This window comes from Colossoma macropomum, unplaced genomic scaffold (assembly GCF_904425465.1).
Source record: "Colossoma macropomum unplaced genomic scaffold, Colossoma_macropomum, whole genome shotgun sequence".
NCBI classification, from domain to species: domain Eukaryota; kingdom Metazoa; phylum Chordata; class Actinopteri; order Characiformes; family Serrasalmidae; genus Colossoma; species Colossoma macropomum.
The window spans coordinates 31,603,503-31,857,203 of NW_023494801.1; the positions used below are offsets into that span (position 1 = coordinate 31,603,503).

General features: G+C 39.2%; 1 protein-coding gene, 2 long non-coding RNA genes and 1 pseudogene across 4 annotated transcripts; 2 read left to right on the top strand and 2 right to left on the bottom strand.

Annotated features, from left to right (window-relative positions):
* Nucleotides 1-13,084: 13,084 nt before the first annotated feature.
* trap1 (TNF receptor-associated protein 1) lies at nucleotides 13,085-81,098 on the bottom strand. Of its 2 annotated transcripts, XR_005008353.1 has the most exons (19): nucleotides 80,868-81,098; nucleotides 55,925-56,080; nucleotides 55,441-55,523; nucleotides 43,084-43,224; nucleotides 42,848-42,919; nucleotides 42,590-42,750; nucleotides 42,287-42,396; nucleotides 42,088-42,161; nucleotides 31,909-32,064; nucleotides 31,690-31,810; nucleotides 31,432-31,501; nucleotides 23,254-23,401; nucleotides 22,864-23,049; nucleotides 17,714-17,852; nucleotides 17,495-17,580; nucleotides 17,162-17,307; nucleotides 16,932-17,004; nucleotides 14,050-14,205; nucleotides 13,257-13,462 (listed from the first exon to the last, which is right to left on the bottom strand). XR_005008353.1 is itself a non-coding variant. In XM_036590336.1 (18 exons), the coding sequence occupies exons 1-18, from the start codon at nucleotides 80,986-80,988 to the stop codon at nucleotides 13,361-13,363; spliced, it is 2,145 nt and encodes a 714-aa protein (XP_036446229.1). In that variant the 5' UTR covers nucleotides 80,989-81,098; the 3' UTR covers nucleotides 13,085-13,360. The 2 variants fall into 2 exon arrangements, 1 of the variants encoding a protein (XP_036446229.1); XM_036590336.1 differs by lacking the exon at nucleotides 14,050-14,205 and having other exon boundaries at nucleotides 13,085-13,462.
* Nucleotides 81,099-109,143: 28,045 nt separating this feature from the next.
* On the bottom strand, nucleotides 109,144-238,107 carry LOC118821047 (annotated as a pseudogene).
* Nucleotides 192,863-195,198, top strand: LOC118821218. The gene is made up of 3 exons (XR_005008324.1): nucleotides 192,863-193,066; nucleotides 193,780-193,834; nucleotides 195,124-195,198. It is a non-coding gene; the product is annotated as an uncharacterized LOC118821218 (long non-coding RNA).
* On the top strand, nucleotides 199,362-208,827 carry LOC118821217. Its single transcript, XR_005008323.1, has 11 exons — nucleotides 199,362-199,556; nucleotides 199,985-200,097; nucleotides 200,956-201,024; nucleotides 201,155-201,217; nucleotides 203,616-203,681; nucleotides 203,828-203,899; nucleotides 205,687-205,749; nucleotides 206,645-206,707; nucleotides 206,968-207,675; nucleotides 208,339-208,434; nucleotides 208,530-208,827. It is a non-coding gene; the product is annotated as an uncharacterized LOC118821217 (long non-coding RNA).
* Nucleotides 238,108-253,701: the final 15,594 nt, after the last annotated feature.

The following is a 253,701-nucleotide window of genomic DNA, read 5'->3' on the forward strand; positions in this document are numbered from 1 at the left end:
GAATGATGACTACATGCTGGTGTAATACACTGTAATATTTCTTGATACAGCTATGTTATCTGTTACCATGTTACCATGTTTAATGGAAGTAAATAAATGGGATTGAATTTGCTCAGTGTTCCTGGTAAATGGTTTCCTTTCCCCCACAGTACCATGGGGTATAAAGGTACTATAATAATCCTATTTTCATTTCCTTATATTACAACAGGTTATAAAAGTACTATAATAATTGTGTTATTGTGTAAAGGTGGTATAATATGACTAAAAGTAACTGAGTGAAATGATCTTGCACAGATTGTTACTGTACTTTAAGTCCACTCCAGCTGTTATATACAAGGGGAAACCACTTATCTCAGGCCCTGGTTAAAGACGTTCCCCCTGTATTCTCAGTTCAAAACGTGGTATAATATGAATAAAAGTTACTGAGTGACATGATCATGCACAGATATAGATTATCAGCATCATTGTTGTACATTAAATCCACTCCAGCTGTAATATACAAGGGGAAATCACTTTTCTCAAGCTCTGGTTAAAGATGTTCTCCCTGTATTCTCAGTTCGAAAGGTGGTATAATATGAATAAAAGTTACTGAGTGAAATGATCATGCACAGATAGATTATCAGAATCACTGTTGTACATTAAATCCACTCCAGCTGTAATATACAAGGGGAAACCACTTTTCTCAGGCCCTGGTTAAAGATGTTCTCCCTGTATTCTCAGAGTAAAGGTGGTATAATATAAATAAAAGTTACTGAATGAAATAATCATGCAGAGATATAGATTATTAGCATCATTGTACATTAAATCCACTCCAGCTGTAATATACAAGCGGAAACCACTTTTCTCAGGCTCTGGTTAAAGATGTTCCCCCTGTATTCTCAGTTCTAAGGGTGGTATAATATAAATAAAAGTTACTGAGTGAAATTATCCTGCACAGATAGATTATCAGCATCATTGTTGCACATTAAATCCACTCCAGTTGTAATATACAAGGGGAAACCACTTTTGTCAGGCTCTGGGTAAAGATTTTTCCCCTGCATTCTCAGTGTAAATGTGGTATAATATGAATAAAAGTTACTGTAAACTGAATTTACCATAACAGAGGGTACCACTGTGCAATGCAATAACTTCTTTATATAATTTTTTTATTTATTTTGAACTTATATTTCAGTCATCTTACATACAACCCTAAAAACAAATGTGCACGGTGCAGTGAAGTGTCAGCAGTCATATACAATGTTTGGATTTTGGATATAATGCAATATCTAGTTTATATTAATTTTTATTTATTTCAATAATATTTCAGCTACCCTACATACAGCAGTGAAAACAAATGTGTATGGTGCAGCGAAGTGTCCGCAATTATGCACACCCTTTGGATTTTGGATACAATGCAATAACTACTTTATATTAATGTTTATGTATTTTGGATTTCAATAGCATTTCAATCACATTACTTAGAACCCTAAAAAAAATGTGCATGGTGCAGTTAGGTGTCAGCAATGAGGTACACTCTTTGGATTTTGGATGTAATGCAAAAACTACTTTATATTCATTTTTATATATTTTGTTGTTCAATAACATTTCAGCTGCAGTGTATGGAACACTAACATTGTTAGGAAATGTTGTAGCTAAGTTGCAGCAATGATGCACAACTATGGAGGACCAGATTTGCCAAACTGAAAAATAAATAAAATAAAAAAAATAAATGGCTCAGTAAATTAATCAATAGATAAAAAAAAAATAATAAAGTATGTTTTTCTTATTGTGATTGTAATTATACACATATTTCCTTTTTCTGCAGTTATATATTTCTCAATTTATTTATTTCTGTATTATTTATTTTGTTTGATTAATGCCATTTATATATTTTTCCATATCTAATGAGGGGGCGTGTTTTTCACGTTCAGGCTTAGCAATCAAGACCAAGAGGAGAAGAGCTGTTTAAACTGTCCTTTTACCAATTTCATGAAGAACTGCACGGACAGACAAACCTGCCGATAAATAACTCTCGATGGCTTCCACAAATAGTATGTGAGAAGTGTGTCCAAATGTCTGAGTGATCTGAAATTTGGAGAAAAAGACGATGAACCACCTCCTCCAAAGTTCTGAACACTGCTGGTCGACCTCTGTATCAGCAGAGGCAGCAAAATGGATCAAACTGTCCCCACAGCCTCCACACGAAAGAGTAAATAATCCGGACCTGCATTTTCAGCCAGATCAGCCAAGAGTCTCAGATCTCTGACTGTCTGCTTCTGTAAGAAGTCATTATTGTACTGTCTTGTCCTTAGTTACCACTGAGAGAGCAAGACATGTACAATCGATCTACAGAGTCTGACATCGATCAACCAATAGGAATATTAAGACGCTGTGACATCACTGACTGACAGCCCCTTTATTAGCAAAAGGACAAGGAAATACAGAAATAAATACATAAATAAATAAATATAGAAATTAATAGTTATGGAAATAAATTAATAAAATAAATTAATAGAAAAACAAAAAATGTTAATAAAGAAACATAAATTAGAAAAATAAATAAATACAAAAAATAGTGAGAAGGGGAAATTACTAGATAGACATATAAATAAATGCAGACATTTATAATTTATATAAGATTTTAATTATGAATATATTAATTGTTATATATGTATATATATATATTTATAGATTTATCATTATTATTCTTTGCAATTCTACTTCATATATTAATTTACTAAGTCATTTATTTTAATTTTATTTATTTTTCATTTTGGCAAATCTGGTCCTCCATAAGTATTTTGTCTCGTTTGCTAATGTTTGTGATAGCTAGTCACAGCTGCTGGACCATTTAAGGTGGAACGGGAACATTCAAACAAGAAGCTGCGAAAAAAAAGCTCAATTCAGCCTCGTAGTTTTAACACGGGTAGTATTTTTGATAAGGAGTTTTAGCCTATCAAAATATCATACTTAGAGGTTTTATTCACGGGTATACCTGTGAATATGCGCTACTGTAGAAGATTTCGTTAAGGCAGTACAGCCCGCCTTAGTTTCATGTAGCTTAGTGACATCAAATTGATGCGTAGTAGCTTTAGCTCACATGTAGGTTAACAATATTAGTATTATAGCTCTTTAACGACCTCGTAATTCAGAGGATGCAGTGGTATTCGGGATGAAAATGTTCACAGGACAAAACGTATCGGGTTCTGAACATTTTTATTTAACACAGGGTGCGATAGAAGCGATTTTTCGAAAACCCTATTCATTCTGGCCATAGAGAAATGGGGCTTAGACCCGGAGTTCCTAATATGGGCATAACGAGGACTACAGAATGACGCACGACTACAGTGGTCTATAGCCGAGCCTCGCGTCTCGAAGCCCACCGCGCCCCTCTCTTGGCCGAGCCTCGCGCGACCTCACTGTGCAGTAAATCCCCAGTTTTTTTTTTTTTTCTTCCAAGGCTGGTTCTTGGTTACTGGATCCTTGCCTTGGCCTAAGAGCACCCATACCAATTTCTTTTCTACCAAGTATATTTACGTATATAGCATTTATTTTTTAAAAAAGGTGTCACAAAGCGACTACCGAAAATTCAGGTCCAAACCCTAATGAGCAAGTCAAGGGTGACAGTGACAAGGAAAAACTCCCTAAGGGTAAAAGTAAGAAAGTTTGAGACTTAAAAGGGTAACACATCCTCCTCTGGTCAACACTGGATAGGAAAACAATAAAACAACAAAAGCAATATGAATAGAGAATAACATTTACAATTAATATACAATGGACTATAGACAAAAAGAAATATAACAGCCTGTCACTGGACAGAAGTATTTAAATTAACCACTGATAATTGATGAGTACTCTTGGAGGCCTACCAGACTAACAGCGAGTGTATTTACATGCACTCAGTAATCTGATCATAATCAGATTTTGGCAGTTATCTTATTATTCAAATGGTCATGTAAAGAGCATACTCTGAGGTCTGGATTTTAGCTCAGTAATCAGAGTTCTCAGTGCATGCATACTCTTACTTGGATTACTTTCGGATTTCTCAGTTTGCAAACATGCGAAAACAGACAGCATTATCAGAAATAAGCAAGCAGCCTTGCTGTGAGATGGCAGCAAAAAACTTCTGGAGCTATGCTGAAACCAGCTACATGCTTAACGAAATAAAGCCTTTAAATATTTTTCATCTTCTAGATGATGTATTTTTTAAAAATTTTCAGGTGAAGTGGCATGATGCTTTTAAAAATAAAAAAATAAAGCAGCAGCATGAAGTTTGAGTATTACATTACGTTTACGTCACGTTGTCTTCTGTGAGTTTATACGTCGATTGCAAAGCAGAAATCCGCAGTTATCGGATTATATATATATATATATATATATATATATATATATATATATATATATATATATAAGTGTATGTAAACTCAATGATAAATAGATCCATGAAAATCAGTCACTGTTACCAGATAACTACTATGAGAAGCTTACCATGATGATATTTTGGTATAAATATGAGCAGAGCTCAGTGTAATGTAAAGCAGGTGAAACAATATTTACAGTGGACCCATGATGAGTCACATTTGGACAGCAGAAAGCTCCATGGTGGTCAAACTGGTCCAGAAAATGAGCGAGCAGGAGCACTAGATCAGGGGCAGATAAAGTGACACCATCAGACTGCACACAGACAGTTTTTGTGTGGTGACTGAGAAAGATTTATAGTGTTTACAGAGTGCAAGCAGTGAGTCTGGAAGGGCTCACTGAGATATCAGTGCCACTCCACCATCAACAAACTTGAGTTAGTGTGAGAGAGCAGTAACAGTGCCATCATTCTAAGTTTACCATAACACTATGTCCATGAACCTCTAGATCTGCATGCACTGTTTATTGTATGGAAAAAAATACCTAAGCTTTGTATGAAAAGGCTCTAGCCCCCTGATGTAATTTTATAAATTCCAGGTACTAATATTTAGCTGTGACCTTGTGACCTAAGTAGATGGTTTATAAAAAAGAGGGTAACACTTTATAATAAGGGTACATGAACTGGCAGTAATTAAGGCATTTACTAATGAATAATTAATCAGAAAGTAATGAGTCATTAATCAGGAACAAATGAATAAGTCATATATTAACAACCACAAGACTAAATTACTAACACATGTGCTAATGATTGAAGATGAAGGTAATAAAGGCTTTATTCAGTGCCTGAATTAATTAGGAATTCATGTGTTAATTAAGCATACAGAAAGAATGTTAGTACACATTCGCGAACTGCCAGAAGCTGTTAGTTTCATTCTATTCATGCAATTTATGATTACCTATGTCATACTGCAATGTCATACTGTTACCACAGAAACATAACCTGTTGTATGTTTAATAAACTGTAAACTAGTTTATTTACTGAAAATAGGCATTTGATTTAATTAAAACTGTGAATTATCTTAATATATGCCACAGTTATTCTGAGAAATACCACCTTCAGAAAATGAAAATGTATTTCCCATTATACATCTATTATTCTTTTTAAAAATTTGCTATATCTAAATGTTTTATTAATGGAAACACAGCATTTTGCAATGTAACACTTCAACTGTTCCGCAGCTGGAAATTACTGCTATTTTTCTTCGCCAGTAAATGGCAGTAATTGCGTTATATGCTATACGTCAAGCGGCCATAGAGTCTTGAGTGAATATCTCTAGCACAACGTTTAAGAGAAGCGAATGAAAATAATTGAAATATATATATATATATATCTTTCTATATATATATATATATATATATATATATATATATATATATATATATATCTTTCTTTTTGCAATATTTCGCATTATTCTTACTTTTAAAGGTAAGTTATGCATATGTATTATATAAGTAATTTACATCGCAGATATAATATTTACACGTGGTATTGTTTGTCTGAGTGTTGTGACTGCTAGTATGTTCGTGCCTCACCTCTTTTTAGACTAAGGTGAGCCATATTGTAGCTACTTATCCTTCATAACTGTTCTTGAGAGGGCAAAAGAATGACTGTCATTTTGGTAAGTAAAATGATTAACCTCTGCTATTTTATTAGCTCATGAACTCATCATGAAGAATTAGTATATAATCAGTAATAAATTGTGATTCACTCATCACTTTCAGGGGCACAAACATGAATTCATTATGAAGAATCAGTATTTAATGAGTAATAAGGTGTGACTGGTTCATCACTTTACTTTAGGGGGCACAAACATGAATTCATCATGAAGAATCAGTATTTAATGAATAATAAAGTGTGACTGGTTCATCACTTTACTTTAGGGGGCACAAACATGAATTCATCATGAAGAATTAGTATTTAATGAGTAATAAAATGTGATTTGTTAATCATTTTACTTTAGGGGGCACAAACATTATGAATTCATTATGAGTTATCAGTAATCACTGCTTTCTTTATAGTGAATTGACACTGCATAGTTTTGTATTTTTCTCACTCTGACACACCTCAACCAGCACAACAGGAGCTTGTAAATTAGCAGTTGAGTTCAATCAGGCGTACTAGATCTGAACAAAAATGTTCATACAATTAAGGATTCTTATGACCCCAGGAGAAAGACACTCATTAACTCATTTCTGAGTTCAGTGGTAACTGTAGGCTAAACTGTTCCCTCATGAGGCACTGTGTATCAATACAGGAGTTAAAACATGTCATATTATTAACATGAAAGATGAATTAAAACTATGGCAACTGTCACAAATGAGGACTTTTAGTAATTTTATTTTATTTTTTTACTAAAACAGTCACTAGGTGGGTAGAAACAGACGAGGTAACGTAATAAATCAAAAACAATAAACTCAAGACCTGACTGATAGAAACAGGCAAATACAAGGGCTGCTTACACAACATGATGAAGAAGAAGGACAAGATGATGAAAGGATGGAGCTATAAAAAAAAAACAGTTGGCTTTGATAGGCATAATATTCCAGAGCACTGTGTCTCAGGGGGATCTTGTGATAACTTTAATTAACACATGAATTCCTAATAAATTCAGGCACTGAATAAAGCCTTTATTACCTTCATCTTCATTCATTAGTACATGCGTTAGTAATTTAGTCTTGTGGTTGTTAATATATGACTTATTCATTTGTTCCTGATTAATGACTCATTACTTTCTGATTAATTATTCATTAGTAAATGCCTTAACGACTGCCAGTTTATGTACCCTTATTATAAAGTGTTACCAAAGAGACACTCAAAAGTACACTCAGGGGCAAGGCTGTTTAGAGCTTTATATGTCAGTAGCAGAATTTTGCACTCAATGAGGAGTTTAACTAGTAACCAATGTAGTGTGGACAAGACTGGACGTTCTTTATGGTGGTCTCATAAGATGATATCATGAGCTTTAAGTTAAGGTTTTGTTTACACGTTCCGCCAGATTGGTCTGAGGATGGTAAGCTGTTGTCAATTTCTGCTTTGTCGTCCCCATTGCTTACAGAATTCATGAAAAAGATGGGAAGTGAATTGTGCCCCTCTGTCAGAAACCAAGTACACAGGGGTTCCCCATCGTGTGAAAATATCCTTAATCAATATTTGGGCAATTTGGGGTGCCACTCTTAAAGGGAAAATTTCACTCCATTTGCTGTAGTAGTCAAAGATTACCACCAAATACTCTTGCTGTTTAGAGCTTTTTGGGAAAGGACCCACAATGTCAACTCCAAGCATGTAACTGGGCTCTAGCACAGGAGTAAACTGAAGCTGACTAGGTAATTTTGTTACTTTGGGCTTGTCATTTTGATAAGTGAGGCACTCTTTACAGAGGTTCCAGACATCCTTGCATACGGTGGGCCAATATGTTATTTCAAGAAGTCTTAAAAGTGTCTTAAGTCTCCCTAAATGACCACACAATGGATTATCATGTGGATATTCAAAGAATGCCTTCCTCAGTTTGCTGGGAATAACTAGTTGTAGGGTATAACCTCTGTTCTTCCTAGGTACACATCTAAACAGGTATCCATTTTGCACAGAATAGTGGATACGATCTTTAACTACAGCTTAACTACAGATTCTGCTTTCTTCAGTAACTCCTTTACTTTGAAGATCATTTTGAGTGTCAGTAACATCAGTCTAATTCACAGGTAGATCACCTGTTACAGGGATTCGCTTGCACAGAGCAGTTTTGTCAACACTGTTTTCTACACCATAGCTGCGTGACAAAGCATCAGGGGCTATGTGACATTGACCTTTTCTATAGATGACCTTAAAGTCAAAACTCTGCAATCAAATAGTCCACCTTGTTAATCTAGAAGTCAGATTCACATGGTTAAAAACCCCAGTCAAGGTAGAACGATCAGTGTCTACTACGAAGTGTGTGCCTTCTAGATATAGTCTCCATTTTTTGACTGCCCATAGCACCACCAGATACTCTTTCTCTGAAACAGAGTAGGACTCCTCTGCTCCCAAGAACAACCTAGAAGCATAGGCTATTGCTTGTTACGACCTGTCTAGGGGTTCGTAATGATCATAACATAAAAAAGGACAAAATAGAGCCAGATGACGTTTAAACAGATCAAGTCATGTTATTTTCTTTTTATGCTGCTCTTTTGTGTACACGACACAGGAGAATGTCAGAGTGGGCATACGCCAAAACAACAAACAAACACCAGCCTAGCTTACCTATGGGAAACAAAAACAAGAAACAAAAATACAGTCAGTCTTTCCTAATTCCCCTAACTATACCAAAAACAGGAGAAAACAAGGTCAAAAGAAATGGCACCCACCCCTACAACCTGGTCGGCATAAGAGTGAACATTCACAGAGACAGATCATGAGCTTGCGGTTTAACTGTAGAGATAACTGGGTAGGGAACAAGAGGTAAAGCTAAGCTATTTCATTTGGGATGAGGATAGACAATATGCTAGCAATAAAACGAACAAGCTGAGATCTAAAAACAATTGCCCCAAGCCGCCATGGAGGAAAGCCTCGATGACATCCGGCGCAGCCGTCGAAGATATACTCCATGCAATTTCAGCCAGTCGATCAGATGCAATTTCGTTACGGGACTCCAGCCAATCTCACCCACAAGTGGACGGGTTCCTAATAAGCGAGAGTATGAGAGAGAGAGAGAGAGAGAGAGAAAGAAAGAGAAGCAAGCAAAACAAAACATACGTCCTATGGACGTAACACTCCCCCCAATAAAAGTTTTACACACGAGAAAGAGCATCAGCCATTACATTATCTGTGCCCTTCTTGTGTTGAATCTCTAACAAGTACCCTTGAGCTAGCAAAGCCCACCGCATCAGCCTTTGATTACTATTATACATGCGAGACAGAAAGACTCTCCTCACCATCCTTTTCCTGGACAAGAACAGCTCCAATGCCATTTTCACTTGCATCTGTTTGCACCTTGAACTGTTGGGTGAAGTCTGGAGATGCGAGAACTGCCAAACGCCAAAGCCGCTTTGATTTTTTCAAATGCTTCTTGACATTCATTACTCCAATGCCATCTTACCCCTTTGTGTTTTAATGCATGAAGTGGAGCTGCTATCAAGGATAGATGGGGTATGTATCAGTGGTACTAGCCAGCAAAGCCAAGAAGTCTTTGAACTTCTTTTATGTTTTTTGGAACTGGAAATTCACAGATTGCTCTTATTTTGTCTGGATCTGTTGCAATCCCATCACTGGACATGACATGTCCCAGGAAGTTCAAAGCTCTCTGCATGATGTTACACGTCAGTAGGTTTGAAATGAAACCAGCTTTTTATTGGCAAGCAAATGCTTCAGTGAGATCTTTCAGATGCTGTTCTTCAGTGGCTGAATATATTACATCATCATCAATATACACAAAAAACAGTTTCTTCCCTTTACCTCTTGAGGTACCACTTCCATCAGCTGCTGGAATGTTGCCGCAAAATTTTTTAATCCTAAGGCAAACGCAAAAATTCATACAATCCACTGCCCGTGATGAACGCAGTGTTAGGGATGCTCCAAGAATCAACACTTACTTGCCAATATCCACTCCACAAGTCGAGGGTGCCAAAGATGGGTTTTAGTGTTAAGACCATGATAATCTGCACAGAAGCGCAAACCTCCATCTTTCTTTGGCACAAGTACGACTGGTGATGACCATGGGGATGTAGAAGGCTAAATAATTATTTTTTCTAACATCTCCTCTACAGTCTGGTCAATGATCTGTTGCCTGACCATTGTTACTCGTTATGCCTTCTTTCTCACAGGAAGCTCATCAGTTGTGACAATACGATGTTTGATGACATCAGTATGCTGAAAGGCATCAGTACATACAGTTGGCCAATCATGTAATAAACTTTCCAACTGTGGTCTGAGCGTGTCACACACCTCAGTATGTCAGCCTCTGGATATGTCCTAGAGTCTCTTGTGATACAGCAGGGATTGGTTGTGCAATACACAAGTATAAACCCAGACTCCATGTGTGTTTCTGAGTGTCCGAACAGACTTTGAACTCTTGCCTTTTTTCATCTTCAGAAGGCAGATTGCAGATAGTGGTACTAAAATCAATGGTCATTCCCGTATTAAAAAATCTAAGCCCAAAAGGAGAGGGAAAGCAAGTAAAGCATCAGATAGAACATATAATGGCAGTTGATAGGTTTGCCCCTTCAGACTGCACTCCCATTCAGTAGTACCCAAAGCTCTCTGAGTCTGTCCACTAGCTAGGATGAAGGTTTGCAAGGTTTCCAGACTTCTGATGGATCTTTCAACTTTTTCCACTATGATTTTTGAATAAGAGAAGTGTGCTACCCATGTCTACATTTGCTTGAGCATAAAGGGATTTTATCAGAAGTACAGACACATTCTCACAATGGCTAACTTGCTGTGGCCAGTTTCCTGCTTTTGGTGTAGAAGTAGCAGTGGTGGGAACTTAAAGCATGTACCCAATCTGACTATCTCTACGCCTCAAATAGTCGACTACTGCCTGCCCCAGATCTTTTATATTTAACTCTAGCAAGCTCTTTACTTTATTACATTCCCTTTCTAGATGCTGCCATTGCTCCTGTCCTGCTTTGACAGGACCTTCTATGTCTGGACACCATTCATTTACTTTAACCTCCATTGATTTAGTTTAGTTTCTAAAGTTGTTGCATTTGCTTCTAATGCTTGCATTCTTTCAGGGATATCAGTGGCTGACTTGTTTACTGGTGATAAGTTCTCTTCCTCTTCTATTCCTTCTACTACCCCTACATTTTCTTCTTCTGCTTCCTGAAAAGACTGTTTGTCTAAATACATTTGACTGAAAGTCTGCATTAGTTCAATAAGTTGCTCTGTAGGTTTTCTGCATGTAACAAATAGACCTGCAGTAAAATTCCAAAATTACCAAAATGATAACCAAGCTGTATGCACTCACTATAATTGGGTGTAAATACACACAAAGCACTAGCCTGATCCCTATTCGGGTGCCAATCTGTTACAAACCTCTTTGAAAAAGGGTCTGTCTACTTTATCTGAAGGGCACTCTGATTCTGTGCACAGAATGGAACCACAGCCTTATACTGCAGGCACAAAGCAAGTATTTACACCCAGAGTATTTACAGAACATATAACCAGTTATCATTCAGTGTTGTATTTGAGTAGTCTTTTGATTAGAAACCGTCTTTGAATCTGAATCAAGGTTTAAGTCTCTGAAGCAAAACAAAGGACTGATCTCACCAAGTGAGTAACTTGAGTCCAAAAAGGTGTTGTTTCACAGGCCACAGCTTCAGATGATGAAAAGTCAGTGCAAAGCGGTTAGAGGTGATCCTGGTCCTTTAGATCCATGTAGAACTCCAACATTGATGAAGATCATTTGGTTAGTGACCCTCCATTCCACACATTTTATGTGTATTAAGATTAGAAGTGATTCACACATGGATTTGCTGATGTTTCTGAGATTATGTTTCTACCGGAGCTTGTGCTAACCTCAGTTTTTAACGTCAGATGCAGACTGAAAACTTTCCTTCTGGTCCAGATGGCTAATTAGCAAGATCACAGTTATGAAAGAAATAAAAGCTACCGAGAGCAGTCCCTGCAACCTAGACTAATCTATGTCTGAAAATAATTAAACAAATTTGGTGAGAATTGGTTGAGTAATAAGGAAGGTATGGCCAATTTAATCCTGAGAACTCGTCATCACTCAATACAAGTGAATTTGTTCACAAGCGGATCATCACAAAGGATGACAATCAATTGAACTTTTATACCTGGCATCAGCCAATCAGCTTTCAGCAAGCATTTGGAAGCCTTAACATTAACCAATCATCATGAAACTTAAATAGTATGTATATGTAGCGCCTCCTAATAACCAATGAAGTGTCAAATGACTTGGCCACTAGGCAGCACTACTCATGAAAAAGAAGTATATCTTCTACATATTTTTACTTATGGTCAGATAACTGGTTTCAGATAATGCAGTACAGTGTTTCAAAACACAGTCTTATCTTGCAAAATGTATGGAAAATGACGGCCTTCTGATAAAATTTTACTTCATTTCACTTTTTATCTTTTCCCTTTAAATAAGGCCCAAACTGCAATAGGCTTTTTTAGATTTCACTGGCCTATTGGGCTGTTAATGCTTGGACCTGTTCATTGCCGTTTGCGGCTATATTTATTATAATTGTTAAACACATTGTGGAAAAATGAATGAACACCTCTGTTAGCTTGGCACAAACACATAATTGCAAAACCCCTTGGGACACCAACAGAACTTACTACTATCATAGTGTGGGTAAAAGGTAAAAGAAGTTACAGATGTGTATATCAAACACTTACATAACTACATGCATGGCAAGTGCATGTCCATATGTTATTGGTCTAAGCACCTTCACAGCTCTTGGTAATGGACACAATGCTAACTTTTGACAGTCAATGTGCTCATATTTGAAGCTGGATTAATTGTTGTGAGATTAAATTTTTACCTCGGGACATGCCTACTTCTGCTAAATGTGGCACTAAAAAAATTGTCCTAGTAGGTCTTATAAAGCACCATAATGTAACTCAAATGTTTTGCTTCAACATGGAAAACTTCAGTGTGGTGACCTAATCATAAAAAACACTAATATTTCACATAATTTTTTATTGATTTTGTATTGATTAACTTAAAATAAAATCTAAACAAACACAAAAATAAAACAAAGAAAAAAATACACTCCATCACAAACATACACATTTCAATAGATAGAAAATCATGAAAAATTATTCAATGCTGTAATTATTCTAGAGTGCAAAGAAAACTCTTTTCAAATTGCAGACGACTTGTGTAACTTCATATTACATTATTATTAGAAGTTGCCCCAAATCCAAACACTGGGCATGCCAGAAGCAATGGCAAAATGAAACTCCATATTTTACCAACACTAGCATGGTTAATCCTTTCACACTAGCTTTTTGTTGTTCTCAGTGTTTCTCCAGGGCTTTGACCAACAGATCGTTTAAGCGAGAGATCATTGGACGTGGGTCGTCATTCAAGCCAGCTGTGATCATAGCATTGTCATAAATCTGAAACAAATGGTCATCAGCATTAGAACCTTACCATACTGCTTAATTAATCTTTCTATAAGTAAGAAGAATAGATTGAAAGATTAATAACATTAAGCGGATTACATGCAGCATTTTCAAATTTCTTCTTTATCCTGAACGTGGTCAACCAAGACTTGTCTGGTGCCTGAAGTTTGGTTCTTTAGTTCACTACTGGAGTATACTGGCAGTATTTCAAAATTATGACGGGTTAAAATTCTGTTCCATCTGACCTGCCATATAAACACATTCCACCCATATAATTTTAGAGGAGCTCACTGATTGGTGGTGTGGGATATGACTTTTAAAGATAGTGATTTGTTAGAATTAACAAAATTTTACTGTGAAGCTGAATTCTTGGAACAGCCATTTTAGACAAGATATATCACTTTCTTTTCTCACAAGAGGAATGATATGACAAGAAGTGGCAAGGTTTGAATTCACAACACAGACATGGAGCAGACTACAGGCTACAGTAAAGAAGCTAAGCAAGTGTCACAAATTTGAGGACCACATTTTCATCAAACATAAGCCTCAAACATATGAAGTGGAATAAAATGATAGCATACCGCTAGAAGGTTTTAGAGTCATGAAGCAAAAGCCACACTGTGACAACATGCTTCTCAAGGAGAGTGGAAGGAAAAGCTGGTCTTGGGGTTAGTGGCGATTAGCCTAGCTTGGAAACTAGTCGGCTTTCTGTGTGCACCACCTATAGCACCATCGGTCTACAAACAGAGATGCTCAAGTGTGAGAAACCTAAATATGAGGAAAAATGACTTGAGAAATTCAGATGTGAAACACAATGTTACACCATTTTGCAGAGCTCAGAGAACTCGCTGTTTGCCACAGAAGCCACATAAAAAGGGATCCAATCTGTCATCTCCTGTAGTTTTTCTGCGGTCAACAGCATTGAGATCTTTAACTACTATGTAAAGAAAGATTGGACGAAATGTGAAATGATCATGGCTTGCAGTAGGAATTATATACTTTATAAGTGGTGGTTCCACATCAATGTTATCAAATAAATGTCAAACAATTTTTAGCAAGTGTCCTCCTCGTATTTCTCATCATCTAGTTGAGCATAATGGGAAAACACAGACCGACTGATATCAAAGCATAGGGGTATGTGAATTCCATCCAAAATCATGCAGATGACATAACCAGGGGCAAAACCTTATTTGGCCTTGCCAAGTCTCATATAGGCGCAGCCAAGGCCCAGATTTTTCTCGCCCCATTCAATAGTCTCAAAGTCCAGAACTACAGGTTTCCAGTGACAACTCTGCAAATCTATATGCTATGGTCTTTCCTGGATACAATCTGATGCTTTTTTGAACTGATCCTTCTTTGTAGATAGATCTGTTATTGCTACCATGAAATCGTATGCACAAAATCACTCACTTACTTCTTAAAGACTAGGGTGAAAAATTATCCCATTCTGGACCAGAAATCTTAGATATTACAAGGCACTAGGGGTGGGAATCTCTAGACACCTCACGATTCGATAACGATTCAGAGGGCTGCGATGCACTGTGTCAGTAAAATATCTTTGAGACGGGGCGTGTGCAACATAGCGCGAAAGCCCTGTTTCGCAACGACTGAGAATTGGCGTGCAGACTGCAGGTCACCTAGCAACATTTACCTTCGGCACCTCAGTCAGAATTTAAAGTGGAACGGGAAAGTTCAGCAAGAAGCTGCCAAATGGGAAGTGACTTCAGCCTCGTAAAACAGCCGAAAGCTGAAAAACATTTTACAAGAAACTATTCAACTTTTGAGGAAAAGTTTTCTGGTGGAGATGGAAGAAAAGCGGCTATACCTAAATCTTAAAGCAGAGTAGAGTAAGTCCGCGTTCTCGTTTATATTGTTTAGTCTATACTAGGACATCAACACATACTGAGACATACTGGACATCTATTGTTGTGGCTCCCAAGGTGGTTTGATTTAAAAGGACAAAATGGCTCTTCTTAACATTTGGGTTGTGACTCCTGATCTAACCTGGCTTTTAATGCAGAGGGTGCCGGTCGGATTTCTCGCTCATCCCGCTGTGTTTTTGTCATGTGCCGCCACAGACTGTCCGGGCGCTGCACTTACCCACTTCCAAGTTCCACCCTCTGCGTTCTGTCAACATTACGTTATAAATTAAATATTTAGAAAATCGATTTTTCACGCTGAATGAGTCGATTCAGAATCGTCCACGTCCGCATCGCGATGCATCTAAGAATCAATTTTTTCCCCCACCCCTACAAGGCACACAGGTAGTACATAAGCATCAATGAACTTGTTCCAATTGCACAAATTTTTGCTGCCCCCATGCCTTTGCTGCTTTCACCAAACATTTTTCCTCACACAGTGTAGATGCGAGGTCAAATTTAAACCACCCATATTGTGTTAAGAAACATCCAGATTGTTTAAAGAAACATCCAAACTGTATGAATCTCATTCTGATTGTGAACATCATCCTGATAAAAAACCAAGTAAAGAACTATCCATACTGTGAACCATCTACAGTGGAGTCCAAAAGTCTGAGACCACATTGAAAATCTGGGGCTGCTCTCATTTAAACCTGGAAATGAACAATAGAAACAATAGAACAATAGAAACCTAACTTTTGAAAAAAATTAAGCAAAGAAATGTAATGAAAAGTGAAATGAAGAAGATATATTGAATTCTCATTATTTCGGTCACTTTTCATATTTAAGCAAATTTGTGAATAAACATGTTAAGACCATTGCACAAAAGTCTTAGCCCTCACTCATTGAAGCATGGGTTCAGATGACTTTCAGGTTGGTCTGATCTGATCTGGTCATCAAAGGCTTCTGTCACTGTTAGTAGTCAGAGTCCGTGCCGACTTCAGTGCACACTGTCATTAAGAAGTTCTGAAATTTTTGTTACAATTTCAAAAATCTCCATCTCACTGAGGTTTTTATGCTGATAATATTGAAATAAAAAGCCTCAGCATTAATTAGAAAAGAATGCAAAATGCAAAAAGCATTTGCACTCGTTGTCTAAGATTTTTGGACCCCACTGACCATCTTCATTGTGGCTATGGCTCTTCAGTAAGTAAATAATAGATTGACTCCATGTTTTAATTCCTCCTGAGCTTACATACTATTGTTTGTTAGCCACGTTAACCCATAGCTTCAGCTCCAAACTACAGAAGCAAAATGTGAACATCAAACATGCCTTGGCTGACCTACAACACTTGGACCAAATAGAAAACTGTGTAAAATAGATTTTTTTTGCCACACTAATTTTTTTAATATGTAAAGATGTGAGTACAAGCAAGAAGCTTTCAAAGAGCAATGAGCTGATATAATCACTAGTCAAAGGCCACCAATGGCGCTACTTAGAGAAGTGCACTAGGTAACAAATACTAGTTCTTTAAAACACATTACCAATTTATTCAAGTACTAATTTAAATAGACATAAGTTTGATTCATACTGTTGGCCATACCTGTTCAAGAAGCAGTTGTGCAAGATCAGGACTGGAATCTTTCAGCACATGAAGCTTCTTGATGAGGTCATGCCTGTAGAAAAAGATAGAACATTCCACTAAGAATGTCAGAAATAGTTATAGCAACTTCTACATCTACAATGGCTCACATATCAGTGTAACAGGGAGTATTATCAGTTTTTTCACCATCTCTAACCCCATTCTCATGCATTCTGTACCCTATCCCTTACGTAGTGTTGATCTCCAGAGTGGGCTGGAGGATCTGTGCTCTTTCCTCCACATTGCGGGCCAGTTGCTGTGTGCGCAGAAAGTGTCGTGCTGCTCCCATCTCCAGAACTGTGATCATGGCTGGGTGAGTGTCCAAGCGAGGGGTCACCTGACAAAGTATTAGGACGACCACAGTCTTTTGCTTACATTGCATATCCAGTTACAAGAGCTGTAATAATTCTTACAAGACTTATAACTGAATAAATATTGAATAAACATACAAACAACTGAGGAAAAACAATTTTATCATGGCTGCAATGTTGACACTACAAGATCTGTGTGTACTTTTCCATTACCTTTATATTGGTGACTTTCTGGCCAAGACAGTTCCTCATCCAGGTCATTAGATTTTCAGCTTCCTGCTCAGTCAATCTTTCTGATTCTATAATTGGTGGTAAATTGATAATAAAATACCAATCAACAAATTAAAATAAGTCAATTGCAAAGAAATTCTGCATAATCATCACAGGTACAAAATATCTTTGAAATATGATGGCTTGATGGGTCCACCTTACCTGGCTTGCTGTCAGGAAATTGCTGCTCTTTGTAATGGTCAACAACAATATCCGTTTCCACAGAGATCAGCTTCTTTTTGTCAAACTCTCTCAGATGGAGCAGAGTTAGCTCATCAAACTGCTCGTAACAGAAAAGCACCTACAAGAGGAGACAGAATTCAAAATGAAATTGGTCTCTCAATTTACATACAAATGTCAGTAAGGTGTTGGTCCACTATGAGTTACTCGTTGTCTCTGGAACTACACTGGGGGGCAAGAACACCATCTTTCCAAAAAGATATTACCTCATTTGATGATGATGGTGGTAGAGAGTACTATGTGACTTTAAATATTCTAAACTACAACACATTTCATCTGCAAAAGGCTTTTAGACAAAACAGTTATTGTTCACATATGGGAAAATAAATAGTTTTGTTGAATGCATCATGCCATGTCATCATGCCTGCACCGCTTTCTATGTGGCAACTGAAATTAAGAATTAAGTGCAGAGATGCCTTAAAAAAAAAATAAAATAAAATAAAATCTGTGGGGAAGGCTCACACAACTACTTTGAGCTGGCCCTATCATTAGGTCCCTGGTGATGCCACAGCCATCTGTGGGTGGGAGTCCTGCAGCCAGTTGCACCTGCAGAATGCACGTTCGATCGTAAGTTGGGGTGTAAAGTCCATCCTAAACCTAATATTGAGAGTAGTTAGTTTAAAACTAGCGAAACACACAATTTTGGTTGCACCATAGGCAGTCTAAACTAGCAGTGCGTAAAATGAAGGTAGACCAAAGCACTGTCGTACATTATGACTTTTTCACTCTGTGCAGCCGAATCAGTAACACTTACCCAACATAAACAGGAAACATTACACGCATGATCTTGACACACTGAAATCGCTCATGCTTCTCTCTGTCTGTGCTACATTTCCTTTGCGTAAGGTATGTCTGTGGTATTAGTTATATTTCACAAATAGATTGTGTTTATCAGTAAAGTGGCATCCATGTCTTGCATGTGTGTTTATTCTGTTCTGCAGCTGCTTGGAATTTTTTCGATGTTCAAACTGGGGTTCTGATGCATAATATTTTGATAGCACTTTACCAATGAACAGTCAGTAATGCCAGGAACGTTAGTAAAGCTGTGGATAACGTAATTGCTATTTGAATTCGCTGAAGGACAGAAAGGTAATTTTAGCTATTTTAGTTTTATTTTTACAATAATATGTTATGCATTCTACCTACAGCTAATCTTCTCTGTTTGAGTTATGAGTTACATTAACATAAGCAACTGAGAGCTAGTTGGCTAGCTGCAAAAAAGCTAATTTAATTTTGTAACATTAGTTTAGCTTGTCCCTCCAAGTTTACACATGGCATTACAAACTGTGTATTTGAGGAAGCTGGCATGTCTGGTGATCGTAGGCCTCCCAAAAAAACCTTCAAGCACAAGGAAAAAATTATCCTTCTTACAAAATACCAAGAAAATAAAAACACAATTAGAGTTCAAGTTCAACAACTTTGCCACAAACAAAAGAAAACAACAAATATGAGAGGATATTACAGAGGCTATAAATGCAAAAGGAGTGGAGCACAGAAATGTGAAAGATGTCCATAAGAGCAATTTAAAAATGCAGGGAGCAGAGGACTTTCCAAAAAACACTCCAACTGGAGGTGGACCAAAGCCATGTGGCTTTACTCAACATTAGTCCTTGACATAATTGGCAAGGATTCCCCATCACATGTTGGCATCTCAGGAGGTGGAGTCAAGAGTGACTTGACAGTGCAGGCCCAATCACCTTCCCTGACTCCATCTCCAGCATCTTACTCAGTTCCACCTGCAGTCAGATCAACACTGTCAGCTCCAGCTATACCAACCCCATCAGTTCCAGCTGCACCAACCGTCTCAGCTCCACCAACAGTGTCAGCTCCAGCATCACCAATCCTCTCAGCTCCAGCTGAAGTAACGCTAACCCTCACAAATGTCGATGCAGATTTCAATGCCCAAGAATTACATCAAGATGGGACCATCAAATCACTCACCACCAGCCAAGCAGATAAGAGGAAATAAAACACCTTCTAGTGAAGAGAGCAGATACAGAAACACTGAGACGCCAATTGTGTGAAGCAGAAATTAAAAAGATAAAACAGGAGACACCTAAAATTCAGGCAGAAAAAGAGAAAATTGAGCTTGAGAAATATAAATTAAATTTAGAAATATTTAAAATGCAAGAGGAATTAAAATCGTAGGGATACACTTCTTGAAAATCATCTGCAATAATCAAATATTTTTAAATATACACATTAGGGGTGGGAATCTCTAGGCACCTCACGATTCGATTACGATTCAGAGGGCTGCGATGCGATTATAAAACGATTATCGATGCATCTCGATGCATCTTTTTTTTCTATACATGATTTCTATTTTCTTACTGTCTGAGGACTTGGTAGTTTTCAAGCTAAGTATTCGTAATGATCCAGAATGCATTTATGTCCAAAAGCCTGTGCGCGAAAGCCTTGTTTCGCAATGACTGAGAACTGGCGTGCAGACTGCAGGTCACATAGCAACGAGGTTTCGCCTGGCTAGTAGCAAACAAAAAAGGAAAAGAGAAAGACAGACGAATATTTGGAGATGAACGGACTTATTCGCACTTATAAGCAGCGCAGTTGGTTTCCTGGTACGTTAAATCTGCAACGAGAGACTGTCAAACACTAAAATGTTGCAAAGATTAAGTCCCTTCTCTTTCTAATTTTCCCGTTCCACCTTAAATGGTGCTGCATTTACATTTGGTGCCTCAGTCAGAATTTAAGGTGGAACGGGAAAGTTCAGCAAGAAGCTGGCGAATGAGAAGCGACTTCAGCCTCATAAAACAGTCAAACACTGAGAGACATTTTACAAGAAACTATTCAACTTTTGAGGAAAGTTTTCTGGCGGAGATGGGAGGAAAGCGGCTGTAGCTGAGCTAAAGCTTAAAGCAGAGCAGAGTTAGTCTGTGTTTTCGTTTATATTTTTTAGCCTAAACTAGGACATTATCACATACTGGACATTAAATGTTGTGGCTCCCAAGGTGGTTTGATTTTTGTTGAAAGGACAAAATGTCTCTTATTAACATTTGGGTTGTGACTCCTGATCTAACCTGGCTTTTAATGCAGAGTGAGCCGGTCGGATTTCTCGCTCATGCAGTCGTGTTTGTTATGTGCATGTCACAGACTGTCCGGTGCACTGCACTTACCCACTTCCAAGTTCCGCCCTTTGCGTTCCGTCAACATTACGTTATAAATTAAAATATTTAGAAAATCAATTTTGACATTTGTGAATCGATTCAGAATCGTTCACGTCTGCATCACGATGCATCACGATGCATCTAAGAATCAATTTTTTTCCCGCACCCCTAATTGACAGTGAAGCTGGAGAAGTTTAAAACCAGTGTTTTAGGGCCTATTAACAATAACTCAGTTTTGTCTGCATTTAGTTTTAAGAAATTATTATCCAACCAGTGTTTTAAACCTGTAATGCAAGCATTCAGTGACTGAGATGACAACGTAGGGGATGCATTCCTAATGTAAAACTGAATATCATCAGTGTAACAGTGAAACTTAAGACCATGATTTTGAATAATCTGACCTAGGTTTCAGATGCAGAACATAAAAAAGCAAGGGTCCAAGGACAGAACCTCTGGGCACTGAGCAACCTATGCAATGTATGATGCAATGCAATGGATGCTATACCTATAAACTGTTGTCTTTAATTCAGAACCAAATCAGAATTAAACCAGAAATGCCTATGGATGAAAATCTGGAAATAATCATGTCATGGTTCACTGTGTCAAAAGCTACAGTGAGGTCCACGAGAATAAGAAAACCAGCATCAGTAGAAAGTAGGAGATTATCAACAACTTATAAGAGGGTAGACTAAGTACTGTGCAGGGTTTGAAAGCCACACTGAAAGGGCTCATACAGATTATTTCTTCTGAGAAAATCCTGAAGTTGTGAGGCCACAACTATTTCCATTGCCTTAGCTAAGAAATGGAGATTGGAGATGGGTCTGTAATTGGAAAGTGAGGAAAAATCAGGTTTCTTAAGTATATGTGTAACCGCAGCGATTTTGTGCAAAGTAGGGTCAGAACCTTAGGAGAAACACTGATTAATAAGATGAGCTATAGGCAAAGAAGTAGCAGAAAGACAGGATTTAAGAAGAGTAGTAGGAGCAGGGTCAAGCTGACAAGAGGAAGAAGAAGAAATGATCTCAGTGACTAGATGAATCGACCGAGGTGAAAGCACAGAGAACACTGCCTGAAGTTCAGTAACTTCAAAGTTTAGGAGAAAGAAGACTGTGTTACAGTAGGGAAGTGTTGGTAGATGCTGCTAAATTTATCCTGAAAGAAATCCTGAAAAACCTGACACTGAACAGGAGAGCTGGGAGTAAATTATATGGGAGTTTGAAGTTTGTTTATGGTCCTAAACAGAGTTTTGAGCCTAAAACTGACACCATTTATGATAGCTGAATAGTAGGCAGAGTGGGCAGCATGTAGGGCATTCCTGTGCCTACAGAAGTGCTCACTAAAAAGTAAATGATGAACAGTAACAGATGAACAGAAAGAGACAGTGGTTTTCTCAAGAGGTTTAGAAGTGGGGTCTTGACATAACATTTAATGAACTTATTGTCAGTAAAACCGAAAACAAAAACAGTAACGGAAAGATTTTTGAGACCAATATGACAGAGCAAGTCTAGAATGTGACCATGATTATGTGTTGGGAAATCAACACTCTGAGTAAAACCAAAACATTTAGGAACCATCAAGAGCTTGAAAGAAAGTTGACAATTAATGTCAACATGAATATTAAAGTCACCCAGTAACATAACAGTGGAGCAGATGGATAGGGCCATGGTAAATTCCATGTGCATTTGTACTGATCCTAGAAGTTTACTTGTGTGTCCAAAAAACAAGGACACAGGTTGGCTACTAGCTTTGAATTTGGGTGTCCAATCAACAAGAAAAAGTCTATCAGCATGCAAAAGATCCAAAGTTTAACAAATTTCAAGAGCCTAAGATCCAAAAAAAGAGTCCAGAGAAAGACAGTAAAACAAAACAACACAACAAAACAGAAATGCGTCAGGAAGACGTGCTCAGCTTACTCTCATCAACAGTCTATCAGCATAGTCTCAAGCTCACCTCTATGTCTTTCTGCTTCATCGCCTCAAAATATGGGGAGTGCTCAGCCAGATGCCGGTTTGGTGCACATAGGTAGTAGATGTTCCTGGTGCCAGCTTTCATTCGAGAAGCGTAGTCCATGAGGGTGGTCTGCTGACCAGCAGGTAATGTAGAGGACTCAAATAATAGAAGTTTGGCTATATCCTCCTAAAGAATGGAGAACAAGAATAATGTCAAAACCACAAACTGAAAAACTAAGACTAAGCCCTAAAGTGAGACCATATGTCAAACACAACCAAGTCACTAAAGGATAATTAAACATTTGGTATTCAAGAACCAAATGTAGTAACTTTGAATCATTAAAATAGATCATTTTTCAGGATCTGTGAACTATTGTTCATTTATTCTGACCTTGATATCTTGCTCAGCGGTGGTGACAATGCCTTCTCTCATAAAAAGCCCATAGTCCTCAAAAAAACGAGCATATTTTTCAGATTCCTTCTTGCTCTGGTCCATTAGGAAACGAATGACTCGCTGCTGAAGCACATCCCGCAGTTTCCTAATGAATATAATAAAGAATATAAACTACAACCCCATTTCCAAAAAAGTTGGGACACTGTGAAATATGTAAATAAAAACAAAATGCAATGATGTGCAAATAAATTAAGTTGAAACTGAGAAACTGTATTGTTTTTTGAAAAATATATGCCTATTTTGAATTTGATGCCAGCAACACGTTCCAAAAAAGTTGGGACGGGGGCAACAAAAGGCTGTATACGCTTAAAACTCAAGGTTAATTGTCAACATATCAGTAACATAATTGGCTATCAAAAAAAAGAGCATCCCAGAGAGGCTGAGTCTTTCAGAAACAAAGATAAGAAGGGGTTCACAACTCCGTGAAAGACTGCACATAGTGCAACAATTCAAGAATAATGTTTCTCAATGTAAAAAAGCAAAGAACTTTTGCTTTTCATCATCTATGGTACATAACAACATTAAAAGATTCAGAGAATCTGGAGAAATCTCTGTATGCAAGGGACAAGGCCAAAAAACAGTATTGGCTGGCCATGATCTCTGGGCCTTCAGAAGGCAATGCATTAAAAATGGACATGATTCCGTAGTGGAAATCACTGCATGTGCTCAGAAGCACTTCTGAAAAACACTGTCTGTGAAAACAGTTCATCACTGCATCCACAAATTCTAATTAAAACTCTAAAACACAAACAAGAAAGCATATATAAACAGTATAGAGAATTGCTGCCACCTTGTCTGGGCCTGAGCTCATTAAAAATGGACTGAGGGGACGTGGAAAAGTGTTCTGTGGTCCGACAAATCAACATTTGAATTTCTTTTTGGAAATCATGGATACTGTGTCCTCCGGGCTAAAGACCACTAACCTTGTTATCACTGCACAGTTTAAAATCCAGTATTCATGATGGTGCCTTAGTGCACATGGCATGGGTGACGTGCACATCTGTGAAGGCACCATTAATACTGTACGATATATAAATTTTTTGGCACCATATTCTGCCATCCAGACAATAACTTTTTCAGGGAAGGCCTTGCTTATTTCAGCAAGACAATGTGAAACCACATTCTGCGTGTATTACAACAGCATGGCTCTGTATTAAAAGAGAAAAATATGACAAAGGAGACCCTGAACTGTTGAGCAGCTGAAACCTATGTTAAGCAAAAATGGGAAAACATTTCACTTTCAAAACTACAGCAGTCGGTCTCCTCAGTTCCTAAACGCTTACAGGGTGTTGTCAAAAGAAAAGGTAATGAAACAGAGTGGTAAATATGCTCCCGTCCCAACTTTTTTGGAATGTGGTGTTGGCATCAAATTCAAAATGGGCATATTTTTCAAAAAACAATAAAATTTCTCAATTTCAACTTTTAAATTTTATTTTACTTTATTTTACTTTATTTGCTTTTATTAACTTTGTAACCTCTCTCAAACCTTCTTCTGTTTCCCTTGCCTTTTATGTTAATCTCGTTTGCATTTTGTATGTCTCTCTTGGGTGATGTGTGGAGGCTATGTAGAACTGTAAATTCCAGGGTGGGCCTCAACACCTCTATTTTAATTACAAAGGTAGAGGCAGTTGCCCATCAAGTAGGGGGTGGTTTCTGGGTCGTTTAGACAAAGAGACAACCAGAGGGTGTGGTCTACATGGTTCACTATAAGTGCATGGTTGTGTAAGCTTAGTTAGACTTGTTGTTTGGGAAGATGTGCGTTTCATTAAACTTCTTTTTCCTCAAGTCTCCACTCCTGTTTTTCTTCAAGAAACCAAAGATTGCCAGCAGAAGTCAACAGATTTTTTGGCGACGAAGGTGGGATCTGAGATCTGCAAGGTTTTCCAGGTTTTTTTTTGACGTCCGATGCTGTAAACATCTGCTGCAGTTCGACGGAAACCAAGACTCTGGTGACGGTCTGCTAGTGTGAGTGAAAGAAAACTCAAAACACAGCACACACAGCCAGAGTAGGAGTGTTGTCTGTCTTATATGTAGTTTCCTCCATATGATGTGCATGGAGAGGTTGCAGGACTTATTCCTATTTGTCGGCCGTAAATCTGGTAGAAAGGTGTTTCTTATCGAGGGACAGTTTTAGAGATATTGTTCTTGTTGTAGATTTTCTCTTCCTTTATCTAGGAAAGGCGAAGAAATATATAGAAATATTTTCTCGTCTTTACATAAGCAACAGCGTTTGCTTTGAATTAGGTGTGTCCTAGTCCTTAGCTCCTGATTAGAGCACAAGGTGGCGTCCTGTCTCGGGGAAGAGTTCAGATCTACTTTATTGTTTTGAATTTGTTTTTGTTTGTAATTAAAATGCAGAAGCGTGGCTGGTTCCACTTATAATACTGCAGAATCCACATCTCCCCAGTATGCAGACAGAAGTGCATTTGAGGCAGATTTAACAAAGATGCTAGACAAATTTTGTCGAAAAAGAAAGGCTAAACTCTGTAAAAAGTTTGATCTTCCAGAAAGCTCAGACTGGAGTCAGGAGCAGTGTTTCACAGTTCTTGCTCAATGTGTAAAAAAGAAAGATTTTGAGGGGTGTGGTTCAGGTTTTCAGACAATGGCATGCTTTGCTTATAGGAGAACAACGTTCCAAAATTGACCAATTAGAAAAAGAATGTGCTAATCACAAATGTGCTGCTATTAGTGCACAGAAAACCTGTGAAAGTACACAGTGCTCGCTTGTTCTCCTTGAAGCAAATGTTGAGGTTCTAGAAAAAGAGAGAGATAAAAGAGCAAAACACCAGTTATATCCATCTTTAGATGAACTGAAAAACAAGACAGGGCAATCCATGTCTTCCAGTGACAGTGAGGATGACACATTTGACCTCTCTGTACTGGAAGCTGCTCCTGCAGTGATAAAACATGTAAAGTTAAAAGATAGACAGGATAAAGTAACTGTGAAACACCAGCCTCTTCCCCCTGAACAAATTGATCACATTGCAAAAGAATTCAGCCATCCTAAAGTGATGGGTTTGGGTTCTTTTCTGATGCTGACAACAAGCAGGACAAAGGTGTACACAGCTACTGTGTTAAAGAATGTGTCCCATGGTTCAGGGAGTAAGCAAAGCAGGGGAACACATGATAATGCATGCCACTACTGTGGTAAAATGGGTCCTTGCACATGCAAGAAGAAGTCCAAGGCAAAGAGTAAAGTGAGTTTAGGGAAAGCTCAATCCAACTCTGTGGGTGGGACTGTCATCCCCAAGGTGGCACATAAACATTTAAAGCTAATCCAGAAAGCAACTTCGTTTTCTGCCATTCCCACAGAGCATGAACAATTAAAATAACGATAGCTTCTGTGGGAGCGTATTTATAGCCAATTATACATGAGCAGGACAATAGATGGTAGGTAAAAACTACTGTGAATCATAAACCAGCTAGTTAATAACTTTAGCCATGGTAAAAAAGTTCAGTCCTTCACTGTTTAAGGCTGCTGCATTGGGTTCTGTGTAACCTGCAGGTGTCTTCAATGATTTCATGGTTTTATGACTGCATGTCTTTGCATGCAGGACCATGGTGGCTATTAGTTCAGCTCATGTAGATGTAATTACTGCCAAAGAAGTGGCAATTGGCTTTGCTCTCACAGTTTCTAAAAGTTTCTTAAGCTTTATAATTTGCCTTCAAAAGAGTTTGAAGCCTCATTGTTAATGATGGCAGTAATGTCTGATTCTCAAGATGGGGTAGTTCAATAATGCCAGGTAGTTAAATGTTACAACTTGGTCAAGTGAATCTGCTGTTTCCCTTAGCTGTAAATGCCTGTGGTAGAACCATATGAGCAGATATCCTTAACTGATGAGATTATGTTGAGAAATAGCTAAAATCTGTTACAGATATTTGGTCATGTTTGAAACATAGGCTGAAAGGATAGCATTAGCAAACTGCTAACTGACTCTACAGTGGAGGATTAGGACATGCTCATCACAGTCTGCCATGTTTTTGTTAATGAGTGAGGTTCTGATAAGCTAAACATTAGCTCATAGTTTAAGTCTGACAGTAGTACTAGCCTCACCTTAGCTAGTCTGGTTTAGGTCTGCAGAACAGATAAAGATTTGTAAGGAGCACTGTTGGTCTCAGATCAGAACAAAAGGGAAAAAGTAACATCTAACAACAGCAGGGAGAAATTTGTCTTCGTAATAAAGTAAAGAATGATGTGTGAATTAACAGGAGCACATAGTATCTATTCCTAAACTGGTTGAGTTTTGAAGTTATGTAATAATACACATAACAGATGAGCTAAGATGAATAATGGAGACTAACTGGGGTAGTCGGTACTTTAACTTTTAGTACAATTGAATTTGAATTCAACAGGTTTGGGAATCTCCAACAAGGGAGAATTTTGACTGATTCTGGTAAAACAGACATTGAAATATAATTATGCATCAGGCCAGTCAAGAAAAACACATACAGTTAATTTTCATATGTAGATCTTGACTCAGTCCTGCAAGGGTCTCAGCACACAGTCTCATAGACTGTAAAATGCAGGATGAGTGTTTTTCACCACATGAAGTGACGAAGTTTCAGTGTAGCTTCTAAGATAAGGATTTAGTCCATGATTTGGCTGAATTTAGCATGATCTGGTGGTTCTTTACCGCTGTTGAGGGCGATGCATTTTTTATATAATGTTAGAGTGTGAACTTCCATTATGTTTTGAGCTTGTTAGGAAACAGCATACAATTTTATTACAAGGCTTCAAGGAAGTTCCACTTGAGGTTTGGCAGAACCCCCGAAGAGGTGAGGTGTGACTGAACCTTCAAGGGGGGGTGGATGCAATTTGGGCAGGACTGTCATGATAAGAATCACACAGCTGTTTCATTAGAGGCTAAAAGGAAAAGGCTGTTCTAAGTTCTCTTGGTTAAGGTTGCTGCAGTGTTATGTTAAGGGTAAAAAAAGCATGGACAAATGCTTCACATTATAAAATTGTACCACCTCCTTAATTAGGGATACATGGGTGGTCTAACTGGAAGAGCTTTGGGGCAGAACTGTTGGCTTGTAGGCTGCAGGGGTGATCCCCAAAGTGAAGATTTCCCATACCCCTAAATGACGACTAGCGTCTCCACACTTCCAGTTAGGACCTTAGGACCCAAAAGGTGAGGTAGGGTCAGACTGGTGGCACAGAATACAATGTTGGGGCAAACATCCACAAATATGTTCCAAGTTGTTCATACTATGACAACAAGATACTGTTGATGGTATGTTTGTTTTACAGCTACCAGAAGTGGGAAAAACCTCCAAGAACCACACAACCTGAACCATCCAAGAATACTTCTGGTTCTACTAACAGATGACCATCTGAGTGTTCTACAAAGACAATATCATGAGTCATCAAGACATCAAAGCCAGAAATCTCACCAACTCACAGATGTCCAAGATGATCAAAATAAATCTGAACTTTGTTTTTTAGGACTTTCATTTTGTTCACTACATACACACCATTCCTGGGTAGTCCTGTCTCTAATGTAGACAGCGACAACACATTTCAATCTTTATTCAATCTAACAAGACAAACGTTGCTTCCAGGACAAAATGTTTGTATCCCGCACCCGGTAAGTGTATCCCCGCAGGACTAGCATGGTCTGGACATGCTATTTCTGACTGCAATGTGCCATGTTACATACCAATGTTCAAATTTTCAATGTCAGTTCATGCCACAACGTAACCCGGCCAAAGACCACTAAGCGTTGTACACCTGGTATGCCGTCTTGTGACCAAACATATGCTCCATCATATAATATTACAGACATTATAACTCCATTTAAATTACGCTGGTGTGTTGAAAAACATTCGCGTACATCACCATTTCTAGGGGAAATTCCCAAAGCATTATGTGGTTTTGTGATACAGCTTAATCAGTTAAGTCATAAATCATACCTTCCAAAATCAACCACATTTTACGGCAAAAACAGTACAAGACTGCATTGATGAGAATGGTCTATGAATTAATTGGCTGTCAGTAAATGAATTTTGCCATATCCCTGCACCATCAGGGACATATTGGTTATGTGGTAGTACTGCTTTCAGTGAATTACCTGCTAGATTTAACAGTCGATGTTCATTAATTTATTTATTACCAGCTATGAGACCACAAAATTTCACACATTCTTCGTCAGATCATAGTGCTGATCAAGGAAATCATGTCATTTTAATATATCGTCCTGAAAATACATCTGAGGCTGATATGTCTGAAATATCTCTAGACGTTCCTAGTACTTGTGGGCCAGTGAATTGAGATAACCAAATGTGTACATGGTACAAAGACAATGAAGCATTTGCCAATACTAAATATTTGGTACCAGACAATGTCCGGCTACATAAAAATGGTACTCTAGATCTTTTGCCTCCTCATAAAGGATATCAGCTTATGTTGCAAAAATTTCAGAGACGCAACACAACATTAACTCCTGAGTTGTCATCATTAATCTCTTCCTTTTTAAACATCGATGCAACATTTACTCTTGAAGTAAATGGAGAGCAATATCCAACCAAATATCAAGTTCATACACATGCAAAGGGTTTGACACATGCTCTTGAAACTTTCTTTCCATCAGCAACCAGTGATCCAAATCCATGCATCGAACATTTTACTTGCACTCAAACCTTCTGGTCTCGATGTTTAGGTGCACTCATTCCAAATTATGGAGTCATGATTGCTCTAGATCAAATAACGGAATTATCTCATGCAATTGAGAGCTTAGCGAATGATACTGCTCACTCTTTAGGTATTATTTCTAACACGCTTCAGTCCCATAGAACCATGATTTTACAAAATAAATTTGCATTGGACTATGTTTTGTCTCAACAAGGAGGGGTTTGTGCGATAGTTGGTCCTGAATGCTGCTCTGATGTTATTGATCCCACTGCAGATCTTAATGGGTATATTAATGATCTAAATGATCTACGTAATCGTGTTACTCACATGGATCAAAACAGAGGAGATTGGCTGAGTGTTTGGTTGGGTTCGTGGTGGCTGTACTGTCGTGAAATTTTACTGATCTTTGTCACATTTTGTGTTATTGTACTGATAATTTATTCCATGATACGTTGTTGTTATTGTATCTGTACAGCTAGGAATATGCAACATGTACATATAGCACAAACAGATGTAGAACTTATCATAGTAAGGGGTATTTCTGTGGTGACAAATGATTACATTTAAGTTAAAATGCCTATACCTGATGCCCAGACGGGTATATGAATAATTAACCTATGTTGACCACAATTCTGTATGGTCAAGAGGGGGGAGTATTAAATATTATTTTACTTAATTTTACTTTATTTGCTTTTATTAACTTTGTAACTTCTCTTAGACCTTCTTCTGTTTCCCTTGCCTTTTGTGTTATTCTCATTTGCATTTTGTATGTCTCTCTTGGGTGATGTGTGGGGGCCGTGGAGAGCAGTCCCTTGTCATGTAACGACCTCCAATGGTTAACCTATTTCACATCTGGCTATCTATAGCTCCCCAATCTAGCAATGCCTTTTGTTGAAGGGATGTCTCAGAGACATCCTGGTTCCTAGGTGGAGGAGACTGTAAATTCCAGGGTGGGCCTCAACACCTCTATTTTAATTACAAAGGTAGAGGCAGTCGCCCATCAAGTAGGGGGGGTTTCTGGGTCATTTAGACAAAGAGACAACCAGAGGGTGTGATCTACATGGTTCACTATAAGTGCATGGTTGTGTAAGCTTAGTTAGACTTGTTGTTTGGGAAGACGCGCATTTCATTAAACTTCTTTTTCCTCGAGTCTCCACTCCAGTTTTTCTTCAAGAAACCAAAGATTGCCAGCAGAAGTCAACACAACATTTTATTTGTTGTCTTTGTACTATTTTTTGATGAATATTGGGTTTAAATGATTTGCAGATCATTGAATTTTGTTTTTATTTACACAGTAATTTACAATTTTTATTTGCACAGCATCCCAACTTTTTTGGAAATGGAGTTGTATTTATCAATCTATATGTCAACATTCAATCTCATTATAATAATCAACATTCCTGAAAACAATGATGGCTTATTCATCAAGAACAAAATCCAGACACCACAGCAGCAAGCTTATCTCAGCATGTTGCTACTTTTACCTGATGAGTGCACTTTCCTGCAATAACTCTCTACTGAGGTTTAAGGGGATGTCCTCACTGTCCACCACACCTACAGCATGCATGCACAGAGAGAGAGAGAGAGAGTGAGTGAGACAGAGAGAGAGAGAGAGAGAGAGAGAGAGAGAGAGAGAGAGAGAGAGAATAGGCTGCTTCAATTACAATTTACATTAAAGTTCACTTCCTACTTAAAATTCTGTGGTCTGAATGGAACAAGAAGGAAGAGGCACCAAGGCCTACCTCTTAAGAAGCGCAGCCACTTGGGCAGGATATCTGCTGCCTTGGTCTGGATAAGGACCTTCCTGCTGTACAGAGCCACACTGGATCCCATCTCCCTACTCACATCAAACATGGATGGTTTCTACACACACACACGCACACACAGAGAAATGACCAAGGATCAAGACAATTGAAAATTCAATGCTATTCTGGAATGTTTGGTGTATCCTTGTGCCTTACAGTCTCTGGCACATAGAAAATGCTGCGGATGTTGATTGGTGCATCAGCATGGTAGTGAAGGACGTAGCGGGGTTTGTCATAGGCCTGTGCTACATAGCGGTAAAACTCCTCATGCTGCCAGTCACTGATTTCTTTGGGTTTCATCATCCACAAAGCCTACAGAGAGGGGAAAAAAACTTAACTAGTAGTTTGTGAAGAAAAGAGAACTTTACATAATAAACATACCATCTCTTTCCCCGGACACAAGGAAGTGAGGACTAAATGACTTAATGACCAAGAAAACTGTGTAATCAACTTGCCTTGCCCTTTTAGGAACTCTTAAGAAGGACTCTTGTTCTTGCATTCATGAGGACTCTAATAATTCCTGCTATACAGCACTTACTCACACCGATCAGGCATAACATTATGACCTCCTTGTTTCTACGCTCAGTGTCCATTTTATCAGCTCCACTTACTATATAGGTGCACTTTGTAGTTCTACAATTACAGACTGTAGCCCATCTGTTTCTCTGCATACTTTGTTAGCCCCCTTTAACCCTGTTCTTCAGGACCCCCATGGACCATCATAGAGCAGGTCCTATTTGGGTGGTGGATCATTCTCAGCACTGCAGTAACAATGATGTGGTGGTGGTGTGTTAGTATGTGTTGCGCTGGTCTGAGGGGATCAGACACAGCAGTGCTGCTGGAGTTTTTAAACACCTCAGTGTCACTGCTGGACTGAGAATAGTCCACCAACCGAGAATATCCAGCCAACAGCGTCCTGTGGGCAGCGTCCTGTGACCACTGATGAAGGACTAGAGGATGACCAACACAAACTGTGCAGCAGCAGCAGATGAGCTATTGTCTCTGACTTTACATCTACAAGGTGGACTGACAAGGTAGGAGTGTCTAATAGAGTGGACAGTGAGTGGACACAGTGTTTAAAAACTCCGGTAGCACTGCTGTGTCTGATCCACTCGTACCAGCACACACTTACACACCACCACCACATGCTGAGAATGATCCACCACCCAAATAGTACCTGCTCTGTGAGCATCCATGGGGGTCCTGACCACTGAAGAACAGGGTAAAAGGGGGCTAACAAAGTATGCAGAGAAACAGATGGACTACAGTCTATAATTGTAGAACTACACAGTGCACCTATATAGTAAGTGGAGCTGATAAAATGGACAATGAGCGTAGAAACAAGGAGGTGGTCATAATGTTATGCCTGATCGGTGTGAGTGAGTGCTGTATAGCAGGAATTATTAGAGTCCTCATGAATGCAAGAACAAGAGTCCTTCTTAAGAGTTCCTAAAAAGGCAAGGCAAGTTGATTACACAGTTTTCTAGGTCATTAAGTCATTTAGTCCTCACTTCCTTGTGTCCTGGGAAAGAGATGGTATGTTTATTAATGTATGTAATGCCTGATCGGTGTATATCCAAGAACAACAATCTAGATCAGAGGTCCTCAAATCTGAACCTTTAAATATTTCCACTCATACATTTAACATGTAACTGACCGACCACATAGTGTCATACCTACCAGTAATTACAAAATACAGGATTGGAACTTGATCTCCGATCTAGATAATGAATCATGACAATCTACATTTAACTTCACTACATGTCAATGACTGATTGCAGCACCACTGCGTTAAGAAGTATGATTTTTGTATTTCCTTTCCGACGCCCAGTTTTGTTTCAAGGGTATTTTTGAGATGATCAGATGTAAATTGTAGGACAAGTTTGAAATGTGTTTTTCAAACAATGGAAGAATCCAAAGGGTAATAAGGCTTATTTAAATCTTAAGTGATTTCTCTATTATATGTGTTTTGACTATAGAAATTTCCGAAAGAAGATCAAGACATATTTTTCCAACATAAACACATGCTGGTGTTTTCAGAACAATGGACTGCCCCCCCCCGATCCCAACTCTCAACATCAATAAATGTATTTTATATTACTTTGACTGTGATAAATAGAAAATGCAACCAAATTCTAAGACTGAACTCTGGGGGTGTTTATAACAAGTATGGAAAAACAGCCCTGCAGATTTCTTTGAAAAACTGAAAGCAAATTTACCACAAATAATGGAAGCTGTAATAAAAGCAAAGGATGGACACAGTGAACACAATACCATACACTGCAACATTTAGGGTAGTCTCTGAATTTTTCACTGTACTGTAGGTATTATGTTCATTAGAGTTTTGGCATTAGCTACAAAACTAGTGTTTGTCCTTAACTGATAGTTTAGAAGCCTGAACAAAGAATCAATGATGCCAAGTAAAGCAATGAGCCATAAGATCAGCCAAGATAGAGAAGTTTTGAAAGACTCCATTACTGAAGACATGTTTAAGCTTGTTTGGAGTTTGCTATAGAAACACATGGAGAAAACTGTAGATTACTCGAAGAATGTAGTTTAATCAGACAAGACAAAAATATAACTTTGTTCACTATACAATGTGCCATGTTTGGAGGAGAAATGGCCTATGAGCCTAACAATAAAATCAGGACATGCAAGACAAATGAGACTCTCAAATGGTTCCACAGGAAGAAAATACAGGTGTTGTAAAGACCCAGTCAAACACCAAACTTAACCCAAAAAGAAAATTTGGTTCCTGTCTGGTGTTTGACTGGGCCTTTATTTTCTTCCAGATTTGTTTGAATCTCCAAGATATAAAGACTGTATGTGTAGAAGAATGGGCCAAAATCCCACCTGAACACTGTGAGACATTAGTTTCTTTGTACAGGAAGCGCCTTGAAGCTGCCACTAAAAATAAAGACTTTTCTATCAAGCATGAAATAACTTTCAGTTAGTGTTCAATACTTTTTCCTATGTCATTCCACTTTATTGCACATAACTTGTTTAAAAAATTGAAATGTTACAATTTGTTCAACTGTGTAGTTTTTAGTTAATACCAATGTCTGATCTAAATTTTATGTGAATTGCATAAAAGAAGTGAAAAAAGTATAATTTTTTTGACATGCTGAGTAATTATTTCTCCCACTGTATGTTTAATCATCATGTTTGGAAAATGACTGGCTAATTAGGTGAAGGGCAAACATTCACAGTATGGCAGTTTATAAATGGCAAAACAATTCATGTAGGTCATGCAACATACTGATACAAAACCCAAAAGTAAATCAACAAAAGCTTTAAAAGAAGGATTTTTGTATTTTAGAACAGTCTGTGTAGGGCTGATCTGCCACTACAAAAGCATTTGATTGAGGTAAGGTTCTTTTAGTTACTACAAATAAAGGATCTTACTTTTCCATCAATAATTATGACTGTTTAAAGCATGCTGTACTTTGAAGCATTACTGACACTGGAAATTTTTTCTTACTTTTTCCATGTATACATTTATTTTAAAAAGCTTTTCTATTTCACAGCAGTACACTAACAACATATGTTACTGCTTCCTCTACATATTCAAATGTGAATATACAATGCACGTCACTAAATCTATCACACTATCAAGCTTTTCCAGTACTCATCAATATTTTCCACTTGAAATGCTAGTTAGAAATGTAACTGCAGTTATATGACTAGTGGATGACCGTCAGGGGTGGTACTTACTGAGTGGATATTTCCTTGGATTCACAGCTTCAGAGCAAGGGATGTTTACCAAATCAGTTACATAATGACACCAAAGCTATACCACCCAGTGATACACTGCAAGCTTTCTCAAGGACATGGATTCTCTCGCTCACATCGCATGACCAGAAACCCTGGTGGTCGTCCACTATACTCATAACCACAGACACATTTGCAACTAGTGTTGTTTTGTATTTCTGAGAGAATGGGTGGGCCCACACAGTCTCAAGGAGTGCATTAGACAGGTGGATAAGCTGAAATGATATTGATACTAGATCCAGAATGAATAACCTATGAATATTTGGTGTCCATTAGGATACAGAAGATCATTCAGCACTATAATTTGTAGAAAAGTTCTCAGAGATGAACTTTGCTCAAGGACACTGATTTACAGATTCAACAAGCTCAAGAAGCTCTAGCACAGAAAGAGTTCTACATACAACACCCATCATTGTCAACTTTCTCCAACACAACATCAAAGACATTGTTCTGAGAAAAGCATGGTTAAAAAAAGGATACAAATTGGAGAAAGAGTGCTGTCATTTGATCATGCAGGAGAAACAGTGTGTGTGTGCTGTGCCGTACTCAAACGTCTTCAACAAGCTGCACCATGGCAGCGCAATAGGAGATATGGAGAGTCAGAGATGGCAAGACGAGCAAGACAAAGTCTTCAAGAACACAAGCAAAAAGCACAACATGACTTGGTTGGCAGCAGGATCAGAGGATGAGAAGAAAGCCTCTAGTTTCAATTGAGGACCCTTACAGCAGGCCAAGATGTTTTCAAATGTTTTTTTTGCTTGACTGAGCAAACTGTAAGCACTGAGAATTTGGATTGATAGGAAGGTGTTTACTGATGATTGTGATCATTCATAACATTGGTTTATTCATAGGTTTCCTATGTTTACTTGTGTGGTTCTGAAATAACATAAACCATACATTAATCTTCATACTAAATGCCAAACAGAGACCCCTGACTGGGAGGCTGTGAATTTAGAGCTGCCATTAATTAGGCATGGCTAGTGTGAGTGGAATAATCTCCAGCAGGTGACTCCGGAAAGGAGTAACCTGCTGCAGATTCCCAGAAAGGGTTCCAGCAAAAGAATATTATTTCTTGGCGGTCCATTTTCAATTTATTTGTTTTGTTTAGGTTTGGTCTGAACTGGTTATACAGAGTGTTTTACGTAAGAGTTCCAAAATGTTTTGGCGTTCGCTTCTGGGGCTAAAGTAGTATATAATATATTATATACACTGATGATACAACATGTCAGGCTTAGGCAAAAATCTGTAAATGTGAATGTTTAGGGAAATCCAGTCATATAACCAATATAATCCAGTGCTAAAGTAATGATAAACTTGAAAAAAGAAAAGATGCATGTTATTTTTATACCAGAAACATATATATATTTCAAGCAGAGCGTGAAAAAATATAGCTGCAAGTGGCACTTTGCAGGGTCCAAGCTTGCTTTGCAAGTTCGCCCAACATTGCTATTTTAGCCACGACCCTCCTCAGGTACATGTTGGTAAAGAATCGCACATATATATGAACTTTAATCGTCAATGAAAATTTTTAAGGCTTTCAAATGCAGCTTTTGGTCATTTTATATGTTGAATCTGGCTCATGAGACAATCAGATGGGGTATAAATGAGCTGATTTGCTAACTTTAGCTGCCGATTACTTAAAAATTCTGCTGCAGAATGTCTTCTTTTATATGTTTATAGTATGACAGACACTGAAGCAATATCTGTTGTGTTTTTTGGGAATACATGTGTGAAATTACTGTTTTATAATGTGATGAATTTTCATATATGCTCACCATGTGAAATGACTGTTTTAGCACCCCCTATTACCATATGGCCACTAAACTTTGCACCTTCTTTCAGTGTTAGGCATTGAGCAGGTGTACCAAGTTTGGTGTCAATTGGACGATGCCTTGTTGTCATACAACTACTGTCAAGAAAAGATAAATAAATCACAAATGTTCAATTACCAGTACAATTTAGTCAAACTCGTCTAAGGGCAAAGTTGTTTAGTCTGAAGACTTGAGTATTTTGTAAACATTTGCATTTTTTAATGTAAACTGAGCGAAAGATATGTTCATTTTACATAATTTATATACGATTACATGTTGTAGCACCCCCTGGAGGTCAGTTTAAACTACAATTGGCATGCTTCCTCAGAGTATTATTCTGTATGTCTGTACCAAATTTGGTCTCAATCTGATGATGTGTGTGTGAATTACAGATAATAGAGTCGTAAAAACTCCACCCAGATGGATTCATTGAGAAGTCGCAGACATGCTTTGTGAAAAAGTCACATTTTTTTTTTATAATTATTTACGATCAGACTCCAATCTTTGGTTTATGACCAGATTTCAGATGATAAGGTGTAAACTGTAGGACTAGTTCAATATAGGTCATATTCAAACAATGTACATTTGTAGAAATATGGTAATAATTAGTAAATGACTTGCATTTGCAAAGTTGTCAGGTGGACTTTAGAGCATTATTTGATACTAACTGCATGTTTCTAATCTGTGCGGTATAAGACTTTTACTTATTTTAGTGTTTTAAAACATGAGCAGCGCTCCCCAGTGGCCAATACCCGTCATGCTTCAAAGGGTAGTAGAGAGTCCATACCTAGAGATACCTATCAAGTTTCATGGTGATTGGCCAATTTTAAGGCTGTGAAATACCTGCTGAAATCTGATTGGCCGATGGCGGCTATGTTTTTTTTAATATGACATTGGTTTCATAGATCCTGATTCAGTTCCACCACACTCTGAAGATCGTCTACAACTGCCATAGCGTACACGCCTATAAAGTTTCATAACAATAGATCAATGAGTTTCTGAGTTATAGCTGTATATGCACCCAAATTACCTTAAAATCTAGAGATTTTTAATATGGCCAAAATAGCTGTTTTGTGGGCCATAACATAACTAATCAGGGAAAAAAGAACTTTGTTTTTATGACATACAGTACAGAATCGATGGCCCTAAACGCACAAACCTTTGCTACAGTGCCACCATCAGGTCGATCAGGCTGAGCTTGAGCGTCTGAGTAGCGGGAGGGACTACTACCTATTGACCAAGTTTCATGTCTGCACGACTTACAGTTTGGTCTGCACGATTTGTTTAAGGGCAGAAAAAGATGAAGAAGAATCCTAACAATTACAAAAGGGTCCACTTCGCACTTGGTCCCCTAATTAAAAGGTTTTGGTTAAAGAAATACTTGCTACATTTCATACATGCAAAGTTGTAAATGAGGGGTGACAATTCTGGTATTCAACTCAGCTAACTTTGAAAACTACAGAAAATAAAAGGCAACAAACAAAAAAATACAATGATGAAGTGTAAAGTCAACAATAATTTAATGACATTGCGGTTGGGAGTGCATAAATATTTACTAATAAGTATTTATTTTAATCTTTCTTTGATAATATAGCACTGGAAATTGAAGGTATTTGTATATGTGGAGGAGATCTTAATGTGACATTAAGTCAATATCTAGATACAACTACTCAAAACTCAAAAAAAAAAAAAATGAAGTTAATTAATACACATAGATAAATTATTCATCCTGATCAAGAGGGATTTATACCAAATCGCTTAGCTGCAGATAATATACGCCGTTTATTCTACATTGTAAATGAGACCAAACATCAGGAAAACCAATGTGCAATACTGTCCTTAGATGCAGATAAAGCTTTTAATTGATTGAAATGGAGTTATCTGTGGAAAGTGCTGGAGAAATCTGGCCTTGGTGTAAACTAACATGACAGGTATAATCTATTTAACGCCTTCAGCATTTATAGTAACCAATGGCCTACACCAGGGGTGTCCAATCTTATCCGCAAAGGGCCGGTGTGCAGGTTTTCACTCAAAACAAGCTGAAGCACACCTGATACTACTTGTTTAATCAGTCAGTTTTAGTCTTCAAACATTTCATCAGGTGACCTGCTTCGTTGGAATGAAAACCTGCAGCCACACCGGCCCTCGGCAGATAGGATTAGACACCCCTGGCCTACACTCCCAACCGTTCAACATCTCCAAAGCAGGTGTGTGCAAACTTTTTTCAAAGAGGGTTTGAACGTGCCTTGCCAAAATACCGGCCGGTCAAAACATTATCCACAAAAGATTAAAAACATTAAGTTTTCAAAATATTAGGCATTGGAATCTGAGCTTTCTGCGAGCTACTGTGTTTAACAGCACTGTATAAAAGATGCATGAGACTTCCTTTACTATTGGATTGGAGTGTAATTTGAATTGGTAAGTGCTTGTAACAAATAAAAATAATAATAAAACATGTTTAATGTATTAAATATATTTCTATTCAAGTGTTCACTTGTTCAAAAAAGTCATTGGTCAGACCCACTAAACAAAAATCTTAATTTTTCGGTTTTGTTAGATTATGTTCTTTGCATGTGAAGTAAATGCAACAACTACATGCAGAAATCATGTTATTAAACAAGCAAAGCAGATTAAACAGCCTAAACAGCTATGTTTTTGTTCTACCTTAAGGGGTTAATACTTACTGAACTGTGGAAATTGTAGTAATTGAGTAATTAAATTTCTATCTGGCCAAAATCGCTGGTTCTCAGTGTTAAGTTTGAGCTTTATGGCTGTAGTCTTGACTAAATGTCATTCTGTAAATTAAGCTGCAGGTCGAGTAAGAGAAGAAAGGCTCTTAAGCTTTAACTAACCTTATTATCCCAGTGCGGCACATTAAACTGAATTGTTACCGCGCTGTTGCCACCATCAGGTGAAGGAAAAAATTAAATATTTTTACATGCTCTAAAACAGAAGCCACAGGCCAATTAAAATCTGTCTGCGGGTGCAATTTGGCTCTGGGGCCAGACTTTGGACCTACCTGCTCTAGAGGAAGTAAACAAGGATGCCCCCTTTCACCAGTGTTGTTTGCCCTGTCGCTAGAACCTCTGGCACAGAATATCAGACAAAATGAAATCTGCTACATTACATAACTCCCTATACTGATAACATTTTATTGTATATTTCTAATTTTTAATCAATCCATTGTAACAACATTCAGTAGGTTTGGAAAATTGTCAGCTTATATGATTAATTAGTTTAAATCATCTCTTCTTCCTCTTAAAAAGAAAGTTAAAAAACTCAGACATCACCAGCATTGGTTCCAATAATTCCCAGGCAAGAATCAGATTACTTATCTCGAAATTGACATAATGGCCCCTCTGCAAGGCATTCTTGATACAAACTATGGAAAAACTCTGCCACCTCTGCCCTCCCCACCTGCAGAGGTCACTCTCTCCTGAGTTTTAACGAACAACTGCACACCTGAAGCTTGTTTTCCTATTACCTTCCCTATATATATAGCTTGTGTTTTGGCTAAGGTCTTTGCAAAGTTTTGCCAGATCTATCCTTGCAATTCTAAGCCTTATTACTCAGTATTCTTGGTGTTTTGTATGTTCATGGACCTACTGCCCGGCTTCTGTTTTCTTCTGATAATTGGATATCGTCTTAGTTTTGGTTGCCTTGGACTGTTTGTTTGGCTGTGATAAAGTCAGCTTTGACAATTTAGTAATGAGCCTCAATATACCAAGATCTTCGTTCTTTCTGTACTTGCAGCTGGATCATTAATACACCACCATGAAGTCTTGCATCAATTATTCTCATCTCATTAAAACATTATATAAGAATCTAGAAAAAAGAACTCTCTGTTAATACAGTTGATTGGAAAACACATTATACAACAATTCCCAGACTCATCACGTACTCAAGTGCTAGCTGGGCAGGATATAGAGTACGCCTGTGTATGCTTTTTGTTTTTTTGAGTACACACAGAGCATAGCCATCGTCCAGATTGATCCATTTGCCACTCCAAACTAAAACTTTCTTTTGTCATTCCAAGCCAAGAACCGTTCCTTGATCCTGATTAGACCTGGGCTGTGATCCTGCTGGTGGCTGCAGTCCAAGGAAGGAGTGAGCTCTTTCTATCTGCATTCTCATGTAGGACAAGAGAATCCCACATGTTCTGATTTTCTTTTGTCTTGAGCTGGTTTCTTGATCTATTATTTTAGCCTCCAGCTTCAGTTCTGCTAAAATATCTGTACTCTGAATTATTTTCTCAGTTTTCACAGTTCCGCCTTTAGCTTCAGTAAGTCTGGTATTTGTTTTCATAATCTCCCCCTTAATATCCTTGAGCAAGTTTTCATTGTGTTGGCAGAAATCTGTTAATTACAAAGAAATAAGCCTAAATCAACAGTGTCCTCTTGTGCGTGTATAGTTCTCGTAAATCTTAGCCACCCTGAGGAGAGGCAATGTGATATCTTCCTACTTTGTTTTGTATCTCTGCTTGCTATGTGTTTTTCTCACATCTTTACCTTTTCTACCACACAGTTTTGAAGTACTCAGAACAAAGGGCTTTCAACTCCAATCAATTCGTGAGAATTTTGTTTATGCTGCTATCTTTTGGTGTCACTACCAGAAGACTGTGCAGTGTGTTTGTTGTTGAACAAGACTATCATTATTTAGTATGTACAATATTGAGAATCTTACTGTTTACATTATACTGTTATAATTTCCCTGGTCAGAGGAGTCCAAACCAGAACCTACAGAGCTCACTTACCTGCAGAGTGTTGAGTCGTCGACCATTCAGATAGATGGGGAAACTCACAAAATTGCTGTACTTGGTTACAACCTCTGTAGAAAAGAAATTCAAGGAGAAAAAAATCAGTAGATGCAAAAAGGTACTCCGAACAATTTTCTATTGTTTTATAGTAAAATATAGTGTAAATTACCACAAATGTTCTACTTACAATACTTACCTTTAACACGGTCATCAGAAGAAAACTCTTTGCATTCTTCCTTGAGGTATAACACAATCTTAGTGCCCTGCCTTACCCCACTGGCTGTTGCAATCTCGAAAATTCCTGAGCTGCAGGAAGACAGTAATGTAAATCCATAACTATCCATGGTAAATATTCTGAGTTTGAAAACTAAATGGGAATAATCTTTGTGAGATAGGTAATTCCATTTGTCTTATCAGTATTTTCAAGTTTATTTACTTGGACCTTAATTGCATTTTATGCATTGTCTCTCATACCCTACATACATCCTGAATATCTTACCCATCTGAGGACCACTTATATCCGGGAACACTTGATTCTTCACTCTGAGAATAGACGTCCACTTTGTCTGCCACCATGAAGGCAGAATAGAAGCCTACACCAAACTGACCGATGATAGAGCTGCTGGCCTCAACTTGACTCTGAAGAGCATCCAGGAAGGCCTTAAGAGCAACAAGGACAACCATGGTCTTATAACTCTCTGCTGTGACATGCTATTAGGAGAATCAGGTGTAGAACACAGTGGGCAATGAGATAAACCTTAGAGCCAGATCGAGCAATGGTACCCAGGTTAGTAACCAGTTCCTCTTCATTCATCCCAATGCCTGTGTCCTAAATAGGATAAGGAAGAGTTTGCAAATCAGTTCACAGTAATGTCAAATGTCTTTTTGTCAATCACTTTTGTATACATGAACTAATTTAACAATACAATAAGAACGGATATGCTATACATGTCAAAGTTCACCTATTACAAAAACTTTATAACCAAAAGATACCTGAATAGTCAAAGTGCCCTTGGCTGCATCAGTCTGTAGGTGGATTTCCATTGGTGCACTCTCTCCTCCTTTTGTAATCAGCTTATGCCGTAGCTTCTCTAGGGCATCACTTCCATTAGAAATGAGTTCCCTGATGAACACCTGTCACCAAGCAGCCAGAAACTTTTACGTGCCTTTAAAAAAGCCTAACATGTAGTGGCAGAAAATCTTGGCACAAGAAGAAAAATCTCCAGCTGACAGAATCTTCATATTTAACTGTGACATGAACAACTTTTATACAGCTTTTCTTTTTCAAAAGTGGTTGTTACAATGTAGCTTTATAGAAAAGCTTTGAAATGAGCCAAGGTGGGCAGTGGCAAGCAAAAAACCCTAACAGCAAGAGGAAAGCATAAATACACTATATGTCCAAAAGTTTGTGGACATGGCTTATTATTAGTGAATTCATCTGCATTAAGGTATACCTACTGCTGACACAAGAGTGCACATGTAGTATTAGGTGTCTACAAACTTTTGGCCACATAGTGTATGTGGGAAAATAATTTATTTCACATCTCAAACTGAAAAAAACAGAAGATAACTGAGCCAAGAGCAATAGTGACATGGAAAAACATCCTAAGAGCAAGAGGAAATATAAAATCAGCACATTTGTTATTGTCTTTACATGCATTATTATCCATATTTTGCAGTAAAGTGTGTTCTAACTATGCCTGCCATTGGCCATTAATCAAAGCATGTAAAACCTGAGTGCATGGCTATTATACTTAAAGTCTATTTTCCACCACTTGCTTTAAATGGGATACCTCCAGAAGAATGTGCAAATTAATCTCCCGCAACAGTTTCTGACTTTTCCGGTTTAATAAAAGAGAACATAATTCCTGCAATGACATCATTTGGAATTCTATGGAAACTTGTAAATAAAACTTCGGAAAGATGTACTTATTTCATTAGTTCCGAAGAACATATGCTGATATAATTTGCATAGTCAGGAGGCTGATATATTGTGTACCAAATATTATAAATATCTCTTGACTTTAACTATTAATTTTAAGATATTTTCTGCTGTAAAAATCAGTAGTTCCATGTGACAAAAGACTAAATTGTCAGAGAAGAAAATAGCTGTACTCCAAATTAAATTTTGCACAATTTAAGACACCTACTCATCATTGACAATTGTGTCAATGAACTCAGAAAAATGTGTAGATTAAAGTTACACATACATAATTATATTTTACTCACTTAATTTCATTTATTTTAATTAAGTTAATTTGTTTCTCCCTAATTGTTTGGGTATCAGGCCTAGACTCTTCCTCTCAGTGCCAACACATTTTTAAAAACAATGACCATGGTCAGACAAACAAATGTTAGAGAAATTCCATCGATTTTTCAAAATTTCTGCATAATTCAGGGCTTGAGATGTAAACAAAGTTATTCGGATCGCTTTGACGTGAAACGGTTCATTTGCTGAGAAACTTGCTGACTCTGATTTCTTTACAGTGGTGGTGATCCCAATGTTTACAATGCAAATATAGCCATTATATTAACCACCAGTGAACCTACACATGCGTTTTTTTTAAATGTTGATGATGGTAAAATAATGGCGAATTTTGCCTTAGAACACCCCTCATGTACCCCTCCACCATAAATGGATTAAAATAAATTGATTAAAATGCATTTTACATCAAGGTTTTAAAACAAAACTACTGTAAAACGATGTATGAGACATCAGACAGTGTATTCACAATCATTTCGTGTAACAACTTTGGGAGGGAGCTTTAAGAGGCATTAAACTCCTCAGCGTCTGGTTCCTATCACACTTCTGTGAGCAATTTTGTTAAGTATTGTTATCATTATTAAAATAAATATTACTGTTCATAAATCTATAATTACTTTTGCATTTATTACTTATTTTATCATTATTGTTATTTTGCATTTTGTATAGAAATATCTTCTGCTTTTTGATTTTTTTTTTTTAATTGAAACTTACTTGACACAAAGGTTTATATCCAAAACGTATTATCAGAAGCTGATACAGGGGCTTTAAAATTGAACAGTGCTTTAATGTATTTGAAGATTCATTAACTACACAGTTCAAATTTCCATTTATAGAAAAATCCAAGTTGACTAAAAACACTACAACTAGATACAGTGAACAGCCCTAGCTGTCCTGGATGTAAATAATGTTGAAAATTTTACCTGACGGTGGTCCCCAGTTGAAATGTGTAGTAGTCATTTTTAAGAATGTTTTGAAAGCTTACCAATAATTAAAATTGATTTTAATTACTATTATATTAAATATTATTAAATTAAATTAAAAATGTATTAAACTTGATTCCTAAAATATAAATGATTGGCCTAATGGGAATATGGCAATGGGCTTAAAGGGGAGAAGGGGGACTTTAAGTCCTGTTTGTGCTTTATTACATTACTTTCAAATTAAAAATAACCCTTGAATAAGCCTACCTAAACAAAAGTAAACAGTTTTCATATTTGGATGTTTTTAGTGATATATTTTTTGTAATTTATATTTTAGTAGAGTTTTTTGTGTAAGGGAAACACACAAACATAAGTGCCAATTAGATACAGTTCACATGTTCAAACAAATCACAACAAGATGAAACAAAAAATTATAATAATGAACCTGGGGAAAGTCCATCGTAAAAGCAAACAAAAATTGTGTGTACATATTTGTGTTTACCCATATTAATTCTGCACAAAGAGTGGAAACAATAATAGAATAATTTGATTATTAAAACAAAGTCAGGTCTCATTGTTGATGCATAGAGAAGCCAGACTGAACAATTTTCATTTAAGACATCAATTTGAGCTCTTAGTGCATAGAATGTACCATAGCATGCAAAAGTTTGGGCATGCCAGGTCAAAATTTCTGTTACTGCGAATAGCTAAGTGAGTAAAAGATGACTTGATTTGCAAAAGGCATAAAGTTAAAGACAACACATTTTTTAAAATATTTTAAGCAGCATTATTTTTATTTCCATCTTTATACAATTTGGGAACCCAACATGGTCATTACTTAGTAATGCACCTGTTGGCAAGCATGTTCCTTGCAATATGCCTTTAGTTCTGTAAAAGTCCTGGGCCATGTTGCATGCACTGCTCTTTTGAGGTCTATCCACAGATTTTCAATGATGTTTAGGACAGGGGACTGTAAGGGCCAGGGCAAAACCTTTAGGTGCACCTTTTGAAGTAGTCTATTATGGATTTTGAGATGTGTTTAGGATCGTTATCTTGTTGTAGAAACAATCCTGTTTTCATCTTCTGCATTTTTACAGATGGTGTGATGTTTGCTTTAAGAATTTGCTCATATTTAATTGAATCTGTTCTTCCCTCTACCAGTGACATGCATGCCACTGTATGCAACACAAGTCCAACGCATGATAGAGCCACCCTCATGCTTAACAGTTGGAGAAGTGTTCTTTTTGTGAAATTCTGCACCTTTTTTCTCCAAACATACCTCATTGTGGCTAAAAAGTTATATTTTAACTTCATCAGTCCACATTACTTCTTTCCCAAATGCAACAGGCTTGTTTACATGTTCCTTTGCAGACTTCTGACACTGAATTTTGTGGTGAGAACACAAGAGAAGTTTTCCTCCAAGAAGGTCATATTTATGAAGGTTCTGCTGCACAGTCCCAGTCCTGCAAAAGACCTTCAAGGAGATTTAGTAGTAAATCTTCCTGAAGGTCTTCTGCAGTCAAATGGGGGGTTTTAATTTGCCTTTCTAGCAATCCTTTAAACAGTTCTCTTGGAAAGTTTTCCACCACCAGTTCTATTAACTGCCATTTCTTAATTACATCACAAACTGAGGAAATGGCCACCTGAAATCACTTTGCTACCTTCTTATAGCCTTCTCCTGCTTTGTAGGCATCAATTATTTTCATTTTCAGAGTGCACAGCAGCTGCTTAGAAGAGCTCTTTCCTACCAAGCCATAGCCTTTACAAGCTAACTTAAGTCTAAGACATTGGTAGAAGATACCTCAAATCTCTTGGGGTGTGTAAACCTTTTCATGGTGCTCCTTTCACTTTTTTCACAAAACATAAATAATACCGTTAAAACATAAAAATAAGGTGTACAGAACATACATACATATCACATACACTAATCTAATTAAAATGTTGAAAAAAATGTTTTAACTGTAAACTTAAACACCATACATCTGTTTCAGCGAGGACAGCTACATTTCAACTACAGCACGGATGAAATATAGCAAGGATAAACCATGGTTTTCAGCTGAACTCAGACAGATTTGGAGGGAAAACTAGGCAGCTTTCAGGAATTTGTACAGAATTGTCTACAAAAGAGGCCAAATACAAATTGGAGGAAGGGATTAAAGCAGCAAAAAAGAAATACTTAGAAAAGCTGAAAAGCCACTTTGCTGCTTAAGACCTAACTACAGTCCGGAAAGGCCTCTAAGGGATTACCAACTACAAGTTGAGAAAGACTTCTCCTGAACGACCGTCAAGGAGTCCTACTATAGATTTGAAAGCACAAAAGACATTACTTTTTCTGCCAGCCCCCACCCTCCTCTCTCATGTCTGCCCCCACTCATCTTACCATCAATGAGCAGAACATTAACAGATTTTTTCAGCAGACTGAGGAAGGCTCTGGAGCCAGGCCTAAGTCTCTCCATCCACTCTAAAACACTGTTGTGACCAACTAGAAACCATTTTCACCAACATCTTCAACAAATCTCTGAAACTGTGCTCTTTTCCACATGCTTCAAAATAACTACCATTATTCTGGTCCCCCCAAAAACTACCATTACTGGATTAAATGATTACAGGCCAGTAGCCCTGACCTGTGTAGTTTTGAAGGTCTTTGAACACCTGGTCATAGCCCATCTGAAGACCACCACAAACCCTCGGCTGGATCAGTGGCAGTTCGTATACAGGGTTAACAGGTCTGCTGATGATGTGGTCAACCTGGCCCTGCACTTCATGCTATAGCATCTCAACAGTCCTAGAACCTACGAAAGAGTTCAGTTTGGGGACTTCATCCTCAGTACTGGTGTACCATAAGATTGTGTGCTCCCACCCCTTCTCTTCAGTTTTTATACCAATGACTGTCTCTCTGGGGAACCAGCTGTGAAGATCCTGAAATTTGTCCAAAGGGCTGACAACAGCTCCAGCCTTCAGAGGTAATGGACATTTGTTTACAAAGAGGGTTAACTCTAGTTCCCTCTTGACAAGTATCAGATTCTCAAAGGACACAGCTGCATGTTTTTCCAGAGCTTCTCTCTCTGTTTATCTATACCACCCAGAAGTCATAAAACCTCACAAACGTTGTTTTCACTGAGCCAGCTTTTCTGTGATCTGATTTTCATGAATTTTAAGGAAATCTATTTTCCCAACATTATAGAACTTTTGCCGCTACCACATCAAAACCTTTCATCCTTTTTCAATTGTTTATGTTTCTGACCACTCAAAAACATTTTTTAATTTATTTTTACAAGTTAATAACATCTAGCCAAAGGTTCCATTCAGCCTTTATTAAGGGACGTCTGTCTTCTTTCTGTTGTTAAAGTGTTATCTAGAAATACTCTAGAAGCATCTAGAAACATTACGGTTTTGACCAGTGGAAAGTTTCAACATCCAAATTTTTGCCGTAAAAGCATAGGGAGTGTAGCAGAATTGATCCAGGAGCCCTGGCAGAGCCTTAAAAGAGGTCAAGTGAAACCAGCATTCCTTCTGAACCCACCAACCTGGTCTTCTGTATGCCTTGCCCATCTCCAACTGAGGAAATCTTGGCTTGCCAATGGTGTAAAGCTCAGCCGCCCAGCCTCTGAGACCAAGCAACCACACCCACACCCCTTGTAAGCGGAACAACACCAAGCTATCACCCGCTGATGCAGTAAGGCTTGAAACGCCTTTGTAGGCTCAGTTCTAATGCTCGGGTGGCCTCTGCTAGCTTTTTCTTTGATGCTAAAGTAATTTAATATATTTAATAATATTTGCACCTCTTTAAATTATTTTTATTGCTAAAATATACTGCTTCAATGTTGCTACATGACTGTAGGGATGGTGGTGGACTGCAGGTGCAACCCTCCCTCCCTAACATCAATGACTCTGTGGTTTCCATTGTGGAGTCACTCAAGTTCCAGAGCACAACCACATCCAGGGCCCTGAGGTAGGATAGGAACACTGTCTCCATTGCCAAGACAGCATGGCAGAGAATGTTCTCCCTGAGACAGCTGAAGCTATTTAATCCTGCAGCAGAGCCTGATGATTCAGTTTTTTACAGTGATCATCAAATCCATGATCACATGACCCATAAACATTTTGTTTGGTTCCTCCACCTCACAAGAACAAGCCAAACTCCAGTGCATAAACAGGGCATCAGAGACTATCACCAGATATAGTCTGCCAACACTTCAGCATATCTACAACAGCAGGGTGAATAAGCGTGCTGGCAAAACAACAGCTGAGCCCTCTCATCCTGGACATCACCTCTTCCAGCCACTTCCAGATTCAGGGCCATCAAAACCAGCACAACCAGACATGCTAACAGGGTTTAGAGACATAATTTACTTTTTTGAGCCAAGCTACACAAACGCTAGTTTTTGGAATACAATCACCCTGCAGTACAACGCTCTAAAAGCAAGTATTTCCACAGAGATGAAAGGTCGTAGTGTCTCACTCAATACTGATCTATAAGCATCTTGCACTATGGAGCTGTGAGTCACAGTCATTGCTGACTACATTATAGACATCTGGGAGCTAAAATCAAGCGTGCTGGTCTAAACAACCATGCCAAGACACAGTGCGGTCAACATAGCACAGAAGCTAACTGAAATAGCGAATGAGTGGGGCCTTGTGTGGAGAATTACATGTTGGCCATTCCTTCATCTATCCGGTGCTGTTATATTTGACAGACACCACAATGAGATCCAAAGAGAGTGATCTTGTCCCTATTTGCACTTTCAAAAATACAATCCGGTAGCCGCTGATAACACGCTTTAAATTGGAGTCTGGTGAATTGGCAGAGGCCATTCCTACTGTGGCATGCATGTTGGACCCTCGGTTTAAGCACCTACAGTTTTTCCCAGAGCAAACCATACAAAATGCTAGGGTCCATCTCACACAGTTGGATCGGGATAAGGAGCAAAAATGTCATGAAGCTACAAGTCAGTTTAGAAAAATACATTAATCTGCCTTTATTAACAAGGTTTTTCTACTTAGCAGCTGGTTCATAGGCTAGCACTGTGTTGTAGTGGACATCACCACCTAAATTCAGCTTAAAAATGGTGTTTACAAGACCGTTCCACAACCCCAAGAGCTAAAAGCTTTGGTGCCATAAAGTGTAACATAATGCTACAAACTGAATTGAGAACACTCACAAAATTTACAGTTTAAAAGCTTCTGCCAAGAACCAGACCCTGACCAGCAGGGGGTTATCAACACCTCTCATCACTGAGGTCACACAATTTCTGGAGGACAGCAATGTAAACTCTGACCAAACTAATTTCTAAAACTTTTATCAACTCCAAATGCTAATCAATGATCCTGGTTTGATACAACAAAACTGGAGAGACCAAACACAAGATTGTGTGACAGATTAGTATGAAACTACAGTGTTTACCTTCTTCTAGATATTTCAAACATGGATCCACAGCTCCATCAAGTGGCTGGAATAGGACATCCCACATCGTTGCGAAGAAAAATTATCACAGATGGAAGAACTGTGAAGAACTTTCAATGGTTTGTAAGCAATTTTACTTTAATGCTACTTAGTTAATTCCTTAAACGTAAATATCAGTAAACGCTATGGAATTTTACTGACATGTTAATCTTACCAATGTAACCATTTTCTTGTAGGAAATAGGGTGTCAATAAGTATGTAACCTGAATGCCTATTTTTCTTTGATCTACAGTTCATTTTTGTTCTCTTAGTCCTAATTATATGGTGGGTGAGTTACTTGTAACAAACAAGTGCCTAGATATTCTATAGAGTGCATGCTTATGGATTCTAACGTGTGTTGGTTTCATGTAACATGGGCTCAAACTGTCTGTTACAAAACAAACAAATGTTTTGTTTGATCCTTTGTTTTACAAGTTTCGAGGAAATGATTCAAATTGTTATAGCATGTGAAACACTGAATTTATTTAGTCATGATGAATTGGATCATTGGGCCAAAACAAAGAAAGAGGTAACTCCTGTGGTGTAGGCATTTATAGATTGTGTACCACCAATTCATAGACTGTGTACCACCAAACCTCCATAAGAGTTGGAGACAGGGAATAGTGAATCATCCTTATATGAGAAGGACCTATCAGTGCTCTGGCTCTACCCCAAGAGGGGATAGCCTACGGCCAGAACAAAACCCAAGCACACCACATTATTAGGTCGGAGGAAGCAGAAGAAGAAGAGTTACGAGAGTTGGGAAAGAGAGAACAGAGAGAACAAGTATAATAATTAATTTATAGCATCACGCAGCCTCAAAATCTGAGCATATCCAGAACCCTCATCCTGCTGAGTCTGAGAAGTCCAGCCAGTCCCAAGCACTTAGGAATTGCATCAGGACTTGCCACCATACCTACGTACACACCAGTTGTCGTGGGCAGACCAAACACTGAGAAGACAGGGAAGCTGTCCTCCAGGTGTTGCTGTGAGGTACAAGCCACCCAGTCACTGACTGAGGCTGCTTCGAACAACTGCCTGCCCCACTTCTTCGGTAAAGCTGCTTCGAATGACATGAACCAGATCCACGCCGCTTGAGCGTCTCCAGATCTGCCCCAGGTTTCAGTTAGACACCATCTGAAAAGGTTCCATCTCACTTCGACTCAAAAGTAAGGCAGTGTTCCCCCTTTTATACTCTCAGGTTTTAATGCCTGTTGGATTCAATAGGTTTTGGAGATATACATAAATCCGTACATACATTAACTCACTTTAGGCTTCCCTTACCTTCGTGGTCAAAGTTTTTAACCCGCCCCTCTCTCTTAAGGAGTGCCTTAAGCCCCAGTGGTGAATACCTTTCCAGCAGTTGATTACACTGAGATTGCATGTTTCTGAGAGTCTAACCCAAATTCACCATATCATTGTTAGTGATTTGAATCTTGTGTGATATTCATCCCAATAAATTGCCTTTTGATTGAAGCATCCTTAGTGTGAACATGTTTCTTCTCTTCCCATAGCTGCCCTGGTATTGATTAATTTGGGTTAGACTCTCATTTGGTCAAAATAATAGTTAAATAATTAAACTGCTTGTTTCCTCTACAGCGTCAATAACGTATTTCTTTTTCCTTATAGAAAACTTTAATGCCAACCTCACGGGCTGCACTGATCATGGAGACGTGGACATGGAGCCACAGATTGGGAGAGGTGCACAATCAAGGCTAGAGATGGACTTTGAAGAACTGTTGGGACGTCAAGCAAAAAAAAGAGTGAGCACCAGCACTTATGGCACTGAGGTTCAGGAGTGCTTCCATACACCACACACTCTCACAATGGAAAATCCTTTGCAGTAGTGGGCACTAGGGGTGGGGAAAAATCGATTCTTAGATGCATCGCCATGCGGACGTGGACGATTCTGAATCGATTCACAAATGTCAAAAATCGATTTTCTAAATGTTAATTGATAACGTAACGTTGACGGGACGCAAAAGGTGGAACTTTGCTGGAGAACGAGAAACTGACTTTAGTTTCATGTGTTTTTTTTTAGTGTTTGACAGTTTCTCGTTGCAGATTAAATGTCAGGAAACCAGCTGCAAATAAGTCTATTCATCTCCAAATAATGGATGTTCATTTTAAATCTTTCTTTTTGCCTTTTTGCTAGCTACTAGCTAGGTGAACTAGCAGTTATAAGCTACATTAATTCCAGCATTTAAGATCATTTATTGTTGAAACTGTGTTTGAACGATCAGCATACCTTTATTTTACTGCAAATGAGGATTATGTTATTTTTACCTAGAAATCTAACTCTGATGCAGAGCCACACCGGGCCAGTAAAAGAGCCGCAGGTTGCCGACCCCTGCGCTAGCGTATGGAAGCACTTTGGCTTCTGTGGAGCATATTACATTTCCGCCCATTTTCCGCCTGGTTGTAGTTGCTGCCAACCAGAGAACCATTGCTCAAGCAATGTCAAAGCTTTCACCCAAATCGGAAAGGACGAAGCGAACTACAAACTCTATCGCAACTTTTATTGCCAAGGATTTGCATCCGTTCTCAGTCATTGAGAACCAGGGCTTTTGCGCTACCTGGCACGCTTCGGAGCCGAGATACAGCGTCCTGTCTTGAAGATATTTTACTGACACAGGGACCCCCCCCACCTCCCACTTTCTACAACGAGACCAAAACCTAAGTTATGAAATCACTGAAGAAAACGGGTAGAATAGCTGTCTAGTCTGCTGCGTGGACACCCACTGCCACAGGATCTTATTTCAGCGTAACTGCGCATTTTATCGCAGATGAGTGGCCGCCAGCGTCTCATGTGCTCCAAACAAGAGCAGTGAATGAGAGTCTTCTGGTTGACTTATTAATAAAAGATATTGGAAGTAAATTCATTATGGATCATTACAGATACTTTGCTTTAAAAGTACCAAGTCCTCACACAGTGAGAAAACAGAAATCCTGTACAGAAAAAAAAGATGCATCGAGATGCATCGATAATCGTTTTATAATCACATCGCAGCCCTAAGAATCATAATCAAATCGAATCATGAGGTGCCTAGAGATTCCCACACATAGTACAGTGGGCACACATCAAGGATAGATTTCCTCATCTTGCCAAGCTTTCCAAAGTGTATCTGGCCATTCCAGCCACCAGTACCCAGAGTTTCCTTAGACTGGAACACTGTAACCAGACAGCGATCAACCCTACATCCTTCTCATTTTTTTTTTTTATTTGTTACAAAAACCAAGAACGCAAGGTGAACATTTTATGTGAGGACACTGAAAGTGAGTGGAATGTATTTCTGTTGACTGCACAAGGACTTGTTTTGTTTTAACAGAGCATTATGACGTTCATATCAATTTTGTTCCGTGTTTAAATATCCACTGTGGGAAGTGTGGAGTGGTCCTGTGCAGATGTATTATTTTGCATGTTCAGTTATTTTCATCTTTAAAAGTGTAATCTAAGAAAGCTGAAGCTAGAAGTTTCATTTAGAGCCCATGTTATTTGAAATATTATTTGATACTTTCTTTGCTATTGTCAATCAGCATTTAACTGCACTAATAAAAAACCTAAAAATAGCCACCTCCCGAGGTTTTTTGCTCTAGGTACAGAAATTACGACTAGCTGACTAGTTTTTTGAAAAACTAGTTGACTAGTAAAAATGACTAGTCGTGCAACCCTTAGCACTAACCCAGACAAACTCCTTGCCAGCTGTTAAAAACTTGTGGAGCGAGCCAGACTGAGTAAGGTGGGGGAACGAGAGGGATAAAAACCATTTTGTGTTGCTGTTCATTTGCACTCACTTGAAATGACCGACATTATGCATTTGTCATCTCCAGTGAACGAATGCAGCGCTATGATTGGTCAAACTCTTCTTCTTCTTTTGTTTTTTTGGAAGGCTAGATGCTGCTGTCTCTTGCTGTTAGATTTGAGTACTGCACATGCACAAGAGATCTCACAGGCATCACCAGCTTTTGCGTAGTCTGGAGTGACAAATCGTATCATAATTTATTTTGTCAAAATGCGCAAAGGCTGGCAGGTCTATATGTCTCATGAAAACAATGTCCTAATAAATCAGAAATAACAGTGCGAGTATTTGATCTTGTGCTGTGTCTGACTTCAGTTATAATTTCCCCCCCATCTTCCTGTAAAAGCCACCTCATTTAAATATTTAATTGTTCCAATTAAGAGTCACCAAGCACTAGTACATGACCATGCATTGCACCAGAATGTCAACCAGAATACTACTTTGGTGCATCGATTGCTACTTTTAGCATTATCACTTGCCAAGTTAACGTTCGTTAACGTTACATTTCCAGCCAGTACATAAAAGTTTTCCTATTTTAGACGGTACTGTAGGCACCTATCAGACAAAAGCCACAAAGCCGATAGCAGTTTAATTGGTTAATTGTGCTTTAGAGCTGGTGTCTTTTTTTTACAGGCTTTTAAATGGCCGTTTATTAAACACATAGTAAGAAGAGCTTCTCTATTGCATAAGTATATTGCCCGCTGAGCTGAAACAGGTTATTGGATGACATTGCTGCAAACTGACTGAGTGGCTGCTCAGTCTTTATATTAGAGTAAGGAGCAGCCTCTCAGTCAATATACAGCACCTTTCTGCTATATGTAATACAAATGTGTGGGTAACGTACAAATAAATAAAGAAATAAAATTTACTCATAAATATACATATTGATGTTTTACAGCATGGCCGTAGTTTTTGTCTTACCTCTTTCTCCGAGTACAAAGATCTGGCCACAATGTCCAACAGCTTTTTTGTCTCTGCCTGGAACTCATGCTTGGAAAAGGACCCTTATAATAGAAAAACAAGGGTCAAGTTTTAAAAAAAAAAAAAAAAGTTTTTTTTTCTGGAATACCACAACAGAATTGAAATGTCAAATGAGTCACATTAGAGCTCCTTTTTACAAGGCGTCCTGCTAGAAAATGCTGAAAAGCAGCAAAAGTTGCCATTAGCCAAAGAAACTCTCAGTATAAACATTCCAACAAGAAAAACTATTATCAAACAAAAGTCTTCATTTCAGTGTCACTTTACTTTTCACAGAGGTAAGCACACCAAAGATAATTATATAAACCTGGCCCTGCTGTAAAACAAAACAAAGGCTAACTAAATTTGCTGTGTGCAGCTGTGCAGAACATGGTTTCAAATAAAAGACAAAGTAACAAATATATAAAATTGTGGAACTGATCCATACCTTGAACATTCTCAGTGTCACTGATGATATTGTGGAGGGGTTCCTCAGCTGTTTCTGCATGGGTACTGTAGAAATGGCAAGTTAGACTTGCACCATGACTGCTGAGGCTCAAGAGTCTAGTACTACTCCAATACTTCTGCTGCCTTGTATTACTGACTGTAAAGGAAACAAGAGGTCAGTATGTTGCATCACACTACAAGGAGCATGTCATCAGACTGCAAGGTGAATCTCATAACTTTAACTGACACCTCCTTGATTTCTCATTCTTACATCCTTGTGTCTGTGCCCTGGAAAATCAATGGAACTGATATGGGTGGCCTATATCCTGTTTTGTTGCCATTTTGGAGATGCCCAACTCCAGCAGCACTGCTGTGTCTGATCTGCTCAAACCAGCACAACACACACTAACACACCACCACCACATCCCTGTAACTGCAGTGGTGAGAATGATCCACTCAAATAGAACCTGCTCTGTGAGGGTCCATGGGGGTCCTGACCACTGAAGAACAGGGTAAAAGGGGGCTAACAAAGTATGCAGAGAAACAGATGGACTACAGTCTGTAATTGTAGAATTACAAAGTGCACCAATATATTGAGAGTAGTGCTGATAAAACGGACAATGAGCGTAGAAACAAGGAGATGTGTGTGTGTGTGTGTGTGTCTCTGTGTGTGTATATATATATATAAATACACACACACACACACACACACACACACACACACACATATACACACACATATAGATATATACACACACATACATCATCCATCCATCATCTAAACCGCTTATCCTTCTGGGTCGCGGTGGGGTGCTGGAGCCTATCCCAGCTGTCATTGGGCGGAAGGCAGGATACACCCTGGACAGGTCACCAGTCCATCGCAGGGCAGACAGACAGACATACACATTCACACCTAGGGGCAATTTAGTGTGTCCAATCAGCCTGACTGCATGTTTTTGGACTGTGGGAGGAAACCGGAGTACCCGGAGGAAACCCACGCAGACACGGGGAGAACATGCAAACTCCACACAGAAATGACCCTGGTCACCCGGCCGGGAATTAAACCCAGGCCCTTCTTGCTGTGAGGCGACAGCGCTACCCACTGCGCCACCGTGCCGCCATCAGTTCGGGGTCTGCTTTGTCATAATTTTCACTTCATAATGCACCGAATGTTTTCAACGGGGTCTGGACTGCAGGCAGGTCAGTTTAGCACCCAGACTATTTTACTATTGTAGCGAACACTGGCTGAAACTCTACCTCCGGCAGAGTGTTTACCCAAAAGTTAAGGGCCTTTTGGCTCCATCAAGTCTGGGATTGTGGCATAAAGCTGTTGGCTTAATACCCCAACCCCAGACTCAGTCAGATTTACGGCTGAATCAAGAGGCTGCACCCCTCTCCTTTGACCTGGAGAAAAACAGGACCCTTCACTGGAATGCAGCTGCATGGCTCTACAAAATCCTGTGGACAACTTTTTATCTTAAGTAACAGAAAGTACATTTCTAAGGTGTTTGTCCCCTCCAAACTACAACCATTCGTTAGAACTCTTTTTAACTAAACTAGACATACCAAAACGGAATTTGTACGACTTTGGACGGCAAAATTCCAACTTTCTAAATTCCCTAGGGATCTCAATCATGGACCCACAGCACCCCCAAGGGGTGAAACCGCAAATTACCACATCACCACCATAAGGACTTGTGTTTATAAAAAAAACAAGAAAACTTTGTGCTTTGTCTGCTTGATTCTGCTTGATGATTTGTGCTTTGTTTACTTGATTATCGACGTTTCTATGATCTGTAAGTAATACTACTTGTGGTATTAATCTTGTTGTTGGGTAGTACCTAAATATTACCTGTATCTTTTTCTATCGTTAAGTGCTAGAAATACGTAGAGTATAACTTTGATAACAGTCAGACCCAACCATTTAATTGCTATGAGTTTAGACCATTGACCAAGATGTATCCGGAATGTGGTTTTCTTTTCTTCCTTTGTTCCTTTCCTTTTTGTTGATTTTATTTTTTTCATGCATTGGGTCATGTTCAGAGTTGATAGGCATGTAGTACCTGTGTTCTTTGACATGTATTGTGTATCAGGTAACAAGGGTTAAACTCTCTCTTAGAAACACGCCTGAATATCTAAATTGTTCATTCCTTGATTTTGAAAGTTAAACCAATTGGATGATATAGAAATGTTCTTTTTCTTTGTTTAAACTAGCTGAAACAAAGAAGGCGGTGATTTTGGGGAAGGTATTCCTCAAATTATGCACAACCAATCAGAGTGGGAAACAAACTAGTCAACCTATCAGCACTCTGGCACCACCTCCAAAGGGTAGGGCCTCCAGCCGAGCAAAACCAGAGTGCACCGCAAAATTTGGGGAGTTCCTGCGTTCGCAACAAGTTTCTAAGTTTGTGCCGGCCTAGGTCAGAAAGACAGGTCAGAAGTATTAGGACGCTAAATTATCAGATCTGAAACCTTTGTTTTGTAACTTGCCTGTTCACCTACACACCTTAAGTTTGAACCACCCTCCAAAGAAGGAAGGTGGATATTTCTTGTCGGGCCAGGGAGAATATATCCATAACTTTCGATTCTGCTAAAGAGAGGTAGTTAGTTAAATTAGTATCACCAGCCTCAGAACCCTGATTGCAACCTGAACCTCGCCAGCGGAGTGGGAGCGGTTCTGACACCACGGAGACCCAGCATCGCACCCAGAGCCACGCACTGATCTGTGAACAGATCGACCATCGAAAGGCTGCCCAAGCTCCACCGTCAGACGGCCACGAGACGCCTCCGCCCAATCACTGACGGGAAGGCGCATGCCCGCACGGAGATGCAGCATCCACGGCCAGCGAGGAGAGGAACCACAGCGTGAGCTCCAGCCTTCGATCGAGTCTGTCCTGAGACGACCCCGCCTGAAGTCAGCCCCCGACTCCCACGTAAGCTGGAACCATCAATTTGCAGTCAGGGCCCTGACCCCAATTTATTTAATAAGAGAACTTATATAGGTACATCCAGCCATATAGTTCTTCCCGTCCAGGCTTAGGTTAATTCTCTAGAGGCTCTCCCAAGCGACTCCCCAAACCACACTGCCTCATACCATTTAGCCGTGAATCACTCTTAGCTTACTCGAGCTATTTTGTCTTTCATTACTATCAATTTGTTTTGTTTTGTTTTGTTTTCTGGTTTTATTTTCTATTGTTTATTATTGAATGTAGTCCAAAAGTAGTTTGATATTTAGCCAATAAATTCCCTTTTCTGAAGCATCCTTGGTGCGAGCGTTTCTCTCTCTTGCCCTGGTCTGTAGACTTCAAATAAATCCGGGTTACCTCACACCCTCACATAAGGTTCTAGCAATAATAATATTAAAAATTGCAAAACCCATTACACTATGGAGCCATGCTGTTGTAATACGTGCAGAATGTAGTTTGACATTGTCTTGCTGAAATAAGCAAGGCCTTCCCTGAAAAAGACGTTATCTGTATGGCAGTACATGTTGCTCCAAATTCTGTATATATCGTTCAGCATTAATGGTGCCTTCATGGATGTGCAAGTGATCCATGCCATATGCACTAATGTCCCTCCATACCATCATGGACGCTTTTGAACCGTGGCTGATAACAAGCCAGAGGGTTCCTCTCCTCTTTAGCCCAGAGGATGCACTGTCCTTGATTTCCAAAAAGAATTTAAAGTTTTGATTCATCAGACCACAGCACACTTTTCCACTTTACCTCAGTCCATCTTAAATGAGTCTTTTGTGGCCCTGTCACAGCTTTTCCCATACATAGTCATTTATCTCATTTTTATTTTGCTTGTTCATCCAGTGATGGCAATAGCCTATTTCACTAGCCTACTTTTTTAAGGGTTTTCAGGCTTTCAACAGTGCACAAAATGTAAACATTGCATTTATGGTATGTATATAGCAAACAATTTTATCCAAAGTGATTTAAGGCGTTCAAATGGCCACTAGAAGGAAAAGATTACATAACAAACAGGTATATACACATATTTATTTCCCGTAGATTAATGGTTCCCAAACTGCGGTAAGTGTACCCCAGGGGTATGCACATTGATGTTAAACGTATGTCAAAATTAAATTATGTACAAGTTTTGAATTAAGTTTATTTGGGCTGATTAACACAGATTTAAGAAGCCAAAATAGGATTAAGAAGGCCCTGGTCTGGAGGGCAAGGAGGAGGATATCGCTTAATTAGAAATCACCCTAATCACCCTAGTTTCTTTAAACTAGAAAAGAGACTAGAAAGGTTTTCATCTAGAAAGGCAACTGCAAAATTCCACAGAACTTGGGATCTCATGATTGCATATTGTAGAAAGCTGAAATGTATATATAATACATATTTATGTATTTTTGTGTAATACTGTTTTTTGTTCAGCAAAATTCCATGCATTTACACAGATACTTCGAGCCCTTCGAGCTTCAAGTACAGCTCGGCTTGACCCGCCATCCTTCAACATGCGTGGAAGACAAGCATCAAGACTTTTCTCTGTCCTGGCACCGAGGTGGTGAAACGAACTTTCACTGGTTGTCTGAACAGCAGACTCTCTTGCGGTCTTCAAACGCAGACTGAAGACACATCTCATTTTACAGCACTTAAGTGAGCACACAGTTAAGTATATGGGCTCTTATTTCTAGCAATATCTGAGCTCAGGACTAGCTTTCTCTCTAACCTATTTGTGACTAGCAAAGGTACTTTCTCTAGGTAGACAACAAAGCACTTTTTGCAAGTCACTCTGGATAAAAGCGTCTGCTAAATGCTGTAAATGTAAATGTTCTACGCAAAAATGGCACCAAGTTCTCTGGGCCCTAGCTAATCTCAGATGCTCCAAAAGACAGTGGAAATACACTATACTGCCAAAAGTATTTGCTCGTCTGCCTTCACACGCATATGAACTTGAGTGACATCCCATTCTTAATCCATAGGGTTTAATATGATGTCGGCCCACCCTTTGCAGCCGTAACAGCTTCAACTCTTCTGGGAAGACTTTCCACAAGGTTTAGGTGTGTGTTTATGGGTATTTTTGACCATTTTTCCAGAAGCGCATTTGTGAGGTCAGACACTGACGTTGGACGAGAAGGCCTGGCTCGCAGTCTCCGCTCTAATTCATCCCAAATCTGTTTTATCAGGTTGAGGTCAGGACTCTGTGCAGGCGAGTCAAGTTCTTCCACACCAAACTCGCTCATCCATGTCTTTATGGACCCTCCTTGTGCACTGGTGCACAGTCATGCTGGAACAGGAAGGGGCCGTCCCCAAACTGTTCACACAAAGTTGAGAGCATGAAATTGTCCAAAATCTCTTGGTATGCTAAAGCATTAAAAGTTCTTTTCACTGGAACTAAGAGGGCAAGCCCAACTCCTGAAAAACAACCCTACACCATAATCCCCCTCCACCAAACTTTACACTTGGCACAGTGCAGACAAGTACCGTTCACCTGGCAACTGCCAAACCCAGACTCGTCCATCGGATTGCCAGACGGAGAAGCGTGATTAGTCACTGCAGAGAACACGTGTCCACTGCTTTAGAGTCCAGTGGCGGCGCTTTACACCACAGCATTCAATGCTTTGCATTGCGCTTGGTGAAGCAAAGCTTGGATGCAGCTGCTTGGCCATGGAAACCCATTCCATGAAGCTCTCTACGCACTGTTCTTGAGCTAATCTGAAGGCCACATGTAGTTTTGAGGTCTGTAGCGATTGACTCTGCAGAAAGTTGGCAACCTCTGCGCACTATGCGCCTCAGCATCCCCTGACCCCACTCTGTCATTTTACGTGGCCTACCACTTTGTGGCTGAGTTGCTGTCGTTCCCAATCGCTTCCACTTTGTTATAATACCACTGACAGTTGACTGTGGAATATTTAGTAGCGAGGAAATTTCACAACTGGACTTGTTGCACAGGTGGCGTCCTATCACGGTACCACGCTGGAATTCACTGAGCTCCTGAGAGCAAACCATTCTTCCACAAATGTTTGTAGAAGCAGTCTGCATGCCTAGGTGCTTGGTTTTATACACCTGTGGCCATGGAAGTAATTGGATGGATGAGTGAACACTTTTGGCAATATAGTGTATGTGCTGTAGTCTGAATAGCCCATTTTTCAGCTTGTTTTCAGAAAAAAATGGATGTCTAGTTTTCTGTGCCAAACATAAAAGGGACCATCCAGACTTTTATCAGCAAAAGGTGCAAACGCCAACATCTGTCACAGTATGGGGGTGCATCAGTGCCCACAGCATGGGTGACTTGCATATGTGTGAAGGTACAATTGACGTGGGGGCACATACTGGGATTTTAGACAGATATCTGCTTCCATCAAGACAACACCTTTTGTGTTGTCGGCAGGCCTCATTCCACATGTGCTACAACAGCGTGGCTTTGTAGACACAGAGTGTGTGTGCTCGACTGGCCTGCCCACAGTCCAAGTCTGTTCCCTTGGTGGCGCAGTTTTCTTTTTCAGAGATGAGGAAGCTTAACAGTGTCTACGTTAAAAGTTGGCTACTCATGCTGCTGCAACAGTTCTGGATAGACGAACAGAACAGATTTAAAGAAGGTAAAATTATGTCTGCAACTTTAGCTAAAAATTACATCTATACATATTTATAAATAAAATAAAACTGCTGGTTTTACTTTAGTTATTCAACATTAGGAAACTTGGATGATTCAGTTAACTGTGTGGTTTGACTGCTGGGTTCTATGCAGCAGCTGTGTTTATCAGTATGTTTTCACGCTATTCCACAGTAACATTAAAAATGTTAGAGTTAGTACAAGGTTAGAGTTGGCTTTCTATTCACAAGATTCTTTTTTAAATTCTCCATCCCACTTTAAACAGTGTAGTAGTTAGATTCCTGTGCTAACAAATTTTCTGTTCCACCTTAAATTGTATAGCAGTTCAACTCTGGTGCCTAAATGTGACAGAATGCAACTATTCTACATGTTTATCTTACGTTTATCGTGTGTATTCTATGTTCAGTCAATCACTAGATGAGCATAAACATGTGTCACACTGAAAAAAACAAATAAGATCGTGCAACAACTAGAAATTGGAGAAACATGCAATGTTTTACAGCAACCTTCACTATGAGCAGAGCTTTTAGAGAAGCCCTCGCATTGCAGTCTCACATGATTAGCTCACCAGGGTGAGAAGGCACAGGAGACAATGTGAACAGAAGCACAAATGTGGTAGACACGATGGAGTCCGAGCTATGTTAAAAACAAACCCCTCCAGACTGGCAGTATCCTCGATATTTTTAGCCAACATCTACCCGCATGCCAATAACTTGCTCAGGCTCAGAATTACTGCACAATGTGAGATAAGGGAAAGCCATAGTCTGGGAAAGCCAGAGGAGGCATACTGTGCATCTTTGTGCACAAAAACTAGTGTACAAATACTTCTGTCATTTGTAACTACTGTTCTGCACCAATGGAATACATAAAAATAAAGTGCCATCCCCATTATCCAGCGCCATCGCTAACAACACGTTAGGGAAGCTCTCTGACACAAATCAGCTCATTCAACTACAAACATCCTAAGAGTTTCATTATTGTTGTGGGTGACTTCAACCACATAAATTTGAGGAACATTCTTCCAATCTTCTATTATGTTTCCATCCCAACAAGGGGAGAGAACACACTGGACCATGTTTGCACCACCACAAGGGGAGCACGTAAAGCCGTCCCCCTCCCCCACCCCCACCTAAGACTCTCAAATCACACCTGTGTGATATTGATACCGACATATTAACCACTGCAGAAAAGAGAAGCCCATCACAAAAACAATCATCAAAGTATGGCCAGAAGGAGCAGTGCCTGAACTATAGGACGGTTTCAGTTGCACTGACTGGGCCATGTGTTGGCTGTAGTATCACCAGTGATCGAACTCACGATCCTGATGATAGGGCCATGACTTAGACAGTTGTGCCACTCAGGTGCCTGGACGGGAGTATGTTTAAGGATGCTGTCACACATGGAGCTCACACAGACTTGGATGATTATGCATCGTCTGTCACTGGCTATATAACCAACTGTGTGGATGATGTAATAATCACTAGAAAGGTCACCACATAACTCAATCAGAAGTCCTGGATGAACTCTGAGGTTTGTTCCCTGCTCAGGCCCAGGATGCTGCATTCAGATCGGATGACAGAGCGGCACTCGGAGCAGCTAGAAACAGGTTCACTGTTGGCCTCAAGAGAGCAAAGATTGTAGAAGTGAAATCAGAAAGCAGGTTACAAATTCTCTTCTTTTGAATTTTTTTCTTAACATTAGTGATCAAGCTACAAATATTCATTTTTTACAAATTACAATCTACAGGCCCCATTTTGAGTTCTTACAGGAATTTGATGACTTTATCAAGTTTAATAATGTTCTTGAATAAAGTAACAGCTATCAGTGATTTTAATATTCACCTTGACAAACCACAGTGTCCACTAAGTAAAGAATTTGTCTATCTTAGACTCTGTTGGTTTCAACCAAAATATAATGGGGCTTACTCATTATTGCAACCACACTGCACTAAATTTTGACCTTCAGTGTAAACATAGAACATTTAGCCACCACTGTTTTACCATCAACGTTGATGATGGTAAAACAGTGGTAAATCTGAAAATTCTTTGGGGACTATTTTGCCTTAGAATACCCATCATGTATCTCTCCACCATAAATGGATTAAAATTAATTGGTTTAAATACATTTAAACCAAAACTTTACCACAAAGTTACTGTAAAACAATATCTCAGACATGAGGCAGTGTATTCATAACCATTGCACATAATACCTTTCTGGTAGAAAGCTTTTAGAAACATTTAACTCCTCACATGTCTGATTCCTATCATCATCATTGTGAACAATCTGGACTCTATAAGTCTCTCTAGAACAAAGTGTTTCATACCAAACCACTCTGAATGAATTTGTTGACATGTTAACCGTTTACCCAGATAGCGAGCATATATCGGTCCACTGGCTTGGTAAGGTCAGCACCCCACTGATTGTTTGCCACTGCTGGTCCACCCTCGGACCCTCGGACCACCCAAATTACTGTCCTGCATTCAAGGAGTAACTAGTTTTTAATCTCCCCAGACAGATTTTAAATGCATACAGACTGTTATTTTGGAAAATAAACCTAGGCAAATATTACAAACAACTGAGAGAAATAAAATAATGACTAGGCCTAACAAAAAAAATTAATAATAATAGAAAATGTTGTTGCTGACACTGTGCTAGATTAAAATTATTTACTAAACTAATTTACAAAGTATAACTAAAGAAAGAAGGGAATGAAAAATCAGTAAATTGGACTGTGAGTGGAAAACGAGTGGTAAGTGGAATTTTGTCTAGAACTCTGCTTAACCACCGGTGGACCACCCAGAAAACGCTGAGCAAAACACCAGTGGACCACCAGCTCTGCCATCAGCAGGCCGACAGTGGCCCACTATCCTCTTGCTATCAGGGTAATTATTCAGAAAAATCGGTGGAGTTCCCCTTTAAATCACTGAGCTGACCTGAGGAAAAGCTTTATTTTTCTGCATATTATTATATGGCACTTAAAAAAAGGTATTGGCGCTTGATTTTTTTTCTTTTAGGAGCCAGTGGCGCCTCAAGCTATTTTTTGTCTGGAGCTCTGTATGGCCAAAAATGTTATCAAATCATTATTTCTTACAAGTTTGAAAGCTGCATTTTAGTGTTGTAGTCAAGACTGCTGGATTCAAGTCAAAGTCAAGAGCGAGACCAGGACACATCGAGTCAGAGTCAAGACCAAGACCAAATATACGTATACACACATACAAAAGTACACACACACACACACACACACACACAATATAACACTAAACAATATATAGCCTGAAATGTTATTATTATGATATTATAATCTTAGTCAAACTTGCATTGTAACTGGAAGCAATGGAGATTTTATTCTCTGTTGCCTTCTTCTCTAAAACTTATTCAGAATCACCTCCAGTCCAGTTCTACTCTGATTGTGACCAAATTGATTTGTATATTGACAATAATCAGCTAAGGAAATGTATCACATTTGGCTTGAATCGGCTTAAGTTGGCGTTTACAATGCTCAATGTACTCCCAAAAATCTAATGTAATTATTCCTGTGTAAGACTATAATAGAGACATGACAGTTGTTTCAAATTATACATCTTAATGAGCCTTAACAACCTGCAAATATATGTGTTGCTTAACCTTACAACACACCCTGTAAGTTGAACACATTTTCATTACTGAATCAGTTGTTATGTTTTTTCCAGCCACTAGAGGGACCCATATCAGTAACTGCAACTGATTTTTTTTTTCCAAATCAAAGTAAATCTTGAATTTTACAGTCAGGTAGTAACTTTACTATATTTATCTTTTGGAAAAGAGCATTTGTGAAAGTTATGCTTTCTCCCAGGCATGACAATTTCACAAATCCAAGTCTTTTTAAAAAAGGTACAGTTGTTCAGCAATTGTTAAAAGTTTTAAAGGTGATGGCTTCTTACTACTCCTTGACTTTTTTTTCAGTCACCTCAAAATCGGTCTTAGAACAATCTGTGGACTCTGAAGAAACATAATTATTCAAAACATCATAACTTTTAAGCAAAGTGTGGCAGCAACATTTTTTTCAAATCAATGTGACCTGGCTTATTCTCACTTAAAGCACTACAAATACATAAACAACTGTCTGATTATAATTAAATTTGAAACATTTGTGCAGAATAACAAAGAGGATGAATTGTGAATTAATTTTCTATTATATTACACAACATTCGCAATAACTGAAAGGTGGGAACTAATTCCTAAAATGGTGCTTGGTTCCTCATTGTTGTCAATCAATAAATTGTCTCAAAAAATGCCGGGTCCTCATGGGCTGCTAGTGGCTCAACATGAAAACATCTCCCTTCCCATCAGAAGGTGCTCTGTTCAAATCCCAGCTGAGCTGTCCTTGCTGAAGCAAAGGACAGGTTGCAGCAATGTGAAGTTTGTATCTAGAGAGTCTTGTGAGACACTGTTTATTATTAATTCAAACACTTACGATGTTAATGGAGACTAATAGTGCTTGGACCCATATGATCATCGCTCATGGCTATATTTCTCATTGTTACCATAATAGGGCAGTAATAGTGGTCATTAGTTATAATTGCTTCATCTAAACATTTCTGTCCAACTTGAGGCTGGTTTCTTTTCTTTCATTTTCTCTATCTTAAATACTGCACATTAACTTTAAAATCCTGTTCTCCATTTACATTACTCTTGCTGTTTTTATTGTTTTGCTATCCAGTGTTGACCAGAGGAGGATGCGTTCCCCTTTTGAGTCTTGGTTCCTCTCAAGGTTTCTTCCTTTTGCTCTTAGGGTGTTTTTTGCAACTGTCACCCTTGACTTGCTCTGTAGGGTGTGGACGCGGATTTTCTTTAAAGCAGCTTTGTGACAACGCCTGTTGTTTAAAGCAGTATATAAATAACTGACTGACTTCAGAAGGATACAGACGCCTCACACCCAGACTCCGGTTGTTTGAAGCACAGGACTAAAAAAATAAAAAGGGCACATTGGGCCACACCAGCGTGCAAAAAACTATGATGCCTTTTGCAGCATTTTAACAATTAACCTTACATAATCTAACCTAATCTAAAGGGTACACTGAAAAATAAAAAAGGGACAGTGCAGCTGAGGTTACATCAAAATGCTAGCTAGATATTAGCCTAACTTATCGACCCCTTGCAAAAACACAGAAAAGTTCTGTTAGCAGCCATACAGTGTGTTTTGAAGGTAAGCAGGGATTAAAAGGTAAATTCAAAACCCTATCAAAGTATTTGGCAGTACCCTTCTACTGTCATCATGGCACTCACTTTGGGAAAGCTTGCCCTGGAGAGCACATTGTAAGTGAGACTGTGAAGTGTTTTCAAACTTCAAAGGGCATCTAAGAGGAGCATGTCATGAGGTTTTTTTTTTGTTTGTTTTTTGTTTTTTTTTTTTTAATCAGAAAGGCACCTGTAAGGAACATCAAATTTCTCTCAATGTGAGGGCACGTATTTGGCACCACATCACATTTTCCTCACTGAAGTGGCATCCATCATGACCTGATCCTGACCTGCAGTATCTGGTATGGAAACTGCTCTGTCTTAAACAGGAAAGCACCTGTCTGCACTGTCGTCTGCTGCTTTTCTATGTTAAATGTAGCACGATATTCTGAAGAAACATCTCTTTTCTCTCGCAACACATGTTGACATGAATTCTCTCCTAATCCAATGAAAATATTTAATTTTGGGGAAGATACGTGGATATATGGGCAGGAAATATGAGTGAACATAATTATTGTTCATTCGTTCAATTTCATCATCATACACTTTTGTAAAAGCTATTTAGTGATGGCACCTGTCCATCATTATACTGCATATGAAGAAGAGATCACCTGTTGAATTTAGCATGTCAGTTCAGGTTCGACTTTGGCAGGTAAATTGTCAGTGTGTGTGTGCTGTTCACCATTTCTATTTTAAAAAGCATCACTTTAATTTAGCTGCACTATTATAACTGACAGTTTTTTGAGACAACAAAAGCGACCAGAAAAAACTACATTTGCGCTGCAGCAGCAGAAATCAAACCTCCAACAGTAAACGGATTGATTCAAGTACAACCTCAAACCAGAAAAGCTGGGATGTTACAGGAAAATGCAAATAAAAAAAGAAAGCAGTGACTTCTAATATTTACTTTAACTTGTATTTCATTGCAGACAGTGTGAGCACAAGATTTTTTTTGTTTTTCCAGTCAACTTCATTTAATTTGTAAATATACATCCACTCCTGCCATTCAGGCCTGCAACACTTTCCAAAAAAAGGGACATGGCAGTTTAGTCAAAGTCAAGTGCAAGTTTATTTATATAGCGCTTTTTACAACAGGTGTTGTCACAAAGCAGCTTTACAGAAAAATCCGGGTCCAAGCCCCCATGAGCAAGCCAATGGCGACAGTAGGAAGGAAAAACTCCCTAAGAGCAAGAGGAAGAAACATTGACAGGAACCAAGACTCAAAAGGGGAACCCATCCTCCTCTGGTCGACACCAGATAGCAAACAGCATTAGTATAAAAAAAAAAGTTTAAGGCTAGTAATGAGGTAGGTAATTAAATAAAGATGTGATTTGAAACAGGCAAAGCCAATATGGGATTTTTTATCATGATTTGGTACAAAAGCAGCAAACAGAAGTGGCAAAAATGCCAACAATGTTCATCAAAGAAAGATAGGAAGGGTTGACATCCTTTGATGGGACGCCCATGGCTGTGGAAAAAAGAGGGTGCAGGTGCTGAACTGGCCTGCCTGCAGTGCCGAACTGCCCCCAATAGAGAACATGCGGCACATTTCAAAACACATGTGACAACAAAAGACCCAATATTTTTGCTGTCCTTAAAACTTGTTTGCAGGAAGAATGGGACAAAATGACACCTGAAATGCTTCATCACCAGCACAAATGCAGCACAAATGAATGAGACTGTTTTGGTGTGATGTAGCTGCTTATGGGGGGCTGAGTGACATCACTTATCAAATCTTATTGCTTGCTAACTTAATTAAAAATTAACGTAGCACAAACGTTTATTTTAGCAGCACAAACCAGCACAAACGAATGAGACCGTTTTAGCACGATTTGGATGTTGATGGGGGCTGAGTGACGTCACTTGTGACGAGAATTAACTCGAGAATTAAAACAACACAACCATTTCTTTTAACAGCACAAACATAGCACAAAGGAATGAGACAATTTTTGTGTGATTTAGACGTTGATGGAGTGATGAGATAAGATAATCCTTTATTAGTCCCACAACGGGAAAATTCTCAGTGCTACAGCAGCAAAGGGATAGCAAGGCCCTCAAGAAAAAAGTAACAAGAAGAGAATTAACAAGCAAGTAATTAACCTTGTTAATTACTTCATACTCAGCTGTCACTGTGTCTTAAGATGTCTTGACAGTATTTATAAGATGTCTTGAGACATTTTTTTATGCCAAGACATCTCAAGAACGTCTTAAGACGTATGAGTGAAGACACTGTCTTTGTCTTGAGACATGAAAGTTAACGTCTTAAGACAAAGAAGTAATTATTTTGTGTGTCTTGAAGACGAGGCACGACTTAAGACATCACTTTGTCTTAAGACATAGAGATGTTGTGTCTTAAGACAGTTCAGTTGAGACCAAAGAGTGGTCCATTACATAAGGTCCTGTGGTATGAGTGTGGTATTCCTGTGGTACTGCCAAACTGAAAATTACTACTGAGGATTACCACAGCACTGCCTAATGTACAATATAATGAGAACATAACTATATAAGAGAGAATATAAGTATGTCCTCAAGAAACAGCCTGCTGTAATCTTATGGTTTTTGTGTGATATTACTAAAAGAACATTCACTAAGGTTTTACTTGCTGTACTTTTGTACAATTCTTAAACCATTTACCTTACCTTAAAATGTTTAAACTCATTTCCTTATATCACTGAAGTTCATGGTAGAATAACTTTTAATTTGTAACATTTACCAAAGGAGATAATCACAGTCAGTCACAGCCTTTTGCTCATTTGCAGAAAACATGCTATGATTAAAACAACATTGATCTATTTTCAAATGTACAACTGTAACCAGAGACAACAAGCTAGGAACCAAGATAAAACAACTTTGAGCTAATAGGAAGTAAATGTACTTAACAGCTAACCTGAGTACTTTAGAGATCTCATACCACCAAAACTTAATGCAGAAAAAGCACCTGGTTCACTCTCTTCATCATGTACACTTCTGTTTATTTTCTTAAGCAGATCAGGGCTGCCCAAAGTTAGACTTTTAATTTGTATAACTTTCAAAATTATTATCTCCAGTATTTGGAAAACATGAACAATAATAAACAAATGTATTTGAGTAGTAATATAAAGACCTGTATTGTTTCACCACGTAAAATTACATAATAAACAGATTTTTGTTTAAATGTCCAACTTCATACTTTGACTTTAATATATTAAGACATGGCCTCCAGTGATGCTGTATAATAATGCTGTACAGCTGTCTTATGTATTTCAAGGGTTTGCAGTTTTGTATTCTGTGTCTAGATTAAAAAAACAAACAAACAAACAAAAAAAACAACAACAGCACAGTTCATTCAGTACAGAGAGGCGCGAACCGGAAAAAAGCTCTATGGGAGGTCAAACAAAAGACTGGCGGGAGTTTAGACCAATCAGAGCGCGAGACTCCGCCGCTTGGACGTTCGGTTTTGAAGCGCGAGCGCTCTCCGCCGTTCCTCCGTTTAAAGCCGAGCGTGACCGTTACAGCCGTTCACAGTGAGCGGGTCTCTCAGGTCGCTACCGCGGGCAGTTTATCGAGTCTTTTTAGCGAGTGTTAAACCTCGATAAGACTCTCTTACACTCCTTACTGAGACAGCGCCACCTGCCGGGTGACGCTTTCAGCTCCACAAACGAGGAGTTTCAGCTGCGTAGCTGACAAAGTTAACTGACTGGACCGACTGGAGTCACGACTGCATCAGCCAGACTCTGCTTTTAAAAGGTGAGTAGTGACAAAATGAGATGAGCAGCCTCTCTAACAGTCAGCTGGAGTAAACTTTTATTTCTGTATTTCTGGGTTGATCTGCCGAGTGAAGACACCAGCGGTAGGTTAGCGTATGTAGCTAGTTAGCTAGCTAGCGGCTAAGCGGCATGTCTGTTTACGCCTCGCGGCTGCGTCAGATCTCGCTTAGCACGCGCTCCAAATGAAAGACTGCCTCAGAAATAAACCTAAGACTGATCACAGTGCAGCAGGGTCAGCACACTGATCACAGTGCAGCAGGGTCAGCACACTGAACAACACTGCAGCAGGGTCAGCACACTGAACAACACTGCAGCAGGGTCAGCACACTGATCAACAGTGCAGCAGGGTCAGCACACTGATCACAGGGTCAGCACACTGATCACAGGGTCAGCACACTGATCAGCACACTGATGGTGGCACAGGTTTGCTTTTACCCAAAAAGTGGCGTTTCACTCCACTTGCTTTTTCTCATCTTTCAATTTCCTCTTTTGAGTACCATGCTGTCACTGTATCCTTCCCCACTAAACTTCACATCATTGTCCTTTATCGTCCTCCTTCTCCTCTAGGCTACTTTGTTGACGAGTTAGACACTCTTCTGAGTCTCTTCCCCATTGATGGAACCCCACTCATACTCTTGGGTGACTTCAACCTGCCATCGGACAAACTGCAGTCATCCTGCCTGTTACCACTGCTGTCATCCTTCGACCTCTCCCTCAACCAGACTCCTCCGACGCACAGAGCAGGCAACGCTTTGGACCTGATATTCACCAGACCTACCTCCGCGCTGGATGTGACAGTAACTCCCCTTCACTGCTCTGATCACCACTTCCTATCTTTCTGCCTGTTACCACTGCTGTCCTCCTTCGACCTCTCCCTCAACCAGACTCCTCCGACGCACAGAGCAGGCAACGCTTTGGACCTGATATTCACCAGACCTACCTCCGCGCTGGATGTGACAGTAACTCCCCTTCACTGCTCTGATCACCACTTCCTATCTTTCTCACTTCTCCTACCTGCTGCTCCTGTCCATCCCACTCCTTCACGCTCCTCCTCTCGACGCAACCTGCACTCCACTCCTCCCTCCTCTTTCGTCTCAGCTATCCTGACCACTCTTCCCCATCCTGATTCATTTTCTTCTCTCTCACTGGACACAGCTACAGATGCTTTCCTTTCATCACTCTCATCTGCAATTAATGTTCTGTGTCCTTTCTCCTCCAGGCCAGCAAGATCTTCCCCACCTGCCCCCTGGCTGACAGGTGTCCTGCGCAGCAACCGGCAAGAACTAAGGAAGGCTGAGAGAAGGTGGCGGAAATCCCAGCTCGACTCGGATCTTCACTCCTACCGATCTCTACTTTCCAAGTTCTCACTCGAAGTTACTGCTGCAAAGTCATCCTTCTACAGAGGGAAACTGGAAGCATCAGCATCTGATCCACGCAAGCTCTTCAGCATTTTCTCCTCTCTCCTCAACCCTCCTCCTCCCCCTCCACCCTCTTCTCTCACTCCTGAGGATTTTGTCACCTTCTTTGAGGAGAAGGTTGATAGAATCCGCCAGTCTTTTCCCTCTGTCCCCACTCCTTTCACTAGACCTCACTCTCTCGCTCTCAATCCCTTAAACTGTTTTTCTTCTCTTTCCACAGACGCTGTCCTTCAACTGATCAAATCCAGTAACCCAACCACCTGCCCACTGGATCCCATTCCATCCACACTGTTCCAGTCAATCTCCAAGGATCTACTGCCCTTCATCACTTTTCTCATTAACAAGTCCTTGTCATCAGGTGAAGTACCATCAACTTTGAAGACCGCAAGAGTACTTCCCATCCTGAAGAAGCCCACGCTTGACAGCTCTAATGTCAACAACTACAGACCGGTATCACTCCTTTCTTTCCTTTCAAAAATTCTTGAACGTGCAGTCTATAATCAACTGTCTCTCTTTCTCACGCAGAACCAGCTCCAGGACCCCAACCAGTCTGGCTTCAAACCAGCGCACTCAACAGAAACTGCTCTTATAGCAGTGACAGAGAAGCTCCAGTCAGCAAGATCAGCCAGTATGTCATCTGTCCTGATTCTTCTTGACCTCTCAGCAGCTTTTGACACGGTCAACCACACAATCCTTCTGGACGTCCTCTCCAACCTTGGAATCACTGGCTCTGCGTGGAAATGGTTCAAGTCCTATCTGGAGGATCGCTCTTATCAGGTAACATGGAGAGGGTCCACATCCTCTCCATGCAGGCTCTCCACTGGTGTCCCACAAGGCTCGGTGCTAGGTCCTCTTCTCTTTTCTCTTTACACTAGCTCTCTTGGCAATGTAATATCATCTCATGGCTTCTCTTATCACTGTTATGCTGATGACACTCAACTAATGCTTTCTTTCTCACCCTCTGACACACAGGTTTCAAGTCGGATCTCGGCATGTCTGTCTGACATCTCTTCATGGATGGCAGCTCACCACCTGAAGCTCAATCCTAGCAAGACTGAGCTGCTATTCATCCCTGCAACTACAGGTCCTCATCATGATCTTGCCATCTCATTCGAGAACTCTCCGATTGTCCCGTCAGCAGAGGCAAGAAGTCTTGGTGTGGTTCTGGATGGCCAGTTATCGTTCTCGACTCACATTGCGAACCTAACTCGGTCATGCAGATTTCTCCTGTTCAACATCCGGAGGATCCGACCCTTTCTCTCTCGAGAGGCCACCCAGGTGCTAGTGCAGTCTCTTGTCATCTCAAGGCTTGACTACTGCAACTTGCTCTTGGCTGGTCTTCCGATGCAGGCCATCAGGCCTCTGCAACTCATCCAGAATGCAGCAGCAAGACTCATCTTCAATCTCCCAAAGTTCAGCCATGTCACCCCACTGCTGCGCTCCCTTCACTGGCTTCCTGTAGCTGCACGCATCAGATTTAAAACCCTTGTGCTTGCCTACAAAGCCAAAAATGGACCAGCCCCTCCCTACTTGATGGCAATGGTCAAATCTCGAACTGTACCACGAGCCCTTCGAGCTTCGAGTACAGCTCGGCTTGACCCACCATCCTTCAAAGCGCGCGGAAGGCAAACATCTAGACTGTTCTCTGTGCTGGCACCCAGGTGTTGGAACGAACTCCCACTGGTTGTCCGTACAGCAGAGTCTCTCGCTGTCTTCAAACGCAGACTGAAGACACACCTGTTTATTCAGCACTTAAATGAGCACTAAATTAAGTATTGATTGTAATGTATTGTACAGCACTTATGTATTGTATTGCACTGTTCTGTGTTTAACTCTGTCCCTTTTCACTAGGTGTCAATGACCTTCTGATTCTAGCAGTATCTAAGTTTAGGACTGTCTTTCTCTCTAACCTATTGGTAGCTAGCAAAGATTCTTTCTCTGGATAGACAAAGCACTTTTTGTAAGTCGCTCTGGATAAGAGCGTCTGCTAAATGATGTAAATGTAAATGTAAATGTAATCACAGTGCAGCAGGGTCAGCACACTGATCACAGTGCAGCAGAGTCAGCACACTGATCAACAGTGCAGCAGGGTCAGCACACTGATCACAGTGCAGCAGGGTCAGCACACTGAACAACACTGCAGCAGGGTCAGCACACTGATCAACAGTGCAGCAGGGTCAGCACACTGATCACAGTGCAGCAGGGTCAGCACACTGATCACAGTGCAGCAGGGTCAGCACACTGAACAACACTGCAGCAGGGTCAGCACACTGATCAACAGTGCAGCAGGGTCAGCACACTGATCACAGTGCAGCAGGGTCAGCACACTGATCACAGTGCAGCAGGGTCAGCACACTGAACAACACTGCAGCAGGGTCAGCACACTGATCAACAGTGCAGCAGGGTCAGCACACTGATCAACAGTGCAGCAGGGTCAGCACACTGATCAACAGTGCAGCAGGGTCAGCACACTGATCACAGTGCAGCAGGGTCAGCACACTGAACAATACAACAATGAAACTGAACATAGTCCGTCAGTCTGTGTAGTTCAGAGAGGGTAGTAATGATTTTAATTTGCTCAGTTACATTTACTCTAGTAACGTCTTGGTGGATTTGTACTTTCTAGAGTATTTTTAAAATGTATTATCTGTGCTTTAGATTAATAATCTATGTTTTACTCGGCTACATTTATTAGTAATATATAATGGCCAGTTTGTTTTGTGTTTTTCATTGTTATGCCTTACTGTTGTTGTTTTGCTGCATTTACCTCATGTGTCTGTTTTGTTTTAGATGTTTCTCATCAGAAATCATCTGAAGCTGAGCAACTGGTGAGACTCAAGTTTTAATTTTTTAAATGAAACTATAAGAATGTCAGACAGATGTTTAGATTTGGTGGGTATTTCAAACAAATATAATTCATGAAGTATTTATGGTAATACAGAAGAGCAGAATGTTTAGGTAAAGCTGGGTTAGAGTACTCAAATATCTGCACTTTATTCATTCAATTTATTAATATGTTATTTGCCATTACAGCTGTGTTCAAAATATCGATATGGCAATATCACCAACACTGTATCAATATTTATGAATTTACTTCTTCACAGTGCTTTAATGTGTAATACTGCAAGTCTCAGAGCGCTACAATTTATAGCATAAAGCATGTGGTAAACATGATCTAATAGAGTTCAGCTCTTATTAATAATCATTTCATGTAATAGTTCTCTGTGAGAGAGATTAGAGGCATTGAACTCTTCAAACGTCTGGTTCTTGTCACTGCCACTATGAACAACTCTGACTCTGTAAGTTTTTCCACAGTGGAACATTTTGTATCAAACTATTTTTTTGCATCTTAATGATGAAATTGTGCTTAAAAATCATGTAATTCTCCTTTAACACAGCTTTTAACAGATACAGATATCAGTACTAAGCTCACACCTGCCTCAACAGCAAATGATCATTTCTGTCACGTGTTGACTTTGGCATGTTAGAGGATGAAAACAATAGAATTGTGAATTATCTAATCAACTTTGTTGTTTTCAATCCTTCCCAAGGAACATCCTCTCTTTGGGCCTCATCCAGTATGGTGGCAGTCCATATCATTCTCAACACTCAACTGTGCTCTTACACAAGTGGCCTCATCCTGATGCTTCTTTCATTACACTGAACATCATTGTCTGAACATCAGCTATGCGTGTGAGCTGGGTGCCACGCTGGAGTTCATGCATAGGTATTATTTAAAGCCTTGTCACATTTCTTTGTGTACTAAATGCCTGAGTTGATTTTAGATGAGTAAAAGTATGTATACTGTACATTATATTCTACTTATAAAGGGAATATATAATGCTTTCCCTTTTATTTACTGTGTTATGTAGCTTTTTGTGCGTGTAAGATACAAAGCTGAAAGTATATGCCAGAGGGAGAAACTCTTTCCCACAGAAACCACTTTTCTCAGCTGCCTGAGGGCTGGAGTTCCCCAGCCCTTTTCCTTTGTTACAAGATGATGTAATCCCATAACACAATCCTTATTGCCCACCTACCAGCGAGCTTGGTACGCCCTCACACAACGCAACGCATCTATCGGAGCCCGTGTATTGGCGGAACCGCTCTGGCGCTTGATCAGTCAGAGCAAGTGAGCGAGCTAACTAATCTGAGCATACTGGGCTCATCAGGAAGGAGGGGCTTAAAGACACTGGAGCTCTAACAGAGCGTTTCAGACAGAGGGTGAGTAAACAATTACAGTATGAGAAAAATAATGTGTTTCTGGAACACTGAAGCATGTAAATGTATTATAGTCGACCCCAAAAATAAATTTATGAACATTGGAAATTAGCATAACAGGTCCCCTTTAAATTCAGCCTGCTTGTGTATGCAGATCCAAAAGTAATTTCAAATTTATTGTCTTAAAATTGATTTTTTAACAGATGCATTTTCCTCATATCTCTGACAAAGAAGACCAACACTGAGAAAAAACAGAGGAAGAAGCGATGGGCTGTGAATCTGACAGTTCTCTCACTCATCACGGATTTAACTCTAAAAGGAGAGATCGGTAACATTAGCAGTGTGATATCAGTAATGTTAGTGTTCAGGCATTACGGCATGGACATATGCACACTGAGTTATCTGTGTCCTGTTTCCTGTGTCCACATATGTCCACAGCTTGACTCTATTCCAGCTACCAGCACATCTGAGTCTGGTATTAATTGTTTGACAGCTGATCATTATCTGGCTCAGGTATGTTAGGAGTGCTGCTGGGGTTCAGACCTCTGTATTACTCTGTTGGTCAGTTTTTCTTTTTAGTCCATATTAATTTGTCTTAAAATTGTTTCCTATCATTTATAATTGTTCATAGTACTATATTGTTAATAACCTCAGCATAACTTATATACGGAATAACAGCAGACCTTAAAATCAGATTCATTGGTCGGAACTGTGTATTTATTGCAGTATATTTCAAATTTCTACACAAAGTCAGTTAACATGTTTTTCTCTGTCTGTAGAACATATCAAGTGTGATGACGCTATTGTACTGTGCATATACACAGTTGTAAAAACAATAAACAATAACTGTAATTATATTTTTTGAAAGCTATGTGGGTGCTTTTTCATGGGCTATGCTTTGGATTGCAGAGTAAATTAAATTTTGCAGCAACGCTGTATACAAAATAGTTGCATAAGAGTCTTCCCTCATACTACACATGTGAAGGCATGGAAACTCACAAAACTGTAAATATCACTGATTCCATAAGCTTTTCTAATGCAACAGAAACATTTAAAGGGGAATTCCACGTTTTTGTACACTTGATTCTGTACTTGCGATGTAAACAAAGTCATTTAGTGGTTTCATATAAAATGGCTTATTGCAGAGAAAGTTACAGACTGGGAACCATGTGCCTATAAATATTATTATTATTATTTATATACTTTTGTTGTTAAATTTGTTCTGAAAGTATAAATGTATTATGTACTAATGTATGTAATGTTTATATGTTTATAAAATGATATGCAATATATTAAAATAAATGATACCATTATGCATCCTACATAGAACAAAAAAATTAAATAATGAAAAAAAAATAATTACTATAATTTTAGCTATAAATAATGTTACATTTTAAAATACCCTTAAAATATTTAAAAGTAAAAGATTTATTTAAAAAAATGTAGGTAAAATTTAAAAATATGTATTATGCATCCTACATCTTGAGACGTCTTGAGATGTTATTATTGCCAAGACATCTTAAGATTCGTGTCTATAGACACGTCTTAAAGACATGTCTTCATGTCTTAAGACATGCCTCAAGATGTCCTAAGACATCTTCATAATGTGTCTTTAGACATGTCTTAAGACATCTCAAGACATGGTGATGGCTGGGTATGTTACTAAGGTTTACAGTTTGTTACTTGTTACTATATAGACAATACATATAATACTAAAACTAAAAATGTAATAAAATATAATTCTTAATTTCTCGAAAACGCTGCCAGCACAAAACATGATTCGTATGGCACAAACCAGCACAAATGAATATGCGTTTTTTTTTTTCCATTTCTGACCACATGGGGGGCCAGCTTCACGGAGGTGAGTAGAGATGGGCATCATTAGGATTTTACTGATACTAATATCAATATCAATACTTATCGATACTCTTATTGATTCTACTCTACATAATTTGGTGCAAAAATCAAGACATGACATGAAAACATGCTTTCAATCGGACTGATATGCATGGAACTGTGGACAGCCAGAGCCAGTTTGAATTCTCCATGCCCAGTGAGACTGAGCTGTGGTCATTTTAGTGTGTAGTTTACATCAGACAATGTAAGGGCAGAAGGCCTGAGGCTGAAACTTACAGAAACAGAACAAGAACATGCACATATTGCGCCTTAAATTGCAAATAGTCTTGACCAGTTTTCCAGCTCTCTGAATAAATATTAAGAACAAAAATCACAACACTTTGCAAAATAGATTCAAAGACTTACAAAATATCCAAAAAATTAATTCTAGAGCCCACATAGCATTATTCCCACATCTTCCCAGAATTCCTTAGCACTGTTTCTGCTTACTGGGGGTGTGGCTATCTCTGCACTGCATGACCCAAACATTTCCTTTGAGTTACTTAATTTAGCACTAGTACTCTGATTAAGGGCTGCATTTCAGATTGACGAACAAATTCAGTCCTCTCTACAGTTGATACAGGATCAAAAACATCATTGGTCTATGTTTGATTGCACCATACAGCTCTTTCTCCTTAAGAATAAGATCTGACTATGAAGTTTAATTCCACATACAAATATTATCAGTAACCTTGCAACTGCACCCATACATATAACTTGATTTGTGAAAATATTCACAAAAAGATTTTGGGATATTTTATTGTTTTATACAAATCTTTTTCCATTACCATGCATACAGAATTGGATATTTGTATCATTTGCCCAAACACTGAATATATACATGTAATGAGATGAAAACAGGCTAAAATTATTTATTTGTCAGCACAAAAAACTGAAAAATGTAGTTTTAACTTGGAACACAATTTAATATATATACACTACCAATAATCATGCAATGTTGATTATCACCTGATTTGTGAAAAATTTCACAAACACAGTATATTTGAGTGATTCATGCAGTTCTACTCCCATTTTCATGTGTAATAATACAGTATAGTTCAGCCCTTTAAGTTCAGCATTTCAAATATAGAACATTAATGCATATAATTTAAATAACTGATCAAGTACAGAGATAACATCACACACAAATGAACTTAATGAATAAATGAAGTCATTTATTAATCAGTTTAGGCAACAAAAGGCTGAATATTTGGAGAGCTTGACTCTGAAATGTCATGTACACTAACAGTAGCAATGAAATTTCCCTTATTTTAGCCATTATCTGATTTATGAAAACTTTCACGAACACAGTTTGGTATATTTGAGTGATTCACGCAGTTCTACTCCCATTTTCCTGTGTAACAATACAGTAGTTCAGCTTTTGGGGGCAAATATAGAACATTAATACTTGTAACTATAATAACTGATCAAGCATAAAGATAACGGCACACACAAATGAACTTTTCTGATTTGTGAAATATTTCACAAATGTCTCTCAACCCTTTATTATTATCAGTTTAGGCATCAAAAAGCTGAATGTTTGGAGGGCTTGACTGAGAAACGCAATAGCAATGATATTTTACTTGTTTTAGCAATTATCTGATTTGTGAAAACTTTCACAAACACAGTTTTCAACACTGTTTAACTGCTTTGGCTGCCGCTTGGACCATGGCTAAGAGGCCGCGTTGTATTTTTCAAAAATGAACATTTTTGCAACTTAAGACATTTAGTATTTAGTAGTATTAGCATTTACATATAACATATCTCACATTTAAGGTCACGCGTGCTAAATCCCATATTGTTCAGCACCTTAAAGATTCTGGGTCAACAGTAACCCGTGCAACGTCCCATGCCGTTAGCAGTCATACAAATTAATTATTACCTTCGATGAATGCGGCTCTCACGATCCGGTTTCCAGCCCTCTGGCTGTAGGAGAAAAGCCTCGTGTTTGCCTTACAGGAACTCACAACAGAAAACTTTAGTAACGTTAGACAACGAGCCATTTCTCTTTCGTGAATTTCTCCTTCTGCTCAGTCTCCCGCTTGGAAAAGCGTTGTTTCGAGCTGCGCAGGACGACAGCAAGAAGGGCATGTGGGTGGCGCCTACTGATGACGTAAAATGCAACTTGTAGGGTGCCTCTGGTGCCTTCTCTGGTTCCTACCGTGCCGCGTTGTCTGTTGTTCTCTGTCTGAGGCGATACGTCTGCGCGTCCGCCATGTTGGAGCGGTCAAGATCCGCTTGTGAACAAATTTCACTTGTATTAAGAGATGAGTTCTCAGGATTACATCGGCCATACCTTCCTTATTATTTAACCGATTTTCGCAAAATTTGTTTTGTTATCCTCACACGTAGATTAGTCTAGGTTGCACGGACTGCTCTAGGAAGCTTTTGTTTCTTTAATACCTGTGATTGCGCTAACAGACCACTGTAGTCGTGCGTCATTCTATACACTCGTTATGCCCATATTAGGAACTACCACGGTAAAGTTAGTTTTGTTTTCGATATTCGTCTTTTCGGCGCTAATAACATTTGAACGGACTATGGAGGCTAGTAAAGACTCACATTTTCTTGACAGTACGACCACAGAGAGTGATGCACACCTTTTCTTTTGCGGTTTGGGTGACATTTAACGTACCCCTCTTGTTGTGTTGATACCGAAAAAGTGAGACGAGATTTCCAATCGGAATAAAATGCATGCGTTTCTAGACCAATCCTACATCCGTGCCCACGCATTTGTTTTCCTCCAAATCGTTTCAGTGCTTTTAAAAACATATTTTATTGTGCCCTTTAACAATAGATTCCGTCGCACCAGATCAAGGACAAAAACGTCAATAGCTCTAGAACCACTGTGTCTATACACATGTGATTAATTGTGTTGTTTACTTTGATCTATGGTGAGAATTGCACACCAATTGCACACCACAAAAAAGGACATTTAATTAACCGGTAGCTAAAAATGTACATGCCCATACTTATTCTACTGTAATACCTGTAAAAAGTGATGTTACCTGTATACTGACATACAGTTAGCTTGATGATGACATTCACAGTCTTTAAGGTTGACTTATTTAATTTAAGTAGAATTCAAGTTCATAAATACACCAAACCCTCAGTTTGTCAAGTTAGAGGCAGTCTTCAAATAAACAGCTTGGAGATATAGTAGCACATCTGCAGTTCTTTTGGAATGAATCGCACTATAATATAATATTTTTATTGATTTAAACTTTTACATTCAAAAAATAATATGGATGTAATCAAATACCTAAGTTACATTTTGTTATTTCAATTGCGGTTCAACCACATTAAATACAATGCTAAAATCAACTACAAATGGTGCAGCTAATTGGGAATTATGACAAACATCTCTATTTTAAATGTAATACTTTAGATTATTTTTTCCTTTTTGAATTTCAATAGCATTTTAGCTGCATTACATTTAACAGTGAAATAAACAGTGTTTGGTGCAGACAGTGTAAGTGATGATGCACAAACTTTAGATTTTACCTTTGGATCTAATGCAGCTGATTTTAGTGTTGTAAGTAATGCAGCTAAAATCCTTTTGAAATTCAAGATGGAAAAAAAGGTGAAGTAGTTATTGAGTATAAAGTAGTTATTACTACATTCAAAATCCAGAGGTTGTGCATCATTGCTGCAACTTGGCTACAACATTTCCTAACAATGTTAGTGTTCCATACACTGCAGCTGAAATGTTATTGAACAACAAAATATATAAAAATGGATATAAGTTCAAAATAAATAAAAATTAATATAAAGAAGTTATTGCATTTCATCCAAAATCCAAACGTTGTGTATGACTGCTGATACATAACTGCACTGTGCACATTTGTTTTTAGGGTTGTATGTAAGATGGCTGAAATATTATTCAAGCTCAAAATAAATAAAAATTAATATATAGTAGCTATTACATTGCATCCAGAATCCAAAAGGTGTGTATGATTGCTGACACTTCACTGCACCATACACAACTTAGTGTTGTATGTAATGTGGCTGGAATATCATTGAAATTCAAAATATATAAAAAATAATATAAATGAGATATTGCATTACATTCAAAACCCAAAGGTTGTGCATCATTGCGGACACTTTGCTGCACCATACACAGTTGTTTTCAGTGCTGTATGTAAGGTAGCTGAAATATTATTGAAATTCACAATAAATAAAAATTAATATAAATTAGTTATTACATCCAAAATCCAAGAGTTTTGTATGATTGATGAAACCTAGCTGCACCATACACAGTTATTTTTAGAGTTGTATGTAAGATGGTTGAATTATTGAAGTTCAAAATAAATGTAAATCAATATAAAGTAGGTATTGCATTGCATCCAAAATCCATTGCATTGCATTGCATCCAAAGTCCATTGGTTTTTCCATTGGGTGTGCAATGATGCACACCCTTTGGATCTTGGATATAATGCAATATTAATTTTTATTTATTTTGAATTTCAATAATATTTCAGCTACAGCACTGAAAACAACTGTGTATGGTGCAGCTAAGTATCATCAATCATGCACAACCTTTGGGTTTTGAATGTAATGCCAAAACTACATAATATTCATTTTTATGTATCTTGAATTTCAAAAATATGTCAGCCACATAACGTAGAACACTAAAAAGAACTGTGTATGGTGCAGCAAAGTGTCCACAATGATGCACAACCTTTGGATTTGGGATGTAATGCAATATCTCATTTATATTATTTTTTATATATTTTGAATTTCAATGATATTCCAGCCACATTACATACAACACTAAAAGAATTGTGTATGGTGCAGTGAAGTGTCAGCAATCGTACACACCGTTTGGATTTTGGATGCAATGCAATAACTACTTTATATACAATTTTGAATTTCAGTAATATTTCAGTCATCTTACATACAACCCTAAAAACAAATGTGCACAGTGAGTTACGTATCAGCAGTCATACACAACGTTTGGATTTTGGATGCAATGCAATAACGTCTTTATATTCATTTTTATTTATTTTGGACTCCAATAATATTTCAGGCGTCTTACATACAACACTAAAAACAAATGTGCATGGTGCAGTTAGGTGTCAGCAATGATGTACACTCTTTGGATTTTGGATGTAATGCAAAAACTACTTTATATTCATTTTTACATATTTTGTTGCACAATTTTTTCCATCTTGAATTTCAGAAGGATTTTAACTGCATTACTTACAACATTAAAATCAGCTGCATTAGATCCAAAGGTAAAATCTAAAGTTTGTGCATCATCACTTACACTGTCTGCACCAAACACTGTTTGTTTTCACTGTTAAATGTAATGCAGCTAAAATGCTATTGAAATTCAAAAAGGAAATAATGTAAGGTATTACATTTAAAATAGAGATGTTTGTCGTAATTCCCAATTAGCTGCACTATTTGTAGTTGATTTTAGCATTGTATTTAATGTGGTTGAACCGCAATTGAAATAACAAAATGTAAATTAGGTATTTGATTACATCCATATTATTTTTTGAATGTAAAAGTTTAAATCAATAAAAAATATTATATTATAGTGCGATTCATTCCAAAAGAACTGCAGATGTGCTATTATATCTCCAAGCTGTCTATTTGAAGACTGCCTCTAACTTGACAAACTGAGGGTTTGGTGTATTTATCTGTCCCCTCGTTCCCGCATGGTAGAATGGTCCGATTGTAGCTGATGTCATCAACTGTGACTGTGCTTTTCACTGGGCTGTATTTTATTGTATTTAATGAATGAAAGCGTCTGTTCTGCATTTTATAGATACTAAAGAGTGGATGTCCTCAAAGAAAATAAGGATTAGAGTGCCAAGAGTTTTTTCATCAACAGAAGATGCAGAGGATTTACACCTTCTAAAATCACAAGCAGATAAAAAGGACCTGAAAGAAACAGTGGGTTCCTCATTAATCAGACTTGAGCCTATTTAAGAATTTAAAGTGGAATTTCACCATTTTCACCAAACATTTCACCATTTTCACCTTTTCACCAAAAACTTCCTGCATGAATCAGTAGTTGTGATGTAAACAAAGTCATTTGGGGTGGTTTGGTGTGAATGTTCATTTTTGCCATGTAATATACAGTTATGTACAGTCAGGTCCATAAATATTTGGATGCTGACAAGGTTATTGATATTTTAGCTGTCTACTGCTGCATACTGGCATTATAATTAAACAATGAATATGAGCTCAAACTGTGGACTTTCAGCTTTAATTTGAGGGTATTTACATATAGAATGGGTGAATGGTGTAGGAATGTCTATGGGTTACATAGAAGCTGAAATGACAATATGAGCTCAGATTTATTCCACAACTCCAATATTTTGTGGTAGACAGCTAAAAGTGCAACTTTGTCATTGTCCACATATTTACGGACCTGGCAATATATGAACTTTGGAATATGTATTACTATCCAATAATTACATTACAAGTAATATTTGTTTACAGGCCTCTCAGAGGTCAAATGTAGCTCAGGGGACACAGGCCAACCTTATCAGCATCTTACATGAGCGCAAAGCCCACAAGAGGAAAAAAACTCTGATATGTCAAGAGAAGGTCTTGGATGATGATGAAATTAATACAGATGGCTGTGATGATGAGGTGGTACCAAAATTCAAATTAACAGAAAGCCTCAAAAGAATTCAGTTTCTCTCAAGAAAATATCATGAAGCATTGGAAAACGTTCAGGTCATGGAGGAAGAGGTGAAAAAATATAAGGCCTTGAATATTGAGCTACAAGAGTGTTTGCTGTCAAAATTAAGGCCACTTGGTAAATTTATTTATGGCTGTTGAAGTAGTTTGATCATCAGTCACTTAACCTTTATAATTATTATTCTGATTTCTTTGGTATCTAATATGAATTATATAACAACAACCATGAAACCAATATGTCTGTTCTGAAGTTATGAGAGTGAGGAAGTTTATCAGCGTTTATCTATTAATTCAGCTAATCCAAACTTTAAATCTAGCTAACACTTAATCAAATGCCATAATTTAATGCTTTATATTTCACAAAGAAAAAAATATAGTTAATGATCACTATCAAGAGTAACATTGTTGCTGATGTTGTCTGATTGTGCTAATGTTCAAAACAATGAATATGAAACATAGTTACAGTGCCTTTGAATACAGTAGCTAAAAACTGCTTGGAGGACCTGCCTACTTCCCCTGGTACAGCTGAAGGTTTTTGTTCACCAGTGACAGAAGAAAACAAGGACACTAGCATTGACAGAAGTTCTGTGGAGGATGAACTGGCTGTGTATGCGGTTCAGGGTGACAAGGTATTGCATTGTTCACAAGAAGCATTATGATAGCTATGGTTTTGAATTTTTCCTGGAAAATATTAAATCATTTGCTGAGTATTTGTACATGATGCCAATATGAGACAAGTACTTGTACAACCCCATTTCCAAAAAAGTTGGGACGCTGTGCAAAATGTAAATAAAAACAAAATGCAATGATATGCAAATCATTTAAACTCTATATTTAATTGAAAATAGTATAAAGACAATGTATCAAGTGTTGAAACTGAGACATTTTATTGTTTTCTGAAAAATATATGCCCATTTTGAATTTGATGCCAATAACACGTTCCAAAAAAGTTGGGACGGGGGCAACAAAAGGCTGGTAAAGTTGTGTAATGCTAAAAAAAAAAACCTGGTGGTTAATTGGCAGCAGGCCAGTAACATGATTGGGTTTGGGTTGAGGCTGAGTCTTTCAGAAGTACAGATGATGAGGGGTTCACCACTCTGTGAAAGACAAAGCAAATAGTGCAACAACTCAAAAATAACATTTTGCAGCACTGCATTAAAAACAGACATGCTTCTGTAGTCGAAATCTCTGCATGGGCTCAGGAAAACTTCCAAAAACCACTGTCTGTGAAAACAGTTAGTTGCTGCATCCACAAATGCAAGTTAAAACTCTAAAACGCAAAGAAGAAACCACATATAAAAAGGATCCAGAAACACCACCATCTTCTCTGGGCCCGAGCTCTTTTAAAATGGACTGAGGGGAAGCGGGAAAGTGTCCTGTGGTCTGACAAATCAACATTTAAAATTCTTTTGGGAAATCATGGACACTGTGTCCTCTGGGCTAAAGACCACTCAGCTTGTTAATAGTGTACCGTTCAAAAGTCAGTATTCATGATAGTATAGGGGTGCATTAGTGTGTATAGCATGGGTGACGTACCCATCTGTGAAGGCACCATTAATGCTGAACGATACATACATGTTTTGGCAACATATACTGCCATCCAGACGATGTCTTTTCCAGGGCAAGTCTTGCTTATTTCAGCCAAACCACATTCTGCATGTATTGCAACATCATTGCTCCATATTAAAAGAGCCCAGGTGCTACACTGACCTGCCTGCAGTCCAGACCTGTCACCCATTAAAAACATTTGGCACATTATGAAATGAAAAATACGACAAAGGAGACCCCGAACTGTTGAGCAGCTGAAATCCTGTATCAAGCAAGAATGGGAAAATATTTCATTTTCAAACTACAGCAGTGTCTCCTCAGTTCCCAAACACTTACAGAGTTTTGTTAAAAGAAGAGTCGATAAAACACAGTGGTAAACATGCCCCTGTCCCAACTTTTTTGGAACATGTTGTTGGCATCAAATTCAAAACGGGCATACATTTTAAAAATAACAATAGAATTTCTCAGTTTCAACATTTGATATGTTGTCTTTGTAGTATTTTCCTTTAAATATATGGTTTACATTATTAGCATATCATTGTATTTTATATTTATTTACATTCTGCACAGCATCCCAACTTTTTTGGAAATGGGGTTGTACATAATGACATTAAATGATATCACAGGACACTGATTTTTAAAATACTACAGGTAGAAATGTCACAGTATGCTTCTCTGAGCACATCATGGATATTGTCAGTCTGGTAAAACCACATTCCAGCTGCATGTTTGATAACAAAGACTACAATTACAAAGTATAAATGGTCCTGTTGAATTGGATTTAGTGTAGCACAGTGTGTATTGTGTTGAATACAAATAACTGAATTCATAGTTTTGAAAGTATTTTTTTTTTATATTCTAAGTTGTCAAATAAAATAAATATCAAAACATATCTTGTAATTTAAAAAATGTCTTGAAGTATAGTGATATCACATTTTGGCATATCGCCCACCTCTAACTGCAGGTGAGTCTAACAGAGCTGTACACTGATCCTCTGAGTTATAATACTGCAGGTGAGTCTAACAGAACCATACACTGATCTTGAGTTACAATACTGCAGATGAGTCTAACAGAGCTGTACGCTGATCCCCTGAGTTACAATACTGCAGGTGAGTCTAACAGAGCCGTACGCTGATCCTCTGAGTTACAATACTGCAGGTGAGTCTAACAGAGCTGTACACTGATCCTCTGAGGTACAATACTGCAGGGGAGTCTAATACAGCTGTACGCTGATCCTCCGATTTACAATACTGCAGGCGAGTCTAATACAGCTGTAGGTTGTACACTGATCAGCTGTGCAGGTCAGTTTGACAGAACTGGACACTGACTCTTCAATGAGTTTTGTTCAACAGAGCTTCTCAGAGTTCATGTATAACAATTGAAACAACTTCACAGTAGTTGTTTGAGTGGACAGATCAGTCTCAAAATCATGACTGTAGGTTAATGACTAAGAGCAAACCCTGGCAAAATTAAATATCTGAAGTACATAAGTGTCATTTCCTTTTTACAGGTTCATATTGGGGAAGGAATTTTTGTAAGGGCAGAGCGGTGGAGAAAGATTACAGGCAATCACAGAGAAAGCCTTTTGGTCAAAGAGTGGCTGTCTCGATCTGGGGAACAGCAACCCTGAGTAACAGAAGCCTGGAGGGAAAGGCATGTCCAACCACCAAGGCAGCTCCAAGGCCACCCCAAACTCCTAAGAAATAGAAGGCTTTAAAGGGTAAATACAGTTGAAACAATAATTTAAAATTAATATTATAGTAAAATGTCTGTTGAAGGACAGTTTTGTGTAATTCAATGGTTTAAATGTTAAAACACAGTTATTCACAGTAGTTTGATCTGAAATTATTAACTGATGAGAAACTTGGGGAGTAAAATTTTATTTTTCAGCAATTTTAATATCTAAAATCATTGGTGAAGCTATGTGTGTCTTCTGAGTTTTCAAACAGACGAGTGACAAAATTAAAAGAAAAACCAACATAACATGCTTTGAACTCTGAAGTCTTAAGTGATCATTTGTCTTTGTGATGAGGGGTTTTTGCACTTTAGTGCGCAGGCGTCACGCTCACTGAATGACCACAATATCCAGCCCTGTTTACTGATTTCTTTCCCACAGATGTAAATGTAGAGGTTACTTTGGTCACTGTTCTTGTTAAAACAATTGCTGGTTGAGTCTCTTTGACAGAAGCTGCTGCATCTGTTCCACAATAATTAACCCTTTTTCATAATCACTTAGATCTTTTCATACTGATCGAAACTTGAGTTTAGCTAGCTTGCTCATCATTTTAGTACGTAACATACAGCTGGTGGGACGTTAATTGTTTATTTGTGTCATGCATTGCACTTGTCTGAAAGCATCTGGACTTATGTTTATCACTTAAACATTTAGGTTTTTCCTTTAACACCCATCTGTATGTAATGTTGATAATATTAAGATAGTGGTAAATAATAAAAAAAATAAGTTTCTTTTTCATTTTCTTTGCCCTGCATGTATGACTCCACCATGAAAGAATTAAAAAATACAAATACAAAAAAGAGAAAAAATCTTCTCAAAACTATCGTAAAACAGTGTTTCAGTCATCGGGCCGTGAATTCATAACCATTTCATGTAATGACTTTCTGTGAGGGAGCTTTTAGAGGCATTAAATGGGAATTCCACTGATTTTCATTGAGAGTAGTTTGGTGTGAAACGCTCTGTTCTAGAGAAACTTACCAAGTCAGAATTGTTCACAGTGGAGGTGATAGGAACCAGATGTCCACCTTTAAAAGCTCCCTCACAGAAAGTTATTACAAGAAGTGGTCATGAATACACTGCCTGATGGCTGAGGCATTATTTTACGATAGTTTTGAGAAGAATTTGGCCTTCCATTCATAGATTTTGTGCATGGAATATGCAGGGTGTTGTGAGGCAAAGTAGTCCCCAAAGAAAACTTATTATTTCAGATTTTCCACTATTTTACCATCATCAACTTTCCATAAAATGGCTATATTTGTGTTGTAGTCATGGCAACCCTTGGTTCCTGTGACCACCACTGTAAAGAAATCTGAAAAAAAAAACCAATGTTAAAAATGTAAGTTAGCTAGACAGCTACAACTACTGATGTGAAAAAGGTCAAACAAAACTAAAATGTGTTAAATTGGAAGTAATGAATATTGTGAGAGTGCCCCCTGCTGTTTTTCAGTGTCGCTGCTCCCAGTTTCAGTTTCCCAAACGCTTTAGCCGAGCGTGCTAACGTTATTCCTCCTAATAAACAGACACACGTTCAGCTCTGTCTCCTCATTATTCACCACCGTCACTGTAATATTTAATCATCAACACCAACACACGAGGGTAATAAGAGGGAGCAGTGGAGATTGTGTCTGCAGCATCTGAGATTTTTAAAATGCAGAGTTGGAAAAGAAAAACATCTCACAGTGAAAGTAGCGATTTACAGTATAAATAAATGTAGCCTCCTTATGCTAGTAGTGAACTATGCTGCCTGACACAGCTACTTAAAACCGATAGAAATGGATGGCTAAACAGAAGTTAGTACAAGATACTAAGATATCTTATATAGGGTATAAGATAACCTAAAATTTGATGTGTTTAGTCTCCATGACAACTTCAGTACGGACTGAATTTAGGACTTCATAATCTTATCATTAATCCCAGATAAGAAAACAGTATTACACAAACATCCTAACTAGACTAAATCTCCTAAATACTGACCATTAGGATAAATCCCAGCAGTGTCCTAACTTCATGTTGACATTTCAGCTGTGCGTCGGTTGCCTGGTATCATGACAGTTGAATGTCAATTTCAATCGAGTAGGTTAAGATTTCCTAACTTGAGATAAAATACGATTCCTAAATTAAATTCTTATTCCGTATGGTTCTTTAGAATGGCGCATTTCACATCATCTTCATTTTATTTATATTATAACCATTTAATCATCAAAAGAGTTTTAAGAAATTTGCGATATTCCCTTTTAACCACAATAACATAACAGAAAGTTTGCAGATTCACTTACAACATTTACAACCAGATTTTTGTTGCATTTAGTGACACGTGATTACTGACTAGAACATACCAATGACTAGAAACAAGTTCATGTCACAGCTCCATGGCTCTTTAAAATTTGGATCTGTCTTTTTATTTTGCTGATTAGTTGGATTAAGTATGTTAGAACAGGGCTCTTGGATTGACAATGACAGAAATGTTATATATACCCCCAAAAGCGGTACGGGTCTCACACTGTGACGAGACAAAGATATGTTAGCAATTCCTTTAGCAGTGAGACGTCTCATACATATGCTGCCTTGGGCACTCTCAGCTGGTCATCATGGTGGTTACCAGTTAATACCAGCCCCAAATGGTTAGAGCTTACCAGCTGGAGCTGGATTTAACTGGTCAACCAGCATGATGACCAGCTTGTCAACTCATAGATGGTAAAACTGGTCAACCAGGTCTCAAAATATATATTGAACTGGTAAGCTTGTGACCAGCTTGAGCTGGTCAGGCTGGATTTTCCAGCAGGGTCTGCTGCGTCAGGCACCATTTAAAGTGTAACGGGAAAATACCTGGCGAATGAGAAACTGACTTCAGCCTCGTAAAAAGGTAAATGTTGAGAGACATTTACAAGAGATTATTTAACTTTTGAGGAAAGTTTTCCTGCTGGATATGCGAGTAATGCAGCTGTAGCTGAACTAAAGCTTAAAGCAGAGCAAAGAACGTCTGTGTTTTCATTTATATTTTTAGCCTATGCTAGAACATTAGCACATACTGAGACATATTTACAGCCATGATGGTAAAACGGATTTAAAGTGTGGCTCCCCAGGTGGTTTCATTTTTGTTGAAAGCACAAAATGGCTCTACTTAACATTTTGGTTGCAACCCCTGAGCTAAGCCTACTAGTAACGGGTGACCGGTGCGTGACCGTTTGCTCGAAATGTCCGCGGCTCAGTCAGGATTGCACAATCACCCCTAGACAAGTTAACGACCGATGTCTATGGTTCAGATTTTGCACGGATTGTCTGAAGCCTGTGGTGAAGTTGTAGTGAAAATTATCGCTATAGCTACACAAAAAATTGTCAGCACTACAGCTATTAGCTACATTTCATAAAACTGTAGCGGCTACAGCTATTAGCTACAAAAATTTGTAGTTAGCTCCAAAAAGTAGCGCGCTACTTAGCTACTCCCCCATCCCTGGGTAGGACAAATTGAAAAAACAGAGACCAGCATGTTTACGTAGGATTGAGGCTTGTAGTGGACTTCATGTGTTCAAAATTTCAATGGTCCATGAGGATTAGAAATGTTTGTTCTGCTCACTTAAACCAGTGTTTCCACTTTTCAAGGGTTGATTTTATGGCTAGTGTTTTGTGATTCTGTACATCATAATTTCTTTTGATGGGTGAGAGTTTAAGGGATTAGAATGCACAAGGCTGTATGATAGCTGTATGATTTTTAGAAAATGGACCTTGGGAATTCAAAGTTTCACAGTCTCTAATTCAAAGAGTAAGCTTTACAAAATTGTATATTCTGAATTGAATTTTTCTTTAGCGCAACATGAGCTCTTTAGAGTATGGGAGGCAAATCCAGCCAAAAAAGAAATTAAAATTAAAACCATAAAATGAAAATGCAAACCTCTTTTTGCCATTTCTTTTTCCAAACATCTCCGCAAATATCCTGCCAAAATTGAAAATGAAATGAAATACCTACTCTTGCAATTGCATTTTTCATATGAGCACGAGCCATTTGTGACAAAAATAAAAATAAATGCAAAACAGCTATTTGTCATTTCATTTTAGTCGTTATTCTAGGTTTTTCATGGCCAAATCTAAAATGAAATATCTGACAAATATATGTATATCTGACAAAATGAAAATGCAAAATGGATAAATCAACAGCAAAATGACAGTTTGTGCTTCAGTTTTCGGCGTCGACGCGCTTTAAGTGTCAGAATGAAAAGGCAAAGGCAAACGAACATCAGCGCCACCTGCTGGACATTTACTTTACACTTTACACTTTTCGATTTCGTTTTCAAACTGACCAACATGCAAATATATGTTAATTAGCACTGGGCGGGGCTACCGGGTAGATTTTGGGACATCCTCAGACCTCCGAGTCAGAACGGCATCATTCCTCAAGCTAAACGACTTCGAGTCTCGAGAAAAACCATCGTGATGACTCAGATCTGGTGAAACTGAACGTCAGAACAAACACCGTCAGAAAAAACGGCCTCAGAGAAAAGGCATCAGACCAAACGCAAGCCTGGTCGAGCTCATAGTGCATCGTATAACTTAGAAAACTATTATGTATCTCGATATAAATGCCAGTATAACATTTCCAGTTTTTTTCTGACGGTGTTTGTTCTGACGTTCAGTTTCACCAGATCTGAGTCATCACGACGGTTTTTCTCGAGACTCAAAGTCGTTTAGCTTGAGGAATGATGCGGTTCTGACTCGGAGGTCTGAGGATGTCCCAAAATGTACCCCGTAGCCCCGCCCAGTGCTAATTAACATATATTTGCATGTTGGTCAGTTTGAAAACGAAATCGAAAAGTGGAAAATGTAAAGTAAATGTCCAGCAGGTGGCGCTGATGTTCGTTTGCATTTGCCTTTTCATTCTGACACTTAAAGCGCGTCGACGCCGAAAACTGAATCACAAACTGTCACTTTGCTGTTGATTTATCCATTTTGCATTTTCATTTTCATTTTGTCAGATATGCAGCCGATTGCTGTGAAAAAGAAATAACAATGTAAACACTGCATTTTGATTTTAGTTTTGACACGTATTCTGCATTTCATGGAGTAAAGCCAAAGCCAAAGTGAAGCTTGGTTTTTCTTTTCTATATTAGCTTTTTCGTTTTAGATTTGGCCATGAAAAACCCAGAATAACGACTAAAATGAAATGAAAAATAGGTGTTTTGCATTTATTTTCATTTTTGTCACAAATGGCTCACGCTCATATGAAAAATGAAATTGCAAATGTAGGCATTTCATTTCATTTTCAATTTTGGCAGGATATTTGCGGAGATGTTCGGAAAAAGAAATGGCAAAAAGAGGTTTGCATTTTCATTTTATGGTTTTAATTTTAATTTTTTTTTTGGCTGGATTTGCCTCCCATATTAGAGTAACATCTGAGCTGCTGCAGTAACAACATGTCATGAAAAGGACATGCAGAAAATACTGAATATGAAAGGATGATACTAGATAAGGTTGTTTGTGTGTGTATATAAATGCTATTTATGTATTTTCGCTCCCATGTATGTGTGGTGGGTGTGCGTGTGTGTGTGTGTGTATATACAGGGTGTCAACTGACATCATTTGAGATGTGAATATCTGAGTAACTACATGTCCTAGGCAAACGAAATTAAGTAGGCTTCATGTTGAACAAAACAAGATTTATTTATCAAAATTTGAACAAGAAATTCAGAGGGATGTAGGTTTTATAACCGATTTCACAAAGCTTCACAAATGTAATATCTTCCGATATTGGTGGTCATCCGGATCCCTTTGCCCTGCACAGACAGCCTTCCTCTTTGAATTTTTAGTGCCATTTCCAAATCTGCTTTCAAGTTCTCAAAAATGCATGCTGCACACTCTTGTTTGACTGTGTTAGAGCATATTCTAACACACAAAATGCCTTTTCATTTCTAGTGAACGCCATTCTTCAACCTGAAAAAAAACTACCAATTAAACTTGGTTAGTTTTTACACATCTTGTTAAAATTTGAGATCATTTTTCAATTTTACAGCAGCATGACAACAGTTCATGTTTTAAAGAGTCTTCCAAACAGCAATGGGTCCGGGCTTCAGAGAGTCTTTATTAGGGGTGGGGGGAAAACTTGATTCTTAGATGCATCGCCATGCGGATGTGGACGATTCTCAATCGATTCACAAATGTTAAAAATCGATTTTTTGTTCATTTTAATTGATAACGTAATGTTGACGGAATGCAAAAGGCAGAACTTGGAAGTGTGGATGTGCAGCGCCCAGACAGTATGTGGTGTGCACATAGCAAAAACACAAATGGATGAGCGAGAACTTCAACCGATGTTAGGGTAAATTCAGTTCCCTGTTTACCCTCATTGCGCATGTCCAAATCATGACGTCTTCAGTTGACGCTGCTCTGCGGGGCTTAGATAGGCTTAATTCGTTTGTGTTTGTACCGTTATTTTGTCCTGTTCTTCACGGTAAGCGAATTATCAGGTTGTTTGTAAAATGACTTGTAGCTAAACACGTTTTAAAGTATAAAATGTGTTGTTAGCAGATATCTTAATGCTCATACACTAGGCTGGTTATCTTGCTAATGTTAGCTTTGGCTCCGTTTTCAACTACTCCGAGTGACAGTTTTAATGCGCCATTTCTAATTTAATTACCGTACATGCAGACACATTCTGTTGTTCAGACTTTTTTTTCGGGATTTATTTTTAAAGATTTTTAAGGTGTATTTATGTCCCATATCCCCATCACTCTTGCTAAGCTGTGTAAATAGATTTAAAACATTTGTTGCTGAAATAAACTGCATTAAACAGCATAGTAATACTTAGTTAGTAGTAGTACTTATCTCAGTGCACCTAGTAAGTTGGTTTTCCCTATAGTCTTTGAAGCTGAAGTCTTACTGTTATGGTACTAAAGTGACTTGTCTTTACAGTAACTTTTATTCATACTATACCACCTTTACACTGAGAATACAGGGAGAACATCTTTAACCAGAGCCTGAGAAAAGTGGTTTCCCCTTGTATATTACAGCTGGAGTGGATTTAATGTACAACAATGATGCTGACAATGTATTTCTGTGCATGATCATTTCAATCAGTAACTTTTATTCATATTATACCAACTTTAGAACTGAGAATAGAGGGGGAACATCTTTAACCAGAGCCTGAGAAAAGTGGTTTCCCCTTGTATATTACAGCTGGAGTCGATTTAATATACAACAATGGGGCTGATAATCTATATTTGTGCATGATCTTTCAATTGAGTAACTTTTAGTCACACTGTACCACCTTTACACTGACAATACAGGGGGAACATCTTTAACCAGGGCCTGACATAAGTGGTTTCCCCTTGTATATAACAGCTGGAGTAGACTTAAAGTACAGTAACAATTTGTGCAAGATTATTTCACTCAGTTACTTTTAGTCATATTATACAATCTTTACCCAATAACAAAACTATTATAGTACTTTTATAATCTGTTGTAATATAAGGAAATGAAAATATGATTATTATGGTACCTTTATACCCTGTTGTAGTGTAGGGAAAGGAAACCATTTACCAGGAACACTGAGCAAACTCGGGAACACTTTATTTGAAGGGTGTCTACATAACACATTCATATCATCTTACTTTAACACTTTATAACATGTTCATGAATGCTTAAATCCACATTCGTAAACTATACATGATTTACATGATATTAATATGGACTACAATGTCATTTGAGACATTTTTCAAAATAAAAGTCCTCATTTTTTTATTTTGAATAACTTTATTATTTTCTGTGAAACTCCTCATTTCTGGACTGCCAAGATAAAAAATGGCTTGGCTTTATCCCTTTGGACAGAAAGTGCTATGAGACTTTTTCCTAGAATTTCAACTATTTTTAAAAATTATTTGTTTTTTTTTCTCAAGCCTTTGTATTTTGCACTAGGCTATTCTTTCTCCTTTTTACTCTAATTCTTCTTTTAAAATGTACGGTGCAAGAGGGTTAATTCAGCAGTCTATACATTGTTGAGGAAAATGGTATTTAAACTAAGTTTAACTTTCTTGGGGTAAATGCTAACACTGTTATCCTAATTACTTTGGAGGATTTATTTTTAGTGATGTTCTTCCTCACTTATGGTTTTGGAGAAGGCACAGGTATAACTGTGCATTGGTTATCCTGTGTAACTGGCACTCTTTGAGATTAAATGTTACATGTGCTGATATTCCAAGGAATGATTCCTGCATTACTTCAAAGTACAATTAAGTGGTGACTATTTGACTTTCCTCACTCAGGGTGCTGATAATTTTGTAAGAAATGTCCTTTATAAATTTGCCTTGCTTTGCCTTTACCACAAAAGTGATGGAAGCCACGTTATCCTGACTAAAGTACATGTTACATGAATGGATGGACATTGAATGGAATGGATAAGTATTGTGGACCTATCCCACCACCACACAAAGTTTGAGACTTTAAGTCGAATGACTGTTCATCGCATATTTATGAGTAAATCACTGTCCATATAGTAAAGTAACATGCAAGACAACATTTATAAGTGATTCATGGCATTTTAAGGAGCTGTTAATATACCATATAGTGAAGTGACACACAAAACAACATTCATAAGTGACTGGTAGAATTTTAAGGAGCTGTTAATATACCATATACTAAAGTAACATGCAAAGCAACATTCATACGTGATTCATAGTATTAAAAGGTGTTTATACACCATGTGTATAAATAGCGATATAGTGATTTACACTTACATGTCTACAATTATTTTCTCTACCTTTGCAGCAAGACCCGATGACTGTGAAAAGGAACTGAGTCAATAAATACCACAAGTAGGAAGGTCCTTTTTTATTGGCAAGACCAATGTTCAAAACAGGTACTTAAACATGCTGCTCAAACTCAAATCAGGAAACTACAAACTCTTCTGAACATGGAACTGCAAAATACAGGCATGTTCGCTAAAATCTTCAATTCTTTTCTAAAACGAAAATAAAAACACACCACCTCACATGGCCATTACTTAAGGGGTATTTCCTTTACTTTGTTTCTTTTCTTCTTAGATTGAAATTGTTTTAAATTCTCTGAAAAACAAAACAAAAATAAGAAAAAATAAACAAAATGGCACAAGTCACTGCAACTTCTTGAAGAGCATAACAGTATCAATCTGAGTCTGAAGATATCATGATATTGTCTAAGCCTATTTATAATGAAAGTGCATTAAATCATGAGCTAAACTTTACAAAATCACAAAAATCATCAATCAAGGGTAATAAAACCTACTCTGAGAAGGAACGCGGTTCTTCAGTTCATTCTGCAAGAATTCTTTATCTTTCTGAAGCTCTGTGATCCTTTCTTTTAAAAGGGCCACCTTCTCTTTCTCCAACTGCAGCTGAAATTTCAGCGAAGACACTTCAGCACGTGCTGCTCGTTCCAGTTTGTTCTTTATAAGTTAATTTCATGCAGGTTTGATTTTTGACAAATTAATACCATTTTATGTGTTGTAACATCCATAGGCATATATCATTTATTTTTTAGTGTTGGGCTAACTGTGTAGTGGCAGTCAAGAGCTAGATAACTTACCCTCTATTTTTTCTGCAGCAGCCACTGCTTGTCCTTCTGAAGTTTCATTGGTTGAGGCCTTCCCTTCTTGCTATAGAGCCTGCAGCCTTTAGGAGGTTTACAGCATGTTTTCCTCATATCTAAGGAGACGTGTATTTGCACTTGAAAAATATAGTTTATCGTCCTTAAAACTAATGAATTAATTATTCTAACATTGAGAAATTAAATTTAACTCTCTGACTAACCTCTACTGAATGAGATAGGGACAGAGATGGCTAACGTTACATCATAATTTTCTCAATTCAAATGTAAAGCCTTCCACATTAATTACATACATTTGTTTTTTTTTTGTTTGTTTTTTTTGTGTGTGTGTGTGATATTTAATTAACAGGAACATAAAATGCATCATCTGATTACAGATATCACAACATTTAAAGTTATACTTTAATTTACAGCTTTGTCCCTAGATGGAATCTGTCCACAGACTTGAATAAAACACTATTCCCTCAATGTGCAAATAATAGTATAATATAATATAATATAAAAATTAGCATGGCAATTTGGAGAGCTACATTAACTCTCGCTAGCTAAATCAGTCTATCTGACTAAGAGGGTTCTAAACTGCCAGCTCCTTGGGCAAACCTGATTATCTAGTTAGCCAACAAACATTAGCTAGCGAATTGCAGCTTTACTGTAACACTGGCGAATCTGCTTTAAACTTACCTCTGCTATGAGAGTCTATCTAGCACACTAAAGTAACGTGTAACTTATGATCGTATAGCAAGTAAATTAGCCACTTTGCTTATTATCAGTAAGTGTAGCCAAGAAACTTAGCTAACTAGCTAGCTAGCTAGCAGGCTAACACTTGCTGACATTAGCTTTCGAAATGCATCAAGCTAACATTAATGTCACCTAGTTACATGATTCAGGTAAGGCCCAAAGATTAATAGACCATATGTGTCTCTTGTTAATAACATTCTTTTTTCAAACTTAAAATACTTGATACCGGTTTAACTGGCCAACCATGCCAGTCAAGTTGAAGTAGTTAGTGGGCCTAAATGAGAGTTACTTACGACGCACAGCAGTGCAATGTGGAGTGATACGTTAAACAAGCTAGTCCCAAATGCAAGGTCCACTTAAAACACTTGCTAACGTTTGGTAAGTAACATGGTCTGTACCAGGGGTCGGCAACCCAAGTGTCAGGAAGAGCCATTTTGTCCTTTCAACAAAAATCATTTTACCATCTTCGCTGTAATATGTCTCAGTATGTGATAATGTGCTAGTATAGGACAAAAACATATAAACAAAACACTTACTTTGCTCTGCTTTAAGCTTTAGTCCAGCTATAGCCGCATCTCTCGCATCTCCACCACGAAACTCAAAAGTGACATCATTTCTTGTGAAATGTCTCTCAAAGTTCAATTTTTTGCGTGGCTGAAGTCAGCTTCTTGTTCGCCAGCTTCTTGTTCGAATTTTCCCATTCCACCTTAAATGGCACCAGAGGTGCCAGAATTTAACTGCCACAGCATTTAAGGTGGAACAGGAAAATTCTAAAAAGAAGCTGGCGAACGAGAAGCTGACTTCAGCCTCACAACTTTTCAGTATTTGACAGTTTCTCGTTGCAGATTAAATGTATCGGGAAACCAGCTGGAGTGATTATGAATGCAAATAAGTCCATTCGTATCCAAATTATCGATGTTCGTCTTAAATCTTTCTTTTTGCTTTTTTGTTAGCTAACTTACTAGCTAGGCAAGACTGTTGACTGTTCTGCTGTGACCAGCAGTCTGCACGCCTGCAGGGTTAAAGGGTGAATTAGCAGATATAGGCTATAGCCCAAGCGTTTAAGACCTTTTATTGTTGAAACTGTATTAGAACCATCAGCAGTGCTTTATTTTACTGCAAAGGAGGATTATTTTCTTTTCACCTAAAAATCTAATTCTGCTGTGGAGCTGGCAGTAAAAGAGCTGCATGCAGCTTTGGAGCCACGTGTTGCCAACCTCTGAGTTAGTGTCATCACTTACCTGGGAAAAATATTGGTTAATGGTTAAGGACTTACAGCAGTTATGTTTTGTAGTAATTGTCGATTATTACATGGTTTTGTTTCCTTTCTGCTAAACTATTTTTCTATAATAAATCATTCCCTAGTGAAGACCACCAAAGGTGTCCTGCAGATGTATAAGAATGCTCTAAAGAAATATCAGAAGATTGGGTCTTTAAAGACAACTCAAAGAACTCTGTGAAACGTGGTGCTGACCAGAGGAGAATGGGTTCCCTTTTTGAGTCTTGGTTCCTCTCAAGGTTTCTTCCTCTTGCTCTTAGGGAGTTTTTCCTTGCAACTGTCACCATTGGCTTGCTCATGGGCCCTCGGACCCGGATTTTTCTGTAAAGCTGCTCTGTGACAACACCTGTTGTAAAAAGCGCTATATAAATAAACTTTGACTTTATAATAAATTTATTCAAAATTTAAAAATGAGGACTTTTATTTTGAAAAACATTTCTCGGTAAAATGACACTGAAGTCCATATTAATGTAAAACATGTAGTTTACGAATATTGATTTAGGCATTCATGAACATGTTATGAAGTGTTTATGTAAGGTGATATGAATGTGTTATGTAGACACCCTTCAAATAGTGTTACCGCAAAATTCAATCCCACTTGTTTACTTCCATTAAACATGGGAACATGGTAACAGATAGCATAGCTGTGTCAAGAAACATTACAGTGTAGTATACCTGCATGTAGTAATCATTCAATTTGAGAAAAATGGTAAAACAGATAATGTGTCTTTTTTTTCTTTCAGTTCACCACAGTTTAAAATGTTGGACACATTGCAGTTACTTTGCACATTGCACACTGCAGAACTGAAAAAAGCAAAGAAAGCATTATAGTATATTAAACAGATCCTAATTTTCAGTTTTTACTGGGAATTACTTTTTTTAGGGGCACTGGGTAAATCTGTTCTACCATTTACTCTCTGTATAAAACAATGTTAATAGAATGAAGCAGGTGGAGTAAAACTTAAAAACAAAAATAAATTAATATGATAATATGTGCATTAGATCTTTAACAGCTGTAATCGACAAGTACACTGAGAATTCTGTTCCATCTGTATTCTTGGTGTGAAAGTGGTATAGGTTAACTAAAACTACAACTGTGTAAAATAATTACACAGATAGATGACAGATATAGATTTTTTTTAGCAACATTATTGTACTTTAAGTCCACTCCAGCTGTATCTCTTCAAGGGGAAACCACATTTTCTCAGGCTCTGGTTAAAGATGTTCCCCCTGTATTCCCCCCAGTTCTAAAGTTGGTATAATATGAATAAAAGTTACTGAGTGAAATGGTCATGCACAGATGTAGATTATCAGCATCATTGTTGTATATTAAATCCACTCCAGCTGTAATATACAAGGGAAAACCACTTTTCGCAGGTTCTGGTTAAAGATGTTCCCCCTGTATTCTCAGTTCTAAAGGTGGTATAATATGGATAAAAGTTACTGATTGAAATGATCATGCACAGAAATAGATCAGCATCATTGTTGTACTTTAAATCCACTCCAGCTGTAATATAAAAGGGGAAATCACTTTTCTCAGGCTCAGAAAAGTTTCTTGTAAAATGTCTCTCAAGGTTCAACTGTTTTATGAGGCTGAAGTCAGCTCCTCATTCGCCAGCTTCTTGTTCGAATTTTCCCGTTTCACCTTAAATTCTGCCTGACATGCTAGAATGTGAATGCAGCACCATTTAAGGTGGAACGGAAAAATTAGAAAGAGAAGCTGACTTCATCTTCGCAACATTTTTGTGTTTGACAGTTTCTTGTTGCAGATTTAATGTACCAGGAAACCAACTGCAGTGCTTAAATGCAAATAAATCCATTCCTCTCCAACTATTCATCTTAAATCTTTCTCTTTGCCTTTTCGTTAGCTACTAGCTAGGCGAGAATGTCTGAATTGCTATGTGACCTGCAGTGACCTGCGGTGAATTAGCAGCGTTTAAGATCATTTATTGTTAAAACTGTGTTAGAGCGATCAGCAGAGCTTTGTTTTACTGCAAAGAGGATTATTTTATTTTTAACTAAAAATCTAATTCTACTTTATTGCCAGTGATTTGCGTCCGTACTCAGTCTTTGAGAACCAGGGCTTCCGCGTTATGTTGCCCACTTTGGAGCCGAGATACAGCATCCCGTCTCGAAGATATTTTACTAACACAGCGATCCCCACTCTCTACAACAACACTAAAAGTGAATAATCACTGAATAAGAAACAGGTAGGACAGCTGTAATGTGCTGTGTGGACACCCATTGCCATAATATTATTTTACCGTAACTGCACATTTTATCACAGATGAGTGGCAGCCTGTGTCTAATGTGCTCCAAACAAGAGCAGTGAGAGCCTTCCAGTTGACTTGCCATATCGCTTCTCTTTGTTTTATTAATAAAAAATATTGGAAGTAAATTCATTATGGATCATTACAAATACTTTGCTTTAAAAGTACAAGTCACACAGTGAGAAAAAAGAAATCCTGTATAGAAAAAAAAGATTCATCGATAGTCATTTTATAATCGCATCGCAGCCCTCTGAATCGTAATCAAATTGAATCGTGAGGTGCCTAGAGATTCCCACCCCTAGTCATTATTCTGATCACTGTGGTGTAGCACAAGTATGGAATCAAATAAGCGTCATTAATATTTTGGGCTTGTCAAACGACGTTCACAATTTCACAGCCTGCAGTTGTATATCACCTTTTATGTGCATATGAAAAAACTTCATGCACGTATCTGAATGTGTGAACTTGTGTGGACATTGCTTTAGCGGCAGCTCGAAAAGATGGAGTGGCTGGCTTTACATGACTTGGAGGCAGCTTATATTTCCCTTCACCCTAGTGCTGGTGGTATGGTGTGATTGGGGGAGACCAAACTAGTGGGTGGAATTGGATGAGAGCAAATGGGGAAAAAATATTTTGTGTATGTGTAATTAGAATTTGTGCAGGTATATTTTCAATAGTGAGGTTTCACAAAGTTGAGATACATACACACAAATTTAATACATTCATGTGCGACACAAGCTGCAAGCTACAAAACACAAGCACGAATTTTGACCCTGCTTTAGGCCTGAGCTGGCTTCCTGGATCACAGCCAATCAAATAACAGCATAATTAAACAGCACAGCCAGTTCAGCCTAATACAGTAACTGCTGCATTGTTGGTAGGTTATAATTAAAAAGACATTAATGCATATTGTTTATAAAGTAAGCTCAGCTGTAAATACAATTGCATTGTTGGAAATATCACACTTTGAGCTGATTGGCTAGCTAGTTAGCAAGCTAACAAGCCAGTCAGCAAACAGAGCAGCATTACAGATGCAGCGTTTAAGGGTTGAAATTGAGAAGAATAAAAATAGATCAAAATGTTGTAAAGTGCTTCCAAAGCTGAAAAGGAAATTGTGCACATTTCAGTCTGATTACAATGCAAGTGACTTCAAAACAGGCTGATTAGAAGGGTAGCCTTATTGCTATTTTGTATTGTATTAAACTTCTGTAATGCATTGGGTAACTTACTTGCCTCCAAGTCTGCCTTAGACTGCAAAGTACACCTGTATGCAGATAACATGGTTTTATACTGTTCAGCTGACTCTGTTTATGCTGCAATAATAAAAGTGCACTGCTCATTTAATGCCCTACAGACTGCTTTATGTAAGCATAAACTAGTTCATGCTGTTTTCCAGATCTACTAAAACTGATTTTAATACTGTAAATATCACTACCCTGGCAGAATCCATTGAAAGAGTCTGAGAGCATAAATACCTTGGCAGATGGCTGAATGATAAACTCACTTTTAAATCCCATATTAATAAATTGGTCGGCAAATGTAGACAGAAGCTCGGCTATATAGAAATAAATCCTGTTTCCCCATGTATGCAAGAAAAAGAATTGTTGAGGCAATCTTACTATCTGTCATGGACAAAGGTGATGTAATTCACAAACATGCATCTGCCAGTACCCTCAAACAACTGGACTCAGTCTATCACTCTGCACTGAGGTTCATTACTGGAGACCCATATAACACTCATCACTGCAGACTGTATGAAAAAGTTGATTGGCCCCCACTAGCAGCACAGCAGGAAACACATTGGTTTATTTTTATTTATAAAACTCCAGTGGTTGGATCACATGCCAGGTACCAAGAGTTTTTACTGAACTGGGAAAATCTGCCTTTAGTTACAGTGCAGTTTCCTTTTTTCATCTTATCCTCCTTTTTGTTTTATTTATCTTCCTTTGATTTTATTAACTTTTACATTTTAGCTACATTTTAATTATTGTTTTATATTTTCAACTGCATTTTAATATATTTTTATTATTAATGTTTAATTTTTTATACTTACCTGATTTGAGTCATTTTTTATTAAATTTACTTTCATTATTTGATATGTTCTTACACATTATCAATCTCTTTTCCTGTGTCAACTCAACAATATTGTAAATGAGGGTCAGCGTCAGTTTTCTCTGAGGTTAAATAAAGGTTGATTCTTTGATTTTATTGATATTGGCAATACATAGACACAGACCTCTAAGCTTGACAGGAATGAACATAACAGATTAACACCTCCCAGGCTGATTAGATCAGTTATTTTCTTTTGTTTATAAACATCACTTTAGAAGCCCTGAGGTATAAACAGTCTTAAAACTCCCAGTGTTTGTGTGAGCTGTTACAATGTAGAGTCACAAAAACCTCCTTGCTAAGTCCCCCTTACTTAAGGCAATAACTGCCACACAATTGTCACTATTTTTCTCATTTCTCACTTTCTCACTTCCTTACCTGCTGCCATTTAAATGCCCTCACCCAGTATTGTAACAGTATGAAAGTTGAGAATTTTTAGTCTATGTTTATCATTGCAACTAGCTTCATAAGGGTAGGCAGCTAATGGAGATTTGATTAACAGAGATATTCCACTTTACATTCAATGTTAAATTCAATATAGTAGATGGTACCCTATTTTTACCTTTTAAACTATGCTGTTTTGACACCACACTATGTCCCTTGACGATGAGTGCATTTACATACACATAATAATCCAAGAACTGCAGAAAATCAGATTTTGACAGTAATGCGATCAACGCGTTTACATGCACTTGAGTAATCAGATAATCAGAAACTCCAGGTCCACATGAGTCAGGCAGTAATCAGATTTCTGTTTTGCAATGAGCCAATAAACTCACAAAAGAAGACATGACAAACTTCAAGCTAAAAATAAAAAAATATAAGGACATACATCATCTAGAAGATAAGAAATATTTAAATCTTTAATTTTGTCAAGAATGTAGTTGGTTTGAAAGTCGCTCCAAAAGTGTTTTGCTGCCATCTCGCAGCAATGCCGCTTGCTTATTTTCCCATACAGTAGTCTGTTCCGCACATGCGCAGACTGAGAAATCAGAAAGAAATCCAGGTAAGAGTATACATGCACTGTGAAATCTGATTACTGAGCTAAAATCCAGCTCTCTTTTTTGGATTTCTTAATCGGATTTCTAGATGGGATTATGGTGTTTACATGACTATTTGAATAACAGGATAACTGCAGAAATCCGATTATGATCAGATTATTGAGTGCATGTAAATACACTCGGTGCTTTTGCAGATGGCATATTATTTTTATTATTTTTATATATAAAATGTTAACCTAATGTAGGAATCAGTTTCTCAAACCTAAACGTTGCTTGAGGAGGACTTCCAATCAGCCAATTAGGTCTCGAGGTTGCTAAGCATGAAACAGCGCTCAGTGAGGCAAGTCCTCTGTTCTACACTTTCAGATCCTTCTGCCTATTAACATAGGTCATTACAATCTTGTGGCAAGACTGCAACAGAACCTGGAAACACTAAGTCAAAGAGTGAGACCTCTGAGGGCTAAAAAGAGCAGACTGATGTGAGGAACACCTATCTGCTGCACAGACTCAAACTATGAAATTATAACAATGGCTTCACCTGTTTTTTTCCCGTTACTGTATTTTAATATTTATACTAATGCTGTTTGCTGTCCTGTGTCGACCAGAGGAGGATGTGTTCCCCTTTTGAGTCTTGGTTCCTCTCAAGGTTTCTTTCTCTTGCTCCTAGGAGTTTTTCCTTGCCACTGTCACCATTGGCTTGCTCATGGGGGCTCGGACCCGGATTTTTCTGTAAAGCTGCTTTGTGGCAACATCTGTTGTAAAAAGCGCTATAAAAATAAACTTTGACTTTACTTGACTATTGGTTATATTTAGGCATATCGATAGAAGACAAAAGCATGGTTAAATGCAAAGTATGTAATTTGCTGGGTGCTTCAGATTGCCAAGATTGACTACTTCAAAAGACATAAAAATATAAAGAAATAGTACAGTTCCTTCCCGGAAATGTGATTTCTGTAATGTTACAAAGCTGTGTAAGTTTCCTTTTGGTGTAATTATAAGAGGAGCAGAACAGAAAATTAAAAAATAGCTGTATTACATTCTATTAGCAAAGAGTACAAGTGTTCTGAAAGAATGTGATCATTAACTTTATTAATGTAAACCTCAATATCTAATATTGTGGTACCAGGATACATTTAGAAATTACTGGAACTTTGAATTTAATTATTGCTAGCATGATGCTGCAGTGTACTGTTAAGGACAGGCAAAGGGGCTGGCAGTGCAGGGGGAAAGGCTACAAAGTTCATAGTGTACATCTGTGCTGCTCAAAAGCAATGTTTAATTTAAAAAAAAAAAAGAAAAATCTGTTTAAACACTTCTGTCTCATGTGTCTTTCTTTAAAGCCACCAGAAGTTCTGCAGCCTTGCTTACAAGCATCACTGACAGTAAAGCTGCTCTTTACTCATAGACACATGTGTGTTCACCACTGAGGTTAATGTAATTCTGACGGCATAAAAGCATGTTTAATAATTCTGAACTCCAGCTGACCACTACAGTTGTCGTTCAGAATCTGAGAAAATATTCTGACTTTTGACACAAGTTTCTTACATTATATTTACAAGATAAATGAGCTGCAAGATAAACTGCGCTGTAGTGGTCATTTTATGTTCACAGAACCCGGCTGTCAAAATTGTTATATTTGTAATGGTATGAACAGAACGGACAATCCTTCGAATGTGAACTACAGTAAGCTAACAGACAATTAGTAACCAAAGAATGCACAGAACCTTTGAGTTAGTAAATATGTAACATCTCTTGTTACTGAAAAACAGATTAAAAGGAGAACTACATTGTTGCACACAGTTTATTTAACAATATAGCACAGAATAAATCATTTTTTAAACCGGTCTATACAATGATGTCAGTCTTTTTTCATTATATACAGTATGTTATCAACCTGCATGATATACATTGAAGAAGCATCCTCGTTCAATTCAAGTTTTATGTAGGAGGGGTAAAAAGTCTGAAGATGTCATTCTTTCATAAATCAGCAAAGCAAACAGATACCTCAGCTCTTCAAAATAAAGGCATGAGCTTTTCATTAACAGAGATCAAAGAAGGCCAAGCAACTATTTTGTACATTTTTTAAAGCTACTAGGCCAATAAATTAAGCATTTGGTCACCTAAAGAACAATTACTACATTTCATTCATTTGTTGGAAGATAAGCTCCTTTCTGTGCAAATGTAGGCAGGCCTCTTATACAGTATACACTGATCAGGCATAACATTATGACCACCTTGTTTCTACGCTCATTGTCCATTTTATCAGCTCCACTTACTATATAGGTGCACTTTGTAGTTCTGCAATTACAGACTGTAGCCCATCTGTTTCTCTGCATACTTTGTTAGCCCCCTTTAACCCTGTTCTTGTGGTGGTAGTGTGTTAGTGTGTGTTGCACTGGTCTGAGTGGATCAGACACAGCAGTGCTGCTGGAGTTTTTAAACACCTCAGTGTCACTGCTGGACTGAGAAGATTTGCTAGTCCACCACATAAAAATATCCAGCCAGCAGCGTCCTGTGACCACTGATTGAGGACTAGAGGATGACCAACACAAACTGTGCAGCAGCAGATGAGCTATCATCTCTGACTTTATATCTACAAGGTGGACTGACAAGGTAGGAGTGTCTAATAGAGTGGACAGTGAGTAGACACAGTGTTTAAAAACTCCACCAGCACTGCTGTGTCTGATCCACTCATACTAGCACAACACACACTAACACACCACCATCACGTCAGTGTTACTGCAGTGCTGAGAATGATCCACCACCCAAATAGTACCTGCTCTGTGAGCATCCATGGGGGTCCTGACCACTGAAGAACAGGGTAAAAGGGGGCTAACAAAGTATGCAGAGAAATAGATGGACTACAAACTACAAAGTGCACCTTCACTCACAAGTATGCAGTCTATAAATTTGCATCTCAAATTTTAAACATACAAAATGAAAATCTTCAATAATAAGTCTTTTTTGCTTCAAATGTCCTTAAAAACGTCCACACCTGAATATAATTAAACAAGTGATTGATAATAATCATAATAAAAATGTAACAAACATCAAGACTATTCTTTCATTGCTAGCTTGACTTAGAAGCAGCAAAAAGAGAGAAAAAAAGAGTGTTGCTGTGATCCAATCACAAAGATACAAGGAAGAAACAGCAGTCCACTAGTTTTCATGTAAACCATTCACATTCTTTCTTCAAAACATTTGTACAAAGAACTGTGAGAAAAGAATGTCATGCCAAGCATTATTCAATGCTACAATCCCTCCACAAACCTCTCTAATGTGTCCCCTGTGGTGTCCCCCACAATACTAAAGATGTAGTAAGCCCTCTGCGGTTTGGTGTGCTAAGCTGTGGAAGCATGGCACTCTGTTCTGGGGTACACATATGGGTCTGTTCCATAGTACCTGGTATGGGTCCAGCAAGACTGGGATGGGGTGAGCTGGACTGCAAGGAAGCATGCTGAAGAGAGGGCTGAGGTTGCAGGCACTGGGACAGACTGGAATGTGGAGGTTGCTGGGAGGGGGGACAAGGAGATTGCACAGGAACAGGCGACCTCACTTGACCATGGACTGGCCAGGTAAATGAGAGCCTTGTTGCTGTCCTGGGAGCATATGAGGCTGAGGGCTCATTGAGGTGGCTGGCAGTGGTGATCCTATCTGCTGCTTCAACATCTGCTGTAGTAGCTGCTGCTGCAGCATGCACTGCTGCACCATGTTTTGGGATGCATCTATGGCCACGTTGGGCTGGTTCATTTAGGCCATGCCCAGTATTTGGCCCATAGGTGCATTGTCTCCTTGCATCACTGTTTGTTGCTGCATGTGAATCTGAGAATAGCTGGTTGCACTTTGAGGCTGGGAAAACCTCCCCTTGCCAAAAGGCATTGACCCTTGCTGCTGCTGTTGCATTTGTCGCAAATGCAGCTGCTGACGATAAAGCTGCTGGTTACCATTGTGAGAGGTGTTCATGAGTCGGCCCTGGGGCCCAAGAGTTGCCATGCCCTGTGCTGCAGTTTGCTGAGGGGGCATACCAGGCCTTGGGTTAGGGCCAATTGGCACAGTAGCCATATTTTGCACCCCTGACTGACCACCGAGCATGGCTGGAGGGTTTTGCTGCTGCAGGGTCTGGCTGGCCTGATACTTGGCTGTCCGTTGTTTGATGAATGCAGTCATGATGTGTGGGTTGGACTTGAGAATGTTCAGGACCTGTTGCTGCTGCTAAGGGGAACTAGGCAACTTCAAGGTCCACAGGAGCTCCTGGAGGGCTCCTGGTGCAATGCTGCTGGTTGCCCCTCTCTGGGGCATGCCTTGTTGCTGTGGGGCTTGCGGTGGCACTGGCTCTGAAGACATAACTCTTTGCATGGGCATGCCATTCATACTGACTTGGAATTCTGGCTGCTGTTGCTGCTGCTTGATTTTAGCAGCCATCTTTATCTGCTGAGCCACCTTCAGGGCTGCCAGTGATGACTGCTGTTGCAGTGCTCGTGCTTGGGGCTGCTGCTGTGGGGGCAAAGACAAGGTAGACTGCTGCTGATGGAAGGGGGAGGACTGGGGGCCAGGCTTGCCCTGGGAGCATGGCATGGGTGGCTGGCTGCTGCAGCCAGTGTTGGGCAAGGCTTGTGGCATGCCAGCCATATTAAGGGGCTGCGCTTGGGGCTGGTTGGATAATGACTGAGAGGTCTGTGGTTTGTTGGGCTGCTGCGCCTGAGAGTTGGGTGTCCCAGGAGCTCCTGAATTGGGGGAGGGCAGGGGCTGTGGCATTGTCCTACCCTGCATGAGTGCCATACGTGGCCTCATCATCTGGGCCAGTTGCAGCCGCTGCTGGAGCTGTTGCTGCCGCAGCTTGTGCTTAATGTTGAGGCAGAAGGGGACAGGGCACTTGTTCTCTGGGCAGTGCTTGGCATGGTAGCAGCACAGGGCAATAAGTTGCTTGCAGACGGGGCAGCCACCATTGGTCTTGCGTTTGCAGCCCTTGGTGTGCTGCACCACTTGCTTCATTTTCTGGGAGGAGGGAAGGGAGCAGTTAGCGTTTCGGCACTGGCAAGCATGCACCAGGGACTGGATGCAGCGTTGGAAGCTCAGGCGCCGGCTCTCCTGTGGGCTTTTGGATGCTTCACTGCTCTGGCTGTTGTTGTCATCATCAAGACCAAGGCCCCATTTCATCATTTGGTGCTCATGGCTCTTAGAGTTGTAACAATTAATGCAAAGGTCAAGGTCCTGTAAGAAACAAAAACAAAATTAACTCTTTTTGATGTTAAGCTTACATAACTTCACTGAACTATGTATTAGCTTATTTGGCTAGCAAGAGAAATTTTTTTTCACTCCCTCTGTTGCCATTGTAGGCTCTCAAGCATGAAATCCAGTTCTAACCCAGACACACGAATGACTGACCTCGCAGACAGTACAGTGCCAGCGTGTCTCTACATGGTGCCTGCATTCATTACAAGTGTATACGAAGCAGTCTTGGCCCTGATTATACAGGTCCACCAGCATGTGCATGGTGCTCCACTTGCAGTGACGCAGAGAGCTGAACTCCCAGTGCTTGTCCCGTGCTAGTGTCAGAAAGGCATCACAGCCATCCATCAGGTCATATGTCAGTAGAGGGTCAAGGTCAGTGATGGGTGGCAGAGTATTGATTACAGGACCAGCATGCAAGTGGATCACAAAGAAGACCTGGAATGGATTAATAAACAGGATTTTCAGAAAAGAAATGCACAGTTCAGTAGTAAATATCTACAAACTGGTCCAGGACCCACCCTCTTGTGCTTCATAGGGCTTGTGATAAACAGGATTTTCAGAAAAGAAATGCACAGTTCAGTAGTAAATATCTACAAACTGGTCTAGGACCCACCCTCTTGTGCTGCATAGGGCTTCTGAGACAGGTCGTTTGCAACATTTGGCATTCCAGGCTTCTTCGTGCTGACTCGGCTTACGCTGCTTTTATTTTTGTTGGTCTTCTTGTTGTTCTTCTTTTTGGCATTCTTGCTGTCAGCTTGGAAAAGAAAAGGGAAATTCAATTTTTTTGAAAAATTCATTGATTAATTATTTCTTTTCTTTTTTTTTAAGTCTGTGTAAATTCAGAGATTTGTTTCTAAATACTTTATACATGTTAAAAATACATGTAGCTAAAAACATGTGAAAAGACTATTACATATACTGAATTGTGGACTTTATCACCATTTTTGTGTCCAGGATTTTTTGGGTGGGCCTGAAATCATGGCTTGATGACACACTGGAGCCATACTTAGCATGAACTTTCTAAAAACTAGAGTTGGCATCAGTGTTTCTCACAGCCTAACTTTATTTGGCTAGGTTATGCTAGTCAGTACTACCTGTTGCTAACTTACATAAATTTGTGTTTGTTTCAGCTGAAGCTCTGCTAGGAGCTTTATTTCGAAAGAAGCTTTGCTGCCAAATCTAATGAGCTAATGGATACGCTAATATTGGTACAAAGCTGAAGTCGTCTTACTATTTGCCAGCTTCTTGTACGAATTTTCCCATTCCACTTTGGTGCAGCAGTTACATTGTGGTGAATATGAAGCTGAAATTAGGTTCCTTTTCAGATTTTCCCATTCTACCTTAAATAGTGTGGTAGTTACATTCTGGCGAACACTAAGTTTAAATCGGTTTCCTACTTGAATTGTCTCATTCTACCTTAAATGGTGCACAGCAGTTACATTCTGGTGAATACAAAGCTCAAGTCAGCTTCTTATTCAAATTTGTCTGTTCCTCCTAACATGGGACAGCAGTTACATTCTGGCAAAATAAAGCTTTCCTGTGATTGGACGTGGTTCAGCGCCTTCAGTGGACACGTCCCTAGCATTTCAGTGTAGAGAATACTGTGAATACTTAATTTTTCACAAATTTTAAACCTAATTTTACATACTTAACGATTTATTTAAATCATTCAAATTTGGTTGGGTGGTTATTAACACATTTTTTTGTGCTGTGACAAACTCAGAATACATATATTTCTGCTTTATTTCAGACTTTAAAATATCAGCCTCCCAACTTGCACCCTTAATGATACTTCTACTGTTTCAAAGGAAGCTGTACTCTCCTCCTTCTTCCTTTCCTCCTCCTCCTGCTCCAGCTCCTTGATTCTCTCTTCAAGTACATTGGGCCAGAAGTCCCCCTCAAAATAAGGTAGCTCATAGGCACTTGTCAGATGATCTTTAGTGGCCTGCTTAAAAATGTCCTGTAACAAAGTGTGACAATGTTGGAAGGAATCAGGCATGTGTACAATGATGGTAAACTAAAACACTGTAGTAACAGCCCTCAGTGACAGCAAAAGCTGTCATTCCCACACATGAAAATATGGTTAACAGAGCTGTCATTTCCACACGTGAACATAATGGTAACACACAGAGCTACCACATTAACAGCCTCCAGTGACTCTAAAAACTTATTTTATTTCTTGCTTTATTCAATGCAAACCATACCAAAAATGCAAACGCAAATCAGAAAACACAACGGCAAATCAAAAAATGCAACAGTAAATCAGAAAACACAACACCACAACCAAAAACAAACTGGTAAAACCAAAAACGAAATAGCAAAACCAAACATGCAACACAAAACCAAAAATGCAACACAAAATCAAAAACACAACAGCAAAATTAAAACATACCAGTAAAATCAAAAACCCAACAGCAAAACGAAAAACACAACAGGAAAATTTTGAATGATCCATGCATTAATTTATTCAATTAATTGGAAAAGTTACAAAGTGAAAACAAATAGTTGTTACATTTTTTGTTTTGAAGAGAAATAAAAGAATGAAAAACAAGGAATTCATCATGTTTTCATCTTAAATTGATAACAAGGAAATTAAAACCAGAAAACAACATTACTTTAGGCTGCAACTTCAGGAGTTTGGTTGGAGGGCGGCAAACAAAATGAACTGAATGGTATCTGCCAAAGAGTAGCACTGTGGCAAACCATCAACCTCAACGTACAGAATGGCTCAAAAACACGCAGACACTGTGCTCACAGAGCTCAGCAATAAGCACAGCAATAAGCAAAGCAAAGTAATGAGTGATTCACTTTTTTAGCTCATTTCCACTCCCAAATTACCTGAGGGGAGATGTGCAGGTGTTTCAGCCCAGATAAACGAAAGAACTGCTATTAAAACAAGAGCTACAGTTTACTTAGAATATCTCAATGTCAATCTTAGGGAAACACACAGACTACCTAGATGAGAGATTTTTTTTTTTTATAATTTAAGTTACTCCCACATCATTACAGGCTCAACTTAATTTGCCTTTTAGCTGGCTTTACACCTTTGACATTCTCTGTATATTGAACTGTCTTGTTTTTTCTGATTTCTTATGAAATAAATGTCCAGAATGATCAGTGCTACACCATACGGATCTTAAAACAATCTTTGTTATACTTCGCTTAAGATAAAGAATCACAGGACAGATTAATAAAATGCTCTGCCAGATTTACTATGACGTTAAGAGCAAATAGCATTGCGGTATCACATTTGCTCATTCATAAATGATAATTTTCCCACATTTTTTCTTATTTATATGTGTCGGTAGTGATTCATAACATGACACTGCAAAAAATTATGAATTGCAATTACATTGCATTTGAAAAAAAACTGAATTCTTATCAATAAGAAATCAAATCTTACATGCTAAAATGCAATTCTGTCGATTTTAAGATGTAATTCGATTTCTGTCATGTTTTTTCTAGCATCAGCAACATTTTCTTATAAAGAAATTTTGTTTCTTGATTAAAAGTTAAAAACATCTTAACCAAATAATTTACTATTATTTTTACCTTAAAATTCATAGCTCTGTTTCTGAGAATTTTGGTTTTCTTTGCTTTGTTTCCTTCATCGTATCCATTTGGCAGACAGACAGAGCTTCGCTTGGCATGGGTCTTAAATATGTACAACCTCACTGACGTTGATTTTGACTAGCACAGGTGCAGGTGAAAATACTAGAGAAAAAAAATGTTGTGCTAACAACTGCTATAGTCACTTCGTAAATAGGTCTTAGATTTACAATAGAATTAAAAGAGAAAATCATTAAATTAAAAATCTAGTTAGAAATTAAATTAAGGTACATAAAAACCTAATTTAAAAATTAAAAGTTCCATTAGGATAAAGTGCCGTTACAGAGGAAAAGGGCCTAGAAACACTAATAGTGTTTTAAACTGTGCAGAGTACCTGCCCAACTAGGGACGTTTTAACCCTGGATTTAAAAGTGTTGAGTGTCGGGGCTCTCCTAATGCCCTCTGTCAATTGGTTCCATTTAAGAGCAGCATAGTAGCTAAATGCTGCTTCTCCGTGTTTAGTTTTCACCTTCAGCAGGACTAACTGACTAGTTCCTAATGATCTGAGAGTTCTCCTTGACTCGTATCGCTGCAGCAGATCAGATTAATATGCTGCTCCTGCATCATTAAGACATTTATAAACCAGTAACAACACCTTAAAGTCTATTCTGTAACAGACTGACAGCCAGTGTAAGGATTTAAGAATGGGGGTGATGTGTTCCCTTCTTTAACTCCTAGTGAGAAATCTGGCAGCTGCATTCTGAAACAACTGAAGCTGTTTGATTGTCTTTTTTGGGAGTCCAGTTAGGAGACCATTACAGTAATCAATCCGGCTAGAAGTAAAAGCATGGACGAGTTTCTCCAGGTTTGCTTTAGCCAGAAAATCTCTGATCTTGTTGATGTTCTTAAGGTGACAAAAAGCTGATTCAGTAAGTGCCTTGATCAGAATCCATTAGTACACCAAGGTTACATACTAGTTCTTTAGATTTTAGGGCTCTTGAATCCAGATAGTAGGATAGAAGGGGTCAGTCTCCTATTACAGGTGATTGGAAGGAAAAGCCATGACAACTGTGGTCATTAAGGAAAGGCGATGGTGGCTCAACCTGACAAACCTCTCGGCCAGACACCCTGGATGCACCTGTGGGGCATTTTCAGCACTATTTTACACTGATGCAAAAGGCTATCTAATGGCGCGAGCCATTAGAAAAAAGAAATGGTGCTACAATGCTCAATTATTTCCAAATGTACAAACCCACCTTACCATTACTAATTTCAGTAGAGAGGTCTCCAAGTTCATTGCAAAATAAAATAAAAAGAAAAGTAGTGCAAAACATAAAGTACAAGGTCACAGTGCTGCCTCAGAAAGTTATCACGTTCTCAGAGGCAATAAACACATGAAAGCTGTCACTGCGTGGCCCCCTCACACATGCACACTGCATAGCACCAGTTCACTCAGCCTGTAGGTATCTGTAAAATGCACAGAAGATGCAGTAGCCTCTATAAGAGAGAAAGGAATCCACCTTCCTACATACATAGACGACTGGCTCATCGTGGTTTAGTCAGAACGCACTGTAATAGAGCATACAGTAATGCTCACGCAGCATCTAAATAAACTGGAACTCCATCACCTTTAAACTGTGTGACAAGCCATTGGGAATGATGGCTTCAGCCTTAGAAGCTGTCCTATTAGGCCCACTGTTCATGAGAGATTTTCAATGCTGATGGCCAAGCTCAGGTTGGATCTATTACATTACTCTCATCAGAGAGTGAAGGTAACGTGACACAATGATGGCACTGTGTCAGTGGAAGCGCACACACTTTCTCACACAAGGGGTGCGCATGGGCATTGTTCATGCCAGTAATCACCATTTGCACTCTTCATATAAACTTGGTGTTTATCTAACACTTATCCTTAAAAGCAATGCATGTACACTGTTCATCAAAAGTTTAGGGTCACTGTTTTTGAAAGAAAAGCTTTTTTTTTTTTATTAAAGTAACATTATATTGATCAGAAATACAGTACATACAAAATATTGATAATGCTGTAAATGAACAAATTAATAAATTAACAATTTAGTTGAATACCTACAACCCCAATTTCAAAAATTTGGGATGCTGTGTAAAATGTAAATAAATGTAAAAAAACAGAATGCAAATGATCTGCAAATCTAATAGATCCATATTTTATTCACAACAGAACATAGAACAAATATCAAATGCTGAAAATGAAACATTTTACCATTTCATAAAAAAATAATAACTCATTTAGAAATTGACGGCAGCAATGCATCTAAAAAAAAGTTGGGACAGGGCCATGTCTACCATTGTATAGCATCCCCTCTGCTTTTAACAACAGTTTGTCAACGTCTGGGAAGTGAGGAGACCAATTGCTGGAGTTTTGGAGAGGAATGCTGTCCCATTCTTGTCTGATGTAGCTGCTCAACTGTTCAGGGTCTTTTTCGTTTCATGATGTGCCAAATGTTTTCTATAGGTAAAAGGTCCGGACTGCAGGCAGGCCAGTTCAGACTCTTCTTCTGTGAAGCCATGCTGTTGTGATGGATGCAGTATGTGGTTTAGCATTGCTTTGCTGAAATATGCAAGGCCTTCATTAAAAGAGACATTATTTGGATGGGAGCATATGCTGTTCTAAAACCTCTATATACTGTTCAGCATTGATGGTGCCTTTCCAGATGTGTAAGCTGCCCATGCCATAGGCACTAATGCAACCCCATACCATCAGAGATGCAGGCTTTTGAACTGTGCGCTAATAACAAGCTGGATGGTCCCTCTCCTCTTGATTACGCAGAACACGGCATCTGTGGTTTCCAAAAAGAATTTCAAATTTTGATTCATCTGAACACAGAACAGTTTTCCATTTCGCCTCAGTCCATTTTAAATGTGCTTTAGCCCAGAGAAGACGGTGGCATTTCTGGATAGTGTAGACATATGGCTTCTTCCTTGCATGATACAGCTTTAACTTGCCTTTGTGGATTGCACGGTGAACTGTGTTCATAGACCACGATTTGTGGAAGTGTTCCTGAGCCCATGCAGCCCATTTCAGCACAGAATCAAGCCTCTTTTTAATGCAGTGCTGCCTGAGGGCCCGAAGATCACAAGCATCCAATAATGACCATTAGCCTTATGCCTTGCGAACAGGGATTTCTCCAGATTCTCTGATTCTTTTGATGATATTATGTACTGTAGATGGTAGGATATCCAAAGTCTTTGCAATTTTACGCTGAAGAACACACACACACACCTCATCTAAACCACTTATCCTTCAGGGTTCTCATTTATAATGCTAATGTCTTCAGCTCTAGCCAGAGTGAAAGAGAAAACTCTGTCTATCATTTCTGATAGTTCCAATTTTTCCACAGAGGAAAAATTTATCATCCTCACCCAGATCGCCTGGCCCCTTGGGCTTGGTTTGTGGGTGGTTTAACTTAAGAGGGTTTGCACCTAATGTAAAACAAATCATCCAAAATACTAGAGACTCACTCCCCTTTTGTGGATACAACTGGCGGGTATTTGGACAGAGGCACACTAATAAGCAAACTCCTTTTTCAGTGTTCTGTGATGGTGGTGGTGGCTGTATTATTAATCCAGGACCTGACTGATAAGGAACACTCATTCTCAGCCATAAAAGTTCACCTGGCAGCTATTGCTGTGCGTCATAAAGGCTTTGAGAGGAAGACAGGGAGACAGCACCCCCAGGGAGACAGGCCAGCTGTTTTATGAAAGTGGCACGGTGGGTGCTTCCAGTTTATAATCCACTGTCCTCAACTTGGGATTCATGCTGGGGGCCATGGCAGCCACACCATTTGAACTGCTAGATAAGGTGGGTCTTAGAACATTGTCAAATAAGATGGCAGAGTTAGTAACCTTGGCTTCAAAAAAGCGTGTTAGTGAAATTTACACTTTCTCTGTGCACATATTATGCCATATATGGGTGGGCGAATCCCACAGTGAGACACCTCACTCATGTTATCAGTAAATTGGGGTTAGAGCTGCAGATACAATGATATTGGATCCTGTCCCGATACTGTGCTTATTTAGTCATACTCTATTAAAATGCACCAGTATAAACATCCAATACCACCTAATACAACATGACATAAGCCTAGTGTCTGCTAACGCACTGATGAACAAACAATTCAAGCTGACAATGAACAAGGGTCTGCTTATACGGCAAGCATTGCTGATGCCATGGCAGTTGGATGCAAAGCTGCTGGTCATTTTAAATATTCTGCCTTGGCATATTCCTGCCAGGCATTCACTGGGCAATTTTAGCCAATTTTTAAGATAACAAAAACACAATCACATCTCCCTAATCTGGGTGGAGACTCAGCAAAAAAAAAAAAAAGACATTTGCTACCAAAGTGTATTCCAACCTTACTCTGCTTGACTGAATAGAATTGTGAGGTATAAATTTCAATACTATGATTTTTTAAACTGTCTTTGAAAAAATTGGCAGTAGGGAGATCATCTCCACTCATGTACCTCACTGCTTGGTTTTCGTTTCAGTGCACAGTGTGAAACCAGTTAGCAAAGTTGCTGTAGCACAGTTTCTCAGTGTATCTGCTCAGAATTCACATGCACAACCTGTTGAACAGCTTTATTGGAAATTGTCCACAGACAGAGCAGTCTGTAGGTGTTGTGTTTCATCTAGCATACAAGTTGGACCAAGAGTTTTCTTCAGTATATAAATCATAGACCGTACATGATGGTTTTCTCAAATGCATAGTGTGAGTTGTCACCAAAGAACAAAACTTCTAAAATCACATAGCATATGCCTGGCTTTAGAAGACACTCAACTACAGCTCAACCAGCCAACCAGTCAAAAAGACTCTAACAAGATGTGAAATTCGACAAGAGAGCTCCTCAGATTTGCCTTGGATGTGACTCCTGCTCTCACTGTGCTTATACTGGGCTCACTTAGTGTTGTTGCTACTCACAACACAGGTCTTCAGTTCCTTTTCTCCTGTTCCTTTATTGTAAAACTGCAAAACCACAAATAAATCCTTTTCAGCTCATACATGTCTCAATGAACCGTAAATCCTTACAGGATATGAATCTCATTACAGCCGCCATTACAAAAACAAAGAAAAAAATATTTTTAGCAGAAATGTACATAGCTTATTATTTGTTCTCTTAGATATACAAGTGATACAAAATAAAAGAAAAGAAAACAAGTTATACTTACAGGCATTGCCCATGTGGTAAAAGAATAACTTAAAAGGCAGACTGATTCTAACCGTGACCTGAACATGAGGAGGAAAATATGGAGCTCGTAAGGCATTCCCTCACAAAAAAATACGTTCCCTTGCAAATGTTTTGCATTCCCTCGCAAAATATATGCTCGTCAGACAGCAAGCAAACATAGGACCAGAGGTGCCCAATGACATTGCCTACATTAGAGCTTTGTTTTTGGCATAGCTAACGTTAAAAGCTGTATTCCCATTTTTGCCAGTCTATGCTGAGTTTATTCAGCAATTGTTCTCTGCAGTTCTCTTTTTTTTTTTTTACCACGGCCCCTTAGGGGCTCTGTAGGAATAGGAGTGAACCACAACTCTCTTTTTTCCATGAGAACCGGAAGTGAACATGAATCCACATATTACAAAGTGAATTACCTGTAGCGACTAGATGACACCCTAGGACTGCAAACAAGTGAATAACCCCCCCACTGCATGAACTAACTACGTTTGTGGTCTACTAAGACCATGACACTCTCTGTCTGGTATCTTACAGGTGGTATATACGTGCTAACCTAATTGTCTAAACATTTTCAACAACATAATTGGCAGGAATCAGTAATACAAGCTCAGAAACTGGTCTGGTGTATACTTTAGGTGTGCCTTGCTTCCACAACTTCCACAACTCTCACAATACCGTCTTTACTGGGAAGTGCTTTCATCAATATTGCTATTGGCCACTGTTTTCTTTTCACTGAATTGTCTCTCAGCATTGTCTCTTTTTGTAGGCTTTTGTCTTGCCACTTAGTCCTATGTTGCAGGGTGTCCAGGTATTCTCGTTGCCATTTGTGCCAGAATGTTTCTGCCAGGTGTTGGACTTGCTTCCAGTGCAGATGGAAGATCTCTGCTTTGCCAAATTCAGACGGAGGTGATGACAGAGTTCCAGCCTTTTGTGTCAGTAGCATTGATGGCGTTAAGATGTGCGGTCTCTCTGGGTCAGCTGAGACAGGCAGAAGAGGCCTTGCATTGATGATTGCGCAAACCTCTGCCATGAGCGTGACGAGCACTTTGTGTGTCAGAGAGGAAAAAAGCTGTTGTAGGAACACAGTTTCTAGAACGTTCCGCGCCACACCAATGAGGCGCTCCCATGCACCCCCCATATGGGAGGAATGTGGTGGATTGAAAATCCACGTGCACTGTTGGTCTTGCAGGTATAATTGCATATGCGAGACAGAGATCCATTCTCCCACAGTAAGGAGAACCTGGTTTTAGCCTGGCCCAAGCTGATTTAATATATTAAAATAACTGGCAACATGGCTCATAGAGCAGTAATGCACACAATCAAATGAATAGGAAGCTGAAATTCCAGGCACTCCCATGCACCCCCCATATGGGAGGAATGTGGTGGATTGAAAATCCACGTGCACTGTTGGTCTTGCAGGTATAATTGCATATCCGAGACAGAGATCCATTCTCCTACTGTAAGGTAAACCTGGTTTTAGCCTGGCCCAAGCTGATTTAATACATTAGAATAACCGGCAACATGGCTCATAGAGCAGTAATGCACACAATGAAATGAACAGAAACTTGAAATTCCAGGCGGGTACTAAAGGCCTTATTCACATTGGGCCAAAATAATTGCATATCCCAGACAGAGATCCATTCTCCCACTGTAAGGAAAACCTGGTTTTAGCCTGGCCCAAGCTGATTTAAGACATTAAAATAACTGGCAACATGGCTCATAGAGCAGTGATGCACACAATCAAATGAAAAGGAAGCTGAAATTCCAGGTGGACACTGAAGGCCTTTATTCATATCGGGCCAAAATAATTGCATATCCGAGACAGAGATCCATTCTCCTACTGTAAGGTAAACCTGGTTCTGGCCTAGCCCAAGCTGATTTAATACATTAAAATAACCGGCAACTTTGCACATTATGCAGTTATGCACACAATGAAATTACTAGGAAGCTGAAATTCCAGCTGGATACTGAGGGTCTTATTCACATCAGGCCAGAACAATTACATATCCCAGATAGAGATCCAGTCTCCCCCTGCAAGGAAAACCTGGTTTTAGACTGGCCCAAGCTGATATAATACATTAAAATAACCGGCAACATGGTTTATAGAGCAGTAATGCACACAATTAAATGAATAGGAAGCTGAAATTCCAGGTGGATACTGAGGGCCTTATTCACATTGGGCCCGAATAATAACACATCCTAGATGGAGATACAGTCTCCCACTGTAAGGAAAACCTAGTTTTAGTTTGGCCTAAGCTGATTCAATACATTAAAATAACTGGCAACATGGCACATTACACAGTAATGCACACAATCACATGAATAGGAAGCTGAAATTCCAGGTGGATACTGAAGGCCCTATTCACATTGGGCCAGGATAATTACCTATGCCAGACAAAGATCCAGTCTCCCACTGTAAGGAAAATCTAGTTTTCACCTGAGCCAAGCTGATTTAATACATTAAAATAACTGGCAACCTTATGCAGTAATGCACACAATAAAATGAATAGGAAGCTGAAATTTCAGGTGGATATTGAAGGCCTTATTCACTTCAGGATAGAATAATTACATATCCTACATAGAAATCCAGTTTCCCACTGTAAGGAAAACCTGTCTTTAGCCTAGTCCAAGCTGATTCACTACATTAAAATAACTGGCAACATTATGCAGTAATGCACACAATCAAATGAATAGGAAGCTGAAATTCCAGGTGGATACTGAAGGCCTTATTCACTTCGGGCCAGAATAATTACATATCCTACATAGAGATCCAGTTTCCCCCTGTAAGGAAAACCTGGTTTTAGCCTGGCCCAAGCTGATTTAAAACATTAAAATAACCGTCAACATGGCACATAGAGCAGTAAAGCACACAATGAAATGAATAGGAAGCTGAAATTCCAGGTGGATACTGAAGGCATTATTCACGTTGGGCCAGGATAATTATATATCCCAGAAAGAGATCCAATCTCCCAGGGTAAGGAAAATCTAGTTTTCACCCTAGCCCAAGCTGATTTAATACATTAAAAATTACTGGCAACATGGCACATTATGCAGTAATGCACACAATAAAAAGAACAGAAAGCTGAAAATCCAAGTGGATACTGAAGGCATTATTCACTTCAGACCAGGATAATTACATATCCTAGATAGAGATCCAGTTTCCCCCTGCAAGGAAAACCTGGTTTTAGCCTGGCCCAAGCTGATTTAATACATTAAAATACTAGGCATCATGGCACAACATGGCACACAACTGGCAGCATGGTGCGTTATACACACAGGTAAATGCATATAAAAGCTGAAATTCCAGGTGGATATTGCAGGCCTTATTCATGTTGGCCAGAATAATAATATATCGTAGATGGAGATTCAGTCTCCCACTGTAAGGAAAACCTAGTTTTAGCTTTGCCCAAGCTGATTTATTACTAAAAAAATAATTGTCAACATGGCACATAGAGCAGTGGTACTCACAGGAAAATGAATAGACAGCTGAAATTTCTGGTGAATATGGAAGGCCTTATTCACATCGGGCCAGATAATTACATATCCCAGACAGAGATCCAGTCTCCCAGTGTAAGCAAAATCTGGTTTTCACCTGTCCCAAGCTGATTTAATACATTAAAATAACCGGCAAGCTGCAGCGGCCACTTCGGGAACAACAAAACGGTGCTTTTTTGCTCTTTTGTTCTAGTATCTGTCGTGTAACCCGACCAAAACTCAAAAATCATGACTGCTACAACCAGCACCAATGTCTACCATCGCCAGAGCCTACTACAGCTGAGAAATCAGCCACAATCTCTGCTTCCAAACGGACTGCAGGAAGAGCTGCGTGAGCTAGGCCTGCTACGATCCATGGCGCTGCGTGAGCCTGCTAACCGAAAACAATGCGTGAGAAGGCGCAAGGTAAGGACCAGCCATTCCATCACTTCTTCTCTCAAACGTTTATTCCTTGGAGAGTAAACTGGACTACCTCAGGATCCAGTGGGCTACCCAGCGTGAGTTCAGAGACTGCTGTTTTTTCGTTTTTACGGAGAGATGGATGACACGGAGCTCCACTCCGGACTTAGCCATTCAGCTGGATGGCCTGCTGTGCTTCCGTGTGGACAGAGACGCAGAAATGTGCAGTATGACTCGAGGTGGGGGCTTGTGTGTTTACATCAACACTGAATGGTGTAAAAATGCAGCGCTAGTCTCTAGTCACTGCTCACTGCTGGTAGAGTTTGCGATTGTCAGAGCCAGGCCTTTTTATTTGCCAAGAGAGCTGACTATGGTGTACATAGTAGCAGTGTATATAGCTCCCATTGCTAATGCTAATGTTGCACTGAATGAGCTGTACAGCACTATCAGCGATCTCCAAAACACAACCCGGGGGACTAATGTGCTGGATCTTGTTTACACAAACATCCCTGGCGCATACAGGGCTGAGCCCCGCCCCCACTACGGTTACTCAGACCACATCTCTGTTATGCTCACTCCAGCATATAGACTGCTCATCAGACATGCCAAACTGGACCAGAAGCAAGTGAGAACCTGGCCGCCAGGAGCTCTCTCTGCTCTTCAGGACTGTTTTGAGCACACTGATTGGGAGATGTTCAGAGAAGCAGCAACTTCTGGTAACTCCATCAACCTGGAGAAGTATACCAAATCAGTCACTGGCTACATCAGCAAGTGCATTGGTGATGTTACTGTCTCCAAACTCATCACAACACACCCCAACCAGAAGCCATGGATGACTGCAGAGGTACGCATGGTGCTGAGAATTTGCAACAAGGCTTTCAAGTCAGGGGATAAGGAAAGCCTCAGGATAGCAAGAGCCAAGCTTTCTCAGGAAATCAGAGAGGCAAAGCGTGCCTACTCAAAGAAAATCCATGAAAATTTTCAAGACATTGCTGACACACGGTGCATGTGGCAGAGCATCCAGGCCATCACCAACTACAAGACACCTCCACCTGCTTGTGACAGTGATGCTTCCCTTCCAGATGCGCTTAATAACTTCTATGCTCGGTTTGAAGCACAGAATGGCACAACGGTGAGGAAGACCACACCTCCTCCAAATGAACAGGTACTGCGTCTGTCCACTGCTGATGTGCGGAGAACTCTACACAGAGTCAACACACGTACAGCACCAGGATCTGACAGCATACCAGGCAGAGTGCTCAGAGAATGAGCTGAACAGCTGGCTGATGTTCTCAAGGACATATTCAACATCTCTCTGAGCACTGCAGTCGTTCCAGCGTGCTTCAAGTCCACCACCATCATTCCTGTGCTGAAGAAGTCTTCAGTGTCCTGCCTCAATGACTACTGTCCCGTTGCACTCACTCCCATCATCATGAAGTGCTTCGAGAGGCTTATCATGAGGCACATTGAAGACCAGCTCCCCCCTTCACTGGATCCACTGCAATTTGCATATCGCCCCAACCGCTCAACAGATGACGCCATCTCCACCACACTCTACCTGGCTCTCACCCACCTGGACAATAGAGACACCCATGTCAGAATGCCATTCATAGACTTCAGTTCAGCATTCAACACCATCATCCCTCAGCAGCTGATTGGAAAACTGAGCCTGCTGGGCCTGAACAAAAAGAAGCAAGCTCATCTCCCCCCTCCCATCGTCACCATGTTCTACAGGGGGACTGTGGAGAGCTTCTTGAGCAGTGGCATCATCGCCTGGTTTGGGAATTGCACCGCCTCTGACTGCAAGACCCTACAGCGAATAGTGAGGACAGCTGAGATCATCGGGGTCTCTCTCCCCTAAATCATGGACATTTACACCACACGCTGCATACACAAAGCCACCAGCATTATGGAGGACACCATCCACCCCTCACATGGACTTTTTTCACTGCACACACACACACACACACACACACACACACACTCCTCTTTTGTTGCTCTACTTGCACTATCTGGAACATTGCTGCTAACACTGTGTTTACTGCTACCTCAGGAACTGCTGTGCTCACGTATGTTATCTGTCTATACTCACAGATCACAGCATGTGAAATAACCTTTGCACCTTATTCCACCACCTCATGTTCAGAAATGAGTGCTGTGTCAGCGCTGCACTGTCCTGTCTGTGTCTAATGTCTGTTTTAATTATCGTATTTATTGTACTGTTTCTAGTTTAAATTTTTTGAACACTCATGTCTGCATGTTTGCACTTTGTACTATTTTGTTCCATGTTGCACCTTGTTCCTGGAGGAATTTGATTTCACTCCACTGTGTACTTGTACATAGATGGAATGACAATAAAAGCCTCTTCACTTGACTAGACTTGACTTGAGATCCACTCTCCCCCTGTAAGGAAAACCTGGTTTTACCCTGGCCCAAGCTGATATAATACATTAAAATATGTGGCAACATGGCACATAGAGCAGTAATGCACACAATCAAATGAATAGGAAGCTGAAATTTCAGGTGGATATTGAAGGCCTTATTTACAGGATAAATACATATCCTAGATAGAGATCCAGTCTCCCACTGTAAGGAAAACCTGTTTTTAGTCTGGATCAAGCTGATTCAATACATTAAAATAACTGGCAACATGGCACATTAGGCAGTGTTGCACACAAAGTAATGAATAAGAAGCTGAAATTCCAGGTGGATACTGAAGGACTTATTCACATCGGGCCAGAATAATTCTGTATTCGAGATAGAGATCCACTCTCCCACAATAAGGAAAACCTAGATTTAGCCTGGCCCAAGCTGATTTAATACATTAAAAGAACTGGCAACATAGCACATTATGCAGTAATGCACACAGGTAAATCCATAGGAAGCTGAAATTCCAGGTGGATATTTAAGGCCTTCTTCATGTCGAGCCAGAAAAATGACATATCCTAGATAGAGATCCAGTTTCACACATCATATGTCATAACTAAAAATAGCTGGCAACATGGTATACTGCGCAGAACAGTGACACACTTGGGTTTTAATTTCTCACAGTATAGCTATTGTGTAAAGAATAAGTGTACACACTTGACTCTACAAATAATTGAAAAGTAAAGAACGTAAAAAAAACTCATGGGCGTTAAAGTCTTATAAGGCTTTTTAACCAAGGAAAAAATATATTTTTTTTTAAATATACTAGGAATACAAGAAAAATTATTATTCTTATTAAAAGCAATGGTTTAAGATGTTTTTATGATGTGGAGGCAGAATTTTTGCTATATTTTATTTTGATGATTTCTCATATGACTGACCCTTGAAAAAAATCAGCTGTTAATCTCTTGTAATCTTTATAACTTTATGCACAATTACTCAATATGCCATTTTGCCAGCTGGTTCTAGCTCATCATCAATGCCTTCAAAATCAAAAGTGTAACATTTTTATTAATCTAAATACACTATTGCTCAGTATACCATGTTGCTGGTTATTTTTAGGCATGACATCACATTGGATAAGACTAAATTTATATTTCCTTGAGAGAGGGATGCATACTCTCTTCTGAAGATTTTGCATTTTTCTGGGCCATAGCCATTAGAACTAACAAAGTCTATTTAGAATTTTAGCTTTCTTTTTGATTTGCTCAGGAAAACAAGCTGCCAGTTATTTTAATGTATTAAATCAGTTTGGGCCAGAATAAAACTAGATTTTCCTTACAGTGGAAGACCGATTGTCTCTCTGTGATATGTAGTTTCTCTGGCCTGACGTGAATAAGGCCTTTAGTATCCACCTGGATTTTCAGGTTTCTGTTCATTTGATTGTGTGCATTTCTGCTCTATGTGCCATGTTGCCGGTTATTTTAATGTATTAAATCAGCTTGGGCCAGGCTAAAACCATGTTTTGCTTACAGGGGGAAACTGGATCTCTGTCTGGGATATGCAATTATTCTGGCCTGATGTGAATAAGGCCTTCAGTATCCACCTGGAATTTCAGCTTCCTATCCATTTGATTGTGTGCATTACTGCTCTATGAGCCATGTTGCCAGTTATTCTAATGTATTAAATCAGCTTGGGCCAGGCTAAAACCAGGTTTTCCTTACAGGGACAGCGTTTTTCTGTGTTTAGAATCTGTTATTGTGTAACGTATGAACAGAAAGCAGACACTCGTGGTTTGAAAACAAAGCTTTACTTGGGGAATCAGGGATGAGCACCGTAGTCAGATAACGAGCATGGGTCAGTTCCAGAAAACACAGCAAGGTGAGAATGGCTACCGTAACAGACAAGGGCAAAACAGGTCGAAGTCCACAAAACAAGTAAAGGGTCTAAATCACCAATCCAAATAACCAGGCAGAAGTACAAAAGGGCAAATCCAAAAACAGAGTCAGAGAAAACGATAAGAATAAAGTCATAACCAGAAAAACAATCAGAAAGAAACCGCTCAGCATATTCGCAAAGAAAGCAATACCTCGCAAAGATTCGAACTAAAGCCCGGGCTTAAATATCTAAAACAGCTATAAAGTATTAGTATTCAAGCGAACTTGAGCGATGATTGGAGGATGAGGATCTCTCCGGAGTCAAGTGACTTTGCTGAGGAGTCTGGGAAATGGAGTTCGTGTCAGAACACGCGAGCGAGGGAACTAGCTCCGTCTGATGAGTGGCAGGAAGCGTGACATATTGGTTTCATTCCATGCAAATAAATCCCTCTGAAATTTCAGCTTCTTCTCCATTTCCTTTTACACACATTTACTCATCATGCCATATTGCCAGGTACGTCTGAGATTGGAAAAAACTATTCAAATTAATCGCATTAAATTATAGTTTCTAATCTATAAATTCACCCTTATTTTTTTTTCTTCAGTCTCATGCTTTAACTACTGGCAATGAAAATAAACATTGGAAATGAATTGAATGAACATCATACATTTACAGTACCTGAGTGAACCTCTCTCATACTATGAACCATTGCGCCTACTTAGATCACAAGGTGCAGGCTATTAGTACCTAAAATTAATAACGTTACATCGAGTCAGCGTTCGGGACTCAGCCTCAGTCTTTAAGTCTAGGCTAAAAACTTACTTGTTTAGTCAAGCCTATGGTAATTAGCGCTGACATCTCAGGGAGCCCTCATGTCTCTGTTACCTTTCTGGTTTCACCCTTCTAGTTAGGCTGTAATAATTCGACCTGCTGGAGTCTGTGCTGCACTCTGTTAATACTGTAATCTGTGATCAGTCACTCTTTACAGAACTAACTCTGTGTGTGTTTTCCTTTTCTTTGCCGAGTTGAATAACTCCCCATCCTGTGCAGTCTGATGCTGTTGCTTCTTCTGCCTTGATCGGGTGCCCACTGCTCACCAGCCTTCTGGACCGGTTGGACCACCATTGAGCTTCATGCTGTACAACGCTGTGCAAATCTCACCATCATGAACTGACCCTCCTGATAATGCTGCTGCTGCATAAACTAAAACTAATTTAATTAACCATTGCTCTGTCTGTTTTCCCCATTTTGTAAAATAATATTTTGTACTAATGCTGTTTGCTATCCGGTGTTGACCAGAGGAGGATGGGTTCCCCTTTTGAGTCTTGGTTCCTCTCAAGGTTTCTTCCTCCTGCTCTTAGGGAGTTTTTCCTTGCCACTGTCGCCATTGGCTTGCTCATGGGGGCTTGGACCCGGATTTTTCTGTAAAGCTGTTTTGTGACTGCACCTGTTGTAAAAAGCGCTATATAAAAACTTTCACTTGACTTGACGAATAGTTTTGTGTTTCAGATTGCTAGCTGTTAATGCACTCTTGATTGAGCGTTTTTGCTCCAGGGTTATTGTGCTTCTTTTAGGTTGGTATTTCTCTTTAGTGTTGGCTCTTTTCTTTTTGCTTTGAGGCTGTGATGTACTTGGGCTTTCAATCAGTATACAACCAAGCATGATCACGTTAGGGGGTTGAGTCTCTGTAGCTGAAATATAAAGGGCATGGGCCAATAAGTAAAGAGGAAGAAAACTTACTACTCTGAAAGCAAGAAAATATGATATAGTCTTCCTCCAGGAGACATCTCTCAGAACTAGAAAATAAGATTGGGTGGGGCAAGTTTTTTTTATTCGGTTGGCTCAAGTAAAAGTAGGGGTGTACACATGGTACACATTTACAGTTCAAATGCAATAAGATTCTTACAGATGATAATAGGAGAATGGTTATTATTGAAACAGAAATCGAATGCCAGCCTATGATACTTGCCAACATATATGCCCCCAACCTAGATGATCCCGCTTTATTTGGCATGTTAGAATGTAAAATAGTAGAGGTCCAAAATGGGCGCAACCTACCCATCGTCCTAGGAGGGGACTTCAATCAGGTAGTTGGTAGTGTTTTGGACTGTAGCAACCCCTACAACTTCACAAAACGCAGGTCTGTTGACCTGAGCAGCTGTTGATCTTGAACAGCATTCGTAAAGACATGGGACTTGTCAATGTATGGAGACTACTGAATCCCACCAAAAGGGATTACACTTTATACTCGGCTTACCATCTATCTATTCTAGAATAGATTATTTCTTAATATCTCATCTTCTTATTCCACACACAACCTCATGTGACATAGGATCTATCTTAGTATCAGATCATGCAGAGGTGATCCTTCATCTGACAACATTGGGCACTACATGTAAAACATGAAGATAGCAGTTAAATTACAGTTTACTACAAGCTAAAAAAAATTAAATTATTATTACAAGAACAGATTACAATATTTAAGGAAACCAATATTTCATCATCTCCATCCCGAGGGATAGCCTAGGAAGCACTAAAGGCATTTCTCAGGGTATTTATAATTCAGCATGCCTTCTACAAAAAGAGGGAAAAGGCAGCAGAGCTTCTTAACCTTGAAAAAGGTGGCTGAGAACAGTTTTAAGGTTAGAATGTCTGATGATAACCTGCACAAACTTTCTTAGATTAAATATAAATACAACACATTATTGTCAAAGAAAGTGAAATTTTTGTTGTTCAGGGCTCAACAGTGTGAAGAAGAAGGTGACAGGGCTGGGTGTACTGTTGGCTAATTATATCAAGCAGCAAGAGGCACACAGTACTATCTCAGCAGTGTGGGACCAACAAGGAGTACTATACACAAGTACTATTGGTATAAATAATACCTTTAAAGAATTTTATGAGAATCTTTACAAATCTGAATCAGAGGCGGGGAAGACAGAGATTGAAACTTTTCTTCGTGACCTAGATCTCCCAACTCTGTCAACCGAGGAAGTTTTGGAAATTATACAAACTTTACCTGTAGGCAAGGCTCCTGGCCCTGATGGTTTTACGACTGAATTTTACAAGTGCTTTGCTCTTGAGCTTGCTCCATTGATGCTTGATATGTACATGGATTCTCTCAAAAAGGGAGTGCTTCCTCCAACACTCTCTCAAGCCCTGATCACTCTCATTCTGAAGAAGGAAATCCCAAAGCTCCAAAAAAAAAAATCCAAAATGATTATTAAAGGCATTAATCCCCCAGGTGCTGCGCCAACAACCAAAGCCTTTAGTTTGTTACATTAAAGTCCGTGTAAAGTAAAATTGGTTTCTAAACACATATACATGCTTTACATATAACTTCTGAAAACATGAAAAGACTGTGAACTATGTAGTACTGAATTGTGGAGTAGAACTGTTAAATTGTTTTTCATAACTTTTGTGTTCATTTTTTTTTTGGGGGGGGGGACAGGCTTAACAACATAGCTTAATGATGCAGTGGAGTCATACTAGAGCGAATACTAGAATGCATTAGCCTCAGTGTTTCTCCAAGCCTAACTTTGCTTGACTAGGTTCTGCTAGTCAACAGTAATATGTGTTGCTAACTTGCAAAAATGGGGAAAAAAATTTACATTCTTTTGCAGACTGAGAGGACTGAGGTTGATTCTCAGGTAGGTCAGTGTCCTCTGGCTCTTGGATGGAGTTGGATTCTGGCTCTGGTGGCTCAAACAAGTACGGCTGCACAGGTCCAATAAAGCTGCTAGATGGAGTGAAGTCTTTGTACTTGTGTCAGCTGAAGCGTTGCTAGCGGCTTCATTTCAATCCAAGAAGCTTCACTGCCCAACTTAGCGAACTAATGGATATGCTGATGCTTGTATGCAGCTTCAAGCCTGCTTCCTATTCCTCATCTTTTTTTTTCCTGTTTTACCTTAAATGGTGCAGCAGTTACATTCTGGTGAATACAAACCTTAAATCTGTGGCTTCCCTGCATATGCCCGCAAATGGTGGTCAGATTTCGGCATAACACCTGTATGTATCTGTTACACCTTTTAAAATGGAAGTGCAAATTTGAATAATAAGCTTGTGTATAAAATGCAAAGTTGTGGTGAATATTGCACATGATTTAACTGCAGAAGACATTTGTTCAAATATAAATTGCTATGTTTCTTTTGTTGTACTACCATAAGGAAAATGGTCACTTTGCCTGGTGAATTTTTCCAGTAAGACTGGAGTTTAAATGCTGACTGAGGACTTACTAATGCTATTAATGCTTTGCTTGTTTCTAGCTTATGAATAGAAACTTGAATTCTGATGCTTCACTTGTCTTCCAAAATAAAATAAGCCAAGCATGAGCAGAGTAACTGACATTTAACAATGTTGCTCTGCATGAAATCTATGGCAGGAAATGAATCCATTCACATGAAAAGCAATCAACATTGTAGAGTCTCGGTCCATGTACGTTTTGGCCATTCGAGTTTCATCATGAAATAAGAAAATGGGAAATGTCTGTTATTCTATTTTAGTTTCCAAGCAGGAAAACAGGAAATGGAAATAACCGATTTCTGATTTGAAGTATAAAATTGGAAAATGGGCAGCATGCTGTCTCCAGCCTTTTTGAGCCATGATGCTCTAGTTTAAGAGGTTTTGAAAGTCTAAGTCAAAGTCTGAGTCATTGGTGTTCAAGTCAAGTTGCAAGTCCTCCTTGATTTTGTCAATTTGAGTCTCAAGTCATCAAATTTGTGACTCAAGTCCAAGTCACATGACTCAAGTTTACACATCTAAAGAGTACTGCTACTGTCTCGATAATTTACTTGAGTACCAGAAAAAGTGTTAAACTACTTGAGTTACAGAGTTGCTGATCTGTACATCTGCAATCACAATCTGAAAATATTTCCTTTTGTGAACAATTGTTTTTGTTTTTTTTTTTGTTTTGACAAAGAAAATTGACCCACATGACTACAGGGTAATGTCTGCTTCTGCAAAGCTTCCATCCCGCCGCCAGCTTCACCCCTCGACTCCTGAACCCTATCCTCCACCCCCACTGGAGCTTGGGGGGGGGTGGGCTGGTAGACTTCTACAACAGTTAAATAAACTAAATCACATGAAAGAGGCTAATAATGTTGGAAAATGTGATAACTACTAAAAGTTCAGCGGGAGGAGATAAGTCATTTTACTTTAGCGAAGGCCGTATTCAACCAATCCACTATCACAGCTTTGGTTCCGTGTATATAAGCTGTTGAAAGCTGCTCAGAAATGATATGGAGGAAGGTTAGGGCACAAACATGCTTACTTAATGAACATGTGGGGTTTCAGCGTTCAGTTAATAAAAGTTTTGCAGCTCTAAAAGCAGCTAGCAGTAGATAATAACAAATAAAGATTTATAAAATTATTTAAAAAGAATAAATCTGGTATTAAATTTAATTTCTTTCCTATTAGGACTGATATATAGATAGTAAACTGCCTCCAGAATTTTAAAAGTGCTGGACACTGCCAAAAATAATGGTGAAAGGTCCTTACTTCCCTTTGAGAGCATAAATTACATATGGGAGAAGTAATCAAGCACATGCGGTACTGCTTCAAAGGAGTTAAATAAACTCTGTTTAAGTTTCTGATAAACAATCTGGTAATTTGCAGTGTCAGGGTGCATTATGTGATGAACTGACAAAAAGTCTCTGATGTAGTATCGTGCAAGATGAGATTGAGGAGCAAACGTATCTTTGTTAATGCATTTTTAAGTTACACTCCAGAAGCAGCTACTTTAATATGATCTGATGATCTGAATATTACGGCAAAACACTTCTTCAAGTGACACTGATGTTTTGGCTCATTTTTCATGTGAGTCAATTTGTTTTGTCCATGTACAATGTGCATGCAACAAAAGAGTTTCACATAAATCAGTGAAATTTACATTTACATTTAAATATTTAATTTAAATGAAAAATGAAATCATAAATATGCTCATTCTGATCAGATTACTGTTTAGGCCAGTAAGCCATACGCAACCAGAAAGCTAAAAACTAAGAGAATGTGAGAATTATTCAGCAGAGATTTAGGAGAACCTATATTAGACTAGATTCCCTATTTCCTAGCCTTATACAACCATGTATACTGTAGCTTCCCACTACTGGCCACACTGCCATAGTGAGGCTTGGGAGGTGTGGCCATGTAGAAGTGAAGTCGCTCATGTGAGGCGCGAGCTCCCTGTAAAAGGGACATTTATGTTTTTATTGTCACTGTTTTTTAAAGAGTAACTACACCCTAGAACCTTTTTTTTCATTAATAGCTGAAATGCACTGCTCTGTAATAATGAAATATACCAGACTTGCTTAAAATGTGAACACATCTTTCCAAACTGTAAAAATATAATTTTTATTGTGGTCAGTTCCGCCTCTGCAGCTCCCGTCTGGTTCAACTCAGCTACAGGCACGGAGTACTGAAGTAAAAAGACATGTCACAGTGTGCAAATCAGTCAAACAACGTTACCGCCCACTGATGACGCTCTATTCGCGCTGCACTAAAAAATATGAAAGCATAGGAGCCTAGAGGTGGAGATAACCACTCACGCACTGAGCTAAATACCCCTAGCACCACCTCACAAGGCTGCGATATGCCAGCTGTCCATACCAACTGTAAATAACTCAATTAATCTAAGCTTAGTTTGTATAGTAATAAAGATGTTGGACCAATTAAGTAAGGATTCTTGCAAGTTTCCATAAAGCTGCTGGTGTTCTGATTCACGTTTCCATTCACAACTCACAGCCTCAGCCACACACACTTACTGAACAGAGTTCAACGGCAAGCAACACTGGGAAAAAACGGAAATCAAAACGGTTCAGGAAAGGTTAAAGTTAAATGGTCATTGTTACCAACTGTGTCAACCTTTCGTCCAACCAGCCTTTCTCGAATGTTTTTCCCCATTTTCCGTAGTTCCAGTGTTGCTTGCCATCGTGAGTGCGCACACCTGGGGGTTAGATTTATGAAGGGGAACATGAATTTGAGAGGGAACTGAACCAGATGTAACACCACAAAGTGCCATTAATAGCTTGCAGAACATAAAGATTTAACGTTAGGGCCACTGCAGCAAACCCTGGCTGACTGGTGTGGCAGTCTGCGACCTTGATGTCAAACTGAATAAAACTTTGATAATGTTTGAAGAAATCCATTTTATTCTTTCGGAATTAAGTGCATCTAAGAAATCAGCACTCAGGTTATATTGAATATGGACCTGCTAAACATATAATTAGAAGCTAGCTGTCACGGTTTCAGGGAACTTGACATCTAACCAGGGCGGAAGTGTTTTCGTGGCTGAGAGCTCCTCTGTTTTGACTTTGTGAAGTGACTCTTTCATCAGAAATTTAAGCAGTCTGAGCTAAAATACACATTTATTTTTACCATGTAACAGTTACTAAAAATTAAAGTAGTGAAGTCAAAGTACTGTGTTAGAAACTAACTCATAGGCCTAGAAACTGGTCTTTTAAAAAACTGTGAAGTAAAGCAGCCTGTCAGAGATACTGTCATCAGCATGAAGCATTCTTATCCTTCCATCAACTTACTTTGTAATCATGAATGATTCATTCTGCAAAGGCTTTGTCTAGCATTTTGCGGTACCATTCTTAAAGTCTCTTGGGCGTGGGGATCTTTTGTTTAGGAGGGCGACAGTGGAAGATATAGTCATCTCCGTCACTTGGCGGACAGGCCGAAATATGCCCCGTCACCTGCATATGTAAAAAATCACTTGAACGGAAAAAACTTCCACAGGACACTGCGAAAACTGTTATCTCCATTACTTTAATTTGGTAAGATTCTGGCTTCTTTGTCAGAGAGACGATATATCAACAGATTCCCTGATTTCAGTTCACTAGAAGTGTAAAACTTACCGAAGTTTTTTGACATACTCCAGATATCCTATCCATATTTCATTGTAGACAGCAGTTCTAAGCATTCTCGGCTTAAAGAATGCTGTCGAATACTGTCGAGGTATGATATGTACACCCACCTGAAAAAGAGGGAAAGTACAACGGAAGAGAAAAATGAGCTAAATGGTTTGTTAAATGACTGATTAACTGATTAATGGTTTTGGAGCTGAATAACTGGTTATTAAAATGAACATATCTCTTGCTCAGTTTAAATGAAAGAAATGAAATGGTATCAAAATACTCAAGTCTACAGAAACTCTGCTAAATTGTACAGGGAATGTAACATTCTGATCTAGTTACATTTCCAACACAACAGTGAAACAAGGATACATTGTATGATTGACACCAAATATGTTATACCTCCTCAATGCCTAATCCTGAAATAGTGTGCAAAGATTGGTAGACATATCGTCCCCTTGGGTTCTATCTGACATTTTTGTCAAAATTGAGTTATTCACATATTCTTATTCTGTGACAACCTCATAACATTATGTGAGGTGTTTTTTATTATTAAGTCAAACTCTAGTTCTGTAAGGTTCTATCTGTGAGCAAATCAGCACTTTAAATACACACGAGACGAGCAGTCAGGCTCTGCTTCTTTGTCATGTCTCCACACTGCTCAGTGAAAGTGGAAAAAGGAGCACAGGAGTCAAATATGAGAAAATGTCATGCAAATGTAATGCGAAAACTTCAAGATGCAGGATTTCACTGATGATCTCATGAAGGACAATAGTACAAATGACAGGCAAGTTAAGTCTTTTTTACTTGTTTTAGATCTTGCTGAGGAGTTTTATTTTCATTGTTAGCTACTGCGCTAGCCACGTAAGACTAGCTTGCTAATGTTAGTTTGCAGTTCTTTAAAACGTCATTGTCTTAAATTTTTATAAATATTAAGCCTTAAAGGTAATTAAGTAGTGGACAATTGAATTGATGGGGGCTTAATTAATAAATATTATTTTATATATATATTATAATATATAAATATCCTTTCTCCCAAAATAAAACATTTTGGCTCATTAGAGTCACATTTCTGATAAGAAACAAAACCTCATACTTCTTTAGACTGAACAGCTACACTTACTTGCTGGGACAGTCCATTACAGTAGCTGGTTGCTGTAAAACCTAAAGGTTTAAACTAATGGTTCCTACCTAAAACTGACCTTTGCACTGGACAAAATATTTAGTACTGGCTTTTGTATGAAAGAAGCAATTCTTTTTTGACTAAGAAAAATATGATTTGCCCTAAAATAAGAAATAAATGTCATAAAAATAATTTAATGAAAATAAGTGTCACAATGCCATAAAAAGGCATTCAATTTCACGTTCTGATAATGTAGACACTCTGCTACAACACTAATTTTATCTTTTAAAACAAATTATGAGTAACCTGTTTGTGTTTCTTCAAAAAAATTGCTTCTTTTCATGTTTTGAAGGCAGAACCTTATAATTACAAGCAGAAAGTGTGTTCTTAGGATTAGAAGGTTCTATCTGCATATGACCTGTTCCAAAAAAACTAATTGACAAATCTGATAGGATTTTGATATTGTACATTTAGAATACATTTAAGGGTGTTAAGACTTGTTACACATATCGGTTTTCCTATTTAGAATGCAAAATCTTTGAAGCTTAATATCTCAAAACTGCTCAGAATGCGGACAAACCTGTATAATTCCAAGGGGTCGATATGTCAATAGGGGGCACTAAAACACTAATTCCACATGTTGAACCGACCAAAATTGTTCAAGTTGCTAAGTTGCACCACATCTATTTGAGTGAAATTCAACACGTATGTGCTGAATTCTTATCTTTTTTTTTTATTATTATTATCTTTAGCACACTTTGTGGACTTTGTGTGAACTGCAGGCTAATATTTGGCTAATTATTTAATTAGTTACATAAGTCACATGATTATCTGTGCGAAAGTTCAAGATGGAAAGAAAGCCACACCATCTCTCCATTTGACTCATGTAAGAAGCTCTGATTATTCTGCCTTATTACATGCGTACCTGGGAAAACCTTTGCTTATAAGTTATGTTGTTTTTCTTTTATTTAACTCTGTTCGAACTTGAAGTAGTCACATGCTTTCTTAAGGAGAGAAAGGGTATTTATGGCAAAAAATGTCTGTTTGTAGTCATAATAGTGTCTTCACGTTAGGAGGTAGGATACTGCATAGCACTTCTTGCTTTTCTAAAACGTTTGAGCGTTTGAGGAGTGCAGTAGCCTCATTTTCCGTGTAAATCAACGCCTAAAACTAGTATTGCATGATTGTACAGGTTTGTTCACCCAAGTTAATGCCCAAGATAGAGGCCTCTGGACCTGTGTTTAGAGTGCATGTCCCATCTTACTCTATCAAATAAAATGGCTCATACTGGGTATTGGCTTTGAGATTTCATTGCAATTCCTTTTTGTCCTTTTCCTGAGTTCCGAAGTGCAGTTATAAGACCCTGACCCTCTCCAAATTACCATTCGAATATCATAGTTCTTTTTCTAAGAGATTGGGTCTTGGCCTTATTCTATAAGAGGTTGTGTAGGAGTTGTTATTCTGAGACCTGGCCTCAGAGCTCCTATTCCACATTTTATGCTTTTGAGTCCAAATAGCTGGCACATACTACAGGAAATTTTCCATGGTGTTAGGTCTTTCAAGTCAACATTATTGTCCCTGTCTTAAAGTTTGGTTTATGGAGCAGAGCCTTAGGAAACATGTTCTAGACTTTAATCTTTCTTAGCTAAATGAAACATGCTTGAGAACAAGACCCTGGGCCTGGGTTTCAGAGAACATAAACAAAATTTGTTGGAAACATCATAAGGATTTTATGTCAAGGTACATGATATTAGGCCTTGGCTCCTGATAGTGCAGTTGTAAAACCCTGGGCTTTGGCCTTCAAATTACCATTCAAATATTATAGTTCTTATTCTAAGACGTTGGGTCTTGGCCTCATTCTAAGGGATTTTGTGTTGGCGATATTATGGTGGGACCTGGCCTCAGAGCTGCTATTCCTAATTTTTTTCAATAGAGTCCAAATGGCTGGCTAACACTACTGAACTGGGTGTTCGATTTTTCATGTCAACATTATTGTCCCGGTCTTAAGGTTTGCTTCATTGGTAGGGGGCTACAAACCAGAGCATTAGATGACAAATGCTGCATTCAATTTTTCTTAGCTAAATGAAAGAAACTTGAGAACAAGACCCGGGTCCTGGGCTTCAGAGAACCAAACAACAGAGCTGCATTCACAATTTCTTTTCTTACTAGGTTTTGTATTCACAGTATTAAATCACTATTGTATTGAAATAGGATAGAGACCTATTGGCCTGTGTTTAACTCCTTAAATGGCCAGGACCAACCAGCAGGCCCAAAATTTTGTTCCACACTTCTATGTCCTAAGATCAGCTCAGCCAGGAAGTTTGCCTAGGTGTAAGATACTGCACGTCAACATTATTGTCCCTGTCTTAAGGTTTAGATTATCGTTAGTACGCTACGAACTAGAGTCTTAGAACACAAATCCTAGACTTTAATCTTTCTTAGCTATACAAAAAAAGCTTCAGAACAAGACCCTAGGCCTGGGCTTTAGAGAACCAAACAAAATTTCTTGGTACTATCCTAAGGATTTCACGTCGGGGGAGATGATGTTAGGACTTGGCTCCTCTTCAAATTTTTAATCTTTAGACACTAAATATTTGGGTTAAGGGTACTTGTTCTTTTCTTGGGCTTAAGTAATTTCATCGCAATTTCTTATCAGCCGTGAAGACTAATCAGGGATTTACTGTAATCTCTTAATTTGTAAGTGCTGGTTTCAGATCCTGGGCTTTTGGCATTTGCGTCAGAATCATACCCGAGATTTCATTTTTGTGAGGCAATTAGGCAGGGTACCTTTGGCCTGGGCCTGGGCATTACTTCTCCCCCAAAAAATTATTTTCTATATTCTAAGGTGTATTTTTTTGATGAGGGGACACTGGGCCTAGGCCTCAGAGCTTGCATTCCAAATTTTATTATTTGCAGCCTCAATGACTTAATCATTAGTAGCAGATCCTTGCCTAGGTTGTTGTGTAGGTGATGTGATTCTGGGATCTGGCCTCAGAGCTCCTATGCTAAAATTCATTCTTTAGAGTCCAAATTGCTGGCTCATACTCCTGGAGCTTTGCGTGGGTGTTAGGTGTTTCATATCAACATTATTGTCAATGTCTTAAGGTTTAGTTTATTGTTAGTAGACTATGGACCAGAGCCTTAGAACCCAAATCCTAGACTTTAGTCTTTCCCAGCTAAACGAAAGAAGCTTGAGAACAAGACCAAACAGAATTTGGTGGTTCTGTCATAGGGACTTTGTGTCGAGGTAGATGATGTTAGGGCTTGGATCATGTTCAAATTTTGAATCTTTAGACACTACATATCTGGGTTATGAGTACTTGTTCTTTGTGTGGGCTTAAGTAATTTCATTGCAATTTTTTATCAACTGTGAAGACAAATCAGGATTTTACCACTAATTTATAATTGTAAGTGCTAGTTTTAGTTCATGGGCTTTTGGCCTTTGCCAATTTGGCAGGGCATCTTTGGCCTGGGCCTGGGCCTTTGCCCTCCCAATACAATTGATTTGCTATATTCCAAGGTGCTGGAGCCTATCCCAGCTGTCATTGGGCGGAAGGCAAAATACACCCTGGACAGGTCGCCAGTCCATCGCAGGGCATACAGACAGACATACACATTCACACACACACTCACACCTAGGGGCAATTTTAGCATGTCCTATTGGCCTGACTGCATGTTTTGGACCTTGGGAGGAAACTGGAGTACTCAGAAGGATAAGCGGTTTAGATTATGTATGTATGTATGTATGTATTCTAAGGTGTTTTATGTTCACAAGAGGACACTGGGCCTAGGCCTCAGAGTTCCATTCCACATTCTCTTCTTTACAGCCTCAATGGCTTGGTCTTTGGTAGCAGATCCTTGCCTGGGTTACAGAGCTACATTTGCAATTTCTATTCAACCGTCGGCACAGGTTTGGATTTTGGTTCAAAGACCCAATGACTCCATGCACCCATTCCAATGTTATAGTGACTCTTCTTAAGGGTTAGGTGTTATATAGTGGGCCCATGACCTTTGGCTCAAAGCTCAGATTAAATGTTTTTAAAGCCTAAAAGTCTGAGTCATGAGTACTCGGTCAGGTGTTCACAAAATTAATTCACTGTTCTATTCTAATAGGATAGATGCCTCTGGGCCTGTGTTTAAGAGCTCATGGCCCATTTTACTTTTTCAAAATGAAATGGCTCATACTGGGTATTGGCTTTGAGATTTCATTGCAATTTCTTTTCATTCTTGGCCTCAGTTCAGAAGTGCAGTTATAAGACCCTGGGCTTTGGCTTCAAAATTACCATTTAAATATTATAATTCCTATTCCAAGAGGTTGGTTCTTGGCCTTATTCTAAGGCATTTTGTGTTTGGGATAGCATTCTGGGACTTGTTCTCAGAGCTCCTATTCCAGATTTTATTCTTCAAAGTCCAAATGGCTGGATCATACTACTGGAACTTTGCCTAGGTGTTAGGTATTTTCTTTCAACATTATTGTCCTTGTCTTATGGTTTATTTTACTATCAGTAGGCTATAAACCAGAGCCTTAGAACACAAATCCGAGACTTAAATCTTTCTTAGCTATTCGAAAGAAGCTTGAGAACAAGACCCTGGGCCTGGGCTTCAGAAAACCAAAAAAACTTTCTTTGTGCTATTCTAAGTATTTCATGTCGGGGGAGATGATGTTATGCCTTGGCTCCTCTCCAAATTTTTAACCGTTATACACTAAATATTTGGCTCATGGGTATGTGCTCTTTTCTTTGGCTTAAGTAATTCCATCGCACTTTTTTTATCAACCGTGAAGACTAATCAGGGATTTAATGTTATCTCTATTCGTAAGTGCTGGTTTTAGTTCCTGGGTTTTTGGCCTTTGCCTCAGAATCATACCCGAGATTTCATTATTGTGAGGCAATTAGGCAGGGTACCTTTGGCCTGAGCCTGGGCATTACTTAAAAAAAAATTATTAAAAAATATTTTCTATATTCTAAGGTGTATTTTTTTTTAATGAGGGGACACTGGGCCTAGGCCTCAGAGCTTCTATTCCAAATTTTATTCTTTAGAGTAAAAATTGCTGGCTCAGACTACTGGAACTTTGCGTGGGTGTTAGGTCTTTCATGTCAATATTATTGTCAATGTCTTAAGGTTTAATTTATTGTTAGTAGACTATGGACCAGAGCCGTAGAACCCAAATCCTAGACTTTAATCTTTCTTAGCTAAACAAAAGAAGCTTGAGAACAAAACCCTGGCACTGGATTTCAGAGAACCAACCAAAATTTGGTGGTACTATTGTAAGGACTTTGTGTCGAGGTAGGATGATGTTAGTCCTTGGCTCCTCTTCAAATCTTTAATCTGTAGACACTACATATCTGGGTTATGGGTACTTGTTCTTTTCGTGAGCTTAAGCAATTTCATCGCAATTTCTTATCAGCTGTGAAGACAAATCAGGAATTACTATCATTTCTAAGTGTAAATGCTGGTTTTTGTTCATGGGTGTTTGGCCTTTGCCCCAAAATCATGCTCCATATTTCATTATTTGGAGGGAATTTGGCAGGGTCCCTTTGGCCTTGGCCTGTAAAATTCCCAGTAAAATTCCCAGTAAAATTTATTTGCTATATTCTTAGGTGTTTTATGTTCACAAGAGGGCACTGGGCCTTGGCTTCTGAGTTCGATTCCACATTCTCTTCTCAGAGCTCTTATTCGAAATTTCATTCTTTAGAGTCCAAATTGCTGGCTCATACTGCTGAAACTGTGCGTGGGTTTTAGGTCTTTCACATCAACATTATTGTCCCTGTCTTAAGGTTTGGTTTACTGTTAGTGGACTATGGACCATAGCCTTAGACCTCAAACTCTAGACTTTAATATTTCTTAGCTAAATAAAAGAAGCTTGAGAACAAGACCCTTGGCCTGGGCTTCAGAGAACTAAAAAAAATTACTTGGTGCCATTCTAAGAAATTTATTTCTGGTTAGGCGATGTTAGGCCTTGGCTGCTATTCGAATTTTTAATCTGTAAACACTAAATATCTGGGTCATGGGTACTGGTTGTCTTCTTGGGCGTTAATAATTTTTTTTGTGTGTTGTGGAGACTAATGACAGATTTATTAAATTCTCTTTCCATTATTTTTGGTTTTTGTTCCTGGCCGTTTGGACTTTGCCTCAGAATCTTGCCCCAGATTTCATTATTTTGACGCAATCTGGCAGGGTACCCTTGGCCTGGGCCTTAGGTCTCACCCAAAAATTATTTGCTGTATTCTAAGGTGTTTTATGTTTGCGAGTGAACCCTGAGCCCAGGCCTCAGAGCTTCTATCTCAAATTTTCATTTTTCCAGTATCAATGGTTTGGTTTTGGTAGCAGATCTTTGCCTGGGTTTCAGAGCTGCGTTCCGAATTTCTGTCGCCTATGATTGTGGAGTGTGGGAAACGCCTGTTCAGTGTACAGAAACTCCTAAAAACCATGACTTCATGATTGTACAGGTGTAGTCACCCAACTTAACGCAGTCATATTTTTTCTTAAGATAATATGAATTACGCTCTGTTCCATTACATGTAAAGGATATTTTATGGCAGAAATGTTAGCTCACAGTCATTATATTGAGTTCACGTTAAGAGAGTACTGCATAGCATTTCTAGCCTCTCTAAAGCGCTGGAGCGCTTGTGGAGTGCGGGAATCGCCTTTTCAGTGTGAAGACGCGCCTAAATCCACGACTTCATGATTGTACAGGTGTCATCACCCAGATAAAAGTAGTCATATGTTTTCTCAAGAAAATGTGATTTATTTCCTATTCCATCTCATATAAAGGGTTTTAAAGGCAGAAATGTCTGTTTATAATCATTATGTTGTCTTCACATCGAGAGAATACAGAATGGCTCTCTAGGCTTTTCCAAAACATTTGAGCACTTGAGTACTTGTACAGATTTGGTCAGCCATGTTAAATCTTTCACGTTGTTTCTCTTGAAAATGTGAGTTACGGTCTGTTTCATGTCATATAAAGGGTGTTTCATTGCAGAAATGTTTGTTTCGGATCATTATATTGAGCTCACGTTAAAAGAGTACTACAAAGCGTTTCTAGCCTTTCTAAAGTGCTGGAAGGCTTGTGTACTTATGGAAACGCCTTTTCAGTGTGAAGAAATGCATAAAACCATGACTTCATGATTGTACAGGTGTAGTCACCCAATGTAAAGCAGACATATTTGGTCTTGAAAAAACATGATTTCGCTCTATTTATTCCACCACAAATAAAGGATGTTTGATGGCTGAAATATCTGCTTACAATACTTGTACCTAGATAGCATGAAGACTCGGCCCGAGCTCGGCTGATCTGTGGCAGCATCGGCCGAGACTCGTCATCGGCCAGCTTGAATTGGGCCGAGTGTGGGTGACGCTCAGCAACCGAAGAGCTTGCAAACGGGGCTCGGGCCGATTCCCGTATGTATTGACGTGGCCCAGGCGTGTATTCATAGGCTCGGGCCAGTTGCGGGTTGCATTCGGCAGTTGGCAAAAGGAGTTTGGGCCGATTCCCATATCTGCTGATACGGCACAATTGAGTATTTACAGGATTGGGCCGAGTGCACGTTACACTCGGTGTCTGGAGAGTCGGCCAAAGGAGCTGGGGCCATTACCATATGTGCTGATAAGGCCCAGTTGAGTATGTATGGTTCGGGCGGAGTGCATGTTACAATCGGGTCTGGAGAGTCGGCAAAATGAGCTCGGGCCAATTCCCATACGTGCTCATCCGGCCCAAACACGCACTATAGGTTCGCCGATTATGGATAAATCTCAAACGGCTTCCTGGTGCCTGCATAGTGTACTATGTAGGTCTTGAAATAACGGCTCCTGAAACCAAACAGTGCAGTGCCAGTTGGGATTCAGGCAGGTGTGCACAGTTCCCTACTGGACAAATCGTGCACTATTTAGTTGAAGAAGTCAAAATTTCTTAACTGATATAGTGCACTATACAGGGAGTAAGGAGCCATTTGAGATTCAGCCTGTCTGCAATCGCAGTAATATTATAAGTCCTCACCAAATTATTAAGAAACAAATACTGCAATGTTGTATTTTATTCTAATACAATTTGGTAAAATAATAAGGATTTCTGTTTGGAAAAGGTTATTTAATCACTGCTTATACAAAAAATAGCACTGATGATGCGTCATTGGCGCGAAAACGCAGATAAGACCCCACCTTCATTGGAATCCCCCCTTTCAAGAGAGGCTGCTTCATAATTTTCAGTAAGTTTAATTATGGTTATGTCATAAGTTAAAATGACTTTAGATTACTGTAAACAGTTTCTAATAGGGATCTAATATTAGCAAAAATTAATTAAAAGCTTTGTATTAAAAGGTTAACTTAGTAAGTCCTTTGATTAGTATATAACTTAGCTGCATTAGCTAACGCTAGTTGGCATTATCCACACACATTGCAGCACGATTTCTGTAAATACTTAGTTTTAAAGGTTTCTAATTCATTTATAAGGGTTATCACATCGAGATTAGTTACCATAATGGCGCAAAAATGCAGAAATCCATTTTGTATTTCCAGGCATTTTACAGTGAAGTTAATGTTAGCTAGCTAGGTACCTAGCTACTTAAGCTAGCTAAAAGCAACATGAAGTTATATCTTACGATACGATACAGTTCATTAGCTAGCTACTTCAGCCTTCCTTCTATTAAATATATGATTATATATTGTTCATTAATATTTTCCCATTGACAGATTAATTCCTGTAACACAAATTTTATAGCTAATTAGCTGTTAGTTGTTCCTAGTCGGCTAGAACATGAAAAGACTAATAACTCCACGCATCACAGGGCAGGTCACTTGAATTGTCTTGGGTGACAAAAAAAACTACTTAATCTATTGGTTTGTAAAATGTTGAAAAAGAACTGCTAGACATTTGAATACTTTCTGTCTTCACAGATGATGAACTAGCCTGAAAACGCAGTGGGGTAAGGTGAGCCATGTGTGTGTGTGTGTGTGTGTGTGTGTGTGTGTGTGTGTGTGTTATTTATCTATAGGGCAATAGGACTATGCGTAAAAGACAATCATCGCCATGTTGGAAAAATAACCGACAGAGCTAGAGGGGACTAGCTGGCTCTCTGCTACGTTCGGTAATGCTAGCTTTACATACCACATAGCTCTTCCCTCTTCCCTCTGTTTATTTTACTTTACCTTAAGTTTAGCTTGAGTGCATGAACCGAAAATAAATGCCGACGTGCTTTAGAACTTATACTTGCTTCAGTGTGACTCGATGCGGTAAAAGAGCAGCTAAAGTGACTCGGCATTACCCTAAAGAAGCTAGCACCAGCCCAGGAGAGAAAGATCCTCTTATCCTCGTTTTTGCCCGGGAAACAGGTTCAGAAAAAGGTAACAAGTAATATTAAATAATATATACACATAATTTTTTATTCACTGTTACTGTTGAAACATTAAGTTGTAGAGCTGAGAACAGTCTGGTTCTGGAATCAAAAATCCCATTCATAATCACCATAGGGAATTAGATTTTTATCAAGCCAATGTAGACTTGTGAGCTACGAGATTGTGAGATGGTGGTATGCTCCGAATAAAGCCACGAATCAGTCCGGTTTCGGCTTCGTTTCCGAAAAAATCGCGTTTTATTCCCTTATTTCTCCTAAACAAATACATTACCCATACGTCCTAAAGAGAGCTCCACCAATCAGAGACATCGCTGTTACCATGGCGATTTAAACAGTGTGGTTTAGCGCCAGAAAAGCAGGAAGCACAGCGCGGTTTTACTGTCGGATATGATGAGTTTTTTTAGGGATACAGAGGAGAAGAGAGCTCAGACTGAAAATCAGAGTCCGGCCGTGTAGTGGAGCGTAGTTTGTGTGAGGGGGGCAGGTGGTCGGTTCTGTCAGAGTTAGAAAGACAGCGCGTACAGGGCTGTGGAGGGACAAACATTATGAACTCCACACAGATCAACAAAAATCCCCTTTTCTCCACACATTAACGCAGCATCAAACTTTCTCCACCCTTCAGGCTCCCTTTCAGTGATTATATTACCCTGGTCCTGGAGCCTCCCCTGCTCCCTTCGTGTTTTCCCTACTCTCTACACTCCTGATCCCAACTAGTCATCTCATTAACAAAACTTTCCTTTGTTGAAGTGGGTGAGTTAGAGCAGGGAAAACATTCAAATGTGCAGAGCAGTGGTTCTCCAGGGGACTGTTGAATATCACAGCATATGGTATTTTGCCCGGATGTGAGCCGAACAGTTGGACCAGAATCAGACCTAGATTCAAACCGAGGCTGTGCCGAGTATCACAGCACGCACTACTTGGCCCAGATGTGGGCCAATCATTCGGGCCCACGTGGGCCGATCAAATAAATACCGGCTGACGGTACTCGGTACTTTGGCTCAACTCTCAGAATTTATGTTTTCTCAAGCCTTAAATTCGGGGTCATGTATACCAGATCCTTGGCCTGGGCTATAGAATTCTCACACACTATTTAATTCCCTTTTGTAATGTAAATGATAAAAGGCCTCTGAGCCTGTGTGTCAGAGCTCATGTCCCATCTTACGTTTTCCAGATGAAATGGCTGAAACTGGGTATTGGCTCAGAGATTTAATTACAATCTTTTTTTTCTCTGTTGTCCTCAGTTCAGAATTGCAGTTAAAAGACCCTGGGATTTGGCTGCCAAATTCCCTTTCAAATATTATAGTTTACTAATTAATTAAATGAATTTATGAATTACTATTAATAAATTAATTAAAGATTAAAAATTGAACAGGAGACAAGACCTAACGTCATTTGCCCCAAAATAAAAGCCTTCGAATACTACCAAGATTTTTTGTTAGGTTCTCTGAAGCCCAGGCCCGGGATCTTTTTCTCAAGCTTCATTAAGATGAAGTGATCTTTATTAGCATAGCATTTCCAGGCTTTCTAAAGCGCTTGAGCGCTTGTGGAGTGCTGGACACGCCTCTTCAGTTTGACGAAACGCCCACGACTTCATGATTGTAAAGTCAGTACCATCATGAAGTCTTGGACTTAAGCGCTTCTTTTCACAGAAGAGGCGTTTCCAGCACTCCACAGGCGCTCAGACGCTTTAGAAAGGCTGGAAACGCTAAGCAGTATTGTCTCAACGTGATCTCAATATATTGTTTATTAGCAGTCATTTCTGCCATAAATTATCCTGTATCCCAGATAGCAAAAATCAGTCGGGCCACTTCTGGCCCAAATGCCGCATACCAAGCATGAATCTCATCGGCACAGCCTCGGTTTGAATCTAGGCCCAATTCTGGCCCAAATGCTCAGCTTACATCCGGGCCGAGTACCGCGAGCTGGTATTTATTTGGTCGGCCCATGTCCGGCCCGAATGACTGGCCCACGTCCAGGCCGTGTACTGCGTGCTGTGACACTCGGCACAGCCTCGGTTTGAATCTAGGTCTGATTCTGGTCCAACTGTTCAACTCACATCCGGGCAAAATACCATATGCTGTGATATTCAACGATCCCCTGGAGAACCACTGCTCTGCACATTTGAGTGTTTTCCCTGCTCTAACTCACCCACTTCAACAAAGGAAAGTTTTGTTAATGAGATGACTACAGGAGTGTAGAGAGTAGGGAAAACACGAAGGGAGCAGGGGAGGCTCCAGGACCAGGGTAATATAATCACTGAAAGGGAGCCTGAAGGGTGGAGAAAGTTTGATGCTGCGTTAATGTGTGGAGTAAAGGGGATTTTTGTTGATCTGTGTGGAGTTCATAATGTTTGTCCCTCCACAGCCCTGTACGCGCTGTCTTTCTAACTCTGACAGAACCGACCACCTGCCCCCTCACACAAACTACGCTCCACTACACGGCCGGACTCTGATTTTCAGTCTGAGCTCTCTTCTCCTCTGTATCCCTAAAAAACTCATCATATCCGACAGTGAAACCGCGCTGCTGCTGATCGCTGACAGACGCCGCTGTGCTTCCTGCTTTTCTGGCGCTAAACCACACTGTTTAAATCGCCATGGTAACAACGATGTCTCTGATTGGTGGAGCTCTCTTTAGGGCGTATGGGTAATGTATTTGTTCACGAGAAAGGAATAAAACGCGATTTTTCGGAAACGAAGCTGAAACCGGACTGATTCGTGGCTTTAATTGGAGCATACCATCATCTCACAATCTCGTAGCTCACAAGTCTACATTGGCTTGATAAAAATCTAATTCCCTATGGTGATTATGAATGGGATTTTTGTTTCCAGAACCAGACTGTTCTCAGCTCTATAACTTAATGTTTCAACAGTAACAGTGAATAAAACATTATGTGTATATATTATTTAATATTACTTGTTACCTTTTTCTGAACCTGTTTCCCGGGCGAAAACGAGGATAAGAGGATCTTTCTCTCCTGGGCTGGTGCTAGCTTCTTTAGGGTAATGCCCAGTCACTTTAGCCTGCTCTTTTACCGCATCGAGTCACACTGAAGCAAGTATAAGTTCTAAAGCACGTCGGCATTTATTTTCGGTTCATGCACTCAAGCTAAACTTAAGGTAAAGTAAAATAAACAGAGGGAAGAGGGAAGAGCTATGTGGTATGTAAAGCTAGCATTACAGAACGTAGCAGAGAGAATTAACAGTCAGCTAGTCCCCTCTAGTTCTGTCGGTTATTTTTCCAACATGGCGATGATTATCTTTTACGCATAGTCCTATTGCCCTATAGATAAATAATACACACACACACACACACACACACACACACACACACACACACACACACAATACATGGCTCACCTTACCCCACTGCGTTTTCAGGCTAGTTCATCATCTGTGAACACAGAAAGTATTCAAATGTCTAGCAGTTCTTTTTCAACATTTTACAAACCAATAGATTAAGTAGTTTTTTGTCACCCAAGACAATTCAAGTGACCTGCCCTGTGATGCGTGGAGTTATTAGTCTTTTCATGTTCTAGCCGACTTCGCTAGGCACAGCTAACAGCTAATTAGCTATAAAATTTGTGTTACAGGAATTAATCTGTCAATAAGAAAATATTAATGAACATTAACAAATATTTAATAGAAGCTGAAGTAGCTAGCTAATGAACTGTATCGTATTGTAAGATATAACTTCATGTTGCTTTTAGCTAGCTTAAGTACCTAGCTAGCTAACATTAACTTCACTATTAAATGCCTGCCAAAATGGATTTTTGGATTTTTGTGCCATTATGGTAACGTTAGCTAGCGAATCTCGATGTGATTAGAAACCTTTAAAACTAAGTATTTACAGAAATCGTGCTGCAATGTGTGTGGATAATGCCAACTAGTGTTAGCTAACTCAGCAAAGTTATATGCTATTCAAAGGACTTACTAAGTTAACCTTTTAATACAAAGCTTTTAATTAATTTTTGCTAATATTAGATCCCTATTAGAAACTGTTTACAGTAATCTAAAGTCATTTTAACTTATGACATAACCATAATTAAACTTACTGAAAATTATGAAGCAGCCTCTCTTGAAAGGGGGAATTCCAATGAAGGTGGGGTCTTATCTGCGTTTTCGCGCCAATGACGCATCATCAGTGCTATTTTTTGTATAAGCAGTGATTAAATAACCTTTTCCAAACAGAAATCCTTATTATTTTACCAAATTTTATTAGAATAAAATACAACATTGCAGTATTTGTTTCTTAATAATTCGGTGAGGACTTATAATATTACTGCGATTGCAGACAGGCTGAATCTCAAATGGCTCCTTACTCCCTGTATAGTGCACTATATCAGTTAAGAAATTTTGACTTCTTCAACTAAATAGTGCACTATATGTCCAGTAGGGAACTGTGCACACCTGCCTGAATCCCAACTGGCTCTTTGCAAGACATATTATGCACTGTTTGGTTTCAGGAGCCGTTATTTCAAGACCTACATAGTGCACTATGCAGGCACCAGGAAGCCATTTGAGATTTATCCATAATCGGCACGAACCTATAGTGCATGTTTGGGCCGGATGAGCACGTATGGGAATTGGCCCGAGCTCATTTTGCCGACTCTCCAGACGCCGATTGTAACGTGCACTCGGCCCGAACCTACATACTCAATTGGGCCGTATCAGCAGATATGGGAATCGGCCCAAGCTCCTTTTGCCAACTGCCGAATGTAACCCGCAACTGGCCCGAGCCTATGAATGCACACCTGGGCCGCGTCAATACATACGGGAATCGGCCCGAGCCCCTTTTGCAAGCTCTTCGGTTGCTGAGCGTCACCCACACTCGGCCCAATTCAAGCTGGCCGATGACGAGTCTCAGCCGATGCTGCCACAGATCAGCCGAGCTCGGGCCGAGTCTTCATGCTATCTGGGTACAAGTATTGTAAGCAGATATTTCAGCCATCAAATATCCTTTATTTGTAGTGGAATAGAGCGAAATCATGTTTTTTCAAGACCAAATATGTCTGCTTTACATTGGGTGACTACACCTGTACAATCATGAAGTCATGGTTTTATGCATTTCTTCACACTGAAAAGGCGTTTCCATAAGTACACAAGCCTTCCAGCACTTTAGAAAGGCTAGAAACGCTTTGTAGTACTCTCTTAACGTGAGCTCAATATAATGATCCGAAACAAACATTTCTGCAATGAAACACCCTTTATATGACATGGAACAGACCGTAACTCACATTTTCAAGAGAAACAACGTGAAAGATTTAACATGGCTGACCAAATCTGTACAAGTACTCAAGTGCTCAAATGTTTTGGAAAAGCCTAGAGAGCCATTCTGTATTCTCTCGATGTGAAGACAACATAATGATTATAAACAGACATTTCTGCCTTTAAAACCCTTTATATGAGATGGAATAGGAAATAAATCACATTTTCTTGAGAAAACATATGACTACTTTTATCTGGGTGACGACACCTGTACAATCATGAAGTCGTGGATTTAGGCGTGTCTTCACACTGAAAAGGCGATTCCCGCACTCCACAAGCGCTCCAGCGCTTTAGAGAGGCTAGAAATGCTATGCAGTACTCTCTTAACGTGAACTCAATATAATGACTGTGAGCTAACATTTCTGCCATAAAATATCCTTTACATGTAATGGAACAGAGCGTAATTCATATTATCTTAAGAAAAAATATGACTGCGTTAAGTTGGGTGACTACACCTGTACAATCATGAAGTCATGGTTTTTAGGAGTTTCTGTACACTGAACAGGCGTTTCCCACACTCCACAATCATAGGCGACAGAAATTCGGAACGCAGCTCTGAAACCCAGGCAAAGATCTGCTACCAAAACCAAACCATTGATACTGGAAAAATGAAAATTTGAGATAGAAGCTCTGAGGCCTGGGCTCAGGGTTCACTCGCAAACATAAAACACCTTAGAATACAGCAAATAATTTTTGGGTGAGACCTAAGGCCCAGGCCAAGGGTACCCTGCCAGATTGCGTCAAAATAATGAAATCTGGGGCAAGATTCTGAGGCAAAGTCCAAACGGCCAGGAACAAAAACCAAAAATAATGGAAAGAGAATTTAATAAATCTGTCATTAGTCTCCACAACACACAAAAAAAATTATTAACACCCAAGAAGACAACCAGTACCCATGACCCAGATATTTAGTGTTTACAGATTAAAAATTCGAATAGCAGCCAAGGCCTAACATCGCCTAACCAGAAATAAATTTCTTAGAATAGCACCAAGTAATTTTTTTTAGTTCTCTGAAGCCCAGGCCAAGGGTCTTGTTCTCAAGCTTCTTTTATTTAGCTAAGAAATATTAAAGTCTAGAGTTTGAGGTCTAAGGCTATGGTCCATAGTCCACTAACAGTAAACCAAACCTTAAGACAGGGACAATAATGTTGATGTGAAAGACCTAAAACCCACGCACAGTTTCAGCAGTATGAGCCAGCAATTTGGACTCTAAAGAATGAAATTTCGAATAAGAGCTCTGAGAAGAGAATGTGGAATCGAACTCAGAAGCCAAGGCCCAGTGCCCTCTTGTGAACATAAAACACCTAAGAATATAGCAAATAAATTTTACTGGGAATTTTACTGGGAATTTTACAGGCCAAGGCCAAAGGGACCCTGCCAAATTCCCTCCAAATAATGAAATATGAAGCATGATTTTGGGGCAAAGGCCAAACACCCATGAACAAAAACCAGCATTTACACTTAGAAATGATAGTAATTCCTGATTTGTCTTCACAGCTGATAAGAAATTGCGATGAAATTGCTTAAGCTCACGAAAAGAACAAGTACCCATAACCCAGATATGTAGTGTCTACAGATTAAAGATTTGAAGAGGAGCCAAGGACTAACATCATCCTACCTCGACACAAAGTCCTTACAATAGTACCACCAAATTTTGGTTGGTTCGCTGAAATCCAGTGCCAGGGTTTTGTTCTCAAGCTTCTTTTGTTTAGCTAAGAAAGATTAAAGTCTAGGATTTGGGTTCTACGGCTCTGGTCCATAGTCTACTAACAATAAATTAAACCTTAAGACATTGACAATAATATTGACATGAAAGACCTAACACCCACGCAAAGTTCCAGTAGTCTGAGCCAGCAATTTTTACTCTAAAGAATAAAATTTGGAATAGAAGCTCTGAGGCCTAGGCCCAGTGTCCCCTCATTAAAAAAAAATACACCTTAGAATATAGAAAATATTTTTTAATAATTTTTTTTTAAGTAATGCCCAGGCTCAGGCCAAAGGTACCCTGCCTAATTGCCTCACAATAATGAAATCTCGGGTATGATTCTGAGGCAAAGGCCAAAAGCCCAGGAACTAAAACCAGCACTTACGAATAGAGATAACATTAAATCCCTGATTAGTCTTCACGGTTGATAAAAAAAGTGCGATGGAATTACTTAAGCCAAAGAAAAGAGCACATACCCATGAGCCAAATATTTAGTGTATAACGGTTAAAAATTTGGAGAGGAGCCAAGGCATAACATCATCTCCCCCAACATGAAATACTTAGAATAGCACCAAGACATTTTGTTTGGTTCTCTGAAGCCCAGGCCTAGGGTCTTGTTCTGAAGCTTCTTTCATATAGCTAAGAAGGATTAAAGTCTAGGATTAGTGTTCTAAGACTCTGGTTTTTAGCCTAATAACAATAAACGAAACCTTAAGACAGGGACAATAATGTTGAAAAGAAATACCTAACACCTAGGCAAAGTTCCAGTAGTATGATCCAGCCATTTGGACTTTGAAGAATAAAATCTGGAATAGGAGCTCTGAGAACAAGTCCCAGAATGCTATCCCAAACACAAAATGCCTTAGAATAAGGCCAAGAACCAACCTCTTGGAATAGGAATTATAATATTTAAATGGTAATTTTGAAGCCAAAGCCCAGGGTCTTATAACTGCACTTCTGAACTGAGGCCAAGAATGAAAAGAAATTGCAATGAAATCTCAAAGCCAATACCCAGTATGAGCCATTTCATTTTGAAAAAGTAAAATGGGCTGTGAGCTCTTAAACACAGGCCCAGAGGCATCTATCCTATTAGAATAGAACAGTGAATTAATTTTGTGAACACCTGACCGAGTACTCATGACTCAGACTTTTAGGCTTTAAAAACATTTAATCTGAGCTTTGAGCCAAAGGTCATGGGCCCACTATATAACACCTAACCCTTAAGAAGAGTCACTATAACATTGGAATGGGTGCATGGAGTCATTGGGTCTTTGAACCAAAATCCAAACCTGTGCCGACGGTTGAATAGAAATTGCAAATGTAGCTCTGTAACCCAGGCAAGGATCTGCTACCAAAGACCAAGCCATTGAGGCTGTAAAGAAGAGAATGTGGAATGGAACTCTGAGGCCTAGGCCCAGTGTTCTCTTGTGAACATAAAACACCTTAGAATACATACATACATACATACATAATCTAAACCGCTTATCCTTCTGAGTACTCCAGTTTCCTCCCAAGGTCCAAAACATGCAGTCAGGCCAATAGGACATGCTAAAATTGCCCCTAGGTGTGAGTGTGTGTGTGAATGTGTATGTCTGTCTGTATGCCCTGCGATGGACTGGCGACCTGTCCAGGGTGTATTTTGCCTTCCGCCCAATGACAGCTGGGATAGGCTCCAGCACCTTGGAATATAGCAAATCAATTGTATTGGGAGGGCAAAGGCCCAGGCCCAGGCCCAGGCCAAAGATGCCCTGCCAAATTGGCAAAGGCCAAAGGCCCATGACCTAAAACTAGCACTTACAATTATAAATTAGTGGTAAAATCCTGATTTGTCTTCACAGTTGATAAAAAATTGCAATGAAATTACTTAAGCCCACACAAAGAACAAGTACTCATAACCCAGATATGTAGTGTCTAAAGATTCAAAATTTGAACATGATCCAAGCCCTAACATCATCTACCTCGACACAAAGTCCCTATGACAGAACCACCAAATTCTGTTTGGTCTTGTTCTCAAGCTTCTTTCGTTTAGCTGGGAAAGACTAAAGTCTAGGATTTGGGTTCTAAGGCTCTGGTCCATAGTCTACTAACAATAAACTAAACCTTAAGACATTGACAATAATGTTGATATGAAACACCTAACACCCACGCAAAGCTCCAGGAGTATGAGCCAGCAATTTGGACTCTAAAGAATGAATTTTAGCATAGGAGCTCTGAGGCCAGATCCCAGAATCACATCACCTACACAACAACCTAGGCAAGGATCTGCTACTAATGATTAAGTCATTGAGGCTGCAAATAATAAAATTTGGAATGCAAGCTCTGAGGCCTAGGCCCAGTGTCCCCTCATCAAAAAAATACACCTTAGAATATAGAAAATAATTTTTTGGGGGAGAAGTAATGCCCAGGCCCAGGCCAAAGGTACCCTGCCTAATTGCCTCACAAAAATGAAATCTCGGGTATGATTCTGACGCAAATGCCAAAAGCCCAGGATCTGAAACCAGCACTTACAAATTAAGAGATTACAGTAAATCCCTGATTAGTCTTCACGGCTGATAAGAAATTGCGATGAAATTACTTAAGCCCAAGAAAAGAACAAGTACCCTTAACCCAAATATTTAGTGTCTAAAGATTAAAAATTTGAAGAGGAGCCAAGTCCTAACATCATCTCCCCCGACGTGAAATCCTTAGGATAGTACCAAGAAATTTTGTTTGGTTCTCTAAAGCCCAGGCCTAGGGTCTTGTTCTGAAGCTTTTTTTGTATAGCTAAGAAAGATTAAAGTCTAGGATTTGTGTTCTAAGACTCTAGTTCGTAGCGTACTAACGATAATCTAAACCTTAAGACAGGGACAATAATGTTGACGTGCAGTATCTTACACCTAGGCAAACTTCCTGGCTGAGCTGATCTTAGGACATAGAAGTGTGGAACAAAATTTTGGGCCTGCTGGTTGGTCCTCTGTGAATACAAAACCTAGTAAGAAAAGAAATTGTGAATGCAGCTCTGTTGTTTGGTTCTCTGAAGCCCAGGACCCGGGTCTTGTTCTCAAGTTTCTTTCATTTAGCTAAGAAAAATTGAATGCAGCATTTGTCATCTAATGCTCTGGTTTGTAGCCCCCTACCAATGAAGCAAACCTTAAGACCGGGACAATAATGTTGACATGAAAAATCGAACACCCAGTTCAGTAGTGTTAGCCAGCCATTTGGACTCTATTGAAAAAAATTAGGAATAGCAGCTCTGAGGCCAGGTCCCACCATAATATCGCCAACACAAAATCCCTTAGAATGAGGCCAAGACCCAACGTCTTAGAATAAGAACTATAATATTTGAATGGTAATTTGAAGGCCAAAGCCCAGGGTTTTACAACTGCACTATCAGGAGCCAAGGCCTAATATCATGTACCTTGACATAAAATCCTTATGATGTTTCCAACAAATTTTGTTTATGTTCTCTGAGGCCCAGGCCCAGGGTCTTGTTCTCAAGCTTGTTTCATATAGCTATGAAATATTGAAGTCTAGAGTTGGTGTTCTAAGGCTTTGGTTCCTAGTCCACTAACAATAAACCAAACCTTAAGACAGGGACAATAATGTTGACATGAAAGACCTAACACCCATGCAAAGTTCCAGTAGTATGAGCCAGCAATTTGGACTCTAAAAAGTAAAATTTAGAATAAGAGCTCTGAGACCATGTCCTAGAATCACATTACCTACACAAAATTCTTTAGAATAAGACCAAGACTCAGTGTCATAGAAAAGGAACTATAATATATGAATGGTAATTTGGAGACCAAGCCCAGGGTCTTATAACTGCACATCGGACCTGAGGCCAAGGACAAAAAGAAATTGCAATGAAATCTCAAAGCCAATACCCAGTATGAGCCATTTTATTTGATAGAGTAAGATGGGACATGCACTCTAAACACAGGTCCAGAGGCCTCTATCTTGGGCATTAACTTGGGTGAACAAACCTGTACAATCATGCAAAACTAGTTTTAGGCGTTGATTTACACGGAAAATGAGGCTACTGCACTCCTCAAACGCTCAAACGTTTTAGAAAAGCAAGAAGTGCTATGCAGTATCCTACCTCCTAACGTGAAGACACTATTATGACTACAAACAGACATTTTTTGCCATAAATACCCTTTCTCTCCAAAGGAACTGACCTGTATTCAAATTTTCATGAGAAGGAACACTAAAGCTTAAACTAGGGTGATCAAACTTGTACGATTTTGAAATGGTCCTTATGTGGGCTAAGATACACTGAAAAGGCGGGTCCAGCACTCCTCAAGTGCAGAAATGCTTTAGAAAGGCTGGAAACGCTATGCAGTATTCTCTTAACGTGAACTCATTATAATGATTATTAACAGACATTTCTGCCAAAAAAAGTCCTTTATATGTAATGCAAGAGCCGTAAATCACATTTCCTTAAGAAAAAAATATGACTTCTTTGACTTGTGTGACTACACCTGTCCAATCATGAAGTCATGGTTTTAGAGGTGTCTTCACATGGAAATTATGTGACCAAATCTGTAAAATCATGAAAACGTTGTTGTCGGCGTTTGTTTACACTGAAATGCCTTTAACCCCAGTACTCAAGTGCTAAAACGCTTTGAAAAAGCCATGAGAGCTATTCAGCGTTCTCTCAAAAGGAAGACACCATAATGATAACAAACAGACATTTCTGCCAAAAAAACCTTTATTTGTGATGGAACAGACCACAAATCACATTTTCTTAAGAAAGCATGTGACTACTTTAAGTTCGTGAATACACTCAACCAGTGTCTCTATGGGGCTGGCAACCCTTAGGCTTGACTGATCTATGAAGCTAAGAAAGGCTGGTCTAGGTCAGTGACTGGATAGGAGACTGTGCTGCCTTGCCAAGAGTTCAAAGTTGTTCAACCAAACATTTGTTTTGAAACTAAACCATGGATACAGTGAAAAGAAGTTCATACTGTGGGACTAAGCAGAAGGCCTAAGACAGAAAATGCGAAGTCTGCATGTGCCTGGGTATATACTCCAATGAATTACTTTAGAAGACCTGTATTGGCTTCCAGCTTCAGCCCGTGTAGAGAAATCTATTAGAACCCTTGCTCTGCTCTCACGTCAGAAACTAAGGAATGCGAGGCTTGGTATTTTCAAAGGGTTTATATTGCTCCCATATCATTGCACTGTGTCCCAACTTTTTTGGAATCTGGGTTGTATACCCAAATGTCCCTTCTCAAAATAAAAACCAAAATTTACTAAGACACAAGGCTATGGTAACATGAACTTTGGCTCACAAAAAATCAAATGAAATTCAATAAATAAAGTTTAGACCTACACACTTAGATGGTTCTTCAAGGGTAAAGAAAATGGTTCTATATAGAACTCAAAGAACCCTTTGTGAAAGGGTTCTTCTATTTTCACAATGTCAAGCTTGCAGCAGAACCCTTTTTGGTGCTATGTAAATCCTTTTTTTAAAAAGGTTCTATATAGCACCATCTTCAGCACATTCTCCATGAATATGAAGAACCCTTTTCATGATACAAAGAACCCTTTAATCATGCAAAGGGTTTTTTGAGTGTTCATGGTTCTATATAAAACCATTTTCTTTACTAAAGAACCCTTGAAGAACCATCTTTTTTTTTACATGTGTAGCATGATCGTATCCCAATCACCTCACTTTAAAACAGGGGGACAAAACAAAATTTAAGATATGTGTTCGATATGGGCTCTTTAAAAAGGTGTTCCACCGTCTAATATGTATCCCTTTCACTTGCATTTGTTTATTCAAGAGTGGCTCTGTAGTCAGATCTACAGGATCCAAAGGCTCATCAGCCAGTAGGGCTGCAACAGAAGCTTGTGTCAAAGTGGAAGCTGCTTGTGCAAGGACAAAGAAAGCCACAAAGGAGCCAGATTACAGTTAAGAGAAACATAGATATAAGACTGAAAAATCTACAGCATGAAAAGAAGCAGCAGCTTTTGCTGACACTAACATTTTTGAGGCAGCGACATAGAGTAGTCAAAGTGATGCAGACTTTCATTCAAGCAGATCATGAATGAACAAGATGTAGCACATCAGTCTCACTGGCCTTAATCCAGAGTTTGTGTTAAGCATACAACCAGAACTATCCAACATTCACACATTAATGGAATATTACTCAGTGCCAATGAAGAGTTCATGATTGAAAGGCTGGGGAATGAGTCTGCATGACATGTAAAGAGGGTCTGAGCAGTGCAGTGTATGACATTCATCTATTAGAGACAGTTAGAGAATGTTTGCAAGTGTTTAGTGTCTCCAGAGGTCATAGAACAAGAAAGAGCCAATATAATGGAGCTAAAGAAATATGTGAATGTACATATGCAGATACAAACTTCTGTACATATGTATGTCTGTAACTAATATATACAAAATACTTCCCATCCCAAATACAACACATCTTCCCAAATTGTAACATCATTTATATTGTGGTCAGTTCTGCCTCTGCAGCACCCCTCTGGTTCAATTCTGCTATAGGCACAGATGACGTGTCTTCTACCAGAGTACGATGACACATCACAGTATGCAAATCAGTCAACCAACGTTACCATCCCCTGATGGCGCTGTACTCGCGCTGTACTCATAAATATGAAAGCAAGGAGATAACCACACTCACGCGCTGAGCTAAACACCCCCAGCACCACCTCAAAAGGCAGCGATATGCCAGATGTCTGTACCAACTGTAAATAACCCAATCAATCTAAGCTAAGTTTGTAATCAAGATGTTGGACTGATTAAGTGTGGATTCTCGCAAGTCTCCATATAGCTGCCAGTGCTGCATCTGATTCATGCTTCCCTTCACAACTCAAGCCCGCGGGCGCAAGCACTCACTGAACAGAAATCAATGGCAAACAACACTGGAACTTCGGAAAGCGAAACGGTTCATAAAAGGTTAATGTTAAATGGTCATTGTTACTGACTGTGTCAACCTTTCATCTGTACAGCCTTTCTTGAACTTTTTCATGCTTTCCATAGTTCCAGTGTTGCTTGCCGCTGCTTTCTGTTCAGTGAGTGTGCGTGCCCGAGGGTTCAATTTGGGGAACATGAATTTGAGAGGGAACTGAATCAGATATAACACCGGTAAGTGCCACATACAGCTTGCAGAACGTAAGGATTTAGGGCCACTACAGCAAACCCTGGATGACCGGTGATGCAGTCTGCGACCTTAAAGTCAAACTGAATGAATTTTAGACAATGTTCAGAGAAATTCACTTTATTCATTCAGAATTCAGTGCATCTAAGAAATCAGGACTCAGGTTATATCGAATACGGACCTGCTAAACAGATAATTAGAAGCTAGCTGTCATGGTTTAAGGGAATGTTAATCATTGGCACTACAGTAACTTGGGTCAGTGGCTCATACCGGTGAGGCTCAAGACGCACTGCCTGATCAGAAACATGTTCTCTCATCAAAGATAGGGATGGTAGTAGAGAAAAACTGTCAGCCTTGAAAGTGCCGTTTGATTCTGTCACTCTTCATATTTTCAAATATGCTAATGTTAACTATAAAAACACAGCAGCCCAGCCCACCCGGTTTCCCTTGCAGCCCCACCTCCAAACTCAAAGATCACTGCAGTGCCCCTCCCAGCATGCCCCTCCCATTTTTCAAAGTTGAACCAGGGGTGGAGTTAGCTGAAAATAATGGGGTGTAGTTACTCTTTAAAAACCTGTTACTAAGGTCAAAAGATCAGTTCGTATACACTTTAGCTTTACATCCTGTTGAAAGACTCCCGTTCATTACAACTATAGCAGATGAACCCTTTAATGAAGTTGTCTTCTGCTGACTGTGAATAAGGCCCAAACTGCATTAGGCCTTACTGGAACAAAATTCATAAGGTCTTACCAAGCTTACTGAGCTTGAACCCTTGGACAGAAAGTGCTGGAACCCTTTTGATATTGCTAATTTTTCTTATTATACTTTCATATTATTTCTTATTATATATTTTTCTCCTGAACACTGTGTTGTAGAAAATACACCATAAGCCATCCAGACACTAAACTGGACTGTAGGTGTAGTTTGCGTGCATCCAGCCAGGTAAGTAATTTGGCCTGATGGTTGTGCTATGAAGCAGCAAGTTACATTATGGCTCATATCTCCTGAACCATGAGACATACAGCTAAAATTATTGCCCCTTGGTTTATTGCACACTTCACTATTTAGCTCCACCTCAACATTTGAGTAATAGTGTAACAGTAAACAGTTACACCAATTAAAAGTAATTTTATTGTTTTTTTTAAATATATGCCCATTTTAAATTTGATGCCAGCAACATTCTTTAAAAAAGTTGGGACAAAGGCATTTTTTCCACTGTGTTGCATCATCTTGTCCTTTAATAGTACTTTCTAAGCATTTGGGAACGAATACCTATTGCTGTAGTTTTGAAAGTGAAATGGTTTCCCATTTTTCTTGACATGGGATTTTAGGTGCTCAACAGTTTGGGGTCTCCTTTGTTGTATTTTTGTTTCATAATGCACTAAATGTTTTCAATGGGTGACAGGTCTGCACTGCTGACAGGCCAGTTTAGCACCCAGACTCTCTTTACCACAGAGCCATGCTGGTGTAATACATGCAGAATATGGTTTGGCACTGTCTTACTGAAATAAGCAAGTCCACCAGTCATCATCTGGGTAGGAGCATATGTTGCTCCAAATCCTGTATATATTGTTCAACATTAATGGTGGCTTTACAGACGTGCAAGTCACCCATGCCAAGTGCACTAATGCAGCTCCCATTTCACCACAGATGCTGACTTTTGAACTCTGCGCTGATAAGCCGGATGGTCCCTTTCCTCTTTAGCTTGGATGACGCAGCTTCCATGATTTCCAAAAAGTATTTCAAATTTTGGTTTGTTGGACCACAGGACACTTTTCCACTTTGCCTCAGTCCATCTTAAATGAGCTTGGGCCAAAAGCAGGTGGTGGCATTTCTGGATCCTGGATGTTTTCTTCTTTGCATGGTACAGTTTTAACGTGCACTTTGTGGGTGCAATGACAAACAGTGTTTTTAATGCAGAGCTGCCTTAGGGCCCAAATATCACAGCCAGCCCATATTTGTTTTCGGGCCTTGTCCCTTGCAGAGATTTCTCTGGATTCTCCGAATCTTTTAATGATATTAGGTACCATACATGGAATCCCCAGCTTCTTTGCTGTTTTACATTATTCTTGAATTATTGGACTATTTGCCCATGTAGTCTTTCACAGAGTATTAAACCCCTCTCCATCTTTACTTCTGAAAGCATATGTCCTGTTGAGTTTACCTTGTGGGAATTAAATTAGAGTTTTCCAAATACACAGTGTATTTGTTTTTTTTGTTTTTAATTCTACAGAGTTTGCAAAATACAATTTTCAAACCAGTTTCATGAAATTGGTCTAGAATTAGCTTATGGAATCTGGAATTTGGACTTTTTTGCATATTATGGCTGAAGCCCATGAATCAATTATTGTGGGCTGGGTTATTCTGACTCAAGGGGTTATAAGTCCACCAGTCATTGTCTGATTGTGACCAAAACTGGAAAATAAGTAGACTGATAACATGAGGAAGCACACAAATTTGGCTTGAATCTGTCTCACTGGGCCCCTACAGTGCTCAATCTAGTTCCAATTTAGTAAAAAAATTTTTTTTGGTATTTTAGTATTTTTTATTTAGTAAAAAATCTCTTTTCTGACCACTCTTTTTTATTACCACTAGAGGAGGCTAAAACATTAATAACTAAACAGTATGTCATTCTGATTAATCCATTACTGCCATTTAGTAGTTAGGCCACTACCATATACTTAATGTTGTCACATAATCAATATGCTGCTTACCATAGATATGTTAACTTTTTAAAGTAGTTAAGCCATGCGGCTGAAGAGAGAGATATGTGATCATACCACGTCCCCACACGTCCACCAACACCCGTCCCTCAACCAATCAGAAGTGTGTATTTGCCGGAAGTCTCGCCCCTTCGACCAATCACAAGTGTGTATTTGCCGGAGGTCCCACCCTGGACCCTCTGCCCCCAGAGGTCCAGCCTTCCCCCACCCCACCCCTCCTTTATCATTTTTCCTGGAAACCCCACCCTTCTGTTAATCAAATGTTTTTCTGGAAACTGCAAGCCTTCAACGTTTTTAACCAGCCGTTTTGAACAGATAACAACTACTGACTCAACAGCACCCTCAACAGTTTTTTAATCTAGAAACTGCAAACCTTCAAAAGTTTTTTAATCTAAAAACTGCACCCTTTTGTTAGTCACCCCTTTTTCCTGGAAACCACAAGCCTTCAACCGTTTTTTAAACAGCCATTTTGAACAGATAACAACTGACTCAACAGTTTTTTTTTTTAATCTAAAAACTGCAAACCTTCAACAGTTACTTAATCTAAAAACTGCAAACCTTCTACAGTTTCTAAACTTGTTTTTTAATCTAGAAATCCCCACCCCTCATACGTTTTTGTTCAGTCATTTTGAGATGCTATGACGCTAATATTGATTTAAATTTTCCCACCAGAATTTAAAAGACGCCCACCAATCTGGTGATTGTACTTGGACAAGTTATATGTATGGCCACTATTGAACGGGAGCTCCTTTGGGTTCATTTTTAATAAACAAAATGACAGTGTTACCCTCTTCAGCAGTCCCACAGAGAGTTTCATGGACGTGTCAGATCGATTTACCCTGCATAGGAATGATTGGGATGGTTTCAAGCGACCCTGTGCCATGTTTAATTCTTATGTGATCTACAGATGTACAGAATGTGATGCCTCTTATGATGAGGTATACAATTTAACTTGGAAACCTACAGGCAAGTCTTTGCGTACTTTCAGTCTCTGTCCAAAAAGGAGAGAAGAAGTATTTCACAGTTACATCATCTAATAACATTATTTATGAATGTAACTTCTATAGTTATCACATCAAGTGTACATATTATACTGTATATTCAAAACTAAAACTTAGGATATCATTAAATGTGCCTTTGATTATCTATTGATTCAACACTTCAGTGACCGAGCCTTCCCCCACCCCACCCCTCCTTTATCATTTTTCCTGGAAACCCCACCCTTTTGTTAATCAAATGTTTTTCTGGAAACTGCAAGCCCTCAACGTTTTTAACCAGCCGTTTTGAACAGATAACAACTACTGACTCAACCGCACCCTCAACAGTTTTTTAATCTAGAAACTGCAAACCTTCAAAAGTTTTTTAATCTAGAAACTGCACCCTTTTGTTAGTCACCCCTTTTTCCTGGAAACCACAAGCCTTCAACCGTTTTTTAAACAGCCATTTTGAACAGATAACAACTGACTCAACAGTTTTTTTTTTAATCTAAAAACTGCAAACCTTCAACAGTTACTTAATCTAAAAACTGCAAACCTTCTACAGTTTCTAAACTTGTTTTTTAATCTAGAAATCCCCACCCCTCATACGTTTTTGTTCAGTCATTTTGAGATGCTATGACGCTAATATTGATTTAAATTTTCCCACCAGAATTTAAAAGACGCCCACCAATCTGGTGATTGTACTTGGACAAGTTATATGTATGGCCACTATTGAACGGGAGCTCCTTTGGGTTCATTTTTAATAAACAAAATGACAGTGTTACCCTCTTCAGCAGTCCCACAGAGAGTTTCATGGACGTGTCAGATCGATTTACCCTGCATAGGAATGATTGGGATGGTTTCAAGCGACCCTGTGCCATGTTTAATTCTTATGTGATCTACAGATGTACAGAATGTGATGCCTCTTATGATGAGGTATACAATTTAACTTGGAAACCTACAGGCAAGTCTTTGCGTACTTTCAGTCTCTGTCCAAAAAGGAGAGAAGAAGTATTTCACAGTTACATCATCTAATAACATTATTTATGAATGTAACTTCTATAGTTATCACATCAAGTGTACATATTATACTGTATATTCAAAACTAAAACTTAGGATATCATTAAATGTGCCTTTGATTATCTATTGATTCAACACTTCAGTGACCGAGCCTTCCCCCACCCCACCCCTCCTTTATCATTTTTCCTGGAAACCCCACCCTTTTGTTAATCAAATGTTTTTCTGGAAACTGCAAGCCCTCAACGTTTTTAACCAGCCGTTTTGAACAGATAACAACTACTGACTCAACCGCACCCTCAACAGTTTTTTAATCTAGAAACTGCAAACCTTCAAAAGTTTTTTAATCTAGAAACTGCACCCTTTTGTTAGTCACCCCTTTTTCCTGGAAACCACAAGCCTTCAACCGTTTTTTAAACAGCCATTTTGAACAGATAACAACTGACTCAACAGTTTTTTTTTTAATCTAAAAACTGCAAACCTTCAACAGTTACTTAATCTAAAAACTGCAAACCTTCTACAGTTTCTAAACTTGTTTTTTAATCTAGAAATCCCCACCCCTCATACGTTTTTGTTCAGTCATTTTGAGATGCTATGACGCTAATATCGATTTAAATTTTCCCACCAGAATTTAAAAGATGCCCACCAATCTGGTGATTGTACTTGGACAAGTTATATGTATGGCCACTATTGAACGGGAGCTCCTTTGGGTTCATTTTTAATAAACAAAATGACAGCATTACCCTCTTCAGCAGTCCCACAGAGAGTTTCATGGACGTGTCAGATCGATTTACCCTGCATAGGATTGATTGGGATGGTTTCAAGCGACCCTGTGCCATGTTTAATTCTTATGTGATCTACAGATGTACAGAATGTGATGCCTCTTATGATGAGGTATACAATTTAACTTGGAAACCTACAGGCAAGTCTTTGTGTACTTTCAGTCTCTGTCCGAAAAGGAGAGAAGAAGTATTTCACAGTTACATCATCTAATAACATTATTTATGAATGTAACTTCTATAGTTATCACATCAAGTGTATATATTATACTGTATATTCAAAACTAAAACTTAGGATATCATTAAATGTGCCTTTGATTATCTATTGATTCAACACTTCAGTGACCGAGCCATAAACTGTGTGTGTGTGTGTGTATGTGTGTGTGTGTGTGTGTGTGCGTGTAAAACAATGGTTACACATAACTGTGATATGAATAAACAATAGAATGTTAACGTATAGGTATAATAATTCACAAAGGTAAAACCAAGGCCTGAGGAGTAGCTGATTTGTTACAACATATGTGAACTTACTGCGTCCATAACCATAACATAAGAGTAAGATAAAGTGAAATAAGGTAGTATGACATACATATACAAAGTCAAAACAGGCTATTAAATTCCTCAAATGAAAACCAGTAGAATGATTACTTAACTCACAATGAAAGATATTAAAGAAATGTGTCTATTGTACTGTTAAACCTAAAAATGGTTCTATGGTGTCACAGCAACTCAAGACAAACCACCATGCCCAGCTTGGAGAGATTAAGCAGTCTTGGGGTTAATGACTGAGAGACTAATAGTGTCAGCATTTGGAAGACTTTTACAGGTGTACATTCAGCACGTTTTTAAAATTGAGTAGTTTTCATGCCTTATCCTATCCAACTAAAATTGAAGAACACGTGACAAGTAAGAGTCTGGTCGAGTTCAAACCCATCCATAGGGTTGGAGGCAAAAATCTGACTCAGAAGTTGATAGTTGGAAAACAACCACAGTTCGCCCATGTGATAACCAGACAAAGTTCATATCATGTCCATATGATGCAATGATGTTACAATTAATTTAAAATAACACGTTGCATGTTTATATATTTCGCATACAATTTAGGAAAAAGAATGAATTACATATTCATACATAACATTAAACAACAAAACAACATCTTACAAAAATGACAAAATGAGAATTTCCTGTGAAATTCCCATTTCAATTTTGTTAATGGAAAACTCTTTTTGCACAATAATGTTGTCTGTGGCTTCTCCATTAAATACTGTCTTTGCATTACATCTGTTGCAACACATGGTTGGGTCATAAACCAGAGTGCACCTTAACATATTTCAAGAAGGAGAAATAAGGGGAAGGGTCCCTTTAAAGTGGTACCTTGTCCAGCATTGTTATATGGATGCCTGAGTGAGTCAGGCCATTATTGTACTGTAGAAAATTATTCAGAGCATTTCTATGCATGTTGGATGCTGTTTTGTATAATATGTGAGATGGGAAATAAGTAACATCTTCTGAGTTATAGCATTTAAATCTTGTAGGGAAGTTGACTCTTCCTTGGTTTAGGGCATGGGTCTTTTTCTGCTGTCATGATCGCAGAAGCTCTTTGTGGGCAGAATGCTTACTCTGCTTGGCAATCCTTAGAAAGCTGAGCAGACTTTAGTTTTAGAAGACATCTCTGCACAGGAGCCGGTAAAAGTCAACAGCGTGTTCACAATGGCTGTGTGTCTATGCAGCTCACAGCTTAAACAGTACAGGTGGAGTAAATGTGATGTGGAAAGAATCAGCTGCTGCTTTTGAAAAACAGATATGTGGACTCTACTGGGAAGAGGTTTTTAGCACCTGCACCCAGTTACTGGTCACTGATATTTCTCCTCTTCTGCTATGCCCCTGTCACCAGCAGGTGAAGACCAGTGAGATGAAATGAAGAGGACAATGCAGATTCAGACACCGCGCAGCAGTATTAGAGACAAAAGAAAGAGATTTGATGATGGTACCGCAAAAATACACAGTAGATGTTACAATCCATCAAAGGGATGAAGAACTGTCTGCTAGCATTGTCTCTGGGGCAGGCACTTAACACACCAACAGTAAAACATCATGAACCTTTAGAGAGAGAGTGTTCATAAGATGTCTTCATCTTTCGGCAACCATCTACCATGTGAGAATCAGTTGCATCCTGACTCTTACTGGTCTTCTACCCATAAGTATCACAAAAAGTATACATATATGCAATTTCCAGATGAAATAATCTACACTACATGATCTAAAGTATATGGACACCCAAACATATTCCACCCATATGTGTTTATTGAATCTCATTCTAAAAACATTCATATCGGCATTAACATGGCGTTGGTCCCTACTTTGCAGCTGTAACTGCCTATGTGCTCACACTATATGCTTCAGCACTCTGTGGTCTTGTTCTATAAGCCTGTGTTAACCATCGCTCCGCAACTGAGCTTTTGTTGCCCCTTGGCATATCCACATCGTTTGACAAACTTTACAGAAAAAGGGGCATCAGATGACAGTGCCAAATCGAAAAGCAATGAGCTCGTCAATACAACTTATTTCACCTCTAGTGCTGGTCTTGGGCAGGGGTACCCAATACTGCTGGTCCTGGAGAGATCAGATCCAACACCTGGCTCTAATATTCCGATATCCCTAAAAAACCTCAATACTTGGATTAGGTGTGTTGGATTAAGGTTGATGTAAACTCTACACTGTTTAATATCCAGGATCAGGATAGGTCATCCCTGGTCTTTGTGCTTGATTTCAGGCACCTGCTTGTATAGCCAAAGCCAATAATTAGAAGGAGTGTCCACAAAATACTGGACATATGGTGCATTTTTATCTACATTCTGTGGCTCTGTTCCAAAACAAAAAAAGGGTCTTCCAAGGACCAAAAGGTAAGGTACAAGTTTAATGATTGTGAAAAAATGGACAATTTCAATTTTGTCCATATGTTCAATTGTGTGGTTTTGTGTCACTACGGATGGCAACAGACTTTCAAGTGCCACAAGGAATGTTCCAAGGCATATCCACCAGACACTGCATTTCTGAAGGTGGGCACCACATTCTGTCCAGCACCACATTTCCTCCTTTTAGATCATCTTCTCTACATTTGTTTGATGTCAGGCCTGAACTTTCTTACCTTTCCCTAAAGTAGAATTTATCATGCTTTAACTTAATCTATATTGAAATCACTGTCATCATCAAAATTATTTTACGCAGGTATGTTTTTTAACACTGTTTAGACTGGCTTTGCAATAAAAAAAATACCATTCTATAGTTGGTTGTTTTGCATGTCAGTCAAATCTTCTACTTGTCAAAACAGGTGGTTTGAGTTCTATGATTTCTCAAACTTCTCTTTCTTTGTACTTAACATTTGACTCCTCCTCATGGATAAACTGTAAACTGATCCAGCTCAAGGGAACAAGTTGGCCCCATCCTTTTTATATTACACATTTCAGCTGTAGGTCAGATCATTCGAAAACTTGGTCTGAAGTTTCACTGTTATGCCGATGTCACTGAGATTTACCACTGAATCTCCCACAGTTTCATCATAGTCTCTCAGTGCATATGTTCTGTTAGTAGGCCCTTAAGCTTTAGCTTCCAACTTCTCCAACTTCACTGTCGATGTTGACAGATCAGCTGTTAGATCAGCTGAAGTCATTAAAATCCTTGGTTTCATCTTCAATTGATCACATTTGAGCTCCACATTAAATCACTCACTTACACTGCATTTTGTCATCCGCACAATATTGCTCATCCCCACTATCTGTACAGAGAAACTGATGCAAACACCTTTAACTCCTGTCAACTTTAAATGCCCTTCTTTGTTTTTGGCCTTACGTACCTCCTTCATCCTTACTGTCCCCTCTTGATCTCTCAAATCAGAGCAGTTTTTTAGTGCTACTAATGAATACCTCATGAACAAGCACTAACCAGCAGAACAAGGCTTCTTCACAAAGATAATTCACAATAATAAGCTCTTAAGTGTTCATTATTAGAGCGAGACGAAGGTGAAAAAAAGGGTCAGATGCTTTTGCTCCATTTACTGCCATCAGTGTTGAATGATGGTAAATGAGCAATTAAAAAACCACATGAATTGCAATCTGAGTGTTCTCATTGAGGTTGTATGGCCATAAATCAGATATGTATCCAGTTTAGGACCATGTATGAAAATGGCTCAGAGCTGATTTGAAAATTTAGATGTGCGTTTCCATTGGATTGGATTTGTTCCACTTCAGGCTGTTAATGTGAACATAGTCAAGACAACACGGCTAGCAGGTTTAATGGCCTACTTTTCTTTCTTTTATTTAACTAAGACATATATTATTTATTAAAAAATAAATAATTTGGTCATGAGCGAGCAGGTTTGGTGGGTCTCATAAATAAAATAAAATTACCATTCATATTGCTGGATAAACAGGTCAATTCTGGTCATATATTGGTTGTTGCTCACACATGCAAGTAAGTGTGAAGTAAGAACACATGAAAGTAAGTGTGAAGTGTGAACCTTACCCATGGCATGATCTCTAACAGCCTAAAGCTAACTCTTTGCTAACAACATTTATTCATCAGTGTTCATGGTTGTGGATGACTTACATGATAGTTATCTAAAGTTTCCTGGGAGGTTGAGGTGCGTTGAGGCCTTAATCCGTTTTAAACTGGAGGGGCGTGGCTCAGTGCACTAGACTGTACAGTTACATTATGATTTTGAGCTGGATGAGTGTACAGTTTATCCATGAGGAGGAGTCAAATGTTGAGCACGATGAAAGAGAAGTTTGAGAAATCATAGAACTCAAACCACCTGTTTTGACAAGTAGAAGATTTGACTGACATGCAAAACAACCAACTATAGAGTGTTATTTTTTCGTTGCAAAGCCAGTCTAAACAGTGTTAAAAAACATACCTGCGTAAAATAATTCTGGTATAGTTTTCAGAAAATGTTTTCTGTGTATAGATTTGTTGTGAGACAATGCTGTTATGGATGCGATGGGATTTTACTATAGCAAAACTTCAGTCATGGTGGTAAATATCTCATCATTTTTCCTTAGCTAAGTGATGACAGTGATTTCAATATAAATTAAGTTAAAACATGATAAATCCTACTTTAGGGAAAGGTAAGAAAGTTCAGTTCAGGCCTGACATCAAACAAATGTAGAGAAGATGATCTAAAAGGAGGAAATGTGGTGCTGGACAGAATGTGGTGCCCACCTTCAGAAATGCAGTGTCTGGTGGATATGCCTTGGAACATTCCTTGTGGCACTTGAAAGTCTGTTGCCATCTGTAGTGACACAAATCTACACAATTGAACATATGGACAAAATTGAAATTGTCCAGTTTTTCACAATAGTGTGGTGGAATACTTACAAACCAAAGTGTCATCAAATCTCTTTCTTTTGTCTCTAATGCTGCTGCGTGGTGTCTGAATCTGCATTGTCTTCTTCATTTCATCTCACTGGTCTTCACCTGCTGGCTTCCATCTTTCATTCTGTGTTAAGTTATCATTCTACTGGCTTTCATTTGAGGAATTTAATAGCCTGTTTTGACTTTGTATATGTACATCATACTACCTTATTTCACTTTATCTTACTCTTATGTTATGGAAGCAGTAAATTCACATATGTTGTAATAAATTACCTACTCCTCAGGCCTTGGTTTTACCTTTGTTTCCTCTATACCTATACGTTAACATTCTACTGTTTATTCATATCATAGTTATGTGTAACCAATGTTTTGCACGCACACCCACACCCACATCCACACAGAGTCTATGGCTTGTTCACTGAAGTGTTGAATCAACAGATAATCAAAGGCATATTTAATGATATCCTAAGTTTTAGTTTTGAATATACAACACAATATACACATGATTTAAAAACTACAGAAGTTACATTACATTCATAAATAATGTTATTAGATGATGTAACTTAAAATAAATGTTAATAATTAAATAATATTACTGCACAGTAATGCTGACAATTGTAAATCAAAACTAATGATGCTAAAATAAAAATACATAAAAAAATAGATACATAATAATTTAACCACTATTCCTCTACATTTACTTGATCTCAAATACGTTTCATCAAAATGTGAACATTTCATTTCGAATGATAGTTTATTTCAAAAAGATAATAAAACAGTTTATTTACCAAATGCATACTGATCTAAACTTTTAAACTTCAGCAGTAAAATATAGGCACTTGAAGTAGACCTTGAAATATTACACAAATACTTGAAATATTCAAAATTTAAATGTCTCCAGGAGCTCAGTCCTTTAAACCTACCTATTTTTTTAAACAGACACCTGGCATCTTTTCTTTGCTGCAAGTTCATTAATACTTGAGGTCAAATTCCAAGCTGCTGCACTGACGTTAAGTGTTTATACTAGCTAAACTGCAGCTGAAATATGTGATGTGACTGGTGTGGAATTGCATAGAATTGTGTAGAATTAAGGTGTAACCGCTGTCCCATAGATTGTTGTTGGGGTAGGAAAGTCAGAGCACACATTACGCTGCAGTGCATGCTGGGGACTGGCTAATAGGCTAATCTTAATAGAAAATTAAAACACTTCTGCGGGCCGGACAGGGTTGTGTCATGTGCCTGATCTGGCCCGTGGGCCTTGTGTTTGACGCATGGGAACTAATTCATCAAAAAAGAAAACTGTGAATAAAACTGTAACTTTATCCAATGATGAATTTAGTTTTCATTTGTATTGAATGCAATTACAAACATTTCATTTAGAAATATGCAAATTTGTAAAAACAAAAAAAAAATGAATGTAGGCTACTTTTTTTCATCACAGTGAACACAGTGATCTGTCAATTTTAACAATGTGTTCTTCATTCATCTTTTGAAAGTCTATCCATTTAAAAACAATTTGACAGTCTTTTTCTTTAGTTTCATTTTCAAACGTGAAGCATCTGAGAACGCAAATCACATTAAGAGACCCAACAAATACTCCTTTTCTCCTTTTTGGACAGAGACTGAAAGTATGCAAAGACTTGCCTGTAGGTTTCCATGTTAAATTGTATACCTCATCATAAGAGGCATCACATTCTGCATATCTCTAGATCGCATAAGAATTAAACATGGCACAGGGTCGCTTGAAACCATCCCAATCATTCCTATGCAGGGTAAATCGATCTAACACGTCCATGAAACTCTCTGTGGGACTGCTGAAGAGGGTAATGCTGTCATTTTGTTCATTAAAAATGAACCCAAAGTAGCTCCCGTTCAATAGTCACCATATACATAACTTGTCTGACTCACTGAGTCATAAAGTTGATCCAGAAAAAGCTGTCGCCGGCTTTTTTGGTGCATCCAGGATGTGCGCCATTGCTTTCTTAGCTTCCTAGCTTCATCTACATCTCTTGAAACACTAACTCTTAAATACTCTTACTCACAGCATCATCATGGATAGAGGGGAGGAGTTTGATCCAACGTATAGTTATGATACAATCACCTGATTGGTCGGCATCTTTTAAATTTTGGTGGGAAAATTTAAATCGACATTAGTGTCATAGCATCTCAAAATGACTGAACAAAAACGTATGAGGGGTTGGGATTTCTAGATTAAAAAAACAAGTTGAGAGTAAGTTGTTATCTGTTCAAAACAGCTGTTTAGAAAATGTAGCAAGTTTGCGGCTTCTAGATTAAAAAACTGTTGAGGGTGCGGTTGAGTCAGTAGTTGTTATCTGTTCAAAACGGCTGGTTAAAAACGTTGAAAGCTTGTAGTTTCCAAAAAATGGTTGGTGGAGGAAGGCGGGACCAGGGTGGGACTTCCGGCAAATATATACTTATGATTGGTCAAGGGACGGGTGTTGGTTGACGTGTGGGGGCGTGGTAGGATGACGTGGCATGATCTGATTGGCCGAGGGGCGTGGCTTCAACATGTCAAAATTTGACATGCAAAAAGCGCCCCATATATCTCTCTCTGGCTGATGTTTTTGTCAAATTGTTTTGTTGTTTTGTCAACTGCTTTTTACATCTGTTATATATAATATTACATCAACCACTAAACTGACTGAAAAATGTCAGCATGGGAGGCCAGGGCCCATTGAAGACATACTAACAAGACCACAAATTCAACTTCATTTGACGTTGTTGCTTGTGTTAAGAATATGAATACTGAAATGTCTTCACTGGAGGAGCAGGTAATGACAGTGACTGCAGCACTGGGAGAAAAGACAGATATGCAAAACAGAAGTCTTCACTCACTAAAATTCAACCTGTTCTGTGGTATTTGGAGCTGCACCATCCTAGCTAAGCTAGTGCTAGTTGGCTCCTCTCTCTCCTAGCTAATGCAGATTTGCTAAAGAGATCCAAATACCTCATCACCTATTCAACTAACCAGAGTTCTGTTATCACAGGTATAGCTGATAAAAAAAAATTTGAAAAGCAAGAGCAAAGTGGACTGATTGGTGTTGGAGTGACAGAAAGCTGAAATCAAACCTGTTGCGTTTTAAGCTGCAGCCTGCTAACACAAGAGTATCATGCCTCGCAACGCAGTACACACTCCAGCGAACCTAAAACATACATTTAGAGGATAAAGACTCATATATGAGAGCACAAATATGAATGACTGCTGTTAAGTGACAGAAATAAAAAAAATAGACCTGCTCTGTAATGCTTTGAGCAGTGCCCTGCAGGGTGATGCTAATGCTAGTGTAGTTAGCCAACTACAGGTGAAACCCTCCTGCATTTCAGGCCAAGGGCAGAAGCGCTACAATTCTGATAAACAAAGCAGTTTGATTTTCCTTGTCTAAAATGATCTCAGATTCTGGTGGCCAGTTTATTATAATAGTTGAGAAGTTACATAATGGTGATTGGATATTAACCTGTGTTTATACTCCAAACTGGGACAACCTTGAATTCATTAGTAGTTTTATCATCCCTCTGTACACCCATTATTTGATACATGGTGGGGGTTCCATTGTATCCTAAACCCAGCACTTACTACCTAACCTAAATAGAGACCATCAACAAAGTCTTTCCCTAGGTCCAAAAATGCTGAATCAGTACATTCTTGTCTTGTTTTTTTCACTGTGACCCATGGTTTTTTTTTAAATTCTCCTAGGAAGGATTTTTTTTTTCCATTGGTACACCACACATTCACATAGTGATTATTTTTCTTATTGACAAAGCTCTATTACCTAATATAAAGTTATTTGAAAACGACAGTATGATTATTTCTGCACCACTACATATAATGCTAGAACTAGTCATACCTGGAACATCTGACCAAAGGCAAGAAACTTAACTCCCAAATCAGACCTCTCATTTCATTTGTTTCATTTATTAATGCCCAGATAGAAATTTTTGGACACTACAGATACCTTTGCAATATCTTTACAATTGGAGGCAATAAAAGCATATCGTTGGGGACAGCCTTGTAACCGGAAGGTTGCCGGTTCACCTGACCCAACAGTATGTGACTGAAGTGCCCTTGAGCAAGGCACCTAACCCCCAACTGCTCCCCGTGGATAGAGCTGCCCACTGCTCCAGGTAAGTGTGCTCACTGCCCCCTAGTGTGTATGTGGTGTTTCACTGCATGGATGGGTTAAAATGCGGAGGTAAAATTTCCCTGTAGTAAGGGTCACTTAACTAACTTAACTTGAGGCATATTTGTCACTGTATATTCCAATCTTGAAATCTCTGCTGTTTTGGCAAATTTGTCTTGCTAAAAAAAGGAATGAGATTCTATAGGCTGCTGGGATTTTCTTCCCAATTCTATGTCAAAGCAAAGTAGTGATTCTCCCTCCACTAAAATGCCTAAACCACCAGCACAGCCTTCTCCAAAGTTCTGTCATTTCCAACAAGTAAACACCTAGTTAGTTTCTGCATTTTAGTTTAACTGGTAACATGATGTGCCATCCAGATGATATCTGCATTCCTTTTGCTAATCTAAGACAAGCAAAAGTTGCTTATACATCTCGAATGGCTGACGATAATTTCCCTTGTGTTTGCCAAGTTAGTAAGATAGCATTGTCAATAAACCACCATACACTCAAAAAACGAAACAGGACTTTGAACGTAAACGTTAAACCCTTACCATTCAAAAACATCATACTGCATCCTGGTTGGGGGTTGGCCCTCTGCAGCAGTCTTGTTGTGTTCACTGACTGACTTGGTTTGAACATATAAAGTCAGTGCACACCAGACACACAGTGTCCAAATATTCAAAACCATATGGTGTGCACCGGTGCTCACATTCTGCATGTCAATTTTTGACTCCAAGCACTGTTCGATTTCTCAGGGCATCACTGAGCATTTTGCCATTACTACATTAAACCTTGTATTTTTCAGCTCAAAAACAGTGAGTTTGTGAAGAGGTAGTAAAAACTTTCCAATCCAAGCTTTATTTCATTAAAAGTAAATGAGCAGAGTGTAAAAATTAACTGGAAATTGTTTATTGCATTATATAGCACCATTCTGCTATGTGCCGCTAATATGGTCTCACAGTGCTGTGGTCTACTACAGACCCTGCATCTGCCCAGTCACACCCTAGATGGAGTCACTTGAATATAGGGTGAACGCTCAGAAATTCTGGGTTAAAAACACACTATACAAAAGCTGAATTTTTCCCCTGACTCATCACAGTATTTTCAACTGAAAAAAAAACAGCTAAAAAGTTACAATTGGACAGACTAAAAGCTTTAGCCCTCACACCAGACCAATATAAGAAAAGCCCTCTGAATTCTCTCCAAAATTATCCCTTTAGTATTTATCCGTTTTTACTAGTATCAGTGTTTAATGATAGTTTAGAATCCTCTCAGCATCTGTAGTTGCAACTGTAAATCGTACCAGCCAATAAGTCTACATAATGTGGATGTAAAAATTTCAGCTAAAAGTTTGGCATTACACATGGAGAATTTCTGCCATCTTTGAGAGCTTGTGATCAGACTGGATTTATTAGAAAATGGCGTTCTTATTTTAGCTTAGATGCTTATTTAATAATAATAATTTACTCAGCTCCCCCAGACCAGTTTCAGAGTCACTTATTTAACTTGATGCAGAAAAAGCCTTTGATCGGGTTGGACTACCATTTAGGTTTTACAGAAGTTTGGTTTTGGTTCAGTTTTCATATCCTGGATCAACTTGCTGTATTCATCTCCCCAGGCATCTGTTGGGACAAATAATATAAATTCACTGAGTTTTCCACAGGGATCAGCTCAGAGACTTTTGGCACATATTTTTGAGCTAGCAACAGAACCACTTGCCATATTCATTCATAACAATCAAGACATTATAGGTATATTTAGAGCATAATCTAAACATAAAATATCCCTGTACGTACATGATATTCTTTTGTGCATTTCTGACCACTTTATTTCTGTACCACCACTTGTAACAGAGCATGTAATCGCTCAGATAGCCGTCAGTGTAGGACAGTCAGCCGCTGACAAACCAGGGCCAATACCAGGCACCAGAAAGACAGGGTAAACCGACCACCTGCTAGCTGCCATTGAGGTTCCACTCAACTGAGATTGAATCGAACAAAATTTCAGAAAACTTAGTTTGTTCTCCAAATATTATCAATCTTAGACCACTTCAAACAATTTGAATGACAGCACCTTTGGTCTAAAACTAGGACTGCATTACATAAGATCCCTTATATCTAAGGCTGTCGTTCTAAATAAACTTAATACTGATCATGATTTTGATGATCTATGCCTCACAGAAACATGGATTAGACCCGATGAATACTTTGCTCTAAATGAAGCCACCCCACAGGCTACAATTATGTAACATTCTGTTTTAAGACCTCTGTTGTTCGTATTATATATGTTACCACTTGGTACCATTATCAGTAAACATGGCAAACCAAATGATAAACTTAACCAAACCAAATGATAAACTTAGGACTGAGGACTGTGTAAAAGACAGAAGATTGGATGTCGAGCAACTTCCTACTACGCTTAATCCTAATAGCTTCTCAGTTATCTGTGAAAAACCTTGGTGCCATGATTAATATGTCCTTCAATGATTTCCCTTGTCTTCACAATATTGCCAAATTAAGAAATGCACCATCTCTGCAGGATGCAGAAAAGCTAGTTCACGCCTTTATTACCTCGAGGTTTGGATTAATTAATGCCCTGCTATCTGGATGTTCCAGCAAAAGCTTTAGCAAGCTTCAGTTATTCCAGAATGTTGCAGCCAAGATGTCTATACAAGAACTAGAAAATCTGACCATATCAGTCCAGTTTTATCAACAATATATTGGTTGCCAGTTAAATTCTGCATTGAGTACAAAATTCTTTTACTGACGTATAAGCTTTAACAGCCTTGACCCTCAGTACCTGAGTGAACTTCTCTCTTACTATGAACAGCCAAGCCTACTTAGATCACAAGGTGCTGGCTTACTATTAGTACCTAGAATTAATGAGGTTACACCAGAGGGTAGAGCCTTTTCATAAAAAGGCCCTCAGCTTTGGAATAACCTTACAGTCAGTGTTTAGGACTCAGACAGAGCCTCAGCTTTTAAATCTAGGCTAAAAGGCTTGACTAAACAAGTAGGTTAGGTAGTTAGTTATTATTTTTTCCTGCTTAATAAAAGGTGCAGATCTGGGGGGTTAATGGACAGAGAATTATGGTAAACTAGGAGTGCTGGTGCTATTATCTCAGTGCTCTCACGTGTTCACTCTAGTTTGTTGGCAGTGGAGCAGAGGAGCGTTGACATCTCAGGGAGCCCGCAAGTCTTTGTTTCCTTCTGGTTCTCCCATTAGTTCAGTTGTTATAGCTAGGCCTGCTGGAGTCACTGCAGCACTCTGTTAACATCGTATACTGTTTTTAGTCACTCCTAACAGAGCCAACTCTGTGTTTTTTTTTTTGCCAAGCTGAAAAACTGCCCATCCTGTATGATCTGATGCTGTTCCTTCATCTGTCTTGACTAGAAGCCCCCTGCTTGTCACTTTCTGGACCACTTGACCATCATGGAGCTTCTTGCTATGCAGAAAGCCTCCCCTGCAAGCCACTGACACTTCTGATGATATTGCTGCATGAACTTAAACTATTAAAACGTAAACATTGCTTCACCGGCCTCATAATACTCTGAGCGCTTCTCATATTCATACTAACAGGTCATCATTACAAGCTTCTAACAGTAATCACTGACATTCATGGTTTTCTGCGATACACTTCTAGCAGTAGTTACTGGTTTTAACTGGTAACAGTGACTGGTTTTCACAGATCTGTTTCTCAGTGTTACACTGACAGGCCTCTAACGATAGTCGTCAGTTATCATTGCTTAATCTAAATACTTCTGTCCAATGACAGGCTATTTGCTTCCCTTTTCCCTATTTTCATATTTTCTATTAATGGTAAAACTTTATTAATATTGCTTTTATGTTATTGTTTTGCTATCCGGTGCCAACCAGAGGTGGATGGGTTCCCCTTTGGAGTCTTAGCTCCTCTCAAGGTTTTTTGATCACTTTGGTAAGGTTTCTGGATATAAACTGAACATTGATGACACTGAACTTTTTTACTTGATAAGACATCGCATTAGCCCCTTTAGAACACCATTTAAAATTTCTTATCAAATTTACTACCTTGGATTAATAGTTATTTTAATGGGCTGGAGGTTAGGGAACCAGCCTTATGACCGGAAGGTCGCCGGTTCGATCCCCTCAGCTGACATTATGTGACTGAAGTGCCCTTGAGCAAGGCACCTAACCCCCAATTGCTCCCCGGGTGCTGCAGATAGGGCTGCCCACCGCTCCGAGCAAGCGTGCTCACTGCCCCCAATGTGTGTTCACTAGTGTGCATGTATGTGGGTGTTTCACTGCAAGGATGGGCTAAATGCAGAGGTCTAATTCCTCGGTGTGCCAACACAGCAGGCTAATGGTTCTGAATGAATGTACTCCCAGCTTTTCATGCTAATGTTATTCCAGTACGTGAGTGCACTCGCCAAGTTCTTAATCGGTGGTCTACTATGTCATTATCGTTGACTGGCAGAATCAATTACATAAAAATTTGTATTCCTATGAATTACCTACATCTTTCAAGTGTACTCCTTTATTTCCTGCTCCAATTTAAACATTTCAGCAAGATATGTACAGCCATGACATTCAGGGTCCTTTGTTAAACTTCAGCAACACTTTAGCCTCAAAATTCTCATCAGTGACCCTGGTTCTGTTTGGGGTGAGAATCAGGCCTGCGCAGCCGAATAATCTCTCCACTGCTGCAGAGCTGTTGCAGCTCCACAGCAGAACTAGATTTTTAGGTAAAATAACAATCCTCCTTTGCTGTAAAATCTCACTATAACACACAATCAAAATATAACATAATCATAACAATCAAAATATAACACAGTTCTAACACAATTCTCACAATAAATGGTCAATGTTGGAGTTAACACATAACTGCTAATTCACCAACCTTTAACGCTGAAGACTGATGCACAGACTGCTGGTCACACAGCAATACAGATAACGAAATGGCAAAGAGAAAGATTTAAGACGAACATCGTTAACTTCGAGATCAATGGACTAATTTGCATTTATAAGCACTCAGCTGATTTCCTGATACGTTTAATCTGCAACAACTCGCGAGGCTGTAGTCAGCTTCTCATTCTCCTGCTTCTTGTTCGAATTGTCCCGTTCCACCTTAAATGGCACAGCAATACAATCTGGCACCTCAAGCACCATTTAAGGTGGAATGGAACAATTCAAACAAGAAGCAGGAGAATGAGAAGCTGACTTCAGCCTCGTAAAAAGTCGAACATTGAGACATTTTACAAGAAACTCTTTCGCAGAAAAGTTTCCTCACTAAGTTGCAAGAAAAGCGGCTAAGCAAAGTATGTATGCGCTTGTGGCTCCCAAGGTGGTTTGATTTTTGTTGAAAGGACAAAATAGCTCTTCTTAACATTTTGGTTGCCAACCCCTGAGCTAAGCCAGCTAGTAAGGTGTGATCAGCGCATCTGTAATACTGTGGTAATGGGTTCGTAAAATAAAGTGTAAATTTGCACATTATATCTACATACTAAACAGCTATTCTCTTATCGTCATTATAAGCAAAAATTTACTACACATACTATCAGATACACACTGACAAGTTCTCAGTGAAAGATAGAAACAGGACTGTAAAATAGTGTAACTTTGTACATAATAAATACACAGTAACTACATGTTCTTTTATTGTCATCATATTCAGAAACTAAGCAGACTTACTACCAGGTACATACTAGTAAGTTCTCTGTAATATGATGGAAACAGGACTTGGAAATGAAACATAACTTTGTACAGAGTAAAAACACAGCAACTATTTGTTTTCTTGTCTTTGTGGTATGCAGAGTATAACCATACACAGTAGGGGTGTGGGAAAAAATCGATTCTTAGATGCATCGCAATGCAGACCTGAACGATTCTGAATCGATTCACAAATGTCAAAAATTAATTTTCTAAATATTTAATTTATAACATAATGTTGACGGAACGCAAAGGGGCGGAACCTGGAAGTGGGTAAGTGCAGGGTGCGGACACTCCGTGATGCGCACATAACAAACACAACTGGATGAGCGAGAAGTCCGACCGGCTCGCTCTGCATTAAAAGCCAGGTTACGTCAGGAGTTACAACCAAATGTTTAGAAGAGCCATTTTGTCCTTTCAACAAAAATCAAACCACCTTGAGAGCCACAACAGACCTGCAGTCTGCTTGCCAGTTCTCAGTCGTTGCGAAACAGGGCTTTCGCGCACCCCCCACATCACGAGACCAAAACTGAAGTTATAAAATCACTTAAGAAAACAGGTAGGATGACTATAATGTGCTGCGTGGACATCTATTACCACCGGATCTTATTTCACCGTAACAGCGCAATTTATCACAGACGAGTAGCAGCAGCGTCTCCAAACAAGAGCAGTGAATGAAAGCCTTCCAGTTCACTTGCCACATCACTTCCATGTGTTTTATTAATAAAAGATATTGGATGTAAATGCATTATGGATCATTACAAATACTTTGCTTTAAAACTACCAAGTCCTCACACAGTGAGAAAATAGAAATCATGTATAGAAAAAAAAAGATGCATCGAGATGCATCGATAATCGTTTTATAATCGCATCACAGCCCTCTGAATCGTAATCGAATCGAATCGTGAGGTGCCTAGAGATTCCCGCCCCTAATACACAGTGTTCATAATTATGCGTAATGTTATGGATCTGATGTAGGTTAAACCACAGCAATGGTAAGTGGTGTCAATGTCGTAGTGTGAAATATGGATGACTGAAGCAAAAACAACATCTACAAAACAAGAATTTAAAAGGGCAGAGAAAACAGCAAGGTGAAAAAAAAACAAATGTAGAGTAACGAACGCAGTTGAAGAAGCGCCAATAAGCACATCTCAAAGAGTCCCATGCTCAGCACAAAATGCAAGAAAACCCGAAAGAAGTGGACTGGAGTACTGGACTGCAATGAATCAGCTGCTATTGTTGAATCACTGTGTACAGTCTGATACCTTTCAAATCAGTACAACAGTCCACATCTACTAGGTTTTCATGTGTACAGACACCGCGTGTGATGTTATCGTTGCAGGACAGAACATCATCTTTCAAAAGTGTTTTTCTAACAAGTGAGATTAGTTACTGTGTACTATAATGCTCAAACACTAAGCTACAACAGTTATATTTTAGTTTTCCTGCACTGTCATGAGCATAAGAAGTGGATGGAAGCACTGATTTAACTTTAAACAGCTAAAATGCTGTACGTGACACAGTTTCTTTGTCTTTGTACAACATGTCGGTAATTTTTGTAATATTTATGTTTTTAAAAGAAAGAAGAACTTTTATAAGTAATATGAAGACTTTGTTAACATTTAGTTAGCTACACTGGCTAGAAGTCATTGCTAATCCCAAACTGTTATCTGACATAAAGCAGCTTTCTACATCACATTTCTCCTATATCAGCTTGGTATGAACAGATAATGCTAGCTGGCACATTATGTCTGAGACACTACATGGCTCTTTCTACATCATAAACAACTTTGCCAGAAAATAGAACTCAAAATGTCACAACATAACCACAATGCTAAGATACAAGCCAGGAGTCATGTCTTAGAGCGAGCAGTAAATGTTATCTGAGGTCCTGTTTTAAAAATTGTAATGAAGCTAAACAACTAGCTAATTAGTGCCTGTAGCTTGCTAGCCTACCATTAGCAACAAGAGAGCTTAAACGAGGTCTATCAAATAAACTTTACATATAAAAGTTTTGGTTTGCTTTTATGTTACAGAAATCGCTAGCATGCTGTAGATGTGTTACAAAGACTGCTCCATGTTAGCCAGTTGGTGCCAGCAGCTAATGAAAGCCAACTCCCTTGTTGGGGAAAGTAGCTATAGTTGGCAATGGTTTCTAGCTAGTGTAGAAAGTCTACCAAATTCATACTACATATAGAAGGTCTCCTTTCTTTCTAAAACATAAATATTACTAAAAATTGCTGGCATGTTGTACAAAGACACAGAGACTGCTTAATGTGAGGGAGCAGCAGCAGCAGTAAATAGGGCTACACTACACATGCAGTGTTTTAGCTCTGTTAGGATATTAAATCAGTGCTTCCATCCACCTCTTATACTCGTGGCCGTAATTAGCTATGAGGACCAGAGGTCTGGACCTTGGTAGTTTCAGAAGGATTTTTTGTCACTTTTCCCCCTTCATGAGATTGAATGTAGAAACAGCGCCCTTATGATAACGTGGTAGTCTACTCAGGGGTGCAGACTCGGTGCCACAGAACTACCCAATATTTAGTACATGCCGTATTTTTCATGATAATGAAATTTTATTTGTTTTCTGTGAGCACTGTGCCTTATTTTCCTCAACCCACTGCTTAGCAACTGCTGCTATCCGCAATTACTCTAGTACATAATTAGCGGCCATAATGTTCAGAACTAGCGTTAGGACACCGAGGTCCTCTGAAGTTTCTGAAGGATTTTACTAAATTCAGCGTGGGTAAAAGTGACATAACTACCCAATTAGCTGTGACTGATTCTCAGCTGACCGAGGAACAGCTTTGGCTCGGCCACAGACTTAACTGCCCGCTCTGTTCATCTGTGTACGACACTCTACAGCCCTGAGTACCAGAGTAACTTTGACTTGAAATGTTGAGGTATGCAGCACACATGCTATACGCTAACATATAACATCGCTGTGGTAAAAATGCAGCTAGTTGAGAGTTTATGAGTGCAGTTAACACATCAAGATTGTGCATCATTTTTTGTTTGGACTGTTCGTAATGTTGCTAGCTAAAACAGCAAACATGCTTTAGTCTAGCTCCAGTAGCTGCTCAGTTCAGGCTACCCCATAGTTGCTATGTTAGCAATTAACTTAGATGAGAAATTAAAGACTCTTGTGAAAAGGGTCTTTTGACTCACGAATCAAATTTAACATATTATAAAATAATTATTACTCTTCTGTAGACAAGTAAACAAAAGTAAACACCGGATTTAGGTTTAATTTATGGCATACTACATCACACTATGTTCAAATGTTTCATACTACATCATACTATGTACAAACCAAAGATGGTGTCATTTAATTAAGGCATTTTAAAGAAATAAGCCGCCAAAGCAAATAATTTCATTAGGTTAGTGATTTCTATCCAGTCTAATTGACTCATTAGTCAAATTCAACACTTTATAAAATGACCATTAACAATAAAGAGGCCAAAAAAACAACTGCTTTTGGTTAGAAGTCTGTCTTCTTGTGAACATACCAAAGAGCAACTGATTTTGCAGCACCATTTTAAAGTAATTGCCAACCAAAATCCTAACACTGCTCAAACTACTGAATCTTAAGTTGGTCTTAGACAAAATTGTGCTTAAAACCTTGAATTGTACTGTATATTTATTATTATTAGTTTTAATTTGTTGTTGTTATTACAACAAGGATTTATTTAAATTATTCCTGCATTATTTGAGTGTCATTACCTGGTGTTGGGGAAGGGGCAGTCAGATCCATATTCTTGGACATGCATGCCAAAAAAACAAACATCTACTCCATCTATCTCTTCAAATGCAAAAAGTGCTTTGGTTTGGTACGGAAAGCTTTCTGCCATCTCCCCTGAATCAACAAACCTACAGAGGCAATATCAAATGATATAATTAAAACAATGTGAAAAAATTAAAAGTTAAGATTAAAAAGCCCAGACATGATAAACCATGATAAATCAGTTATCTATATTTCATTCCAGATTTTACATCACCTGTCTTGTCTGAACTGGCAACCACACACACAAACACTTCACCAGACTCTGGGTGGTTCTGCCTCTGCAAGTACTTATTCACACGATCCTCTATATATGTGCCAAGTCTTGTAGTCTGTAATCCTAGAGGAGGGAGAACACATTCAAATATACATCAATATACATCATACACAAAGTGGTCATCTCTGGCTGTGCATTGGGAGACACTGGCTTATTAATATCTATAAAATGTTTACTGGCCATATGCCAGCAAAAGTGCTCAGTGTAAATAATGCAATTTGTGAGACTAATTCCAGTGACTGCATTACCCTACAGGTGCCAAGAGCTTTTACTGAACTGGGGAAATCTGCTCTTAGTTATAGTCCACCAGCAAGCTGGAATTCATTACAGGAAACTGCCCGCTGGTGTCACATTTTAAACATTTTGTGTTTAACCACCTCCACTCAGCCTGCAATTTTTTTGTTTTTGATTTTAGTTAACTTAAAATATGATTTTTCTTTTTTGTTTGGTTTTAGTTATTGTTTTATATTTATTTTTCTTTTTATTTACTTTTTTTTTAATCAAATTTTAGTTACTGCTGAGTTGTTGTTTTACATTTTCTATTCTTTTATTTATTTGATTAACTATGCTTTTTATTTTGGGCGGCACAGTGGTGCAGCGGGCAGCGCTGTCGCCTCACAGCAAGAATGGCCTGGGTTTGATTCCCGGCCAGGCGACCAGGGTCCTTTCTGTGTGTTCTCCCCGTGACTGCGTTGATTTCCTCCCACAGTCCAAAGACATGCAGTCAGGCCAACTGGACATGCTAAATTGCCCCTAGGTATGAATGTGTGTGTCTGACTTTTTGCCCTGCGATAGATTGGCGACCTGTCCAGGGTGTATCCTGCCTTCCGCCCGATGACAGCTGAGATAGGCTCCAGCACCCCACCGTGACCCAGAAGGATAAGCAGTTTAGATGATGTGTGTGTGTGTGTTTTTTATTTTATCCCTATTTGATCTGTTATCATCATCATCATCATCATCATCATCGTTAACCGCTTAGTCCAGATAGGGTCGCGGTAGCAGTTGGGAGAGCAGAGAATCCCAGATGACCCTGTCCCCCGCAACTTCCTCCAGCTCATTCTCAGGGACCCCAGGCCGCTCCCAGGCCAACTTGGAGATATAATCCCTCCAGCGGGTCCTAGGACGACCCCGGGGTCTTATTCCGGTAGGCCGTGCCTGGTACACCCCCACCGGGAGTGGTCCAGGGGGCATCCGGATCAGCTCCCTCTTCACCACTACAGTCCGGTACAGCGACCGCATTACTGCTGCCGCTTGTCCCAGCCTGCGGTCGATCTCACGATCCTTCTTCCCATCACTCGTGAACAAGACCCCGAGATACTTAAACTCCTCCACCTGGGGCAAGTCCTTTCCCCTTACCTGGAGTGGGCATACCATCCTTTTCCGGGCTAAGACCATGGACTCAGACTTGGAGGTGCTGATCCGCATACCAACCGCTTCACACTCAGCTGCAAACCGCTCCAGTGTGCGCTGGAGGCATCCATGTGATCCAGCCAAAAGAACAACATCATCTGCAAATAGCAGAGACGCCACCCTCCGGCCTCCACACATAATGCCCTCGTGACCCCGGCTGCACCTTGACACCCTGTCCATGAATATCACAAACAGGAGTGGAGACAGGGCACAACCCTGGCGGAGTCCAACGCTAACACTGAAAGAGTCCGACTTAATGTTAACGAACACAGCTCTCACACCGGGTGTACAGAGATTGAATGGCCCGGAGTAGTAACCCCGGCACCCCATACTCCCGGAGGACCTCCCACAAGATATCTCGGGGAACACGGTCGTAAGCCTTCTCCAAATCCACAAAACACATGTAGACTGGGTTGGCAAACTCCCACGCCCCCTCAACAATCCGTGAGAGGGTGAAAAGCTGGTCCATTGTTCCACGGCCAGGACGGAATACGCATTGTTTCTCCTCAATCTGAGGTTCAACTATCGGTCGAAGTCTCCTTTCCAGCACCTTGGCATAGACTTTCCCAGGGAGGCTGAGCAGTGTGATACCCCGATAGTTGGCACACACCCTCCGGTCCCCTTTCTTAAAAATAGGGACCACCACCCCGGTCTGCCAGTCCAAGGGTACTGTTCCCGAGGTCCATGCACTATTGCAGAGGCGTGTCAGCCACGACAGCCACACAATATCCCTTCCTGGATCGGGGCCTTGTCGTGGCGGAAGGGCTTGTGTGGTCTAGGGATCTTCAGAGCTAAGTCGTCGGGAGCAACATGCTCCTGGTAGGGTCTCCCAGGGCGAACAGGTCTGGAGTGAAGACCCAGACTAACTCGATCCAAAAACCTCCATGATAAACGGACACAGAACATCATGTACCCTGCCTGGGAGAGGGTCACCGGGACCTACCCCTGGAGCCAGGCCTGGTAGCGTCCCTTGGCGAGCGCCTGGTGGCCGGGCAGCCCACGTAACCCGGCCGGGCTCAGCCCGAAGAGGCAACGTGGGGGGACCATGTGGGCTCACCACCCGCAAGGTCCAGCATGGGGGAGTGGTGCAGTGCCGTACAGGCAGTGGGAGATTGCAGGGGGGCCCTTGGTGGCCTAGGCCCCTGCGGCAGAAACTGGCTCTTGGTTGATCTGTTATTTATTGTTTTATTTTTTATAACAGTTTATTCTGATTTTATTGTTTTTTTTTACTGCTAAATTTAATTATGATCTTTTTTAAAGCATTTGATATGTTTTTACAATCCACTTTTGTCAACCCCTGATTTTTTTAAATGGCTCAGCTACATTGTAAATGTGGGTCACTCTCAATGTACTCCAGGTTTAAAAAAAGGCTGATTGATTGACATAGACTATTCCCTGTACGCAAAAAGAAAAACAGACCCTCAAATCACTTACTTTTAGCAGAAAACTTGTTCTTTCTTCTTAAGACAACTATCACAGATGAATCTGTAAAAAAAAAAACAGTTAGAAAAAACAAAAGCTAATCAGAAGAAGTTATCTATTACTTTATTACTTTGGCAGAGCATTTAAAAGGCACTTACCCTGAGGGCCATATGACTTCATAATGCAGCACACAGATTTGATTAATCTTGCGCTCATAAATCTTTACATTCAACAAACCTGTTTAAAGAAAGATGTTAAATAGAACAGGTATAATTTCAGATAAAGGCAATTCCAAAATTAAAATTGTGTTTGTCTAGTGATTTCACTCACGGCTCAGGGTCTAACATGTCATTTTTCTTCTTCTTCTCAAATTGTTCCTTTGATATCGTACTGGGTAGAGAGTATAATTAATAATCAATAACAAATGCTACACAATGAGTACCAACAAATGGCAACACACAGTCAAATGTAAATGCAATATTTCATAATGATCATTTAATGCAAATTTGATTTTAATCTTAAGTCAGTAAAGTTAAAAATAATTTGTCAAGACTCAAGACACATTTTGTCTGATTACTTGAGTTTCAGACAGCTGTTGTGCAGAGCAAACATTACACTGATTGATCATCTAGATTTCCATACTTTCTCTAAACCTCTCACATATTTTTCAAACCTGGAACTGTCAGTTCTTCCTTTTCAGACTTTTTAGGTCTGTACAAGCCTGGCTTGTATTTCAAATCACCCTGCCTTGTTCCTCTTTTCCTCCTAAAGCTTGGCTTCCTCACATTCTTGCTTCCTCTTTAAGGGAGGCTGCACTTACATCTGGGGCTGTGCAGGATAGGCTCCCAGGGTGACGCTGCTGCCCTGGATCTCATTAAAGCACTTTCACAGAAGTGATACCTGTCCGCAAAAAGGCCATATTTGGGTGAACTGGACCCAGCACACGGAGAGCACCACCGGCACACGGAGAGCACCACAGCACAACAGGGCAGACCAGGTGGGCAGGTGGAGAGACAACACATAGCAGACAAGGCCAAGGCAAAGGTTAGCAACTCAATCTCATTACATAATACATTAAATAAAGGCCCGCTTCTCAATATAAGTAATGGACACTTACATGAGTTACAAGTGTATTGGGTACACCTACTTCATACATACACCCAATGGCCATTTGATCAGGTTCTCCTACCATGCAGTTGCACTTTCCAGGTATATAATTACTGACTGTAGCCCATCTTTTGCTTTGTAGTTTGTCAGCCACTTTCTGACCCAGGCAACAGACTGCATAAATGAAAAGGGACCACCATAGGACTACCACTGTCCAAGGGCTCAACTGGGACTTCAGAGGTGGGGGAGCCAGGACAGAATTCTCAGCCCTGATATCAAGAAAAAGGGCTTAAAACTAACAGCCTTTCTGTTTCTGTGTTAATGTCTTAAGTTAATTCATTTATGTTGTTTGCTGTTTTTAATTATCCTTGTTTGTCAGTTTTGGTATCAAAGTAAAATAAGAATATGATCTGATTATTTTCGAGGATCGTGTGAAAACAGTTGGCTAAACATCATAGATATGCAAGGCAGTCCATTTTAGTAAAAACCTGTTTACATGAGACAGGTTTATTGTGTGAACAAATGTGAAAGCTTCCTCAGCCCTTACCTCGGAATATTTTTGAATGGCTTCGGATTTTACAGGATAAATAATGGCAAACCATTTAGGCTACTGAAAGGTTGGGGCATAATATACATATTTATTTAGTAGGGTATTTTAATTTATGCAAAAACATGAAACAGTAGGAAGGATTGAAAACATACTTACCTGGCTAAGAAAACTGCTAGAACGATATGAGGGCATGCCACTGAACGTGTTACCATGTGCAAAAAAAAAAGTTTAAAGATTTTTCTGTCAGTGTAGATTTATCATGTCATTAAACCAATTTCATGATTTTCATTTACATGGTGATAGTAGACAGTGTTGCACTGATACAAGTATGGTCGTGATGGTACCGCTCTTTTTTGAACATCAAAAATTCTTTACAATATACACATATTTAAACACATATAATTTGAAATATGAGAAACAGTATTACTGTAATTATTATTTGCAAAATTTATTTAAATCAAGCTCGTTGATTGGCTGGCAAAATGTGCAAATTAATGTAAACCATTTTCTTCTCGACTGTATGAAATTCATCAGTAGGGTTGCAACGATTATTCGACTTAGTTGACTAAAATCGACGACCAAATTAGCAACTAATTTAGTAGTCGATTAGTTACTGACATCATTACGCGTCTTTCTCGCACTCACTAGGAGAGTTTTGACATTGCCGGTCACTGGAGAGTTAACAACAGCGCGTTGGCTGCCTCAAGAATAAAATCCTCAAAACTGTGGAGCTAAACTTAGAAAAAAAGGTTATCAGTTGTGCTTTTTGTAAGCCGACCTTAGCTGGCACGGGAGTACATCCTCCGTAATGTAGCTAGCATCTGAAGAGGAAACTTGTCGGCTCACTGGATGAAGAAGATATCTCGGTAAGATGTGCCGCGTCCCAAACCGCATACTAGCACACTAAATAGTGTGTAAAAATATGTAAAAATAGCGCATATACCATTAGAAGTGCAAATATAAACTTGAAATATAAAAAAATGGCACTGAGGAAATCATTCCAAAGCCTGCTTTGCTTGCTATCACAGTTTTAGCACTCAGTATGGATCCAAGAGGAGAGAAAAGCAATACAAATATGGTGGCTTTATGCTAATCATATGTATGTTTTTTTTATATATTAAAGCCCCTTTCTACACTTACTATACAACAATTATATATAATTTATGATGAATATACCATGAACCGGCATGGAAAAAGAATGATGTTGGTCTTTTCCATCGAGAGATTTTTTTTAAATCTTTCCTTGTGTCCAAATTGAGTTGGACAGGACTAAATTTGGCTTATGTGATGTTAGTTCTGTCAAAGTACCAATCAATATATCTGATTTTTGACAGGACCTATGGGGCTGATGTAAAGGAACTCTGCATTACCCATAAAAAAATTTGTGATATACACTTACATTATTTGTGACATTAGTCTCATAGTTCCAGTGCAAAACTAAAGAAGCAAACTTTGGTCACCAAAAAAGCTCTAAATGAATCCAACTATTGACGCCAAATATGTTTTGGTCGATCAACTTGGGGAAAAGAGGAAACCGTGAATTAGGTTTTTCAGTGAACTATTCCTTTTTGAAACCTGGTCTTGCTCTCATTTAAACTCAGTCTTTTTCGTGGTCTTGACTAATATTAGCTTTGAACTTGTCTTGGACTCGACAAAGATGGTCTTAACTATAGCCCCAAATACAAATACTGCTAGATACATGCTACATGTAAGTAAACACCCCTGTGCACTGAAGTGATACCAATCTCAACAAAAATCCATGCACAGACCAGCCAGCTTTGGCAAGTGTGGTAATTAAGTGGCTTTTGCAGCAGTAACCCATAATTTAAGTGTAGTAGTAGCCTTATTTTCATGTTATTTCAGTGCGCAGGGGTGTTAGCTTGCTTTTCGCATGTATGCAGCAATTTAGTAGTTCAGGGGAACCTGTAATACCGGGATAAAAAATTGTGGAGAGGGGGGCGTGGCCGAGCGTCGAATGCGGGACGGAGAAGCTGGTCGTGCTGAACCAGCGGGCCTAAGTAGCTGATGTTGTTCACCTGTGCCTTGTTTCTGCCAGCCTACTTATTGTCATCTCTTCCCTCAGTAGCTGGCAGAGCCCGGAGAGAGAAGGAGACCAGCGAAGGCGTGAGAGCTGAGCTGAGCTGAGCCGAGCCGAGCCGAGCCGAGCCGAGCCTGAGGACTGAGGACTGAAGACTGAAGTCACTGAAAAGTGGCCAGCGAGCGTGTTGTAATACTTTTGTGGGCTATTAGCCGCGTGTTTTGCGTTTTCAATAATTAATAAAAAAGAAGCTCTCCGCCTTCACCCCTGCCCCCGGCGTCTTTCCCCCCATCACGGTAGAGTTGCAACAGTGGTGCCGAAACCCGGGAGGATTGGACGAACGTCGCCATGGAGTCCTCACCGCTTGGAGAGATAGTTAAAGTACTCTCCCTCCTGCAGCAGACACAACACCAAGCTCTCCTGGACGTCCAGCGGGAAAACCAGGCCCGCTTCGAGGCCCTGGCTCAGGGCCAAGAGGCGGACAGGAAGCTTTTCCGGAGTTTGTTGTCAGCCAGCAGTACTCCAGCTCCGGCTACCATCTCCATCTCAAAGATGACTCCGCAGGACGACCCGGAAACGTTCGTGGAGCTCTTCGAGCGAGCGGCGGTAGACTGGGGGTGGCCGAAGAAGGACTGGGCCGTCCGACTGCTCCCCCTGCTTACGGGGGAAGCCCAGCTTGCCGCCCAACAGCTCCCCGCTCAGTCGCAGCTGGAGTACGACGAGCTGAAAAAGGCCGTCCTCCAGAGGGTGGGTCGGACTCCGGAGCAACACCGCTTCCGCTCGCTGACCCTCCGGGAGTTTGACCGGCCCTTTGTGCTGGCACAACAGCTCCGTGATTCCTGCAGGAGGTGGCTCTTGTCCGCAGATCGTGATTCCGAGGAGGTCCTCGACCTGGTGGTGCTGGAGCAGTTCATCACCCGCTTACCCGAGGAAACAGCAGCTTGGGTCCAGTGCCACCAACCGGAATCGCTGGACGAGGCCACAAAGCTGGCAGAGGCGCACATGGCAGCGTATTCGGGGGCAGGAACCCCCACCCAGCCAATATCTCTCTCTCCTTCTCTCTCTCTCTCCCTATTCCCGCTCCCAGAAAGAAGGGGGCTCTCGCCCCCAAACCCTTTCCCCGCTCTCGCCCTCCCCGCAAGCCCCTTTCTACCTACCACACCCCCCCTGCAGCTACTCACGGTCTACCTTCTCTCTCCGCACAGGGGGCAAGAGCTGGGGTGAAGCCTGGGCCGGTGTGTTGGCGGTGTGGGGAGCCCGGACATTTCCAGGACCAGTGCCACCACATGGAGGTCGGAACATTGGTCCGGGTTCCCACATCGCCACCCACCTCCCCTGATCGAGCTGGAGCGTACCGCATACCAGTGAGTATTCAAGGGGGTACATATCAAGCCTTGGTGGATTCTGGTTGTAATCAAACCACGATTCACCAACGCTTGATTCAAGATGCGGCATTGGAGAGGGTATACCAGGTGAAGGTACAGTGTGTCCATGGGGATGTACACAATTATCCTGTCCTGCCCATTACAATCGAGTTTCGGCGCATAAAGCATAGCGTGAAGGCGGCGGTTAGTCCTCGCCTTACCCATCCTCTGATTTTGGGGACAAATTGGCCGCAGTTTGGGGTGTTAGTAAAGGCTTTAGTAGAGGATGGGTCCCGCAGTAGTATAAGGAAGGGGGCATGTGCCGCGCTCGAGGCAGGCGGGCTTCTCCGTCCGTCTGTGACGGCTCCTGAGCGAGGGGGGGCGGGACCCAGTGAGCAAGCGACGTCCGCAGACGTTCAGAACTGGCTGATAATAGGCCAGTCCGTCGGGCTCTGTTTTGGATGTCCATAGACGTTCTGACTTGGTTGAAAACTGGGCTGTCAGCTGGAGTCGTAATTGGACATCTTATAATCATATGCCAAATAATTAAAAAACACTAGTCGTGCGGTTATAATACTCACAATGTCAAAACCTGTCTGTACCAACAGGATATGTAATGCTACACCATTCCGTCAGGCAAAAAAATATTTTTTACTAACGTATCTTTTAATGAACTACGTCATTTCGCGCCCTTTCATCTCCTTCCCTCTGAGGGAGAAGCGCAGCGGCAGCAGGACCAGCAAGAGAAAGCCGGTGCAGTCGGTAAAGGTGAGTAAAACTGTCTTTTAGTGAACACCTTAAAGAATTACATTTGTTGTACTTGGTGAAGTCATGTAAGGCTTGGTTAACTTTAATCCAAATAGGAAAAAAATCGCTTAACGTTAGCCACCTAACGTTAACCTGTACCAGCAAACGTTAGCTAACGCTAGCTAACTAGTTAACCTACCAACATTAGTTTGAGTTTGCAGCATGAACCAACAACTCTGACTACGACTTTAAGTGTAAATTAGCTAGCTAAAATAGTCTCTTCATGGGCAGCTAGTGGAACATGTATGAATAAAAGCATATGTACGTTGCATTGTAATTAATGTTCAGCTGTATTTTAGCTAAGGTTAAATGTTGTTAGCGTAGCTAGCTAGATAACGTTAGCTTAGCAGACAAAATTGTTACCCGCTAGCTAACGCCACAGATGGCTAATGCTATCTTTACTTCTACTTTTGACGCCCTGAATACTAGTTAGTTAGCTCTAACTTTTATATGCAGTTTGCTTTAGGGTTTTGTTGTTTGGGAGCTTTATCTTGTGTAGGTAGCTTAGTGAGTTAACCTACAATCAAGTCAAGATGGTGTTGTATATTTGCATGACGGGCTAGACACTAAATTTGGATGGCTGCTAAGCTCTGAGGTAATGTTAGCTAACGTTAGCTAGCTAGTGTGAATTGCTGTTTGTCCTTTGGAAAATGAAGTGTTTTGGATTAATGTAGCCAGCTAACCAATATAACCATAGCTTTAGTATGTTAGAGAAGGTAGCTTCTTATGAAGTGGTAGAAAGAGGTGTAGCTATTTATAGTTAGCTTACTGTTTCTCTTTCTTTTGTTGTTGAATCCTTCTTTCTCTTTCTCTTCCTCTAATTTCTTTTTAATTCTTTCTCTTCTGTATTCTGTCACTCTTTTCCCCCTCTTCCCTGTAAAAAAAAATTGTAACTTTTAAACTTAAAAATGAATGTAAACTGGTTAACTTGACATTTGTGTTCATTAAACTTGTAATGTTATGTTAATAGAAGAATTCTTTAATACTTTTACAAATGTAGTTAAAACACAATGTGCAATGAACTCACTGTTTCAAGTGAGCCCAGTCACTCACTTTGTTTAAAAGGTGCATAATGATTTCTATATTTTTTTCTCATTTTCTCTTGATCTCATTTTCTTGTCTATAACTCTCTTCTTCTCACTTTTCTATTGTTTTTTGTCTTTTGTTCTTTTTTATTGTCTTATAGTTTCACTGTTTCTGTCCTTGTAATTTATTTCCAAATAAACTGTACATGTTTGTCTCACTAACAGGTGGGAGGAGACTTTAGACTAAGAGAGAGTGAGTGCAAGCAGTGGAGGATGCACAAACCTCAAATTTGTCACAGGCAAGTAAACCATATGCTCAAACACCTACATGTCAGCTGTGGATAGCTTCTTACAAAGCTGTATTTTATGTCGATAAATGATGTTTGTAACTAACAGTTTAACATACCAACTCCTGAGCTAATGTTATCTAGCTAGTTTGAATGGTCATATTTGCTTTGTTCTTTGCTGAAAAAGATGTGATGACAATGCCATTTTAGGTATTGTAGGCAGTGCAAGCAAACTAACGATATTACCACAGCTTTGTCATATTATCTTAGCTACTATGTTTAGTGGTGCAAAGAGATGTAGACACATTTAACTTAGGGATGCATTAGTACCAGTACTGGTAATGGGGTGTTGGTCCAGTTCAGAACTCATTTACCCGTACTCATGCTCATAAAAATTTCCCAATACGAACATTCCGATATCCGCTGATACTGTGCGATGTAAGTTGAGTGTACGCTGCTGTGCTAGTGAACAAACAACTCAAGCAGGCAGTGAACGAGAGTCTGCTCACACAGCGATATGCTGCTGACACCGTGGTGGTCGGACACAAAGCTGTTGGTCACTTTAAACATTCCACCTTGACTATGTTGACCATTACAAGCCTCATTGCTCAAATCCAATTTTTTGCTCAAATCCGATCTGTCTCACACGATGGTTCACACTCGTTTAGGTAAGTGATTCAGATCTGTCATTAATATGAACGAACCAGCATCCTGAAATGACCTGTATGAGCACATCCTACTCAATAACGTCACATGAATGAATCACGGGCGTTACGTGCATCATCAGCAAACAGACTAACAAGCAGAACGAGCTTCGCTCAGAAGATAATTAACTCTGATCAGCTCTCAGCTGCTCATTATTAGAGCGAGACTAAGGCGAAAAGGTGAGATGTGTTGCTTTTCCACCTTTTACAGGCTTCAACTTCTGTTCGGCTGCTGCCATGTTAACGCTGAATGATGGCGCAGTGCAGTGGAAAAAAGCACTTGAATTCCGATCTGAACGTCACATTAAGGTCACATGACCACGAATCGGATACGTATCCGATCTAGGACCACATATGAAAGTGACTCAAGTCGGATTTGAAAAGATCAGATATGTGTGTCCACACAGCTCTGAAAACATCAGATCTGAGTCACATTAGGGCAACAATCGGATTTGTGCCACTTCAGCATGGTAATGTGAACGTAGCCCTTGTCATAGTAAGGAATAGCAAGGAATTCAAAGGAGTGGTTTCAGCCCATTTTTATTTACACAATATCACAACCACTTTCCCAATACGGGTGGAGACACGGAGGCAGAAAAGTCGACAGTTGCTTCTAAAGTAAAATATATGCTGAATTTACTTAATTTACTGAATATAATAGTAAAAACTGAATATAATAATCACGTTAAAACTTTTGTGACTGTTTTTGTGAAATAGGCTTTAGACAGACTTTATTGTCCTACCATGTATATTTCATTGCGCATTGTGGTTAGCCAAGCTGCTCAGTACTCAGGTGTGCAGCATGTTATTTGAATGAAACAGCTAAAGTTGAAATTGTCCGTTGACAGCTGTCTGTAACAGCTGTACAGAAGTGTTTTTCTGATGTGGAACAACACCCAATGTTCTTCACTGTCATGCTACTCCGTACAAGATAACTAATGTAGTTAGTATGGATAGCTAATGCACTAAAATCAGCTAGAAATTAATGATTGAACTATTATTGCAGTCATTTACTCCAACAACTACCTCATTTGAAATAATTCACTATGGTATCATAATTGGTATCAGTGAGTCCTAAAAACATGTACATGGTTTGAAAAAAAAATGGTATCAGTGCGTCCCTAATTTAGTTCATTTAATTTGTCAAATTAGGTTTTTGGTACTTAGCTAAATGTTTCTCCAAAGTTGAGAAAAGTAATTGTTTTTCAGATATGGCCTATTTAAGAGCATGGAGAAGAAGAAAATGGGAATTGAACATACTTGCTCAGCCAGATGCAACAGATATTTCAAACCCAGCAGAATTTGAGGCAGGGAGCTGCAATATAGACAGCAATATAAGTGGCTCAGAAACAGACAGTTCTGATTTTTATTCTGACTTGGAATGCCTGCCAACTTCATCAGAATCAGACACAGAAATATTAGATAGGGATTTGCCAGATCTTAGACATGACCTTCAGCAATGGGCTGTAACAAATGGTGTCAGTCAGAGAGCTCTTAATGGGCTTTTAGGAGTTCTCAGAAAACATGGCCTTCACTTGCCCAAAGATGCACGCACACTTCTGTCTACACCCCAAACTACAGAGTGTCAGGAGAAATGTAAAGGACATTACATTTATTTTGGCTTGGAGAAAGGGATACGTCAGAGCTTGTCACAGTTTAAACCTCCTTGTGATTTGATCAGCCTTAGTATAAATATTGATGGTGTTCCCCTTTTTAAGTCCAACAGAACGCAGCTTTGGCCAATCTTGGCAACATGTAACAATTTTCAGCTCTTTGTTGTGGCGCTATTTTGTGGCGAGCAAAAGCCAGAACCTCTTGAGGAATACCTGAAGGACTTTTTAGACGAGTTCAAGCTACTTAATGAAAATGGTCTGCTGCAAAATGAGAGAAACTATACAGTTCAAATTCAAGCGTTTGTGTGTATTTGAAATGTATAAAAGGTCATACATCATATTATGGCTGTGAGAGGTGTACTGTTAAAGGTACACATGTCTTAGGAAGGATTGTTTACCAAGAAATATGCACAGCAAGAACAGATGATAAATTCAGAGAAATGCATTACACAAACCATCAAACTAAAAAGACTCCTTTGATTGAGCAGGAATTCACTGCGTCTCTACGTTTGTTTTAGATTACATGCACATGGTTTGCTTAGGGGTAGTGAGGCGCATCTTGGTGTATTTGACTCGTGGACCAAAAATTTGCAGACTTTCTAACAGTCAGAAGTGTGAAATTTCAGTGCACCTGAATAAGTTAAGAGGAACGATGCCTAGTGAGTTTAACAGGCAACCACGTGGATTACAAGATTTAGACAGGTGGAAGGCGACTGAATTCAGACAGTTCTTATTGTACACAGGACCTGTTGTACTTAAAGGCATTCTTTCACCAGAGACATACTCACATTTTTTGTCTCTGACTGTGGCTATGTCCATTATGCTTGAGTCAGACGAGAGGACCCGCAATGGCTACATTGATTATGCTTGTCAGCTTATGAGGCACTTTGTCCACAGATGCCCACAATTGTATGGAAAAACATTCTCTGTGTATAATGTACATGGTTTAGTTCATCTTCATGAAGATGTCACTCACTATAACAGCTCCTTGAATGACATTTCATGTTTTCCTTTTGAAAACCACCTTCAAGTCCTTAAGAAGCAGGTCAAGAACAGCCATAATCCGATTGCTCAAATTACTAAACGATTGACGAAGTTTGAGAATGCCAAGATGGACCCTGGCAATGCAGGAATGGCTTCTCGTGTTCATATCAAAAAAGATAAGGACCGCTGGTTTATGCTTCATGATGAAAAATACGCATTTGTACTCGAACTGAGACAGGATGAGACAGCTGTGTGTGACGTTGTGCATTATGGCCATACATTGGATTTCTTTCAACTTCCATGTAAATCAAAACTACTGAATATAGCATTTACAAGGAATGTTGATGGCAGAATGAAAAGAAGAGTGATACAACAAAGAGACCTGCAGCGTAAAGTTGCCTGTCTCCCTCACAATGGTGGATGTGTCCTTATACCCCTTCGCCATGGGACAGAACATTGTAACTATTGAAGCAATGCCTTACAGAATAAGTTGGCATGACTCTTAAGATCTGTTATATTTAGTGATTGAGTCAGAGATTACATGCCAGCAGGAAATCAAATTGAGAAGCAACAAATTAAATTCACCAAGGTTAGTATCACAATAAAATCGATGGATATAAACTTAAACCGAACCAAAATTGGATATTGAATACTGAATGTTTTACTTGAATTGACTAGTTTAATATATATGTAGTGTATATGTACTAGTGCATCGTTGTTTAAAGTAATAATTTAAACATGAGTGGAAGCTTGTAACCTTCAGTACACATTATGTAACTTGTTTTCCTTCATTGTTAGCAACATTATCATGATTGATTGAACTGTTTTTAAAATACTTTGATACTTTTCCATTTGTTACTGTTCCAGGTGTAAAATGCCATTGTATGCAAGGGCTGTGTGGTTGGAAGATGGAAAAGAGTTGGAAGGCACCGTCCCATACAGTTGGATTAATATGGCTGAAAAATTACTCAGATGGCCAGTGTCTCAAGAATCTAAAGCTTTCAACAACCATCTACCACCTCAGAAAAACTGGCTCATGTTTTCTCTCATCAAGGTTAAGATGACATCTGGTAAGTTTTTATGCATAGAATGAGTGTTGTATTATAAAACATAAATGTTATTTTGCTTCTTGATTGCAGTTAATACGTTTTAACTGATACCTATACCTTGGTACAGATTCCTGAGCATTACTTTTTGTGTATATCATCTTTAAATTACGAACTGAAAGTGAGTGTAGCTTAAATATGAAGTGTTGAAAACTTGTCTATTTAGTCATTGTAGAGGATTGCAGACCATCCAAAAGGCACTGACCTCAATAACATGAAATTTAGACTGTTAATCAGCAGCCTAGTTTTTAAAATAAGCATGCTTGTTTGCTCAGAGATGCTAGAAATTTGGTGTTGAATGATAGTTTTTCGATATTTGACAGTAATGACATTTGGTCATTAGCTTTGAATTTAATTGGGGTCCTTAACTTTTGGTGATTGTTCACTTGTAGTAAGTCGTCAAGAATGTGAAAAGTACCATTACACAAGCCAGGATGATGAACCTGTTGCAAACCTAGGAAAGAGAAAGTAAAAAAAAAAACTAAATATGATGACTACATTCTGGGTGAGTTTCTTCTTTCTTATTAAGTAATATTGTAAGTCTGTTGTATCTCATCATTAGGTAACCTAGTTCAGTGTTTCTCAACCCTAGTTGTGGAGTATACTGGTTTTGCATATTGTAGTGTGTTCCTACTTCATAATATGTCCATGAAAATTCAGGGCATGTTAATGAACTGATCAGTTGGATTCCTCTATTTCTTAGGTCAGCGCTCCTACTCTGACAGGCTTTAGAGCAGGGAAAACTCAAATATGCAGAGCCATGGGCACTCCAGGACTAGGGCTGGGAGTCTGGTGAATGTTCACACAAGTACCTTGGTATTAATCTGTGGTCCTTTTTTATTTTGTGTTCTGTTCTAAAGGCACATTTGTTTGATTTCAGTACTTATAGTAGTGTGCAGAAGAGAAGAATCCTTCTCTTTTCTCTTCTGAGAAAGAATCCTTCATTTAGTTTCAAGTCAAAAACAACGCACAAGTAATTTATTTTTCCCGAGCATCAGGAAAAAGTACGTCCATCCTTTGCCTTGAGTTTTTGCAAGAAATCTGCATGGATATTTTTCCACAGCTGCAAAGTTCAGTCTTAGAAGTTGGTTGCATTTTATGCCTCTCATGATCTAGGTAATCCCAAACACAACATTCAGCGATGTTGAGGTCTGGACTTTCTGAGGGGTGGTCAGTCTATTATTGTGAAAACACAAGCAGTTCTCTTATTGTCTGATTCCATTATTTCCATTGACTTACATTAAAAGTTGGTTTTTTTCCTTCTTCTGCAAAGTTATCATTTTTAGATACAAGGTGTTCTTCCAACAACAGTGATGTGCAAGATGTATAAAGTGAATCATTTGGTTTCTTTGTGTAATTGCAGAAACTGATCTATCTGAGGAAGGTGAGCAAGAGGGAGCAGAGGAAGAGAGCAGACCAAGTACAAGTAAGGGTAAGTAGGCCGATTTCAAAACTTACTCCGAAGAAGTTCTGTTTTGTTGAACTGTATTAATTTTTGTTAGATATTCTGATGACAGAAATTACCATTTTATTCTTTTCCTCGTGCATGTGCACTTTTGCAGTTTCGAATATGGTGTCAGCTCCGTTTCCAAAGCAGCCAGAGAAAGTGACGCCTTCATATAATGGTGAGTGACTATTTGCATATGCATAACAGGACTGAATTAACAGCATTTATGCAAGCCAATGAATGTTGTTTTCAAGAGTCGGATAAAGGCAGACACAGCCCAGGTCACTGTAGCTCTCGTGGTGCTGATAGAACTGCTCTGCTTTCTGGTTAGTAGTTTGGTTTTGAAGTTTGCTGTTTTTTTCTGATGTGTCATTATTATTGTTAATATTCTGTTATGTCATTCTTTTTTTTTCCTCTTCTTTTTCTTCTTATTAATGCCATCAGGTTGATACCTGCTGACCATATGGATCATTTTTTGTACATCTTGTTGCTGGCCATCTTTTTCCTCTTTTACTTTCAACTATTCCAAGCATCATTCTTTTAATGAATTGGCTCTTATTACAGTATGTCCAAAATGAGGTTCAGTTTGGTCATCCAGGCTTTTGCTGTCTTCTGAAGTTACTATTTTTATTGCCAGCATCAAAGTTAAGAGAGAAATATTTTTTCTGTGCTGCTTTCACAACCATGAAGAATTACAGAAAAGACCATAGCCGATATGTGTCATATTTCTGTATCTTCACTAGGGATGGGTACCAAAATTTAATACAAAAGGCACCAAATGAAACACTGCAGTACTACGAAGTACAGAAAAGCCTCAAAAATATTGGTGCCTGTTTTGCATAAAACTTTGCATAATATGCAAATCATGAGGGATTATTGGAGTAACCTTACTACTAATGCAAAAAAAGAAAAGAACATGATTGCCTCCCTGACGAACAGAAACGCAGAGAGCACACAGCTAGATAAATTTGTCGAAGATGTCGTAAGTCTGACTCTACTTTGAAAAGGTAACTAATAACAGTTCCAGATGCAACAAGTGCCCTAAGATAGTGGCTTTCAAAACGAAATCTGTCAAATCTGATGAAATATTTGATTACATGCGCAATTAATCAAGAAAACTGCAGAATTCTTAAGTGCATGAAGAACATTGCCACCGGAAATGGGAGAATCTGGGCTAAATATATATCAGCCACACGCCGACGCCAGTGTTTCCAGTGATAAAATAGCATCTAGTAAGTTAACACCTGGCACCTTTTTCGCTTTGCCAGAGAAAAATAATGCTCGTTACTATTCCATTTGCCATGCTGAAAGCCAGTTAGGATAGGATAACGTTAGCATAGAACAGCATTAAAAAATATTTTGAGTCTCATCTGTCCACTGTTCTTTAACTTTCCTTAAATAGGGCTTTCAGGTCTTCCTGATTTTCTGCTGTGAGCATTGAGATCTGCTAAAGGAAGGTTATGGATGCACCTGATCATCTTCCTCTGATCCTGCTCCTGTTATTATATGTTCAGCATATAGATTTAAGAAGTGTGATGATTTTATGCAGCCTTGTTTAACTCATTTGTAGATGTGGAATTCCAGCCCTTCTCCATTGTTACAAGATGATGCAATCTCGTAACGCAGACCTTTTTGCCTGCTTACTGGCAAGCTTTGCACGCCCTCACCCGGCCCACAGCAGCCACTGGAGGCAGCAAGAGTTTGTTCAGGGGCAGAGCGTCTAGGGCCTGAACTGGCATTTTGAACATAGAGCAGATTTACATGCTTCAAATAGACCCCAGAAATAACATTATGAATGCTGAAAATGATCAAAATAGGTCCCCTTTAAAACATTTAATTAAACCATTATTCCGTTTACCCTAACCATTAATCTTTTTGTTTTAAGCGATTGCAATATTCATGTTATTTAAAATTGCCATTAGCTTGGGAATTCACAGTAAACAGTCAATTTCACTGTATAAAATGTGTTTTTTTTTCTGTAATTTTTACATGATCTGAGTTGATGAGAGAATTATAACGTTATGCATCGGCCTAGTTTTAGCATGAACATCTGTCAGCTTCTTGTTGGAATTTTTTTCAGTTCCCACCCTAAATGATGCATCAGTTACATTCTGGTACCTCAGGCATTATAATAATAACTGTCGCACCATTTAAGGTGGAATGGGAAAAGCTGACAAATAAGAAGCTCACTTCAGCTTTGTCAGAGAACACAAGTAAAAGCTTCTTTGCATGCCTCCGTACTTAAACTACTATACACAGAGTATAATCTTGTTTTTACTGACGTTTATTCGCCGGGGATTAATATGAACTAAGGTTTATGGCTCATTTTACAGAAGGTAAAAGGCACCAGAATCTTTACTGATGCAGGACTGACGTGGCGCATTCGGACATGACTAAAAACACTGACAAATGCCAGTAATAATTACTTTACACCACCTCCCCATGTGAAACTAATCCCGTCCGAATAGGGCTTAAGACTTCTCTCTAGTCAAACATGTTTACTTCCTTCTTAAATTTCTTGGCTTTTTCATTTATGCAGCACACCTCATTGCAATACCACTTGTTTCATTTTCCAGGTTTAGAGCGTTGCAGGCTAGGTCGTTCTAGTTGTCATGATGGTGACAGGACCCCTCAGTCCTTTGGTTAGTAGTTGGGGTCATTATTCATGTGAGCGCTGGCCAAGTAATTGAGTTATTTCCTAAGTATTTATAAAAAATGACCTGCTTTGAATAGATCAACATTCAAATTTGTTGAAGTCACTGTAATGCTGACTGTCTTTGTTTCCCAGATTTATATCATCGTAGATGCAGCCCAGGTTCCTCTGGTTCTTGTGGTGGAACCCGAACCATCCTGTCCTCTGGTTAGTGATCAGCTTCACTGCAGGTTTTCCCATATAACATGTTAGCACAATTATTTGATCATATTTACAAAGAATCATTAACCTTTTAAACACAGCACACAACCTACATATTATCGTAGGTTGTATTATACCTACATATAATAATTTTATTATCGTGCTTATTGTACTTTTATGGTGCTTATTAGTAGGCAGTGTACTGGTTGAAATTCCTCCTAAGGTATGAGCTTTGTCATACCCTTTGTAGTGGTTAATCAGAAATAAGCACAGATAACACCGTATCATGAGCCATGGACGTTTGTCATATTTCAATTGAAAATAAAACAAAACTGAAGCAGGCCCTCGATCACTGAAAACTTTACAGGAGAAGGAAAAAACCTACTTTACTTTTAATGTAAGTCAATGGAACCAGATGTCCAAGTAATTTTGGGCTGTTTCTTTTAGTCCATCAATCATCAAATTTACACATACACAATAATTTTTATTCAATATTTGCTATACTGCATTACACTAAATCCAGTTAAACAGGACTAAATTTGCTCTCTATAATGAAACATGCAGTTGGTTAGTGCTTTAGAAGTATTGACAGTATCCACGATTTGTTCAGAAAAGTAGTGTCTTGTATTCTGACATAATTTATCGTGTGTGTGTGTGTGTGTGTGTGTGTGTGTGTGTGTGTGTGTGTGATATACATACACACACACACACACACACACACACACACACACACACACACACACACGCGCACTATATTTCCAAAAGTATTCACTCACCCATCCAAATCACTGAATTCAGGTGTTCCAATCACTTCCATGGCCACAGGTACTTAGCCATGCAGACTGCTTCTACAAACATTAGTGAAAGAATGGGTCGCTCTCAGGAGCTCAGTGAATTCCAGCATGGTACCGTGATAGGATGCCACCTGTGCAACAAGTCCAGTCGTGAAATTTCCTCACTACTAAATATTCCACAGTCAACTGTCAGTGGTATTATAACAAAGTGGAAGCGATTGTGAATGACAGCAACTCAGCCACGAAGTGGTCGGCCACGTAAAATGACAGAGCGGGGTCAGCGGATGCTGAGGCGCATAGTGCGCAGAGGTCACCAACTTTCTGCAGAGTCAGTCGCTACAGACCTCCAAACTTCATGTGGCCTTCAGATAAGCTCAAGAACAGCGTAGAGAGCTTCATGGAATGGGTTTCCATGGCTGAGCAACCGCATCCAAGCCTTACATCACCAAGTGAAATGCAAAGTGCCGAATGCAGTGGTGTAAAGCGCCGCCACTGGACTCTAGAGCAGTGGAGACGTGTTCTCTGGAGTGACGAATCACGCTTCTCCGTCTGGCAATCCGATGGATGTGTCTGGGTTTGGCGGTTGCCAGGAGACGGTACTTGTCTGACTGCATTGTGCCAAGTGTAAAGTTTGGTGGAGGGGGGATTATGGTGTGGGGTTATTTTTCGGGAGTTGGGCTCGGCCCCTTATTTCCAGTGAAAGGAACTCTTAATGCTTCAGGGTGGGCCGACATCATATTAAACCCTATGGATTAAGAATGGGATCTCACTCAATTACATATGCGTGTGAAGGCAGACCAACGAATACTTTTGGCAATATAGCGTGTGTGTGTGTGTGTGTGTGTGTGTGTGTGTGTGTGTGTGTGTGTGTGTGTATTATTGCCGGTCCCTTTATATATACCAATGCAATATACTAAACCATCAGAAAATTTAATTGTACCATGATTATGCATTTTTGTCCATACTGCCCACAACTACTAGTGCTACCTTGTTTTGCAGATTCAGATCATCGCAGATGCAGCCCAGGTTCTCATGGTGATGACAGAAGGCCCCTGCCTCTTGGTAAGCAGTATGTATTTTTTCAGCACTCAGTATTTATCAGTACCAAAATTTTCTTAATTTGGAAAGAGCCTCTCTCATGTGAACACACCAGCCTCAAAGTTTGTTTGTCACTTTGATGATGCCTGTCTTGTTTTCTACATACACAGTATGCCACAGACACAGCCCAAGTCGATTGAGCTCTTGTGGTGACAGAGCCCCCCAGTCCTATGGATAGCAATTGGCTTTAATTTTTTCTTTTTTTGGATTTATTTTTTGCTAGGCCACCCTATAAGAGTCACTATCTCTGAGTCACTGAGTGAAATGAATTCATTCATTAAATGGTGCTATAGACCAAATTAGATGAAGTGAGGTCATGATGTCCATTACTCACCTTTTACTCATGTAGGGTAGGAAGAAAGGAAGAAAAGAGAAAATGCATTAATTGAAACACATCAAGAAAAGCTCCTGCATGAATGAATGCAGTAGTGGTGAGTACTCAGTGTTTGAGCTTGTAGTGTGTCTATCAGTTGGAAATGATCTCCTTGCAGTATTTATTGGGGGGAAAAGTGCCTGGTGCATGTGCATCCACCAGACACTGCAGGCAGGTGGACTAAAATGTTGCAGCTACTATGCAGCAGATGGCGGTCCAGCAAAACTAGAATACACTAGTGCTGTTGCTTTTGCTACTTATCTTGTTTTGTAGATTTGGATCATCAGACACAGTCCAGATTGCTCTCATGGTATCAGTAACCTTGTGCCTCCTGGTTAGTAGTGGGAACAGTAACAGGGTTTGTTTTTCACAGCGTAGATTTGTTAAAACTAGTGTCAACTAGCTAAACTACATTTACAATCATACATCAACCTTCAGGTTTTGTGTAGTAAATTTTAGTGACTGTACTGTTTATCTTGTTTTCAGACTGTCACAGCCGCAGCCAAATTTGTTATAGTTCTTATGGTGACAGAGCCTCTCAGCCCTCTGGTAAGTCATTTGATTCATAATAGATAATTTGGTATGTGATATTGCCTCTCAGTGACTAGCAGAATAAAATAATATTTACAAAAAACAGCTGTTTCAGGCCACAAATTTTGCACTTAAATTATTAAACACAGTGTCTTAGAATTCAAATTCAAATTATCTCAAGGTCCCTGTCCTGTTTTAGACTATTAACGCTTTTTCCTTTTAGTTTTGCATTTCTCACATTACTGTCTCTTGACCTGAAGGATTCTTTTGCTTTCCAGATGGGAATTTGCCTCTGCCTGGCTCCATCCTGCCTAACATTCCGAACGTATTTCCCATGTCAGAGGCTTGTAAGCTATTTACCACCCCCCCCCTCTCTCTCTCTCTCTCTTTTATATAAGGTGTACTGTTACTATTTGTAATTTCACTCATTGTTGCATTGAGAATGTCTTCATACACATCACATAACATTAGCGCAGACAGATAATGAATTATTCATTACTGTTATGAACATGACAATATTATGTTCCACCTGAAATATTTTCTGTATCTAACACTGGTATTACATGTCTACAATGATGAATACAAACAAATGTTCATAAATTTTAACTAAGGTAGGATTTATTGTGATTTTTGTGGTTAGTGTTTCAGAAGCGAGTGTTGTCAAAACTTCTGGACATACATGAGGAGGTAAAGCGGCTTGGAAGAGCTGAGCCACCTCTGTCTGATACACACATAGTTAAAATGGACAGTATTGATGAGTTTGAAAGGGAAGAGCATAGACTTCAGGACAGGAATGCAAGAGAGGTTCTGGTAAGAGTGCAGAGGCTGGATGAGGTGTTCAGATCATACATTGGAGAGCTCAGTGAAAGTCACAATGTTGGCCCTGGTTGTTGTTGTTGTTGTTGTTGTTGTTGTTGTTGTTGTTGTTGTTGTTCCAGTGTCGGTGGAAAAAATGTGAAAGACTGCACCCACAAAGTTCTGGACAGGTATCTACATATAGCTTCATTAGTTAAGTAAGATGAAAACAAATCCACGATTTGTATATAAAAAAAAAAACTACCATTTAATTCATTTTTTAGTATTGACACAGAATATGTAGAGAGGAGAGTTGCCACTGTGTAATGTCTTACGGGTTTCTTAAACGCTAGAGGGGGCTCCCAGGCGAGTCCAAAATGAATGGGTTAATATGGAGCATTTGAGCAAAATCATAGTTTGTAAATGATTAAACATTTTTATATAAAAGAATACATTTATTTCCTGAACACAGAACAGAACATTTGAACTCAAGCAAAGCAAGCAAGCTGCTTTATTCCACCAATGAGCTGATCAGCTCACCAGCAGCACTCAGTAGCTGTAATGCTAGTATTCTATAGCCTAAAATCTGTTGCAGAAAAAAGGAAATAGACAGGCAAGTTTTTGCTTTTTCAGTGAAATATGTCCCTCTACTTTCCAAAATTCAAAGAAGGTACTGGTGGTTGGAAACTCTTTTAATTTTTTAGCAGTTTAGCTCCATTCAGCCCCATTCCTTATGGACTCGATTGTGGGCACCCCTGGCATTTTGCAGTCATGTTTTTAATAACTGGAGAAATAGGAGGTGGCCAGGCTCCCCTTAAATTGGCTCATGTATTGACTATTTTTATTGTTCTAAGGCTCTTAACTAACAACCTCATGGGCAGCTTCAACATGAAGGGAAAGGGGGAAAAAGAAGGCCCTTGAAGACACACACTTGTATTCTGTAATTAAAGGTAAGTGTTTTCATATATTCTGAAAATAATTTTTAATAATTGGTGGGAGTTTTGACTTTGTTTTATGATTAATATGTATGAAATTAATGTTGTAGCTGCCGTTATGAAATGGGACAAAAGTGCCACTGAAGCGGAGATCCGGATTGCAGCATCTGATCACTTGAAACATGCACCTGGAAGAATGGGGGGTGTGGGATATGATCATTAACCCCTTTTAAGACTTATTTAGTTAATTTATTTTGAAAGTAGTTCAGTAACTACAATGATTTATTATGGAACTGCAATGACTTGTTTGTAACTGAATTGTTTTATACTTAAGGAGTCTAAGAGGTTAAAATGTTGTTATTATTATTATTATTCTCTCTCTCTGAGCTGAAATAAAATAAAATTCTTTTCCAAGTATCGAAATGCCATTAATTTAGTTAAGCATTCAGCCTTTAAGTTAAATGGAAATTAAAAAGCAATTTACATGTTTTTTGCACATAACTGATATCAACACGCAAGACTAGATTTCAACATTTACAGGACGTCTAAAAGACGTCTTAAAAACTTTCATTCTGCACTCTCTGAGGACGTCATTTAGACGACCAGGTAAGATGTAATAAAGACGTCGTTTTAACATGTTTTTGCTCACTGGGGAGATAGTTCCTCCGGAGGTGGGGCCGAACCTGACGGCGTGGCCGCGCCTCCGGGGATCACCCTCCTGGCTCCCCTCGGGGATTTCCCTCTGGAGTAGTCACGTGACGATTCGCTGAAGCACGCCTTTGACCAAGTGAAAGTTATTGATGGTCAGTCGCTTGAGCCGGGATGGCCCCTGTCATACCCGCATTTTTCACTTATTAAAGATGGACTGTACAGAGTGACGCGGGACACTCAAACGTCGGAGGTTTCAACCCAGCTTTTAGTGCCAAAAAGCCGTAGGGAAATGTTATTCCATGCGGCTCATAATAATCCCATGGCAGGGCATCTGGGACATGAGAAGACACTTAATCGTCTAATGGTCCGTTTCTATTGGCCGGGCATTTACGCGGATGTACGCAGGTGGTGTGCGTCATGCCGCGAATGCCAGCTCGTAAACCCTCCGGCGATCCCAAAAGCGCCTTTGCGCCCCCTTCCATTAATCGAGGCCCCCTTCGAAAGAATTGGCATGGACCTCGTCGGACCATTAGATCGAAGCTCACGTGGGTATCGCTTTGTATTGGTCTTAGTAGATTATGCAACGCGATATCCAGAGGCAGTGCCTCTTCGCAACATTTCAGCACGTACCGTTGCAGAGGCACTGTTCAAAGTAATCTCCCGAGTCGGGATCCCGAAAGAGATCCTGACTGATCAAGGCACAGGTGAACATCAGCTACTTAGGCCCGCTGGTTCAGCCCGACCAGCTTCTCCGTCCCGCATTCGACGCTCGGCCACGCCCCCCTCTCCACAAAAATATACAGAGAACAAGATGTATTGGTTTTGGAACATTTTTGTGTATCTTAAACTGTGCTTAGACTTCAAGAAATTCATGAGGAGATGAATGCATCCTGTTAGTATGTGAGAATGCTACTGTTCTTTTGGTTCATCACTTTCTCAACTATCATTTACCCATCTCTACTTTCTTATAGTTTAGTGGGCTGATACCTGTTTTGGTAGCTGTAGTATGTTCCGTCTCTGGAGATGGTGCACAGCTGTTTGCCATAGCAGCACAAAGTCTGAGGTGAGAATTCATACTGTGGACAGATATAGGAACACAGTCAAGGGACGAGTATTTAGACATGGCAATAATGTATTTTGTCTCTAGTGAGGTATTTATGTCTGGAGAGTGAAGAAGTGTAACATTTCTTTCAATGTGTGCAGTGCTGTTCACAAAATTTGAACAGAGATCATTTTTCTTGTTTTGCCTGTTTTCCATCACACTGTATTACACATCAAAAAGCCAGTATGAAGTTATAGTGCAGAATTTCAGCTTTAGTCTGAGGGTAGTTACATATTGGAGGAACCATTTTATACACAGTCCTCCATTTTTGGTGACCTAGTATAATACTACATAGAGCCATGATTAGAACGTAGTAGTAAATGCTTTACAATTGACTCCTTGGATGCTGCAAACCACAAACAACACCAGGCACTAAGTTTCATCCCTGGTGGTACTTGTACCTGTTAATCCAGGTGTACACTAAGATTTGTAGCATGCCTTTATTTCAGATTTGTCCCTTCTGACAAATTTCAGTTGGAAAAATTATCAGGTTGTGAGCTCAAAAAGAAGCGACTGACAGCATGAATGATCGGGTAGAGTGAGAGGGTAAACACATAAACCTTTAGCCTTCTGATCAAGCTACCACATTTCAAACGCTTGTTTTTAACAACTTAAAATGAGTCCTATAGTGTGATTCAGGCAATTACCAATGAGAAAGCGGGCAGAGCAAAAAAGAGAATAAAGGACCTGTATGCACAGGAATGGAGGAGCTGCTTGCTGAATACTGGCAAATGCATCTTCACTTCAGACAAGTCAGCCATTTCATAGTAAAATGCTACTCTAGTTCTACCTGCAGCATATGTCCTAACCACATTCATCCTGTTGTACACTGTTTGTATTTTTGCATTTCCTCTTATTTTCTAACATTTCAATTCTGCATCGATTGATTCAGATATGCTCTTAAATTCATTCATTATTTGGCAGCAGATCTTTAAAAAAAATACATTAAAAAGTGCAAAATGCTTCTTGCATAACTATTCAACCCCTTTACACTAGTACTTGGTAGAAAGCAATTTTGCAGCTTTAAGTCTGTTTGAGTAAGTTTCTATCAGCTTTGCACACTGTTTGGGAGTGATTTTCAACCATTATTCCTGATAGATTTGTTCTAGCTTGTTCATGTTGGTTGGATGATGCTTGTGGATTACAATTTTCAAATAGGGCCAATGATTTTAGATTAGATCAACCACTGTAGAACATTCACTTTTTTGTTGTTCAACCACTCCTTTTGTTTCTTTGGCCTTGTGCTTGGTATCATTGTCCTGCTAAAAGGTGAAGTGTCTTTAATGCTTAGTTTAGCTTAGTTTTTAGCAGACTGAAGTAAGTTGCAGTATCCCTTTCGTTTGCGCCATCCGTCTTAATTTTAACAAGAGAAATGGGCAGTGTTAGGCTGCATTCAAATGGCAAATGGCGTGTATTCTGCCCAAAACACCATTATATCCTACAGCAAGATGCAGATTCCATGGGCTCCACTCATTCAATGTTTTTTACATTGTGGATTCTTGTGGACCAAGTTGAAAAATGTTCTACTTTAGTGGAAAAGCTCTGCTTGTCGTGTCACTTTTCACGATGTGACCAATCAGAAAAGATGGACAGCAGGACACTTTTGCTCACATTTGCAATTTGAAAAACAGTGAGCTTGAACAATAATATTAATTCACTGGCATATGTACCATCCTGTACTCTGTTGTCTGAGGTTTGCTAAAAAACTTAGACTTAGACAATACCACCTTGCCCCTTGCCACCATGTAGAAATACAATCTGTCTCTTCGCTGGATATGGTGATAAAGCTCTTGCTAAAGTTTGCTAATGTTTAACTGGGCCGATTAGGAGAAATTAAAACGAGAGAGAGAGAGAGGGAGAGAAAGTGAGCAAGGGAGCCTTTATAAAAATTATAAATTACAAAAAGTTAGTTTTGGTTTATTCCACTGATAAAATGTGTAAATAAAGTATTTTGGTTGACTTGGGCTGGGTGTTTGTGTATGTTTGAATCTCACTGGGTCTACCAACAGGTTTTTGATCTGTAACCTGTTGGTTTTGACTGGAAGACAAGAGAGTTGACTTTCTGTAAAATATACATTCCTACTTTTTTCTGACATGGGGGGATATATATATATATATATATTTCCCCATGTCAAAAAAAAAGTAAATGTATATTTTACAGAAAGTCAACAAAAGCCTCCAAACTACGTATGAAATCTATTACTATTTAATTTGTTCACACTCTTCTTTTGTGCACCCTACTGCCACTTTAACTCCCATCTTCTAGTCTAAACCAACAGGTTACAGATCAATAATCAAATAATTAGTTAATTCACTTGCACAAAGAAGTTTCTGTCCATTCTTCCACTGTGACAAGACAACTTCAAGCTATGGGTCTGAAAGGATGTGTAGCTATCACAGAGCAGTCATTAAAAAAGGGAAACTGCACTAGGGCACCTACAATAAACATCTGAGATGTGGAGTATGGTTTTATGGACTGCTGTGTCTAAATATGTAACTGAGGCAACTTAGATTGTGAGTAAATGCAACTAACTTCGGAATTTTGACTGAGAGCAAGTCTTTCGCAAACAAGAGAAGCTGTAATAAAGAACAAAGTAAAAACTGAAAAATTTGATACTATATGTAGCTATTGACATTTCTGTGTAATGTTGTTTTCTCCTTTTTTAATAGCTGTAAAATGAATAACTTAATTGCAGTTTTGCCTGAAAATCAAATAAATTAAAGGGTGGTCTCTGACAATATAGTCTCTGTACAGTATGAATACTCTGACTATGGTCTCTGTACAGTACTGAATACACTAAATGGATATATACACGTGAGACAAAATTTCATTAGTATGTACAGTGCTAGCAAGAAAAGCATTACATCGTTATTGTTATTGTGCTTGCAAGGTGCTGTCCTTCATTATCCACATTCAGTATCATTTAAACATTTCAGAAGTTCTTTTTTGTGTTTGTTTTTTTTTTATAAGATTTGACTTATACACTTTACAATACACTAATGAGAAATACATTTGGATGAGGTATTTATGAATATTGCTCTACTTTTCTTGTCTCTTTTTTCCATACTTTCTTCCCTTTTTATACGTCCTTTAATTCTGAAGTAGCTGTATTTTCTTCAAGAAATGCAAAATGCAAAAGATATTTCTTTGTTATCCATAATGAAAGTACTGATCCTTCAACATATTTACTACTGTTTTACCATTAACCTTGTGTTGTGTTTTTTTTTCTATAAACAACAGCATTCACCCTTTATTTTTTCTACTTTTCTTTCTTACCTTAATTTTACCTTAACTTACTTTTTTACTTATTTCTTTAACCTTTAAGACTATTATTTTTCCTCGCAAGCACTGTAATTAGCCCATTGGTCACTGTTTCATTTCAGATTTAATGTGTTGTATTACACAGTTAAAACATCAATTCTTAACCAGATCCTTACAGACTGCATGGTCTGCACTGCACCAGCCATTTCAGCATGTCTCCCATCAACATTCATTCTACCTCAGTGTACAGACTACAGTTCTCACCTTCTTGCCACAGCAATAGCCTAGTCCCTGCATGATGGGATCAATTTCTTTCTCAAACACCTCAGCTAGTTTGGAGCAGTACTTGTAGACCCTTGATGTCTTGCGGTTATAGAGCCAGGTGTTGTTAAACATCAGCCAGATGTCATCCACATATTGCCATGGCTCCTGGTATTGCCCAGTGTCAAGCTTCCACTTGATGGCTGACAAGTCACTGGGTTTCTTCACAATGTCAAAGTAGTCATAAGAATAAGAACATGGAAGAACATGGTAAACTACTTTTGGGATCTTTTGGGTTTTGGGGTCTTCCAGAAAGTTTCTCAAAAAAAACCTCTGTGAGGGATAAGCAATTTACCGGAATGCCGAGCAACATAGGGTCCATAGGTTGGCGGAAGGGCAGTGATTCAGGGTCTTGCCTATACAGAGACTCCAGTGTGGACATTAAGGCCTGTCTCAGTTCTTCTGGCTTAAAGACTGAGCAGATTTAACCATGACAGCAATCCAGGTATTCAGAACAGATATAGGACTAATGAATAAAAATGCATAACAACATTTTTTTTGTTAAATCTTATATACTTTTTTTTGCGTGTCTGACTAGACTGGGCAGATGAAGCCCTACTGGTATCCTCACCATCCTCTTCCTCTTTGGCCTCTACCTTTACCTTTGGCTTCTTCTCCTCCATCACCAGCTCCTGCTTAGGCTCTGCAATCTCTGGATCTTTTTTCACAGGCAAAAGCTTAACATCATCCTGAAATGGCATTAGAATAAAGTTCTCTCTGTTGACTACAAGGCTAGTCTATAACCAAAAATCACATCATAGAAATTGTTCAACCTGAAGCATTCACAATTTAACAAGTACAAAAATGTCACCTCTTTTAAGGATGAACTTTTGGATAGTCATTAAGGTGCAAAATAGTAAGGTGGAATTTTTGATAAGCAAATTAGATTCTCTCTTAAATTATACATTTGCATACCTCACTCAAGAACAATGAAATGTTCAAACTCTATACTCGACCAGAGATTCAGGGTTTCTTATCTGTTAAACGTTTAATCAGAGATGTTATAAAGGAAGAGACCAGTCACTGGTTGAAATATGAATAGGAAAACTCATAACTATCAACATGGCATCTGTTTACAGAGAAAATAGCACCCTTCAAGAAAAAGCTAATCAGCTTGCTGGTTATACCACTAGCAAAAAAAGTCCCTGCCTCATTGTCAAGATCTGTGCAAGCACAGTAGCAAGAACAGCCCAAAAAAGCCAATTATTGAGCCAAACACTACAAACTATGTTTTTTTCAGGTTTACCAGTGATTTCAAATATGTTTTTCATGGTAATTTGACCTTCACAGCATTGAAAGAGAAGGGAGCCTGGTCTTGCATGACTGGAAATAACTGCCTGCCAGCATTGCAAAAATGGCCACCAAGTGAACAGACTTTCCTATAAAGGATTTAAGTTTAATCTAGTAACATTAGCTGAAGTTGAAAACAGGCCCCCTGCATTTATTGTTCACCTTAAAGTCTTTCTGTGTGAAAAAAGGCACGTAATTTTATTGGATGCTGTGGGGGTGGGAGGAGGAGGTATTATTTTTTTAATTATTCATTGAATAATGCCTTACACCTTTAAACATTGACTTGCAATGCCCATCTTATTCAACTATACACAGATTTCGCACCTCCGTTTTGACCTCAGGCTGGTTCTTGTTAGTCTTGAAGTTCTGCTCACCCTCTCCTGGCTCTGGCTTAGGCTCAGCATTGGGGAAGTTGGCCAAACTTTGTTGGGATTGTGTCTCTGCCACTGACACAGGCCTGGGGACTTGATTATCCATGTTAGCTGCCACCTGAGAGAGCTGTTAAAGAGACTTCAGAATAAAATAAGCTGAAATAAAAGAATAAAAGCTGAAATCTGACAGCATATTCACCAAGTATACAGAAATCTCTGTGTCAATTCGTAAAGCAAAAAATGTTAGTTACGAATGTAACCGTGGTTATGTGAGTAGTGAATAACTGCCAGAGCCAGTACTCACTGAGTGGATATTTCCCTGTGTAGGCAGCTAGAGAGGAAGTATACCAAAAGAGTCATCCTATGACCCATGCAAGTGATGTCACCAAGGCTATATCATCCTGTGATTTACTGCAAACTTCCTCAGGGAACTGGATCTTCTCGCTCACTCCAAGTGACCAGGAAACCTGGCATTATGAAAGAAACTTATTTGACAGTGACAAGCGCCGTTTAACCTCCGAAAAGCATAAAAACAGCTGATCTATCTTCAGCACTTTCGCAGTAGCAGACATAGCACTTCTACTCCCTGACAGGACAAAAGAGCTGTCTCCTGGGGTCTGACTGGTCAGTGTACACTGACAGGCTGATGGTCTGATTAAGAAATGCAGGTGTGAAATTTCAGCAGGAAAGTTGGGTTTGGCCTAAATGTCACATTTGCATCGTCTGGACACAGGGTCAAACCAATAATGCATGAAGCTCACATTCATGCTTTGCTGTGGCCACAGCAAACAAAAGTGTGGTTTTCAGTGAATGTCACTCGAGAATGGTTTGGACCAAGGGTTCAAACAGAGCACTGCATGTGTAGTCCAGCACTATCTCTGGGCCCCTACATGTCTCCATGCCCCTTTCAAGAAGACCTCCAGTTCACCTGCCACTTGCTGCTGTATAAGGCACAGGCTGAAGGAGCTCTAGTATTAAGTGTCATATTTCTGACTCCGGAAGGAGTAGAGGAGAGCATTTGCTCCATTATGCTCATTCTGGGCTGAGACAGCAGTATAATGCTGCAATTCCTGCAAGGGTCGACCAGCGCTTTGTGGAGGTTATCCTGTCCAAAGCAAGACAGGCATAAGTCATAGCTGTCATGTGGCTTGAGAATGTTAGGGCATTGAGTGCAACTGCCCTGGAGGAACATGTCTTTAGCCATGGAAGCAGCAGAGGCACTGAATAACAGCTGCAGGGTGAAGCCTCCGTCTTTCTCTGGAACAACTAAGTAAATCTAGTAAAAGCCCTCTGCCTGAACATGAGGGTCTGCAATTTCTGTTACTCCTCTGGCCAGGAGGGAAATGATATCCTGGGAGAGCATCAACACATAAACTCTGTCCCAAACAGTAACCTTTGGGAAGAGGAGGCTGGAGGCAGAAACCCAGCCTATAGCCTGTCAACATGATGTTTAAGACCTGTTGGTCCGTGACTGTCCTTGTCCAATAGGCCATGTGCTGAAACAACAACAGCTACAACACCGGCAGAGGACGATGGGCCAATCAACAATTTTCAGTGCTGATTTGATTCCGATATGCAACTGCAGATACCGATACAGATTCTGATACAAGAGCTCTTTTTACATTCATATTATCATTGTTATTGTTGGTATTGTATTTACATTTGTGTTTAAGGTGTTTAATATTCCACTTACTAATCACACCTGTAATGGAAGCTGCAACTGATCTGCTGCTGTGTGATCCCCTCCACTTTTTCACCTGACACACCGCACTCTGTAGTGTATATGTTTCATAGTGCATATGAGTTCACCCAATATACAATGAGACTTACAAAAGACACCAGGCTCACACCTGACGTCCAAATATCAGTTGTGAAGTTCATAGCTTTAACATCTAGCTAACTGCGCCACTAACTGTGATGACAGTCAATTGTACAGTTCGGGTACAGCAGTCTCCCGTTAAAGTGCTCCAACAGGCTGCAAAATTTGACATTATCCTTTACAGACAGCGTTTGGTCATCGAGTATAATGAAGTTGAGAAACATCTCTGTAATTCCATTAGCCTTTGGGTTGTGTGCCGGAGGTTTATCACATTTACTCTTTCACGTAAAGGTGCTTGATTTAACTTGTTGTATTGTACGACACAGCAGTAGGTCCACCCATCGGCACGCTGGCTTTACACACTTGACAAGCAGCTGTCTTGCTTGTCGGTGCCTCTAGACTAAAATATCTCCAAGCAAACAACATTTTAGTCATACCAACAGCTCAGCACTCTGGTAATTAGTGCTCACCAGGGAATAGTTGGAAGTTCTTGTGCATCGAAAGTGGTGCAGCACTCGAGGGGTCTCTAACCTACACAATTTCAAGAGCTTCCCTAACTACAGGGCCAAAGAAATGGCATGGAACTGAGGTCAGAGAAAGAATCGTTGCCCTTCATACATCTGAAAGTGCAGACTCTGCCAGCCACACTTGGCAGTGGCCATAAACCACCATTCTGCCATGACCCTGAGCAAGACAGTTAACTGACTAAAGGGCAGCATTTAAGCATGTGCCTGACACTTTATCAGTGTTAAGATCTTGCAGAGAGGAATACAAGGCCAAGAGCAAAAGGGAAAGAGAGATAACAGTTCTGGTCATAATTGTAGCTGCATTATGTGCCCTGGAAAAGAGCTCATCTGTGCGTCTACATTCCACACTGGGGCAATGTAGGCCAGGGAGCAATGCTTCATCTCGGAACACTACCTTAGAAGCATCACAATCATCCCCTCCGGCATTGAAGCAAATCGTGGGAAGCCATTGTTGAAAGCACTTTTACACTTCTAGTCCTGTGGCTAAGCTCTGTCACCAACACTGAGCTTGCTCAAGGTGAGGGAAAAGCCGCAATCCTCAGCAGTCTGAGCCTTCACTGACATGCTCGTTGTGTGGCTGGACGAGGAGAAGATAACAAACCGCCCACAGAAGACAAAGGAGCTGGGGCTTCTGGAGCCTGAGATCCCTATCTGAGGCTCCACTCGCCCAGTGGCTAAGCTCTATCCCCAGTACCAAGCTCACTCAAGGTAAGTGGAGAGCTGCAATCCTCAGCAGTCCGAGCCTACTGAGACGCTCAAGGTGTGGACAGACAAGGAGTCAATGACAATCGCCTGTAGAGGACAAAGAAGCTGGAGCTTCTAAAGCCTGAGATATTACCTGAAGGCTTTGCTAGCCCTGTGGCTAAGCTCTTTCCCCAACACCAAGCTCACTCAAAGTGAGTGGAGAGCTGCAGTCCTTAGCAGTCTGAGCCTAAACCAAGATGCTCAAAGAGGGGTTGGACAAGGAGTTGATAACAACAAGCCTGTAGAGGACAAAAAGTTTTGAAGCTCTGACACTATGAAATGGTGTTGCCGGCCTGCATGGTTGGTCTTAAATGCTTAAGAAGTGTATAGACTGTTATACTGTAATGTCTATTTTGCTCACACAAATATGCAATTGCTGAATGGTTTCTATTATAAGTGAGTTTAATATTAGTGGGTTTTCTGTTCTTTTCCAAGCACAAGGAAATGTGTCAAAATTACTGTCTGTGGTAACTGACAGCACACTACAGATGTGGCAGACTGGGTTGAAAAATGCTGGACTATTCCTTTAAGACCTGGTATGGAATCTTTGACTACCCCAAAGAACAAATGGCCTGAAACAAAGTGGACCTGAGATAATCAAATAATTGATGGATACATTTAATCATGAATATACTGTTGGTTGAGCAGGGTTTGCGTTGCATGGACCACTAATACAGTGCTTAAATACTTAAACAGCAGTGACACTACTGTACAGTACAATATATGTTTTTTTGTGACTCCCGGTACTGGAGTATTGGGGTGCTGTGCTTACTCAGAGGTTGGCTGCTGCATCTGCATGGGGGCCTCAGGCTGGGACTGCAAGGGTGTGACTGGGAGGGGGTAGTAGATGAGCCCAAACTAGAAGAGGGGTGGGAAAGGCCACTGGGAATATGTGTGGGATCGGCCTGACCCTCACCAGGGGCAGGTGTGGAACACTGAGACTGGTGTTCTGGCAGATTAGGACTGAGCCTGGTGCTGCTGCAGGCTACAGGGGTGGCAGAGAAAGGAGCCGGAGGTGTAGTGTGCAGAGCGGCCTGGCCTGTGGGGCCACAGGGCAGCTGAGGAGCCAGGGAGCACAGAGCATTCAGAGAGAGGTTAGAGTTCTGCTGATGCTGCAGAGGAGACAGAGGGCACACTGATTGAGTAACAGCTTTATCTCTGTGAGTAACAGCTTTTTGTCTGAACTTCATGTAAAGCTTATTTTAACCTCTTAACAATTAACCAACAAAAAAACAACACCATATGCCTACAGCATCTTGGTGTTTGAAGACTTGACATAGTAAAGGCAAAATTAATTTAAAGGCATTTAACTGGTGAATCTGACTCATTAATGTTACATCACTCAATAAAACAGTTTCCCCTTACCTGTGCAAGAGCAACCTGTCCTGATTGCTCTGTGACGTTCACATTCATGCCTCCAGCAGAGGCTGAAAACTGTGTCTGGTTCATAACCTGGTTCTGGTTGGGCACCTGGACCACTGTGTTTATGTGGCCTCCGATCATGCCTTGAGCTTGCAGCATCTTTGAAGGATACCCATCTTCCAACCAAGAAAAAAGAAGAATGGCCAGTGTAATCACTGCAGAATAGCTCAAGTAACAAAGTATACATATTGCATGAAACAGCCCATTTCAAACTCATTGTTTTGGTGACGTCACAAGAACCAAATCATTTACATATATCCGCCTATTCAGGCTACAGCAGGTTAGTCCTACCCATTAACACTGACATTCTAAAAAGTGTTTCAACTCTGGGCGCTTTTTGATGGAGGTGCAATACAGGGGAGCCATTCAGAACAGAGCTCATCCATCTTACATCAGTTTTAAAAGCACAGTAACAAAAACAGCCTGAAAATAAAATGCACTTCCTTGTAACAAAAGAAGATCTGAAATCTACTAATGTAAAGCAGCACTATGTAAGATTGTTAAAACTGCAAGAAGTAGCATTACTTCTTAAGTAGCAAACACTAAAATATGATGTCTGTGCACTGCTGAGACTCACCCTGTAAGGCCTGCAATAATACTTAAGTCAGAGGTGTCGCGTCGGATTTTGTAGGAGTTTTTAGTATCACGTCATACGCCTTTATGTATTAATGAAGGTGTTAAGACCCAATACTGGTTTGCCTCATATTTCTGATAGGACAAGAACACAAAAAACAGCAGTAGAAAATAGGATGTATGAAGGTATTCACTGTAGGAACAGAGCCCATGTTCATTTGAGCTGGGTGATTCACAGGGGAGGCTGCGCAGGATACCACGGGGGACTGAGACAGTTGTACATTTGGCATTGCTATGGGGAACTGATTCAACCCTGCAGGCAAACATTTGACATTCACTGTTCATCAAAATCTGAGCATGTGTGTGTTGCCAAAACAACTTGCACGAAATGTCTTAAAGGGCTGTGACGATGCTTCGCCGAACGCCGTGAGGAGACACAAATCTCGGGTAGATTGTGACCAAATGGGTAAGTGAGATGCAGTTGCAGGCTGAAGATGTGACGACTCTGAATAATATTTGCAAACGGTGTGATTTATTTACAGTGAAAACACACAAAAGATAAACTGTACAAACACAAAGTAAATGGAGGTTAAAATGTTGACCCGATTCGATAGCAGTTCAGGTAAGTTTAAGGAATCTTAGGCCGCAAGGCCACAGGACTATACTCTCTAGCTTAGCTCTTACTTCTAGTGTTCTACAGAAAAATGTAGAACACTGGCCCTTTAAAAAGAGGAGACAAAGACCCCATAAGAAACTGCAAGATTAATAATTAATATGCAATATTATACTTTGACCTTAGTCACGCGACATCTCTGGCTGAGAAAGAGACACAGCTACACAGCAAAAAAAGGATATAAAAGCAGTGTTGAAATGGGAAAACAATATATACCTTGAGGAACTTGCATATGGCCAATCATTTGATTTGGCACACTATGCATAGTCTAGACAAATAAGACCATGCACATGACAGTTAAATATGCAATGATGCAGTAAATCTGGAAAGGAGCAGAAGGGGGAAGTATCCATTACTCACTTGGCAGCCTGATGGCTTGTGCCGGTCCCATGGTATTAGATGGAGAAAGGCCAGGCTGCTGTAAAACTTGAGAACCCGTGGGAGGTTGTTTCTGTAGCCTGGATTTCTTTTTCTCTTCCAACTACTTCTGAATCTTATAGATCTTCTCAGCTAGAAAGTGGTAATATTCATCCTAGTCAAAGATACACAATGTAAAAAGAAAACATCGATACATCACACAGCTCACTGCTGTCTCTTTAAATAACAGAAGCTATTCCACTCACAGTTTGTGCACAAGGTGGTCCCGCAGATCCTGAGTGACATGCTCATGCCAGGCCTTCTGCGTGCCAGATGAAGGTGGCGTAGCTGATGGCAGATTCCCCATGCCACCCACAATAGGTCCATCTGACAGGAACTGGCTGTAATGACACAATAAGTCACAGAAAGTTATAAGTATCGTTATCAGTGGCAATCTTCTCACAAACCATTTATTTTCGGACGGCTTTTGGTGAAAAACAATTCACAGATGTATCTGCATCCCATACTCACTGTAGGCAAACTATTTTTGTTAAAGTACAGTATCAAGACTCTTGATGTAAAAAATAAATGGGGTAGACTAGTTTTAGATAGTCATGTTGTGTGTGTGAGTGTGCGTTTGTGTGTGTGAGATTAGAGATGGGACATGGAAAGATGACAGACTCACGTATTGGTGAGGGATGACAGACGGGATGAGTCAGTGTGGAGCCTCGTCAGATTGGCAGTGGGAAAGCCCATATGTTCATCTGGTTAATGCCTGAGGAGTCAGCAGAGATCACATACATACATGTGAGAAGCATTACTAAGCATGCATTTTTGACATGGCTATCAGTCACAGACATTTACGATAAGGAAAGAGACAGAAATCAACTTTATGTCAGTGTGCTAAATGATATTAATTGCCATAATGATATGCATTCAACACATTCTAAGTGGCCCATTTTTCTATGGCTTACTTATCTGTCAGATATTTTACCATAAGGCTATGATAGATTTTCAACATATTAATTTTTGTTTCATTTTATTTTTATTTTGTTTTTTGTTTAGTTTGTTTTAATGGTGCATTCAAAGTTTTGGTTTTGTTTTTTAAACCAAGCGTTGTAGTTTACCATTTACTTTAGTTTTTAAAGTTGCTTTAAGTGTTATTATGAAAGTTCCAATCTTCCCCTAAATACAGCCTAAGATGATACACGGAAAGTATGAACACTAACATTTTTCCTACATAATTTTTCATTATTGCTTGTGTAGCTGCAGTGTTGTTGGAACTTGGAATTTTTTATCACAGTTAAGTAGCATTTTTTTCAGTAACCATAGTCAGGGTTGGGATAGCTACTGAAAAATTAGTAGTTAGCTACTTTGTAGCTACTTGTCCAAAATTTGTAGTTAGCTACAATTTAGCTACATATCCAGAAAAAAAAAGTAGTGGCTACTTTTTAGCTACTTTTTGAAAAGTAGTGCACTTTGATGGTAAAACAGGCATAAAATGTGGTGGCTCCCAAGGTGGTTTCATTTTTGTTGAATGGACAAAATGGCTTTTCTTAACATTTCGGTTGCGACCCCTTGCTAAGCCTACTAGTAAGGACTGATCACCGCGTGACTGTTTGCTTGAACTGTCCGCCACCTGCCCAGTTAACGACCGCGTTCTATGGTTCAGATTTTGCACGGATTGCCTGAAGCCTGTAGCGAAATTGTAGCGAAAATTATCACTATAGCTACACAAAAATTTGTAGGCGCTACAGCTGTTAGCTACCTTTCATAAAACTGTAGCGGCTACAGCTATTAGCGACAAAAATTTGTAGTTAGCTACAAATAGTAGTGCGCTACTTAGCTACTCCCCCATCCCTGACCATAGTTAATAGTTAAGTAGCAACAGTTAATGGTTAAGTACCAACAGTTTTCATTAACTATAATAACCCTGTTTTACAGGCTGCTTAATGCACATGCTTTGGACCATGTTTTATTTAATCTATCATTGCTAAGACAGAACGATTTTTTTTTTTTTCATTCATTCAGCCCTTAAGGTGGTGAGCAAATATTCTGCAGTTTTAAACATCAAGTTTCTGAAATAAAAACAATGCAGTTTGCAATTCATATAAAGAACAAGGATAAAATTGCTATTTTTGCATGTTTACCTAAAAATTTACACAACACAACTTTTTCTTTGTGACTGTTTAGATGTTGACAAAATTCATCTTATGTCTTTGCCTGGTGAATATTACCTAGTGTGTTTAACAAATGAAGCTGCTGCTGCTGCTTCTAAGGAGTCTGCGTGGACGACTTGTTTCCATATGGGAGACCCAAGGCTGCGTAAGCTCTCTGCATGGAACTAGGGTCTATGTGGGTGGTGCTGGTAATATTGGGCGTACTTGGCTGGCTCGGGCTCACTGATCCTATTGATGCTTGCATGCCAGCGTTGGGCGAACTTAACATAGCTAAAGGAGGAGAGAAAAGGTTAGAACAATAAATTATAAAGAAAACTAGAAAAAAAGGTCATTTTTTTTCTTTTTCTTTTTTCGATGAGTTCATGTAAAAGATTTAGATGTGATCAGATATTTGGCTGTCGAAAACTAGGACTTACGCTGCTGGTTTCTCTTATCACTAGCAGTCTTCAGAGGCAAACAGACTGGAGAATCATGTCGAGTACAGTTCTTCCAGTGAGAAATAATTTATCTAGAGGATGCACAGTGCGCCACTAAGAAAGAGTTGGAAAGAAAGATAGGCTTGTAAACATACAACATATTAAGCTACAGATACCTTGTTCAAAGAGTCCACCTTGGAACGTGGGAGTCAACTACTGTTATCTATAGATCACAATGAACAGACTGCAATTTTGGTAACACTTTATTTGAAGGGTGTCTGCATAACACATTCATATCACCTTACATAAACACTTCATAACATGTCCATGAATGCTTAAATCTACATTCGTAAACTATACGTTTTACATGATATTAATATGGACTACAATGTCATTTTACTGAAAGATGTTTTTCAAAATAAAAGTCTATTTTTTTTTTTTTTATTTGAATAACTTTATTATTATCAGTGAAACTCCTCATTTCTGGACTGCCAGCATAAAAATGACCTGGCTTTATCACTTTGGATCCATTTGTATTTTGCACTATGCTATTCTTTCTCCTTTTTACTCTAATTCTTCTTTAAAAATGTACTGTTAAGTCAACAATCTATACATAGTTGTGAAAATGTTATTTAAACTAAGTTTAACTTTCTTGGGGTAAATGCTAACACTGTTATCCCAATTACTTTGGAAGTTTTTTTTTAGTGATGTTCTTCCTCACTTACGGTTTTGGAGAAGGCACAAGTATAACTGTGCATTGGTTATCCTGTGTAACTGACACTTTGAGGTTAAATGTGACATGCACTGATATCCCAAGGAATGGTTCCTTTTTTTTGCATTACTTCAAAGTACAATCAAGTGGTGACTCTTTGACTTTCCTCACTCAGGGTGCTGATAATTTTGCAAGAAATGTCCTTTATAAATTTGCCTTGCTTTGCCTTTACCACAAAAGTGATGGAAGCCACGTTATCCTGACTAAAGTGCATGTTACATGCATGGATAGATATTGAATGGAATGGATAAGCATTATGGACCTGTCCCACCACCACACAACGTTTGAGACTTTAAGCTGATTGACTGTTCATAGCATATTTATGAGTTATTCACTGTCCATATAGTAAAGTGACATGCAAGACAACATTTATAAGTGATTCATAGCATTTTAAGGAGCTGTTAATATACCGTATAGTAAAGCGACATGCAAAGCAACATTCATAAGTGATTCATAGCATTTTTAAGAGTGTATAAAGAGTGATAGTGATTTACAATTAAACATCTACAAGTATTTTCCCTACCTTTGCAGCAAGACCCAATGACTGAGAAAAGGAGTCAATAAACACCACAAGTAGGAAGGTCCTTTTTTATTGGCAAGACCAATGTTCAGAACAGGCACTTAAACATGCTGCTCAAACTCAAATCAGGAAACTACAAACTCTTCTGAACATGGAACTGCAAAATACAGATGTGTTTGCTAAAATCTTCAATTCTTTTCTAAAACAAAAATAAAAACACAACCCACTGCCTTGTTACTCCTGGGCAACTTTCACATTTGGGTCACATGGTGGTCTTCACTAGGGAATGGTTTATTATAGAAAAATATTTTAGCAGAAACAAAACAAAACCTAGTATTAATCGATGTTTACTAAGTCCTTAACCATTTACCAATATTTTCCCCAGTTAAGTGATGACACTAACTCAGAGGTTGGCAACACATCGGCTCCGAAGCCACTTGCGGCTCTTTTACTGCAGGCTCCACAGCAGAATTAGATTTGTAGGTACAAAAAAAAAATAAATAATCCTCCTTTACAGTAAAATAAAACTCTGCTGATCGTTCTAACACAGTTTCAACAATAAACGGTCTTAAACACTGGAGTTAATATAGCCTATATCTGCTAATTCACCCTTTAACCCTGCAGGCGTGCAGACTGCTGATCACATCAGAACAGTCAACAGTCTTGCCCAGCTTGTAAAAAAAGCGAAGGGAAAGATTTAAGACGAACATCGATAATTTGGATACGAATGGACTTATTTGCATTCATAATCACTCCAGCTGGTTTCCCGATATATTTAATCTGCAACGAGAACCTGTCAAATACTGAAAAGTCGCGATGCTGAAATCAGCTTCTCGTTTGCCAGCTTCTTTTTCGAATGGTCCCGTTCCACCTTAAATCCTGCAGCAGTTACGTTCTGGCACCTCAGGCGCCATTTAAGGTGGAACGGGTAAATGCGAACAAGAAGCTGGCAAATAAGAAGCGACTTCAGTTTCGTAAAAATCGAACGTTGAGGGACATTTTACAAGAAATTATTTCACTTTTGGGGAAAGTTTTGTGGTGGAGCTGAGCTAGCTGAACTAAAGCTTAAAGCAGAGCAAAGTAAGTCTTTCATTTATATACTTTTAGCCTATACTTGCACATTAGCACATACTAAGACATATTACAGCCAAAATGGTAAAATGATTTTTGCTGAAAGGACAAAATGGCTCTTCCTGACACTTGGGTTGCCGACCCCTGGTATAGACCACGTCACTAGCCAAATGTTAGCGATTGTTTTAAGTGGACCTTGCATTTGGGACTAGCTTGTTTAACGTATCCCTCCGCATCGCACTGCTGTGCGTCATAAGTAATGCTCATTTAGGCCCACTAACTACTTAGACTTGACTGGCACGGTTGCAAAACAGTAAGTTAAATCGGTATCTGTTATTTAAGTTCGAAAAAAAGAATGTTCTTAACAAGAGCCGCATAAGGTCTATTAATCTTTGGGTCTTAACTGAATCATGTAGATAACTAGGTGATGTTAATGTTAGCTTGATGCATTTTAATAGCTAATGTAAGCTAGTGTTAGCCTGCTTGCTTGCTAGTTAGCTACAGTTATTGATAATGAGCACAGTAGCTAATTTACCTGCTGTACGATCATACCTCTGCTATGACAGTCTATCTAGCCCACTAACATAACGTTCATGCACCTTCATTATAAATAGGCTTATCCTGTACGTGTAGAATTCCACACATTTTACTGCTCTTGTATGGTCTTTTTATAACTAGAAGAGGACAGACAACCAGCAGCAGTGCCAATATCATGATATCTTCAGATTCAGATTGATACTGTTATGCTCCTCAAGAAGTTGCAGTGAGTTGTGCCATTTTGTTTATTTTTTCTTATTTTTGTTTTGTTTTTCAGAGAATTTAAAAACAATTTCAGTCTAAGAAGAAAAGGAACAAAGTGAATACAATACCCTTTAAGTAATGGCCATGTGAGGTGGTGTGTTTTTATTTTTGTTTTAGAAAAGAATTGAAGATTTTAGCAAACACATCTGTATTTTGCAGTTCCATGTTCAGAAGAGTTTGTAGTTTCCTGATTTGAGTTTGAGCAGCATGCTTAAGTGCCTATTCTGAACACTGGTCTTGCCAATAAAAAAGGACCTTCCTACTTGTGGTGTTTATTGACTCCTTTTCACAGTCATTGGGTCTTGCTGCAAAGGTAGGGAAAATACTTGTAGATGTTTAATTGTAAATCACTATCACTATTTATACACTCTTAAAAATGCTATGAATCACTTATGAATGTTGCTTTGCATGTCACTTTACTATATGGACAGTGAATAACTCATAAATATGCTATGAACAGTCAATCAACTTAAAGTCTCAAACGTTGTGTGGTGGTGGGACAGGTCCATAATGCTTATCCATTCCATTCAATATCTATCCATTCATGTAACATGCACTTTAGTCAAGATAATGTGGCTTCCATCACTTTTGTGGTAAAGGCAAAGCAAGGCAAACTTACAAAATTATCAGCACCCTGAGTGAGGAAAGTCAAAGAGTCACCACTTGATTGTACTTTGAAGTGCAAAAAAAGGAACCATTCCTTGGGATATCAGTGCATGTTACATTTAACCTCAAAGTGTCAGTTACACAGAATAACCAATGCACAGTTATACTTGTGATTTCTCCAAAACCGTAAGTGAGGAAGAACATCACTAAAAATAAACTTCCAAAGTAATTAGGATAACAGTGTTAGCATTTACCCTAAGAAAGTTAAACTTAGTTTAAATACCATTTTCACAACTATGTATAGACTGTTGAATTAACAGTACATTTTTAAAGAAGAATTAGAGTAAAAAGGAGAAAGAATAGCATAGTGCAAAATACAAAGGCTTGAGAAAAAAAATAATTAAAAAAAGTTGAAAGTCTAGGCAAAAAGTGTCAAAGCACTTTCTGTCCTAAGGGATAAAGCCAGGTCATTTTTATGCTGGCAGTCCAGAAATGAGGAGTTTCACTGAAAATAATAAAGTTATTCAAAATAAAAAATGAGGACTTTTATTTTGAAAAACAACTTTCAGTAAAATTACACTGTAGTCCATATTAATATCATGTAAAATGTATAGTTTACGAATGTTGATTTAAGCATTCATGAAAATGTTATGAAGTGTTTATGTAAGGTGATATGAATGTGTTATGTAGACACCCTTCAAATAAAGTGTTACCACTACTTTATACCTGTAGAATAAGATTCATTTAAATTTACAATATGCAGAAAAAAGCATAAAACACATAAGTCTAAATGGTAGCTAACAGGAAAAGGGTTATTGGTTGTGGTGGGCATGAACATCTATAGTAATGTGAACAAACTTAGTGCAAAGACAGAGAAACCACCGCAGGGCTGTACGTAAACGTTTGAGCAGATAGCGAGGGTGCAAAGAAAGCACAAATTATTGTAGCACTAAAATAAAAATTACTTAATAATACTTCTAAAAAGTTTTAATCCCAATTAATAGAGAAATGTGTCATTTTAACTGTAAAAACCAGAAAGAAAAGTTTGAATTTTACAAAAGGTTTGGATGGAAAAGTTTAGAATTTTAATGTTCATTTTATGAGGTATACAAAATTTATTCTCTTTAAATTAATTCTGACTCCCCAGAAGTATGCACTATTTGCACTCAAGTAGCATTTCCACACATTATTAAAGAGATGAAAACCACAAATGAACCCACACCAGTAGGACATTGCGTATGGCTGTCGTCACAAATTTCAAAACCGGACCCAAAATAGTTTATTACACGAAGGTAAGGTGCAGCTTTTTCTAATATCTGAGCTCCAAGGCATTCTGTACATCCAAAGAACCTTTTAGGTTTGTTCTCTAGTGTTCAAACTACCTGATATACACACTAGATTACCATGACACACTAGAACTGAACTGAACATACTTCACAGCTGGCATGATTGCGCTTGTAACTGGTACTTGTAACTTACCTTGGCAGGACTTGCCAGCCTGGCAATGAGTCATGTGGTTGAGGACGTTCTTCATGGTACGGCAGTGGGGCAGGGCACAGGCCCACACCTCGCCATTGGCCTGCTCCCGCCTCTGGCACTTGTGGGCGTGGAGCAGCAGGACCAGCTGCTGCTTGATCAGCTTGCACTTCTCTGGATCAGCTGTGGGACCTGCAGATGGGCCCTGACCTGGGATCATGCCACAGGGCATCTGCTGAGGGAATTGGAAGGAGGAGAAGGAAGAAATAAAAGTCAAAATAGAGGAATAGAGACACACACAAAATATACCTTAAATTGGTGTGACTTTCAAAACAATAGTGAATAAAAAGTCTGCAGCAGGATTCTCAGTAGAATGGAGGGCTTGATATCACTTTCCTTACGGAATACGACCACTCAGCTGGACAAAGTAGAAAAAAATTCTGCAACATGGCTAGGGGAAATGGCAAAAACAGAAATGACACAAGTGATTTCCGTTTTTGCCGTTTCCCCTAAATGCTTAAATTAAAGAGTAACTACACCCTAAGACCTTAACAGGTGAAATTAATTGTTTTATAAAAAATTAAATTTGCCAGACTTGCTTAAAATTTGAACACATCTGGCCTGCTCCACCTCTGCAGCGCCCCTTTGATTCAACCCTGGTATATACCAAGATATGATGACACGTCACCATATGCAAATCTCATGCTGTGCCCCTAAATATGAGAATCATACAAGACTAGAGTGAAGGAGAATTTTGGCACCGTTTTAAAACTTTTTATATACACATAGTCTTATCGCATTTAGCTTGTTATTTAGTTTCTAGTTAGTTATTATTGTTAGTCCTAAGTTGTTGGGTTTGTGCATATTGTAGTTTTATCCTTTTAGTTAGTTAACATAGTCAGGTATATTTACTATCTATCAGATTTGGTCTTTCAAGTTCAGCTTTTCAAATTTTTTAGCATTTTTCAATTAAGCTTTTCAGGTCGAGCGCAATTAGTCAAATGTGTGCTAACCAAGGATAAAGGACTGCACGCATTTCCCACTAATCCACCAATTGCCAGCCTGTGGTAACACATCATCAGCTAGGTCCTAGTACCAACCTAGTACGGAGACCATCATCATGCATGTTTGCAATGCACACTTTGATGAGGGGAGCTTCACCTGCTTTATGGACGTGAAACTGGGTTATCTGCCTGAAATCTTCGTCTAAATCCTGATATGATGTGTTCTATTTTGGTTGTTCTGGCTCATCACTATACAAATGATACATCATCATCATCATTATACACAGATCCAGATCTGACAGTAATTGGCAGATTACAGTCTCCGCAATGTTAAGCAACACAACTCGCCCGCCCAAGCCTAGGCATTTTCCATTACCAGCCGTAATTGTCCGTGCGAATTATTAGGGTCCAAGCATGCAGTGCGTAGGACCCTATTGTTTTTGCTCGGATTTTTCTTCTTCTTCTTCTTCTTCTTCTTATTATTATTATTATTCTTTTTCTCCTGAAAAACGTGTTGTGGAGAAGAGACCGTAAGCCCTAGAGACACCAAACTTGGTAGGTAGGTGTAGTTTGTGTGCATCTTGCCAGGCAACAAAAATGACCCTGACTGGCCAAAAGGGGGCGCTATAGAGCAGCAAAACACATTTTGCTTCATAACTCCTAAAGCAAGTGCATAGACAAATTTTTTTTTTGCACCCGATTCCTTGGGTCAAGCCCATCAACATTGCCATTTGGACCATTTAGTTCTGCCCACTTAAATCTCGACTTTTGTAAACAATATGGCTGCCATATGCAAATTAACCCTTTTGACAAAATTCAAAATTCATTTAAGACTGTATAACTGGAGAATGCTTCAGCCAAAAACATTGAAACTTCACAGGCTTATTCAAGACAAGATTCGGTGGAGGCCATTCAATTTTGGTGGGCATACATCATTAGGGGCGGGGCAATTGCCAATTAACTGTTTCTCAGCATCCATGTATCCGATCAAGCTGAAACTTGGCAGGCATCATCTACTACACTAGCTATAAGTGAATCTTTAAGGACAATTTGATACATTGAATGTACATTTATGGCCACCATCAGCCAATCAGAATTCAGCAGGCCTTTGACAGGCTTAACATAGACCAATCTTCATAAAACATGAAAGGTGTCTCTACGTAGCCACTTTCTAACAACCAGTCAAGTTTCAATAGATTTGGCCACTGGGGGGCGCTAGTCATGAAAATCACTTAATTATTAAATGTTATTAAGACATAATTGCAAATTCATCCAAAGATCTATATGAATCAAATGTAGAACAGTGTGCCAAACAAATTTGCAATTATACATTTTTTTAAAAAATGCATAGTTTTTTGGTAATCGTTAACTGTTTGAAAACTATGCTTTTCAAACTAGTCTCTGGGTTTTGATGCAAACTTTTCGAAGTTGGTCTAGAAATACTCTCTAGTGTCTCTAGGTAAATAATCATCAAAAAAAATTTGTCTTTTTCACCCATCCTGTCAATTCTCTATCAATTCATCACTGTGGCCATGGCATTGCTAGCTTGATTTGGTATAAGTCATCAGTCATTTGTCCAATCTTCTCAAAACTTCAGGTATTTATATAAAGTGAGACCCAGATGGGGTATGCAACTTTTGGTCCAGATAGGCCTTTAGGGGGCGTATTAGCACTCAAAAACACACAAAATCAGCACAAATGCTATTACAAGGTTATTACAAAGTTTACAGATAAACAAGTGGTCCCATTTGATTCAGTTCATTGAACTGAATAACCTTGTATTTGCATGTTATGTCAGAAATTTCACTCATTGTTGGGTATTTTGGCTTAAATTTGTTTTGTTTTTCACCATGGTTGCCTACTTGGGCTCATGCGTGCTTGGACCCGCTCATCGCTGCTTGCGGCTATATTTTCCCATTATGATTACACTGTGTGCTGGCTCTTATCAAAAAATTGCCTCTTTTAGAGTTTTTCCTATTAGCTGTCCCACGCTATGTGTGTGATGTGTATGCACAGGGCTCTTAGGTTAATGCAACTCCCACTACTGGCTGCAAAATCCCTGCGTTTGATTTATCTCTGCCCCCTCACTGCCTGGGCAACGCAGTGCTCGGGTTAAAGGCTCTTGACTCCCTCTGAGGTTATCAACACCCTTTCAAGTCCTCTGCCTTTGCGTTGCACAGTTGGACTGTGTTCTAGCTCTAATTTATTTGCAAGCTCAACTTGAGTTTGCCTTCTCTTCAAAAGTACATTCATCTGTCCTTGTTTTTTACAGGTTCACTGAAGGTGATGGTATATTTTCAGTTAAATACGAGGTGTTAAAGTAAAGAAGCTGAGGTCATGAGTGAGCTAGCTTGCTAGCTAAACATATGGCAAAGGTAGCAAATAACATAAAGTTACTATTGCAGTAAGTTTACAGAAAGTAAGTGCCAAGTAATATTTTAGGGATAGACATTTCAAGTAATTTTGTGGAGTCCTGAAGCACCCATTGCTCTGCACAGGTTTGTACTACATGGTTAGCTAGGTAGCTGGCTACCTTAGCTGACGCTGCAGTCAACTCAAAACATTTGTCATTTTTCCTCAGATGGAAATAAATTATTAAATGGAACTATCCCCATGTCGGTTCTTTACCGCATTGTGCGGCAAAACTTGCATGTTTCTCTGACGACAGGAAACTTAGCTTATTAACACTGCAACAACAGTTTCAGTTGTAACTCAAATATTTAGGAAGTATTAGGATTTTTTTCAATTTTGGAAAAAGTGGTATTTTGCAAGTCAGCTTGGTGGTTATATGAAGTTTCTTCGTGCCTATCTCTGTTTTATTAAATTATAAAAAGAAAAAACAATATGATAGTAATAGTATAATAACATTTTCTTTCTTAGTGGAAAAACTATAGAGACATGGCATGTCAGACTGATCCAGCTCACCTGTGTGATGTCTTTGTCCACGCATTTGTTAAACCATCTAGAAAGTCTACAGGTAGGTACAGAGATTTAAAGCTCACTTGTATCTGAATGTGCATTGTGTAGATTTGAAAGTCTGTTTTATTATTACTCAGGCAAGAATACATAATAATGATGCGGCATGCAAGGTCAGTCATGAAAAGCCACTCATGAAAAATTTTAGCACCTCCAACTCCTTGACCTTGGCTTGACCTTGCCCTTGACTTTGTATACATGTGTATTCTACTTATTAGATGCTGCTCATAAAATTGCTAAACCATGGAGATAAAGAACGTAATAAATTAGCTTTCAGTGATTAAAGCTCCTCACACTATAAATTTTCTTAAATTTAGATTCAGTTGTCAATTGGTACACTTGTGTTTTAATCATGAAATTAATAATTAAGTCATATTTTATAACGGCTGCAGGCCGTGTGGACAACCTCATGGATCTGCTGTCCCTATCAGGAGCTCTTAGGCCAGGCGCTTGTTCGTATAGACCTCTGCACTCATTATGTTTGAACCATCTAAGTGAGACAGCAGCAAATCTTCAGTCACACTTTGGGAACAACAAATGAAGCACAAACAAGGTAAGAAACAGATTTAATAGATATTTAATATCTAATTGTCCTTTCTTGCCACTGTGTGGCAGTAGGCTGTTCATTGAGATGAGAAGCATCTAATCTTTATTACCCAATTCTTTTTTCAAATTGTATAGTAAGTGCCTTCTCCTGTTTTCCAACCAGAGCCTCCATTGACCTTATACCAGTCTGCACCAGCAAGAGCCTCCATCTGTCCTTAAGCCTGTCTGCAGAAGCAAGAGCCTCCACCTGTCATTATGCCAGCTTTCACTAGCAAGAGCCTCCACTAGGCTTGGGCGATAATATAAATTTAGACAAATGATTATTGTCTTCAGAATTATCGCGATAAACAATATTATCGTGTTAAAAATTAATTTATGAAGAAAACTCAAGTGAGTGGGCCTTTCAGTCACATGATCATTTTATTGCAGCATATGTAAGTGAACTGCTGCGTCTCAGTGGAACAGCAAAGGAGACTTATAGCAGTGAATCTTAATTCTGGAAAAAACAGTTATGTTAGAAGAAATCTAACAACCTAGATTATTTCATACACAATTAACATTATTATACATCTCAGGCACCGCTGTCTTCCTGAAGTACTTACGGCTTGGCAGCTCGTACTGTGGATTCAAGGTCTGTATTACCGCCTTTGATGATGATTAGTTTTCTGCATAGACGGCATGTAACACAGTTAACATCTAACGGTTCTCCGCGTTCGTCTGGTTGGTGTTGTTTATCAAGTAGCGATGATGTGAAGATGAAGTGAAGGAAAACTCCGTTGACACTGTCTTACCAGTAAGATGTTTATTACAAATTAAAACAGTATCATATCAAGCACTATAAAGTACCTGAGAGAGGATCCATGCCAATTCTAAATGTCCCCTCCAGAACAGAATATCCAACAGCTTATATATATTGGACTTATTGTTAAAACAGAAGACAGAACATATGGTCCTTTTTAAAATGATCTGATATATTTGGAGCTAAGAGAAGAAGGGAGAAAGTGAGAGGCCTACTCCCTATGGGGCTTTGGACCAGGGGGCCCCTTAATTTAAACATTCCAGACCTGCAAAACAGAGCACACAGAGAACTCCAGACCCCAGCTTATGCTGGAAGTTTTTAAAGTTGTTTTTGCCTTCTATAAAAATGTTCCTTTTAAATATACGTCAAAGGTTATTTCAAAGTAAAGGTGGGGTTCAAGCCTGATTGCAACTTCTAATGTCAGTTAGTCTTCAATACAAGCCATGACCAAGTCCCAGATTGCTTAGTTTCTAGTGACTTGAGACTAGACCAAGGTTTCTCATAGATTTCTATACACTGGCTGAAGCTGGAAGCCAATACAGGTCTTGTAAAGTAATTCAGTGGAATATATAACAAAGCATATACAGACTTCCTGTTTGCTGTCTTCGGCTTTCTGCTTAGGCCCACAGTATGTACTTCTTTTAACTGTATCCATAGTTTAGTTTCAAAACAAAGGTTTCATTGAAAAGCTTTGAACTCCTGGCAGGGCAGCACAGTCACTCATCCACTCACTAACTTGGACCAGGCTTTCTTAGCTTCATAGGTCAGTCAGGCCTGATGGTTTCCAGCCCCATAGAGCCACTGGTTGAGGCTGGCTTCCAGTATTGGCCCTTTAATGTATCCCACCACTCTATTAGGACTCAATAGCTGCAGTGGCCCCATAGAGCCACTGGTTGAGGTTGGTTTCCAGTCTTGGCCCTTTAAAGTATTCCACCGCTCTATTAGATCTCAATAGAGGCAGACTTTTTTTTTTAAAGTTCTTCATTTTGAATTGAAGTTATTTTTATTTCAGAGTTAAGGTTGGGGTTCAAAATCTGATTGCAACTTCTAATGTCGTTTAGTTTTCATACAGGTCCATGTTATGAACTTCTTGTCACTGTATCCATAGTTTAGTTTCAAAATAAAGGTTTGGTTGAGAAGCTTTCAGCTCCTGGCAAGGCAGCACAGTCACCTATCCCACCACTGACCTGGACCAGCCTTGCATAGTTTCATGAATTATTCAAGCCTTAGGGTTGCCAGCCCCATAGAGCCACGGTTGAGGCTGGCTTCCAGTATTTGCCCTTTAAAGTATCCTACCACTCTATTAGGACTCAATAGAGGCAGACTTTTTTTTTTAAAGTTCTTCATTTTCAACTAAAGTTATTTTTATTTCAAAGTAAGGGTTGGGTTCGAAACCTGATTGCAACTTCTATTGTCAGTTAATTTTCAATACAAGCAATGACCAAGCCCCACATTACTTAGTTTCTGACATGAAACCAGACCAAGGGTTCTCACAGATTTCTATATACTGGCTGAAGCTGGAAGCCAATACATACAGGTCTTGTAAAGTAATTCAGTGGAATATATAACCAAGCATATACAGACTTCCTATTTGCTGTCTTTGGCCTTCTGCTTAGTCCCACAGTATGTACTTCTTTTAACTCTATCCATAGTTTAGTTTCAAAACAAAGGTTTGATTGAAAAGCTTTGAATTCCTGGCAGGGCAGCACAGTCACTCATCCACTCGTTGACTTGGACCAGGCTTTCTTAGCTTCATAGGTCAGTCAGGCCTGATGGTTTCCAGCCCCATAGAGCCACTGGTTGGGGCTGGCTTCCAGTACTGGCCCTTAAATGTTTCCCACCACTCTATTAGGACTCAATAGCTGCAGTGGCCCCATAGAGCCACTGGTTGAGGTTGGTTTCCAGTCTTGGCCCTTTAAAGTATTCCACCACTCTATTAGATCTCAATAGAGGCAGACTTTTTTTTAAAAGTTCTTTATTTTGAATTATTTTTATTTCAGAGTTAAGGTTGGGGTTCAAAACCTGATTGCAACTTCTAATGTCGTTTAGTTTTCAACACAGTTCCACATTATGAACTTCTTTTCACTGTATTCATAGTTTAGTTTCAAAATAAAGGTTTGGTTGAGAAGCTTTGAACTCTTGGCACAGCAACACAGTCTCCCATCCAGTCACTGACCTGGACCAGTCTTGCTTAGCTTCATATACAAATCAAGCCTAAGGGTTCCCCGCCCCATAGAGCTACTTGTGGAGGTTACCTTCCAGTATTGGCCATTTAATATATCCCACCACTCTATTAGGAGTCATTAGAGGCAGACTTTTGTAAAGTTCTTAATGTACTGGGCTCACTTAGTGTTTCTGCGGCTTAGCTATCCAGCAAGCTAAACATGAGGCTATAGGATGAATGAAGAACATGGATGCAGAGCTTGATGTTCAGTTCCTTTTCTCCTATTTCTTCATTGTAAAACTGCAAAAACTACAAATAAATCCTTTCTTCGCTCATACATGTCTTCATGAAGCGCCAATTCTTACAGAATATGATTCTCACAGACATGTTCGACAGTAACTGGGACCACCTTAAATTTAGCCGCCATTACAGAAGCAAAGAAACACTATTTGAACAGAAAGCTACATATTTCTTATTATCATAGATACACAAATGATACGAAATAAAAAGAAAACAAGTGATGCTCATGGGTCTTGCCCACGTGGTGAAAAGAGTGCCTTTACAAGCAAACTGATTCTAACTGTGCCTTGAACATGAGGCAATAACGAGGGTACTACGACTCTCTTTTCCCCAATGAGAAGCGGAAGAGAGCGTGAATCCACATATTATGAAGTGAATAACCTTTAGCGGCCAGTAGGTGGCGATCGAAGACTAGAAAAAACAAATGAAACCTTCTATTGAAGGAACAGACTACATTTGTGGTCTACTAAGACCATGACACTTAATTTTGAATCAAAGATATTTTTATTTCAACGTAAAGGTTAGGTTCAACGCCTGACTGCAACTTCTAATGTCATTTAGTTGTCAATACAAGCCCTGACCAAGCCTCGCATTCCTTAGTTTCTGACGTGAGAGCAGAACAAGGGTTCTAATAGATTTCTCTACGTGGGCTGAAGCTGGAAGCCAATACAGGTCTTCTAAAGTAATTCATTGGGGTATATACCCAAGCACATGCAGACTTCGCATTTTCTGTCTTAGGCCTTCTGCTTAGTCCCACAGTATGAACTTCTTTTCACCATGGTTTAGTTTCAAAACAAAGGTTTGGTTAAAAAGCTTTGAACTCTTGGCAGGGCAGCACAGTCTCCTATCCAGTCGCTGACTTGGACCAGGCTTTCTTAGTTTCATAGGTCAGTCATGCCTGATGGTTTCCAGGCCCATAGCGCCACTGACCTGGACCAGCCTCATACGTATACAAATGATACGAAGTAAAAAGAAAACAAGTGATGCTTATGGGTCTTGCCCACGTTGTGAAAAGAGTGCCTTTACAAGCAAACTGATTCTAACTGTGCCTTGAACATGAGTCAATAACGAGGGTACTACGACTCCCTTTTCCCCAATGAGAAGCGGAAGAGAGCGTGAATCCACATATTATCAAGTGAATAACCTATAGCGGCCAGTAGGTGGCGATCGAAGACTAGAAAAAACAAATGAAACCTTCTATTGCAAGAACAGACTATATTCATGGTCTACTGAGACCATGACACTTAATTTTGAATCAAAGATATTTTTATTTCAACGTAAAGGTTAGGTTCAAAACCTGATTGCAACTTCTAATGTCATTTAGTTGTCAATACAAGCCCTGACCAAGCCCCGCATTCCTTAGTTTCTGACGTGAGAGCAGAACAAGGGTTCTAATAGATTTCTCTACGCGGGCTGAAGCTGGAAGCCAATACAGGTCTTGTAAAGTAATTCAGTAGAGTACATAACCAAGGAGGACATGCAGACCTTCATTTATAATGATAACAAACAGACATTTCTGCGATGAAATATATTTTATATGTGTGGGAACAGACAGGAAATCACATTTTCTTAAGATAAAACATGACTACTTTAACTTTGGTGACTACAACTGTACAATAACGACGTCGTGAATTTAGGCGCTTCTTCACCCTGAAAAGGCGTTTCCAGCACTCTACAAGTGCTCAGACACTTTAGAATGCCTACAGAAGCTTTTTACAGCATTGTCTTAACGTGACCTCATTATAATGATGGCAAACAGACATTTCTGCTGTGAAATATACTTCATATGTTGGGGACCAGAAAGGAAATCACTTTTTCTTGACAAAATATACGACTACTTTAACTTGGGAGACTACACCCGTCCAATCATGAAGTCTTGAATATAGGCTCTTGTTCACACTGAAAAGGCGTTTGCAGTCTACAAGCGCTAAAATGCTTTAGAAAGGCTGGAAACGCTATGCAGTATTGTCTGAACGTCAAATCATTGGAATGATTATAAACAGAAACTTCTGCTATAAAATATCATGAATATGTATGGGAATAGACTGGAAATCACTTTTTCTTGAGAATAAATATGACTACTTCAACTTTGGTGACTACACCTGTCCAATCATGAAGTCTTGGATTTAGGTGCTTCTTCACACTGAAAAGGCGTTTCCAGCACTCCACAAGCGCTCAGACTCTTTTGAAAGGCTGGAAACGCTGTGCAGTATTGTCTCAACGTGAACTCATTATAATGATTACAAACAGACATTTCTGCCATAAAATATCTTTTATATGAGTGGGAACAGAGATAAAATCACTTTTTCTTAAGAAAAACTATGACCACTTCGAATTTGGTTACTACCCCTGTACAATAATGAAGTCGTGAATTAAGGCCTTTCTTCAAACTGAAAAACCGTTTCCAGCACTCCTCAAGCGCTCAGAGGCTTTAGAATGCCTACTAAAGCTATGCAGTATTGTCTTAACGTAAACTCATTATAATGATTAAAAAACAGACATTTCTGCCATGAAATATCATGTACATGTGTGGGAACAGACAGGAAATCACAATTTCTTGAGAAAATATATGACTACTTTAACGTGGGTGAGTACACCTGTACAAACATGAAGTCTGGGATTTAGGCGCTTCCAGCACTGAAATGGCGTTTCCAGCACTCCACAAGCGCTCAGACGCTTCCCAGATAGCAAAGTAACGTTGAATCAACGTTGATATCGCGTCATTTTCGTCTTTTTTGGTTGATGACCAAAAATCAACTACACATCAACGTTGCCATAGGTTGAATCCTTAAACCTTGTTTCAACGTTGAAAGCAAGACGTTGAATCAATGTTGAATTGTAGTTACTGTCTTCAACCATACTATCTCTGCTAGCAAATAGGCTGTTTGGCTGAGTGTTGAAACTGACGGCTGACTGAGACTCGCGCAAAAACAGCATCTGACCCATGTATGGCAAAGCTCTATGAGACCTGCTTAAAAAAGGTATTGTTTTCAGTGACGTAGGCATTTCTCTGTGGGCTTGGTATGTATACCATGGTATATGAACAATATGCAATGTGCTTCTAATTGCTTGGCTCTACTAAGGTTTTTTGGGTTTTTTGATGGTGCAATATGTATTTCTAAATGTAAATTATGTTGCATATAGTGTTTTCTGACCAAAAGCCAAGATGTATTCCTTATGCCTGCTAATTTATAAGCATATATTTAAAACAATCAAGCAAGTTTTACTTTGTAAGAATTCTTGAAATAAGCAAAAAAAGCAACATTGCTTTCATCTTTTATCAGCTTCATAGCACATGTGAATACACTACCTTTGTTAACAAAGCCGCTTTTAAGAATCATAAAAAACAACTGAATCCCCTGAATTCAGTATTACCAAATACCATCTCAAAACCATCTCAAAATCCCTGAAATAAAACAATGTAACATGGGGCTACTTCTTTAAACAAATAAAAAAAAGTTGACTATAGACACAACATTGTAACAATTTAATCATTGACTTTCTGTACTTATTTTGTGCCACAAATTATTTAAATAAGATAAAAATCCTTAGTGAGAGTTTCAGCGAAGAAAAGATTATTTCAGACCAGTAAAACACGTAATGGGCGGAGCTGTCCGGCCTGACTCCGCCCCCTTGTAGCGCGAGTCTCGACGTGACCGTTAAGCCAAACGCGACCGTTTCGAGCTCTGCATATTCAAATCATACTCACCAAATGAACGATACCTGTTTAACTATCATTTTTATTAAGCCGGTGCAGTAAAACCTCTTCACAACATTCGCTTATGCTCATTACTAAGATGACTGATGCGTGATGACAGAAACTGCAGCTCCAAAACACTGAAGACTCTTCTCACCGAGCGCCAACGCGTATGCGTTACTGGATCAAGTGGAATGAGGACGAATTCACTTCTTCTGCTTGTGGTTTAAAACCACGGTCACAACTGAATTTCAGCTTACATACTCTTAGCTGTGTCTGTCAGCTGACACTACCTTTTGGGTAAGTTAGTTAACGCTAGCATAATCTTAGCTTAGCGAAAGCTAGCTCGCCTGCCTGTAACCCTTGATGTTGCTTAGCAACCCCACAGCGCGGCTACGGCATTTAGGAAGAGCCGGAATCACTCAGAGCTGATGTGGAGCTACAGCTGAGTAAGCTAACAGCTGGCTACGTTTGTGTAGGTAGCAGAAGGCAGATAAAACATTTAGGAAGGTAAATCAAAGAAACATCCCTCACACAGAGAATTAGGATAGTAAATTAAAGTGTCTGATGTATAACTTTATGCTAGTTTAGTCTGCACTACACTGACATTTTAGGAGTTTGGCTTAAAGTACTAAGTTAAGTCACTTTGTGGTAAAACTATTATCAGTATGGTTTGCTGCAGTATATTAAATGCTTAATGTCTGCATTTTATTTCACAGAGCTTTGGAAATCACCAGCAGAATGACTGGTAAGACTGAAATGACGTTTTGACTAATATGGACCTAACAGTCAAGCTGATTATTATAAAAATGTGTGACAGTGCCTTAGAAATACAGCACCTTCATAAAATTTGAAAGCTACTTTCGTTATTCTAACAGTTTGTTGTGTTACAGCCTTAAAGTAAAACTGATTACAGTCGAGGGCCAGGAATCTCTTGGCACAATGTGATATGATTTGGTTTGATTGGATTTCAATTTAAAATAATGCCAAGATGCAATTATAAAACCATTCTCGTTCCCTGTTGCTACATGTTGATGTGTCTTCATTTTTATTTCAAAAGTCTATGATTTTTAATCATTATCATTAACATGGTTTGATCCAGCTTATTTTTTGGCTTCTGTATTTTTAACATCAGCTGGTTTAATTAAATTGTTTTATGAAAATCATTTTTTTATTTTTCTATTTTACGTTGTTTTACCTTGTTTTGTTTTTAAGTCGATATGCTTAAATGACATGAAAAAATGTTTTCCATTGTTATAGCAGAGTTGCTTTGGAATTCTGCTACAGATTACTGTAGTAAACCAGCAACTACCAGTACCGTTAATTGATTCCAGCACCGTTAATTGATTCAGAAAGGGTTGAGATTTTACCTGGAAAGCATTTTTTTTTTCAGACCCCTTAAAATCCAAACACTGACTCAAACAAACATATATCCAGAGATTTTTATCGCTAATAACACCAGAGAATTTTGAGAAATGTTGTACATGTTTGCAACTTCATCATTGTTTACAAGCTTTGAAAGGGTCTCTTTCAAGTAAATACGTACTTTATTCAAAACATACTTATTTATATTGATTTCTTAACACAATTGAAAGTGTACAGTAGTAGTATTATTGTTAGTAGTAGTAATGATAATAATAATAATAATAATGATAATAATAATAGAAGGATGTGATTATACTTAAGTAGCACATAAATTATAGTCACATAACACTGAGTGAAAAATGTTTGTTTTTTGTACAGATTAACTCTGCTGAAGGGGTACCGTTTCACTAAAGCAGGAAAGAATCAATGGAGATGGAGTCTGAGGTTTAAAGAAAATGACCAACAGGTGCTTGATGGGGAGAAGCTATCCCACCACAAGTGAGTGTATGTATATATATATATATATATATATATATATATATATATATATATATATATATATATACACACAGTCTGCGTTATTTGGTACACCTACCTACACTCAGGCTACACTCACTGTCAATTTTTTAGGTCCACTTACCAAACAGGAGCACTTTGTACATCAGATTGTAGTCCATCTGTTTCTCTGCATACTGTATTAGTTTCCTTTTACCCTGATATTCAGTGGTCAGGACCACCACAAAGCAGGTATTATTTGGGTGGTAGATGATTCTCTGCACTGCAGTGACACTAACGTGGCGGTGACATGGTAGTGGAATGTTATTGCGTGTTATGTGTGCTGCACTAAGTGGATCACACACAACAGCTTTTTTAACTATTCAGTGTCACTGCCGGCTGAGAACAGTTGGCCAACCAAATATGTCCACTGTTTTGTGTCCAGAAACTGACCACTGATTAGATCAAGAGGAAAACTAATGCAAACTGTGCAGCAACAGATGAGCTGTAGTCTACTACTTTACATGTACAAGGTGAAACGACAAGGTAGTTGTGTCTAAAGCAGCAGACAGTGGAAGAGGAGCTAACAAAGTATGCAGAGCAACAGATGGACTACAGTCTGTAATTGTAGAACTACAAAGTGCACCTGTATGGTAAGTGAAGCTGATACAGTGGACAGGGGTTTTATCTAATAAAGTGGCCACACACACACACACACACATAGTTGTATGCAAACATTGGGTTAATTTTCTGAGTGAAAATAAGTTCGTATTTTTATGCACAAATACTGTGTATTTACTAAATTTAACATAAGATAAAAAAACAAAATGTGGCCCATGCAAATGTCATAGTGTGGTAAGTGTGGTCAATTTGTGGTGTTGTGGTCAATAAGTGGTCTGGAGGCTCCCCATTCAACACTCTTGGACATCAGAACTCAATTCCACAGTGCTCTGAAGTTTATTGTGGTTTTTGCACACAAAAGTATTTACACTCGTGAGAGAAAAATGAAAAGAAAACAAAACTGTAGCCAAATGACTCCACGGACTCCGCAGTCAGCATCCGGCAGCCATTTGCCTCACACAGAACTAAAGCGATTCTGTTGCATTGGGTCTGAGGCTGCGAAGCCACACAGACCTTCCCCAAACATACTTCAACTCCTCCATTGTCCCCCTTCCCTTTTAACCTGGTAGCTCCGCGCACATTAACTGTGGGTCATACCATTATCCACAGTCTAGGGCTGACAATAGAACAGACAATACACACATAATTCACCTATATACATACGTACAATGGCCATTTACTTCATGTATACACGTGCACATTTATCTTAGAAATGATTGCTAAACTAGCTATATTTAACATTATATTTTCTTCTTTACAGGTACCAGCGACCTGGCTCCCACCTCGCCTGGGTCCCCCTGGACCTCAGGTAAGTATAAGTTTAAATTAATACAAAATCAAAAAATGCCTGTCAAAATAAAAGTCACCATAGTATTTATTGAGGAAAGGTGAATTGTAGTCCTGGTGATGTGTTAGGGTAACCTAACATCATCACACATAGCACATTTTATATTTTGTGTTTTATTTTTTCCAACATGTTAAACATGTTAAACAAGGATATTCAAACCTTTTGTACACACAGCCCTACGTTGATAATATTATGTTAGTAATATTATACCGAGTGAAAAATGTTTGTTTCTTGTACAGATAGGGGGGAAACAGTAACTTTTCAGTGGAACAGAGGAGAATCAATTGAGATAGAGTTCTTGTCCGAAAGCTAATTCTGAGGTTTACAGCAAAACAGCCAACAGGAGCTTGGAGGGAAAAAGCAGTCCCACAACAATAGCCCAGCTCAAGACCCCCTAGAGACCAGAGAAGTTTGGAGCTTTAAAAGGTACGCTCTCTGTCTCACACACACACATTGCCATTCGCCTACAATACAGGTTCCAAACCCTGGTCCTGGAGAACCCTTACGCTGCACATCACATTTTAGTGTAATATATATGCCCATTTTGAATTCAACACGAGTCAAAAAAGTTCTGACAGGGGCAACAAGAAGACTGGTAAATTTGTGTAATGCTAAAAAAAACCACAGTGGAACATCTCACAAGTAAAAAAGAGCGTCTCAGAGGCTGAGTCCTCAGAAGTAGAGAGGGGTAGGTGGTTCACCACTCTGTGAAAAACTGCACAATTAAATAGTGCAACCATTCAAGTACAAAAAGTTTCTCAATGTAATACAGCAAAAAACTTGGAGATTTTATCATCTAGGGGACATAACATCATTAAAAGATTCAGAGAATCCAGAGAAATCTCTGTATGCAATATTGGATGGCTGTGATCTACAGGCCCTCAGGCAGCGTTGAAACGGAGTTGATCCAGCATCTAGTTTCAACGGATTTTCAACGTTGATTCAACGTGGAACAGTATGTGCACTTTTCCGTTGAATCAACGTCAAAAATCAACGTTGATTCAACAGTTCTGCGTTGAGCTGAACAACTGTTAGTCACCTTTGTTTCAACGTTACTTTGCTATCTGGGTATGCAGTATTATCTCAACCTGAACATACAATAAAAAGGCTTTTCTGCCATCAAATACCATTTCTCGATTAAGGAACTGTCCTAAAATCACAATTTTATGAGACAGAACCCTAAAGCATTTACTTGAGTGACCAAATCTGTACAATAATGAAATCGTCGTTGAATACGCTCAGATACACTGAAAAGGCGTTTCCAGCACTCCAGAAGCGCTGAAAAGCTTTAGAAAGGCTGGAACCACTGTCCAGTATTCTCTTAAAGTGAAGACATTATAATGATTCTAAAAAGGCTTTTCTGCCATGAAATATCCATTTACTCTAAAGGAACTTACCAAAAATCACATTTTCTTGAGACTGAATTCCAAAGCTTTAACATGGGTGACCAAATCTGTACAATAATGAAGTTGTCGTTGTATACACTCAGATACACTGAAAAGGCGTTTCCAGCACTCCTGCAGTGCTCAAACGCTTTAGAAAGCCTAGAACAGCTGTGCAGTATTCTCTTAACGTGCAGACATAAAAGTCGATATGCTTAACATAAAAAAATGTTTTCCATTGTTATAGCAGAGTTGCTTTGGAATTCTGCTACACATGACTGTAGTAAACCAGCACCTACCAGTACCGTTAATTGATTCCAGCGCCGTTAATTGATTCACAAAGGGTTGAGATTTTACCTGGAAAGCATTTTTTTTTTCAGACCCCTTAAAATCCGAACGCTGACTCAAACAAACATATATCCAGAGATTTTTATCGCTAATAACACCAGAGAATTTTGAGAAATGTTGTACATGTTTGCAACTTCATCATTGTTTACAAGCTTTGAAAGGGTCTCTTTCAAGTAAATACGTACTTTATTCAAAACATACTTATTTATATTGATTTCTTAACACAATTGGAAGTGTACAGTAGTAGTATTATTGTTAGTAGTAGTAATGATAATAATAATAATATTAATAATAATAATAATAGAAGGATGTGATTATACTTAAGTAGCACATAAATTATATTCACATAACACTGAGTGAAAAATGTTTGTTTTTTGTACAGATTAACTCTGCTGAAGGGGTACCGTTTCACTAAAGCAGGAAAGAATCAATGGAGATGGAGTCTGAGGTTTAAAGAAAATGACCAACAGGTGCTTGATGGGGAGAAGCTACCCCTCCACAAGTGAGTGTTTATATATATATATATATATATATATATACATATATATATATATATATATATATATATATATATACACACACGGTCTGCGTTATTTGGTACACCTACCTACACTCAGGCTACACTCACTGTCAATTTTTTAGGTCCACTTACCAAACAGGAGCACTTTGTACATCAGATTGTAGTCCTTCTGTTTCTCTGCATACTGTATTAGTTTCCTTTTACCCTGATATTCAGTGGTCAGGACCCCCACAGGACCACCACAAAGCAGGTATTATTTGGGTGGTAGATGATTCTCTGCACTGCAGTGACACTAACGTGGCGGTGACATGGTAGTGGAATGTTATTGCGTGTTATGTGTGCTGCACTAAGTGGATCACACACAACAGCTTTTTTAACTATTCAGAGTCACTGCCGGCTGAGATCAGTTGGCCAACCAAATATGTCCACTGTTTTGTGTCCAGAAACTGACCACTGATTAGATCAAGAGGAAAACTAATGCAAACTGTGCAGCAACAGATGAGCTGTAGTCTACTACTTTACATGTACAAGGTGAAACGACAAGGTAGTTGTGTCTAAAGCAGCAGACAGTGGAAGAGGAGCTAACAAAGTATGCAGAGAAACAGATGGATCACAGTCTGTAATTGTAGAACTACAAAGTGCACCTGTATGGTAAGTGAAGCTGATACAGTGGACAGGGGTTTTATCTAATAAAGTGGCCACACACACACACACATAGTTGTATGCAAACATTGGGTTAATTTTCTGAGTGAAAATCAGTTCATATTTTTATGCACAAATACTGTGTATTTACTAAATTTAACATAAGATAAAACAACAAAATGTGACCCATGCAAATGTCATAGTGTGGTAAGCGTGGTCAATTTGTGGTGTTGTGGTCAATAAGTGGTCTGGAGGCTCCCCATTCAACACTCTTGGACATCAGAACTCAATTCCACAGTGCTCTGAAGTTTATTGTGGTTTTTGCACACAAAAGTATTTACACTCGCGAGAGAAAAATGAAAAGAAAACAAAACTGTAGCCAAATGACTCCACGGACTCCGCAGTCAGCATCCGGCAGCCATTTGCCTCACACAGAACTAAAGCGATTCTGTTGCATTGGGTCTGAGGCTGCGAAGCCACACAGACCTTCCCCAAACATACTTCAACTCCTCCATTGTCCCCCTTCCCTTTTAACCTGGTAGCTCCGCGCACATTAACTCTGGGTCATACCATTATCCACAGTCTAGGGCTGACAATAGAACAGACAATACACACATAAATCACCTATATACATACGTACAATGGCCATTTACTTCATATATACACGTGCACATTTATCTTAGAAATGATTGCTAAACTAGCTATATTTAACATTATATTTTCTTCTTTACAGGTACCAGCGACCTGGCTCCCACCTCGCCTGGGTCCCCCTGGACCTCAGGTAAGTATAAGTTTAAATTAATACAAAATCAAAAAATGCCTGTCAAAATAAAAGTCACCATAGTATTTATTGAGGAAAGGTGAATTGTAGTCCTGGTGATGTGTTAGGGTAACCTAACATCATCACACATAGCACATTTTATATTTTGTGTTTTATTTTTTCCAACATGTTAAACATGTTAAACAGGGATATTCAAACCTTTTGTACACACAGCCCTATGTTGATAATATTATGTTAGTAATATTATACCGAGTGAAAAATGTTTGTTTCTTGTACAGATAGGGGGGAAACAGTACCTTTTCAGTGGAACAGAGGAGAATCAATTGAGATAGAGTTCTTGTCCAAAAGCTAATTCTGAGGTTTACAGCAAAACAGCCAACAGGAGCTTGGAGGGAAAAAGCAGTCCCACAACAAAAGCCCAGCTCAAGACCCCCTAGAGACCAGAGAAGTTTGGAGCTTTAAAAGGTACGCTCTCTGTCTCACACACACACATTGCCATTCGCCTACAATACAGTTCCAAACCCTGGTCCTGGAGAACCCTTACGATGCACATTTTAGTGTTTCTTTTTTTTTAATATATATGCCCATTTTGAATTCAACACGAGTCAAAAAAGTTCTGACAGGGGCAACAAGAAGACTGGTAAATTTGTGTAATGCTAAAAAAAACCCACAGTGGAACATCTCACAAGTGAAAAAGAGCATCTCAGAGGCTGAGTCCTCAGAAGTAGAGAGGGGTAGGTGGTTCACCACTCTGTGAAAAACTGCACAATCAAATAGTGCAACCATTCAAGTACAAAAAGTTTCTCAATGTAATACAGCAAAAAACTTGGAGATTTTATCATCTAGGGGACATAACATCATTAAAAGATTCAGAGAATCCAGAGAAATCTCTGTATGCAATATTGGATGGCTGTGATCTACAGGCCCTCAGGCAGCGTTGAAACGGAGTTGATCCAGCATCTAGTTTCAACGGATTTTCAACGTTGATTCAACGTGGAACAGCATGTGCACTTTTCCGTTGAATCAACGTCAAAAAAAATCAACGTTGATTCAACAGTTCTGCGTTGAACTGGACAACTGTGAATCACCGTTGATTCAACGTTACTTTGCTATCTGGGTATGCAGTATTATCTGAACCTGAACATACAATAAAAAGGCTTTTCTGCCATCAAATACCATTTCTCGATTAAGGAACTGACCTAAAATCACAATTTTATGAGACAGAACCCTAAAGCGTTTACTTGAGTGACCAAATCTGTACAATAATGAAACCGTCGTTGAATACGCTCAGATACACTGAAAAGGTGTTTCCAGCACTCCAGAAGCGCTGAAAAGCTTTAGAAAGGCTGGAACCACTGTCCAGTATTCTCTTAAAGTGAAGACATTATAATGATTCTAAAAAGGCTTTTCTGCCATGAAATATCCGTTTACTCTAAAGGAACTTACCAAAAATCACATTTTCTTGAGACTGAATTCCAAAGCTTTAACATGGGTGACCAAATCTGTACAATAATGAAGTCGTCGTTGTATACACTCAGATACACTGAAAAGGCGTTTCCAGCACTCCTGCAGTGCTCAAACGCTTTAGAAAGCCTAGAACAGCTGTGCAGTATTCTCTTAACGTGAAGACATAAAAGTCGATATGCTTAACATAAAAAAATGTTTTCCATTGTTATAGCAGAGTTGCTTTGGAATTCTGCTACACATGACTGTAGTAAACCAGCACCTACTAGTACCGTTAATTGATTCCAGCACCGTTAATTGATTCACAAAGGGTTGAGAAATGCCTGGAAAGCATTTTTTTTTTCAGACCCCTTAAAATCCGAACACTGACTCAAACAAACATATATCCAGAGATTTTTATCGCTAATAACACCAGAGAATTTTGAGAAATGTTGTACATGTTTGCAACTTCATCATTGTTTACAAGCTTTGAAAGGGTCTCTTTCAAGTAAATACGTACTTTATTCAAAACATACTTATTTATATTAATTTCTTAACACAATTGAAAGTGTACAGTAGTAGTATTATTGTTAGTAGTAGTAATGATAATAATAATAATAATAATAATAGAAGGATGTGATTATACTTAAGTAGCACATAGATTATATTCACATAACACTGAGTGAAAAATGTTTGTTTTTTGTACAGATTAACTCTGCTGAAGGGGTACCGTTTCACTAAAGCAGGAAAGAATCAATGGAGATGGAGTCTGAGGTTTAAAGAAAATGACCAACAGGTGCTTGATGGGCAGAAGCTATCCCACCACAAGTGAGTGTATGTATATATATATATATATATATATATATATATATATATATATATATACACACACACAGTCTGCGTTATTTGGTACACCTACCTACACTCAGGCTACACTCACTGTCAATTTTTTAGGTCCACTTACCAAACAGGAGCACTTTGTACATCAGATTGTAGTCCATCTGTTTCTCTGCATACTGTATTAGTTTCCTTTTACCCTGATATTCAGTGGTCAGGACCCGCCACAGGACCACCACAAAGCAGGTATTATTTGGGTGGTAGATGATTCTCTGCACTGCAGTGACACTAACGTGGCGGTGACATGGTAGTGGAATGTTATTGCGTGTTATGTGTGCTGCACTAAGTGGATCACACACAACAGCTTTTTTAACTATTCAGAGTCACTGCTGGCTGAGAACAGTTGGCCAACCAAATATGTCCACTATTGAGGAAAGGTGAATTGTAGTCCTGGTGATGTGTTAGGGTAACCTAACATCATCACACATAGCACATTTTATATTTTGTGTTTTATTTTTTCCAACATGTTAAACATGTTAAACAGGGATATTCAAACCTTTTGTACACACAGCCCTATGTTGATAATATTATGTTAGTAATATTATACCGAGTGAAAAATGTTTGTTTCTTGTACAGATAGGGGGGAAACAGTACCTTTTCAGTGGAACAGAGGAGAATCAATTGAGATAGAGTTCTTGTCCAAAAGCTAATTCTGAGGTTTACAGCAAAACAGCCAACAGGAGCTTGGAGGGAAAAAGCAGTCCCACAACAAAAGCCCAGCTCAAGACCCCCTAGAGACCAGAGAAGTTTGGAGCTTTAAAAGGTACGCTCTCTGTCTCACACACACACATTGCCATTCGCCTACAATACAGTTCCAAACCCTGGTCCTGGAGAACCCTTACGATGCACATTTTAGTGTTTATATATATATGCCCATTTTGAATTCAACACGAGTCAAAAAAGTTCTGACAGGGGCAACAAGAAGACTGGTAAATTTGTGTAATGCTAAAAAAAACCCACAGTGGAACATCTCACAAGTGAAAAAGAGCATCTCAGAGGCTGAGTCCTCAGAAGTAGAGAGGGGTAGGTGGTTCACCACTCTGTGAAAAACTGCACAATCAAATAGTGCAACCATTCAAGTACAAAAAGTTTCTCAATGTAATACAGCAAAAAACTTGGAGATTTTATCATCTAGGGGACATAACATCATTAAAAGATTCAGAGAATCCAGAGAAATCTCTGTATGCAATATTGGATGGCTGTGATCTACAGGCCCTCAGGCAGCGTTGAAACGGAGTTGATCCAGCATCTAGTTTCAACGGATTTTCAACGTTGATTCAACGTGGAACAGCATGTGCACTTTTCCGTTGAATCAACGTCAAAAAAAATCAACGTTGATTCAACAGTTCTGCGTTGAACTGGACAACTGTGAATCACCGTTGATTCAACGTTACTTTGCTATCTGGGTATGCAGTATTGTCTCAAACTGAACATACAATGAAAAGGCTTTGCTGCCGTCAAATACCATTTCTCGATTAAGGAACTGACCTAAAATCACAATTTTATGAGACAGAACCCTAAAGCGTTTACTTGAGTGACCAAATCTGTACAATAATGAAATCGTCGTTGAATACGCTCAGATACACTGAAAATCAGGATCACACACAACAGCTTTTTTAAGTATTCAGAGTCACTGCTGGCTGAGAACAGTTGGCCAACCAAATATGTCCACTATTGAGGAAAGGTGAATTGTAGTCCTGGTGATGTGTTAGGGTAACCTAACATCATCACACATAGCACATTTTATATTTTGTATTTTATTTTTTCCAACATGTCAAACATGTTAAATAGGGATATTCAAACCTTTTGTACACACAGCCCTATGTTGATAATATTATGTTAGTAATATTATACCGAGTGAAAAATGTTTGTTTCTTGTACAGATAGGGGGGAAACAGTACCTTTTCAGTGGAACAGAGGAGAATCAGTTGAGATAGAGTTCTTGTCCAAAAGCTAAGTCTGAGGCTTACGGCAAAACAGCCAACAGGAGCTTGGAGGAAAAACGCAGTCCCACAACAAAAGCCCAGCTCAAGACCCCCTAGAGACCAGAGAAGTTTGGAGCTTTAAAAGGTACGCTCTCTGTCTCACACACACACATTGCCATTCACCTACAATACAGGTTCCAAACCCTGGTCCTGGAGAACCCTTACGCTGCACACTTTAGTGTTAATATATATGCCCATTTTGAATTCAACACGAGTCAAAAAAGTTCTGACAGGGGCAACAAGAAGACTGGTAAATTTGTGTAATGCTAAAAAAAACCACAGTGGAACATCTCACAAGTAAAAAAGAGCGTCTCAGAGGCTAAGTCCTCAGAAGTAGAGAGGGGTAGGTGGTTCACAACTCTGTGAAAAACTGCACAATCAAATAGTGCAACCATTCAAGTACAAAAAGTTTCTCAATGTAATAGAGCAAAAAACTTGGAGATTTTATCATCTAGGGGACATAACATCATTAAAAGATTCAGAGAATCCAGAGAAATCTCTGTATGCAATATTGGATGGCTGTGATCTACAGGCCCTCAGGCAGCGTTGAAACGGAGTTGATCCAGCATCTAGTTTCAACGGATTTTCGACGTTGATTCAACGTGGAACAGCATGTGCACTTTTCCGTTGAATCAACGTCAAGAAAAATCAACGTTGATTCAACAGTTCTGCGTTGAACTGGACAACTGTGAATCACCATTGATTCAACGTTACTTTGCTATCTGGGAACCCAGTTATGTTCAAGTCAAACCACCTATGGCCAAGCCCACAGAACCAGACGCTCTGAATGGGGATGATAAATCCCCCCACCCTCCACAACCCCCCCGCATACGTCGTGTGCAATGGGAGAGCTACGGAGGACCTAGATGATCTCTGTCAGCGAGTGCTTCCCTGGCCATCGTGGAGATGACAGGCTAGCCAAAATGATAGACAGACAATTCCTTCACCTTGGATAGAGGCAGGGGAGAATAAAGCTGTTGGTGGAATGCATGCAGCAGCATTTGTGGCCATTCGTGTGCTAGCACATCTATCCCCAGAAGTGCTCTGTGGTCATGCAGAGTGAAGAACAGAGGGCACTGTACATTCTCTCTTGATGCAAACAGATCTACTTGTTGCTCTTAAGTCAGAATTAGCACACTACAGACTGGACCGCCGCTCCAGCGCTATCTTTCTGCTAAGTTCCTAAATCAACCAAAAACGGTAAGTTCCTGCAATACCATGGCTACTGCTGCAGAGTGTGGCATGTTTAGTTGAATCACCTTTTCTACTATATGGATGAATGAATAGTGCTGTTTTTGTGCTACGTGCCAGTCTAGTTAGCGTCGCACACACGTGGTGGAACAAGGGAATGGACCAGCTAGCATTGTAGCAGTTGGTGGAGCATCTGGGGATTATAAGGGACATGACAGCGACTAGAACTTCACCCGTTGCTAGCAGCCCTGGGTGCCTTTAGGGAGAGTCAGCACCCCTAGACTACGGCGTAGGGCAGAGCCCTCCAGCGGGGTGAATGGATGAC

Bases quoted from the DNA above. Each gene is read 5' to 3' on its own strand.
- trap1 (XM_036590336.1), bottom strand. From the start codon at position 80,988: ATGGCTCGTTGTCTAACGTTACTAAAGTTTTCTGTTGTGAGTTCCTGT. The intron at 55,524-55,924 runs GTATGGATCAGT...TTCTATTATAAG, and splicing joins TGACACTGAGAATGTTCAAG to GGTCCTTTTCCAAGCATGAG. The intron at 43,225-55,440 runs GTAAGACAAAAA...GCTTGGTGACAG, and splicing joins CTTTGTACTCGGAGAAAGAG to GTGTTCATCAGGGAACTCAT.